Source organism: Amblyomma maculatum, chromosome 1 (genome assembly GCF_055883805.1).
Source record: "Amblyomma maculatum isolate TAMU_Amacu chromosome 1, ASM5588380v1, whole genome shotgun sequence".
Classification (NCBI taxonomy): domain Eukaryota; kingdom Metazoa; phylum Arthropoda; class Arachnida; order Ixodida; family Ixodidae; genus Amblyomma; species Amblyomma maculatum.
Window position 1 is genome coordinate 25334772 of NC_139344.1, and position 288358 is coordinate 25623129.

The window sequence follows — 288358 nt, forward strand, 5'->3', positions numbered from 1 at the left end:
TGTGACCTCGTTCGACTCCGAGTAGCTCTCCAAGGTACCCAGCAGGCACACCTCAACAGACCGCCGATCAGTGCATCCGAGCACAGCGGGTGAGAGAAGAACCCTTTCGAAGGCCAGCAGTTCAACAGACCGTCGCCTCTCTGGACGAGCACGGCGGGTGACAGCTTGGACAGCGGCTTCGAAACTTAACTCAAGCGGATTTTTGTCAGCAGCGGAACGCATTGCTCAGGTGCTGGATGCATGTTTGATAGTAACTGCCAAAGGGCCAAAGGAGGCAGATCGCCGCGCTGTGAGAACAAGGCATACAAAACAAGCGGTTCTCCACGGAGCGTTAGCCTCTCCTCGGGTTGCAACTGCCGCCATTGCGGGCTGGCGGAGAATGCTGGGGAGAGAAGTGTGGTCACGTGGTCGTGGTTCGCTGCCCTCGACACGCAGAGAGCGTTCCCGTGGGAGGACAGTTACACTCTCACTCGGTGTGCTCCTGTACTGCTCTGCAATGCTCTGTGCCCCAATCGAATGCGCCAATAGTACGTTTAGGTTCCCCTCAGTGTACCCTTTCCATTCTAGCGGCGGTGAGCCGACAACAAGGGCTAAAAGCATTTCATACTTGATAAACGGTAGTGAAGAATTTTACTCAAACATTTGCCGGCGTAAGCTGTCCGGGTAACCAGGCGCATTCCTGCTTAAGTTACGAACAGAAAAGAAAACGAAGGCGGTGAAGATGGCTGATTTATTGAAGCAGGTATTGAACTGAAAACAGCGCAGCTGTGGCCAGAGGTGTTATTTTAAGCCCGGACTGGCAGATGATAAAGTCGGGTCTTCTTTTCTTTTTTTGTTTTTCTCCTGAAGGGGAAATACGCCCTTAGAGCAATACGGCACGTTTGGGCTGCGCCGGGCGCCAAACATTTCACACAATTCACAGTTTAAACGAGCCATGCATTCAATAAAAGTATAAATCATAGTGGGTAAGTCATCTTTCTCTTTCGCTTTCACTGGCGAAGTTAAACACGCAAACGAGTTACTGCAGTTTTGTCTCATTTATCCTGCCCATTCTTTCAATACTGTCAAATCCACTTAGGGTTAATGCGAAAGTGTAAATCGCTGGACTAGTTGGCTCCGCACGGCTGAATGTATCCCACTATGCAAACAATTTAAGTAATGTCCTGAAAGAGGCCACTGCATCGAAGGAGAAACAAATATTTCGGTCAGCGATGGCATATGAAATCAGCTCGGCTGCGATGGCGATCAGAGAAGAGCGAAAGGAATTTTAGTTGGTCCGGCTAGTAGGTACGGCCCATAGTCAGAAACAGCGCGAGAAAACGAGAACGACGCGGAAACGAAATGACGCCACAAGTGAACGACAACACGAGACGCACAGCTCTTCTGTCGTCCCATTCCGTTTCTCCCCTCGCCATCTTATTGACGTAGTTTCTCAACGCGAACTGAAGCGCTGGAATGACGTTCCTGTCATTGTCCCTGTAGTGACGCTATGTTTAGTGGGAAAGCTTTGTACCAGCTATCTAAACATTAGAAGGCAGCGCACTGATGAAACCAGTCACGGCTGAATTGGCTGAATCACTTCGCTAGTACGGGAAGGTGGACTCTTCGTAAGGTTCAGGCATTGCTTTTCGTTGCTTTGTTTCCGGTTTGGGCTGCACGATGCGCACTGGGCGTACCACGAACCTTCGGCATCTGGTATTTTGAAAAGAAAGTTTTTTGAAACCTAGAGGGAGCATTCTAGCGCTCCCAGGAGAGAGAAGTATTGTGAAGAAACTGGGACGTATGAATAGAGTGTGGCTTCTTGAAGTTCTTTGAGCAGCACGAGCATATAACCGCTATTGTCTTCATGTTATACCCATGCGTTATTAATGCGCTCTGCTAGGGCGCCGCTGAGTGTGGCGCTGTAATTTGCTGGTATCTGTGGGCTCTATTTATATATAGGTTTTTTTTTTATTTTGTTTCTGAGTAACTTGAGCCAAGGACTTAAAAAAAAAGCGGTGCACGGCAACTGGGTGAAACTAACAAAAATTTCTTTGGCACCATCTGCCGTTCCTCAGTGCGTTTTTAATCTCCGCTTAGTTAGGTAAACTGTTAATATTAATCATGCAAAACTTTTACCGGTTTATTTTCCTATCAAAATAGTTTAGATACTGTCGTGTTTGCGTGTAGTCGATGTAGAAAAGACGTACGCGCTAAACTGTTAACTTCGTTTATTCACTAGATAGGCCGGAATACATGCGGCGCTCTTTTCCACGATTTTCGCGCGTCGAAAACTGCCGCGCCGACGCGACGCCCAGCTCGAGATACATGGCACGACGAAGCGGCGCGAGCGCCGCCGCGGATTCCTCGATGCGAAAGGAAATGCAGCAGCGAGCGGAAATAACCGCAGAGCGAGGTACGTGAGAGAAGCGACGCTGTCCCTTGTGGTAAAATCCCGAAAGTGCTCATTCGAATGATACTGTGCTAAATGTAGAAAGCGTACATAGGTGCGCAAGGATTTGCTCGCTCGAATGAACGAAGATACTTCGGAATGCCCGCTCGGACGCCAGCGGCACGGTTTTCTTTTTTATTTTTACAAATTTCACTCCAGGGAGCAAACAAACACACAACGATACGAGAGTAGGTCATATACTTACAAAAAAGCTACATTCCGTGCTTGATTAAGCGTTTATTTTTACGATAATCACATCTCTGCGGGCAAACTGCCCCCATACCTCGTCAGCCATGGCGGCCATGTTGACAGCGGCCGCTCAAACCGGAAATGCCAGCTTTCCGCGCTCCTATTGGCTCGCGTCAAATATCTGGCAGGGCCAGATCGGTGGCGGCGCGAGTTTTTTCTGACGCGGGAGTCGAGTGCGCGCCGTCGGGCGTAGAACGCCGGTTTGACGCGGCAAAAACGCTCCATGTATTCCGGCCTTTAAGAGGGTGCGACCAGCGTCGGCCGAGGCGTAGGCCGAACTGCCGGGCGAAGAACGGAGGCCGGAGATGGGGATGGGGCTTGTTTCCCAGAACTAGAGGAGAGTGAGGGAGCCGGGCGTGGGGGGCGTCCCGCTGACCGCAGGCAGGCAGCGAGTCCTCCCGGCGAAGCGCGGAGAGCGGTGCGGGCCTGTTCATTAGCGCGCACTGCTCCAGTCACAAGAGAACGGACGAGCACAGCACTTGGAACACAACAGGTACCCTGTAGATAGAATAAAGAAAAACCTTTATAGAAACCTACGTATCTCTAACATCGTGCTTTTTTCTAGCATGCAGAGAAAGCCTGCATAAAATAATAAGAAAGAACAGGTGATTGCGCTCTTGCGTAACATAATGGAGCGCTTCCAAAGGCGTTTAGGATGAACCAAGCGTCCTCGCTGGCCGTTTTTGGAGGAAGCGACCGACGCCGCTGTCAACGAAGTCCTGATAGTGCGTCCGCTTGTCCCACCGGAACAACGAAAGCACACGATAAGCACCTACAATAAGTAATGGGCAGGCCACCGAAAGATAATTTAATCGAAGCTTTATTCAGCTATTACGCAGACAAAAGTAAGGAATAGCAGTGAAGCCCAGTATTTAAGATACTTTCCATTTCATTACCATTATTTCAGAGCCCGTCGAACTGAGCGGTGGCGGCTGAGTTGAGCACGGTCAGTATGCACGTTTCGTTTGTTCAAAGCCGGTTGGAAGCGCTACAATATATCGTATGAGCGCAGTCGTGTGGTACTTTTTTAATTTCGCAGGCCAGCTTTAAATTAAATGCGTAAAAAAAAAAGGAACATGCCGGCGGTATTTTTGAAAAAAAAATGCTTCTTAGCCCTCACTCCGTAACTCAACAAATGCGCTTTGCCCTAATGAGAATATTAGAGAATGTGAATTTGTGTTCTTAGTTAATTTGTCTGATTAAACGATATGAAAAATGCAGTCTGAGACAGGCCACGTGATGGCAAACAGTGTGCCGTTGGTTGCACCGTCGCCACGGAGAATTCAACAGGGCCGGTGCATCGCCTTCCTTCCCAGCGGGTAACGTCACGATTACTGGATGTGCGAAAGATCAGCAAACCAATGTGCACGTACTGGTATGAGTAAAGTGACGAGAGGACATCACGTGACACGACTCGGATCTGCGCTCGCCGGTTCATTTGCTGAAATCGCCCATCCGCAGTTGTGACGTACGCTGCTGGAGTGCGCTTGCCTTGTCAATATCTCGGTGGTGACGGTTACACCAGCTGCGGTTTCTTGCTTTTTCTTTAGCCTGTGGCTCATGTTACGCGAAGCACCATGTATGTCGAGTAAAGAAGATGAAAAAAAAAACAGCAATTGCCCATTCGGGCTTTGCGTATAAATAGCTCTTGTAATTTTGCGATGAATGGCGCGTCTTTGTCCTGGTTTGCACAACACCTGCTCTATTGATAGGCCAATAAGATGGCATATATGGCATATCAGGGAGCGACGAGGTGCCTGTATTCTATCGCTATTCTTTCTATCTTATGGCGGGCGTCACTTAAGCGTGTGCAGCTATTGCACTGAGTTGAAATACTCAAGAAAGCCACCTTCGTCTACAAAGATTTGTTGTGGGGCCGCGGACCACTTTCACAAATGCTTTCAATTGCGAGCACTTTGCAGAGATTGCGACAATACTTATGCAGCCTGGAAGGAGATGACGTACGCAGTAGCTTAAAGCACCCACAAGTAACTACGAACTACTCCACTTTATGATCCAACCAATATTGCCGGAGAGCCAGACGATGCGGCCTTGGATGATATCCCAGCCGCTGAATACACCTAACATGGAAGTCAAAGAAGTTCGGTCCGTTAATGGCCGGACAGTAGGGGTAGGGGAGATGGGGGGGGGGGGGGGGGGGGGAAGGGGGTGTTGGTGCACCATTTCGTTTGCTCATTCGTTCACTTCTAGAATGCTAGTACTGAGCGTCTAACTTGCGAAAAAGCCAAAACGTTTCTAGGTGCAAGGCAGATGTGGCCGAGTGAGTGAGGGGTGATGGGGTAGATGGGCAGATTACGTGGTCGGGCGCTGATTGGCTGACTGGTTGGCGGATTGTGTGACGACACGAGACCACATGCCATGGCCCAACTTGGGTAGCCCATTTGAGTTGTAAATTGGACCCGGGATCCTGGAATAACGAGTAAAACGCGGCAGCCGTATGCTGCCCAGGCACGTTCATTATATCCGTGTTAGTGGTCTTTCATAAAGTGTAGTAGCTTACGGGTGTACGCTGTTGAATACGCGTGAGAGAATGAAGACACAAATGGGCTCGCGAAACGGCGCGTAAAGCCGCCGCAGTGGCTCACTGGCAGGGGCAGTCGAGGAGGCGGGTTCAACCCGGTTGCAGGGGCACTATTCTGGTGGAAAAGAAAGGCTCTCGTATGTTGGATGGATGTCAGTGCACATGAAGGAACCCTAGGTGGTCAAAATTTCCGGAGCTCTCCCCTTAAGCGTTTGCTCATAGCCAGAGACGTTTTGGGATGCTAAATACAATAAGGCAAGCCAAACAATAAGGAAGTAGCAAAGTGTATGCCCGCGAACAAGAATTCGCATGGGGCGCCCCTATGCTGGAGCCGCTAACGCTGTAAGGCACCAGCTGCAGCCAATGGGAGTAAGTGGGCGTCTCCGCCACCTATAGGAACAGTGGGAGCGAGGGTGTGCAGCGGGAGTTCAAAGCATGCCAGCGCACCTAATTCGCATCTAGCTTACCTATCTAAATCGGGAGCCATTTTTATTGTTTGTTCGGAGATCTACATTCTTCTACGCAGTCGGTGTCCTTGTCCCGGCGCGAATCCAGCCCTGTGAGCTGCCGTGAACGCTGTCCCTGGGGCGGCCTTTTCGGCGAACTTCTGGATTTGGACAATGCGCTTACTCGGTCGTCAGCCATGCACGTTCTGTTCGCGACGCGCCTAATCGGCTCTTTTCAATGCATGTGGAAAAGCTCATTAGAATAACCGGTTCATAGCCGTCTCATGCACGTGCTTCGTCGAGCGAAGAGGAGAGCTGGTTGCTGCGAACAGTCCGAAAAGGGGCGCTGACGTAGAAGAAATCCGCCCGGATTGCCAGAGTGCAACCTGCACCTCCGCGATGCCCCCTTTGTCACCATCGTACGCTACAGATAGCTCAGTTAGCTTCTATGTGACATGCCCGTTGCAAATCAATGTTTATTCTGAAAGAAAAACCAAGTTTGTGCGCGCAATAAATTAGTTTTCGGCAGCGCGGTTGTGGTAACGACGGCGTCGTATATATAATCGATATATGAGCTTAAGGGCAGATTTCACAGCACAGAGTCGGGTAATTATTCGTCCTGAGTGGAAAGGGACTGGATTAAGGCCGTTCAATAGGTGACACATTGTGAACTATGTATGGCGCAAGTTCTCTTCCGCATTCGAGAGACTACGTCCAGCACGCGCATGCATGCACGCAGAGTATATAATACCGTCGCGTTTCTTGAATGCTGGGAATTATCGACAGTATCCTTGCAAAGACAGAAGTGGTACCTTTTCTGATGAAAACCATTCCGTGTCAGCGCTGGCAGGCCAATCTTCTCGACAACGATAGTGTTTGCGAGGTTCGCCTGCACAGCAATAAGAGCACGCACATTTTCGAAAGCGCGCCGCGTACAGATTGCCACATGCATCCAGCGCACATTCAGCATACTGCCGGGTAGAAGCCTAAGCTCCGCTTCAAGTGTGAAGCGTGGTATGGGTAATGGCCGTCGTAGTCGCCTTTCCTATGCTTGCCGTTCGCCACCACCTACTTGCCATGCTATTCATATATAGCCGACAGCTCGCGTTGGGCTGTATATTCCTTCTTTTTTTATTTCGGTTTATTCGGAACGAAATTTACTTTCGCTGTCGACGCCGCTTTGTGCTAATGGCTAATATTCCTTATTTTCTTGCTCTTAATTACAGTTAGCTTCAGTATCAGCCCTCAAGACATGTCACGAAGTCAGAGATCACGACTCATTCGCCAAGTTCCCTCCTACCACGCCTGAACCAGCCAGCCCTCGTAGCTTTTTACCTCTTGCGTGTTTGTCCCGTGGATACGACCCCCCGATATCAACCAGTATTAGCCACAATTTATTTCTTGATATTCCTGTTTGTCCATGTGGAAGGAACTACCCTTCAATTTCAGTTTCATTCAGATCGTTCCCTGAATTGTTTTGGCGGTTTTTTAAGGTTCCTGGAATTATTCAGTCAAGAACGACGCGCTAAACTCGCTGATGTCGCCGGCTTTTATGCGACACGGCGTGTTTAGGCGAATATCATTGCCTTTCCAATAATGAAGACTGGATATAAGCATCAAAGAGATTTATTATCTGCGTGCCACACTCAACAGCGTGCTTAGCATCTCTCAACTTCATTTCGTTAGCGCGCCGGTGATCGTTGACAGCATAATAGCTCGTTACTGACCATGCCGATGGATGGCGCCGTGAGACCTCGGGTGAACAGACTGCCTCAATAACGGGGCCTGAGAGACGCGGTAATGTTACACTGGAATAATAGAGAGATTTAGTATACCGTGATCCGCGATCCGCCACCGTGACCCTCTACCGCTCGTGGGTGGGGCGCACATGCTGATTGGCTCCGATGCGGCAGGTCTGTGTGCCGACATCAAGTATGTGGCGCCATCTATCGGCATCAAAGTGATCTGCGCATGCGCAGTGGAACGCGCGGTGGCGGATCACGGTGTGCTAAATCTCTCTAGTATTCTAGCGCCCCGCCGGGGTGGCGCAGTGGTTACGGCGCTCGACTACTGTTCCCAAGGACGCGGGATCGAATTCCGGCCTCGGTGGCCGCTTTTCGATGGAGACGAAAAGCAAGACGCCCGTGTGCTGTGCGATGTCAGTGCACGTTAAAGAACCCCAGGTGGTCGAAATTTCCGGAGTCCTCCACTACGGCGTGTCTCATAGCCGGAGTTGCTTTGGGACGTTAAACCCCACTATCCAACCCAGTATTCTAGCCACTGTAGTAATATCAAAGCGTCCTATAGACCTTATGCAAAAAGTTCCGCCATCTAGTGGCCGGGGCACGTGCTTCCGCCCTATTTAAGGGTAGTTGAACCGAGGAGCGGCAAGCGAGGGGTTGCGTAGCCGCCGGGTTAATGCTCGTTGTCGCCGATAATGCTAACATAATGTTATTCCTATGCTTGCTGCACTCAAAACTAAAATAAGGTTGTCGAGGAAAAGAAGGAGCAAGTTATATCCATTCAGTTGTTTCTTTTTCTTTTGGCCTTGTGTTTACCGGCTTTCCCATGGTTCTATCGCTGTAGGGGCAGTATCGTTCAGCCGCCCCTAAATAGTAAAATAGTATCTTATTTAGCCTGCTTTGAAAGGTATCAAATTCGTACTCACCGCCAGGGTAGACGAAATGTGTCGCCAACATGTGTTATATTTTTCTCCAGAAGATTTTCTAATAAAGAGTGTTGCCCTTGCTTTGTTTATTGCGCCAACGTATCCCGAAATGTACTGCTTCATGCATACAAGCTGTCCAGAGATTTTGTACATGCGCCCAGGAATCCAGACAAAAAACGTTGCGAATGCATGCACTTCAAAGGCGAAAGACTGTTCTCCTTAATTCGAACGCTAAATTTCAATTCCACAATATATTGCTCGAATACGCGACCAAGCTTGACATTGCGTCTGGCCATAAGGCAGACCTCTGTGAAGTGACTACCCAAGCTAAGGTACTGATTTTCACGAAATGGAACCATGGATGAAGTTCAAGCGGTGACAGCAGCTATCTGAGGAGGATTAGCCCGTAATCACGTCGTTAATCGTTTGCGTTTCGTCTGCAAATTCACGTTGTTGGGAGTAGTTGTCTGGTTGTACCGTTGTTTATACGTTACCGAGATACATCTACCGCTACAGGTCCAGAGAGGGTATGGGAACAGCTAGCGCGCGCATGGTTTTGTCAATGCTTTCAGGTCCATCGCAGCGTAGCGTTTATTAGGCACCAATCCTATATTTAAAAAAATATTCAATAAGTACTTTCTTCTAGGCGAGTTGGTTCATATTAGCAAAAGGTAAACGACTTGCGCGAAAAGTAGATGAAAAAAGAGACGTGACAACAAGACAGAGTGCAAAAAAAAAAATATATATATATATATATCCAGCTCCTTCGTGTGCGCATTTCCGCAAAACGTACCAAGGAACACCAACGATCGAGGCCGAGTGCCAGGGCGAAGTAACATGTTGAACCTGGCCCGCGCTAGACTCGAAAGCCTCCTACAGCGACTGACACAGTGTAATAACATCGCAGACGTGTTCTACACCCGGAAGCCTTGTCAGACTTATTTATGGACGCGTATTTGAGCAATGCATTAAGGAATCCGCCGGAACAGAGAGAGCGCCTTTGTAGCTACGCTGACGTTCCCGTTCGCAAGAAGTTTTGGCAGCGCGCAGTACCGCTTTACGAAATAAAATGGAAATGTAGGCAACGTGGATTGTCCATCGTCCATTCTTCCGTCTTTTTTTTTCCCTCTGAATGACTGATTAAGAACAAATAGCTCGAAAATCGCTGCACGAAAGACGTAGGTAGTGCGACGGGCAGCAGCCGCAGCAGCCACTCAACCCTTCAACATGACGTCGCGAGGCGTGGCTCGCTGAACGTCCGATAGATGGCAGCAATTTTGCATAAGGTCTATTTGGTGTATCATTTCGGTCGACGCGCGCATTCTGTAACGCGGCAGCTCTCGCGGCACTGTCGCCTCGATAATCGAGTTCCGCCAAGAATGTTCATGCTTTGCTCAGCCTGCAAGATGGAGGGTAGACTAAGTTGCGCGGCATGCTGGCGTTGCCTACAACCGGACTAGGAGGACGTCTGTTGATTTGCGCCCAGTTGCAGTGCAGCATTTAGGCGCCGAGAGGTGAAAAAAAAAAAAAGACATAAGACTTCGTTGAGGTTCACCTTCGTGTTCTCCCTCAGCCGCGCCGACAACGGAAGCTGAAAGCATTTCAGGCTTAAAATGATTATCTGCGTTACCCTGAGAACTCGGAAGAAAATATCAAGAAATGCCACACAAAAGAGAAGATTATGCCCTTAACCGAATCCAGTGCTCTGTCTTTTATCTATTGGACCACATTTCATCAGCAGCTGCACCAACTTTAGGAAATTATTATCATTTTTTTGTACCCCCGATTTTATAATCGCAGCTAACGCTCTACCTAGTTTATATTTTGCAGTCTAAAGCGTACGCGCTGACCGTGTGGTTGTCTAAACAGTTTTGTCCGTGATAACGACCAGACCTCTTGAACGATTATAAAATGAACCGATGCTGCCTGGCGTTTTGTTTTAATATATTCTGAACGAGCAAACGAATAATAAGCACCGGAATGAATTAATTAGCGAGCTCGCGTGCAATGTTTGAAGTACTATTTTCGAGGGAAAAAAAAGGATGAAGTCGTAAAACAAGCATCCATTGAATGCAACAAAGCACTAAACTTGGATCGAAGCCATTATAATTTTTGATATGTTACTATTTGTTTCAAGCGTTCAACATGACGGATTGTCTACATCAAGTTCGCTCGCAAAACAGATGAAGTTCAAGCGCATTTGTTCATAGGACTGTGTCCCTGTGTCCGCTGAATACAGCTTGTACCACTATAAGGCGAGACTCTAGGCTGGTAGATGCAAATTCTGGTTGCTCCCAATGCAGAGTAAGCCCTCGGATAGTAGTGCATGATTACTCCTTAGTCGAGGAAAAAGCGTGTACGTCTTTAGTGAATCTTTTTATTTCTCTATACTTTTGTCTCACACAGAAAAATGTGATCCATATATGTGTGTAGGTGTTTTATATGTACCGTCTTTGCCAAAAGTAACCAGGCTGCGTGTTCCGCTTGTCAGACGGGTAGTAAAGAACTGGTACCGCTTTTGAAGCTGTAAATCAGTGCCAACTAAAGGCGAGCTCCTGTCCTCACTACTTATCAAGTTGCGATCCTCTGGGAGTCAATGTTGTCTTTAGAATATAAGCGAGAAGCGAAACATGCAGCATGGTTATTTTTGGCAAATACTCTACATGAAGAGTACATATACAATCATGAAGTAACAACCGTAAAAGGGAGTAAAATAGGAAAAGATAGATTCATACGCGAGGGGGTGCGTATAAAAGCAGTCACGCATGTTCGAGTGGCAACTGCGAATAAAGAAAAAATCCTCAAAGGCTGCCAATCTCTTAAAAGCTCAGCATGCGACAGTGCACTATGTGAACCATTCCGTTAATTCTACGTATCTGTAGTCTGAGAATACGTATGAAGACTTAATGATGTCTGTAGATGAACTAAGTTAAGTGAGCGTGCAGGGTGTGAGTTTAATTGGTGAATTCATTGGCGTTTGTATGAAAATCACTCAATGGAAAATCACGTGGGAAGGAATTAGATGGTTATCCATCCTTAGGAAGTGCGAAAGACGAGACGGAGCGGAAGTAACAAGAGACGACACGAGCGTGCTGTGCGACAGAGCAGCGCAGATTGTTATGCATGCACCTATCAGCAAGGGAAAAAAAAAAAGGCAGAAAAGATGGCAGGTCAAGTCGACAACGAGAATTCGCCGTCATAACGCCGATGGATGAACCAGATTGCTTTAATTAAGTTTTTTTTTCTTTCCTTTTTTTTTTTTTTTCACGTCGCATAGATGCTACCGGACCAAAAAGCGTATTGTATATGCTCTAAGCTTGCGCTCTTTGGAAGCAATTTTCAGACTGCGCTGCAAAAATCTCCGTTTCTTCCGTGCTTTCTCGAATTTGCTTCTGCTTTCCCTCGTGGAAAGCAGGAGCATTTTATGCGTGATTTTCATACATCGTCTGAAGTGGCAGAAGCATTTTCCGAATGCTTCTGCCACTTCATACGATGTGTCAGTGCTACTTCAAAATTTTCACTTACTTACTTGTGATAGGATGTTGGCTTTGTATTATAGATTTGCTTCCATGGTTCGTTTTGTTCGTAAACTTCATGACATCTTCTCAGGGAAATTTTTGGAAATCGGTAATTGCTTTTCCAGATACAGAACATTTAAAGTATGTTATTTACTTTTTCATAATAGTCGAGGATAATCGAAACAAAAGGTGCAGTCGTCGGCATGTAATTGAATTTTAATCGGAAACTCAACACTGGCTTGAATAACGTTATGGATGCAGTAGGAAATAAAGTTGACCCTAAAATAAAAACAACTCTTTCGACCCCCTTAGAGATATCCAATCTTAAACGATTCTATCTGGTTAAAGCAAAAGAACTGGAACGTAAGTGCAAGTGATCTGTTTTAGATAAGATACTAATCAGTATCTGCAATTCTAATAAATGTTTTTGGTGGCGTATACATCTTTTATGCTTTAGCATAATTCATAAAAATGGCATTGATCTCTTCACTCATGTTAAGCGTTGAAGCGATGTCGTGGGCGAAATTTGTGCGTTGTGACCCGGTGGGAAAACCTGCACAGAAACCAAGTTGTACGTTTGACAGGGTATTGTGCTCGTTCATACATTGCAAATGTAGTAATAAAATGTGCTCTATGGGCTTACAGGATGTGAATGATAAGGAAATAAGCCTTTAATTGGATATCAGCAGCTTGTTAGGCTCTGGGGCATTGTTACGTGTGCAGGACATATGACAACTTTAGCGCTTTTACAGACCGAGATGGCAGTTCCAGATGCTCACCGTCCCAAGCAGTACGCCAAAGGTGCACGTGAAACTACAAATAATAGTAAAAAAAAATCAAGAATGTCCGTTACTGAGTTGTTATCACGCAAAAGATAGAGAGCAGTGTCTAAGCAGGGCATTCTTGCTTGATCGAGACAGTAAACGTAATGAATACGCCATCTCGGACAGACACTCCTCATTCAGCCGTCTAAAGGTTTAACAAGAACATTTTTTTGTTGTTGTTTAAAGTGTAACGTAGATCATCAACTGATAGAATCTGTGAAGTCCGGGGAAATGTCCACAGGCCTTTTTTAATATGCTGAGAACGCCCACTTAAATCTTTATTGATGAACAGACCTGCTTGTTTTATTTTATGACTATTATTGAGGATATTAGCTTTCGTTCTGTGTTTTAATAGTTTGAGTATATTTTTATTCAGACAGAATTGTCTGGATGAAGAGGGCTAAAGGTGACACGCGTGGTCACCTGACTGTGCCCTAGACACCCTGCATTCATGCAGACAGAGTTTGGAACACAGCAAGTGATTTCATTTTTCAATGTACACATAGAAAAAAAAGCACCTTTGTTACAAAACAAACAATACCCACGAATAGGTTTACTTGACAAAAAAAAAAAAAACACTTTTGTTTCAAAAAAATAATAATAAAAACGTATACGTTAACTTGACCAAGCGAAAAGAAAGACATTCCAGAAGAACTTGATCTTCCAAATAACGTGTAATATGCGAACATTGCATTGCTTACACACACCAGCTGGTTTAAACTAATTCCACGCGGTATTTCCTCAAGAAAATGACTAAAGAAGAAAATCTTTGCCTGTTTTCGGAAAGCAGGTAGAGAGGAACAGGTTTTCATGAGATCAATCAGGTCAGGTTACATACCTACAATGTATCCCAGGTTGTGGCCTATCGCCCTTAAGTTGCTCCAATCTGTGAAAACGTTCAATGCTGTTGTACTTGATATCTAGTATGGTTTCAGTTTTGAGCCGCACATTTAGGGACCCTACTATTGTTCCTTAGATTATCATGCTGGTTTCTCTAAGTCATCAACTATTAGATTTTCTTCCACGATCGATTTCCTAGATGGTCGACAAAATATCCCTGTTTTAAGGATTGGCACTTTGAAGGACGCAACAGTTTTATAAGGAAATTATAGGGTCACTGACCAAGTCCAAGTTTCATAAAAACGTAGTGACGTTTCGGAAGCTCTAAGGCATCCTTGTTCACAATGGGGGAAACCAGACATAAAGCATGCGTTTATAGCTTCTTCAAAATGCATCGTAATGATCTTGCATAATCAGATGGTAGATTCCCTTGCGTCCGATTGAGTGTCCCATGAGTGGTCTGAATCGTCAAAGACTCTAGATAAAATCGTCTAGAAGCGATCCGTTCTCTGAAAAGCACACGTGCCTCGTCCCAATTTATGGCGCGTCCAGTTTCTTGCGCGTGTTCGGCAAGAGCGTTAGTAGCACTCTGTCCTTTCGCCACATCATCTTTGGGCTGCTGAATTCGTTTTCAACAGTTTCCTGATCCTCCGATATAACTGCGGTCGCAATCTGCGCACGGAACCTTGTACACGGCCCCAGGGTACTTCTTAAGGGGAAGGGGGTCTTTCACATTGACAAGCTCGTGCCTAAGTTTAGCTCGCTGGATCGTGGGCAACTTGCACGCCATAATTTCGGAATACCCGATCAAGCGCTTCACTGATCTGTGGGATGTAAGGGATGCTTACGCACTTTTTTTCCGATGCCTTTAAGCCAAAACGCGCAAGCATCCCTTACATCCCACAGATCAGTGAAGCGCTTGGTCGGGTATTCCGAAATTATGGCGTGCAAGTTGCCCACGTTCCAACGAGCTAAACTTAGGCACGAGCTTGTCAATGTGAAAGACCCCCTTCCCCTTAAGAAGTAGCCTGGGGTCGTGTACAAGATTCCGTGCGCAGATTGTGACCGCAGATATATGGGAGAATCAGGAAACTGGTGCTAAACGTATTCAGCAGCACAAAAATGATGTGGCGAAAGGACATAGTGCTATAACGCTCTGGCCGAACACGTGCAAGAAACTGGACACGTCATCAATTGGGACGAGGCACGTGTGCTTGCCAGAGAACGGATCGTTTCTAGACAATTGTATCTAGAGTCTTTCATGATTCAGACCACTCATGGGACACTCAATCGGACGAAAGGGAATCTACCATCTGATTATGCAAGATCATTACGATGCATTTTGAAGAAGCTATAAACGCATGCTTTATGTCTGCTTTCCCCCATTGTGAACAAGGAAGCCGTAGGGCTTCCGAAACATCATTACGTTTTTATTAAACTTTGACTTGGTCAGTGACCCTATAATTTTCGTTATGTCACCCCCTGACCAGACGAGGTATCGTCGAACTCTTGATTACAGTTTTATAAGGCTATTATACTCGAGGAAAGGCTTCAATGAGGAAGCAACGGGAGCTTTTCATTTTCTAAACCAGCAATCAATAAAGGAAATTTCGTTGGGGAGAGACGGTACTTCGTAATTAATGTCAGTCTGGCTTTGGAGGACCTGTAAGAGCAACGTTAACTTTACGTATTAGACCACGTATTGCTTTTAATAGCCCGACATGTCTACAACAGCGTACGTAAAAACACAACCAATACCGAAACAGGCAACACTCTTGTACAAGTGTGGATTGTATTTTGGGCCTTCCTGTAAAACAGGACACGCGAGCTTAAGTAAACTCTGGAAGACCAGTGAAAGCCGTTTATATATTATCCGATCAATACGTCATTGTTCCTGCAAGCCCCAGCCACGCACTGTTCAGCCAACAAATAGTCATGAAGTGGTCATGCGCTAATTGATACCACTCCGTCCGAAATGACGTTACATCAACTCATGACATGACAGCAGCGTGGGTGCAAGGAAAGGTGTGCAGATGAAGATCATTGACGACCAGGCTCAACAACGAGATGTCGCAGAGGTTGGCCTGGACGACGATCTGTAAGACAGGGCAGTCAGATTTCTGCCAACTGCAGTTCATACCGCCCAAACCACGGGAAGCACTGAAGCGTAAACACCATGCACGTCGAAAATAACTACAGTGCCGTATCAAAATTATGACGAAATATTCTGTAGTTTTGTCGTAAACGTCAATGTTTTCTGTAATTCTGTAGTACTTACCTGTTTCACGTACTGCACTTTTTTCGGTAGTACTTTTCTGTAGCCTTTAGTTTTGTAGTACATTTATTATTTTGTAACTACAGACAATTTCGATGTTACGTCAGAAATTTCTGTTGTCACCACAGGATCTCGAAAACTGCACAAACTTTTTTACCGCAAGAAAAGAAATCTGGAGTTTTTTCCCGACGCTTTATATATTTAAGGCGGTTGATGTTTTTCAGGCCTAACGCGGTACGGAAGACGGCTGTGTGTCTTTACGGTCACCCCTTCCCCCTCTCCTGCCTTTCTCGAGACAGTTTCCAAAAAAATAAGCTATGGCCGGATATAGTAATGGTTTTATTATAAACAGCAGAGATTCTACCTTCCGCAGAGGTTCTGAGAAGTTAAGAGCTATGAGCGAGCTTGAATATTTTGTGAACTTCGCAATTTTTTTAATAGAGTGGGTGACATTAGATGGGACCTTCTTGCGGCTAAGTAGATCATCGGACACGCTGAGTAGTAGGTCCAGCCTGTGACCTCACTTTAATACATTGTGAAAGGTATAGTGTTATAAAGAAGAGGATGAATGCATAATGCTGTATCTTGTTTCCGCCCTCGAGCTACGGGCCCACAACATTTTACTGTTCATGGTTGCATCAGCACCAAATTGGCACGCTACCCGAATTTACTCTGCCCTAAGGTTTCTGCTCTCCAGTTGGTCGAGACTCCGTGCTGCTCTGTCGCTTTTAAGAGCGAGATCCTCTAAAGGGGGCCCATAAAAATTTATGTCCTAGCTTCCGTTTTCAATTTTTCTGAGAATTCGTCGCTATCTTTACGTCTATGTCGCTTCAAGACAGCTTTTCCGCGGCACTCGAAGCAAATTGCCCCTATCGCTCGACTTATATGCGCGAAATGGCAACGCTGTGTAATTTCGCAATTGTATCACAAGCAATAAAGAAGACAACAAAAAAAAAAAAAGAGAAATGGTGGCGTGTGGTTCGATGAGGCTGAGTCAACATTCGGGCTTCTCTGAGAAGAAAGAGGAAAGCTGCAAAGACAAACGAACAGCAAATTCGGATAAGGGTGAGTCAGGGACCAATTAAGGAACAAAGACGCAGCATGCATGTGGACCTTCAAAAATTCGGCTGAAACGTGGCTAGCAGTAACTACTGGACACTTGTGAAGCCGTATCGTTTGCGTGCATTGTACCGTCTCTTGAGCGCTTGTTTTCCGACCAACTATTTGTTGACAGTATTGTTTCGTGTTTTCTGAACGAGGTACGACCCAGGCGTAATGTTCGCCAAAGTGAGGTACGAACTTGACTTTTGAGATGCAATGAGACCAGTGTTGGTAGACGTCAAAGATCAGATGAGTAAATTAAATCAGTAAGCTGATTAATTTTCGGGGATTATATGATAACTATTACACTTAGACGCTTAGTTGCAGATGGATATTTGTAACCGGCCAGTAATAATACCCATACCAGCTGTTAGAATTTCGACAACATGATTACCCTGGGAGCTGTGGCTGAACGAATTTTGGCCATTTCTCGCCAAAAGACGCGTGCTGCCGAAAAGCCCGCCCTCAAAAGACGCCACTAGCGAACGTCACTCAAGACACAGGTGTCACACCGCCTTCTCTTTCTCGCATGGGCGGGAGCAGCAAGCAGCGGCGAACGCCACAGCGCAGGTAGGACAGAAGGTGACATGGCACATGTGCCATGATTGGTATGACTGGAGGCGTCGCTGCGCGTGTCTTTTCGCGCGAGACTAATTTAAGGCCTGGTGACGAAGGTAATTGCATTTTGGAGGTTCTAAGAATTAATATGGATATCGCGATCAGCCGGCTGAAAAACCTTAATTTCAACCGAGCGCCTAAATGCATTTATTATATCTTTAAAAATTAGGTAATCAGCTTAGCAGTTAACATTACTCACAAGTTTTCCTATGTCCGTCATCACTGGTATTATTGTTCTACAGACGCACTTCGTACCTCAAAAAGCCTTTGTTTAAAGGACCCGCCGCAGTGGTTCAGTGATTACGGCACTCGACTGCTGCGCCCAAGGATGCAGGATGCCGCTTTTGATAGAGACGAAAAGCAAGGCGCCTGTGCGATGTCAGTGCACGGTGAAGAACTCCAAGTGATCGAAATTTCGGAGCCCTCCACTAGAGCATCCCGCAGACCCAGAAGAACAGCTTGTAGGCCGAGTTGGTGCATAATACCCATAACTGCGGCACAAAGTCGAAAAACACGTAGAGAGAAACACAACACAGGAGCACACTGCCGACTGCAATGCGAAACGGAACCGGAACTTCGTTTCTCACATTAGCCACAATACCCTCCTATACTCCCAGGTTCATCACACTTGCGCGCCTCTTCTGTCCCAAGCAGATATGTCTGGTCAACAATACTAGTTAGCAAACCCTCACATCCAAGGTACCGTCCAAGCAACGAATACAAAACCAAGTCCATCACGCACACCGTCCAAACACGACAGTCACAACTCCCGCCACATAGACACAAACTGAAAAAAAAAAAAAAAAAGAACACCACACATCTGCAGCTGCAACAAATCAGGTTCACGTTCACTTCCAATATATCTAAATGAGTCCGGTTTGTGAGTTTTAATCAAAAAAAAAAAAAAAACACATCAAGGCAACCCCTCTTTCAATTGCCATCATCTTGGCCAATCTGATCAGCTGCAGTTCATTGCATAACACGATGGCTTTTGCTCAACTGTTTTCATTTTCACAAGCTCAAAATTTTTAATTGTCTTGGTCGCCTTCTCTTTGTATAGGTCCGCCGGAATCACTACTATGCCCCCTTTTCTATCGGTTTGAAGAAGACGAAGGTTATTGTCTGAAAAAAAAAAAAAAAAAATCAGGACTTGTAGAATACGTTCCATCGGTACCAGGCCCATCTTCCGAGAAGCCCTCACCAAGCCATCAAGCCCGTCCAAAACGCACCTCTCATGCACCCCACATCCCTTGCAACAATTCATAAACAACCTTCAATAACTGAACTTTCATTCCTGAGCAAGGACAGAGAGGCATCACTGACACATGTGATGTCTTTTTTTTTTTTTCGAATCTAAAACGCTTCTAAAATTTCGCGGGCAATCTTATCCTGACTCTTGCTTAAGGTCCTGAGCCTACTGAGCAGTGGCGCACACTTCCTCTTTTGACATCGAAAAGGTAAATTTGACCCCTTTCCATTCTTTAAAGGCTTCTCATGCTCTCTTGCTCACTGATACATCGCCCAGTCTACCATATATATATACTTTTCCACATGTCACTGGAATCCCATAGACCACTCCCGCCACACAGCCTACAAAACGCTTGACTGTGCTTTCTTATTATCCCCTATTCTTGCAGACAGACCATTTAGTTTCTTTGGAGCAGAAAACAACATCATGGATAATGATTCTGCGATGACGCATGTAGTGGGAAGTGTCCTTTCTGTTTTCAGGAAACAAGGAAAAGGGCTTGCGCTCACTCATGAGCTACCTGTGGATGATAGGCTGCAGTTCCTATATTTAAATATCCAAATTTTAGATGGGAAAGCGTATTGGAAGTATTCCCCCCGTGCTAAAAAAAAAAAAAAAAAGAGCTGCTTCCGTATGGGTCAGCCCATTCCAAAACTGATGTTAAACGAACGATTGCTTATCTTTGCCTGGAGTCAGCTCATATGGATGAGGCAAGTTTTATTAATCAGATACAAAGACTGAACTCCCGGGTACGGTTATCTGTGGGGTGATAGAGACTCTTTCTCAAAAAATGAAGGGTAACAGAAGGGTTGCAGCAAAGTTGGTAAATAAGCGCCCACAAGTAGTTCTTTACATACACCGAGTGGTGCATCGCCTTACGAAGGTGGCAGGCAGGTATGACGTTCCGGCTGTGTTCTCTGCGCTAAAGAAACTGAGTGGTTTGTGCGCAAGAATAGGGAATAATAAGAAATCACAGTGTGATAAGAGACATGTCAAGCGTTTTTTAGGCTGTGTGGTGGGAGTGGTTTATGAGATTCCACTGACGCGTGGAACAGTATATATAGGGTACACTGGGCGGTGTATCAGTGATAGGGCAAGAGAGCATGAGAAGTCTTTAGAGAATGGAAAGGGGCCAAATTTACCTCTTCAGTGTCAAAAGTGGAAGTGTGAGCTATTGCTTAGTAGGCTCAGAATCTTAGGCAACAGTCAGGATAAGATTGTCTGTGAAAGTTTAGAGGCGTTTTGGATAAAAAAAAAAATGAAAAGACATCACTGTGCCACCGATGCCTCTCTGTCCTTACGCAGAAATGAAAGTTCAGTTCTTGAAGGCTGTTTATGAGTTGCTGCGAGGGATGTGTGCGCATGAGGAGATCTTTTTCGATGGGCTTGATGGCTTCGTGAGGACTTCTCGGAAAATGGGCGTGGTACCGATGGAACCCATTCTACAAGTCGCGATTTTTTTTTTTTTTTTCATAGAATAACCTTCGTATTCTTCAAACGGACACACAAGGGGGCTTCATAGTGATTACGATCGACTTCTTCATACATCTGGGACAGGAACACCTTGGCTAAACGCTACCCGTAAATCGGCTCACGCTACACTTGGTCCGATTCGTCGCATAGCTATAAGCTCTGGCGGAGCGCGTTCTAATACTGCTCGTTAGCTCGTGCGCTCCATCCTTCTGCAGAGGATAGTGTACCAGGCACAATTTCAGCGCGTTCTAATACTGCTCGTCAGCTCGTGCGCTTCATCCTTCTGCCGAGGATAGTGTACCAGGCACAATTTCAGCGCCACACCCGTCATCAATGAGACTCCCTTGAAGCTATCAATCGCGAGGCTATGCGCGCCATAACCTATCTCCCTCGTCTTACACCCATACCCGGTCTGCAAGAGTGTGCTCAACGTAATACATTAGCTGAACTCATCGACCAGCGTGAGACAAGCAGAGCACGGAAAATGTCGCTTCAGCTCTATCGCTTACTCACTCTTCTTCCTTGGTCGTACTGTCAACTAACAGACGATTGCTCCTCTGCTTCGCCGCCGATATCAGTCGCGCATTTGCCTCCAGGGTGCATAATATACACCGATGCATCACTCATAGCTCTGCAGAGAGTTACTGCTGTGTACCAGTCCCTCCCATCCTCTTAACTCTCGCGCAACTTATAGCGTGGATACATGCATCCCCCTTGCATTTGAGCTTCAGGCGATACACAACGCAATTGGTTCTATCCCGCTCGAACCCACATTTGATATTGTTCATATTTACACTGACTCCCTAGCTGCCCTTAAGCAGCATAAGGCTGTTCGGCGCACATTCAAATTTACACAATCCATTCACCAGCTCTGTAAAAATACCCCTGTCCTGTGTGTATACACTGGATTCGCGGCCATGCTCACTATTTGCATAATATCCATGTAGATAAAATGACACACCTTGACACATCAGACATCCCACCACCTTGCCCTCTTCCCCCAGATCTGTTCATGTCCCATGTTTCCGAGAAAGAATCTTTACGCCAGCGAACACGCGCTGTAAATTCCTCCGTGTTCGTACCCTCTCCCCCGTAATTTCACTCGGGAGGAGGAGGTATCTGTGCGCTGGATTCGGGCGGAAGCGGCTCTGACCCCTTCTGTGCGTCATCGGTGGCGTGACGAATGCTTTAAAGTGACCTAAAAGTGCCCGCATTGTGGAGCTTCAGCGGAACTATGCGATGTGAAATATCTATTGTGGACCTGCCCAGCTACGGCATCCGTGAGACAGTGCTACCTACGGAAAGTAAGCCTGCGGAGGGATCTTGACTGTGATTATTGGAAGTGGACGCTAAACAATCAGTTTATTGGCAAGATATATGATTATTTAAGGGAGACCTGTTTACACTCCTTCTAGCTTCCTCCTACTCCCCGCTCCCTTTTCAGTATGCCTGATGCCAAACTTGTCTTAGAAAATAAAAATAAAAAAGATACCAAGAGAAGGCGACCCAGAAAATTATGAATTTTTTGTTTATGAAGAAGAAAACAGTTGAGCAAAAGCCATCGTGTTATGTAATGAACTGCAGCTGACCAGATTGGCCAAGGTGATCGCGATGATTTTCGGTTAAAAATCCAAACCGAACTCGCTGTTTAAATGTATTGGTAGTGAATGTGAACCTGATTCGTGGCAGCTGCAGATGTGTGGTGGTTTTTTTAGTTAGTGTCTACGAGGCGGAAGCTGTGACTGTCTTTTTTGGACGATGTGAGTGATGGACTTGATATTTTATTCGTTGCTTGGACGCTACCTTGGATGTGAGGGTTTGCTATCATTTTTTGTTGGCCAGACATATCTGCTTCGGACAGAAGAAGTGTGGAGTGTGATGTACTCGGGAGTAGAGGATTAAGCTGTGGCTTGGTGTGAAAGAGAAAGTTCGGTTTCCGTTTTGTATTACAGTTGATAGTGTGCGCCTGTGTTGTGTTTTTCTCTACGTGTTTGCCTATGTTGTGCCACAGTTCTGGTTCTCATACTAGTAGCCGGAGTCGCTTTCAGATTTTAAACCCTACAAACTAACCAAACTAATCATTTTAGACTGCCCGCTGCGCTTTGCACATATTCATCTCTTGTGCGTCCCTATTTATTCATTTACAAGTCTCTAGGTCTTGAAGCTCTTCCGAGCTTTCCATTGCAAATGAGCATGTTCTGCTCGGCCGCCCTATCTCGCAGATTTCGTGTAGCGATATTTAGGGAATCGATCGATCCCTTCATGCAGATACATACGCACGCCAGCCCACCCTATTCTTACCATCACTACGATAACTGCAACCAATCCAAGGCCTAACCATCAATGAGATAAAAAAACAGCATGCAAATAAATCCGGCCTCGTCCAGTTTCACTCTCAGTGTACTGTGTGGCCGCTGGAAATCAATTTCACAATCTCACGCCGCAACGCTTCGTCACGCAAATGCAACCTCATTTCTCGCTTTCTGCGCACGACGAGTGCACAGAAGCGCAGTTACAAACAATGAGCGCGCGTGTCCGGACAATGGAATTAAATCGGAGAGAAAAGGGCTCAGTTGGCGGATAGGCAAAGGAGGCGCGGTTTTATTGAAGTCCCCTGGAACAGGCAAGCTCATTGAAACAGTGCCCTGAAATAGAAACGCGATCGCTGCATGTGCTAATGCCTAGCCGCCAAGCTTCCATTTCCAATACGCGGCGCACAGCGCGCGCATAGCAGAGATTCAAAGCTTTCTATTTCTACGAGCGGGTAATAACTATATTCGATGACGCATTGTCTGAAGGCGGGCAATGCATAAAGCTGACACAGTGGAGTCGCTGTCGGCACGCAATAATTTTTATTTTAAGCCGCCTTTGTTGCTCTGGTAGTACTCTTTTTTTTTTTTTTATGCATAGGTAATTTTTCCGAACTTGTCTACCGCTACGACAGGGTAGATGAGTTTGCGCTACTCTAAAATTCAAATTCTCACCCATAAACAACGAAATACCTTTTTTCGACAAAGAACCGAAAAATCATGAGGTTAACGAGCACTTGCAGTTTTCCAGCGGATTTGATTATGGCTTCCACAACGATACTAAGTGAAAGGAATAATAGGGTAACTATTCCTCACTAGCTGTAATATACTTGCCTATGGGTCGCAGAGAGAGTGACACGTTTTTACTGCCTGCGCCTTCTTAAACCTTGGAATGAAATAGGCAACAGCCGGAAACAGTCTGTACAGCGGTTATCTGACGTGCCAGTGTTTGCCCATTCGGTTTAAAAATGAGCGTACGTCTCTTGTGGTATTGCCGTCTCTTTTGCCGACCACCTCTTTTGTTCAGACTTTCGGCGCAATGATCATCTGATTCGTGAACTTTCGAGCGGATCCATGGTGGTAATGGATCACTGAGAGGCGCCGCGCACCTGCCCCTTGGTCTTTTGAGACGCCCTTAAAGAAGATAGCATACGCGGCCGCTCGTTTCACGGGGCTTAAGATGCATTTCTGCTCCTTACCATGATTAAACGTTCGCCACACGAAGGGTTCATTGTTCTAAGCGTCAGGTACACTTGCGCAATCACCTTGCTTTTTTTCGGGTCACTTCCCTCACCCCCGATCCTAACCGACGGTCTCCTTCGATCCTACCACTGAGGTCTGCCCCAAATCGATGACGTAGGCTGTCTAATGAGCCGCAGCTGAGCGCTGCCCTAAAAAAGCCTTCTCTGCTTTTGTTGGCTCTCAAGCAGTTTCATCAATTATGGCGGCTCCAGCTCCGCCGCACGCTCCTGCTGCAATCACTCCGAAAGGGTTCGTATCACCCCTCCCGCGCTGTGCGCTCTCGTTTCCTGTCTTCCATTAGCGTTCATTCGCCGGGCTCGGTGAGAGGCCCTGGTATAGGAAGAGCTTCGGGAGGAGGAGGACGAAAAGCGTGGCTCACGCAGAACACCATCCAGCCGCTCTAATTCCTTTCTCCGAGCCTTGGGGCGTTTCCGCCTCACTGTCGGACTTGCACGAAAGACTACACCTTCTGTTTCCTTTTTACGTTATACGAAGGCATCAAAGCCCGGTTCTTGTCGTCGACTGTGCTCCTTACACAAGCGCCACCGAATATTACCTCTTTGGCGAGCGAGTGTGTTTTATTTCATTTGCTGTGCGAACAGGTCGGCGCCAAATAAACCCGCAGTCAACTTGATCCCATATGAGTCTACTGCCAGAGAAACGCCTGTCCTCTCAATGACGTTTATATATTTCAGTTTCGTGCCAGCCCTATACCAGCAAATTTCATAATCTCCTCGCTATATCTGGCATTGTGTTGCATCTGATAACGTTGTTCTTGTAATTCACTCTGACAGTCTAATCGAGTACAAGTTGTCAGTTTCGCCCATTACACCCGCTTACCATGCCATCTATTTTTATTGTCGTGCAGCTGAAATAACTCCAGCTCGCATTGACTCTCTTAATTCCACTCCTTTTTATTGCATCTTAATGATACGCCTATTATTTTTCTTCCCAGTGCTCGCTGTACGTTTCCGGCAATATTTATCGCAGCAGGATATCCTCTCTAACCCGAACCCTTATCCTCTTATGATATCACCTCCTAAACAAGCTCATGGAGATTAAATGCAGAAGACATCTCTAGGACAAACGAGCCGTTTTGATTTAGCTCAAGTGCCTTAGTGACAAGGATGGTGCTTGGATGTTTGCAGGGATGAATGGTCATAGGCTCTCAAGAGCGTAATGAAGCGATAGCTACCGAGTGAAAACCAAAATCTGATTCTGGTTACACATGGTAACATACATGTTTCTTTTTTGTCTGCGCTCTTTAAAAAAAAAATCACTAACTCCATTCAAACGAAATTTGTAGTTACAGCAGTCTTGCACACGTTAGAGGTAAACAGTAACCAAAGTACAATTACTCTAACTAAAATGTAACTGATCTAAGCGGTCACTGGCCCTTATCAAAACCACCGTGAAAAGTGCCTCAGCTATTATAGCCAACTGATGACTATTATGTTGCTCTCGCTTCATATTGTGTTAGGGTGCAATAAATAAACACGGGCGAGAATGAAATGGTGTGGTTCACTTCACTTATATTCGGATAAAGAACATAAGTTAGTAATTTTTCCTGCAGTTGCCCTCGAAGTTCGCTTTGGCATTTTCCTCTCGTTTGCCCGTGAAGACATCACTAGCCGCAGTGAACATTGTTTTGATTTACGCGCCGAAGGGGCCTGCGTTGAATTAACATACCGTGTGTCCAGCCTCGAAGTTACGCAAAGCGCCGGTTCTTCACTGTTCGCGCTCTGAGGTGACAAACGAAACGCCCAAGCAGAGTAAACATGACATTTTATTGTGCCGTCGTGGTGAAGTTTGAATGAAGCGCGGGACAGGCGGCCAGAGAAATGCAGGCCGCTCGGGCTGCTTGCATGGGTGGACGTCATCGCTCTCCATCATGCAAAGGTATACTGTGCTACACCTGTGTTCACCGCCGGATTGAAGTTGTCGAAGTTGTAGCGTTCTTTACAGCGTCTCTGAGGAGAAAATGTAACAGACTACAAGTAACCTATTACTGAGTTTAGTAATTGAGTTAGGAAGATAACGTTAGGCCCTACAAAATTAGCGCATTATAAAATTTGAAGGAAATGGAATTTATTATAAGCATTTAATCCCTTTGAACGTGCATCACATACAAGTCGGCGTTTCATTCCTTACAAGCTTTGCATTTTTTAATCTGATAAGAATAGTTAACAAAAACAATGAGTCGAAACACTCTGAAGCACCTGAAACTTGTGGACAAACAGAAATTGGTTTCCGCAGATAGTTTGTTGCTTTACCCATCACTACAGAGCTCGAAAAATGTCATCCTTATTACATTACTGCAGTGCGCAGAACCCTGTTTGAGGAAGTTTGTGTAGGACTTGCTCGCCGACCTTGCCTGGGTGGAGCGCTTAACAGAGGCTATAAATTGTATTCAACCGAGGTGATCTGCGGTGGTAGTTTGCCTCTACATTACTAGACTGACAAAGACTTTCATTTGAATGTCTACCACGAAGTAAAATGGGTATTTTAAACGTGACACTGCTGACGCCGACAGAAAAAAAAAAATGTCACGTTTAACAGTCCTTCCCGACCAGACGGTTTTCGCCAAACTCTCTATTTCACAGAACAGGTATTTCTGCGTTCTCTTCAGTTTCCTGCGCTATAGAGAGTTTATTCCAATCTGCCAGAATGGAGCAAAAAGTGATCTAACTATCGATATTATCGGCAATAGCTTATATCATTTAAGGATGCTACGACATTCTAGGGTTATTATATGCGACTGGGTAGGTGTAGATAATGAGGAGCCAGCTAGAGGTCTCTTTTTGGTAAATATTTTTACGGCTTGCTGTTCTTGACCAGCATAACACCCTCTCCAAACATGGTAAATATGTTGGACAACGTTAGTTAAGACATTAGTAAGTTCACCAAACAAGTGACGAATAGGACTAACTAAGGGTTCTTTTTGATGTCATTTGCAACTGCTCTGCTGTCAGAGTATTCGCGATGTAAGCCTCAGACAACATCTCCGCGACGGTGAAGTCCTTAGGAGCACAACGCTGTGGGCTCAACCATGACCACTGCTCCATATTTTAATGAAAGTCACGCCTTTTTGGTGAGTGTTTAGCGCAGGTTCATGAGGTCGAAACGAATTTGGGGCATTCGACAATGGCATGCGGCTCGCAGCATCTTTATCTACTTCAACAAGTGACTCTTTCAGCTCTGATCATAAACGGTGCCAGTCTAGGAATTGTGGTGAATGTGCTGCTTTCTCTGATCTTATACAGAGCTTGCGTGTTATCCTGTCGCTGGCTGATCAGTAAGCAGCTGTTAAGAAAAGGGTCACTGCGCTTTTGTACGAAACACTTCTTCAATTGGCATTAACTTTGTTCTTGGCTGTCAAATACTCACACCGTAACATTTTGATTCAATCTTAAAGTTCAGTTGATCTGTTATTGCTGTGTCATTCTCCATTGCCTTCTATTTACTACTTGTCCTTCGCCAAATATACGTACACCTCTAAGAACCGAGCCAGTGTCGAAACCTCAACTTTACTTCTGGTATCATAAATACTCGGTTACGTTGTTGGCCATTAATCATTTTGAATCACTCTTGCACTGACACCATTTGTCATTCAGTTCACAGTGGTCTAGAGCCAAAGGGCACTTAAACAATCTTCGAGAGCGCACCGACATCGCGGCCACCCACGTCGGCCTTTCATGTCTTTGTGAATACAGAGAACCTGGCCATCAATCAGACTGTCGTAAAAGGCTGCAAGCGCGGCCTTGCATAGCTCCTTTCTTAGACAGGGCAGCTGCTGGCATGTATTAGCACATCCGGCTCCTTTGCACAACTGTTGTCACTGTTCTGAACACTGCACCGTCGCAGAAAACGCCCAGCGAAAAATGCACTGTAGCAGAACGTCGAGCCGCATGGTATGCGCAGTGTCGGTGCAATGCTTTGACATGCCTCTGCCACCTTTTAGTCCTTTTTTTATTACTCTCTTTTAGGGCGATTTTAGTTCACGGTCAAGAGCACGTTGCAGTACCCGAAAGTTTTGTGTTGTTCACACGGTTTCATTTTTTTTTTTCACCGTGCCCTGCACTTCGCCCTTTCATAACGTGGCGTCATTTCTTTCTTTATTTTTTTGTTGAGATGCACTCCGTGATTGTTATTCCGATTTTTGTAATATCACCATGAAACGGGCGCTATTCAATCAATATACGTAGTTGTTTCTATTGAAAAAAGCATAACGGGATTAAAAAAAAAAGGGGGGTGTGTGCCTGCCGCGGAAATTTCCCCTCATTCCTCAAGTACCTGGTCACGAGTGGGAGTATAATAAACAATAGAGGATAAGGATGTGCTTATTGATATATTCAATAATTGCAGTTACTTACCGATGCATCTTCATACCGAAAGGCCAATTGTAAGCTTAGTGCTTTTACTTTTTTTTAATGTTTCAGAAATTTCCATGCATGCTTTAGCTGCAACCATATTACTACCTATTCAATCAATGCCGAACTGGTCTGCGAGGTCGTGACGTCAGTTGCATTATTTTGCCTTGCAATATTGAACAAAATGTGGTCGATAGTTTATCTCTGCAAAATCTGTTGCATATGTTTGTTCATTTTACAGTGATCAGCTGATTTTTTTTTTATTCTCTAAATGGGCTCCTAAATGCTGATATAAAGCGAATCTGTTGTATAGGCATCAAGTCGATGCCCTTATTGCACAAACATCCATCCGTTTGCAGGTGGATGGATGTTTGCGACATAAATTTCCTAATGCCTCTCTGATGATGCCGGAATTCGTACTTGTTGCAAAAAAAGAAAAAAGAACAGCTGCAGCTCAGTTCTGTAGGTGGGGAAGCTGTACCCTCATTTTTATATTGAGGCTGGTACAAAGATTTTAAGCAGCTGCATTACGTTTTTTTTTCTTTTTTTTTTTTAAACGGCAGCTGCTCGACGCAGTCTAACGTTTAAATCTTACGGCGCACAATGGCAAATGCAAAGCGTTTTGTCTTTCTGTTTTCGTATGATACGGCCAGGCGCATGTTCAACAAATTATTGGGAGATGATTGTCATGAAATCGGCATACGGATATTTAGAAGTGATATTATTTAGTGGTCGAATGAGGAAAATCCCCCGAGGCGGAGTAGATTTAAAATAAGGCAGTAATTAGAGTACAGTTACTCACTGACATCCACCAAGCGCAACCACGCTATAAACAAAAGCTACGCAGCATGCTCAGAAACTTAGCAGTTAAAGAAAAATTCCTCCTAGTTAGGGGTTCGAAACTGGGACAGGCCCACCGGGTAGTCCTGGGTAACGCGCCCTAAGCCTGTCGCTCAGACAACGGTGTTCGAACCGGGGCTGGCTCACGGAGCATTAAAACAAAACTTAAGAATGCTGTCCGCACCATCGGAATACACTGCCGCGATCGTTCTTGTTTTCCGTTGTTGAAAAAGATCCAGGTTGTCGCTAATCATAACTAATCCATAATAAAAATAACATGTGAAAACACCACCTATAATAATCCCAGCGAAACTGCCAATACTGTTAACCAGCACTTCAGCTTTTCTCAGAGTTCAGAGGCCGTAACCACTTTACCCTCCTTGACAAGTTTCTCCCACACGTTTTACTTGCGTCCTACATCTGCAGAAATAGTCCATCAAATCATTAAATCACTCAATACAACCGGTGCAGGATTAGACTCTATTCATCCCTCTAAAGTTATGTTTATCTCTGAAGACATATGGGGGGGGGGGGGGCGCAATTCTGGCAATTTTAATAAACAAGATATTTAAGGCAGGCGTTTTTCCAGACTGCCTTAAGGTTGGTAAAATAATCCCCATTTTCAGGAAAGGCGATCGAACTTGTATCAACAATTATCGTCCCATCTGCATCCTTCCTTTTTTCAGCAAAGTCATCGAGAAGCTTTTTTACACACGGCTAATGAATTACCTAAGTACATTAAATCTTTTAGCTCCTCAACCATTTGGATTCCGACTAGGCTATTCTACCGAATTAGCACTCATAAATTTTATTGAAAGTGTGAAGCGAGCCGTTGACAACGGTTTAATTGTTGGAGCCATTTTTATTGATCTAACAAAAGCTTTCGACTCAATTAACCATCACATTCTTGATCATAAACTAGAACCATTTGGAATCTCCGGCCCACCACTCGAGTTTATCCGCCGTTATTTAAGCAATCGATCTCATGTAGTTCTTGTAAATAATACTTTTTCTACCATTCAGACTGTAAGCAAAGGTGTTCCGCAAGGATCGATACTTGGCCCTCTGCTCTTTTTAATGTTCATTAATGATCGGCCCGTTGCACTAAATCATACAAATTGCATGTTATATGCGGACGATACAACCATTTATGCTTCTCACAGATCCACCGACACACTTCAACATATGCTTAACACAGACCTTAATAACATTACCACGTGGTGCAAAAATAGCAAGTTACAAATAAATCACCAAAAAACAACTTTTGTGCAATTTCATTATCCTTTTGCTTTCATAAATGTGCTTCCTAGAATAACGATTGATAACCATGCATGCGCTACCTATCTCAGAAACTTCCAAGATTCTGGGCGTAATTCTCGACAAGTACTTAAAGTTCCATCAACATGTTCAATCGCTCATGCATAAAGTTTCGTTCGGCATTCACATCATAATAAAAACCCGTGAATATTTTTAACTTCACATTATACCTACATCCATAGTCACCTTAACTACTGTTTGTCTTGCTGGGAAAATACATATTACACGCATATTGAAAGACTTCAACGCCTCCAGAATCAAGCCATCTGACTCACGTCATTCAGCTCATTCCAATCCCACTCTCTGCCACTGTACCACAGTTTGAACATACTTCCACTTCAACATTCATTCAGCCTAAAATTGTCAATGTTTATGTATAAACTAATAAATCATCATGCTCATATTGATGGCATTACCAACCAGCTTGTAAATACTAATCGTACCAGGTTTAAACAGCGCAATAATCTTCCATTGGCAAAAGTCAGGACTAATTACGGAAAATTCACTACCTTGTTTGCCGGCATATCCTAGTGGAATTTTTTACCTCCAGAAATTAAACCATCGCATACTGTTCACTCATTCCATTTCTGCATGAAACAATATTTAATGAACATGTTACATAGTTAATTTTTTTTCCACCGTTATAGTTCACTTTCGAATGTGCTGTTTTGTCTATTTTATGCACTGAAGTTGATGATCTGTATATTCTGTATTTGTATCTTTATTCTCGTTGGTGTATATTCTAAACGTTGTTTAGTAGGTTGTACTTTTATACTTATTACTTGTTACACTGCTTCCTTTTTTTTTTTTGTTATATTTCTACCTCACTTGCTTTGTTCTGGGAGGTCCCCTCGTTGTTCTGGGAGCTCCCCCCGACAGTCTTGTACTACGGGACCACCTTCTATACAACTCTTACTGCATCCATTTTTTTGCATGTATGTATGAAATAAGTAAACTTGAAACTTGAAACAACTAAATAGAGAAATAATGAGGCACCTGATATAAGGAAGATAGACGCGACATATTTCAGCACCTGACCTTTTGCAGCTTTTCTGTTGTTGTTTTTTTTTTTCTTTTTTGCGACGCTTGATGATGTATGGCGGAAGCATAGTGAGTAAACTTCGATTTCATCGCTGTCCTTGTCCCTTCGTCTTACCACGGCTTCACTTGATGAAAGAAATTACGAGGGACATTAGCGACTAAAGTAGTGAAAGGCGAAAGCCTCAGTGCCGCATTCTGCTACGCAACTGGCACTAGATTTAGCAATTAATTAAAGAACTAGTAATTAAGTAGGTAATTAATTTAGAGATTATTAATCACCAATTAGTTAATTACTTGATTACTTGTTTATCAATTGCTAATTAATTAGTAATTTACCATTGATTGACATATGGCCATATAGGGCACGCATTCATGCATACTGTGGTGGTGCTCTGTGATTGGTGGATACCTCAATGACGTCATCCCGCCTCGGCCAATCAGAACGCCGCAAAAGCGGGACGCATTTTGTCCACGACAGCATAAGCCATTAAAGGCTTTTGCCTTGAAAAAGATCAGGAACATCTGGCCTAGATCTTATTAAAGTGTATACTGATCCGACTATGCTCTCTCAGAATAAGTGCACTTTCGTTCGCTTCCCGCCGAGCCGGTCATAGAGAACTGTGCTATATTTGATGCAACACTAGGGAGTCTGCTGGTTTGAACGCATGGCTGTACGATACGACGCCGAGACCATAACCTAATGTTTGTATGGCTGTTTCGTTTCAGAGAAGCCTATATCATGCTGTATGCAAGTATCTATACGTGCACTGTTATGTTACCAGTGCATTAGGTTTCTGTCTTTATTTCTGTTAATGATAATTCTCGTTTCATTTTCATGCCGTAATTTGTGTGACATTGTATAACTTAATTACATCAACGTTATTGTCTGCCGCTCTGTTCACGTTCTTTTTCCCCTTTTAGGCTTTAATGTTTAATTTTGTGCTTTGTATTGTTGCAAATGTTCATATACTTTCATCTGTTTTGTTGTTTCTTGTAATTGTGGTTTATTTGTTTACTTTTAAACACATGCCTGTATCCCCCTCCCCCCCCCCCCCTCACACACACACACACCCTATGTAATACCCTCTAACTGAGGGCCCTTAGGGGCATGTTGTATAAATAAATAAATATCTAAATTTGACACAGTTATCTGCTAACGGCAAATTTTCCCTTGCGTACCTCTCAAGCTTAGGAAACCGTTTCGTTAAGGCTTCGTTCACTGCCACTGTATTCGCGACTGTGTTGCTAGTGCTACTGCGCTTTCGTCTTGTGTCTCATTCTAATTACTCCTAGGCAAAGACGCATCCAGCTGCGATATTTATTTGGCGTTTCAGGACCGGATGACCTTCCCTTGATATTTTGGTTCCAATTGTTTCGTTGACGTATATGCATCTTTTATATTCTCTTCACCGCTGATTTCATTCGCCTCTCTAGTCATATTCTATGCCCTTATTATTCTTTTCGCCTTGAACCTGCGAGCGTCACTACTAGGAATCCGCGACGCCTTAAAGCCTGCGAAGCAGCCAGCCCTACAGTGTGGCGGCGCGGAATGCGAGCTGGCCGTGCCGCGCCGCTCTCGGAATGTCGTCGCCAGCGCCTTTCTTATTTCCGGCGCCAGTAGTTGCTAATTCGATGTCGTGGGCAGCGGCGCAAGTACGACTTCGTGTTGTATGGCGTTCCACACCCGAGTGAAGCCTAAAGATGGGGCCGGCCTTCAGTCTCCTCGGTCTTTCGTGTTTGATTACTTTCGTTCCCGTATATTTTCTTTCGGCTCGTTCTCCGGCACTGGATTGCGCGCCGTCTTCATTTCAGACACCCGTGTTCTTGTGCCTCATCGAAAGAACGGTTTTGGGTCACACGTGAATTACAGACGCGGAGGAAACGACGGGTCTGAGCCGGCACCAGATATGCGGCTTTCTTATGGCGGTGGTCGGAATGCAGGTGGGAAAGAGAATGCGAAAACATACGAAGAGCCGGAAGCTCGAGAGGGGGACGGCTAAAGCTTAAATGCGAACATCCAGTCTTTTCGCGTTTTTTTTTTTTCGTGTTTTTTTTTTTTTTTTTTTTTGCAGGCTTCACGCAGCCTGTCTGGATGTTCGGCGGAGGTTGCCAAAAAAAAAAAGACGAAATAAAACTTGGCCCGTGCGCCGCACAGAGCGCGATCGAATTGAAAGGAAACCTGGAGGGATGCATTGTTCAACGAGAACGTATCGACAGGCAGAGAGCGCACGAATTATGCAGATGACGTTATAGAAAGAACCCCTACATGTAACAGTGCACTGCCAAGAAGAAGAAGAAGAAAAAAAAAAACAAGAACTGCTGTCTTACAGCCACTTTTGAAATGCGTACTTCAAGGCAGACACGTTGAAATTAAAACTTGTTCAGTTTACAAGAAGATTAGTGCACGCGCATCGCTTCACTTGTTCCTTTGTTTCGTTCCATGGGGCACTCGGTACCTCACGCGAGTCTTCTGTGTGCAAAGTAAAAAGCGTTAGGACTTGTAATGATAGCCAGAATCAAGTAACGATGTAAAATGCAAGGCTTGCCTTACAAACAAGACGTAAAGGGTCTTTCGCCACACCTGGTGTTACGTGGAGATTGCACCCAAGCTTCAGGTTTCAAAACGAAAGCCTGTTTACCTATAGCGGGAATCCTAGACACACGGCACTCTGCTCCGTGTCACCTCGTTGACTTTGGCTATACACTGCGTGTGGGCGTCCTTAGCCCGGAAACATCCATAGCTAGCTAGCTCCAGTGGCTGGACACGACACACGCTTAGCCGGTTCCCTTGCCAAAGCATGGAAGAATAAACTTTGCCGTCGCAATTCTGGGCAATTCACAAAACCGCGGGCAGCAACTACTCTAAACCCCAAACACATGGCTGGCTTTCTTTTGCAGAAGGAAGCTGTTTATATCGAAGCTATGTTTGGGCGTACCTGTTTACGCTAGCTGCAGTTTCTGTTTCGAGCGCAAACAAATGGCCTCGTCCATCAACAGTTTCATCCTTCGCACCGAATCGATTCGGCACAAAGAATGATGCCAGCGAAAACATGCATAGACTCTAGTCTAGCTTCGTCCTTCAGAAACCTTCTTTGTATCTGCATCGCGACGTCCCTGCAGGCTTCTTGGAAAACAGCAAACTTAGTATCTTTAGGTGGCACGCGAAGCGTTTGTGTAACTCTTCTCCCACACTCGTTGCTCGCTGTGTTTCTCCTCAAAACTGTATGTGATCCTGGACATCCGTACTAGAATGGGCATGCTGGTAATCAGGGTACGGATGCCTTATTGGCGCCGTGGCGTGAAGGATGTTTGAAGCGAGGATCCGGTTCGTGTCATCAGGAAGAAATAAAACTTTTATGTGTCCAATTTTACGTTTTTTGTAGGAGAAAAATGTGTGGCCATCTGCACGGGAAGGTGCATCGCCTTTGCAGTCTCCTCACTCAAAATTCGTTCTAAGTATGCAGTCGAATTTGTCTCAAAATTTGTAGACCGTCAAGTAAAACCTTGAGCCAAAGAAACCTTGAACCAAAGAACGGGAGCCCGATGTATGAAAAGATCTATCAAGCACAGGAGACGGTTCACAATCGAAAAGACTAGCGCCAGTTGCTTTCGTAGCCGAAAAGCCCCCGACGTACGGGTGGAAGATGGCACACTGTTCTCAGAGGAAAGAGCTCCTAGACTCCCCTTCTGCTATGCCGGCGCCAGCGGATAATACGATGACTGAAATGACATTGTTTGAAGTTGTTACCCCATTTTGTGAAGCCCCGCATCACAGAAAAGTTCCCTACCCCTCCCTCCCCCGCCTTTTTTTTTTTTTTTTTTTTTTTGCCGCTAAACCGAAGGTCCTGAAACCACTCCACTAGGGGGGACTAAAATCTCGCCTTTCTGATGTCAAAAAGAAAGAAAAACGAAAACTCATAGCAAACACTTAGAGTTCTCACTTCACACAAAAACTACAATGCCTCCAACATATGCTAAAAAAAAAAAAAACAACCCTGAAGCGTTTATAGCATATGGAAGCATTAACTATATTTGTATCCTCTACGAAGATTACTTTGTTTCTTCTACCATGGTCGTTTATTCAGCTTTCTTTTCTACCGTGTTCCGCTTTTTTTTTTTTTGGCGCTCCGATTGAATCATTTACCAAACTGAACATTTTATGTATTTATTTATTTACTTATTAATTTATTATGCAGACTTTCAAGTCCCATAGGCACAACAGAAAGGCTGAAAGAAGAGTACTCGAAATTTCCAACTTGAGGAACCATTGCTCAAGCGAACTGCTTTGCTTCGTCCTACAAATCTTATAGGCATGAAACAGAGCACTTTCCTTTATCTTGTTTAGTTCCCTGATGAAAATACAAAAGAACGGGAACTTTTATGAGCAAAAAAAAAAGAAAGACGCTACTGAAGTGCTTAGTAAAAGGCTATAAATAAAACTAAATGTATAAAGACCGCGACACAAGAAGCCCGCACGCAATCATTATCACCGCACGTACTCAAAGAGCGATTGGGATAATTTTATCAAGAAGAGGTACGAACCTGTTTAAGTTCACGTAGCGACTAATTCTCTTCGTAATGTGCAGACATAAAACGACAAGCCATCTAGTTCGCTTTGAGATTAGCTTCAGCTGGATATACATCAGATATATTACAAAATAAATAAAACATAGCAGACGGCGCACGATGAACTGTTTATTTAAAGTCCTGTCGCAGCGTCTCTAAACGTGCAGGAAAACGCAAAGAAGGAGGGAAAGGTATGGTTTGGGGGGGGGGGGGGATTAAAGCAATCAACAGAGACACAAAAGCGGAAAAATAACAATGCAGAAAAACAATGAAATCGAGAAGAGACTAGGACAAATTTCCTTGGGGGCGATGCTGTCTGTAGGTGCGAATGCCGCTGTCCTGGATTCCATACTTGCATTCACTTGGTTACACAAGAGGAATGTTCAATCACAAGCAGACCTGCGTCATCTGTTTGCATACTTAGCTCTTTATATATATCCTTCCCTGTTTCGCTTCTCGGGAAGAACTTTTGCGTAAATCGTTGTGGGAGGAAATGGCATCCGCACATCATCCCATAAATGGTTCTGCTCCCAGTTAATTTTCAATCTCCATTTACTAGATTCATGCGACTTTGCTATCCTCCTTTGAGCCCTGTCGTTCTGTAACAGCCAAAGGCCAATTAAAGTGCGGCAGACTGACACAGGAGGGAGCGATGCTTAATTGCAGTATTCGTACAGGTCTATAAGATATTTTTACCACGCCACACTGGCTCAGTTGTTGCAGTCTCGCCTGCTTAGTACGAGTTCCTGTGGTCGGTCTCAGCTACGGCAGGCGCTTCTCAGTGGAAGTGTATAAACAGCCGGCTATATAAAACATAAACGAAATGTCGCGTCAGATTATGAGGACCCAGAGTGGGTTTTTAAAGTTTATAGAATAAAGTAGATTATGCAATACGACTAACCACGTATGCATCAACTAAGTGCGACCATAAAAAGCAATGTGCGAACCGTAATAGAAAACAAATAGTGGTCTAGACTGGGCTACACAAAGGTTACTCCAAAGCAGTAATGCATGTGTGCTGAATCCCGTCGCTATGACTCAGCGGTTAAGGTGCTCGACTGCTAATGTTAAGGACGCGGGTTCTACCCCATCCTTCACTATTCGCGCAGAAAGCTTGTTTATGTAAGTGAGGTGTTAGCTTCTACAGTGAACGTACGTTGTCTTTGATAGGTAGCGCCCTCTTGGGCGGTGCCGGGAACCCGGATATCGCGCGCCGCCCGACGAAGAACAAGACTTCCCTGCAGAGGCTGCACGAGCCACGACCAGGCGCCTTCTTTACTTTCTTCGCCGTGTGGCGCGCGATATCCGGGTTCCCGGCGCCGCCCAAGAGGGCGCTACAGATACAATGTGTTAATATGTTCGTGCTGCTATGAACGTTATTTTACCCCCTCCCTGTACTGGCCCCCAAAAACAACTAACAATATTCATAAATAACCAAGTACGCGGCGGCCGCTATTCGATGAAGGCGAAAAGCAAGGCGTCCATGAGCTGCGCATTGACAGTGCACGCTAAAAGAAAAAAAAGATTGCGACGATTACGTTACTTCCTAATGCGAAATTTCAGCGCAGCGCATCAGCTGTTTTACCTTTTCGATAGATTGAGGCAAAGATTTCGCACAAGACATGTATGTACAATTAGACAATTTTTTTTTTATTTTCACACATATTCCTTCTAGAAACGCTCCACTAACAGTTCTTGTATGTCATGAAAGCTTTGTGGTCGGCGAAATGAAAAGAGCAATTAAGTTCTCGGGAGGTTGCGCGATGCAGCGCTTGGCCCCTCAGGAACGTTGCGCGGCGACGAGATAACAGCGACTGACTGATGCCGCTGGCGCTGCTAGCGAGTCAAGTCAATGTGTCTCTGCGTTTCGGCTTGGGATGCACGCACCGGGATGCGCTGATAGCGAGCCGGCGCTTCGGCAACCGGAGAACACCGTCACCGCCACGTATAGGAAAAAGGGGAGGGGGGGGGGGGGGTACACGCAGCGGCGAACGGTGACGGCTGGAGCGCGACAGCAATCAGAGAACACGCGCTGTCGCCACCATGAAAGAAGAGGCAGGCGTGGAGGGGGGAGGAGCGTGCGCTGCCCCGGCTGTGGAGCTGGTTACGTGGGACAACGCCGACGGCGACGACGATGGTAACGGCGACGACAACGCGAAACGCAGGAACGGGCGCCAAAACATCGCGCTCTAAAAAAGCAAACAGGGGTCGAAATTTCTGGAGGCCTTCACTGGTGGCGTCCCTCTATGTCCTAAGACGTTTTGGGATGTCAAGCCCGATAAATTGAACCAAACCATGTATTAATTCTGCTAAATGTTTCGGTCTTATGCGCGAAAACGGAAAATCACAAGGAAGGTTGTCACTAAGGGCGGCTTTACGCACTTATTTTGTTGCGTCCCCGAGGAGAACTCAGGCATTACGTTGCGTGTACAACGTGGAGAAAAACAATAAATTGTAAAACAAAAACAACAAAATCTCAATCATCGCCTGCTGTCGATATTTCGGAGCAAGGAGTTGGTTTTCAATTCATATATCTGTCAAATGTGTTAAGCGTTCCAGATGACGCCGGTGTAGCGGAGACAAAGAAAAATGATGCTAGAATTGACGCAAGCATAGGCATTTTATGCACGGAACGGGCCACCCATACTCACAAAACTCGAATAAAAATGCGAACGTCCCAAGCGCGTACAAGTGCATACAAGAGCACTTGCCAGGGAGGCTACGAATACTTGCTCGAACGTTACAGCTGAAGCATTGCAAGGAAATAATCATGTTGCAAAAGCATAAAAATTGGCATCATTGGCAAGGAGTTGTAGATATTACCATCTCTTGGGGACACTGGGCACGAATAAGTAGATAAAATGTCTCTGTCCAGCGAGAGCATTGATACAGAGTCGTGCATTTCCTCATGTAATTGCCTGAGTACGAAATTAGATCCATTTTTAGCATCATTGTTGTCTACTATCGATGCAATTATTGCGAGCTGTTTAATACATGAGGAAGTGTTCGATGGTAACTTTCTCTAACCTAAGTTTAGATTACTGAGGAAGTTGGTTGTATCTATTACGGTAGCAGTAGCTTGAGCGGAGGTGGTTCATGCGACGCGCCTATCGTTTCTATCTTTTCTTTCAAATCCCCTCTGTCTTCATGCGGCAGTGACAGTGGTCTAGTTGGGTATAGTAATTTCCACGGGGTATCAACGGACGGGCAAAGAGAAGCGAAAATGTAGGTGTTGAAGGTATTACTATATTAAAGACATTTGGTTTGTGCCTCAAGTCTTGAACAAGCTTCGGAGAAATGCTTGGTATCCAAGAAGCTGTTGCATGTGCAAACAACGCGAGCATATTCAATAATGCGAGCCAGGATTCAAATGTTCAGTCGGCACAGAGTGCAGTTACCATTCGTCCTTTAAGTGTTCTATAATGAATCAGCTGGACGCTTCATGAGCAATCAGCTTTGACTCGTGGCTAACATGACGACGATTGGTAGGAGTACATCCTCCGGAATCGGGCAAAACTATTAGGTTCATGTAAGAAATTGAACGACAGCCACAACGTCTGTCTTGTAGTGAGGCAAGAGATGCTATGAAACGTACCGTGCTGTTTCTGCAAGAGGCAGTCAGGATGTGTCACTGGCTCTGTATGCAGACGAAAGGGAACCAAGGCGCTTGGCTAGTATGTTGAACCTCGAGACTTATGGAAAGACGCCATCTTGGCTGTTTTTAATTACCAATATTCTAAAGAAGATTTATTTGTCCTGCATTTTTGTGTTGGCCGTCTCAGTCTTTCGCAAGTTTATTGACTGCACTACAACCAGAATATGTCGCTTCGACAGGCCTTCACAATGTTTGTTAGCGGAAAAGGGCAGCGGAAGAAAATAAGGGCAACTTGGCCAATATCAAGCCTGCTGCCTTTGCTGTCTTCCTCGAAAATAAGACATGAGTCATGCTCTGGGGCGGCCTGAAAATGGTCGGTGTGGAATAAAAATAAACTGTCAAGCTTCCAAAGGCAGCGAGGGCCCTTCCTGATGCCATTGATCCCTTACACCAACTTCGGTCCCTGTTTGCATCCAGTACTTCAAAACGGCCCTTTAGGGTTTGCTTGCTAAAGCCGCTGATTAAAGAACCAGGGCCACGGGATTCTCTTGTCGCGACGGCACACGTTGAAAGGATATTCAAAAAAGAAGACTAGGCCACAAAAGATTCGAGGTCTTTTTTTTGTTAGTTGACCAGGGTTCAAACGCACTTTGTGATCAAACGCTCTTAAGAAAACCTAAGATTTCCGGGAATACAAAGTTTGCTTAATCAGGCATTAGCTACAGCTATAGAAGCTTTAGAACGAAGTTTGGGCCGTCCTCATAAGAGTGAGTGGAAAATATACATAGCGATTCTTTTAGCTTTTCAAGGAGCCGAGGGCATAATAGCCGAAAGGGCCCAAGTTCCATCCCATGTGCCTAATAGCTTAACACTCTTCTACAATAAGATGACCGTAAAGCATCAAACTTTCTCCAGTTATATTTAGTCCTCTTCCATATTTTCTTGAAAGACAGAGCTCTAGCGCATCTGCGTAATTTATATATAGGCCTTATTTGTCGCACAAGTCCGCGGTCGCGGCACCTTTGTCCTGGGAACTTTTGCAAGACTGATAAAGGCTTTTTCCTATTGTCACTAGCCTCGTGGATGCTGTTTAACGATGTTTGCAACCATTCGTGTGCACAGTTTTGTGAAAACGGTTAGTTCAAAATAAAAAAAAATATATATTTTCTGGAATGTACTCTTTGCCAGGAAGGACACAATATGCTGCAAAGCTCCTCTAGTCATCCACTAAAATGGACTAAATACATTTTAAATTATCGTAGGGTGGCGATTAGCCTCAATAGGGAATTCGAAGCAGTGAACAAGACACCATGACAGGTTTTGAAATAAAGGAAAACTAATTTTCTAAAGCCCTGCAGCTCAAGGAAATCCGACGAGCTATTTTCTCTACGAAATCGGGAGCCTCGGTACAGAAGTGACGTCCATTAATTACGTGAGCAATCTCTACAGCGCTAAGTTCACTCTCCAACCAGCATTGCGCCACGTGCATTCATGGTGCATTCCCGGTGCATTCATGGGAAAAGCCAGTCATTTCCAGCTGCGAACTTATTATTTTAATCGCGGGGGGGGGGGGGGGGGGGGGAGAAGGAGAAATAAGCTGCACGACACGTCACGATAGAGCAGACAGAATGTGGAGCCGTTAACACTGCTCACGTTATCTAATTATATGGATGCCAGCACATGAATCCATCGCAGGGAATGAGGCTGCTCACGAGTTTGCCCGAGCTCTCTATCAACGGGCGGCTGCCGAGCAGCCCTCTTGCATGGATATAAAAGATAGCCTAATCTCGTATAAAGAGGTTACAGAGCACTATAAACTAAGCAGAAGGGTCTATCCGCCGCCAGACCATTCCTTCGGAAACGGGGAGTCAATTGCATGGAGGAGACTACAAGGGGGCAATCATATTAGTCCCTTTTCGGTATATGCAACAATTTCAAAAGATGAAAAGGATCTACATTGCATAACATGTTGGAGATGGGGCACTCTAGATCATATTATCTGGGAATATAACAACAGCCCAGGAGCTAAAGAAAATATAGATAGAGACGCCTGGGAGACCCTGATGCGAAGCGAGGACCCCGCTCAGCAGCAGCAAGCCATCCGCCTGGCGGCTGAGGCCGTGAAGCAACAATGCATATTCACCAGACCTTAGTTCGCGAGGCTCCTGAGTAAGGCTCCATCAGGCCTGCTTGCCGGGGAGTCCGAAACGGAGCTTCTTCTGGGTGGAAATAAAGGTTTTCAACAACAACTCTTATACCGAGCTTCCAGCGTGTCTCTCGCGAAGAGTTTCGGTTTCGTACGAAAAAAGCGTCGCATCCTCTCACGCTGCTGGGCTCTAGAAAATTAGTTTTTCTTCGTTTCAAAACCTGATATGACATCACCTTGTTTACTTCTTCAAACTAGCCATTAGGATTAGCCATCCAACTGCGATAATTTAAAAGCTGCATAGTGGGTTTTCGTCAATTCGATGCATAATTAGAGGCGTTTTGCAGCATATTCTGTCTGCCACGGCAGAGAATTTGTTCCCGCAAACATGTTGTTGTTTTCTGCTTGCAGCGCACTATTTTCAGAAATTTTTGAAGTGTTCGCTGAAATTCCTAGTGTAAGTACCGCCTTTGCCAAAAGTAACCAGGCTGCACGTTTTGCTTCTCACTTGCATTATAAAGCCAATATAAGGATTCCCAGAGAATCACAACTCATTACGAACTAAGGACAGGTGCCAGCCTTTAGTTTTCACAGGTTTAAAGTTTCAGATGTGGTATGAATTTGCTACTCCGTGGGCGAGAAGTACACCCTGTAGCCTGGTTAGTTTTAGCATAGACAGTACCTTATTCCTTTCTTTGCTCTTTTTCTTTTTTGTGAGCACATTTACTCCTATGCATACCTTCACATGAAACCCGGCGAAGAGCTTCTTTTATAACGCAACGCAATGCAGATAGGATCAGGAGAAAGACAGAAACAGGCCGTGGAGAACGTTGCTCGGTTCTCTTACACTTATAGGCACTTTGAGAAAGGTTAAGCAGCACGCTAGGGCTTTTCTCCTTGAGAAACAACTACGACCAGTACTGAGGTCGAATATCGATGGCACAAAAAATGGGAACGCAGTAACCGCCAACGTAAAGATACAGAGGCTTACATGAGCCTCTAAATATTTTGCTTTCAACGTCATGAAAACACTCAAACGCTCGTGCTAGCGTATCTTTCTTTTTTTTTTTCTTTTGCGGGCTCATCTTTTTTTTAGAGTGATATTTTAATCGTTCGAGCGCTTCGTATTCTACCGGCACGAAAACACTTCACTTGGCGATGTGCAGACTAAGACCGCTCCTCTTCTCGCGAATCTTGAAGGGTTGGCCTTTTCGACGCATTGAAAGTAAACTTGGCTGCCTTCACTTTTGGCAGTTTTTCTGACTATGCTTCTCAGGTAAGCATAATACTCATTAATACATGCAGAGTTCTGCAAATCTTCAATGCTACTCCTTGCTATCTATTTGGGTTAATCGTGACATTTGGTGGCACCCTAAAGACACTCTCATTGAAAATTTCTTACATGGGACAGAAAAAGTTATACCGAAGCTGCGTATGTCACTTTTACGTCATCCAGACGGCATACAGGAGACTGCGGAGTCTGAGAATTTGCAGCTTCCGTAAAACAAGATCTCATTGCAGGACTACACTTCACCGTTCCTTCTCATCTTTAAGAGAAACAGTGCTAGCCATTAATTTTGGTATTCACCTAATAATTGTGCTTTTTTTTTTCGCGAACACTGCGTTAGTAACAGAAAAAAAAAATACAATACCGCGTAACACGTTTAGAAGCCCGGAACAGATCAGTCTATCGAATACAGCAGCTGGCTGTTACCTCACTGAGTAACCAAATAATAGCTGTCGGTCAAAATTTAGCCACGAATTTGGCTCTGTGTATGCCGCCTCGCAGCAGGCGCTGTCTTATTCCAGAGCGCGACCTTCGCTCGACTGCTGACCCTAATGGCTCTCGCCGTAAAGGGCAGGCGATGCATTTTTTTTGCTGCCGTGCCCGTTCAGCTGCGCCTCCGTGACATTCCTTTCTCGTTATCATCACAATACGGCCAGACATCCGAGAAGAAAGGCAACTTCACAGACAGCACCGCTGGCTGCGGCAGCTGCACTCAGCAGCGGCCAGTCCCGGCGGGGCGTTCTTTGCTTATCTCCTGGGAAGTACAAGATCAACAGGGCTGCTCGAGCTCTCTCCAAAGCGACAGCTTCGGCCCTGGTGGCGGCAATGCCGTCGTACCAGAAGAGTTTGTTTTCCTTTTTTTTTTTTTTTTTCCAGATGCGCTAGTACCAAGTGGGGAGCCATCTGGCCGAGCACGCTGCGGTGGGCACGAGGCACGGCCGCCGCCCTTTTGCCTGCGCTGCACTCACGCGAACCACTGGCCGCGCACGACGGCGGATGATCGCTTCCCGTTGGCTCGTAATACCCGGGGCATCCCTTCGTTGCACGTTGCCGGCTGTCAATAAGGCGATGCGCTGGAGAGAGATAATTTGTCTGTTATTTATTTCGTTTCTACTTTTTTGTCCACAAGACGTCCCGAGTGGGGCTTGAAGTCACTGAAGTCTTAGCATTAGTGCTAAACGGGCTCCCTTTGCTCGGTAATATCTTTTTTGTACTTTCTGTCTTTTTGACCCCCACATATGTGCATACACAGAACTCAGCCTTGTAGAGCAGTTGAGCATTCCTTGATGTCAAGTGCACAAAAACAGGGTGCACGTACATATGGATAACACGCAGTGACGATGGCCAAAGGATCCTGAACTACACTTCATAGGAGATTTGATCACAGACCATCTACGAAGGTTCATTGAACATGTATTTAAGTTCGGCACTGCTGTCTGCCGATTAATGCCGTGATATCGCTTTTTTATTGTTCACGTTCTGACAGCATTTCCGCGCTAATTCACCCTTTGTGAATCTCTAAAGGAACCTTGATCTTTGAACGCACCATCTGCAACGCACTTTGGGGATGAGTGAGGGCCAGGAAGGCGGAATTTTTGACGCCACAAATTTATGCAAGGGGTGGGAGGAAAGCTCCACTCATCTGATCAAGGTTTAGATAAGAGGAACAGTCTTCATAAGTGTTGTCTTCAGTCTTCATAAGTCTTCAGTCTTCATAAAGTTGGGCATCCCTGTCAGAGTTGATGGAGGCCTGTCACTGAAGGAGCGTGAGCGTGAGATGTGCTGCAGGTGGAGAGGGAAAGTGGCGGAGTGACGTACATACGTGATCGCGGCAGAAAGGCATCATCATTAGAAGGCCATTTTATTTTCTCTCTGCCCTTTAGACGTCCAAGTGCTGTGCACGGCGGAGGCCTAAAGGTACAAACCCGCGCGAGCACACGCGCAGACAGGCGCGAACAGCATTAAGACGTCCGCCTCGCTCAAGTCATACTTCGGTGCTAAAATACGCCTTCCTGAACGAAACAATAGCCGCTACTTAGCGTGCTTAGCTCCGTTGCCGCCTAATAGTATTCTGATTGGGACGTTGGACGCACGTAGGTGCTTTATGTTTTGTCAACTATGCTTTATGGGAAGTACGAAAGAAAGCGGTGTTTCTTTTTTTTTTTTTTTGCATAGCTCGGCAGTTGTTGGACTTTTATGGACTTGATATTAATTGGACTATATAAATATATTACATATTATATCGCCATTTCATTTGAAACAATCCGCCGTAAAACTATGATGGAGAGACTCCAAATGCTGATATATCAGTCCTCATTATTAGCTAGGCAGAACAGATTTCCGTCTCATTTGCATTCATCGTAAATCCACAGATTGAAACAATCTCGCAACCGCTATTCTCGAATGCTGCGGCATTTTAAAATCGAAAGCTTTTACTACTCCTCTCCATAGCCTCTTCGCAGTGTGCGTCGTGTGCGCATGTTTGACCTTGAACCGAGGGGGAACCGACGTTACAGCTATGACGTAACTCAGCCTCCGTCGAGGTGACTGCGCGCTAGCCTCTGCCTAGTCACGTGACAAACATAGCGTCACTCAATTTATGCTATGCTGGAGCCATGGAGCTCGCTTTGTCTAGGTAGCCTCCACTGCCGTTGAAAACGATGAGGAATAATGAAGCACCGCCTTGGCCCGAGCTAGCGCTCGTGCATGGGCTCGGGCAGATGCTTCCGTATGTGACATAGGCCAGACGGCCGATTAGGTTCTTCCTTGATCCCGACATAGCTATTGGTGCTGAAATTCGGGAATGAAGCAGGGACCTTTAAATGTCAGTTTAAATGCCGGTTAAATGCTCTTAGCCCTTGCCAACGGATCGCAACAGCTCTCGACAATTTAATGGCAGCGGTCATCACGAAGGATTCATGCGAGACACCTCGTGAACTGTCTGCGTCTCATGGGTTGCGAAGACGACGTACAGGTTGACTCCGATCATTCATTGAGTGTATAATATGCCGAGAGGCAGCCGCAAAGAGACGAGACGAAGAGAGGCGGTTCGAGTAAAACGTGCCGCCGCTTTCGCTTTTGCTGGTTAGGTTTAGCATGGTGAAACATTTGCCTAATTTTCTCTCTTTATCAGCACTGCATTTATGGTATCTTGGTATTCCTGCCGTGTTGGGCCAGGCCCGAAGGAACAAGTGTATCACTCTTGAACGTCGTCCTACGATATGTCTTAACGCTGGACCCTATTTTGCCCCCCTTTTTTCTTTGTATGAGAGAGCACTTAACAAGGTTTGAGAGAGAGCATCAATTGGCGAGCCGAGCCAACGTTTCGACAAGGGGACTCTACACTTCCGACGAAGACAAGTCCCCTTGTCTTGTCGAAACGTTGGCTCGTATTGTGAATTGAGGCTCCCCTTCAGCCCCTGTTCAGTGCTCTCTTATACTGCGTAACCATCTTATTTCTCTCGCTCCGCCATTTTTCTTTGCAGTGAATTAGAAACGCGCTCACATTAACGCTATAGAGTCGAATTTCCAGCTCCAAGAAAAGCCCAGTGTCGGTGGAGCGATAAACCCTATTCGCTGCAAGGGTACATGACGTCACATCTCTCACAGCCCACTCCAAAAGTACATCGTAAGCTTTAAGGAAACAAGTTAATAGAGATATAAACAAAGCTGGTTAATTAATAAAAAAGTTGTGATCAATGTTAGGTCCCTTGCGTCGTAAACCGGGCGCGCCACCTCTTCTCAAGGTGTGCCCATGCGTGCAACAGCAATGACAGGGGATAATGCTGTTGCCTGTCACAACGAACGTCAGATGCGTGTGTGATGAATATGGAGGAGGTCCCATAGCGTTTGGCTAAGAGAGGGGATAAAAATTCTAGAGGGCATTTTGGACCACAAAAGTGCAATGAGGCGAAAGCCATTGTAGCGCGGTGGATCGTAGCCCTCCACTAAGACTCGTCTAATCTCCCTCTCTTCTTTCACTCCCACCTTCCTCCCTTCCTTTAAGGCGTGGTACATGTGTCCGCGGAGAACTGTGACAGATACTGCGCCGTTTCTATTCTGTAAATCAATTTGAAAATCCGCTGATGCCTGCTGTACTAACGCCTCCTAGACATCTGGGTCTGGTTGTGTTTGCTGTGTGGTGCGGTGTTCGAGGAAACGCCAAATGAAAGGCGCCGCACGGACGCCTGGATCGGATGCCCGGCTGGGTCAGCTTCGTCTATGCATGAGTAGTTTGGTGACGTCATTACCAGTCGTGATGGTACATGGAGAGCCCCTTGTCGAACACAACCAGCATTCTACTGAACGCATCAAAAATCACCGGCGTTCTATAATTCGTTTACAGGAAATTAAACGCGCAGTATATGTCACTCGCGGAACACCGCTATCCTCATGGAAGACAAGGGGAATTATAATGAACGTTTCACGATCCGGGGAGTGGCGCCGTTGGTAAAGCGCTCGGCTGGGGATCCAAGAGATGAAGGTTTCATTCCCGGTGGAGGCACGGTTTATTTATTTGCTTGTAACTATCTTTTTGAAAGTGTGTTACAGCCTCTGCCGACAGCCTCTGCCGACAGCTCCTGCTGACAACGATGAGGCATTAAATGATTTCGCCTTAAAGGGACAGAACACTGGCCAAAATATGTCATGAAATTATGGTGGAGATGAAAAGACCTTGCCTCATATAGTACAGATCGAGCACTACAATATTGTCACGTAGGGGTGACAAGGTCGACGACACAAATGAAGGGGTCGATAATTGCACTGAAGAAACTCTTTATTGGGCTGACTTGCGCCCGCAAAAGAACTAAGCAACTCGGCGGCGGCGATAGCAACAAACGTGCTCGTCGGTCGTCGGACAAAGAATGCTCGTCACACTCGGCAACGCTCAATTTAAAGGCTGCACAGAACAATCTAGATAACGTCGTAAGCAGCTACCAGCACGGGCTGGAACATTGTGGAAAGACACCCGAGTGGCCGTAACCTTCGAGACAGATCTCGGTGCATCTTGCGCTACAACAAAACTGATAAAGGTGTGACTCGCGACATCGAGCATTAACAAACAAAGATTACGGAACTGATACGTGGTCCAGACTCAGAGTGATAAGCCTGTATGCCGGCGGCTGTTAAAAAACAACAAATACTGTTTTGAAGGTTTCGCGGCAATATCAAAGAAAAGAGGCTTTAAAATTTTAATTCGCCATTGAAAATCGCATAAAAACAACTGAGGCGCTATCTAGTAGATAAACCCTATTACTTTCAGTGTAGTTCTCCTCGTGACTACATGTCAGCAAAATATCGCTGATTTTCGTAAGTGCACACAGTTCTTTTTTCTTGTAGGAGTTCTTGTCTTAATTCATTATATTGTGCGCTCTCTGCTCTGCGTCCTTAAATAAAAACCACCCATCCTTTCGCACTGCGAGAGGCATGCTTTCTGATCTTGCTGCTAGATGGTATCACAGTATTCGGAATTGCGTGAATGAAGCGATGATAGTACCCATAAAACTTTCGTCGACGAGATGTGCGTTATTGTGCCCTTAGCAGCCTTTAGTGTGAAACTGAAAAGGACGTTATTCTAAGCAAAAAATGTCGAATTGGGGCCTGGACAGTGAAATATATATTTGTTTTCAATACGTCTTTTTTGTCGACCACCAGTCGTCATCACCGTCGCTGCTCATAGTTTCCAGCATCGAATGCATAAAAACGGGCGCATGCACTGAAATATTTCCTTTCCGGGAAATAAGGAGACCACGCTGTCACGTCTTTCGCAGGTCATCCCAATCCGATCGTCACGTGGCACATGGGACAGTCGGTGATGCACCGTGCTGTGACGCAGCTCCAGGGCAACAAGACTCTGTCGTGGATCGAGGTGGAACGCCTGGAGCGGAGCCACTTCCACAAAGAAGTCACGTGCGCGGCCGTCAGTGGCACCGGCACCCAGCCCGTCAAGTCGTCAGTCACCGTAGACCTGCACCGTAAGCATGCACTTTGCTCCAGTGGAATTTTTTTCTTTACACGGTGATTGCTCCATCCCTCGGCATTTCGCGTACGTTACTTCGGAAGCTTCATTTCAAGGAAATGCAGGGCATTTACACTGGGGTGTTCCACGAGTCCGGGAACACAGCGCCCACTGCGAAGGAAGTCTGAAAAACGTACACGAAGCCAGCATACAGACACAATGTCAAATGCTGCACTGTGGCCTAATATGACTGGTAATATATCGTCGAGTCGCTTCTAAACCTGGCTTCTGCTGTAGTTATTTGTCTGCCCACACAGCCTCCCCTACATGAAACAGAGGAGTGCATGGGCGTTATAAAAACGAAAAGAAAATCTCTGAGCGCAATAATTTTGGCCGAAATCAATTCTTCTTTAGCGTTTCTGAGATACCCAGGTTGTTATCTCACAGCACTGTAACGCCTTGCTGCTTCATGTCACTCGTATTCCGTTACTTCTTTATCACAAGATTATTGCTGTTCTCTTCGAAACTTGCACTTTTGATTGGTCATATGCGAAGTAATTTACGCTTAAAACAGTGTGCGAAAAAGCAGGCATTTTATGGAAGATTTTCAAGCAACCCTAACTCTAAGTGGTAGGAGGGTAGACTGTCCTATTTGCACAATGCATTTCTGATTTATTTTCGCCTATTATCAGAACCTCAATGCACTTTCCTGGAGGAAATTATCTTCTTTAACGCTGCGAAGGAGAAACCGCCTGCCTGCTAAATTTACCCCCGTCGCTTTCTCCACCATGGTTCCCGCAGAAAAGCTGCCACTTAGCTTGTTGTACAGATTATGCCAAAGCGTTTCGTAGGCTCAGGGATATTAATTAGACTGCAGCCTCGCCTCACCCACGCACGCGCCGAAACGAAGGGCAGAGAACCATATGATGTTTGATAGGTCTGCCCGAGGGAACCATTAGTTACGCCTGAAAGGAAATTTTCATATCTGCTGCAAAGAATTTTGTCGAACGGTGAGCGGGCACAGTGAACTTTTTTTAACGCGCATATTTGCGTGGATGGCCAACTATGAAAAAGTGCTGGAAGGTAAAAAACAAAACACAAATACGGATATGAATATGAACTCAAAACAACGGGCAATCCATTTCATGCAGTGGTCATTCCCACAATGTTGCTTGGAAATTCAGAAGACCCTTATACCGCTTCTTGAAGAACATCAGAACCTCCCGGTGGGGTTCCTGCTTAACCGGCGAATAAAGTGAGAGTCAAGACAACTTTAGGTAAGAAAGGCGATGTTCATTGTCGCAGTCTTTTTGACTGTCGTGATGGAAGCGGGTTCTTAAGCTCATTTTTCGGCGACTGCCCCGTATTCACGTAGTGGGCTTAAAGAAACAGTTACGTAACTTTTCCCCGCAAGCCTATTTTCGAGCAGATCGAATACAACACAACGCCACATGAATAAAGCAGAACCCTCTTCCTTCCATATAAGCGCTCCCTTTTTGCCTCTTCTCTCAGCGCAATCTATTGCAGAGCTCTCCGTGATGCGATTACAAGACGATGACTGGAAAAGGAAAGCTACTTTCACCTTGCAGTATTAGCGGGAACGTTTCCTTCTCCCATTTGCGCCTCTTTTCGTTCGGTGGCCCACTCCGACACACACACACATATATTGAAAGCTAACAATGCGGCTGCAGAGGTCATTTCTCAGATCTCGGCACCCAATCGGTCAAAGCAATCTGCTGCGAGGGAGAAACTCGGAAAGCTGGAACTTCTACTTGGCCCAGAAAACCAAGAAGGGTCAAAGGAAAAGCAGCCCGGTCCCAATTCAGAGGAGCTCTTCTCGAGAGTGCGCCCGGCCGCGCAGATGAATGAGGTTTCCTCCGGGCGCGAGCTGAGTGACGTGACACGGTCGTGCGGGTTAGGTTTGATCGACGATGTGGTTGTGCGGTAACGACGGAAGTAAACAGGAAATCTTCGCCGGGCCCCCAAGCCGAGCACATTCCCCAGAAATAAAGTGACAGCCGAGAGCACAAGTTCGATGGACGATACTGAAGCATGGCTTGGGCTTGCCTTTGCTACCTCTCGCACCGAGCAGCGGCGTGCTTCCGTTTCATACGAGAACAGGCTTTATAATTTCTATTCCTTCGCCTCCCAAACATGCGGGCTCTCGTATAAAGCAACGGGACTGCATTTAATTCAACTATCCGAAGAAAATAGTCCTGTCTATTTTTTTAGGTCTTCGCATCTCCTTCCTAGGAAGGCAGCGGTTGCTAACACTGCTTACAAACGTGCATTACAATAGCCCTACCATTAACATTATTTCAAATGAAAGGAATTTGCTTACTAGACTGACAGCTAACTTGTGATGATGGCAGAGAGTGGCAGGAAGCGGCGTAAAAGCAAATATTTTAAACAACAGAATTTATTCCACAAAAAGCGTGACTTTAACGAATTAAAAATAAACCCGAGTTATTTCACTGGTTTTCAGTTTGTGGGAAATTTTTTTTTTATTTCCTTTTTCCCCCGTCCCATAACCTTTCTAGCCTCTTCCCATTCGTGACCCAGGAAATCGCCTGAACCCGGTCGGCGCCTTCCATCATCTCCAAAGACATCAACACACTACTATTCTTTGGCATTATTGCCATCAGCAAACTTTGTCACCTGTTCTTCGCCGCAAATATAGTTATGTTACGCCCTAGTCGTCCAAAATCTCCAGCGCCGGTGCATTTTTTAAAGCTTGGGAACGCTTACCAGCCAATCAGGTTAGAAAAAGGAGAGACCTCGTATAGATGGCGACACTAGATGCGAGGGATACTAAACACTGCTTTTTGATGAATCATTACAACTGGCTTGCAGTTGCGGTTGCGTGATTGATCTCTTTTCAAATGTATTTCGGCCCACTTGCGTTTATCTCTTGTCTACTTATTTTTAGGTCAGCTTGTTTTCATTTGTTTACTCTTAGACCCCACTTGCCTCAACACAGAGCCTGCGCAAGGCTGGTACACATGAAAATCAGCCCTTCAAACAGCATGCCAATAAAAATAAAAATCAATGGTGGTACAATGCACTTCGCCGGAACAACAAAATAAATCCTTTGAGAAGAGTAGACAAATATACAACTCTTATTATTATAAAAAATGGACGTGTCTGCTTTAAACTAACTTATAAAGATTCGTTAGTTAATAGGAGTTCTCTTCAAGTATATATATATTTACACCTTCCGCATTGGAACAAATGTTTGCGCACTACTTAAAACATGGCATGCTTGTGGCTTTTTCATTCCCCTGAATGGGAGCAGACAGCAGGTTTTCAATATCTGTTCCACACGATTATCACGTTTCTTTCAAGTGTAAAGCGCTACACATGTACGTACACCTTTGCTTTTCTTTGAGCCTCGGATTCTATCCCGTCGCTTTCAACTTAATACACGCTACCGTGTCAGGGAAGAAGGATTGACCGAAGCCGCAATCAAAATAATTTATATGAACTTTGCGGACACCGAAATGACACTTATTTTCATATGCAGCGGTTTTATAAACAAAGAGAAAGAAAGCTTTTTCCGATTGGATTGGAACCCAGGTTGGCGAGGAGCTGATTGAGCAGTTCATTGATGCCTTAGACCACTTAGCTACGATTGCGTTTATCTAATTCTGCATGGGTGCATATTTACGCACTGTATCTTAGTCAAACCGAAAGGGTCTGTGACGGCCTTCCTGTACGAAAGGTCTCTGAAAAGCGGTCTCGATCAATTCAAAGAAACACTAATAATTACTGGCATATAAAACGCGCTCTTCGTTGTAAATTTATCAACCAATTTCTGCATCTTTTTATTTCAAAGGGCACGTATGTTTCTTCTGTCGGTTCTTGAGATCGCAATGGAGAACTAACTCAACTCTGCAGTTCCATATATATATATATATATATATATATATATATATATATATATATATATATATATATATATATATATATATATATATATATATATATATATATATATATATATATATATATATATATATATATATATATATTGCCACCTAGCGTTGCCAGGGGGCGCATGACTGAGGTGCGAAAGGAGGACGAAGTTGAAAGGACGACGAAGATTCGCTTGCGCGTTTGCGTCTGTGCTGCTTGTTGCCGTTCTGTCTGGTCTACCCCCTGCTATCATTGGTATTAGTCACCGTGTAGGTGAGAGAGGTGTGGTTTCGTTTTAGCTCAGTGTTTCATCGATTCTTTCATCATTCTTCTGTTTTATTCAGTTTCTACACTCTAAAAAAAAAGACTAAAAGGGGTATGAGGTTCGTCCTTTTGGGGACTAACTGCAATGGGATAAACATTAAGTCTCCAAAGGATGAAATGTAGGAGGAGGAAAGGTTGCTCCTTGCAGATGCTCCCCAAGAGACCAACATGCTGGACGGCGGCATACTGGCACGCTCCACACTGGTGGTACTGGTCACCCGGAGAAAAAAAGAGACTTCAGATAAAAAGTAAAAGATAATAAGTAACGAAGCACCTCGCGTACATTAAAGTAAGATAACAAGAAGTAAAAAAATCAAATCTAGAAGAAAAAAAAACGACTGCTCTAGCGCGCTTCGAACTCGGTACCTCATTCTCACTAGCTTGATACGCTAACCACTCGGCCACGCCAGGGTTTTTTATTTTTTTTTGACATGGTATTTATTATACAGAAAGGGTTATGTACACAGACTTATTTACAATTCCTTCAGCCATTGCTGAGATGCACAACAGAAGACAACTTTTTAAAAGGCAGGCAAAAATAAGCACCGTGTCACCAGCGGAAACCAATCAGGTTGAAAGTCATTTTCATCATGTGTCCTTAAGTTGCAGCATCATTCTGCTAAAATGGAGTCTAGGTGGAACAACAGGTTCAGCGTTGCGATCCGACATGCGTGTCTTCCACAAGCTATGAAGTCCAATAAGGAAAAACATGTCATATGGTTCGTAATCAGATTGTGTAACAGCAAGATACCGCACACTGTACGAATTTAGAACAAAGTCTTTCTTTAGAGCTCTTTGCAGCACATCCCAAAAAAGAATTGCGTCTTTGCAATTAATTAAACTGCGCTCAATTGTTTCGGGCACATCACACAGGCGGCAGTTTACGGAAGATACAAAAATATTTTTTCTATGGAGCCATGTTTTAACAGGTAGAGCTCCGGTGTGTAATTTAAAGAAAAATGTTTTCGTGCAAGGAGAAATCTGCATTTTGCGCACCCTTTTTAACACATCATGACCCTTAAAGCCAAAGTATAAAGAACGATACAGTGGTGGCGGAAAAAGCATTGCTACCAAATCCTTGTATAGTATCTTGCGCGAAACAGAATATAAGTACTCATTCGAGAATCGTACTGTCAAAAAACTCACCGAAGCTAAACTTCCTGCATAAATCCTAGTAACTGCGGGCGATCAATAAAATCTGAAGAAACCACTAAGTCGGGAAGCACATTCATGAAATTAACTTGTAGGAATGCTCTAATAATCGGATGTGAACAATCACGAAAAAAGAAGAAACGGGCAACTAACTGCCTTACATACAGATGCACTAAGCCGAGCCCCCCTGCACAAACAGGTCTGAATAGGTTATCACGCCGAATCGGTTAAAAATTGGATGACCAAATAAACGTCGCAAATATTCGGTGAAAACGCTGGATGTAATGCCTAGCACAGTGGAGGACCTGAAGCACATAATAAAGTTTTGTCGCCAAAAAACTAGTTGCAGGCCTGAGCCCGACCGAATATTGAAAGCCGATAGGGGACAAATATATTAGCATAACGCTGGACTACTGGAACGCACTCTTTCCAGTAATTTGACCTTGACTTAAATGCATGCAGTGGAACGCCTAGATATTTAGGGGGCACACATGACCATTCAATTCCTGCATATAGGGGTGGTGTTGAGCCCCACGAACCAAACCAAAGGCCGGAACTCTTGGAGTGATTCATCTGAGCACCAGAAACAACGCCAAATTCTTCTATGCTGGATATAACTTTTTCTATGCTTGGTTTGTCAGTGCAGAAAAACGCAAGATCATCCGCATATGCAAGCACTTTAACCTCATTTCCAAGGAGAGGGAAGCCATGGATACTACTATTATGTAAAACACTCCGACAAAGTGGTTCCAAGTAAAGAGCAAAAAGCAGTGGAGACATCGGACAGCCTTGCTTCACAGAAGAGTTGATTGGTATGGGGCTTGATAGGTGGCCATTTACAATTAGGCGACTCGAACAATTTCTATAGCAAAGTTGCACCCCCTTCGGTACTACAGAACCAACGTTCGCTCGTTCCAGAAGAGAAAACAGGAAAGAATGACGAACTCGATCAAATGCTTTTGCGAGGTCGACCTGAAGTAAAGCAACCTGGTCATGAGAGCAGGAGCACAATTCGAGGACTGTGCGCGCAATATGTACATTACTTTGTATGGCTCGGCCCCTCAAGCCGCACGTCTGGTGAGGGCAAATGAGAACCGACATTGCGAACTGTAGGCGATTCGATAAAATTTTGGCGAAAATCTTGTAATCCACATTTGCCAGTGTGATTGGTCTATAGCGTTCCACTGAGCGCAATTTTTCTTCACCAGTACTCTTTGGAATCAGGACTGTGCGGAATTTTGTAAAAGTCTTGGGAAGGGCTTCTAGATCAAAACTTATCGCGAAGACATCTAGCAGGATAGGAGCAAGAACAGTTTTAAAAGCTTTGTAAAATTCAGAGGAAATGCCATCAGGACCAGGCGTTTTTGAGAGAGGTAATTGATCAATTGCCACTTCTACCTCTTGCTGCGTGAAAGAGCTACTAATTACAGAACAATCCTCTTCTGATAAAGGGGTCACCAGGGATGTGAAACGCGAGATGTTAGAATTTCTTACAGGAGGAGTGGCACTAAACAACATCGAGTAATAATCCACGAATGCGGACGTAACCTCATTCGTACTCGTAACCAATGTGCCATTACGCATAATTCCCGGAATGAGCTTTGCAGTCGCATAATGACGTTCATCAAGCAAAGCTTGCCGCGTCGGCCGTTCGCAGTGCAAAGCACGCTTGACACGAGATCGAATTAAGGCACCCCTGTATCATTCCGCATCGTGCCTTTGTAACTCACTTTTGACACTAGCAATTTCGTCCGTATATGATCCAGGGGATTCACATTCTAGCTCATACAGGTTACACAAGTTTTTGTTAAGTGTCTCCTCCTGATGTTTCCTGTAGAAAGATTTAATTGAGCCAAGTTCAATTTCTATCGCACGTACTTCCTGCTTGAACATTTCCCAAGCGGCGAACAATGGTAGATTTCTGGAGAAACATGATTGGAGCTGTGAGCGCACACGAATGATAAATTCTTGATCATTTACCAGCGATGAGTTTAACTTCCAAAGTTCCCACTGCGGCCTGAACTTTGAATGGTCATTGCCATCGAGCCGGGCTACTACCATGCTATGATCAGAAAACGAAACCGGTGTAGTTTCGCAAACAAGCCAGCGGGAAACTAATGTACAAGATGCATAGATCCGGTCTAGGCGAGCGTGAGAATGCCCCTGAATGTGGGTGAATGATCTAAAAGCACGGCAGGACCCCCCTGTATCAACCAGGCCCGCATCTTCTGTAACACGGAACAAAAGTTCCCCCCTCCTGTCACTGCGTGCGCCTGGACTAGAACGATCTATGGGGTTGCAAACACAGTTGAAGTCACCCATTAGCACAAGATGTCGGTCACAGTCAAGTAAGCTGGCTATGTGTTAAAAAAAAAAGAACTTATGCGCTGTGTCACAGTATTAAAAACATAAACAGTAATTATCCGCCATGGCTTCCTAAAGAGTAGAAGATCGCAACATATCAATCGACGCTCGGCGTCGATATTATAAGTTAGGCAAGTACAAGGCAGCGTCTTTCGCAGAAACAGAAAACAACCTGCCGACAAGCCCACAGCATGCGCAACAATGACATTAAAATCTGCCAAAAAGGGCTGTAGCGCCCTCTCGGTTTCCTCCTCTCTCTCTATCTTCGTCCTTGGACTGCCACAATATCTAGACACCTGCTGTGCAAAAGTCGGCGAAGTTGCATCTGTCTCTGGCGAGACCTAAGACCCCGTACATTGAGAGTTGCAAGCACTATCTCTTCAGAGACCGCCATGGTGACAGCACACAGTTTCGCCTACAATTCCATTTGTCTGTCGGAAGACGGTGAAGGCACCTCCGAACCACCGCCAGGCCTCCTCGACTGCGAATGCCGGCACTTCCCTTTGTGCTTTGACGCTCGACCGCGACGACGATGCTTGTTGCCAGCTTGATCGTCCTCCTCACTCGACTCGGAGGCACATGATGCACGGCGTTTCAAGACTACCTCGTCGGCAGCCGCGAGCCCGTCAGCCACAGGAACTTGGCCCTGGTCTGGACGTTGTTGCACAGCAACGGCCACAGGGGTCACAATATCCGCGGTGACATTCGCTGGGTGTCCGGGAACGATTGGTGGATCGTCTGCGGTTGGCTCCTTGTCCGAAGCTTGACACGACATCTCGTCCAAGGCCTGAGATGCTGAGTTGTTCTCATTACCCTCGGACGCATGAGCAGTATTTTGTTCCTCAGCATCCTGTGGAGTAGCACTTGAGGACTCGGCCACAACGCCGACAGGAAGGTCGCCAGACGCATCAATTATCTCAGACGCGTCCATGATGTGTTCCCGTAATGCTTCGTCAGGAGGCCGGACTCGGTGCCGAAGCTTGTCCGCGTATGTAACCACACACTCCTCTGCTGTGTGGCCGAAACGCCGGCATTTTTCGCAACGCGGCGTACGGCAGTGCCGATGAATGTGTCCTACACGGTTGCAGCGGAGACAGAGAGGTGGTCTGCCAGGCATCAAAATGAGGCTCTGCACTCCACACACAGTTAGCTGATATGGAACGTCACCAACGCTAACCCCTTCGGCAAGAGTCAAAGTCACATCTCGGCTGAGCGTCTTCATCTGTTCCATATCGGCAACTTTCCAGTTTTCCCTCGAAATCGAGGTTACTTTGCCATATGCTTGTAGAGCTTCACAAATAAAGGAGTCATCCAAGCGTTCAGGCAGCCAGAGAAGTTTCGCCTTTATCTCCTTCGGTTCCGTATCCACAACAACACAGCGACGGTTCTTAACCAATAAATCTCCACATGAGACTAGTTTTGCTTTAGAGTGCGCCGATTTACATGTAACCATCCAGACATGCGACATTTGAAATTGTCCGATAGAGCTTATTTCTTCCAAATCCACCACGTTCCGAAGGGCGTCTCTGAAGTCTTGGGCGCGGTAGGGTCGACCGGCGAGGTCAGCATGCAGAAAAACAGAATCGACGACAAGCTTACCAGTTGGGAAACGGGGAAGGACAACACGGTAATCATTACTTCTGGCATTAATCTGAGCAGTACCTCGTCCTGAGGCCGATTGGACCTTTGTAGCGGAGAGCATCGTGAAACGCTACCCGCGCCACTGAAGCAACTCGCGCCACTCCACGCCAGGGTTTTTTTTCAGCGTGGTATGTAATAAATACCACGCTGAAAAAAAAAAAAAAAAAAAAACGCCAGGTTTTTTTTTTCAGTGTGGTATTTATTACATGCCTTTAAATTAAGCATAGAGCTATATACATTATTTACAAAGTAATGAGCCTGTAGGCGAAAAGCACAATTGAAACATACAACACAACACAACACAACTAGAATACGACTTAGCATAACTTCACTAAAACGGTGGCAAGGAAAGACCACACATCAACAATGGCAGCCAGTCCGATTGATAGTCACTATCTTTGTACGTGTATCTAAGCTGGCGCACCATCTGGCTGAAATGAGTAGCGGGGGAGACGAGAGGCTCAGCATTCCGATCCAACATACGCGTTTTCCACAGGCTCTGCAGTCTAAAGGGGAAAATCATGTCAAAGGGTTCGTGGCCATGTCCGGTGGCCATCAAGTAACGCACACTGTGGGAATTTAAGATAGTCTTTCTTCAATGCTTTTTGCAGTACGTCCCAAAATAATTTTGCATCTTTGCAGGCAATAAAACAGTGTTCGATGGTTTCAGGTGTATCACATAGCCGACAATTAGGAGAAGAAACGAAAATATATTTTTTTTTTGTGAAGCCACACTTTAACAGGCAAAACTTCGGCATGAAGTTTAAAGAAAAACGTTTCAGTAGAAGGCGAAATCGGCGTTTTGCGGACCATTTTTAACACATCATGCACCATACAATTAGAATGGAGTGAACGATATAAGGGAGGCGGGAGCAACATAGATATCAATTCTTTGTATAAATGTTTCCCTGAAACAGAGAATAAGTACTCATAAGAGAGGCGAACTGCCAGAAAACGCACTGAATCGTAAACTTCTTTCATAAAACCAAATAATAAGGGCATATCGGTAAAATTGGAAGAGACCACTAAGTTTGGAAGAAGGTTCACAAGGTTAGTTGGCAGGGATGCTCTAGTAATTGGATGGGAGCTATTACGGAAAAAGAAGAAACGAGCAACTGTCTGACATAGAGATGTGTCAAGCCTAGTCCGCCAGCAGAAACAGGCCTGAATAAGTTATCGCGCCGTATAGGCTCAAACCTGGACGACCATATGAACGTCGCAAATGTTCGGTGAAAACTTTGGATGTAATTCCTTGCGCAGTGAAGTACCTGTAAAACATAATAAAGTTTTGTAGCCAGAAACATGTTACAGGCCTGTGCTCGGCCAAAAATTGATAGGCAGTGCAGAACAAAAGTCTGAGCATAGCTTTGGAGTGCCGTGACCAGTTCTTTCCAGTAACGCCCACTAAATAGAATGCATGAAGGGGAACTCCACGGGATTTAGGGGGAGCACGAGACCATTTAATTCCAGCATAATGAGTCGGCATTGCTCCCCATGAACCGAACCACAGACCCGAACTTTTAGACCTATTCATTTGAGCGCCAGTTACAATGCCAAACTGCTCAATGGTGGTTATAATTTTGTCAATGCTGGGTTTGTCAGTGCAGAAAAATGCCAAATCATCGGCGTACGCAAGCACTTTGACTTCAATACTGAAGGCAACATAACCACGAATATTGTGGTTTTGCAGTACACTCAAACAAAGTGGCTCTAGGTAGAGGGCAAAAAGTAGCGGTGACATAGGACAGCCTTGCTTCACTAATGATCGAACTGGCACAGGCTCTGAGAGGTGACCATTAGCAATCAAACGAGTGGAACAGTTGTAGTAACAAAGTTGCATCCTTTTATGTACAGTTCATCTAATATTTGCTCGCTCGAGAAGAGAAAACAGAAAAGAATCAAACAGAAACACAATCAAATGCCTTCGCAAGGTCAATCTGGAGTAGAGCAAGCTGCTCATAAGAGCCAGAGCAAGATTCGAGAATTGTACGTGAGATATATTTATTTTGTTTTGTATGCAGCGTCCCCTCAAGCCACATGTCTGATGAGGGCCAATGAGAACCGTCATCGCATATTGTAAGCGATTTGATAGTATATTCGCAAAAATTTTGTAGTCCACATTTGCCAACGTGATTGGCCTGTAGCCATCCACTGAGAGCAATTTTTCTTCATTTATACTCTTTGGAATTAGGACTGTGTGATTCCTAGTAAAGGACTGAGGAAGAACCCCCACTTCAAAACTTAAAGCAAAAATTTGCAGCTAGAAAGCGCTCAGCAAATGTCTAAAGGTTTTGTAAAACTCACATGATATGCCATCAGGGCCTGGTGTTTTAGAAAGGGGTAATTGGTCAATTGCTTGTTCTGTTTCTTCCAACGTGAAAGGGCCGTTGATAAGAGCACAGCCATCATCTGATAAAGGCGTTGTAAGAGCTATGAAGTTAGCTAGTAGGTCCGAATTAGCAGTAACAGAAGCGTCACTGAACAGTGTCGTGTAATAGTTCACGAACACAGAGATGATCTCACACGTTTTCGTTACTAGGGTGGCATTGGACATCATTCCCGGTATCAACTTGGCAGCAGCATGACGGTGCTCATTAAGTAGAGCTTGTCGCGTAGGGGTTTCAGAGTGCAAAGCACGATTTGTACGAGATCGAACTTGAGAACCCCTGTATCTTTCAGCATCCTGTTTTTGTAGGTCACACTTTACCCTAGAAATTTCATCTAAATATACTCCAGGTGCCTCACATTCCAATTCATAGAGGTTATACAAACTCTTATGCAATGTCCTCTCTTGACATTTCCTGTAAAATGACCTAAGAGACCCAATTTCAATAGCTATTGCTCACACCTCCTGTGTAAACAGCTCCCAAGCAGCAAATATCGGCATGGCATCTGTCAAACACAGTTGTAGTTGTGAGCGTATCCGAAAGAATAACTCCTGTTCATTTACGAGTGAAGAGCTTAGCTTCCAAAGGCCTAAATTTTGGAGTTCTCCCGAGCCGAGCAACCACCATACAATGATCTGAAAAAGAAACCGGTACAGTTTCACACAACAAATTACGGGAAACCAGCGTGGAAGAAACATAAATCCTGTCTGGGAGCGCGTGGGACCTCCCCTGGATTTGCGTGAATAGTGCAGTTGCATGACATGAGGCCCCTGTATCAATGAGTCCTGAGTCATCTATAACACGCGACAACACTTCACCACTTCTGTCTCTGTGTACACTAGGCCCAGCACGATCATTCAGATAACATGCACAATTAAAGTCTCCCATTAGCACAGCATTCTTATCACAGTCTAGGAAGTTAGCCATGCCTTCAAACATATCAACACGCTCAGCTGCGCTATTGGACGCATAAATATTGATGTCTCCATGGCTCCTTGTGGACCAAAAAATCACAGTTTATTAGCCGCTCTTTAGAGTCGGTATAGTAAGATAACGCAAAACAAGAGAGAGCCTTTCGCAAAAACAAGAAGCAACCAGCCGAAAAACCCACAGCATGCGTCACAATAACATTGTAATCAGAAAAAAGGTTCCTAGTGCCCTCTCTGTATACTGCTCACTCTCAATCTTTGTTTCCTGGACGGTGGCAAAATCAAGCCGCCTGCTGCTGAAAAGTCGGCGAAGTTGCAGCTACTTCTGATGAGACCTAAGGCCTCGCACATTCAGCGTTGCAAACACTAGCTCCTCAGGGGTCGCCATGGTGACCACACAAGTGCTGACTAGGCTTGCATTTGTCTCTCCGGAGACGGCGACGTCGCCTCCGGACCTCCACCACGACTGCGGGAACGCGAACGTTGGCACTTCCCCTCATGTTTCGACGTGCGTCGGCGGCGGCGATGCTTCACGCTTACCGGATCACCATCTTCACTTGAGTCAGATGCACAATGTGCCGGCGCTTATGAAGATGCTGTTTATCAGGAGGGACGGCCTCAGTTGCAGGTAGAGTGGCCTGACCTGCAAGCTCTTCCTCAGCCTTCAGCTCAGTGGCTGGAGTAACCGGAGCGACATCTTTGGCAGGATTAGCACAGGTGGCAGGCTCCCTGTCGTGTGCCGGATTCGGCTTCTCATATCGAGGCAGCGTCTCACGTTCTTCCACTTTCTCCTCGCTCTCCTTGGTCACTCTGAGGAACTGAGATGCTTGGAAATATTTTTTCATCTTGTGTCAGGATCGCGTTTATAAGGTTGGGACTTCATGTTTCGAAGTAAACAGGCCCATAGCTGCCGCTATAACAATTACAACTTCCTGACCATTGGAGCTTGCTGCCTGCCCTCACAACTTGCAACTAATGTTCTGGATGCCTATGCGCACTATTCTGTGCGGTGGAATTATTTTGACAATGTGGAGTTAGATATCGCTGGCAAATTTACCAGCGCCGGCTCTTCGGTGATGCTCTGCTACCGTGGGCATAATTTTTTCTGAACACGGAGCTGTAGCACAAACTTTCAAGGAAAAAAGTGCGACCAAGCTTTAATACCGGAAAGCTCAGCAGCGAGGACACTATTTTGCTGGTAACTAAATGTTATTTGTATGTAAACATTTCGGGAAGCCTTGCGATGACCGAGGGCTCGGCTGGTTTATATGCAGAGCAAGAAGCGCAGAAGCTTTAGAAACACGCAAAATAGTATGTATTACAACCGCTGTATATATATTTTTTTCTCTCATGGGTTAATCGCTCGGTAAACTACTCTCTTTCTGCGTTTATTTTTCTCTTTCTGCTTGTTATACTGGGCCGCGGTGCAGGCTACGCTCGCTGTGGTGTAGGCCTGCGATTGCCTGCGATTGAGCCCACATTGAACATTTTGGCAGTAATCCTTGTGTTAGAGTGCCCTCAAGATCAGTTGTGAAGTTTGTTGTACATGGTAGCCCACATTTTTCTGTGTCATGAGATTCAGAGGCGCGCGATCGTGGTCTCTCACAAAACTCTCGAAACGACCTATCGAAACATGGATACTCTAGAAAAAAAGGTACTGCCTTTGTTTTCTTAATGGTGCGCAGCGACTTCGTAGCAAAAAAGTGCTTGTTTGAAGCATATTTTTCATATGCGCATTATTTCTCCCCTCCCAGTTTCCGGACTTTTGACTATTTCCAAAGCGATACTGCGACCAATGCGACCCCAGAGTACATATACAGCACTTCTCCCAGTGCATCGCAGATACCAGTGACACACTTAGCGTCAAAAAGCTAATTCCAGCACGTAGTATGCAATTCCAGCAACATAGTATGCACATTTTGTCCACCGAGCCAGAAACATACATTCTCTGCACCTGAAACGTGAGACGATAGAGGCGGGAAGGGAGGCCAGTGACCAAGTGAGCAGTTTGTGTTCCCTTTCCTCCTCTTTTTAGTCTTTTTCTAGCCTGGACTAAAAATTAACTCTCCCAATTTGCAAACGGCACGCTTCTCACCGCAGTTGCTCCTCTCGCAGAGTAACAGCCCGATTTGAGGACCAAAGAGAGCGTTACTCCCCACTTCAGCCGTTTTTTTTTCTTAGAGTGTATACTCTCTGTACGCTGAAAATGAAGCAAATGAAATCAATGTGCCCTTCCGTCCTTCATACAGTCACTTAGCTGAGCTAGAGACAAATGCAACATGAAAATTGTAGTTTTTGCTGTGCTTGCAGTGGAAAAATCGCAGCACAAATAAGACGAAGGCACACCGAAGAGGCAAATTGGGCAATTCAAGTGGTGTAATAGGTGCTTCGTTTCTTCGCTGTGTCTTGCGATGTTTCTACGCCATAAATAGTAACCAACTGGCCCAACATCGTTATTCGTCCCTAGGCTGGCAGAATTTAAGGCAACAAGGAGAAACTATTTTTTTTTCACGTTAAATTTCTGTTCAAATAGAAGGCTGCATGCGAAAAGTTTGGTTTCTTTGTGCATCAATTTAAGCACCAAAAATGTTTCTGGAAGAATAAAAAAAAAAACTGTTTCTAGGATTCCAGTGACCGAACAAGTTTCGTGGACAGCATTCTGAGGCTAATTTTGTCCTCATAATTATCTGAAGCGATGTCAGTGTACGAGGTGTTCTCCCAGGCTGCAAACGTGAGACGTGAGTAGCCTTGGTGGCCATGCCTCGCTGCTGCAGAAATAGCCGCCTTCAGCGTTGCGCTTTCTTAAAAAAAGAAGACGAGATATATCTCACCAGCAGTGAGCCTTCGTCGGCATACGGTAAATGCAGTGTTTCATAGCGGTCTTTTACGAGGGAGAGGAATATAGAGTCCCAGGACCAAATCTAACAATATAGGATAAAGCGCTTATGGTGGGTGAATATGCGTTCGACTACATTTCTTTTGTGGTGGTGGTGTTCGCCATTGACAATCCACTATTGAGAACTTATCGACACACTTTCAGTGACGCGGGTAGCCTTCCTACGAATTTTACTGCTATGCTGATTTTCATTCTTGCTTTTCGTTAACTCATGAGGGAATTGTAACCTGTGTAGTTACAAGACTAACCAATTTCCTTTCATATCTGCCGCAACAGTGCAAAGCAACGAATGAAATCAATTTCTAAACAGCTTGCCCGACATCTTTGCTCTAAATCAAATTCATCTTGCAGTTTGTGCGCGCCAAATAGATTTCACGTTAAGCACAAGCATCGTCACCTTTGCGCAGTGCAAGAAAATATTTCGACGCAAAATGGGGAGCTGTAAGTGCCTTCACTCTGAAAAATAAATTACGCATTATTTCCTGTATAACTGAAAAATTCGACGTCCACTGCGACTGTCCCGCTGTTCATAAAAAGAGCTGCAAATGCGCACCGTTTAGGAATACAGGTTTTTGCTACAAACGGGCGAAGATTTTCACCAGAAAAAAAAATAAAAAAGAAGAAGAAGAAGACACTGTAGCAGCTTATAACGAAAAGGACCTTTTCGTCAAAATGCTGATGGTCAGCAGGTGTCCTGCCTTAATTTAACTCTATTCAGTCACACATGAACCAATACTCCAATTTAGTGCTGTTCAGCTGTGGAATGTGCTCCATCCGATTTATTCTTCGACATAAAGACTGCATACAGTGCGCCTTTTCTTGGATATGTGAGCGTAATTCTTCAAACAGTCCTGTCGTGCAATGTTCACGGACTGGAAAGGCCACTCTCATAAGAGAAGAGATAAAGCAGAAGTAATACTTGAGGCTTGAGAAATCAATTTCTTGTCTCGTGCGGGAAACTGTTATCCACAGTGTTTTCTGTGAACGGTTATTCCCCGCGTTTTGCTTTGAAAACCGATGATAAACAAAACGCGCGCCTTCTTTGTCGGCTCGTTTGGTGCGAATAAGCTTTTTTTTTTCTTGTTTCCCCCACTGGGCCGCCTTTTACGCAATTATTTTTTTTTTTCTTTTTTTCATAAAGGAGACAGAACTGGCTGGAGATGCCAGACAACATGGCCAATTTCCCGCCTCGTGTCACGGATACCAAAGCATAATATCTCTGGCGAAACTTGCGCCACAATCAGCGGTACAGTCCACTTCGCATTTTATCTATATATTCCTAATCGTCGTCGCTCCCGTATTTCGAGTTACGTACACCAGCGGACAAAAGATTTTAATTCGTCTCCAATTCACCCTTTCCTGCGCAGGCCGCGGCCACTATATCACCTAAAACTTCTACGTCTTTTGCTATTCTGCTATGCCCCCCCCCCCCCTTTTTTTATCTTTCTGCACAGATGCACGCACACGTGCAAGCAAGATTATTGAAATAGAAATAGAATAAAATAACATTAGGTATCGTATAGAACGCGCTGGAATTAATGCATTGACCATCCACCGCACTGACTCAATGTACGGCTTCGTCAGCTGAGTTAAGATATGTACTCATGTGTTTCCAGCCGTCTTTGAATTCATATTCGTTAACGTCGATGAAATACTTACCTAGAGCTCATAAGAACTTTAGACCAAGTTACTTAGATTATTGCTAAATCAGTAGAAACAATGGTAACAGACGCGCCAGCGCGACAGCCAGCCATTTATATTTGTATATAGGTATATGTAGTTAACACCTCATCCTCGAGGCGCTGCAGGTGAAGTTATATGATGTTAGCAAGATAGTGAGAGACCAGAAAGCGGGGCGTAATATGGTCCATAGGGTCGGATACGACTGAACGACTGAACTGACTGACTGAGTTAACACCTTTGGCTGTCCTGTAATTGCGAGATCATAACTCTTAAGGCATCGTCGCCGGCTTTCGCAGGACGCAAAAGCGCCTCACAATGCATCAGGTGAGATTTTATCGCGATGGCTAAGACAGAAGTAGCTGCTAAGGGCGCAGAAAGAGAAGCGGCGGTCAAAATCCTATTTCGCCGTCAGTAAATGTCCGAGGACATTTTTTGTTTGCCGAAAAGAATTGGTGCTCGGTGCGTCTGGTTTCCTTTCTGTCAGCTTTTCTTTTTCCTTTGGGCCGAGGCTTTAAGACCTGTATTTAAATATGCTTGCCACCACCCCACCCCTCTTCCACCCCTTGTCTGGAGTACTGCCCACATTGAGCAGCTCCATAGCATGCTCAGTACCCTCGACTTGCCTAAAGCTGCTCTCTTCACGCGCACTATGGAGCGAAAACTCCTGCGTTTTAAAAATTCTGATATATCGAGGGAAAAATACTCTACTGAAGGCACTGATTTGCCTTAAAAATTCTGCACACACTATCGCCGCATCTAAAATCCCTTGAAAATACACATTCGCTCCTCGCAGTAGAAATATGGTTGTTATTAAAATTAAATATATAATCATAGCTGTCCGCCCATGTTGCGCGTGAGGCCTTGCTTTGTCGTTTCCGGCGGGAAAGAGCGGGGCTAATGCCTGCCCTGACGATCGCACATGTCCCCCAACAAATGCTGCGACGTATCGTTAGAACGCATTTTTTTCCGCATGTTGGAATAAAAATATATATACAAAGGAAGGTACAACCACGCCACTGTTCTGATGACATTTTAAGGAGACATTCACTGTTGGATGGCATAAGCTCCGACAAAGTACAACGAAGTGCTAAGGAACGATATATTACGTCGTGTCTTTCATTCTTTCTTTTTGCTTCCATTTTTTCATTCAGTATTTTGACATAGAAATGACACCTTAAAAACAGGCTGTCCGAAGAAATTTGTGTAAAACACGACACATGTATGCTACGGGGACAGAACACCGAGCAAAAATATCGGCGCTGTGCGTATCGAGCATTTTTTTCTTCAGATATCGACAGCGTTTAAGGGTCAGCATGGTTCAGGTCAATAGCCGCCGAAATCGTCGGTAGATTTTAAACTATCACTGATTATCATGTTACTTGTAAGCGCATATGCCTGCTAGTTTCCAAAAACAAGGTATAGACAAGGTTGATCTAAAGCTCAGAAGCGTTGCGCGCTGGTCAGAATGGAGACTGCCTCGTTAGCTTTTGGAAGGACAGAGACGGTGTGCTTTCAGGAGTATCAGCTTTTGAGGTGCCTCAAAAATTTTGTTCACATTATTAAAATAATTCCGCAAAGGTTATAAAGCCAGCACAAAGACGCCAAGCTGCAAAGGAAGCCGAATGCTTTGCGTTCATCATTTTTTTTTTTTTGTCAACTGCTACTCATATATCTTTTAAACTAGTACCTTGTCCCTGTAGACGTAGAAAGGAGCGAAAACATGAGTAGTGACTCAGTTACGAAGTTCATTTGCGCATTAGTATATGAACCCAAGCTTCCACACAGCACTGCTCGGATGGCGCGGATTTTTTTTCTTTTCAATGATGTTCCGGAGCGTTTAAAAAAAAAAAAACAAAAAAAAACGAACTTTGCAACCGGCTTCACAATTCATTGCTTGCATCAGAAAAGCAGCAAAAAATAACAACAAAAGAGTGCCACGTGAATAGCGCAAGCTATTCGAACCCACTTTTTCGACGACGCATTTCGCTTTTCTATATGCACCTTACCTTCCTTCCTTCCTACACCCTCCAGCGCTCTGCGTGTAGCGGCAAGCAATACAGATTGTCAGCAATAGCGAGTGACGCCGGGACGCTGGCCGAGAATGGAAATGATTGCGCCGCGTTCCCTTCGAGGGTAAGAAAGGGTAAGGCCGTGCCTGAGCACAAAGCATCGTGGCCAGCGTGGGCTGGCAGCGCGCAACTTGAGGCCTAGCCCCGGAGCGGGTGGCATGCGTACACCACCGGAACAACACAGCAGGTGTTCTCCCTCCTCAGGCAACAGCAAGGAGCCGGTTCAATCGGTGCCAACGGGAGAGAAGGGCACGCCAGGACATCACAACATCACGCGCCCAACAGGAAAGGAAGGCACACACGGCGCTCGCGCGAAAAACAGGAAACTACGCAGAGACGTTCGACCGACCGACATCGTAGGGAGCAGTCGCGCTCGTTCAATATTGCAGCGGCGCGCCCTAAGCGCCGCGAGAGCTCTCAGCGGCGGAGGCATTCAGTAAACGGCGGCGACGACGTTTTCACGACAAAACTGATATCTTGCTGCTCACTCGACTACCCCCCACTATACCACCGGCGGAGCATGTAGCGGTTGTTTTCGTCTTTTTACTCTCTCTCCCTCTCTTCTTGAGTCCCCTCGCTTTAAGCAGGTGCGCCCGCCGCTGTAGTTTTCTTTTTTGACCATTGGTGGGCTAACAGCTATTTTGTTCGCCACATAGCATCCTTCGCCAGTTTCTGGGTAATGCGAGTTCGCCTTGTTTCGTTTTAGTCGCAGCGACGATATACTTTTTTTCTCCTGGTCGACTGCGAAATGGGAGCCCGAAAATTGTGAGCGGAGCTGTGTTTTTCTCCTCCCACCTCCTTCCTTTTTTTTCCCGCCGAGTCAGGCGTTAGTGCTTAAGTGCTGTCAGAAACGCACTGGCCGTTTAGACAGCGCTAGGCAGCCGGCTTTCGAGCTGGGTTAGGGTGTTTTCAAGGTAAACTGAAAGTGGAGCGGAAGTAGAGGCAGAAGAACAGATGCAGCTTATGGTTTTTATAAGCAGAGCATGCACCCTGCATCTAAAGAATCCTTAACTACGCACAGTTGACTCCCAACAACGGTATACGCCTTACCTAGTTAGCGCTAAGCGTCAGAGAGTAGCGCTTTACTGAATCCATTAATTAGCAAGTTTTATAATCATATAACATCCTATGACGCTTGAATACAACCAAGCGTCAAAAGTTGTCAGTTCCATGTGGAAGAGGCGGGAATGCTTTTGCTAGGGCGCTTCAAGAAAAGGAAGGCGAGGCACAAAACGGCAGCGTTCCATACATTGCACTTGCTCGTGAACCAACACAAATCATGCCTTAAGCATGGGCTGGCCGAATACTTTTCACGAAAACAAGTGACGTAGAAAGGGGATACAGGCCCCGTACACCGTAGTTGGCAGTACCCGAGCCATGCGTTCTCAGGCCTAATCCCAATAAGCATTTTTCTTAATTCCTGAGGAATTAAAGTACGGACACTTGTTTATTCAGAATGCAATATTCTATTCATTCTAGTAACGTCTCTGTGAATGCTGTGTGACTCGATAGATACGTATTTTTGCATGCTTCTTTATTAGTGATTTTCTAAGAAAGACGTATTTAGGAAGTCAGGGTTCCCTACCTTCATTTGCGCGCATAAATAAAGTGCGTTAGTTCCTTTCTTTCGAGTTAGTTTTCAGCAGATCTATAATATGAAGTGCCTTATAAATCAGTATTTATCGTGAACAGTTTGGAGTCTAGTCAAGTCTACGAATCCCATAAATACCTTTTGTAGCAAGAAAAACTGTTTTATGAAAAACACATAGTTTGAGAGAGAGAGAAAGAGAGAGAGAGAGAGAGAGAGAGAGAGTGTGTGGTGGAGGGGGGGCCATATATTGGACCGCTCACGCACACTAATTAAGCCCATATAGACGGCAGTTTCTGCTATAGGGCATGCAGAGGAGTTCCACATTGTTTCAGGCTATTGGTGCTGCACTTTTATATAGTTACGCATTTTTGACACTAATTTCATCGTATTTCTTTCATAGGTTTTAGGCGTAGTACTAGACAAATGAAAGTATATGTTCTTTACACCCGTTATAGGAGTAGCATGCAAAATAGACCCAGACCCGCCGTGGAGGCTCACTGCTAAAGGCGCTCCACTGCTGACACCGAGGGCGCGGATTCGATTCTGGCCGTGGGTGTGCGTTTCGATGGGGGCCGATTGAAAACTGCCCGTGTACTGTCCGATGTTCGTGCACGCCAGACCCCATCCCCCCTCCCCCCCCCCCCCCCCCCCCCCCGGGAGAAAGGGGAGGAAGGTCGAAATTAATGAAACTATGCGGATTACTCCATTGGGACGTCCCTCCAAGCACGTGTTGTTTTGAGAGGTTAAGCCTCACATACCATGGAAAATTTAATTCAGTTATTTTCAGTAAACCTTTCGCAACAGGAAACACGTTCGGAGGTGAGTGTTATGTAGATTGTACGTCTCTTTGCAACTGCAGGTTACGCTATGCTGGCAGCTGTTTACTCGGCAGCCGAGTACAGAGCCACATCTGTACGTGACAAACGCTTAGGTCCAAGAGTGAAGAGCAGGTTATGGAAGCGAATATATAGAGAGCTACTGCATCTTCTACGACCTCAAGTTGTCTCACTACGATGTAGTTAAGGTTGGGATCAGCACAGAGAAAAAAATATCCTTTACCCTATTCCATCCCGTAGATTTTCATGTATTGATGTGGGCCATGCGTGAGATGTTGAGATGGCAAAGGCCAAAGTTCAATGTATGTTCCAGCGGCATTGTCACTCGGCGTGTAGGCTCAGGGATAGGCAAAAAGCAATACCTTCCTGCTACTCAGCAAGTGATTGTTTATTCCGACCGCAGCCACATACTTCATATGTAGAAACCGCACTCAAATGCCCCCAGGTTCATGGCGCCTGTCAAAATTCGATTCTCGACGTATAGTGCTGCGGACTGGTATCCAAATTAGTCGCTAAAGAACTGGTCCCAGTCCCTAAAACATTGCGGCAAGTGATTCCCAACTGGCGCCACCCGCTTGCGGAGTGTATACATCGTGAAAAGCGCCCATGCAAACTGAAGTTGCTGTTAACTTTATATTTTCACAATCTACATGGCCGTCGAAGGTAGCCATGATTCATCAACTGCAAAACGTGTGTGTTGTATCAGTTTTCCCATATGGAGAGAGGAGAGCAGAAATATTTATATCGAATGCTCGTGAACTGAAGCAAATGACATAGCTTGCATTAAAAAAAAAAAAGTCGAATTTCAATATTCATACCCAAGACAAACTTTTGACACTTGTCAACAACGGCTCCATAGCCTTACCTAATATTAGCTACTATTATAATATTACTTGCCGGATAATTCCAACTTATAAACCCTTCATATACTTTCCTTACAACTCTGTAACTTTACAAGAAATATTACCCTTAATTATTTCCTAAAAAAAAAATTCATAGCATTTAAGAAGCACGCACGAAGGTATCTCAGTGAGCGCTTATTTGACCTTCCATCATTTTGTCAATTAGCCTCTTGTGAAACCGCCATAAGCGGCTCAGCCGTTTCGTATGAAGTGGAGCTTGAAGTAAAATCTCTTTTATCTTTCAACTACTTCAAGAATTTGCATATGAAAGGATCTGGAACAACCGGAATTTTTCTTTTCGGGAACCTCTAAGGCAAAACTATTAAAAAAAAAACACCAGAAAAGATGAATAAGTTTTTCTGGAGAAATATTTTTCTGCGTTGTTCATCCATTTTAATAGGAAAATTACTGCTTGACTTCACTGAATTTTCCTTCTGGCCACTATACACCCAAGTCTTAAAAAGGCAGCTCATTCAAGACTGCTAACTTTAGAGATCAGGCTTTTATTCGTACACGTGCGCCTGAGAAATAAATGCACGAGCTCAACTTTCTGGCTCCACATTACAGTGCTCTGCTTGCTTCGTACCGCATGCGTATAACTTGCTTGGCGTTTTGGATCTGTCATCTGCAAATGGAAGTGAAAGTAATTCTATTTTAGTGTAATGACGAAGCTACAAACGCAAAAGAGACATGAAATAAGCTGGATTTTGTTTGCTTCGCGTTTTTTTTTTTTGTCAGTGTGATGGTAAGTGATGGTAAAAGTATAATGTTAATTCGTTTACATTTTTTTTTTGTAAAACGTTCCAAAGCAGCGCCTGGGCTACGACAGGTGTGATAGTACCGGCTCTGGATTCGCTTTAGTTTTTTGGGGGAGGACTTTTCACATGCATGGATGACATCGCATAATTTGTCCCGAATGTTTTCGCGTTTCACGTCAATCGAAATGGAGCCGCCGGGTTAATTCAAACTTGCGAATAAAGCTCAGCAGCTCAACGTTTACATCGTTTTATTAAATGAGCACAAATCAAAGCTAACTTATAGTTATTTCTGGTTTTCTCGTTTAAGAGTTAGGAAAGAAAAACTCTGAAGGGGGACTAATAAAAACCGTGGCACGAACACGTTCTCTTTCTTTTTGTCCTGTAAAGGTTTCTTCATCCCGTTTCAAATTTGCTAAGTGGAGAGGAAGTGCACAGCTTGAGAAGCGGGCCTCGCTTATCGCACCTGTGGCCTCTGCAAAAATGCAAAAGGAAAGAATAAAAAGAATAAAACATAGCTGTTGCATGTGCACCTGTGCAGACAGAGTAAGAAAATAAGGAACAACTAAACGTTGCTGTTTAGAAAAGGAGTTACTTAACAAGCCAGGTGGCCCTGAGGAGGCACTGTTAGCATTAAAGCTGGAAGAGAATAATAACGCGTTTGAGTACGTGTAGTACTAACGAGGCTGATAGTTTAAACTTCACCGACTATGAAGCCATGCCGCAGGATACCTGTCTGCCTACGCTCACACACCCGAACGAAAATGGAATAATGGAAAGTTGTTCCTTTCATTCCTTGTGACGACTTGGCGTCGAACACCTATTAGCTTCTCCTACAAGCTCGTGGCACCGTCGCAGAGTGCACGAGCTGCAAAAATCTGTCTGAAAACCTTACCAACTTAGAAACTCGAGCTAAGCTGACAAACTTAAGTTCTCTATGAGCAGCACAATAGAGACATACGCACATTAGGTTTGAACAACTGGAAGTGCCCAATACCTTTTCATACACACAAACCATTAATCCGTGCACAGCTGAATGTTAAGTTTGCAAGTTTGTAAACACACCCCTACAATATATATATATATATATATATATATATATATATATATATATATATATATATATATATATATATATATATATATATATATATATATATGTATATATATATATGTATATATATTGTAAAGAAGACGAAGAAGAAACAACCCTGCGGCATCGCCATCACCATCGCTGGTCTCCGGCGCCCATCTCTCTCGCGCTGAAGCTGTGCCCTGCGGCTGGTATTCCGATCCTGCTGTACCCGAATTACTGCCAGCGCTAGACGTTCAAACCATCTATTAAATCCCCATTTCAATATATATATATATATATATATGTATGTATATATATATATGTGTATATATATATATATATATATATATATATATATATATATATATATATATATATATATATATATATATATATATATATATATATATATTTATATATATAAGGGGAAATGATGGTGCTCGAAATGAGGGTGCTGAGGGTGCTACGAGCACCCTCATTTCCCCTTAATTGATCTGCTTGTAGCTTACGGGGGTCTCGGTTCTGGCAGTCTTGAAGCCATAGGTAGCGTAAGAGGGTTCTAGCACAGCTTTCGCCCTCGCTTCTTGATCACGTTCTACGCGACGCTGGCGGTAACAAAGGACGTTCCACGTCCGCCGCTATGGCTGAGGGTGGCGCTGGTGAACACTCTCAAGGTTCGTATACAGACAACATAAATACCAAAGCAAGTAGCAGGGGGGACAGCGGCCGATGTAGCTCAGTTGGAAGAGCACCGGACGCGATATTCGGAGGTCGTGGGTTCGGTTCCCACCATCGGCACGTTGTTTTTTCTTCTACTTTTTTTCTTCTACTTTGTGTTTAATTACCTTTCCCCTAAACAGATTACATTACTAATTCCTGTAATTATCCAAGTAAACATTAAAAAAAAAAGACAAAGTACCTTCCCTAACGCTTTCCTTGGCCTCGCCGACTGTTGGCTTCTTTCCTTCGTATATATATATATATATATATATATATATATATATATATATATATATATATATATATATATATATATATATATATATATATATATAACGCGAACAGACCGCCCGCTTTCTCGCTAAGTTTGATCATGCAGCACCGGTGCAGTGCATTTGAATTCTGCACGCATTGTATTATTACGTGGTGTGCATTCATCCGGGTCTCTCAGTTCGCGTGTTTTCGCAGTACATCAAATGGGTAAGCGGTTGTTGTTTTCTCTCTTCCATCTTCGCCTTTGCTCTATCCAGGAAAACGGAAAACGTGTATTTACTTGGTTTCGCACTTCGCTTAAAACAAACAATTTTGAATTTCTGGTGGCGCATCTGCTGCTAGCACAAAACGTGGCATGTATTGCTTATCAGTGCGCTTCAAGGAGGAAAACGTCTGCAGCACTAAAGAGAATGCTAGTGGCGGCCTAACTGGATCAGAAGTGAATCTGTCCGTCCTACAAGTCAGTATCAGGCAAAGATGTTTGCCACTGGCATGAATATTGCCGTGTAAAAATAGGGGAAAAAGACAAAAGCGCAAAAAGCTACAAAAAGTAAACATTTTTTGTCGTGCCAGAAAATTAATCTCTCCGTAGTGTATTCGAAATCTTGCGTGCGTAGGAAGGTTTTAGACGTTTTCACCTAGCTGAGAGCTAAAAATTCTACAAACTGCTGACAACAGAATCCTAAAACTGATTATTTGTGTCTATATTATGACATATAGACTGAGTGACCTTGGTTCTCTGTGTGAACGGCAGAAAGGAACTCGGTTCCAAAGCTTGAGAAGCAATTATGGCTTAGCGAGATTGTAGCACAGAGCAAGACACGGCACAAGAAGAAACGAACAACCCGAGCATTAAATTCCAACAAATTTTATTTAATACACATGCAGCACATATATACACCAAAGGTATGAAATCACTTGGGCTAACAGTATCTTTGCCTAAGAAATGAGAGTTCTTTATCACATAATAAATAGAAGGACTGCTAACACATGTCTCTTCGGAAGCATTTATACTTTCTGATTCAATCATTACTCGCGTGTTCATGTTACCACTTCTTGCTAGCACAGCAGTTTGCTCAAGAAATAGCTTGCACGTTCTCGATTTGCATGAAAGAATGTGGTTAACAAGTGTGCTCCCAGGGATTTCCATTTCTTGACGTTACGTGCGTGTTCCATTATACGCTCATTTAGGCACCTCCCTGTCTGTCCGATGTGGTGGCCCCCGCATGATAAAGATATATTACACAGGACAGCTTTAATGCAAATCACATGCGGCTTCTGTTGTCTCGCTCTGCGCTACAATATCGCTATGTTCACGCACCAACCAGCCCAGAAAACCACGCTTTTGAATCAATTATGGCTATCGTTTGCTTGTACGTACGGGTGCGTTGTTGGGCGATCGCGTGAGTAAATATCCGAAATCCTCCAAACAACAGCGCGAACAAACGGGGACGAAAGGAAGAAACCACAGAAACAAGCGCTGTTTCGTCCCCGTTTGTTCGCGCTGTTTTTTGGATGATGTATCACCAACTCGCCCGCTAAACTATCCTGTTGAGCAAATATGTGTGTTCACGAGTGGGGCTGAATCACGAATAGGACAGATTGTTCCTGGAACTGCAAATGACTGCGCGCGAACGACCCCGTTCTTTAAGCGGTTGCTGCAAATAGAAAAATATTCTCGTTGATATCATGGCGCACTGCTTTGCATGCGAGAAATGAAACGCAAAACCTTGTCATCAAGCGTTGGCGTGAGCGCAGACAGTACGTATATAGAGGTAGTAATGTTTACGAAGGCTTATTGTTTCACGCGTCATTAGCTGGAGAGGACGCTCCTCTTCAGGTTGGAGTATTTATTCAGTTTGTACGTATCTATTTTCAAACTTCTAGTATCGGTTTCGGTATTTGATATAATTCGTGTATACTTTCCATTCCAATTATTATATCGTGTTTTGTGTATCCCGTTGAGTAGCAAGTGTTTTCATACGGTCTGTCATTTCTTTCACGTTATCCATCAACCGAAGCCGATGCGATAGGGTACTGTTTACGGGGCTTGAGTAAATGAGATAGCATTGGAGATAAAGATGCGCGACAACTGAAGCTAATAATCTTTTTCCTCCTCCGCCCACGGTGTGACTGTGTGTAGAGGAGGGAAAAAATCATTTCATTATTGTGGGACGACCGAAAATTCCATTAATAGAGTACAGCCATATGCTAGCTTACCCAAAAACGGGAGAAATTGAAAAATTAAATACATCACTAAGTTAAACGCTGCATATCGCTTACTCAAATTTACTCAAATTTTGCTTTAAAAGCCGAACGAAATAATAGCGGTTCAGTGTAATAACTTGGACTCTAAAGGCGAGTCTCCAATTCGACATTCTAATTTGTTCCATTCTTAAGATCTGCAGTGAAAAGCAAAGAATTCCCAATCATTTAGCCCCATGCATTGCAGTCAGCAGTCTTTTTCACGTTTGCCGCACCACGACAGGTTTTTGTGGTGAAAAAAAAAAAAAGAAAACTTCTAGTCGCTGCGTTTGCTTCACTCAGCCATTTGGCCAGCTTTTCGAGCGAAGATAAAAAAAGAAAAAAAAAACCTACCTTTATGGCCCCTCGAATTTTGGACAAATTAACAGTGCAGTACGCTGTAAGACCCATAACAACCACGACTCGCGGTGACGTATATAGGCTCCGAGCAATTTGTTAAAGAATTGAAGAACGCCGACGCGCGGCCCTTTCCAATTAAACCGCGTGACAGGGGGCAGCAAGTAAGCGTCGACTGAAATATTAGCTGCCGTTAAAATAAATGCGTTGCTCCGGACACAGGTTAGGTGCTCGCTTTCTTTCAATGAGTTTCGGTCGAAGATTAAAAAATGATTAGGCCAGCCAGGCAGATACACTTTAGGTGAAAGTCTTTTTTTTTTTTTTACTTTTTTACGCTTCTTCTGCTAAACGACAAACTTGGACGCTGCTCAATGATCTACGAGGTAAAGACTACCAAAAGCGAGGAAAGTTTTATACGGACTCATTTTTCTAGCAGCTGCCAAATCATTATACAATAAGTTAACATGGATTGCGAGACCGCGCCCGACTACATCTCCCTAAAGCGTACATTCGCTGAGTCATTATATCTACATTTTCTGTCTTTTCTGATGGGACCTAATATCATTTCTCTTCACTCTCAAGAATAGTAAATGCAGTGGAACCAAAGAAATCTTAACTTGGACTCTCTATGGAAATTTTAATGCACTTAACGGTGTTATTCAACTTTGAATCCCATATTTGCAACTGGCATATTTGCAGACTTGCACACTTTTTAAGAATAGCTATAATATATTCATGTCCTAAGCGCCTGGCCCATTACAAATTTACCATCTACCGCATTTACTCGATTCTAAGCAGCCCCTTTTTTACCGTCGCAATGCCGAAAGTGAGAAGGGGGAGGGGGCGTGAAAAATATCTACACGGGCGAGAAAAATAATAGTTTACTTGGCAAACAAACTTGCCCAATGTCTTAGTTCAAACGCGGTTACCGTTCATTTGACCTTCAAGCTGTGGAAGCCCCTTTCGATTCATTCCAACTTTCCCTACGGGTGTAAAACAGCCGACAGCAAACAAAGAAACGCGCACCCACGATGCCTGCCCAGCTTCGCTGAATGGCCACAGATTCCAGGTCTACGTGGGAATACGCTGATAGAATTATCCGGTTCACTTTCGGCTGCCTTTCAGTGTTTAGTGGCGCCAGCTATCGAGTAGTGTCGGAACGCAGCAATGTAACAAACCGGAAATCGCCACATAGGGAATCCGATGGTTCCGGCTCGACGACTGAGTGAACAAGTGCACTGGCAGGCAAGTTTAAGCGCTCTTCCTCGCAAAAAAGGTGGTGCTTAAATTCGCACGCAAACTTTCTTTTTTTGCAAATACTTTCAACTTTTGCAGTGTAATCGAGAACACTCGAATAACGCTTAAGCGAACTTTGCTGATTGAACCCGATGCCACATCTCAAGCCGCAGCGGATTTTCATCGGACGAATAATGGGGGTTTATTGGAACGCATCCATTTTGATCATACGCTGTTCGCTGACGGGACTAAAGGAACTAGGAAAATAAATATGTTGTCGATGTCATTTGGTAGGCCCTCCAAGCTTATGCCGGTATTCTTCAGGGTTGCGAATTGCCAGTCCCCACGTGTGAAGTGGAAAGTTTTAGGCCGCCAAAAGGGCTAGAGGTGGAACAGCGCAGCGGGCCAAGGACAGAAAAATAATCAGTGGAGCGTTAAGAGAACGAGAGAGCAGGATTTGTCAGAGTACAAATGCGAGCTAACGATGCCCTAGTGAGCATGGGAGGGCATGCAAGGAGAAGGCAGGATAACACTGGCCCCTTAGGACAAATGAATGGATTCTAAAAGAAAGAAAACGCCACAGAGATCGGCAAAAAGCCAGGTGTGCAATGCGACTAGCAAGTCAGCAGGTATAAGGCAGCCACAGCTGACACAGGATAAGACTAATTGGAAAAGTATAGAAAATACCTATCTCCATAAAGAGAGTAAGCTCGGTAGATGATGCTGATGATGGCAGGCCGAGGCCTTTAATTACCCCCGAGAATTTCGCTGACGTTTTAAACCTCTCTTTCGAATATAATCAGCCCTCGTGCAAATTATTCCAAAATGTGAGCGATGATTTTGACAGTGTATGTCGCGGTGCTCTCTTAACTAACCTTGCGTGTTCGGACTGAAAGATACCGTTTTTGTTGTTGCTAACAATTTCTTGTTAAGAAAATGGACTGCAGCTTGCTTTAAGAAAAAAAATAAATGTGTAGTAATTTTGCTGATAATAAAGCTCGCGTCACCAAATGATACGTTTTCAAGCCCCACTATTTAACTAACATAGCAACTAAATAATGATTTGATGAATGGCTATTTTTTTCTCGACAAAATTATTTTCTAATGCCACTGATGACCTTTGAATAGTTTCAGTATACGTTTTGGCAAGGTTTGCATAAATCATACGAATATCAATAGACTAAAATATATCTGATATACTTCTGCAATCGGTGAAGAAACTCACGCTTGACAGGTTTTACTCGTAAGTAATATTTGACTGAACCACCAATTACAGTACTCGTCTGTCTGCTTGAATAGTCGATAATTATTTGGCATACAATTCTAAAATATTGATGTCTACCAGGAATTACGTGCTGTTTCTTCCTATTAAATTTTAAATAAAAACGTGCTTTTCGTTTCAAAAATCGGTGTCACGCGCACTTGGTTATAGTGCCTCATCGTATTCAGATATGTGGCGCAAATAAACACAAACACAAACACAAACAATACGATGATGCACCAACTTGCCCCTCAAGCTGTTATTTTGGGTTATAGTGCCTGTTTACGAACACTTGGCACTTCGTTGGCAAAGTGGGCATGTCACGCTATGCCTCAAAAATAGTAGTCTGTGATCTAACCCTTGCAATTATTAAAGCTTCGAAAGGAATTTTAGGCTTTCGACGCTATTTCTAATTTGATATCAAGCAGTCGATCTGTAGAAGTTTCCACCAAGTACTGAAATCTGAGTACAGCTCCGCCGGGGTGGTGCAGTGATTGAGGCGCTCGACTGCTGGGCCCAAGTATGCGGGATTGAATCTCGGACGTGACGGCCGTTTTTTCGATGGAGGAAAAAAGCTAAGCGCCCGTGTGCTGTGCGATGTCAGTGCAAGTTAAAGAACCCCAGGTGGTCTTCATTTCCGGATCCCACCACTACGGCGTCTCTCATAGCTTAAGTCACTTTGGGGCGTTAAACCCGATAAATCAAACCAAAAGCGGAGTATAATCTCAGAGATGCCTCACGCCGCATGATAGAAACATTATTCTTCACTATTTCACAGTTTCGGCGGAAAAAACTCGTACGTTCGAAGTGCTATAGCTGGTGGTCGGACAACCGTGAAGCGCGCTCCAAATGGAAACAAATGATAAACTTAAGACGCTACTGCCGCAACCTGCTCGACCCGTCACCTAATATCATGAGTTCGTGTTAACTGTGCGGTGATTATTTATGCCGCATTCTCAACAGTACTGCTCTGCTTGTACTTTTTTTTTTATTCCTGTAAATATTGGTATACCATGCTCGGAAACTTCAAATATGAATTTGTTTCTTCTGTGCGTTGGTATCAGTACTCAAGTGTGGGATTAAACATCCCGTGTAGCACGAAAGAAAATGGCTGCGCAGTATGAAAGAGCACGGAACAAGGGTAGAGGGGAGCTTCAGTTGGCAAGCCGAGCCAACGTTTTCACAAGTGGACTCGAAGACAAGTCCACTTGTCAGAACGTTGGCTCCACGTGCGGACTGAGGCTACCCTTGTTCAGGGCTCTTCGTCTAGGAAGACGCAGATAAGTGCTCTTTGATATAAACATCCCGTAGTCAAGCATATGGGTATGAGGGCCCTTTCGGAATAATCTCGACCACCTGGCCTCCTTTAACCTTCACAGCACAGCAGTGGGGCATTTTACCTTTTGCCTTCATCGACATGTGGCCGCCTGGCTACGGTTCGATCACGGGATCAGAAGATCGGCTTTCAGGAGATTGGCAGCCGAAAGCCGAAGCCAAGAAGCCACTGTGGCGGGCCGGTTTTTCTATGCATCGACTCTAAATGGGATTATACGCATTTCTGCAGCTCCTTAAATTGCTAAAGAGTGAGATACGCTGAAAACGCGTCACAATTTGAAAGTGAATAGCAGCAGGACAAAAAAAGGTTGACTGCAATTTTCATCCCCTTATCGCACGCACTTCGACAAGCACCGGTTTGAATACATAATTGTTCAGATTGATTCAAAGTTTTGTGAAGATATGTTTTTTATTTTTTCTGTGCTTTTTCGGGCCATCTACATTTCATACTTGCATACTAGGATTATATACACTAACATTATCGAAAGGTTAATGCCATTATTAAAGATTGAAACCCGAATAATTCTTTACCAGAAGTTGTCGTGCAATTACCATTCAGGTATACAGTGCATGCTATCGGGAATAAAGTCTTCCGGGTGCATGAAAAGCGGCATAAGCGCAAAAAATCTTCGCGTGTAATTTTATTGCCCCTTACACGCCACGTAAGGCTGGCTTGCACCTTCACAAATGTTCTGTCGGGACACGTTATAATTCCATAAAAAGGTATCCGCTTGGTTGCCACATGCAACTAGGAGAATTTCCCCCTTGCAATTTTTAGAAAAGTCACGATAATACTGCGAGTTATGTCGGATATTATGTGCTGAGCAACCCACTTCGCTCAATCCTCAGGCACTCAGTCGCTGAAATTAGGGAGAGCAAGGCTGCTACAGGCAGTAAAAAGGCACATTGCGTGACGCGTAGGAGTCTGCTCTCCCTAACTGCGTCCCATATCGTTTATAACATCAGCACCACCGTTATTTGCGGAATCTGCACTCGTCTGTATAGAGCCTTGTCACGAGAATTTTCCGCCTTCTGGTAGCTGAGCGTTTGAAGCGCGGGAATAAAACTAAATGCACGAATATAGCAACTAAATTACGGTAATGTGCTGTGTTTTCCCGGTGATAAAGCGGATGCTGTTATGTGATTTTTGATCGCGTGACTGCATTGCAGCCAGAGGAAGAGTTAATAACATTGTCTCCGAAAAAAAGCGAGCATCACAAAGAGGGAAGTTAGTATGAAGCTGGTCAAATATGTGGATAATACGAGAATTTTTCGTGACGCTCGTAGTTTCGATTCCTAGAGTTGTCATTATGATCGACTAGTAGCAACTCGTCGATGCTGGTACCATATTGGTAAACCGCAAATGTTTAGAACAGCGATTTACCAGACTGGAACTGTTGCCGCCCGGGGAAAGTTTTTAATAACAGAACGGTAAATGCTTGCAACTGGGTTTGGGTGCATTTTCCGGCTCCATGACTGAAAATGGGTTAAAGTGTCCATAAAAAGCGATTTACTAAATCTAGACAGTACGCATAAGCAATAGGCATCCCATCAATTGCCTCCAACGCAAACATTTTTAAGCTACCTTCATTAGCACCGAACATATGAGCGATAAAGAATTATTCACATCGTGTCCCCCTAAACTCGGGGCACGCCGGCGCGCAAGAAAAAATAAGAGAAAGGGACACGACGGCTTCCTGCCACACCCCGTTCCGTCCCGCCCGCATAACTTAGAGCGTCCAATAAGCGGGCGAGCCCAGCAAGCCCCAGTGACGTCAGAGGGGAGCTATGGAAAATAAAGTTTCAATCAATCAATCAATCAATCAATCAATCAATCAGTCAATCAATCAATCAATCAGTAAGTTAGTCAGTCAATCAAATCAATCAATCAATCAGCGGTCGCCAGGAGTCCTTTTTAAAATTATTTGTAAATTATAGGCTGCAAGCAAAGCTTGCAAATTGAATTCATATACTCACAATGACTACCTGTATGGACTTCTTGCATTGCAATTTTACCGCAAGTAGCATTTAAGGGGCCCTTTATAAGGTCCTTTTTAGCGTTTCTAAATAACGGCAATTTTTGTCGATTTTAATGAACGTGTTCTAATCTTCAACCGTCGCCTGCCATTGCCTTACTGTCATCTCCTTATCTCCTTATTAGTGTCATTTCCTTATTGTCATCTTAATTAGCTGCCAGGCGCTAGTTAAGTGCAGTCTGGCTTCGATGGGCTCGAATTTCAGTGAAGGTATCGCATCGCGCATCTCTGCCGGTTGAAGGAGGAACGTATCAATGTGCACGTACATGTCTCGAGAACGGAAGTAGAGTGTTACTACCATGACGCTCTCAGTTGTGCCCATTCGAATGTATTCGCCATTCTATTAACGACTTTAAGGTTACAGGAGATGTGTGGAGGAGGAGGAGAAAACTTTATTTAGGAGAAATTGATGTGTTCTTTGTTCATGGGAGGACGCTTCTTTTCAAGCCACTCCAGAGGTGGTCATCGCTCGATGGCGCTCGACCACCTCCTTGGTCCAGGCCGTGATGGCGTTTTGCCGGCCTGGATCAGAGCTAAGCAGTGCAGCCTCCATCTGTTCCGAATTGGTAATTTGCAGGCCCTCCGGCGGTTGCATGTTTTCACATATAAACATCATGTTTAAATGTGAAAACTTACAGGAGATGTTTGCGATCGTTAGAGCTTTATATTTGAAGTGACATCCTTTTTACCGCGGTGCAGGATAGCAAATCAATTTCTTTTCTCGGTTCACCTTCTCGTCTTCCCTTCTCATCCTACTCCCTAGGCATGCGTGTGCTGTGCGATGTCCAGTGCACGTTAAAAAAAATCAGGTGATGAAAATTTGCGGAGCTCTCCACTACGGTGTCTCTCATAGCCTGAGTCATTTTGGGACGTTAAACACCACTAACCAGACCAAACCATCATCCTACTCCTCTTAAACTGTACATACCTGTAGATGCACAGTCGCCGTCCACGTGCTAAACTTTCACATGAAATTAATGTAAGTAACTATCCGAACGACAGCCATTATTTGCACCAATTGCGCAAATACAGCTGCCTGACTAGGGCAGTACATGACATAAGCGAGGGTTCTTGGTAGCGTTGCTAAACCCCAAATGGTGACTGTGGGAGTTGACCATTGATGTGGTTTGTTGCCCGCGTGCTGACAGATATACAATCAAAACAAGTTAGCGTAATACACGACGGGCACAAGAGCGGATGACGCGCTACTGGAAAATGTCTCCTCTGGTCCTGCCTTCCTCTCTTGTGTCCGTCCTGTGTTGTGCTAACCTGTTCTCATTGAATGCCCGAACTATTCCAGCCACAAGTTTTACTTTATAACAGATATCGCTAAGTCGTAGAACTCTGCCGTACGCTCTCGTATCTAAGTGTCGCTGTGTCGGAGAAATTGCTGGCACAATAATCGCAATATTCTCATGGATTAGCAGCTAACAAACTCAACTCTTCTTCGCCGCTTGAGAGCATGCAAACGAATCCCGGGGATACTTGCGGCCTTTCCTTTTATCTGTCAGCTTACACCCCGCGCGTCCAGATCAACGTCGGGGGAATTCCGACTGGTACACTGCTCTCTGCTGTCTTCGGGCGAAAGTTACTGCCATAAGTACTGGTGCCTATGAAGACTACAGATCACTAATGCATTCGTTACTCGCCAGTGGAGCATACGCTTCCTTCACCAGCCGTCTGGTGATCGCCCCGCCCCGTTTCTCACGCGCACCGGCCATTAAGACTTCATGCCTTCCGTCCCCCGCGTGCGCTCTTCTAGCTCGACAAGCGACAGGAGAGTGGGGCGCTTCGGCCCATTTGGAGCAGCGCCCACGGAGGAGGCAAGACACGGCCGCTGTACTTGAGCGGCGGTGTGTCGCCACGAAGGCCATAAAATGTCTTCCCTCGCATTCCTGTCCTGCCTTGGCCGGCCTCGCGCTTCAGGTCACCGCGGCGGCAAAGCCGTGAGCCCCAGCAGCTGCTCGAGCTCTGCGTTGTGCTTGCCGAAAGAACGTCCAGTGTTAAGGACGGGCTTGCCCCCTCCGGGAAGAGAAGCGGGCAGTAATAGGTGCTTATGTGCAGAACCCTTTCTGCAGGATTCGCGTATGCATTGTCTCCAGACGGTGGTAGAACGGCTTAGACAAAGTTAACTTGTGTGCACGTCGAGGACATTTTGTCAAAGAGAAATTTTACAGTTCTCTGCCGTACTTTAGTCAAAACTACTACATATACGTTCACCCCCCCCCCCCCCCCTCCCCACACCTCAAACAAAAAAGGCGATTGAAGGAGAAAGTTGGAGGTTTACAGCATCAGCAGGAAGGGTGACTTCAGGAAGGTAGGAGGTGAGAGAAACGGTTATCACCCCTCGTTGTTCTCAAACCACATGAACTATTGAATGCAGAGACACTGCCAACTATGCGGATGTATTCCGTTCTCAAACCACACGAACTATTGAATGCAGAGACACAGCCAACTATGCGGATGTATTCCAACGAACCCACCTTAGTTGACTGAAAAAAAAAAAATCACGTGCGTTAGAGCAATTAGAAGTTCACCCTAATGATGCGACTGCGCTGTTCTTTTCTACATTAAAAAAACTTACGTATACGTACAACGTGCTCGAAATCACCACACTAACGAAAGAAGGCAGTAAAGAGGTTGGGGGCCTGTGGACCACTTAGACACGCAGCATTTTTATCACACAGCTGCTCAGCACATGCAAGAACCCGCTATGCCATTGATCATGCAGGCGTAAGGCCTAATGATGAACCTGCTGGTAGTAGATGTTCAGAAGGGTTGCTGCGGGTAAAAAAAGACGCGCACACCTCACAGAATAAATTGCAAGGGCACAAACTGGACTAGCAATCTAAGTTTTCTTTGAAAACAGGCCACCGAGTAACCGCCGCACCAAGGTTGGATAGATAATCTAAATGTGAGCATTCAATATACCGAGTCCATTTACCGCATCTTTAATCGGTGGTGAACTTACACACAGGAATTAGCATGCATCGTTAAATTGATGGCTTCAAATATTTCTCAATATTTATGTGATTTGAGTGTTCCAGAAATTTATTAGAAATGTCCTCACGATTTCGCCACGTTAGATGTATACCCTAAATTGGCAGCCACTCTGACGTCGGTCATGTGGCTCCTATTTCTAAGGCTTCCTTCCAAAATTCCACGAGAAAATGTTGCTGCCAAGCTCTCTCATTGGCCAGCAAGCAGGTTAAGCGCTTGTCTGAAGTGGAGTTTTCATCATGAATGACGACATCGGTAGCTTGAACTCTGTTTGGAGAGATAATTGGCGCTTAACCAAAAAGAAAAAGAATAAAAGGAAAGAGTTCAGTAAAAAAAATGCAATTCAAGTAGTGCCTTATCTACCTAAAGTGGCACAATGTAAAAAAAAAAAAATAAAGTGTACGAGCACTCAGGCGTCAAGGTGCCCCCCCCCCCCCCCCATTTTTTTTTTTCTTCCTCGGAGCGAGCAAAGTCGTCATGACTTTGCGCAAGAATTACGCCCAGTGGAACAGAAGAAGAGAAAAAAAATCTAGACCTCTACACACGCAGTTATATTTACTAAAATTGCGAAAGGGAAATACGGTACTGTTGACTTGTGCAAAGCGTTACATTGGTCAGACTGGAGGTTGTGCAAAAGAAACCGTGGGAAGCATTGAACGAAGACTAGCGCTGGAAAAGGGGGTAATCTTGCCTCACAATGCGGCAGATGAATCGGCCAAACATCGGATATGTCTCGGAGATGTTTTCAACCTGGTTCAAGAAAAACCATATAAGGCACGCGAAGAATCTAGGCATTTCAAACAACGAAGCACGGAGATTTTTGTGTAAGCTGATGATCTATTGCGTTTCTGTTAAAGATTTTAGAATTTTAATTTTCATGTGTAAAGTACTTCGCCCGGTTTAGAGCATCTGTGGCCGTTATTTTACGATCCGCACGCAAAAAAAGAAAGAGAGAAAGCTTTTAATCGTGTCCCTGTCCTCCACTTATATTTTGTTGTATGAGTGTCTTTTCTTTCTTTCTTTTTTTTTTGGGGGCCGGTAATGGTCATTTAGGTGCCGCAGAAGGCCTGCTTAATAAAAAAAATATGAACATGAACATCTGTCCCCATCTGTATTTTCCCCCCTTTAAATAAATACTGTAACCCACTGTGAACTTATTGAGAGTTACACTCTTTTTTTTGCATGCGCACCATTGTGCTGGACAACAACTGAAGCCACAACTGCCATATTTGGCCGCAATTGATAAAGGACCTGTTAAAAAAGATTACCAATTTCCTTAATTTTTTTTAACCTAGACAGTAGTTGGATTTTTTTGCAAACAAAACATGTTGAAGACTCCAATAAGTAGCCCTCTCGTAAGTAAATCAAAAATAAAAACATGATATGAGCGCTGATAGGGATCGAATGATCTGGTTTGGGGGACGTGTCCCGAATATTCTAAGTTACCACAGAGCCTCTCTCAGTAAAACAGCGCAGATATGAAATTAAGGAACAATATTCAGGCTGTAGCCCCCCCCCCCCCCCCCCCCCCTGCTTTTCTTACTCACCGCTGGCACATCTACACCGAAAAAAAAAAAAAATCAGCTGATCACTGAGATTATTACGGCATATACGCGTGAGAGTCAGTTTTCTACGGCAGGCCACACGATTATGTTATCAATTTTGGAAAAAAATGACAGATGTTAATACCTCTGTCATTTCTTTAATACCTAATACCTAGTGACAAAGGCATGCTCGTTTCAGAAGAGTTATTTATTGTGCCGTGGCAATTTTCTTTCACAGAGCTTCTAACCAATGAGTGCTCATCCATGTTACCTGCCAGTTACCACCTGGCAAATGCATGCACGCGATTTGTGAACACCGCGAAGTTCAAACCATCGACGCCGACGCATTCTTCCGAGGTGTACTATCACTCTCACGTTAAAGGTCTGCAAAAGGCATCCTTGGGACTTTCCGAGGTTGCCAGGCTCCAAACGATCGAACGCACTTAAACAAGCAGAGTACTAACGCTATCGCCTAAAATAATAAAAAAAAAAGAAACAACAAACACTCGCTGTTTAGGCGATGAAGCTAGGTCGGTGCATGCGCCCTTATCACCTATGGTGATGCGTCCCCAGGCACGCAGTGGTATTATGCAAGGCGCAGCCGCAGAAATACATGTCTACTTCTCCAAAAGTGGTGTAGTTTTCTTCGTTTAACACGAGTCGAGTTAATCTACTTAAGAGTGCCTTGATATACGCCCCTGAGTGAAAACATCGCCGTTCTCATCTCTTTGGCTCTTGCTTTGCAAGTAGTCTCTTGTGGTCGGCTACGTATAGCTGTTCCTAGTATGGACGTACTTGCAAAGAGTATTGCCATGGAGGCAGCTTAATCAAGCGCAATGTGCCGGTGTACTTTTAAAGCCACCCAAGCTTCTGGATTGCGGATAGATATTAGCGTGAATTCAAAAATTAAGTTTCAAACGCTGTGCAGAATTCAGTTATCCAAAATGATGGCCGACCTACAGTGTAGATTTTAGTAAAATATCAGTTTCGTTTCTTCTTTCATCGAGAATCAGTGTACATTACAAGCACCACTCTGCGGTGGCTTAGTGGTTAGGACGCTTGATGCAAAGTCGAGCAACGTGGGTTCGATCCCAGCAGCGACGCTCACATACTGTGTGACGCCAGCGGACGTTAAAGAGCGCTAAGTAGTCAAATTTAGAGTAGCCGTTCCCTACGACTTTCTTCCTAGCTGATGTCGCTTTGAGACCACGAAATCCATATACCATGCACCATACATATCAGACCACTTTAAAAGCGTATACCTTCGGGTTTTGGCTTACTTGTTTTTCAAAGTAATTCATTTATATACTCTCAAAATACATTTGGGATGCGGCAGAGAGGCATATACATTGAATATTAGTTTCATGAATTTGTTATAGCCATTTTAAAAAGCGTAGGGTAACAAGTGGGGTTGACGGAAGTGGGGAGGTTGTTCCACTCGGACGCAGTGTAAAGAAAAAGGCACCAAAGTAAGTACAAAACGGTACGGCACCTTTGAACGTGTACTTTGCAAGCTAGAAAAATGAGCGCAAGGTGCTGAAAAGGCTGGCACTTTCGCACCATGTCAGGGTATTAAATTTTCTGGAAAAGGCTGAAGCAGCATTTTCTTTCGTAACGCAAACTCTTTGGATTAAGATGAATTTATGTACAAGAAACACTAATGATGCGTGACTAACCGTCTACGATAAAACCAGTGGAGCACTTTTGAATGAAATGAAATAAAGGTATGAGGAATAAAGAAATGAATATGTCATACTGCACAAGCGTACTCTAGGCTGAACAAGCGTTTTATGCACCGATAGTTTTGTTGCGGCGCGAGAATGCATTCATGGTACTAGCGTCATAAGGCGCATAACTGATGTGCGTTTTCCTAACGAATTCGTTAGCTGTCAGAACACCAGTACGCTTCCGAGAGCTTGCAGATGTTAGAGAGCATTAACCATACAGAAAAATGAAAAATACTAAACAAGTCTCTTAAAATTAGCATAGCGCCATACCTATTCTTATCTAAGTCTTGTTGCAATTCACGGAACTACAACATGCTTTTTGCTAAAAAGCATTCGAAGCTAGCAACGGTCACTGCTTTATAATTTTGTGGTAAGCTAACTAGTAGTCAACAAATAAACGCATTGCTCGACAAAATTGTTTATGAAAGTAAGAATCACATATAATGACTTTAGAAATGAGGCTCATGGTATGTAGAACGTAATAGGTGGGTGATTAATTTATACACTGAGTTGTTGATATGGCAACAAGAAAGGCTACTGGGGGCTTATCATCTCTGAAGTTGTATAAGGGTGCTGAATAAGGAAGTATTTGAGTACAAAATATTTTCAACGCAGCTGGAGACAGTCTCTACTCTCGAACTTTGTCCGAGGCATTGGAAACGAAGCGTACAAGGACGTCACCACCGAGAATCTAACAAGGCCGGTGCATGGCCTTCTCTCCCGGCAGCGAAAGTCAAGAAATCTCGGAATGGTGATAAAGGGTCGGACATTGAATAGCCGCGCGCAGGTATGAGTAAAGTGGCGAGGGGACACCACGTGTCCAGACTCAGATCCATACTCGCAGCTTCATTTTCTGACACTTTATCGCCCATCCGCTGTCGTGACGCGGGCTGCTAGAGTGCGCTAGCCTTGCCAATAATCTCACTGGTGACGGCAAGGAACAAATATCGGCTGAACACACCACATTTGGGCAGCGGTATCCCCAAGCAGTTATTTTGATGGGCTGGTAATCTCGTCAGTGGAGGTGCTTGCAGGGCAGGCAATCCAGTGCTCACAATTTCGTCCTCTCGCGGCTCTTCGCGCAATTTTAAAACAACTAATATTTAAAAAAAAGCTGCGCGTGAAATCTACCTAGACACTGTGACATATTGTCACAGTTGAGCTTATATTGCACGAAGGACGCGAAGAAAGTTCTGGCAAAAAATGTTACTAGTATTCTTGATATGAGGTGGGTCAGTTCGGACTAATTCGGCTGTTAAGTATTCGGCACCCTTGCAGCCAGCAAGAAACTAAACTCCCAACTTACCTGCGTTGATTCAAAGCTCTTCCACCAAGAAGAGAAGAATGGCATCTCAGCGTTTATGTGAATGAAGAGAGCAAAACGATCGCCGTGGTGTGTACTTAGAGTGCTTGCTATAAATTGGTTTTAAGCTGGGTGAATGAAGCATGGCAATTTCTTGAACCGGATGTTGATCTTGTTTAATTTGGAACAGGTGTCTTTCCCACAGAACGGATGCAAGCTCTGAATACGTTTGCTTGAGCAGCTTTTACTTTACCGCTCTATGATCGTTGCAGTTCGCCCCGTTGGGACTACTAACTGTGACGGGATAGTTCCTACTTCTTTCGTGATAGAGGTAGGATGAAATGGCAGGTACGATTAGCAGTATGCGAGGTTCAGCGTCTCCAAACAATGTTATGGGACTGGGCCATGGTTGAGTTTTTTGGATTATTTGGCTCTACTAGGCCCCAATTTAACGTGGTCCTGACAGAATACATTATTAGGGCGTGTTTGCGTTTTTACTTCCATCGAAATGCGGCAATCATGGCCGAGATGGCATTTACTGTTCAGACATCAAATTAACTTACTCGCGATGGGGAAAAATCTTTTTGGCTATGTTCCAGCGTACCGAAGACCGAGAGCATAATATCATCTTTGAAATACTCGGAACACAGTTCTTAATGCAGCTATTTTTTCTACCTTGCCCTTGTAAATGAGAACTCGCTGAGGTCCTTGTTTATTGTTGGACATTTCATTTGCGCAATATAAATGCCGTACAGTTCAGGATTCGAGTCAGGTAAGACTGCATAAAATAATAAATAACATCACAATCCTTGTAGAAGCACTCAGTGTTCTTGAAGTCGTGCATGAACTGGGGAAGGGAAAGTGTGATGTTCAAATCGAGCACCAATGCCACTATCTGGATGAGAAAATCGGTTTCATTTCCTTTTTATAACGTGTAAGGCTCACAGAATGCCTGGAAATAATTTGCTGGATCGTTCACTCAGAACAAGTGGAAGGTAACTGTAAGCCTTTTTTGTGTTTGAGCGCAGTGACTACCTTTCATAGATTCCTAAGAGCAACAATGTATATTGAGGTTTTCAATGCTTGAACAAAGTAATGACCTTTTACGGATAATACTGTTTCGAAGAAGAAAGGGATCTCTGATTGCAGTAATCGGCATCGAGGACCATTTCACTACATTCGCATGATCGACAGTGACCCAGTTCACTTTTAAACCTTATTCCACAAGCGCAAAACAACCAGCACTCAAGCGCATCAAGTAACATCAGCGTTACACCAATCACTCTGGTTAGGTAGTGCTTTGCAGCGGAGAAGGAAGGACACCGAAAGGACATAGGGAAGGGTGACTGTCAGGAGGTTTCGCAGCAGCCAACAAATCCCGTCAGCTCCAGCTATTCTGTATTCACCCGTCCGTACTGCTATTGCACGCTTGGCCTCACGTTGCTGAACCTCTGCGCTCAAAATGAACTCACGTCCGTGCCTCGTTCGGGGAGTGTGTGCTTTAGGCGGCGAAGTTAGCCACGTGGCGGACGAACTGAGCCAGACTCTCGCTCTGTGGAGCTGTAATGTAAAAAAAAAAAATTATTTACTTTAACAGCTGCCCCGCACAGCCTTCGTTCTACTGGCCTCGCGTTTGCTATCGAAACGAGGTTCCCTGTGACATGGAGGGGCTGCATTGTTAAAGCCCTACATGACAATTACGCTCGTACAGATCCCTAATGGCTTGCGGAAGAGCTGCACACCGCGTAACATTGTTTCCGAGCTCGGCTGGTTAGCGTAAGTAGATGTACAGGTTGTCCATTCTTTAGCAGGTGAACGTGGAAGAATAAGAATGCAGAGCTGACGATGAAGAGGGCCGGCTGCGATAAAACAAAAATGTTTATTCGTTCTTTTTTTTTTCTTTTTTTTTTTTGAAGATGGGGGTGGGGGCAATGGGTGCGAATGCATCACGTGTTTCATTTTCGAAAGGTATTTTATTATTGTTTTTATGCATTCATACACTGCACACAGAACCTATTACGAAAGAATCGGGCAGAACGCGATAAATATTTGCAAATTATCTTATCATTTTACTATGATAGCGACAAAGCCACCGGCATGGCTCTGGTAAGTTGTAGTTAATAGGCCGGTGACATGGCCGTGCACTGACTGGTAACCGAGTAATGTGACATCACGAAACGACATGAAATGGCCGCATTGGTAGGCGCTGGGGCTTTGCCTTTATATTGGGTGGTAAGATTCGAATGCCACCTTCTAACAGCCTTGGATCCCTAGTTAGACAAGTAGCCCCTAGGCCAAGTAGGTATGCTCGTACGCCTTGGTTAAAACGGGCTCTTTATATGTACAGTGTCGCTCACGTCTAGGTATAACACTGTCACTGCTTTCAAAGCAACATTGCGTCCAATCCGGCCAAGCAATAAAGCTAAGAAGCAGGCCATGCAAAGCGTTCATCACCTCCGCGTTCCAATGTGCATATATCGCTTTTCTTCGATATGCTCCTGCGTCGGACGCAACGTTATCTTGAAAGTAGTCACCTTGTTATAGCTAGAAATGGATGACCTGTACGTCGGTTGTTCTTGCATATAATGCAAATAATGTTGCATATTATGTGTTATGCTGAAATTACAGGTTTATATTTGTTCGATAATAGAGGCAGCGATTATAAGATTAGCTATGTACAAGCAACCAAATGAATGTATACGTGAACGAGGGTCCGAAAGCGGAGCCGGCAAACCGGAGCCATTAGCGCTGACGCCTCGTGACCATAACGGCTCAGGTTAAGTGCCCTCCCCACGTACATGAGCAACCGGACAGAATGTATAACAGCAGCTGCAGCGAGCGGCTCTTTCTCCTGGCTGAATGACTGCAGAGACGGTCAAACACGTAACAGAGAATTTTGCATTCATCAGGGCAACCAACGAGAACATCTCGGCGCACCGCAGTGAAAAATGGTTATAAGGGAGTAGTTGTTCATTAATATCCACCCAAGCGCAGCCATACGACTACAAAAAAAAAATCTGTACAGCTTTCTCAGAAACGCAGTAGTTTAGCTCATTCTTCATCTCATACCTTACTGATACCCTGAGGCAATAAATATCGTTACAAAAAAAAAAAAAAGAGCTTAGTATCCAACGCGAGGGCGCTACAATTTCCATAACCCAGCTCAGTTGGCAGCAAGAAAGCGCCTAGATGAGTCGGATCATGCATTGTTTCAACTTCGCCTCGAAATCGGTCTGAGCTCCTGCATGGCGCCGCCCTCAATCCCCCCCTCCCTCCGTCTATGCGCTATATATTATGCAAATCATTGGGAAAATAGTGCAGCCCCGCTACTTGTAACTTTCCGAACAAACTTAGGGACAACTGTGGCTCAAATATTCAAAACTATACTCTAAATATCAAGCAGGTACATTTGAATTACATTGGGAGTGAGTGTGGCACAGCGCAGAAGGTCAGTCACACTCGTCTCGCCGTCGTCGCAAGACGGGACCAGACAAGCCATCTGCTCGAGCCCGCCGTGCGTAAGCGCCTTACCGTTGCGCAGTGATGCACATGCTCTGCAATTTATATCCTTTTAAGTTGCGTAGGTGCATCCCGTTTGATCCTAATCATATTTGGCGCGACTGCATTCCATTCGCAATCCTCGCAAATACACTGAAAGTAGCAGCCCGATAGACGCTCTCGAAATAGACAGTCAGACAGACAGCACTTAAGTGAAACGATCTTTTTACGGGGCTTTTTTACGTTTCACTCCACTCGGGCATGCTTACTTTACTATCATGTAACTAGTACACGTTAAATGAAGCAGCAAGTTTTCTCCGTTTTCTACCATGAGAAGAGAGAGAGAGAAACAGAACAGAAAGGCGGGGAGGTTGACTAGGCGCTGCCCAGTAGGCTACCCTACACATAGGGAAGAGTGCATAGGGACAAAAGGGAAAGAAAGAGCAGCAGTGAAACGAGATAGCACGAGACCAGGGCTTACGTGAAACACGCGAGCTCGGAATCTCGGGTTACTCCCCTTCAGCACGAGTGCAAACTAGAAGGCGCCGGAAACAGGATGATTCTTACTAGCATGTGTGTTAAATGTAGCTCGCAAGACGACTGACATCTGTCTCCTCGCCAAAATCTCCCTGTTCAGCTCCAACTTTTGGTTAATAAGGCGAAATCCTTACTAGGTCGCGTGTACAGAACGTTAGTACAGAAAGTATCCTCACCTTTGTGTCGACCTTAGAAGAGTTAGGATAAGACAAATGGTTGAGATTGATAGAGGATTATGTGAGGATGCTAAAGAAAAAAATACGCCAATAAGACGATAAGTTAATTATTTAGAGCCAAAAATGTATAAGTAAAATCAATCAAAATCCACACGACTAATGTCGACGTTCAAGGGATGTGACGCCACGGCAACTGGAAGTGGATGTGTTTCTGACCTAATGAGCCAAATAAGTGCGTGATAGTGATCAGAAGTGTGTGATGGGTGTCAATTAACCAATTAAAAATATAATTATGATGTCAAAGAGCGAAAAAAAAAATTCCGAGAGCACTGCAGAATCTGCACTAGAGAAATACGTAAGCCTGAGCGTTGCTGTGTTGTCCGCGAGATGCGTCAGCGGGATTCCGAGAGTGGCAGATACTGCCCCTTTCCTTCCTGTAAAGCAACTATAGAACGCCGGTGAACTCTGATGCGTTCAACGGAAAGCTGGTTGTGCTCAACAGGGACGCGCGATGTACTGTGTGCAGCAGCAATGTTGAGACTTTCGCACTTCACCCCTGCATATTCTGCGGTGCTCTAGAAATTTTTCGTTTGCGTAGATCCTGGCGACAAAAAAAAAAAAAAAAAAAAGGAAATAGCTCACTCTCCGGCTGACCTCGCATACCTTACCTCAAGATATTTCCTTTCTTCCCCGCGTTACACGAACTATCGCGCGCTTTCCGTTCTGAGGACTTCATTTTGTCATTCGGCTCCTTCCGAACAGTCGTCAAAGATTGAAAGCGGACGAACGTCCGCAGAGCCGAGCCGCATTCCATGGAGTACAGGATAAGGCCCTCGACAGAGCCTCGCATAATCTTGGCGCGGATTTGAGGCTCCCGCGAAAGGAGTGCCCGTGAGCACTGCGGCCTGTGCGCGGGACAACGGCGAATAGGCGCACGAAAGACGACGAGCTCGTTAGGCTCCTCCGCGTGGCCTAATTGAAGTTAGGCGAATCGGTCTGGCGCCGTGGACCGTGCCGCCCTGATCGCTGGAAGTTGAATCGCTCAAAGACAGTTCAAGAAGGTGCAAGCGAGGGTTAAAGGAGCACTTACTTGATGAACTCTGATCGATCGGCCGACACCGCCGATTCTGTCCCCTCCCCCGCCCCCCCTTTTACCCGTCCCATCCACATCCATGTATTTTGTTTTCCTCGCCAGAAGGCACGGAAGTTTTCTCAGGACTGAAAACGCATGCGCGTCACGGTGGTTCTTTCTGCTGTCGGATCTTGCAACTTTCCAACTTTAACTTTGCGCCACTGAGGGCGTGACCCGGCGGTAACTTTTGCGAACGTACTGCACTACCTCTTACTTTCTTTCCTATCTCGCTGCCCTTAGAAACACCGAATCGCGAAGCCGCATGCTGGGCTGGACAATTTTATTCCGAATGCGGCCCTCCCTACCGGTCTCTGAACCCCTGAAGCAGAACGCGATCAATGCTCGGTCGGCCAAAGATGCCCGTGTCGGCCGCGCCGCTGTGCGCCGCCAGTTCACCTGTGCTTAGAGCGCGCAGTTACTGGATTCGATCTCATGTTGGGCGATTCGCTGCCTAGATTTTGTTTTACGGTTTTATCTTTTTGTGCGTGGCTTCCTCCATTCAGCTGTTGTTTTTTGCCTCTGCTAAAAAAAAATGCCAACCTTACCTTTACACAGAACACAGTTTGTGTTCTGACCTCTCGGAAACACGCCTTGGCTGTAATCAATTACTGGGCTTGGTGAAGATAAATTTCGCGGAAGTGTCAACAATCGCACCATTTTTTTTTTTCATTAATTCTTTGTGTGCGGCAATAGAAAAGCGCTGCTTTACAGGAGCAGTATAAAGCACAGTTTCAGAGACGACCCAAAAAAAGTTGATATTGCTACTCCATTCCGTGTTGACGACAAAGTTGAGACTGCGAAACTTAACTATGACCACTAACATAAATTTTTTGCCAAGTTGCAGAATAGGCAAGTTTACACAATCCTCGGGCTCCTCTCATGGTCGTGTGAGGGGAACTGCTACTACTGTTGTTGAATGGTGTGGGTCCGCTGCCCATGATAGAACGAATTGTGCACGAGGGACGCTGCCAGATCAGTTTCCGCATAAAATTAACGGTTATACTTGGACGTTTTCGCGACTGAGTTTAGCAACGGGCTGGTAAGAGCTTTCGGCCAGGCTTTCGGAAAGGCTACGAGACAACACAGATCATACCCATAATACCAATCACGTAATATAAAAATGCTCGGAGTATAACCAGTCCATATACATAGCTTTCATAATTACAAAGAAAGCATTAGGCTCTGTCGAAACCTCAGGGGTCATGCACGTATTGGGTAATCACGTTGTATAGATGAGCCATATGTGACAATATACTGAAGGATATATATATATATATATATATATATATATATATATATATATATATATATATATATATATATATATATATATATATATATATATATATATGTAATTATACACAGCAACCATAGTCATCACAAAGAAATTAATGAAATCCCCATAAGGATGGCTGTTAGGATAGGAAATCGGGTTTTTGCAGTGCCAACTGTCGCTTTTTAGGGGAACTATTCAGACACCTGGATAGGGAACCGTTAAGGATTAGGTTTGATAAGAAACATATCAATAATCTACGATTCACTTATGTTATAGACTTGCTGAGTAACTCAGAAGGTAAATTTCAAATATAAATTCATGACCTAGAAAGGCAAAGCAGAACGTGAGTAGGGGGGGGGGGGGGATAATATACTTGGAAGAGAACAGCAGTTTACGATAGGTAGCGAGGCGCTGGAAATGGTGAGAGAATACGTAGGTAGTAGGCATGTTACCAGAAAAGTTACCAGCAAAATATGATTGAGATGGAGCACATTTGGCAAGTACTTTCAGATCATGAATGGAACCTTACCAGTATCACTCAAAAGAAAAGTATGTAACAGATGTATCTTACCGGTACTCACGTATATATATAGTGCAGAAACGTGGAGGCCAACGAACAGGTTAAATTTAGATTGAGGACAACACAGAGACTTATGGAATAGAACGTGGTAGGTGCAAAGTTAAGAGACAGGAAGAGTCCAGAGGGGATCAGGGAACAAACGCAAATTACAGACCCTCTAGTCGATATCAAGAAGGATGGGCATGGGCAGGGCATGCAGTGTGAAAGCAAGATAATGGGTGGTTGCTAAAGGTAAGTGAATGGATTCCAAGGGAAGGCAAGCGTAGCAGAGGGCGGCATAAAGTTAGGTAGGCGGATGAGATTAGAAGTTTGCCGAGATCAAGTGAATGCAGTTGGCACAGGACCGAATTGATTGGAGGGACATCGGAGAGGCCTTTGTCATGATGTCGCTTCAACTCTTTCCAACAACCCTGCGGAATAACTTGCCACACAATGTTGCTTCAGTCACATAATTTCACTCATACAGAGAAGTCATTCGAGCTTGCGAAGTGCAAGGTAAATAACAATAGCATAGAACAACTCGAGCATATTATTGGGGTGTTCTTTGCTATTCTCGGTTCTTGCCTACATGTAAGGGAACACAGCTAAAGATCCCGTAAAGCCGGCGTTGACGGGAGAAGAAAATTGGTGTGAGTCCAAAAGGTTTGAAGTCACACGCGAAGCGGTGTAACTGAAAAGCAAATGAATTGCGCGGAAAAGAACATCTAGGGAGGGTGAAATGCAAATAGAACTTCCCACGGAGGCTCTTGGATCCCTAGTCAGACGTGCTACCACAAGCCCATCCAGGGCCGCTCTTACGGCTTGTTTAAAGCAGGGATTTTATGTAAAAGTCTATGTCGGGTGCTCTTCGATATAAAATTGTAGCTTATGACTGCATGTTATTAATTGCGTGTAAGATTAGAGAGGCAATGGTTAAGGAATTAAACACCATAACGCGAGCTTTTAACAAATCACTGAACTTCGAAAGATGGGAACCAATCACTAAAACATAGAAACTGGAACACTAAAACGCCGGGAATTTAAGCCAACCGCTTAAATTGTCGCTGGTATAATTGGATGCTCGGCGCGAGTACATGTTGATGAGGAGCGAGTGTACGCGAACGAGGATCCGCAGAACGAGGATCAACAAGAGGAGCCGCAGGCGAGAACCACTAGCGCTGTCGCCTCATTCCCGTAAACGCGAAGCTGAAGTGTCCGCTAATTTTAGCCTGAAATCAATTCTTGGCTTATGAGTAGCGTAGGCAGTCTGTCATCAGAACGTGTCATCGAAAGTATCCGCACGAACTGGCAAGCATCCTTTGTATTGTAATTAACAATTATGTAACACCTGATTAAGCAATATATGTAATCATAATAGTGCTAGATCGTGAAATGGTGTGATGACGAAAATGGATGACGAAAGTCGTAGTTCAGTGATAGAGGGAGAGTAATGTGATGATGATTGCGATTGAAAGTGATAAGTATAGTGATCGTGACAATTTAGGACGATGATGGTAGTGATATCATCGTCCCTAATTGTCCCGAAGTGATGGTACCTACAAAAAGGTCGTGGGTTCGAGTCCATGATGATGATAATGATGATACATAGTGTTGATGATGATAGGGATGGCGATTATAGTGATAGCGATAAAAGGTATTCGGTTCGGGTCCAACGGAGGTCGTGGGTCTGAGTTCATGATGATGATAATTGATAATAGTGATAGTGAAATGGAAGTCATGGATTCGAGCCTATGGCGATGATGATGATAGCGATGATGGTATGGTAAAAACGACAACATAACACAAAACAAAAAGAAAGGGGAAGCGGGAGGGAGAGGGAGAAGACAGGAGATGAAAGGAAAGGATACATACTTCCGCATTTCTGCACTTAAGCAGTCTTAAGTGCAGTCCTGTATTTTATTTGCATCTTTATTGGATCGCAGTGGGAAGGTTAGCTTGTGATGATTGATGACTTAGTTTGATTTAAAGTCTCGTCATACAAGTGACAATATTATGACAAAAAGCATTCTTGATTTCTGACTCGACTCTTCTGTTTGCGCTTTAATTTTGCGAAGTCTACAACGCCAACTAGAGAGTTTTTACTGTAACCAGTATACTTTCCGGCGTTCATTCTTCCTGTTAGTTCTACGATTACTAAAGGAGAGTTAGAGTCATTGTTCATGTTTTAAGAGTAAAGGCAAAACTTCTAGGAGCATTTCTCTATTACTGCAAGTGCATAATCATTGACATTGACGGATTTATCCATTGTTTGATTGACAGACTCATTGAACCATTCAACGTTTCTTTTAAGGTGAGATTCCTCCAACTCTAGTTTTTCTTTGTGGTCGTCTCCTGGCATCCTGTCACTTAGCCAGCGAGCAGGCTTGGAGTTCCTTCTTCCTGGAGAAATTTCCCTGTCGTGTGCTGTACTTCTGCGGGTGCGCTCGTGACGCTGGTGTCTCTCGCTCCGCCCACGGACGGGTTCGTTGCGTGCTTGGTTGTTCAAAGGCTTCGAGTACAGTGAAGGAGATGGTAGAGTTCTCGTTTGCGACCCGCTGCAAGGCGGTGAACCCAAAGACACACTGAGGGGAAGAGAAGGCTGCAGCCTCAATAGGCTCCCATAATGCAAGAACCCCTAATGAACCTTTCTGCTCGGCCGCCCTGTCTTAATTAGCAGCCCAACCTCGTTCCCAGACCTGTTTCGCAAGTCCCGTCACTGTGTATATTGGAACTGCGCTTACCTGGCCAGTCTTTTCTTCGCTACGCCGTCGCCCTTTTTGCGGTCTAAGTTGTGTGGACTCTTGTCTTGTTCGAGTCACTGTAGACACATGTACAGTGTTTGCCCTTGGTTAAGTAATCTTTTGGGGAAAGCAGCACTGGTGGTTTTCTCCTTGAATCGTAGCATTTTTTTTTTTCACCTTGATTTTAGGATTGAAAACATGATGCGCACGCAGCGTCCATAGCGGACCTTGTCTTACTCGCTGTGTTAAAGAGCGATTAAAATAGTAGAAGTGAAGGCTGCCAGTCAGGAGTCAGTTACTAAGTCCGCTTTTGTACGTTAAGTAGCCAACTGTGAAATATCCGGTAAAGTGCTGCTCAAAAAGAGCGCGCGCTCACGGCGTACGGAGGCACTGTTAAGACCCTTAACTGTCGTTGGAGGCATCATATTATCAGCTGATCAGTCAGTGAAGCACATAGTTTTATCGCAAAAAAAAAAAAAAAGGAATAAACTTCTTCAACAGTGTTTCCCAACGAACGTAACGCCTTTTTGGCGCTGACTAGAGGCCGACATTTGAGAGAGAATATCACCTGTTTTGCAGTGGCTATACGTTATTTACAGACAGCACCAAATGCGAATTCGAAGCAGGAACTCAGCAGACGAAAAGCTGCTCTCCGAGCTGTTTTCGAGCTACATTCTCTATCGGTCTGCGTTCTAAGACTTGTGCAGGCGGTCTCCATGTTTTCATTCATCGTATGTTTTCAATCGTCATTTTCATGTTTTTGCTTTTTTCTGATGGATGATACGTTGTATATTTTACGAAAAGTGCACCTTTAACATCGCTCCTATTTCTCGCCGACATCCCCGTCAGTCCTACAATGGCAACTGCTACCCTTACCTGGTATTCAACAGGAGGTCGTTCGTTGCTAGGCCAGGGCCCCGCCTACTGTATTGTGAGCTCCTCATATCGTGTCGGTGCACCCAGGCGCTTTTTACTTATCTTTAATAACCAAATCGCTCACCGGAAGCCATAGACAGCAGACCCGAAGGAGACGTAAATATTCAGGAAGAGCTTGAATTTTTCAGCATCATGCAGAGCGGAAAGGCGGGCAGGGGGATACTTCCAGTTCCTTCGTGTTCTTTGTATGGGCAAGTCAGAATGAAAGGTGGTCTTACATTTCAGAAGCGTACCCTGCAGTAGCTGATCGCTGCAAAGTGAGACGGGCAGCGGCCAAAGGAACAAATAATCGTCTAAATTTTGGCCTGGATAAGATATCTTATCAACAAGGTAAACGAAGATACTTTCCTTAAAAGGTGGAATTTGATGAGGTGACATTTAGCTTAAGTATTGGTTCATTAAAGTTAAGCAAGCAGGTGAACAATACGTAGCAGGTGATGACGTTCTGGATAATACTATAAGGTTTGCTAAACTTACTTGTCAAGCATCATCATTTTCTTCCCGACATAAGTTCCAGTTTCACCAAGTATTTACGTATAAGCAGCTTAATCGTGATATTTACAGGGGATGAGTTATAACATAGAAACTCTGGCTTACTATCAATAACGTAATCTAACGCTTAACTAGCATTGAAGTTCAAGACAAGATTTTGCTCTATGTGAGCTACACGATACTGTTATGAATTTGTAGCAGTTAGCAGAAACTTAGGCACTAAAGTGACCTTGACGTCTTTCGATAGTCACTGTAGCTATAGAGGAGCCATGTCAATTAGTATAAGGAATGAAAGATGTCGGATAGGAAACAACTTAATTTATTATTTTTAGTAACCTAATTCAAGCTAAAAAAAATTTGGGAGAGTTTGATACAAGACGAAATATATTCAACAATAAGAGAAGCGTCTCAAATGAAAACTACAATCAAAACCATCCCGTATGCAGCAAAGCTATCAATCACTATCAAGAAGAAAAAGGACATGAGAAAAGCTGGCCTGCTCTATAAGCAAGCTCAGGGGTCAGGAGATGCTGGTTCACAGGCAGGCGGCAGCTAGGTGGGTGTACATAGCGCCTTTATCGCTTAAGGAACCACTTCGTGCCGCTCAGTCATGTGTCTAGCTGCACAGAGCCTACGGCATGAGCGCTTTTACGGCCATGAGCTGGGCGTGGGTGTAAGATGCGCGCGCTGCTGCGACAGGTTCTGCCTTATAACGGTGTTTCTTACGTTCTTTTTACGCTCAATCGCTAACACTGAACTGAAAACTGGAGTTTTGTATTTCGCCTTTGCTGAATGCCTACCCCCCCCCCCCCCCCCCCCCCTTTTCGCTCAGTATTTTGGTATTGACTGGATAACACCGCAGCGCCTGCGAGAATTTCCCAGGTTTCAAATAATACACTGCTGTTTTTCATGAAGTTTTAAGGCTCTACTACGGGCATCTGCCTAATACGCAATCGAAGTCGCTATTTAAGCGAGTAATAGTGAGAAAACCAAGGGCATGCCAAAAGAGAAATTAAACAAAGATATCTGGACGAGCTGCGAACGTCACATGCTAAAACAGACACCAAGATGCAGGCAGCATTTAGTTCATTGCAACATTTCTCCCTGTGCACGGCCTCCATGCGGATCACTGACCTATAATATTGTACTTCTGTCCTTCGCCTTCAGGCACGATATTTTGTTTTGTCTGCTTATAGCATAACCGAAGTTAGTGTGGGCAATCACCAGAAAAAAAAATAACGTTGCCGAGCCGACACCGCCAACAGCAAAACGGGCTTAAACCATTGTGAGATAAAAGATTAGCAAAAAAAATTTTACATTGCAAAAAACGAAAACAAAGATAGAAAAGAAGGAGAAAAAAAGCGGGAAGTGCACGCCAGTCTATGAAGATGTTTGAAGGCAACGATAAGAATTTTCATTTGCCTTGTACTTTACCCTCTCTCTTTCCCAAAATGTTGTTTGCCTTCTTATTGGTTTATTTTTACTGTTGCTCGATAATTTGCCCTTTGAATATTTTGAAAAGACGGACTGTGATAGATTTTACAATGTGAGTGTAGAAATAACATATATCAGCGAACCTTTATTTGTTATTTTTATTTACTTGAAATGCCCTAAAGGCCCAGTAGAGCATTACATAGGGGGGGGGGGGGGGGGAGGGGGTTGTGGAAGCAAATCAGGGTAGAACGACAACAGGATAACAGATGATGTTATGGTGGTATGTGAGGGAAGTATATAACTAGTCACAGTAATCTTTATAGAAATCTAAGAAAAAATAGTCGGGCAAGCAAGATTTCAACATAATCAGAGAACTGTAAAAAGAGAAACGTGCAACGATTTCAGCAAAAGGGAAAAACATGCACATCGCGCATGACAGACACTACAAAGCTGACCATGAATACAGAAACTAAAACCAGAAAAAGGATGATAAAGGAAACATTTGAGATCTCACCGACTCAGAAGCACAGCGGACACCGAAAGAATCAAGGAAAGGAAACTCTACACAGGGAACGACAAACCCGCACAAATTGACTACGATGCGTCTGAAGAAGCTAGCAACGCGCTGCTTGAAACTCGAATAAATCAGTGAAAACAGCGATATTAGACGGCAACTGATTCCATTCATTTATTGCTAAAGAAAGTGGTGAATATTGGTATCTTTTTGTTCGTGGGAAATTTGGAGGATTTTGTTCGCATGGTTAAGGCGTGATGAAACGTGAGGAGCAGGAAGAAGATTGGAGTGAGTAAATTCCGAATTGCTATAGTATAATGTGTGAAGAAATGATAATCGCACAAACTTCCTTCTGAAAGCGAGCGATGGTATGTTTAAAATTTCTTTAATTGATGATACGTTCTGAAATTTGAGTAGGATGATGTAATGAATCTTGGTGCTTTATTCTGGACGGATTCAAGAAGATTAGAAAGGGAGTCCTGGTGAGGATGTCATATGAAGGAAGCTATTCTTAGGTTGGTCTCATCAGTGTAGTGTAATCTTGCTAGAATTTGCGAGGTGTAAACGGCGCCTTAGCATGTCAAGTTTTCTAAAAGCTTTGCCTGTGATGAGGTCTATTCCAAAAAAGATTAAAATTCAAATGAGCACCCAGATATTTTATAGAAGAAACAGATTCAACAGTTTTATCATTGATTGTCTAAACGCTATGTAACGGCCCTGGAAGAGGGAAAATCTTATATGTTTAGTTTTTTCTTCATTAATTTCCATTTGCCAAGTACGGCACCATTCAGTTAGCTTGTTTAGATCGGACTGGAGCGTGTGTGCATCTTCCGCGTTAGATATCATTTTATAGATTACGCAGTCGTCTGCAAAAAGGCGAATTGATTAGCTGATGTTACTTGCTATGTCATTTATATAAATTAAAAAGAGCAAAGGCCCGAGAAGTGTCCATTGTGGGACACCTGAGTTTGCACGTGTAGGGGTTAGAGATGCAATATTTTATTGTAACTTATTAGAAACGAGATGCAATATTTTATCTTAACTGATTGGAAACGATTAGTCAAGAATTAAGCGATATATCTGACCGTGTTATCATCAAGCTGCAGATTTTTAGTTTTTAACAGTAAACGTTTGTGAGGAACACGATCAAAGGCTTTTGAAAAATCGACAAAAATTGCGTCTGTGTAAATGGATATATGTAGCGCATGATGTAGGTCAGTAACTAATTCAGATAACTGCGTTTGGCATAATTTTTTGCACCGGACACAATGCTGGTTTTCTAGAAGCAGATTATTGAAGTTTAAATGGTTCATAATGTGAGAAAACAAGAGGTGTTCTAATAGTTTGGAGCATACTGATGTCAGCGAAATGGGTCTGTAGTTAGTAGGATCAGAACGAGCTCCCGCCTATGTATAGGAATGATGTAATCGATCTTCCAGTAATCCGGGATGCATCCCGAGTCAAGTGACTGCTGAAATAGCAGCGACAGAAGAAATGATGATTTATGGCACGTTATTTTGAGAAGTTTGGAGGGGATGCCATCGGGGCCAGGACTGGTGGAAAGCGGAAGTCTGTCAATCGCCTTCGCTACGCCGTTTGCAGATATTACAATTTCGGGAGGACTTTAATTGTGTACACGAAGGAGTGAGTAGATGGGAACTGGCAAGTGTCATCTCGTCTGTGAATACTTTACGAAAGAGTGCACTAAACGTTTCAACGTTAAATGGAGAGGAATAGGCACAGCCATTCTCGTCCGTTAGGATAGGCGCAATCTTGTCAGGTTTGGGATTAACTGAGCGCAAGAATTTTTTGGGTTGGTTCTAAGCATATTGGGGTGAGTCCGGCTAAAATAGTTTTCTTTAGCCTCCAGTATTGCAGCTGTAGTTAGATTCGAAAGCTTATGGTATCTCTCCCAGTCAAGCGGTGAATTGGTTCGACTAGCTTTCTTATAAGCCCCCTTTTTTCTGCTCAGGCTTCTCTTCACATGGGCTGTGAACCAGGGGTCATTCGATCCTGCTCTGATTGTGAATTGTGGAATACAAGTAGATTCAATTTCTTTGAGCTGACCACGCAATAGGCGCCAATTCTCGATCGCGGATCGCATTTCAAGGGTATCTGCAAACCAGGAGGAAAAACTAGAAAATATATGATTAATTTTCTGCATATCTGCGCAAGCGTAGTCGCGCATTGCTTTCTTTTCTTTTATTTTGTTTGTCCGAGGCATCTATCATTAAGGAGCAGTGAACCAGCCTATGGTCGCTAATCTTCTCCAGGACGCGTGTTGTAGCTTGTTCGAAATGATTAGTCAAAAGCAAGTGTAAGATACGACTGCCGCACGTGGGTTCCTGTACCAGCTGCGAAAGGTGATGCAGCTGAAGCAAGTTGAAAAGGCAAACATATTCAGAGCAATTACTTTGAGAACAGAAGACAACCAATCGATAGAGGGATAATTGAAATCGCCACCTAAGACAATAATACATTTTGGAAACTTTGTTGTAATGTGTTCGAGAGCGTCGTTCAGGAGCCCAGAAAAATCAGGTATGCTATCAGGGGGACAATAGCAAGCCCCAAAAATGCATTCGATGTGCTGAAAGCGAGCAGACACCCGAATCAACTCGAGAGGTGCGTCAATCTGCACAAGAGAAGGTTGGTAATCATCTTTAACTGCGATCATAACTCCGCCACTTCTGTAGTTATCTCTGTCTTTGCGGAAGAGCACCAAAGAACTTGGAAGCGCAACGGAAATCCCTGTGATTGTAGCACACGGACCGATCTTACGCTGTTTGTTCATGATCGGTACCGCGATCACTTTATTATTTTCACTGTAGCGCGGGATGCTACGAGATTAGTCTGGAATGATATTAGGCTAGAGCAACTGTTTCCGTATTATTCTGGACTTTTCAAGCATCCTTTGGTTGGTTTAGCTAGCTGTTTCTGCCCCTACTTTAAATTGAGCACTGCCGAATGCAACAGGTGTTCGTAGATTGACGATCGCTGAGCACGCTTGCTACTATTGCCGGCGCCGATTCGCTCAGTTCTTTTGCGCGGGATCAAGTAAGCGAAATAAGAGTTTATTTCAGTGAAAAACGAGTCTCACCGTTTGTTGTCTTCGCCATCGTCACCACCACGTGACAATATCTGTATGCCAATCGACTGTTACTGAATGGATGGAGAGCGATGGTTGAGTTGCTTATAGGATGACTACAAATGATTGCGTTTTGATAAAATTCGCCAATCACACACTAAAGAGCCCTCGTAAATTTGATAGCAATGTTTGATTAAACACGCCATCCTTATACACTGCTCAATACTCCCCGCGCCCTTTTTTTTTTTTTTTTTTTTTTTTTTTTTTTTTTTGTCGAGGAAACGTTTATCTACTGCGCAAGCCAGACTAGCTTGTTAAATTACATAAGGCCCTGTCGTAAACTTTAGCGTTAGACTGAAGAAGGGGCTTTTTGGTTGATGAAGACGTTTTCCGCAGCGTTATGATAGTGGCATCCTGGAACGCTTTTTAGACATATATATTTTCCTCGCTAAATTGCCAGAAGAGGGAGATTTATAATACTCCCGAATTGCTCAGATCAGTTTAGAGGACCTAGCGAGCATTTTCGCAACAAACAGGAGAAGGTAAAGATTGCTGACGCTCAGAAAATAGTATGCGCAGAAAACCGAGATTTCGTGGGGAGGATAAGGACTAATACATTAACAGAATGCATTGATCATTGCGTCGGTTTGAGTGTTTGCTGCAAACAAGCCACTCAACAAAGGAAATCCAAAAGCCCCTCCAGGAAAGAGCGTAACATATGTTTGCCATTGCAGAGAGAGAATTTATTATGTCCTACTACAAAGAAAGACTGCGGAAACATAAGGTGTCGTCAAGATGCATAACATTTAGTGACTGTACAAGTGGAACGCGTTAGATAATGTAGGAGAGAAGCAGGGGCCAGAAGATAAGTGGGCTGTTCAAGAAACCATTGTTTCTGGTTGAACGTATGCAGAGAGGCACGCTAGCTCCAAATCTCCAGAAAGAGCTTTCTTGTGAAGTTTATCAGCAGCTTCTAGGAGATCAATGGCTACAGTACCAGTTGCGTGTAGGCGAAAAAAAAAACAAGTATAACATTGTTCATTTTATAACATTCAGTTACCGATTTTATCCCCTCTGCCTGCGTTAATAAAGGCGAGTCTATCTGCACAGCATGCCTCGATCATCTATGACAACGGCTATCGTTTGCTGATCATACTGTGCACGTCGTAAAGAAGACACCTGTTTTCTTTGTCGGCGGTTCAGTTATCTCTAATAACCAGAGACGCGCACTACCCTGTCTGAAGAAAGGTGCACGTTAGCGCTATTGGTAGAATAAACCTTGCCAGAACCAGTTTTACAGGCCTGATCATCTGCGAAGCTAATGCCCATAGAAGTTATTTTTTATGTGCAGCATCATAAACCCAAGTACGAGTGCCGCCTGCCATGGCCGCCGAATTTTAGGAGCTGTTTTGGTTAAAGATAAGTGACTATAAAAATATTTGCAGACAGAAAAGTCACATTACTGAAACTTAGCACGTCGAGGATAATGTCCTTCTCTCGAGTTCGGGTAAGCAAACCTTGCTACTATCGGCTGGAACGTGACAAATATTTACAATAGAGGAAGTCCTTGAATGTAGTTACTTCAATTCCAAGAAGAAAAAAGCTTTTTTTTTTATTGGTCCCTTTAAATCAAGCTTCCGACCTGGTACGTGACCACTTGACACAAATATTGCTCAGCAAAGCCATGTGATTCAGAGGTGTTACGGTTACGCGACATGGCAGCGGTCCACGTGAACAATCTACAATGCGGTCGGTTGGCTCTTCTGAGCCCGGCTTTAATGTTCTATTTAAATCACTTGAACATAAAACGCAGGCGGCTTTGGATGACTCCTGCAGTTGCTGCCAGAATGTCCAGCACAAACAGCGTCCTGCAAGAATAAAAGCAGCCTAAAAGCCCGGAGTCGATCATTGCTTTTTTAAGCCAGCTCACACAGCAGGCAAGACAGACATTCGGGAAACAAAAGTAGCAGGACTTAAGAGCGTCAGGCTGCTAAGGATGCGGACAAGAAGTAGGATTCACTGGGGGCGTGCTTTTGCCTGGATTTTGATTTGAGAAATAATACAACAGCACAGCAGCAGTCTCGTAAGAGGTCGTTTATTTAGTTTGTCTTCGGCACTATTATTTTTTGCGTCTGTGGTAGGTTCGCAGATCTTGGCCGATTTTTGTAACTTTAGAACTGAAAAGAAAGAAGCTACGTTCGGTTGTTTCTGTTCCAATGCCCAGATGCTGTTCAAATGATCTGCAAAAGACAAAGGGAGTGAGAGAAAAATTAAAAACAAAACAATTTTGTGCGGTGCAAACCTCAAGCTTATGTTTAAAAATATTTATTTTCATTGTTGGTTTCTCGAAGAGCTGCATAAAATTAGGCAATTATCAGTTAGCTAAAACTTTGATGAGGGCGAGTTACTTATTTTCTTAAGCTGTGCGGCTTTAGAATAGAAGAAAAGGAGCATATCGCGGGGACTCCGATAAAGCCGCAACGACAGCTCTGCCTTAGCGTGGTGCATTTTTCGGCCGAAGGAAGGAGTTTGTAAAAGAAACCGCCCCACTGGTCCAAATAACTCTGCGTGTATCAGCGCATCGGTACTGGAGCCAGTACGTTCTCGAGGCGCTACCTGATGTCGACTGTCAGTATAGCACAAAACAGGAGGAGCACGAGGTTATATACACCTACACGATGACGCGGTACTGGCAACTCATTCTTTTATTGAACATATATATATATATATATATATATATATATATATATATATATATATATATATATATATATATATATATATATATATATATATATATATATATATATATACATATACATATACATATACATATACATATACATATACATATACATATACATATACAAGTGAAAAATTGCTTCATACTGTTTCCAAGTTGGAAACTTGGAAACAGTATGAAGCAATTTTTCACTTGCATGTAACCTCTAGCAACCAAGTACGTCTATTTACTTATACTATATATATATATATATATATATATTAAGCAAACATTAAAAAAAAAAAATACATAAAAGTACCATCCTCAACGCTTTCCTTGGCCTCGCCGACTGTTGGCTTCTTTCCTTCATGTATTATAACGAGCACCCTCATTTCCCCTTAATTGATCTGTATATATATATATATATATATATATATATATATATATATATATATATATATATATATAAATTGTGTGCGTGCATGTGTGTGTGTGTGTGTGTGTGTGTGTGTGTGTGTGTGTGTGTGTGTGTGCGTGCGTACACAGTGACACCATAAATTCATTATTTTTTGTTTAGACATAGTGTCAATCCCATTCGGCATCATTACATGAAGGGCACAAGCACCTAATAAATCCAAATAAAGTGCACAGCATACACCGGCGCAACGGTGCAAAGGGGTGTGTTACAGGTGGTTCAGTTAATAGCGCTCAAAATAATAGACTGACAAATAGCATTAGCATAGTAGGAAAAACCATAATAAGGAAACCTGCTGCATGATGCATTTGAGGACAACGCTTTTCAATAGTACAGGTAGAGAATAATTAGCAGAAAATGGTGTTTCACTTCACACTGCAAATTCAGAAGTTTGGTTTCATATGAGTACAAGAAAGTTTCAAACGTCGAGTTAGTAACGCATGGTGGTAAGTTATTCAATTCTCTAATTGCCAACTAAAAATACAAAAAAAAAAAGAATATGCAATACAATCCGTGTTGAAACTGAAGTTCCTGTGGTACTGGGTTTTGTTTTTAGATTTTCTCAGTCGCTTGAATCTGCGTTTGGCATGAATGATGTAGCGATTTTCCTAGAGGTTTTATTTATTCGTTTTTTTTTTTAGTTGTAAGTGTCACGAAATTATGCAAAAAGTGGCAATAAGTTTGAACCTTTGCCGTAATATTTCATTGTTAATGTTATACTGTCTAGGGCAAGTTGTTGAAAGGAAGACAATTTATAAGGTAGGTGATCAAGTTCGCTGGTGTCATCTGCTCTGTGAAAGTCTGAGTATGTTACGAAGGATGTATCAGCTGCACTACAGGTGAGAAAGATGTGCAGTTCATCAAACGTTAGACAGTATTTTTCAATAAAATAATCAATTACCAGTACCGCATCACCTTGCATGCCTTCCTTTCTCGTGTTCGGTTTGTTTTGGGCTAAGTTGTTACAGAAGAACATGCACCAAGTAGTCCAGCAACGAATTTCCCTTGAATGGTTAGCAAGCTTTGCTTTCTTTAGACACCGGCGTTTTATCCATGGGCTGCGCCTTTTTGGGGTGATGCACCAGTAAAGGATTTTCTTGTTCAGCGAAGAAAAGGCTTCAAGAGCATCATGAAGCTGTTCTTTTTTTTTTTTGGGGGGGGGGGGGGAACATAGGAATTTTTTTTATTTTATTTATTAATCCTGAAAAGTCTCTTTCGGGACATGACATGAAAGGTGGGGTAAAGCGGCATAAGGAACATTGCACATGATTGAAATGATGTAATGGACAAGGGTTTACTTTGAAGTTTACATTGATGGAAGTGTTTTTACTTTTCATGGCGGATTTGTATGGTCGATGGTTGTTTATAGTCGCCGTTTCAGTCGGGAGGGGATTTTGGTCGCTAGAAGCCTTAAAGAAAATTATTATTGGAATGTTTGGTGTGAGCACACGTCCCGGTGGCTAGGACATTCGCGGTGTGCACATGTGTTTTATGATGTGTCGCGGCTTCCGGGCCTTTCCGAGTGATTTTAATGGGATGGAATGATACGGGCTACCGAAATGGATATCGCGCCAGTACACAAGAAGTTCGGCACGCAGGACGAATTGTGAACGAGAAGTGCTCTTGGAACGTACAATATGCATTGAAATAGCCTCAGTCGCTTTGGGACGTTGAACCCCTTAAAAGCCAGACTAAGTCAAGCACTTCGAGTGAATGCAAATATATGCGCAGCAGGAAAAGCGCTTCATTACCGAAACTAAACCGAGAGAGCTGCCACGTTATTTGGGCGAATAAGGCGTTTATTTTACCTCCATTTTTTTCCCTTGATTTTGGCCCGCGACGTGCATAGTTTCCGAGAACTGTGACGCGAGCTTCTACTTAAACAGAAGTATTGCAAACATACAGAAGACTGGATAAACGTGCCTACACCGTCAAGAGCTAGAAAGAAGCCACATACCACGGCTCAACGACTGTGCTGGTCAAGGACGATGCGGCGCCTATACTTGCGCAAAGCGCGCGAAACAGAAGTGTGAGAACCCCCGTTCTTAGACTTCAATTCCATCACATCATGCATGATATTTCGGCCGCATTAAATTTCGTTCTAATCCTTGCTGTGTTTCGGGTAAGTGTACGTATGACGGTATCTTGTAAAATATTACGTCCTGAAGACCACCCCACGAAAAATAATAAAGTATACCGAAAAAAAAGGAAAACAACTATTCCATTATATTTTTTTTTTCGGTCAACTTGGAGCGCGTAATCACGGCCGGGAGAAGAAGCGTTTCCCTAATTATTACGCTTGAAAAGATTTGGCCTCGTCTTGAGACGCTTCACTTATGATTAACGCGACGAGATGGGGGATGCGCTGAGCCGTGGATCACCTCCATGATGCACTGACAGCTCGTTCACTCTCTCAAAGTTCCAAAGCATCTCTTCTCATCTCCCTTCCGCTCACACACGCTCGTGAAGCCTGAGCGTTCCGCTAGGACGCGAATTTTCATGAGTGTAAATGGAAGCCGTCCAGGCACCACAATTAAACTCTTCTTGCCTCAACTTTGAAAAAGAAAATATTAGGCTTGTGCACTTGGTGCGCTTTAGTGCGTTGCATGAATAGCATAGTGAGACCGTGGCGTCTTTTCGAGTGTTTTGGAGATGTTAACGGGCGCTTTTGTAAATAAACTGTCCTTCTATCTGCTTAAGCATATAGCTGCAGATTTTTTGCATAAGTGATGCGCTGAAAGCTTCTTCAAAGCAGAATACGTGCAAGAAAATTGTGCTAAATATATCCAAACAATTATCGAGCAGCAGTGAGAAATGTAGGCCCTTTAATTAGATATTTAGGCAGCAGTAAATGTGACTGCGGATGATATAAAATTAAAATTCACTGTGCAGTACAATAACAATAATAAAATTTCATACTTGGGCACAAAAGAAAAAATTTCACTTAAGGTGAGGACATTTTCATATACATATTTCATCTGGAGAAAAAAATCAAAAGTACCGAGTATATGGCTTTTAATGTCATACCTAAAAATCTTGCAGAAAAAAAGTAAGACATGAAAAGACAAAATGGGAGAATATATTTATCGGTGGTATATATTTGCTACTACCACATATATTATTTTGACAATACAGTTTTAATTTTAACCGTTCTACTAGACATTTTAGCCCAAGATTTATGTCAATCAGCGCCATTTTACTAAAAAAAAAAACACGGCTTGCGCTGAACTTCACAGTTCCCCTAGCACATTAGGAGGCCAAAAAGTTGTGTGATTTAACTAAAGCACTTCCGGCTGCCGTTTTTACATACAAGCTCTTTTGCAATGGTAAAATAAAAAAGGAAACACATTTAGTGTGGCGAAAGGTGATGCAAAAGTCATTTTTGCCGCCCTTTTCGCAACTTTTCCTCGAAAAATATAACGTAAGGTTGATATCCTTCCCGTTCACACCATGCCCACTTGATTTGTGTGCGAAAACGCTCTGTATACTATTGTCTCCATCTGCTTATTGTTTCTGTTTTCATGGAAGAATTCGAAACCCCGGCGTACTGGCCACTAAATTTGCGCGCTGATCTGCCTTTTCAGCCGAATGCGCCAAACGCGTCCTAGCGGCACGGTATGAAACGAATCATCACGGCGTTGCCGCACTGCGCTACCCTTGAAAATGCCGTGAAAGCGGTCGAAACGGCATCTCCACTGCCAAGACTTCGCGTGAATTTAACGCAAGCTAACATGTGAGCGCCGATGAAGTTTTTTTGCGAAGCGCTGATCTACAGGAAAAGCTTTCAAAGCCTATACGTTGCTCGGCAAAGCAATGCGAGTAGTGTTGCACTGTTGCAGAAGACGCTATTCGCTCCAGTCCCTTCTCTCTCTCTCTTTTTTAATGCTCTTTCTTATCACGTGCTTTAACAAGACGTGCGTTCGTTAGTCAGTTGTCTCGCATTCGTCTTTCACTGTATACTTTATCTTTGCGCCAATACTGCGGTAGCCTGTGCGCGATGCACGCGCTGTGAGCGTCTTCTGCTATGCCGCCCTTCGGTACGTCTGCTTGCACGTGGCGGCTTCACAATCTCGCGCAAAGAACGAATAGGATTAGCTGCAAGTAGCTAGAATTGCTGTTTTGAGGCACCACTCACCCCAAAAATACTGAATATCTGTTCAGTGACTTAGTAAATACAAGTTCTAACATTTACGTGAACACCTGGGATACACCGGAATTATCAATTATCCGAAATATTCTGGATGGAGGCAAACACTCACATGAGTAGGGTATCTGAAGAAGCTACGGAGAGCTTTAAAATGCGTGGGAGTAAAAAATGGGAATGTAAATAGTCTTGATTTTGAAGTCTACTCTTTCCTCCTGACATTTTCCCTCTGCGTCTCTGTCAACACAATTAGCTCTTCTTCCGTCACTCAACAATATTGTCTCAAATTACGTATTTTCTACTATCACCTCAATTTCCTGCAGACCGGATTACCTTACGTGGTTGTGATATATATATATTCCAGTCTTATTGAAGCACAAGGTTAATTTAACCTAACGACATCACACTCAGCTTTAGCTCTGCTTCTTGCGATGACCATGGCATTGTCACGCATTTGTACCATGGCGGGTTCGTACTTCCTTAAAGGCCTGTTCTCTATCTCAAAAACACAAGTCTGTGTCTTATTAGCTTTAGAACGAAGTGAAGAGATGAAAAACAACGCAAGGTGTTTTCCGCACATCCCAAATTATATTTCTCGTTTTAAATGAAGGTTACTTGATCAACAGTTTTTTCAGTTGCGCGTGCTTTTTCCCATACCTAAAAAAAATTTAAGTAAGCATAAGAAGCTTTCAAATTTTTACGTCCTACTGAAGGTTGTTCAGCACCACACATAAAACTTTTCACTGCCTTCAGTCTTTTGTAGCTGTATATTCGTTTATTAAATTACGAACAGAAACATAAATCTACAAAAATCGTATATGACCTTTTCTTTTTTTTTTTTGTTGTAGCAAAAGCGAAATGCGAAATAATTAAAATTGGGCTCTTCCTCTCAATTATTTTTGTTTCATGCAGAAGCAAATTTCTACTGCGCAAAAAATTCACGACCTTACATGCCATTTTATCGCAAAGGAAAAAAAAGAAGTTACCCACGCTACTGCTTCAAACCGCGTTTCATTTCACATAATTTTCATGCCAGGTATATAAACTTCGGTTTACGGCTAGGCGTTCCCGAATAAAAAAAAACGGCTCATTCTTTTCCTGCCCTTCGAAGCACTAAAGGTAGGCACAGTGTCTTCCAAGAACCAAATGGGAGACGGGTGCGTTGGCTCCTTGCTTCTTTCTTGCATTCCCTGCTTTCCCTTTATATTCTATCCCAGGAACGAAGTTACGACTTCTCGTTTACGACCTGAAATGTACAGCTGAGCGCAGCGGCGAAACCTTCGCGAATAACGCGAACATCGCGAAAAGACATCGCAGGGAGATTCCCCGACGTAAACTTGCAATGACGGGTCCGAGAAACTGGGGGCGAACGGAGATTTTCTTTGCTTTTTCCTGGTTATTCCAGGTTTCATATTCCCGCCTGGCTGACCACGAGATGAATACCGGCTCGATGTCATTTAAGATCTACGTCGATTTTACCCTGATATTCTCGGTTCGCGTGCCAGCCCGAGCTTACATCCTGTCTGCCGAAGGCAAGAAATGCAAGTATAGAGAGTAAATTGCTGATGGCCTTTATGGTCATCCCGCCGCGACGTCTTTGAAATACGCCCGCCTTGACGCGACAAAGCCATAGGTTTACTGGATATATAACCTATGAGAAACCCCTTGATGTGCTTTGGGGCTTCCCATGTTCTTTTTTTTTTTTTATCTATTTAGAATGGCTCGTATTCATGTGGATATGACCATGCAGCATACGAACGCGTAGCTGCACGGTGAAAATGCGTTTTAGGTTTTGTGCTCGCTCTGAGCTGTTAATGAACAAAAAGAAGTTGCCTGAACTTGGACATCGCAGCGCCAATCCACAGGACATTTTATATGAAGTATTTGGTTCAGGAAATCTGTACAGCTGACTGTACTTCATTGTTGCCGCGCAAGGCCACCACTTGTGTGTGTCTAAAGATGTCAGAAAGCTACTAGCTCATCGATAAAAGCGAACCGGTTGAATGTACCGAGAAGCACGGCCGTGTTATCAGTTGATGCGAGCAATCTTTATCAGTGCATTTGAACGAGCATGCTCTCCTGTATTCAGCAATGTTTTGTTTGCGCGCGAAGCGCAAGGCGCACTTCACACATGGCCGCACTGCACTGTGTCACGCTGGGCTGTTTTGTAGAGCTTGTTCGAAATGCTGCTCGAAAGAGCTGCGCCGATCGGAATTCTCCGAGAGTGAAGCGAGCTGCCACATTTCATTTCCGGTGCGTGCTACTGGTGTTTGGAGCGTTCTCGGCGGAGTTTAGAGCCGGCTCAATCTAGCATATGCTTTACTTCCTTTCTTCAGCGCTGTCTCGACTGGTGCCGCTGCTGTTGATTTGATCGAGCACCGCGTTTTTCGAGGAACGACGAATGTGCTTAGCTTTCTCTTGCGGCATGAGTTATTCAGAGCGGCATTTGTGAAACTTTTAACTTTTACTCGGCGACTGAAATAGAACGAGAACATTCAAGGAAAACATGAGGTGCGCGAGGTCTTCGCGCCCCAGAAAAAAATGGTCTTAGATCCTGACCTCGCACACGCCACATCGAACGCACTGCTGCTTTTTGTATGCAGAGCACTCGAAACATTTCCGAAATGCGGCTCAGCATATTTCTGCATTTTGTGCGAACGAAGCCACTCATTTCGGGGTAGAAGAATCTGGTCTCTTCCCCCGTTTGACAAGTACTCCTGCACGACCCGCGATATTACATTATACGCCCTTGATGCCTGCTCCGGATATCTTCCGGGAACAGCGCGGAAAACGTGCTCAGCGCGTCCAGGTCGATTGCTTTTTGTTCGGCGCTGTCATGACGACAGTGGCCTCCCTGTTTGCACTGTGGCGGACTTGGGCCGGCTGCAGTAGCGCTTCAGGACGCCCTGCATGCCGATGACTGGGTCGCCCGCCCTGGGCACGCCGTCCTCATTCCCGCGGACGACCTCCCAATGATTCATGTGTGACCAGCACCCACAGAGCGTGGCAATAATTGACCGTGCCGTCGTGGGCACGCGTGGTCCACGCTGGATGAGCCTCGTATTTCGCTCCCTTGTACTTTGTTTTTTGTCACTGTACGCGCGCCCGGCTCTCGCTTTTTAGCGCAGCGTTCCGGAAGCGGAGTATTATCGCGTCCAGTTGACCATGCGGCGCTTATATGAGTGTTCTTCCGGTACAGCAGTGAGCGCAGTATGTCTCGCTTTCTTTTTTATTATCTTTGGCCTGCGGTTTCAAAGGCAGTCCGCGCGCAATGACGGAGTGCATATTAATGAGACAACGGGCGGCAAAGTGAAAAACTAATATAAATTACTGTTTTCTTATTCTGGTTCAATTTTTGGTCGCTAAATACCCCTTTGCGCCGACCCTGGATCTGCCTGAAAGGACAACACGGTGCAGTGTTCCGTTGCAAATGGCCTAACATAAGCTGAACAGAATCTACTGTTTATCGCGGCACTTCCGTGGTACGCTAGCTCAGCCCTGTCTACATTTACGGACGTGACCAAAAGGGGGGGGGGGGGAGGGGGGGTCTCCTTTATGGGCTCATTTGGCGTAATCGATTTCAAGCACGCGCTGTACACGGTCTTTTGTCATAGAGGGAACCGTTTCTAGTCGGCCTCTTCGGTTAACGTTAACCATTAATACGTTTCCGTTATCCATCGGGCGTGTCTTAGATAAACAATAAAAAATGGCATAGTATGGAGTCTGGTATTAACGCTCATAAAGCAGGGCATGAATTATGAGCGTCGCCACAGACGTGGACTTCGAATTAATTTCGCCCATATGAATTTCTTCGAGGTAACCAGACATTGCACAGCACAGCGGCGTTTCTGCATTGCGGTTCCTCCGAAACCAGGCCGCTGTGGCCGGGTTCGAGAAGATACGGAGAGAATACTTGAGTCAAGAAGATGGTTACACGCAGTTAAGGAGATATACAATACTCCATTGTTGTTTGCTTATTGTCACCTACACATGCGTTGATTTTTTTTTTTTTTTGTTCGTTGCACCTTTGAAAAATGCATAGGTTCTCATGCTGCTTCTTCGGTTCCTCAATGAAATGCCACTGGCAACAAAGCAGCATTGAAACTGGTGACACTTAATCAACATAGACTACGCGTAAAGAGCGAATGCCGCAGACAATAAAATTGGGAGATAAAGCTACACCCGTCAATACCAGCGCAAACCGTGGGCGTAGCTTCGTTGTTTCAAACACTGAAGAATGCAACTTGCTGTCGCCGCCTATTGTTATCAACGCAACACTGAAAATCACAGTATCATGACTTACCCGTACAGACTTTTTCACGACCCCGGGAGAAACCGGTTTGACTGGGCTGTGAAGCAGGCGTGGGGGGAGAATCCACAGCTTTTTCCTGTGCTATGAGCACAGCCCAGTCTCCAATATGGCAGCGCCCTTTGGCCAATTTTGAAAATGTTTCGGCTTGCCACTCTTGATTCGGGCGCGTCGAGGGCGCGTCTTCCTTTTCAGTTATTAGCCTCCTCTCCGCGCTTGAGTGCGAACAGAGCAAAAACGGTTCATTTTTGCTCTAACCCTTTCCCTTCTCCCGAATACGTTGAAGGATGACGTGTAATATTGGGAACATTTTATTTGGGTACTATGCGTGTTTAGATTTGTATGCAAAAAAGCTTTGACGAAGAGTGAAGTGTAAGGTGAATGCCGAAAAAAAAAAAAAAATCTGCCGCGAGTGGAAACAGTAAGCCCCAGCTTGCAGGCTGCCAAGGTAGATTAGATTCAGAGTCTGCTAAAGAGGCAGTTCATTGTGCCGAACACACAAGAATCTTCTTGGAATAAAATGACTTAAGAGGCCGCTGCTGTGCAATTTCCGTTGTTTACCTTCACTCGAGAAAATGTCAGGTGACTGCCACAGGCTTACTCCGTTCGCTTCCTTTGTTTATCGATTAATAAATGCACTGTGCTTCACCGCCTCCTTCGTGGTCCAGGGACGTTCTAGTACTAGTGCCAATAAAAGAGGGATGGCTTTTGACGCTGTACATGTTCGACAAAAAAAAAAAAAATCTAAAGCTATACCACGCACTAGCGAGCGCTGCAGCAGCGCAGATAGGCGGAAATAGGTCTTTAGAATTTTTTATGAACTCGTTTTCATGTCGCACGTACTTTTAAATATTTTTCATGATAAAGCTTATTTATGCGTGTCAGTGACATTACCGAACCCGTCAATTTTCTTGCCAATAGGCACGTAGCGCACTTCATCGGAGTTGCAATATGTATACGTTCCCCAGGTGGCGCCAGCAGTGTCTCGTCGCGCTCTGATTCATCAACGATGATAGGACGACAACGCCCGCTGAGAGAAGTAACACTTTAGGGTTGGATAATATGAGGCCAACACTGTTCGTGTGTCAAGGCGGTAAATATGATGCAGGGCCTAGGGAATACAAAGAGGACTCGAGTACCCGCGCGTGAGCACCTTAACGCAACATTTCTGGACTTCGGTAATGCGATTTCGCATTTATATCTCAGAGTCATCTTCGGTATACTTTTGACGTGACTCAAAAACGTCGCTTTGCTCTGTCTGTTAAAAATGCTGCAGAAATGTTCGTCTTTTTTTTTTTTTTCTTTCAGCTTGTGTCCTGCAACGAGGAGTTATAAATAGATGAAGAAATGCATTCTTCTTTTTATTTTCGCTGGGTCGATGAACGCTGCCCTTCCCAAAGATCATTTCTGAGTGTTCAATAAATATGTCTCTTTGAAACGTAAGTGGTGTGTAGCGGGGGCTTGTTTAATAATTCCGCAAAATCTATTCATTGGCCCCCATCTGTCATTGTTCACATCAGCATTAGAAAACAGAGGCATATGGCGGCATTGCTTTCAGGCTACCGTTCCTAACTTGCTAAGCGCTAGCTGCTGAATATAACAGAATAAAATAATAAGAGGTGAAAAACAAAATTTCAATATATGGCCATAGAAGTGCATTTTTGACGAAGTGAATGACGTCTTCGTGTTAAAATAGCAGCCTTTCTTGATAAATGTATCCCAGCTAAGAAAACAAAAATAACTACAGCTGTGTTTATAGCGAACAGCTTTGTCGAAGCACAACAAAATACTTTATAATACAATACTACTAGTTCCACCAAGTCTTTTTAATTATCTCGCTATTCACTTAAACAAGTATTTTCAAGGATCTGTCACGTGTAAAACATATATAAAACTTCTCTGAGTTCAACTGAACTGAATGGCGCCTTTTCTTGCAAAACAACTGGACTACAAAAACCTTGTGCGACATTAACGTAAATATGCAAGCGCTATCTTTACTACTGCTGACTTTACTGCTGCTCCAGAAACTGTTCATAATCTAATCACTTGGCTAATTTCCTCAAGCTATTTCTGGCATTCATTCATCTCTATCTGATGTCGCAGTTACAAGTTCTTCCTATCAGTTCCAGCCACCTAATCTCGCCTCTCTGTTTCTGTCGCTATTTTTTTTTTTGTCCATTATTCCGTGACAGTCAATTCATCAATCAGCACATCGAACGCTTCGCATAGGCTGTCCTAACAGTGTAATCCTGTCAAATTACTGCACAGCAGCATGCCACGGGTCATTCTTCACGGGTGTCGCTTACGACAGGAATTTCCTTCCCAAAAGTACAGCAGTAACCCATGATTCAAGCTTCACAAATGACTGCCATTGACGAAGCTTTCTCATCATCGTCATGTTTCCCAGAAACCAGTCATCAATAATAGGCGTACACCCGCTCACCCCATGTAATGTTCCCCGATGGAAGCTCTGAGGTACTAATGGATAATAAAAGTATTCTTATTTTAAGTGGGCACAGACGAACACTTTTTATTGAGCTTTTGGAGAACACTTACGTATAAAAACTGATAGCTGCGATTAATCGGCCCATGAAAGTGTGAAATCAGCGTCTAATAGACCCTGTATATGGTCATTTCATTAATCCCCTTCCTGTTACTATACGCGGACCAAATACGTTGGTAATAACGCTCTCCTGCAAGATTGTTCTCTCGTCGTAAATTCAAATTGCAGCAATCGTTATCATTATCTCCTTAGCTGTATTGGCCCTGTCATTTTTATTAATGCTTTTGCGTGGGCGTATTGCCTTGCAATCTCCTTGGGGCCGCGTTGTTCCCCTCATCAGGCATGTCCCGCGAGACCTCGCCCAGACATTACACACATGTGCACGATGGATGAACCTATCGAGCAGCGACATGCGGAACAAGCACGTGCCGTCCCAGATAAGCTCAACTTCGCCTGGACGCTCGCTGCGCCAAGGATAGCAGCAGGAACGCTTGGAAGCAGACTGCTGCTAGCTTTGACAAGATCTCACGTACTTTGAGACAGTTTGCTCCCCCTAATGAAAGCAAAAAAAAAAAAAAGAGAGGCGGTTCGGCCCAGTTCTGATGAGAAAAACAAGAAGCGACAGAGCACTTGTCACGCATTCGCAAGCTCTCGGCATGTCGCAGGCAGTTATTGAGCCGCCACTCTGCTCGAATTGGAGTTTCAGAGCCTGTCGTAGCGCTTCCAGCATTGTGTCGCTTCACTCTGACGTCTTCCCAAAGTCGCCTTTTCTAGTTTCCGTCATAGGTTTTCATTGTTCTTGCCAAGTGTTTTGTTACGTTGTGAAAAGAAAGAATATTATTGTATTAAGAGTTATAATTTATCTTGGTCGTAAGCATTTTAGGGATTAAATTGCAAATCAGTAACAGATATTTCATTGCTCTTTAAACTTGACTTAATTGGACGCAAGACAAGATATCCCCCCTCCCCCTTATACTGCTGTGCTTATAATTTATTTTGTCCAAATTAAATTGTCATTACTAACTAATATGATAACCCGAAATGATTAGGGACTCGATGGACGGTATATCTTAATTAAGGAAACTTTGCTTAGTTTCATGCACCTACTCTGACGGTTGATAATGATTTATTACGACCTTGTTTCTATTATCAGAAGTATTCTTACTGCTATCATTTATGCTTTGTTGATAAATTTTCACGCAGCTTCACTTTACACGACTTAGCTGGTGCATCTGGCAGCTTAACTAAAAGGGAATTAAGCTGCAAGTAATGCAAATAAGCGTTGTTATTTGCAATAAAGGGGTGCGCACTCTCATTACGCTTGAAGCCACACAGTTGTTTGTAAGTATAGTGGTTAACGGTAGATGAAATATGCCTTCGCAGTGAAACCGCAGAGCGTGACCATCCGGGGCGCCCATGGACCCCTCTCGGCCAACTACCCGGCCGAAGTGGAGTGCGAGGCCGTGGGCTCGCGGCCTCCGGCCAACCTGACCTGGGACCTCGATGGTAAGGCGCTCACGTCCAGCGCCTTGGAAGGCGGGGGCGCTCGTCCCGAAGCAGCAGCCAACGACGTCAGCGTCAGCGTGGTGCGGTTCACGCCGTCGCCTCATCACAACGGACGGCCGCTGCGCTGCCGCGCGGCCAACCCCGAGATGCCGGACGACGTTATCGAGGACTCCTGGACGCTAGACGTGCACTGTGAGTTGTTGGAAGTGGAAAACGTGCATACGCTGCGATCCCGTATCGCTTTCTAATTCTTTGACGGGCTGACAATCAACGTCGATAGCGTTCAGCACTACCGCCGTACGACTGCGTGTCATGATTTTACGGTTTTTCTCACGCTACACAATCATAAACCGTACATGCGCAGATTAGAGTTGTATACTAGGCTGAGGCTGGCCTTTTTGCGTCGAATATATTCAATTCGTGCCTGTATTTCCCGAGATATGGATTTATTTGTCAATCACATTATAACTGCCCCCGTTGATCAGGAAAGGCTTATAGCTGTAACACCGGTGATTGGTGGGAAATTTCTTGTATCCTAGGGCTGCTCATGTACATTACCATGCGTTGTAGTGGAGGTGGCCGCAAAAATGTTGCGCGCTTCTCGGTTTTCTTTACGTCCAGTGAGTTCTGCACTGCAAATGTTTGTTTCTGATTTCGTCTCTAGTGAAATATGGCCGCGATTCAACCTAGCAGCTAATTTGATAGCCCCTGACGTACCGCGATGGCTTAACCTTGAAGGAGGCCTGTCACCTACCTGAATTTTTATGTCAAATTTAGATTTTATGGATTAAAAAAAAAAAACGAGAAGGGCATCGCACAAACTTCTCTTTGTGAATAGCCGATGCAGTCAGAGGAACACAAAGTGTGGGGAAAACGGTAGTAGTAAACTCCGTAATTAATTAAATTTTGTTAGTCAACTTATTTGTGAGTGAACAGCGTGCTCCCTTATATTGAAAATATAGAGGCAGGTGATTAAGAAGTTATTCTTTCTTTTCTTTTTTACAATTTTAGTAACGCGACTATGGCCTGAATTATGAGCATCTAAGTCCATTCCGACGAATTACGTCTGCGATGCCGTGGCACTCGGCAGGAAGCTCTTCCCTGATTTGACGCAGATGTTGCGTATGGCGCTTGTTTTGACAAGGAAGGGAGCAGTTACCGGCGACCGCGGTAACTTTACGCTCTTGGCCGGCAGCGTGGAGTCGCTGCGCTCCACCGCATGAAAAGCTTCAAGCACCGCAGCATTCTATCGCCCCCTCTATATGCAACCCCTCAAGGAAATTGCGCTCGGTCCGCGCCGCCTACACAAGGATTATACGGTTGCGTCGGCGACGAACGAAATATTCTCAGCGTCGCCTGCTGCTGCACTTCCCTGTTAGTTGGAACTTAGTGCGCAAATTCTGCGTCAGACCACGAATGGATCTCATACTGAGGGCTGCGTTCTCGCGTGCGAAATTAGATGGACTAAAATTTTACACGCTCATTTCATAGGACACAAGTGCGTTACCCAAATAGCAAAAATAGAAGCCTTCGAATACCATACCACTGCCCCTAAGTTCTGTCTAAACATGCGCGCTAACCGCGTAAATAAGGAAATTCTGAATTTATTACTGCGCCCACAAACTATTTTCCGCTTGTGTCCAACTGGCAGCGTAAGGCCTTTACAAAAACGACTTTTGTGAGGCATCCGTGTGCTGTGCGATGTCAGTGCACGTTAAAGATCCTCAGGTGGTTGAAATTTCTCCGTAGTCCTCCACTACGGCCCCTTTTCGTCTCTCTCGGCATTCACTCCCACCCTCCTTTTTTTCTTTGGGGGCGTTGTTCAGGTGTCCACAGATGAAGTGTTACAGATACTGTGCCTTTCTGTTCCCGTGAGCCAATTATTATTATTATTATTATTATTATTATTATTATTATTATTATTATTATTATTATTATTATTATTATTATTATTATTATTATTATTATTATTATTATTAATCTTCGTATCTTTTAAAGATATCCACGAAGCCTGATTCTAAACACCCGGTATAGCGGCTACTGTGCGTCACAGCAACAAGTTCTCCTCTGCAGGGGAAGAACGCGCCGGGACAGAGCGCTAGCTGCGGCCTCTCCGAACTGCAACTGAACTGCTCTGAAACGTTCGCTCGGTCTGTAGCACATGCACATTGCTTGGAAAGGGCCCTTCCTTTAGGGCTGTTTTCTGCTCTTCTTGCGTGACACGCTTAGCGCTCGCTGTGTTTCGGCCTTAAATTGTCTCCGAAATGGTTTGGCGCTCGCAATCTGGCCCGTGTATTTTGCGCCAACTGTAACACCCGTCATGTAAAAAGAAGCAATTTCATGCCGTCGTCGCACCACAGCTTGCCACATCTTCGTCTCCAAGCCTCACCATTAAGAAAATTGCGGTGAAAGAGTCAATGTATGAGGTCAAGCACTAGGTTTATTGCTGCTTCAATTGTCGGCAGTAGCTTATGACCTGGCAATTACGCAAATGGCCATGCATCGTAGCAAGGCGCGGTGATAATCTCGTTTGCTCGCCGATAGCATTTTTTATGCAGCGATTTCGCTTCCTGGCAACGGAAAATACTAAAAATATACACCCAAAAAAAAAAAAACAAAAACAAAAGCGGTATGAATGACAGCGTCGCTGTGCGATGTTTTGAACTCTACATATAAAGTGTTCTGAAGAAATAAGGCCTTTTAGAAGTTGCCTAATCGTCATTGTACAAAAAGGTTAATAAATTCATGCAAGTGAACACGTCTAGCTAAGCTCGTATATATCCGAGAAATTTATTAGTGCACCGTCGGAGGAGGGTTCTTATGTATACTCTTAGCGCTGCTAAATAAAGCTAGCACGCATTCCTACTCTATACCACCCTGGTTCTATGCGGGGTAAAGTCACCTCTGGAATTTACTCGCGATTGCTCTCTAATTACGGAATATAAGCTAAGTTCATTCGTCTCCTGGAATCTTTCGGCAATAAATAAAAAGAAATATAAAATAAGGTCCTGTGTCATGGAACGGGAGGAAATTAGATTACCGAGTTTAAAATGTGGGACGCGTTTTCAGCGGCCACAGCGGGCGGGGCGAAATTTGTTTTCAGCGGACGCCGAATTACCGCCGCATTTCAACTCTCCGCGCTCGGTCAGGCGAAATTCAAACTCGATGCCGCTCCTTGTCCACATTATTACGAGCTGAGCTAAGACGCATTCCTCCGACAAAAGCGGAGCGTAAACGAACTCCTTCGTCGGCCTGTCAAGCCCAATGGAGCGCATAAGCTGCGAAAACGAGTTTCTCCCTAGCGCGCGCAATGCTTGGCAGCGACCGGGAAAAGAGCGACCCGCATTTGCGTGCCGGCGAAATTCCCGCGGAAGAAAATACGAATGAGAAGGTTAGCGTCGCTGATTGGCTGCTGGAGACCTGATCACGAGCGGCGGAGAACGGTTAGGGAGGGCGGGCTTCTCATTTGTTGTGTCCGAGGCTGTTCAAAGCATAGGAGATTCCGGTTGTTTGATTGGATGGCACGCACCGAATGTCACACCACCCGTTTCCAATTTGCTGGGCCATCAGCCCGTTCATTTTGTCTACAAAGAATACAAAGAAGTCACCTTTGTATTTCGCCACAACGCGTTGCGCTTGACATCGTGAGTTGGGCTATAGTCACACAGGCGTGCTCAGCTGTCCAGGATAGGACGCCCGCGTCTCCTGCCTTCAATCCGCTGGTGCGCGTATGCCACCTCTAGAACACGGGAAGAAAATGCTATCTTTGCCCGGCCGCCCTCCGCACGTCAGCACACATAGAATGGGATTGCAGTGCACTTGTCCAAATCCTAGGGGATGCGATGGTGGTGGTGACGATGATGGATGTGTAAGTATTCACCTCGTCCAGTAAAAGTTGGCTCTTTCCAGGAGGATCCCTCAGTCCAGGTCTCCTACTGCGACTGCTGCTAGCGTGCTCTTATCAGTTTGCGCTGGTCATCCAAGACCGAGCTGGACAGAACAGTTTCCCAATGGACGGGAGTAGGGTTAGGGTGATGAACTTCCGGCTTTATATGGCACGCCTTGTGGGTGTGGTAGAAGGAGGAGAAGTATTCGTTGCATCATGAGGGTATGTTAGGCTAAAGTCTTGTGTGAATAGTGCAGTGAGGTACAATAGGTATATGTATTGTTTTGTGCCCGCCGCCTGACCGCTGCTTGCCCTCAGGTACGTCTTTCGTGGGCTGATGAGTACATTTCCTTGCACAGGCGTTGATGCTGGAGCGGACTTGCGTACTGGTTAGGTACTGGCTCCGGTGAAGGACTGTGGTCTATGACGGCTCCGGGTGTCCGCGTGGCCCGCGCGCATGCGACAGCGTATGTGCGCTGTTTGCCAGGAAGGGGCCCATAACCAGGGTTCATATTGGTATGAAGCTGGTGGTGTAAGTTCTGCGGGTTATTACCGCGTACTCGGCCCTTGCGGTTGCTTCGAAATGGTGCCCGTGAGTCTCTGGCAGCTTATGTTGATTTAGTCGAACGGCTGGAGATGATGGCTAGCGTTATGGCTGCTTCATCTGCTTGCAAGGCAGGGGCGGTTGTGATGGATGCGGTCGCAATCGTATCTAGCACTTGATAGTTTACGCTGATGCTTTCAGCTTTGCGGTCGGGTAATAGCTGCATGAGTATAGGTCATTTGTGATGATTTACTGTAGGGGCGACCAAGCTCTATGGCTCGCCCTTTCCTTCGTTCAGTGTTGTAGACGGGTTCCATATTTCTGGGAAGAGGTGCAATTTTTCAGGTGTTCCTTGATGATTGGTAAGAGTGCATGTTGTCAGGTGGTTATAGTGGTTTGTGGGAAGGGGATATCTGAGGCTTTGCAGCAGGTAACGTCGGGTGGTGCTGAAAGTCAGGCGCTCAGCTAGGGCTTGCAAGGTGGTCTTCTATGAGCTTCCTGTCTGTGTTATGAACTCAAAAGGCGAAGGTCTTCTCGGTGGATGTGGATAATATTATACAGAGTGCTTGCTTTAAGGCTTTGCGAATCAAAATATCAGCCAAGCTTTCTGGACAAAGAGCTTTGATATTGTCACGTCTCGATTGAACGCCAAGGAGGACCCAAAGATAGGATGGGTTTAATAAATCAACCTGGACGAGTCTTGCGCTCCAACTTCCTTCTCTTCCAGGCTCGCGCTTGTGGGGCCCAGTCATCATCTTTGGCGTCGTCTTCTATGCGGCATTTGCCCCCCTCCTCAGGAAGCATCGTCCCGATGAGCATAAAAGGGAGTAGGAGGTCAAGGTCAGTCCGAGTTGTACGGCTTCATGCGTACAACGTGGACGACGTCGGCTTGTTGCTGGCGTCGCTTTGAGGTCGACACCCTGTCTGGCACCACCTCATAAGTGACGTCGGTTAAACGTCGCTGAACAACATATGGCCCGAAATATCGCCGCAATAGTTTTTCGGAGAGTCCACGGCGGCGTATAGGCGTCCAGACCCACACTTTGTCGCCAGGTTCGTACATGACATGTCGGCGTCTATGACTGTAGCGTCGTGCATCATGCTCTTGCTGATTCTTGATCCGCACACGCGCTAGTTGGCGGGCTTCCTCTGCACGCTGAGCGATTTCCTCGGCGTCCTGATCGAGATCGTCGGTGTCGGCATTCGGGAGCAACATTGCATCCATCATAGTTGTTACTGGTCGCCCGTGAAGGAAGCTGAATGGTGTCATACGAGTGGTGTCTTGGCGTGCCGTATTGTAGGCGAACGTGACGTAGGGAAGAATTTTGTCCCAATTCTTGTGGTTCACGTCAACGTACATGCAAAGCATGTCTGCGATGGTTTTATTGAGACGTTCCGTCAACCCATTGGTTTGGGGGTGATAGGCTGTAGTTTTACGATGACTGGTACCACTGAGGCGGAGAACGGTCTCCAAAAGTTCGGCCGTAAATGCAGTTCTTCGGTCAGTTATAATGAGCGCCGGAGCGCCATGCCTCAGGACAATGTTCTCCACAAAGAACCGAGCTGCTTCGGCGGCGGTACCCCTTGGCAGAGCCTTGGTCTCCGCGTAGCGGGTTAGATAATCGGTGGCGACAATTATCCATTTATTTCCGGCTGTCGACGTCGGAAATGGTCCCAGGAGGTCCATGCCGATTTGCTTAAAAGGTGTTGTTGGCAATTGAAGAGGATGGAGTAGGCCAGCTGGTTTTACAGGGGGTGACTTACGGCGCTGGCAGTCTATGCACGTACGTACATAGTGTTTCACTGTCGCAGGCAGTTTTGGCCAGTAGTATCCGTGCTGGACTCTAGCCAACGTGCGGGTGTAGCCTAGGTGACCGGCGGTTGGCTCGTCGTGACACGCTTGCAGAACTTCATTGCGGAGAACAGATGGGACGACGAGTAGATGACTGTTTCCCCCAGGGCGGAAGTTCTTCTTGTAAAGCACGTTGTTGCGAATAAAGAATGAAGAGATTACTCGGTTGAAAATCTTAGGCACAACGGTAGTTCGTTTTTCCAAGAAATCAATAAGAGGGAGCAATTCCTGGTCTTCTCGCTGCTGTTGGGAAAGCGTTGCGTCATCTATGGCACCTAAAAACGCAGTGTCTTCATCGGTCATAGTGAAAGGTTCGACCGGCGCTCGCGAAAGGCAGTCAGCATCCGCGGGATTTTTTCCAGATTTGTAAATAACTGCCATGTCGAATTCTTGTAATCGAAGGCTCCAACGCGCGAGTCTCCCTGAAGGGTCCTTTAGATTCGTCAGCCAACAGAGCGAGTGATGGTCGCTAACGACTTGAAAGGGGCGAGCGTACAAATAAGGGCGGAACTTCATAACCGCCCATACCACTGCAAGGCATTCTTTTTCGGTTGCCGAGTAGTTCGCTTCTGCTTTAGATAGGGTCCTGCTGGCGTAAGCAATTACTTTTTCCACGCCATCCTGGCGCTGCACCAGCACAGCACCTAAGCCCACGTTGCTGGCATCCGTATGAAGCAGTGTAGGGGCGTCGTCATCAAAGTGCGCCAGGACAGGTGGTGTCTGTAAACGTCTCCGCAGCTCATTAAACGCTTGTTCCTGTTCTTCACCCCAGTGAAAGACAGCATTGTCACGCGTCAGCGAAGTTAATGGCCAGGCAATTCGTGAGAAACCAGCAATAAACCGGCGGTAATAGGTGCAAAGACCCAGGAAACGCCGCAATGTCTTTTTGTCCGTAGGTGTCGGGAACTTGGCGACTGCGGAGAGCTTTTCAGGATCAGGCCGGACACCTTCTTGGCTAACGATGTGACCTAAGAATTGCAGCTCCTCGTACCCGAAGTGGCACTTCTCGGGTTTTAGTGTGAGGCCCGCAGATCGTATGGCCTGAAATACAGCTAGCAGACGGCGTAGATGCTCTTCAAATGTGGCCGAAAACACAATAACGTCGTCAAGATACACCAGGCATGTTTGTCACTTAAGTCCCGAGAGCACAGTATCCATCAACCTCTGAAATGTTGCTGGTGCTGAGCATAAACCGAACGGAAGGACCTTAAACTCGTACAATCCATCGGGAGTGACGAATGCTGTCTTCTCCCGATCTCTCTCGTCTACTTCTATCTGCCAATATCCACTTTTCTAGTCCATTGATGAGAAGTAACGTGCATTTCGTAGGCGATCAAGGGAATCGTCGATGCGAGGAAGAGGGTACACGTCTTTTTTAGTTACTTGGTTGAGCTTGCGGTAATCTATGCAAAATCTTAAGCTGCCGTCCTTCTTTTTAACAAGTACCACGGGGGAAGCCCAGGGGCTCTGTGACGCCTGGACAACGTCGTCTCTAAGCATTTCGGCCACCTGGCGCTGAATGGCTGCACGTTCTTTCGGAGCTACACGGTAAGGATTTTGTCGAATCGGGCGAATCGAGTCATCCGTGATGATTCGATGTTTTGTCAAAGGCGTTTGGCCGATCCGCGATTCGGAAGCAAAGCAGTCTCGAAATTGATCTATGAGATCCAAAAGATGGTCCCGTTCTGAAGAAGACAAATTTGGACTCACATCGACGATGGTTACGAGCGTCTTGCACTCTGATCCTTCCTGTTGCAGTGAGAAGCAGTGCTGCGCATTTGGGATGCTGTCGAAAAAGGCCACAGTTGTGCCTTTCGGAATTTGCTGATGCTCGTCGCTGAAGTTTGTCAGCAGCACTTCGGTCTGTCCATTGGTCAAGTTGACTAGCCCTCGAGCTATAGAAATACCTCGGCTTAGTACCAGGGCGACTGCCCTTTCGGCGATACCATCGCCGGTATGCGCCATGTCGCATTTCACTTCAACAAGAGAGCATGATCGCGGAGGTAATGCCACTGTCTCATTGGCGACGCGTAAGGGCATCAGTGGTACTTCCGCACAACCAAGGTCTTCATGATTGTTGGTGAAGGCAACGACGCTGTCACGAATGCTGATTACAGCCCCATGAAGACGCAGAAAGTCCATGCCCAAGATGAGATCTTTGCAACAGTCAGGGAGAATAACGAAGCTGCCAACAAACACCGCGTTTCCTATTCCTATCCGGGCAGTGCACTTCCCTGTCGGTGCCAGTAGCTGGCCCCCAGCACTTCTTATTACTGGCCCATGTCCATTCGGTTTTTACTTTGCGCAGCGTGTCAGCCAGTTTCTGGCTAATAATTGAAAAATCCGCCCCGGTATCCACAGGAGCATGTACCTCCAGCCCATCAATGGAAACGGCGAGGTCAGCGCTAACAACGTTATCTGGGTTGCTCGTCTCTTTCGGCATTTTCGGCGGAAGTGCGGCAAGGTCAGCGGTATCAGCTTCGTTGTCGGGGCTGCTCATCTGGTGCGGCATTTTCGGTGGTAATGTAGGCGGCATTTTCGGCGGTAGTGCGGCAATGTCAATACTAACGGCAGCGTCAGAAGCACGGGCTGTCGGCTGTTGCGGCGGTGGTGAGGGTTTTGACACTTTTAGACTGTGTGCAACCTCCCCTCGTGAGGTTGCGGCTGTTAGTTTCCCCGCTGAGGGCTAGGGGACCGCCGTCCGCCAACGTCAGCATTGCCACGACGCATCGGCGGATAATAACGCTGTGGTGATGGGGAGGAGCGGCGGCGGAAGCCCGGGGATTCGGTTTCCCTGCTGACCGGAAGGCCGTCCTCGGTTTGGGCAGTGTCAGCGTCGAAGCGGCGGCGAGCAGAAGCAGACGGAAAGGCCTACCCCTCTTCGCGGTAACGGCAGTACCGATATACGTGGCCAGGTTGTCCGCAGTAGAAACAGAGTGGCCGGCTGTCATAACTGCGCCACCTGTCCGTTCGGCGTAGTTGAGAGCGCCTGGAAGGCGCCCACTGAGGCCCCTGGAAGAATCACGTCTCCTGACGGCTTGGTGAGCTCGGTTAGGCGTGGTCTGGAGGCGGGCGACGTAGGACCGCGGCGTAGCTCTCAGATTGCGGCTCGTGATAAGGTGCAGGAATGTTGGCCGTGTAGTTGACCGGTTGTGGAACGCGGTATGGTGGTTCGGAAATGGCTGCCGCGTTGTCGACTGGATGAAACTCGTTGCACTGGGCAGACGGTGTTAGGGAGCACCGAATTTCATTCCTTACAGCCTGCACGAGGGCCTCTGACGACTGAGCTTTCGTAACCGTAATTCGCTGCAACTCCACAAGGACAATTTCTCTAATCATGTCTCGAAGAGTGGTCTGATCTGTTGCAGTCAGCGCCGCCGCAGTCGTCGGGGCACAGCTGGCTGGTCGGTTGTACTGGCGGCACCGATCTTGGAGGGCTCGCTCTATAGCCGTAGCGTCCTTAATGAACTCACTCACGGTTTTAGGTGGGTTGCGTACTAAGCCGGCAAACAGCTGTTCTTTGACACCGTGCATGAGATGCCGTAACTTCTTTGGCTCACTCATATCAGGGTCGGCACGGCGAAAAAGGCGAGCCATGTCTTCCGCAAACATAGCCACGCTCTCATTCAGCTTCTGGACACGCACTTCAAGCAGGCGCAGTGCATTGTCGCGTCGATCAGTTCTCGCAAAGGTGTCTGCGAGCTGGCGGCGGAAGTCATTCCATGTGGATAAGCTGGCCTCGTGGTTTTCAAACCACGTTCTAGCATTATCCTGAAGGGCAAAATAAACGTTGCAAAGTTTGTGATCTGCGCTCCACTGATTAATCTTGGCCACTCGCTCAAACTGGTCAAGCCAGTCCTCGACATCTTCAAACGCTTCCCCGCGAAAGCACTCTGGCACCTTGGTGTTCTGAAGAGTCACCGGCGTAGGGTTGGGATGTGCCATGGCTTGGGAGACCTGATGGACTTGGTCGTTTGAAGAGTCGCTTGGCAGGTAGTTGTACTCCGGGGCTAGGCCTAGAAGGCGGCGGCTAGCGCGATGTACAGGCGTGTCGATGTCTGGGATTCGCTGTGGACTGCCGGAAGGAGTCTTATGCATACCCCAGCGCGCTCCACCAGTGTCACGTCTCGATTGAACGCCAAGGAGGACCCAAAGATAGGACGGGTTTAATAAATCAACCTGGACGAGTCTTGCGCTCCAACTTCCTTCTCTTCCAGGCTCGCGCTTGTGGGGCCCAGTCATCATCTTTGGCGTCGTCCTCTATGCGGCAACATGATGTGGAGTATGTGATATAAATGATGACAAGTGCCTGAACCAGTCGGGTTATGTCAGCCTCCTTGATAGCTTGGTACTTGCTGGGTACACGTGTAAACATTCGGAGGACATGTGCTTCGCCCTGTCTGAGGAGAAGTAAAGTATGTGTAGCGCTGTCACCTTACCGTAGGTGGAGGCCAAAAGTGTGCAATCGTAGTAGCGTTGGGATGAGAGCAGTATGCAGGGTTAGTTGGACGTCCGGTGCCGGGAGAGGGTGACCTCGTCTTCTGCGGTATAATGAAAGAGGTCCCCTCATCGTATCAGTATCGGTCGCAGTTTGTAGAAAATCTTGCATGGCACCGTCATAGCCTTACGCGGCCCAGATGATGATTTCATCGCTGTACCGTATGAGGTTCGAAGGTTCGAATATAGTGATAAGTGCGTTGTACACACTTCGCGATGACAATATTTTTAAGTATAAGGTTGTGGCCCACAATTTTCAATGCTGCTTTGAGATGAAGTGTCAGGATAGTACCCGTGTGTTGAACCACTCGTCAGGCTGGGGGTTTCACACTTGCTTTAGGCCGGTGAAAGTGTCCCACAGGACGTTGTTGCTTATTCTCATAGGATATATCGGGTCGGTGAGTAATGGTGGCAGTCGAAGTTGACGGGTAACGCGGTGTGAAGCTTAAAACACTTAACTGCTGAATTCGTGTAACGTGAATTGCCGTAGCGAACACCTGCCCATCGTTACAGTCAGTTATCATGGAGATGTCTTCGCACAGGAGCTGTGCCAGTATATCTTCTATTACGTCGGAACAACTGTAGGGTCACGTTAGTGCAACTCCTACCCAACGGCCTTTGCGCTCATCATTCGTTTTTTGTTTGGAGCATAACTTCACCTCAAGTGAGTGAGTGAGCGAGTGATTTAGGGTTTCAGTGAGTTAATATCTTTTGTTGGCTTGTGTGAATGAGCGAGGGAGTGAGTTGTATGAATTCTTAAGTGAGTGATTGGGTGAGTGAGTGACCAAACTTTGGGGTGAGTGAGCGAGGAAGTAAGTCTTAGAGTAAGAGAACTATTATGAGAAAATAAGCGAGCAAGCGAATGAGTATGTAAATGAACTAATCAGTGAGTGAGTGAGCGGGCATATCATTGGTATATAAAGTGAGGGTGCAAGAAAGTAAAGAAATAAATGAGTGAAAGAATAAATAAATGAATGTGCGAGTGAGCAAGTATATTCAAGTTAGTGACCAAGCAATTTAGTGAGTTCGGGAATAAGCTAATGAGTGAGAAAATGAATGAGTGGGCATGACACTGAGTGAGCAAATTGATGTGAGAAAAGGTAGTGAAAGGGCAAAGAAGAGAATTAAAAAGTCAGTGAAAGAGTAAATAGATAAGTGAATCAACAACTGAGCGAATTAACAAGTGAACGCGTTAAGAGCGAGCAAGCGAGTGAGTGATTGAATGAGTAAATGTCGGAAAGGACTATAGTGAGCAATCACATCTATCAAATACTGAGTGAGCGAGCAAACGAATGGGCAAGAGCAATAAGATTCAGTGAGTGAGTGAGGCACACAGGTAATACGAAAGGGGTGAGAAAGATAGAGAGAGGGGGAGGGAGGGTCGGAGAGAGGGAGGAAGAGTGCATGAGCGAGCGAGAGGGAACGAACGTGAGCAAACAAACGCGCACTAATGACTGTTCAATGAGGCCTTTGCGAAACCAGAGAGCTCGCCTGCGGACCGTTCTATGCATGGCCCTTCTGGCTGAACCTCGCTTCGTTTTATAAATAATGGCGCGCGCAGTAAAGCGTGCAATAAAAGCGGCACGTGGCTGATGTGGCGTGCAAAAGCAAGCTGCATTCAGCATGGGGCACAGAAACGACTTTGTCAATTATCGTGATTACGTCGACAGGAGAAATTATCACTTCCGGTTGCTGTAAGCCCGCTTGTGTGTCTTTATGATGCCTCTGTTGAATACAACCGACGCCGTCGTTACCTGAATTAGTCCAGAGACACCACGCGGCTCTGCACAGAAGGTATCATTTAGATACAACCTTGTTTGGGGAGTTTATCAGCTTAGCTTTTTTTTTTTGTTTTTTCACTATGTGCGTGCACCTCTTCAGGGCCGTACTCGGGGAATTCGTCAAAGTGGCGTCGCAATTTCTGGGTGCTGCCTTTGAAGAGATCCCTAATTGGTAACGGTACGGAAAGGTAGACATTGACGACTAAACCACGAAACACGGAGGAGCAAGGTGTAAATGGACCGAGTTCGTGGTAGTACGTCATGGAATGCAAAAATGCGAAAGACAGTTGCCAAATAAAAATGTACGTGTGCGGCTAGTTACCATATAATGCGATGACAGGGCGTAACATTGTGTTCTCAATGTTGTAATCACTACTATAATAATTTATATCTCATATTTTGCGTACTTTGCCCCGTGTACGTATTTCTCTACTCAACACCACAAATTTACTTTGCTCTCTGCGAAATAATTCTTCGTCATTTTCAGGTTTGCTGAGTAATTCCTAATCACTACTAGTAGTCATGATCATTTCTGTAAAATTGTTTCATTACTCACATTTCTTGAAGAATTCTAGGGGCAGCTACCTAGCCGCCTCTTTCTCTGCCCTCTTCTCTTCTAAAAGAGAAGATGAGGATTCCCCTTCTCCGCTTTGCCACCTGCCAACCATGGCAGGTGGTCAGCGCACACAACACTACTCGTGATGCCAGATTTTCTTCACGATCCGCTTCTCGCGTTAACCCAAGAAAGAGTTGGCCACTGGAGCACCTCTGACGCGCAAGTAATTTTCGTCGGCAAAATATGGTAACAGAGTTAAAAAACGTGAAAACCGCGATAATTCCATGAACAAGAGTGGGACCTAACAACGTACGTGACATGCGACAACAAGAATAAAATATTGGAAAGACGAGCTCTTTGTTGGAAAGTAATAGAGAAGGGACGCTTATTGATGCACTCTTTGTTCAGCTTCCCTTCTGCTGATGAAAACAAATGTTCCTAAGATTGTTCAGACCCGCATGACTAAAAACGCAAACAAGCGAGCCACGTGGACCGTTGACCATGGAGCCACGTGGCCTGCACCCTGAGTTCATCCTTAATAAAAAACCGTGGTATCCGATATACGGTCTTCCGTGCACAAAAATACTCGTTTCACCAACAAACCGAACAGTTAGCGTCGTAGTGGGAGGTTCAGTTGATGGCCTCTCGTATTTTAGTGAGGTAACTCTTTTATTAAAAGTACGAACCCGGGGACTGCTGTGGTACCTATGGATCACCTTCAAGCTTACGCGATTATTCATAACCTCAAGACCACGTGATTGGTCGCACGTTGATGCCAGGCGATCACATGTCAGTAGCTGGCTGGTAGCCTCTTCGCGAGAGCTAGCCATGGAGGAGGAAGAAGGACGAGCGAGGCCGTCTAGTCGTGAGGCTGAAAATGCACGTCGCGATCGACATAAGCGCCAAGCGGAACCTGCAAAACCGAGCTGCCGCTCGACAAACTTCGTTTCATTGTGTTCAGCCACTGCTAATTTTCGTAATGCACCTGCAATAGAACCTCGATGTTGAAAGAATCCCTCGGTACGTCCCTCCGCCCAATGGCTCAGTTGGCAGGTGGCAAAGGGCGAAGACAAACTCTACCCTGTCCACCCTTTGCAACAGGAGAGATGGAGGAAGGGAAAAAGAAAGTGAGTGAGAGTAGCCCCGGAGAGAGAGGGGTCGAGAGGCGTCGGGTGGCACGTAGAGGATTGCGCAGGGAAGTTGCGGCGTGGCACACTGTAATTGATTGATTAGAATGAGACAGTGGATTATGGGACGGCGTCTCACACGGTGATTGAAGAACTGGATCACGCCGCACGCCGGCACGTTCTGGACCCGTTAGCACACACACCCGAATCAATCGTACTGATTGTCTATACTTGTGTAAAACGTTCTAATCGTCACTGGCATTGACAGAGATTCGCATGAACTGTGGGGCGCTCAGAGAGAAAGCAGAGAGAGAGGAGCAGAGAAAGCACATGACTGTGCAGATTATCAGCTATCCCTATGCAAACGGTATCATCAGCATATGTTTACGACTTCATGTGAAAGCGATAGTGTGTGGGCAGTGCACTTCTCACTACCATATGTGTGTTGCTGGATACTGTACATAAACATCGTTCACTTTGCCGTCACAGTGAACGTCCCTACTCCGCATATTTATTTTATGTCGCTGAGATAGAGAAAATGGCGCAGTTAAGGTACGTAGTTGTTCAATCTTGGCGCAGCGCACCATCTAAAACATAGTTGGAAACGAGCGCTTTTTTTTTTTTTTTTTGTAAATGATGGTGCCCAAACAATTCTTTAAGTCGGCTTTAATAAACTTCGTGATGACCCATGAACTTCAAGCTTCTGAATTATCTACTGTCGGCTCTCAATCTGAAATTAACATTGCTAGAGCTGAGATCCCGCAGGTTAAATAATTGCAATGCGTTGTTTGACATTAGTGTCTGCTATTTACCTAAAAAAAAGCACAGAGCAGCAGGTGAACCTCATATTAACATTTTGGAAGCGAGGGGAAGCGGGACGTGTGAATTTTGTGCTGGGAGGAAGCGAGACTTCTTTTGTCGGGGAAGCTGTCAGCTGAGCTCCCGCTTGATGGTATTATATGACAATATGCGGAGAACAACAGCCCGGTGTTGTTGCGTCAGCAGGTGCGCCTCCGTTGCGGGAGAGTACGTGGCGAAACATGCGAACCATTTTGCAGCTCCGCTTTGTGCGCTCGGCACGAGCCTTCGCGGCCGCACTCGAGGACCGAATTACAGCGCCGCAATTCGCCGCGCACGCCTCTCCTTAGCGCAGAAGAGTGCGAAGACAGCGACAGCACTTTGCATCGGCTGGCATGCCGTCATCGTCACTCCGTTGCCTGCGGACCAGTGTTTGCGCTCTTCTTTATGAAACGGCTTCAGCTGATGCGCAACTCGGTTGAGAAAAGCTGAGAAGCAAATCGCACATCGCCCGCCCTGGCCAAACACGCGCCGCCGCGCAGCTTGGAAGCACGCAAACGAAGCAGCGAGCGAATCAGTCAAAGACAGGCCCGTGTCAAAGTGTGGCCCGTGAGCGGCGGCGCGCAGCCAGTGAGAGTCCCAGGAGAGCGCGCTGCTAGGGCGCATCATAATCCGCAGCCAGCCAAGAACCATCCATCTCCGTGCCTGGATTATTCCGAGAGGCGTTGTCGGCGTCTGCCTGCAAGCGCGCGTGAGATTAAACACGCCCTCACCTTTAGCGCGTCCTGGCTCGGCGCACGCTTTCTTGCACTTGCCGGGAGAGGAGGCGAGCTGCTGGCTGCGGCCGGTCCACCGACTGAGGGAAAGAGACGAACAAATAAAAAAGCACAAACAGCGAACTGCGCCAACACCTGGCGGCCGGCGGAGGCTGAGTGCGCTAATACCCGAGCGTGATTTTAGTGGCTCTCATAACGGGGCAGCCGTGATTGAGGATTGCTTTTGCAAGCTAGCCAGCAGGGCCTTACATGAAAGCTGTTTTTCACACTATAATTGAGTGTGCGCGGGCTTCCAAACTCGCAGTCTTAAACAAACTGGTCCGTCCTCCTAACCTGATTTTATTATTCATATTAACGTATATTCCTGCTTATAACAAAAGCACAGGCGCCCCGGTACGGCAGACATAGAGGTTTTGGTGTGACGGCAGGCATAATGCCCACTTAGCAGGAGCCCTAGAAAGCTTTTTCTTGATTGCTGTAAAGGGAACAAAACTGACTGCTTCCGTGCATTTTTATGCCCTTGGAGTGCATAGCGGGGAGGAGACATGGGCTTTTCACTCGCCTCAAAATCCCTTTGAGAAACGCAAACCGCTTATTTTCGCAGAGTAATCGATGACACCAGCTGGAGAATGGTTGGCTTTACTTGTAGCCTGCCGAACCGCTAATGGAGGTGCTGATATACGGGAACGAAACGCGTAATACAACGAACTGTGCATGGTAGCGGTTGGTAGCATAGTAGTGAATAGTCTTGTAAGACCATTATCCGATTTGAATACGTCTTAGAGACTACGCGAAATAGTAGAGCGATTTGCGCAACAAGTTCAGCTTTTTGCTTTTTTTTAGGAGGTTTTTATTTCAGCTCAAAAGGCTGAATTTGGGCATGCATCGTGTGCGTAATGTCGCTGTATTTAGTAAGGTCTTCTAGCGCTTCACGAAAACTCAGTACTATCGGACACAATTAACTGAAGCCGCCCCCCCCCTCCCCCTCTCCCCTCGATCCTCCAAGTTCCAACCCGTGGCGCACCGTATCAAAACCTAGTCAGGTCCACTGCTCCGGCTCGAAGCTCGGAAGGTGGGAAGGGGGGGAGGGGGGGAGTAAGTTATTTTCTTACCAGATCGTACATTCAGCGGGACATCAATCAATGCATCCTTTCTGTTTTTAATTTCCCAACTGTTAATTATTGCTATTCAGAACTCAGGGACCGAAGTAACTTATGTGACTGACATTGGGACGTTGAGAACTCCATGGCGTTCATTTCTTTTTCATAGTTCTCAAGGCAATAGTTTTCTGAGGTAAGAAGTTAACTCCAAAGTAAGCAAGCACACCATTTCTACTGCAGAGAAATGAATGAAAAAATTATAACGTGGACTTTACTAAAATAGAAACGGTAAATTAGTCTCGCATCAGGAGTCGGGACTTTAAGGCGCAATTAAATGTGGCAGCACTAATAATGCTACGTACTCGTACCGAGTCTACGATAATTTTTTGCTTCAAAATTTTGCCATGCTTGCGGCAACCAGAAAAAAGATTCTTCATTTACGTGGCTTCTGGCAGATGCTGATTGCTTCTTGCTGAGAGAAATATTAATAAACGGATAAATATTGATCAAAGTAGTTATGTATTCACATGGAGTGTACTGAGCAGCGCCAACGTCACCATGGGCTTTGCACTCATCGCATATAGGCACTACAGAGAACCTTCACTACCCCATGCACAGGCGGCAAGCCCCGTTTACAATCCCAGAAAAAAGTATTCGAACAAATCATAATTGCATTTACGTGCTTTCGATGAAAGTCCTGCCACTTATAGGAATGCGTACATGTGTACTCGCAATTCATTGAGTTTCGCTGAGCCGATTTCAGCCGGATCCCGATGCAGCCTTGCGAAGTGAAGAAATCGCATGCACCGCTTGTGGAACCAGTAACTGAAGCTTCCGCGTCTTTACTCTTGTGGTTCGGTGATCTTCCGATCGCCCAAGAACCGGACAGAGGTACCACGTGCACAGGTAAAAAGAAAGCCCCGCATCAACGTAAGAAGAATGTCAGCATCTTGTTACCATGTAGATGCAAAGCAACCGGTTCTGTAACAGAAAGACCGAAGGCATGCGAAAACTGCGAACGTGACAATATTAACAAGAAAGTTGGCTTCTCAAGAACACGTGCCCCAGATATCTCACAAGCTCTTCTCAGCTCGGTCGTCACCCCTCTCCTAGCTGCTCCCGTCGTCATCCCTGTTTAGCTTCATATCCTCTTCATTTACGTGTTTAGTGACGTTGCTCGCTTGCGAAGCCTCGGTAGGGCAAGTTAAGGCGATTTCTTAGCGTCCGTTTAATAATCTAACCCGCGCCATGTGTTAAACTTCTTTTGTTCGTCGAATGGTTGTCATATACGCAGCCGTGCTCTCGTACGGCCCAGATCTGTGCGTATAATGCAGCAGAGAATGCAGATTCCCATTTATAGATTTTTTTTCCCTCTTGCAAGATTACCAACCACAATTTTAATAACTCCATAGATGTCTAATGATTAACTCGTTCATGACGCGACGTAAGCTGTACATCGGCGAGAGAGAAATCCGATAAACTAACAAAAAATCAAACCAAACATTATTACTAGAATAAAGCGAACCACCGACGCGCAGTGCGACCTTAGGCAAAGGCTTCTCTTTGTTAAACAGGATGCTGCAAATGGAATGGCCAATTTCGACAAATATTTCCATCTTTTGTTTTATGTTTCTGGTGATCCTAGGATCCTCTTGTCTCTCTTGGAGAAATACAATAACCAACTATCGCGTACATATTTATAAAACGACACTTTTTTTTTTCTGCTTTGTCACTGAAAATTTTGCACTAGTCGCGGCCCATCGCAACCGAGTATCCCTATATAGATGAGAAGCATAATTGTTTCAGCTTATTGCAATACCACGTTTCGCCGACCACAAGTAAAACCATATACTAGGCGATACAAATGAGGCAATCGAGATAATAAATGTCAGGGTTTATTTTGTTAGTTTTCACATTTTTCTGCGATTTATTTCACCCACTCCAAGGCATCACGTATAACGATCGGCTGTAAAATTATTACTTTATTTTATCTCGCACGAATCCTCGGCCATTTCGGAGTGTAATAAAGTTCTCGATTTTTCTATGCAGTTGTTCAACGACTCTTGAAAGTTAATTTTCTAGGAACCATTTTCGTCTAACCATGCGTGCTAAACTTTGCCTTGTATTTGTACTAGTACTAGCCCCGTTAAAGAAGAATAGAGTAATCCCGCAAAACAGGACTTCGCAGACATGATGACGAAAAAATTTGATACCTCCCGCATGACTTCAGAAATAAGTTATTTGTGGTTATTCGAGCATAAAGATAGCGAGCTTAAAATAAAATGCAGTTCGGAAATCATCATAAGAAGTCTAATATCTGTACTAAGTTTGTTTACTTTTATGCACGAATAACAAAAAATAGAATTAATGGCCAAATGCTCACGTAATGAAGATATAAATTTGATAGACTCACCTTTTCAAGTATAATCAGGTCAGACTGCAACGAAAACAATGCCAGGAAGGAAAAGTAATTTTTATCACTTCTGCGTTTTATATTTATTTATAGCGAACTACTTTCATATTTGGTACTTTCATATTGGTGCATTTGGCAAGCACTCGCAGATTATGACTAGCAGCTTACCGGTATCGCTCAAGAGGAAAGTATGCAACAGTTGCATCTTACCTGCACTCACCTATGGGGCTGAAACGTGGAGGCTACCCAAGAGAGTTCTACTTAAGTTGAGGACAACCCAGAGGGCTATGGAACGAAAAACGGTAGTGTTAACATTAAGAGATAGGAAGCGTGCAGAGTGGGTCAGAGAAATTAACACAAGTTACTGACAATCTAGTGGAAATTAAGAAGAAGAAATGGGCATGGGCAGGACATGTAGTACGAAGAGAGGATAACCGATGGTAGCTTAGGGTAACAAACTGGATTCCAAGGGAAGGAAAGTGCAGCAGGGGCGGTAGAAAGTTAGGTGGGCCGATGAGGTTAAGAAGTTCGCAGGGGTCAAGTGGATGCAGCTAGCACGGAACCAAGTTAATTCAAGAAGTATGGGAGAGGCCGTCGCCCTGCAGTGGGTATAGTCAGGCTGATGATGATGATGATAATGACTGTCATATACTGAAGAAAGTATGCACTTATAGTTTTACTTTGCAACCGCTCTCTCATGGGGCAGAAATTTTGAGGCTAACGGAAAGACTTAAACCCAAATTGAGCGCAGCTCAGCCTGCTATGGAATGGAAAGCGAAGAACAACGATTGGGAAGGCACCTCGTACCTTGCCCACTCCCTTGCGGAATGGGAAACAAAGCCAGGCTCTCGCCTCCCCTCTTTACTTACAGGAACAAAAGCCTCGCTACTGCCTTCCGCGCTAGCACGTCAGCATTTTCTCAACGAAAGTAAGCAGACAGCTTTTTCGCAGGGCTTAACTGCCTATTTGCGCATCTCGCGAAATTCCGTAGTGCTACGCTGGCGAAAGAAAATATCGAGCTATTGATCAGAATACCGGCTTCCGCGCGCTCTCAGGCCCAGGCATGTGCGCCATCTTTAACCGGGATATCAGAACGCCACGAAGCGCAATCGCGCCATGCATTACGTGTGGCGTTGTGACATATGACACTACCCTAGAGGCAAGAAACAATAATTTCAGAGATATCATTACTGAGTGCGCGATAGAAGTAGGCGGTAGGATAGTTAGAGAGGATACCGGTAAGCTGTCTAAGGAGACGAAAGATTTGATTAAGAAACGGCAGAGTATGAAAGCTTCCAATCCAAAAGACCAGATCGAATTGGCCGAGATATCAAAGCTAATCAATAAGCGCAAGGTGGTGGGTGCAGAGTGGGTCAGAGAAATAACTCAAGTTAACGACATTCTAGTGGAAATTAAGAAGAAGAAATGGACATGGGCAGGACATGTAGTGCGAAGAGAGGATAACCGATGGTCGCTGAGGGTAACAAACTGGATTCCAAGGGAAGGAAAGCGTAGCAGGGGGCGGCAGAAAGTTAGGTGGGTGGATGAGATTAAGAAGTTCGCAGGGGTCAAGTGGATGCAGCTAGCACAGAACCGGGTTAAGTGGAGAGATATGGGAGAGGCCTTCGCCCTGCAGTGGGTATAATCAGGCTGATGATGATGATGATGATGATGATGTGACATATGTGAGTGTTGAAACAGTTCGTGTCGCCCTCCTGCATGTTTAAGGAAACATCAGGTCACCACTGCGTTGCTTTACGGCTGTGGTAACAATGAGACGAAGAAAAGGAAAGAACCAGCTGGGATGATCGTTGCTGTGCGCGCTGTCCACAACGTGAGTCGAGAGCTCCCCCGCTGATAAGTGTTCAGCCTGTATCGTCTATCATCAGGTGTTAAATTTCGTTTGGTTTGGAGTATGGGGTATAACGTCACAAAACGACTCATGCTTTGAGAGATGCCGTAGTGGAGGGCTCCGGAAATATTGACCACTTGGGACAACGGAAATGACACAGTCACAGTAATAAGGGCGCTTGCTGGCGCATGTACAAAAACAAAAAATAAAGATTTCAATGGTTCGTGGAAATATATGTATATAGTTTGGTTTATGGGTTTTAACGTCCCAAAGCGACTCATAGCGGCCATAGTGGAGGGCTCCGGCAATTTTGACTACCTGGATTTGTTTAACGTACATTTAGATCGGACAGTACACGGGCGCCTTGCATTTCGCCGCCATTGGAAAACGACTGCCGCGGCCAGGATTCGATGCCGCAACCTTGGCGGCGGGGCGGTGCTAAAAATTAAAGCTCTCGTAAAGATACGTTGAGGCTATGTACACTAAGCAGCATGACTGAAATGGTTTTAACTTCTTATTCATCGATGTAAGCTCAGCGTTCAGTGAAAGTATTACGGGAACGAGCAGCATGCTTTGGAGAATTTTCTCGACCAAATGCCGATCGAGGAAAACGCGGTACCTATTTTCCTCGAGTGCACAAAAAAGAGGAGTGAAGTCTGCTGCTATAGCATTGATATGCTCCGTTTACACACTAGCGACATCGATATGTTTTCACGTTTTAGTAACATTGTTGTCGGCAGCCAACAAAGAGACTGGCGCGGTACTGAAAATAATACCTAATTGAGCTGACTTTAATGTAGTCGAACGATGAGCTAGTTGGTCACCCATCTCTTGGAAGAAGGCAGCAGAGCCGGTAACACCAACACAAAGCGCAAGAGGCACACACACGCACACAAGGACAACGCTGCACTGACAACTATATCAACTGGAAACCGCACATCTTCTTCCTTCACTTTACGTCTGCAGCCAACTTCTTTCTTGTCGTTAACATCCTGCCGGTTTGCACAAAAATTCTACTTCCTTCTTCAACAAAACCACCGATGGCATGCTGACACATTGGTCTCCCAGTCACAGATTGTATATGCTTCATAAATCTCTCTGGCTAACTTGTCCTTCATCCTTCTCATAACCTTAACATTGTGAAGGTCAGCCGGACATTTTTGGTCTCTACAATCAACGCAGTCCTTGCAGTGCACAGCCAGATTTGTGCCAGACTTGTCCGATATTGCCTTAGCGTGCTGACTTGTGCCGGCAGGAGAACTAAGCAACTCGGCGGTGACGATAGCAGGAAACGTGCTCGCTGTTCGTCCAACTACGAATGCCCGCTGCATTCGGCACCGCTCAATTAAAAGTCGGCATAGACACATTTAGATAAACTAACCAAAAGGACACTAAAATAACCTGGAACCATGTACAAACCGTCGGGAAATGGTGGCTGCGATCATTCGAGATGCAAATCTCGGCGCAACTTGCACGCGATACCAATAAAGGGATCAGTTATGTTTGACGACACTGAAGGTAAACAAAGAGAGCTATATGATTCTGTGCGGTACAAACAAAGTCATAAGGCCTCATGCTAGCGGCGTCAGCACTAATGGGGATTGCAAGGGTCGTGCCAATATTCAGCCGCTCTAAAACCGTGAGGTGTCTAGCAATATGATAAATATAAGCGAAACGGGCGATTCGCTGTGGGCCCCTACAGATCGTTAGAACTAGTCGTTGCTCGCTGCAAAAGGCACTATATTTAGCCACTAGGCTAGCACAATACATCACACGAAGGCACGGAAAAATATTGGTCGTCGCTAATTATCCATGGTATCTCACTAGCCGAGTACGAACGCCGTCATTACACCACGCGAACCTATTAAGACGTACGGAAACATTGTTTGGCATGGTTTAACATGGTTTTGGCTAGCGGTTTAGCAATGAGAGACTAGCACAGTTTCAAGAAGTGGGCTGTCTCCGAAATGAAAATTGATTGGTTTCGAAAAAGAAAGCAGTATCTGTCTTACTTTTCGGTGGACACCTACGCTTACTATATATTAGCGGCATACAATTGTAGATACATAGGTCGTCGGTTCGAATCTCTGTCGCAAGCTATAACCACCAGCTTGGCTAGCAAATGCATTCAAGATGGGAAGCGGACCAGTACATGACACTATACACCGAACGCTGCACAAAGAACAGTTGCGCCACAATTGTGATGGAAAATTAAGTGGCATTACGCGAAAGCGTATTGGGCTCGTTGAATCGAATAGTAGTCGCCGTACCCCAGGATTGAGAATCGTAACCGAGAAGCGTGTCTGAAAAAAAAAATATCGCAATTAAATAAATTGAATTTTTGCCATTGTGGTTCGAACCCAGTCCCTCTGCAAAGAAAGACCATTGGTACCAAATGTATTAGAAGGGCACTTATTGAACGCGTTACGGTGAGAAACGAGAGATATTAACAAAAATGCAGAAAAGGCAGTGCTAAAGGCTCTCTCGCGTCTTATCTTAAGGCAAAGCTTAAGCGTCCCTCCAATATCTTATAGTGGTTGTTGTGTACCTTCCAGCAGGCACTTTCTGCTCACACTTCCTGCTCACGCCACTCATGAAGCAATTACCTTAACCCTTAATTGGCAGTAGATAATATATTTCCCACCTGGGGTTCAAATAACTCTACAGCCTGGGGACATGCACATTCGCTCACAGCCTAATTGCGGCACATAGTGTGACACCTTGAAAACACTACAAAAGATCGTAAACATTTACTTCATAGGCTACTCGATACTGCTTGCACTTTTCCCTTCCGAGTGTCCATGCGCGCTTTTTTTGCCACCAAAAAATGTAAATTAGGAATACTTGGCCATGTTAAGTCAGAAACGTAAATACATTATATACACTTGACACTTTGAAGCTTCTTTTAATGCACGATGACGCTTGAAGCCTTGCTTTAGCTTTCGCATGAAATGAATACAGTCTTATCCAGGCCTATCGGGCGAGAACATATTTCCCTGCGGGCTTTTGGTCAAATCTCAAGCGCATTGCCTACCCTTTTTTCCTCCTAAATTACCGGGCGTTTGACGGCAGAACTGGCTTTAGGTCTGTTCTTTTTTTTTTTTTTATTTCACTACCTCATAATGTAGACCAGTGACCTGGTAATGAAAACGGCGATATTGAAGAGCTAGTAGCTGTTGACCCGCCCGAAAGATCAACCAACAGGGCTGCTCCCAGTCCCTTACATATAGTCACTGTCTCAAAAAACAACTCCACTTCCCTGTGGCTATTACACACAACATACATTATTTCATGATGGAACTAGTCCACTTTTGCTACTTCTGAAACTATTTCAGTATAAACCGAAAGTCTCGAAAATGTCAGATGCGCCTCCTTTGCTTCATTCTCTGCGGAACTCTTTTAGACAACTGTTTGCCTTACCGACTCTCAAATATTGGTTCTAAAGATCACCTTCGTCTTCTGATGAAGCTATGAAGACAGCTCGTGAACGGCTACACCAGTATGAAATGCCCAGATGCCAGTGCTGCACGACAGCCCTCCATTACAAAGCTGGAAGAAAACTTACTTTTCTCAAAGCGGTTCTGCATTAAAGCGCGGCGGATACTATTCGACTGCAAGGGATGACAACAGGTCAAAGGTCACGAGTTCATGTACGATGCTCACCTCTGCGCTATTCTCTGCTTGACAATCTTTCACCAGAGGAAGGGCACCCCTCTGTGCCCGGGAAGAGCATTCCCATAGCTCTAATTTCTGCTTCATATAAGTTCATACAATTTGAGGCTTGAATATGTGCTAAGATATTAATTAAGAGCCTTTTTTTGAAACATTTAGTTAACTTAATGCTACAACAAACACTATGGGCTTTTAGGGGTTAAAGTGGTGTCGAAGGTGCTGCACTCATCGTCGATATGTGGTAGCATTTACGGGTTAATCCTCGGTCTTCGAATCTAGAACCGACCGTTCCTGCAATGGAAGTGCGGATTATTGGCGTAGCTCTTGTCCTTGGAGCTTCAAAGCAAACACTAGCCACTAAATGCACATAACGGATATTGGTTCCGATGCAACGTTCACTCAGGGGCGGAAGCTATCGCTGTGGATTCTTAAATGGTATACGCCAAGTTCTCACTGCGAGATAACCACGTTATATTTCAGGTTGCTCATATATACCGCCTTTCACGTGGCACACACTATACGTGCCGTTCCTGCTGCTTCGTGGCTTCACGCGTCCGTGAGTATAGGTCCGCAAAACTATCGTTCACGGCAGTCACGTCCAGCTCGGGCTACAGGCTGTCTCGGACGCGAAGTCGTACCGAAAGAAACGCTCAAGAAAAGTTTTCCATGGCATCTGTTGGCGTATTTATTTCATCTGCTGCTTGCTGAAGCGTTTCCCAGTAGACGCTGGTCTTGCTAGGCGCCTCTACGTCCTATATAGGTTCCCAGAGGCGTTGAATAGGAAGTTTCCGTTGTGTCTGCGTTTCGCGAACCGCGTGGTTACGTTTCGCATCGTAGACTCCGCCATAACGCTACTCACGTCGTCACGGGCTCTCATTCGCACGTCGTCGTCGTTCGCCTTGGCAAGCCTGCGCTCGAGAAATTCCACATCCGACGACGCCGCTTTCGCTTACGCGTCCTGCCAACCTCAGCGAGCCGTCCTTTGTAAACGACCTTCAGAGGGCGAACTGAGACGCTTTCCGCAAGCGCTGCCGCTCCTTTTTCTGCCGTGGTTTTCTTCTTCTCTGCATCTTCAGCGTGCTGAATGATACACCGCTAGCACGTGCCCGGCGCGAATCCAGCACACGCCCAAGTCTTCTGAAGCACAGCGAAGCGGATGGGACTGCCCTTATTTCTTTGTCTTCTTTTAAGGAGATGCGGTAATCAATACCATCCATTTTTGTGGCGATCATGTCATCTCTATTTTTCCTGTTACTCCCCTCATCCCGATCCCACACTCCATCTCTCGTGTGCAAGAATTGTTTTCTCGGCTAGGCCGAAAGTTTCGGTAGTTTGCCTCAAACTCCGCAGTATCGACAATTATTGGCTGCTTGCATGCGCCAACAAGACTGTGCTCGTGTGAAGGAGCACGCCTAAGAGCACAACTGCTCTCAGAGATTGGTTTTGTATAAGTCGTCTTGGTTTCCTTGTTGTCCTTGCTACAGCACCTGAAGAGCACACTGAGCACAGCACCACTCGTTCACATAGCCACATGTTAGCGGAAACTGTGCACTGAGTAGGCGGGAAAGAATATTCTTTTAAACGCCAACGTCTCCAAAAAAAGCTAATTGATTTTGCCTAGCTAACTTGAGCAGTGCGCTGTTCTGCGTAAAGGAGAAAAGCACAAGCTGGAAGTGAACGTCGGAACAGCAGGAACAAGTAGAGGGGAATTAAGAAAATAAACGCTAGTAGAGAAGCCGGAGGGGCTTGTTTTCTTTTAATTAACCCCAGCAGTGTGCTGCCCTGCATGCGTGCATTTAAGGTCCGGGCACGAGAAAGAGCACCGTAAGAATGTCACAAATAGACAAATCGCAACTATTGGCCGCTATAGCAGCTTTATACTAAGTTTTATTTCTAGTTGATGATGATGATAATGATGATGGATTTTAATGGTGCAAGGGCGTCTCAGGCCAAAGAGCATCAAACACAATTTATTTCTAATACCAGCGGATTATTTTTCATATTCTTTTTATCTTCCCCTGCAACATGTCCTGTCTCCCGGAATCACTACTGACGCCTTACAGGCACAAACTCCAGCTCGAATGGAGAGAACGGCGAGTAAGAGAAATCGTCACTTCAGCGTTACCCCTTCTAAAAGTCCTTTTTTTTATTTTGTACTTTTTGTATTTTAAATATGCGAGGGGTAAGTCTCCTCGGTCTGCGCAGGTTGGTTTTCAAACAAGGGGGACATTACGTTCATGATAGAGTTTGGTGATTAGACACTCAATTAACTAATGTTAACCAATCAACTCATTTATTTTTATTTTAAGGGATATATATTATATCGCGAATTTGAAAGGCGTATGTCGAAGGTGAGCCCCGCTTTTAAATTTTCTCAATCGACAGTGTGGTTTGAATTACCGTAAGTCAAAACTAAGGGCTTGATAACTTGTTTAGTTTGTTTTCCGTCATTGTACATTCCTAATATGTCGTCTATCGCACCTCTTGCACCTAAAATACAGGCACCGTTTGTGTATGTGATAATGCTGAAGAGGTTCTGGCGACATTACACCGTGCAGCCGTGTCACTATTTAATTATGGTAGGGGAGAATGCCAACTTAATGGCCTTTCAAATGCTCCTTTTTGACTTCCTATATTTCGAACCACACTGCCGATAAGGAGAATTTAAAAACTGGGCTCATCTTTGATGTTGGTGACATTTAATTTCTGAAGGTGAGTGGGCAACTTAAAGTTAAGCATAACATATGGTTAACGACTCTATTCCGTTATTCGTCTGATTATCAAGTTTTATAACGTATACATGATGTGCGCTTTGTTGTAAAAGTGACTTCGCAGAACGCATAATCATATCTTGCGCATAATTTTAAAAAATTTGTTAATGGCAAAAAAATCACGCGGTATAATATTCAAGTATGTAAAAAGCAAGCGCTGTACAAATTGCGCACGGATTCAACTGCTATGTCCGAATGCCGGACAACTGACTATTTCTGCCCATCAAGCCACACGCTTGGCGTCACGCAATCGTACTAGCTTTCATAATACTTCCCCGCACGCTGTATTCTTGCATAGGCATGTGACCAGTATAGGATTTTATGCCCAGCAAAACAAAATCTCAACACTTTGCAATGCTTCAGAAGACTTGTCGAAGTGAACGGAAGGTGCACCGCGTCGCCAAGTGCGACCTCCTTTCATACCAAAGTCACAAGGAAGCAGTGAGAGAGTGAGATACTTCAGGTGGAAAATATCCGCGCAGTCATTGTAATAGGAAAATATGCAGGCCACATCAAGCTAGAGTCGCTTATGTGCGGGCGTATTTATCTCAAAACATTAAAAATGCGAAGCGTATCCTACTTAGATTGCAATTTTGAGTAAATGTAGTTGTCCTGAGCGGGGCTTACGCACTTGTTTTTGAAGCTCGAAAGTCAAATTGATATTTTGCTGCTCTAAACTTAAAGGCTATTGAGCCGCTTTAAGAAACGCGTTTGCTTTCTGGCTACACTTATGACTGCAGTTCATGCAAGTGGTCCAGCCGAAGCTGTAAGGCCGCTCAGGTTCCAAGCCATTTGCGGAGCCAAACCAACTTAAAACATACATCGCATCCCGAAGAAGTTTTTCAATCTACATGTGGGCTGTAAAGGTTCGCAAGCTGCGAGATTTCGCATTTGCATTGTTCGCACAGGTTCACGGGCGAAATCTGCTACACGCGCTCCGAGACGACTTACTCCGACTAAGGAGCAGCCCTTTGTGTCTTCGGAGATAGATATTTGCTGAATTAAAGTTCAGAGTGTGCCGAAAGTCGTTCAACTGAACCTCATTTACATTGGATACAATGACGCCTGGGCGGAGTATTTCGCAAAGGACCGTTTATCTTAAAGCGAAGTTCCCTCTAGCGGTATTTCACTGCAGCTAGCGCAGTAATCGCTGCATGTCGAAAGTCTTCGAGGTTCCACGAGCAGCTGACTGTGTAAGAACGAAGAGAGCGCGCTGTGTACAGGGTATTTGAATTTGTAGGTTAGGCGGCAGATGACTCACGCCTTACACAAGTGACGATACTGGCTCTTAAAATATTAGGCCTAGCTAAATACGGTTTCGTTGGTACCGGTCGTTGGTATTGAACTGAATGAAAACAACCGGGAAAATCTCCCTCGCCTCAATGAGAGTTGCCTTTCAAGGGAGCGTAGGCCCTTTCGGTGGGAGTGCAACGTTCCTGTTATCTGCGATGCGCCGGAGCTTTACCAGAATTCATGTTTTGTCATACCCTTCCCTTATGCAGTTATCATTGTAATTAGCCCAATTTCAGCTGCAGAGACTTGACAGGATGTTGTGCACGGACGGCAATGGCTTAGGTTCCCGTCACTAATTCCTGCGTCGGGGCCTCCGTGCCGTACGGAGTTAATGGCTTTGTGATTAATAAAATATTAAAGATACAAACGGGGGGTAATTTTTGTGCAAGAATATCGAAATCCTTCCATCCTTATCGCCGTTCTACATCCACGTGCTTTAGAAGACGTTGCGTAGGATACTCGCTTCTAATATTAGCCCGCACGTAAGCGTGATGAGCGCCTTCACAGCGCCTCAGAAATCGTTTAGTAAATCGCTCGGTAATCTTAATGGAACATAACAATGTTCCGCTGCTTACTGGAGCTACACCATCTGGGCGCTTTCCATGTGCAAACAGACATCAGAAATTCATAGGCTACTTGCGCTCCGATCGACGTACCGCTCCGACGTACCGCTCGTGACGGCGACGATTGTAGGTTAAAATGAATGTAATCGTTTGCACCCGCTATTTTAACTCGATTGAGCGTTGGCCAAACGGATGACCAAACGTCCTGCGCTTGTTAGTGAGCAGAGCTTCTGATAGACAGAGGGGATGCCGAGTCGAAAGTCCCGGTATTTGTTCTGCATAAACAACATGAAAATGTTTGAAACGACGCTGATACATGTGTATGTGCAAAACTTGCTTTTCATTTCCTACTCTGTGGCAGCCATCAGTGCTGTGTGGGGGCCATGACGGATGCTTAAAACGGGCTTCTAATACCCCTTTCGCACTAGCACGTTTAATCTCATTCGAAACGAATGACATTAGCGCCCGATGCGATTATTCGCCTGCTATACGAGAAAATTTAATGACATTAGGTTCGAATGACATTCGCCATCGAATGAGTTTGGGAAACTTTCATATTCGATCAGGAACCAAATGTGTACTCTCGACGCGAGATACCCAGCAGAAAAAAGCATCGCGATAAAATGTTCTGTGCACAGACGAAGTTAAAATTTATATCTCTTGAGCTTTGAATTAAAAACTGCTAATTTAGATGTAAAACTTTTCGCACTGTAGCTCTCGTGAAATGTCAATGCTCTCGGTTACAGCAGCGGGTCTAGTCATGCCAGCGACTGATATCATTTTGGGTTATGTGTTCCTTGGGGGCTGCTTCTCCACGTGTGCTTATCTCTGAAATATTTGAAGTAGTAACTGAGTGCCTAAACTTTTGGACGTCGGTTGCATGCTGTACGTGTCTCCGTGCGTCTCCGCACTGTTTATCCGCGCTGCGCTGTGTCAGCCAAATTGTTTATTTCAGTTATCGCATTTGTAGGTGAATCGATACTTAGCTTGGGTTTTGATGGTTAAAGTGCTGCAGCACATCCCAAAATAACGTTTTTCTTTTGAAGGATTGTACATAAATGTTTCAATCCTCTTTAAAATGCTACAGAGTGATTACAAAGACCTTTTATGCGCACCGATGTTCCTTTTTATTTCGTAAGCAATACTACGCCAGGTTTCAGCCCATCGCGTAAACCCGGCCGGTAGCCACGTTTGACCTTTAGAGCGACCGCAGATGGGGCCCCTCTTCAAGCCGTTGGGTAACCTCGGTATGTAGCCACGCCACCGCTGCCGCCGCCAAAGAAGAAGAAGAAGAGGAAGAGGAGGAAGAAGAAGAAGAAGCTACATCAGCTTTGCTTACGCAACCTACCGGGTTTAACTAAAGCTAAACACCAGCTAATATTTTATCACTGATCGTAATTGCCATCATTTGCAGATGACATTATGTATTACTGATTAGCAGCAAAAAAATCCGAATGACATTCAATCTGATAGTGTGATAGAGGTATAAGAGGCTTCATCTTCATCAATGCTCTTGCAAATTATGTTTCTTCCATCGCTTATTGTGAACAAGCTTTTATCACGCACGTATCCTCACACGATTTCTTTAGGGCCCTTGACGCGCTTCACGTTGCCCCGAAATGTTATTTTACCGGCGCCGGAAAGAGAGCGGGGAGTGAGGAAATCATAATGTGTCTAGGTACCGCAGGTAGATGTGCATCTTAAAACCTGAAGACCATTGCTCCATTTTCAGCGGATTTCGGAATAAAGGAAATTTTTAACATCAATATTCTGCGATTAAAACCTTCTGCTCACCATTAGGCCGATTCTCCTCGCCGAAGGAAAATCGTGTTTCCCTCGCGGCAAAAGCGTGACGAAGCTGTCCATTTGCCGTATGCACGAGTAATAAGTAAACGACTTCGGGAGGTGCATACCACCAGTACATTATTGTTTTCGAACTCCTTCTAAGCGACTGATGGGACGTGCGTGTTACAAAGCGCCCGCTGTCTTTTGATACAAATGCGACAGATTTGTTGTTAAAAAGAAGAACAGAAAAGAAAAAAGAAGACAGGCATCTAGCATGCCAAACTATATTAGGCAGGTTAAACGGATCGCAAGAAAGCGAAAGGAGAAGTGTCTGTATAGGTGGGCGGTGGTGTTGGTGGCAAACATTTATTAGTTTTTTTTTTTTGTGCAAGGTGGAGTTTGGGCCCAGGTCTTATTGGCCCGGGTCCGCGAAAATCTAGGGTGAGTACCTATTCCGGAACCCCAATGGCGTCTAACGTCGCTCGCGCACTGGCGGCCAGTTCCCCTGGGGCTGCAGGCCATGGCAGCTGAGCAGCGCCGCTTCCCAGGCCTTCCTAGAATGGTCGGTGGCGAAGGATTGGGAAGAATGGGAATTTGAAGGGCAGACACAGATCGCCTGGAAAACGTTCGAGAAGGTCGCTCCACAAGGCTGCAGCCTTCATAAAACTCTGTGCTGAAGTGTGTCAATACTGCCGGGCACTGCATTGTACTTATAAAAATGTTTACAAGAATACTTTCGTCTGCTCTCTGGAGACCCTTGCAGCGTTCCAGAAAGCGGCGGTTGCTCTGCTTGTAAAATTTAGTTATGTATTTGAAAGTTAATATATATTATGTGTGCTCTGAGCAGGCTTTTCGGGCAAGTTTGAGTGGCCGGGTAGAGATTGCGCGGACCGCTTTATCGGCTAAATCATTGCCCAAGATTCCGGAGCCCAGATAAGGTCGCAATTTGAAGTGTCGCTCGACCGACAGCAATTATGTAGGATGCGCCAGGCGAGAGGCTCCCTTCAAGTCGCTCAATAATGTGTCTCACTTCTGGGAGGAAGAGGGCGAGTGAAATCGTGAATTCTTCCGCGTATGTTGGGACTTAGGCGCGGAGCGTGAGTCCTGCCACTGTGTTGATCTTGTAAAACACCGCCGCGGTGAGCCAGAACCGACAATCCCCACGTAGTACACGTATTGTTGTCGACCATGATGTAGGCGCAGTGCTCCTGCACGCGCCTGGCGACAGCCATTATGGTCAGACTGTGGCATGTTGAGCGGAACGGCTCGGACCCTGAGAGCGCATCTCCGGGGTTCTGGCGCTCGTACCCGTTTCTGAAAGATGATGGGGCATTGGATATGTAGTCGGTGGTCTATAATGCGGTGACCGGATGGCGTTTGTGATAGGCGCATGCATTGTTGGCTTGGGCGCGCGGAGCGATGCGTTCCTTCCAAGGTGAAAGACTGTGATTTCTCCGAATACATGCTTTATTCGAGTTGTGTCCTACAGTCTCCGCATCCTTGTGGAACTCCTTCCGGTCATCCAAAAGCGCAAGAAAGGAATACAAATTTATTAGCAGTGTCATGACAAAGTACTTGTGTCTTACATAGGGCTCCATGCTATTAGCTGTTTTGGGCTTCCGGGAATGCCACATCCGTATAACCTAAGGGCATTTGTGCAGGCGATGCTCACTACTCGCTTTTAAAAGGAATATTTTTGAAAACAGTTTATGATCTAGCCAGCATGCTTTGAGCCCACTACATAAACAACTTTGCGACATAACAAAAGAAAAAAAACTTCGCTGTAGGTTTCCGCGTCGATTACTGCGCCAACACACGACATAGTGAGCAAGCCTTGCTTCAGACAAATAGGCACTGTCGTGACGCGACCTTCCTGAGAATATTACGAGAGCTCTTTATCCAAGGCACACCAAAACGAGAAGCGTGATGAGGCCGGCTCTCATAGTAAAGAATGTGGTCCCGCTATTGTCGTGACCCCACCGGTCTCCAACCATTGGTTGCGTAAATAGTTACCGCTTTGTATGATCAAAGCAAGTTATCAATTAGAAACCACATTCAAGCAGTCATAACCTATAGACTCATTCAGAAATCGAGTTTATATGCCTCTTCAGACAAGTATTATGAACTGCTATCGGGAAGTGTTATACTTTTGTGTTTGTATACTGAAACTCGGCATTTCAGAAAACTGACATGAAGGACTTCGAACTTAGAGTAATACAAGCACACTGCAAATGTTTACACTACCAAAATTGCAGCCTGCTATTGAAGCAAATACACACACTTTTGCGCTTTAATAAATAAATTCTCCATCAGCTGAAGCTGTTGCCGCAATATGTATATATATATATATATATATATATATATATATATATATATATATATATATATATATATACTGAAGAGGGTTATTCGGAGGACTGGAGACGGCGACCGCTGACAAACGCCAATCGTAGAGGGAAGCACAATCTCGTCCGAACAAGACAGTCCGAGTTTCCAGTGCGCGCGCCAGCTGATCGGCCAGGAACCCAGCAGTCTTCATCGTCGTTTGTGTGGGCGCTGTATCATAGTAACAATGTCCGTAGCAAAACCTCCCATCACATGAAAGAAAAAGAGTAATGAAGCTGGGCGCCACTTCCTAGGGGCACAGTGCAGCTTTGCGACGGCCGTTCCTATTTCTTAGTTTGGGAAATCTGTACGTATTGCGGAACAGAAAATAGCCCTGATGTTCTGCCCAGCCGAGGCATCCTGTCGGCAGCTCCACTGATTTCCCAAAAACAACGCTGCAATGTTCGAGAAAATGTTTCGAGTTATCGCGCCCACAAACGTGGACGCCATACCTCAAGCAGACTGTCCGAGTTCGAGCATAAGTGCGTACTCTCTTTCAACCTGGCCTATCCTCCTGGTCACTGAAGTGTGCCACTTTGAGCACTAAATAGAAAATTCTTTCTATCAAAAGTTGTAGCGCTGTAGGTAGAAGTTGGAATATCAGTAACTGCCGTATTAGTTCGGGATGTTTAGCTGGTAGTATAGGTACTAGTGTGGCAGGTAGTTTAGCCGCGAGTTTAGCTTTAGTTTGCGCCGCGAGATGATGAGTGTGTGTACGTGCCTCCGTGAATGCTCGATGAATGCGGTGAAGGTTGAAGAAGAGATGCATTGTACGTACCTTACTGCGGGGGCCTGATATCAAAGGCAGCCGACTGCGCACTCGCAAGAGGAAACGTTGTGGGAAGGAAGAGCTAAGATACGATTTGTAGGCAAGAGAGAGAAAAAAAAGATTTAAATATCCTGGAAATGTGGACGTTGCTTTTGGCTATGAGAGCTGAAGGGTACTGAATGGTTTTTGATAGCGACGGCCATCTCCGCCTGACGTCTTTGTAAGGAGGCCGGTGGCATCAAGAAGAGCTAATAGAAGCCCAGTGCCTGACGTTCAGTAAACATAGAAGGCCATTAAGCCCGCCTTTGTCACTCTTTGGCAGCTCACTACCTCTCCCTAAGACCCCGAAATTCTCCGCTCAGGATGGCAGCATTGTTTCAGAGCCTGTTGGAGATAAAATTCTCATTATGCGCATCGAAAAAAAAAAGCGACATATTCGTAAAAGCAGGAAGCACGTTTCGTTTAATATTCTTCTAAGTGCAATTTTTCTGCCGAAGAAGCGACAAAATATTCATTACCTTTATCGGTATCAAATTTAAGAGTGTATTCGAGACGCAGAAATGACGAGTTTTTTAACCAATACATTTTTTTTTATATTATATCTTGGTCTTGTTTTCCGTTTACGTTTTTCTCTGGGCCTGATACAGAGTTTCATATATTTGACCTGGATACACCGGAATGCTAGCTTTCTTATATCAGCGTAAATAGTAACCAGGAAAAGAAATTTACAGTTCAAAACTTAATGCAAAGCATTGTAATTTGCTGGTTGCAATATTTTCAAGTACGTGCTCAAGCGCTTTATAATACAGGTAACGTGGAAGGGGGAATTCCGACAGGGTAAATTCAACAAAATGTACAGAAAAATGAATTTGGCAAAGTAATCCCTTAAAATTACCGTCAGAGAGGCACGTGATTATAATGCGGATGTGCTGCCCAATGAGTCAGGTCTAATTCCTTTGTAACGGCTCCACATGATATGAGTATCGTGATACCGCGCAGTAATGGCGCCGCATACTTTAGAATCACATTGGATTCTATGCTTGTGTCCTTGAAAGCACGATAAATATCTAATTTAAAAAACGCTTCATACATTTTTTTTTTATGTACTGACTTACTTCCGAAACTATTCTTATCTTTATCATCTGCTTGTGCTTGTGACTTATTTATGCAGTGACTGTCAGTGTAATGCCTATGCAAAATTTTCTGCTTTACCATCCTTGTACGTTTAATAATTTCGTCCCTTTCAATACATGTCATCCCTCGCACCTCCTTCCTCTAGCTACAGAAACATGTCAGCAACGCTAAAAACGCGATAAAAAAAAAAATAAAAAAAGAGGCTCCTCAGTGCGGAGTTTCTTATCCCTCTCAAGTTGTTAGCTTAAATGGCTAGAAAGAACAAAAAGAAGCTCAAGGAAATACTTTCTGTCGCGGCAATTTCGCTTATTTATGCACCGAAGTCGGTCACAGCGGACTCGATCGAATGTTTTTCAAAGGACTAAGAGGACGGCGCCAGCTTGAGCGCCGACTCCGGGTCAGACACCGAGAAGATCGTTTGCGCAGGCAGTTTTTTACGGTTCACCGATGTCAACATGATCAGAATCCTGTATTTCTGTCGGCACTCTAAACTAGTATTCCATTATAAGCGAATAAGCGGATAATTCACTCTCCCGAAACTCAGCCTCATAAGATTACGCTCTGGTGCCACATTTTTGTCATGAATCACGCAGTTCTACTTATCGCCGATTTCGGATTAGCCTACACCTGAGACAGAGGAGCGAGGCACTGGCATGGGAAAGATGACGCCGACTTCCTCTTTTCTGAACTTCAAATGCGACTGCAATCTCACAGTCATTTCAATGTACTGCGCTGGCATCAAGAAAGTCGGCAATGACGCATTTTAAGCGGCTTTTCCGCGGGTGCAGGATTTTCCAAACCTCATCCTTTACTATACCTTAAAATATAGTTCGAGTTCGTTTAGAAAGAGAGCAGTTTCGTTGGTCGAATTACGAAACTCAGAACAGTACTTGTGGAAATGAGAAGAAATGGGATTTTTTTTTTTTTTTTTAAGATAGACCACAACACAGTGCAGCTTCTCACTTCAAGCAGGAGGAGAAACCTGGAGGTAGGAAACGGCAGCAAGAAAAAAAAAATAAAGAAAAACAACAACAAACGAAATGAAACGAGGGAAAAGTGCAACAAAAAACAAAAAACAAAATAACAATAACTGAAGATATCAGTAGACATGGCCCACACCGTACCGTTTGGCAGAGCCACTGCACATGGTCAGTAGAGTTCAGACAGGCTCGCGCATTTATAGGAAAACACAGCGGCTGCTCCATTGTCCTCCGACTCGACGCGCAATGAGAACGACGTCCAACCGACAGTAGTCGGCTGTCCAGATATCCCATAACGGTGCCAATCGACTCTCTTTAGGCACCCGGTTAGCGACAGGGGCAAAGAAGGCACTCGGAGGTCTGTTTTTTTTTTGTTTCGTTTATTATGCATGCATATACAAAAAATGCTCAAGAATTGTTTGGCCCCATAGCCAGAGGTCTAGTGTAGGGTCTAATACAAATTACGATACTATATAGGCAGACGAAATAGCAACAATTAATAAACAACTATAGATAACACAAAGGAAACTGCAACAATAGAGGCTTTACAAAAGTTAGCGCCATCTAGTGAAAGAGACAGAAACTGTGCATGGCGGCCATGTTTTGTTCAGTCCGCCCGCGCCTCCCATCGAGTACGCTGTCAACGTGCGCCTTCGTGGAACCCGTGCTTGCACCGCAAGGTGCATTGGAATGATAACAAGCGATTGCTTCATTTTTTTAACATCACAGCAGTCGCTGCTAGCACCAAGCTCTATTCGGAATGATGCCAGCATGTTGCTGCGTACTCTTCTGCAGCAAGCGCACCGTCGTAGATGCGCACGGAAACAAGGTATACGCGTGTATGCGACCACTCGTTTGCAATCCTAATCGGCTTTACAAGTGTCACTTGCATCATGTAAAGCATTACTGCACGTCCCTCTGACGGGGAGCTAGCTCACAGAACGTACTATCACCTAAAACAGCAAGGTTGTTTTGCGTGCTATGGAGCCTTGTTAACTTGAAGAATAAGCTTATGCTTCGCTGGAGGACACGGGAGAAGGAGCAATGCATGTATACCGAACGCTATAGTTCAAATACGTTCTTTGAAACCTTTTGTACGTAGGTTGCATTTGCCATTGTGTATTTCATTTAAGACAAGGGCATGATTACCGAAACTACTTTTCACAGTCGTACGAAATTGTAGTGCTTAGTGCAGAGAGCAATACGGCTGTCTAGTGCGCCCGAGGTGCGTGTTTCACGCTGCAAAAGCGGCTGCCAAACCCGCGGCGTCTAGTAAAGCAGGAGAAGATGACATCTCACTAGTGTGTTGTAATATGCTCATGTCCAGCCCGCTTCGAAAGATGCTATCACGTGATAATGCATGCGAAGTCCGGTTCGCGCCCAGGGCGCGCAGCTCAGGTTTGCATTCTGTGCCTTCATACCTGCCAGTGCGGCCGATAAAATAACGAAGTTTGCTTTTCACTTTTGTGCATTTTATCGAGTCGCCCGATGGTTCGCTAATTGACAGCCACCTGAAATTCAGTTGATTTTGTAAATATGCCGATTTCTTGTTTATTGCCTCTGTCAGATAGCAGACATTTGAAGCCTTAACCTCATATGAAAGTGCTATCATGGGAAGCTTCGAGGAACTCGGAGGAAGAGGAACTCGGCTGAAACGAAAAGGAATTTGAAAGTCAACTAACATTGCTGCGAAGTGTCAGTGCTTGGTTCAACTTGCGGTGTTCAAAAAGTCAGATTTATATTGTATAATACTGTTAAAAAACTTTATGGGGACACTTAAGCTCCGCCATTAAGGGTATGACGCGATAGCGTCTCTCTCTCTCACACACACACACGTTTTCTTTGTTCCCTTTTTTGAATTTTTAGCTTTTTTTAATTTTAAATTTCGATTATTTGTTTATTTTATTTAATGTTTTATATTTTTATACACCAATATTCAGGGTCAGCAACAATAGCCTTTCCATATTGAGCAATTTGACACCTTTGAACACATTCTTCAATTATTTCAATTAATCAGTTATACATTCTAAATTTTCTTCATTAGCATCACCAAGTACTGGTCTTTCCTTCTGAGCATTTTGTCACCTTTAAACCCTCAATTTCCAATTTTTTTCTTGCTTTATTTAATCAATTGGTCAATTAATTACAAATATTTTGTTATGTCATCATCGCCTATTGCACACCAATCAATCTTCACTCACTGGAAGCAGAAATTACCATGACACATTTTTCTTTATTTTTACGCAGCCCCCGATTATTTCCGAGACCCGTGCCAATAACTGCGTCGACGGCATAGGCAGGAAAGTGCTAAGCGCCATTCCGACTAACGTCAAATTACGCACGATTCTTTCATCTCAAAACAAATTGCATCCTTGCTCATTTCACCAACAAGTATCCCACTGGTAGCAGTGGGATGAGCGACGGTGATGCGCAAACCAAGCAAACTCGCGATCGTCTCTCATAGTCGTTAAAGTAAATAACAAAGGCACACAGACAAAAACAATCTGCACATTACAAAACTCTAGATATTGTACCTGGATACGGATGATGCTGCGCGGATCGACGAGGGACCCATGCACGACTCGTGGACCAGTTTGTAACCGCTACCCTCGGCTGTCAAAATACGCTTCTTGGCTTCGCTAACAGACACCGCCAGGGACAGAAGAGAGGCCCAAGCACAGCACACTAGGTGACAACATGAAAAGCGCGGACAGAACGGCGGGCGCTGACGGACGGACACGAAGCGAACCAAAGCGAAAGGAGGGAGCGAACAAAATATGGTTGCCAGCGCAGGATCAGCGTGCCGCTCATGGTTGCCAGACATACTTTTGTAAACCCTCTATTCACATAGGATTTCTAGAGGAGGAATGCCTTAAGTGTGGACACAAAATTACTTTTAACCTTTACATCATTAGAAATTCCATTCCAAATTTGGGCACTGTTAAATTCGATTAGTATTCACACATAAGTGTTGTGGCATGGTGGTAGGTTAAAATTGTGAAGAGTTGCTGCTCTTGGTGGTTCTACTGTGAAGTCGGAAGAGGTTTAGTGGAAGCGGGTCGTTAAATATTAGAATACTATGAACTATTGCTACAGTTTTTAGCAGATATATATATGGAGTTCAAAGGTAGCAATTTGAATAAAGGCTTTGTTGAGGCAGTGCACTTTGAAAACGTTGGAATCCTAACCGCTAGTTTTGCATGAGGAAAATTGGGTCTACATATGTCTTATAAGTGCTGCCCCAAGATTCTATACAGTACACCACCTGGCTGTGAACAAAAGCAAAATAAAGAATACGCAGGATAGGGAGACCAAAGCACTCACGAGCCTTTTGCAATGAATAACAGGCATAAGCAAGTCTTGAGCATACACTGCGTGTCTGTTTTTTCCAGTGCATGTCGGTTTCAAAGATAACACCAAGATAATTAAACCATGAGACTTTTTGAAGCCTCACGTTGTCTATATGTACGTCAAAAGGATCTTTAATTTGTTTCCGAATGGAATGGAAATGGTACACTTAGATTTTTTTAAGTTAAGGGTAAGCTGATTCATTGTAAACCATGTGGATGCTCTTGAAATTTCATCCTGTATTTTTGTTCGTAACAAGTGTAATGTATCACCGAAAACGATTAGGGCAGTATCGTTCGCATACATTAGGAGCTCGGAGTCGCATAAGATTTTAGGAAAGTCGTTCACATACAAGGAAAAAAATATGGGTTCAAGGACCGACCCCTGGACAACACCAGTAAGTAGCTGTTTAGTAGTAGAGATATGTTCATTGATTACTAAAAGTTCTCTTCAATCGGTTAGATAACTTTTGAAAAACTGAAGTATATTCCCTCTGAAACAATAACTCGCTAGCTAACTGAGGGGAATTTAGTGATTTACTGTATCAAAAGCTTTTCGAACATGAAGGCACACAACAACGGCAACCTTGTTATTATGGAGGGCTGTGTTAAGAAGCTGAGTAAGGGTCAGTGTCGCAGTTAATGTAGACCTTCTGGGTCGAAAGCCCTGCTGGTGAGAAGATATAATGTTGTATTCTGAGAGGAAGCGTTTAATGTGATTTCCTATGATTTTTTCAAAAATTGTATTAATTACACTCAGTACTGATATGGGTCGGTGGCTGGACGGGTATGACGGATCTCCGTCCTTGTAGATCGGAATCACTCTTGCAATTTTAAGTTCATCAGGATAAACCGCTGTATCTATAGGGGATGATTAAACAGGTGCTGTAAATGATTGCCTAATGCACCTATAATATGCTTTATCATTTTGACAGTTATAAGGCCAGGGCCAGTTGCTTTACTTACTTCTAGTGTTTGCACAAATGAAAAGATTTCACAGTAATCTATGCTATCTATAACAAAAATTAGCTGCTCGGGATTGGGGTCAGGGATTGTAAACTACCTGGACACTGTGGAAGTTGCGCTGCAAGGTGGGGACCAATGTTACTAAATCTATCATTGAATTCATTCACTATTTCCTGATCCACCACTTCAGGTGATACCTGCTCGTTAGAATGAGGAGGTCCCATGGGGCGGTCGTAAAAGCCACGTCGGCCATCTTATTGAGGAAAGAAGCTTTCGTGAAGGTCATTTCTAGCCACAGTCTGGGCGTGATGAGTTCTCGCGTCCGGGCAAGACGAACTGAGGTCGAAGCCGGACACAGCAGTCAAGAACTTAACTCGCTTGCGTTGAATTGAATACATCGCGTTTGAACAATGCACGTTTTCGTACTAGCATGTGCAGCTGTCCCGTAGCAGACATTCGACTACAGATAACCTTAACTAACAGAGGAAGCTCCGGCGCAGCTGCCATACGCAACTAGTGCTAACGATAATTTTTACCTCTCAAATTGCCGGAGCACCACAGCTAACAAAAGCGCAGACCGGATGGCGGATAAATTGCCACAGGTTGCGATTCCCGCATTGTGTAGCACGACTGAACAATGGATCGACCTTCATGCGAAATTCGCACACTCTCACCCTTTCCTCATGATACACACAGTGAATAGATATCGTCGAACGTATGCACGACACTGCAATGAAAATAATGTTATTGACCTCCCTTCTGCTTTTCAACCTGACGTCGACTTATTAGCTTAACTTCAACGCCTGTCTGAGCATCCTTTCACCCATAGTTCCGTAACTCTTCCTCCGCGCACGAAGGTAAACCAAGAACGCAAAGGCATTAGTGCGCTAGAAATGCTGCGCGAACGGCGTTGATGATACGCAAATAGCAAGTTTCATCGTGGTTGAAAAGTAGCTATGTAGGATAAAACGCGAAGACAGTGGGCAGAAGTACCTTGTCCCTTTGTATGTGTGTTTTGCCTGGTACTGTCCCCTTCCAGCCGAAAAGAACCTTAACCTTAAATGTGCGTATACATGTTAGTCGTGGATATAAAACTCTTCAAGATGCAGGGTTTGCAGAAACAGTGACCTGAGAGCTTTTGGGCAATAAGCCTTCTCTGCTAAAGCCGGCAGGGCTCTGTGGAGAACCCGTGCATTGAGGAATGCGCTTTCGTTAATGTGTCAACACATGCGGCTTACGTCGTACCGTGTACTTAGAGTGCACGGTATGTCATTTTTGGCATCTCTCTAACTTTTTTTTTTGTGAGAACTTGGCAGGCGAAAACGAAACTGGTGCGTGTAATCATCCTTACTTTCGGAGTCGAATTTCCTCACTGGAAACACTTAAATCGAGTTCTACAACTGAAATGAGCAATAAGACGTTAAAAAAGGAATAATGTACGTGCGGAAAGTGGAAACAGCGCTGCCCGCGTAGCATTCTTGGCGAATTATTTGCTTGTCGCGCTTGCCGAGTTCTCACGTGCGCTTTAGCTGTCTGGCGAGAGATGATCAAAGGCCGCGGTCGTCCCGGGAGACGTGCATTCTCCGCTGTCGGCTCCTACAACCAGCATATATTTCGTTCCCCGCGCGCGCGCGCGAGTGCACCATACGGCGTCCAACGCTGCAGCGGGTGGCCTCAAATAGTCAAAAGCGAGCTTCACGAAGAAGAGTTTGCGTGCGCCTTCTAGCCGATTTCGATTTCTGTGCAAATGCGGCTGGCGAAAACATCCTCCTCACTGCCGCTGCTGCTCCTCTCGTGCTGCTGGTGTGCGACTCACCGGCGCAACAGAATATCAAATGCATCTTAGGCGGGGCCACCGACTCGTGGCGAACATTTTACGTGCTCAAAGGTGCGGGGTGAAGCGTGCCACCACGCATCTGCGCTGCGCACTCGACAAAGTGAATAGACGCGACCAAACCCGCCACTTGTAGCGCGAACTGCGCAATCTGGAAAAACCTCCGCGGCTCGAGATGTATTTTGCCATAGCCCGGATCCCGATGCCCTCAACTTACTGGTGAAGAACTTTCTATAGTATACTTTCACTGTCACGAGAGAACAGTTCTGGTTTGGTTTGGTTTGGTTTGATTTGTGGGGTTTTACGTCCCAAAGCGACTCATAGCCTAAGTCGCTTTGGGACATAAAACCCCACAAACCAAACCAAACCAGAACTGTTTTCATTTTTGTTTTTTGTTTTTTCATTTTCAACGTGTCTTCAGGGAGCAGCGAAGCCTAGAAAAGTTCTAAGGCAGAAATCCAGACGAATGAGTCGGCTGGATAATACGGGGAGGGAAAAATATTTTGCTTTGTCGACTTTGGAAATGTGCATGTCTTTAACAGGCACGAAACTCGGGACAGTGAAATGCAAATGTTATGTAGGATTCTGCTCGCCACTTCACTGGCTTCTAGAATTCATTGCAATTTCGGCTCCTCAGTCTTATGTTTGTCTGATTGTCGAGCACGAGCTGCTTATGGGCATGATATGACATTTCACTACAAAGTACGTTCACTATGGCGACGCGTTAACGACCACACACCTTCTAAGCTGTGTTCTTTTAACACTTTGCCATTGACCAATTCAACTAAAAGCTGTTTCCGCTATCTATAGGCTGAAAAGCGACGCGTAGAAAGGAAGACAAATGCGCATACAAGTTGGCTTAACATCATTTCTGCATGCAAATATACATAAGTCTTAATAAAAGAGTACCACTGTATGCTACCGCGGGGGTCTGAACTGATAAGGCGGCAATCTGAAGTTTTTTTTTTTTTATCTGATCATTCTTGTATATTTTCCAATTACTCATTTTGAGCCATAGGTTGAAAAGCCGGCGAGATAAGAGGTAACGGACTGCAGCAACCAGTGGTGTAGGAACAATATATATACATATATATATTGTGGAGAAGGGTGGGGTGGCGAAGGTCCATGCGTGTTTAATTTGATTAAACGTACTAAAATATAATTTAAACATGCACAGGGGGCTATGTAGCCGTTCCGATAAAGTGCTCTGGCAAGCAAAGAAAGGATGCTCAAGTATACAATTAGTGGTTATATATTTTTTTCCTGGCTGCAAACTGTATAAGCTTAAAATAAAATTGGTTCAACAATCGCAAGTAAAAGGCTTTTAGATTCCACAATTTCATCCTGAGAGTCCAAGAAAGAGAGCACTTCATTTTCTAAATACTGTGCATACACCTACATCACTAGAAATGTCTGTTTTTCGTCAGAATTCCTTTGTGCCTGCTTATAAATAATTTTCAATAGCGTGTACATATTTTTTTTTTCCCTGCACGCCTGATTGTGCCGGTTCGTTGCATTTCCTTTTCTCTCCGCGTGTGTTACGCGTCCTTTTTGAATTATTTTGGTTTGAACGTCCCTCCAGTGAATTGTTTCGGACTGAACATGTTTAATGGCACTGAGTGGCTCAGAAGGAAACGAGCGCCGGTGAAATATTTTGGTTATTGGCTCGTTACAATGAATTCTAATTTTGAGATCAGTTTCATCGTAACGACTAGCGAGTTTGTGTTCGATACTTAAAGCCTCCCTGCTATATAACTTACGAAGAAACCAAGTAATCTTGAAAACATCTTTCCTCAACATCAAGGGCTGGAAACCACAACATTCGGTTAATGCTAGTGCACGTTAAACAGCACCTGTGGATAAAAAATATCTAGAGCGCTCTGCTGCGGCGTCTCTCATACCCGAAGGGCAGCTTCGGGGAATTTATTCCCACTTATCAATTTTGTCCTCGAATGGAAGGTACCCTCTTATCTCCAGGCATTGTCATTCATATCGGAGTGACAAGAATGAGCTCATGAGTTGTTAATTATCGAAATAAATTCAATCTCTGGGGATTAAATTAGGGTAAAATGTCAAATTTTAAGAAGCCGCAACCGCAGTGCTCGCGTGGTCAATGCTGCTCTTCATGCATTCATATTTGTACTACGCACTAGCGTCACGCGGTTCTTTTACTTTTTCTTCCTTCTTTTGTCTTTCAGATAAGCCAAAGGTGCACCTAACCTTGGGCAGCCATCCACGCCAGTGGAACATTGTTGAAGGGCACGACCTCTACTTGGAATGTCGGGTCGATGCTAACCCGAGAATCGGCGACGTGGTGTGGCGGCTTGACGGGAAGGACCTGTCCCCGGGCCGCCACGTTATCATGAGCAACCAGTCACTGGTACTGCAGCGAGTCCACCGGGACAGCTCCGGGTCCTATACTTGCGTCACTTCCAATAGGATTGGTGAAACGGAAAGCCAGCCTCTCACGATCACCGTCAAGCGTAAGAGCCCTCTCTGCAAATTCGGTGGAAATCGAGTGCGAAGTAACCACATCGCTCCCTATTGCCCACGCAAATAACTCAGATAACAGTACCAGGTCCTCAGCGGGCTTTCGAATCCTGCCATGTACGCACATCATTTTTTGCATTTCGCATGTAGTATATGCAGGCGTTCCTAATATTATGCACACACATATCTCGGGAACGTGTTTTGTTTTGTTTTTACAGCCGGCATGCTCTTTGTAATGTCCCCAGAAGCGTGTCTTGTGCGCTCATTTCATGTCAGCAAGCAGCTGAAAGCTCCAGTAAAATTTACTCCATTATATTGTTACATGCATATATGAAAATAGATGCGTCATGGTGGCTTTGTGTGCATTTGTTAGGCATCACTAAAACTGTAGCAACCGTCGCATTTGTACGTAAAAGAAAAGAAAAATAATCCTACCTCTATTGGACCTAAGTTTGTATAGCCCCATTTGCCGCTTTCTTTATTTTTGTTTTTTGATCTCGAGCCGGATCTCTTTGTTCACATCCTAAAGAATGAAGGGAGTAAAAAGCAACAAGATTTGTGCATTTTCCGGTTCATATATTTTGACAAACACCTAAGAAAAATAATTTTGTTTCTTCACAAGATAAATCATTGGGAAGCCTTTGTATGAGTACACCTGCAAATGCAACTGTTGCTTAGGGCGGCCAATAGAGCATTGTGTATTACGTGCAAAGTTTTTCCTATCAACTCTCATCGTTACAGGCATAGAAAACTTGGTTCATCGGAAGAGGGGAGGCGGTCTTTCATCGTGCACGGGGATTTTCAGTTGCGCAACTTCACCCTCACTTTACTCGAAAATAACATATGACCACAAGAACAATGTAATTTATAATTGAACTAATGACTAGCATCGATATTTCTGCAACGGACTCTGTCTGACATACCCGCTAATGTACCGAAGAAAGTATGCGCTGCGTGCTCGTCGGGCAAATGACCATAGACTTGCTTCATTGGCGTGCGGTTATTGCTCCAATGGACAGGCTGCCGTAGTGGCAGTATTCATTTCCAAAAGAGACTATAATTGTGAACTGCGCTAAGTGCAGAAGCGGGAGCAAAGGCGTGGGAACAGAGTCAGGGTGGGTAGCGAGAGCTCTGATGGGAACAGCTGCACCTAACGTTGATTCGATTAATGCTTCTATTAACGGATGCAAACTTTTGTAGCCTTCATTTTGGTGCACGGCGGGTAGCAGGGCCTTAGTTGCTTTGAGAAAGGGTGCATCACAGGTGCATTGCAACTGTACGACTCATTGCACGTGCGCTGCGACGTTCTATAATGTTATAATTTTTCAAAGGCTGCGCGTCAGTGCGGCATCCTCGGTAATGACCTTGCCAACAGAACTTCCTGGTTCTGTCGACGGGCTTTAAAGAAAACCACACGCTTGGCAAGGGTGAAACGAGCTCCGTCTCGTTAGCAGTCCTGTTTCGAAGTCATCACTGGTACTTCCACACTTCCTAATTAGCTAATTAGCTGAGACAAACGAAGCGAGTTTTCAGCTATTCAGCTCAGAGCTTACGGTATGCTTAGAAACGACTTGAGAAGACATGTTCCTATGTTTGCAGCAAGCTATCGCTTCCACTTTGTTTTCTTTTTCTGAGCAGAATAAAGCAAAACGGTGAAGTCTACATGATAGCCCGCTTCCTAAGCCCTATTGATAGCACTGCCCTCAGACACTTTGCGAATGAGCGAAACTTCCTCACGGCAGTGCCAAACGACGTATTTCACAAGGCACGACGCCTACCCTACGTAAGCCGTAGTGTTGCGCTCTTTCAACAGCGATCGGTTTCGTGTGTCGACGCCTCACGACGTTTCGCAAGAGCGTTAGGCAACACACGGAACTCGATCTATCACGAGCCGTCGCAGGCACTTTCAATTTGCAGCGTCACGTGACACTGGCCGGTGGCACAACCGTAGTGGCCGCTGCCCCTTTAGTAACCGGCCTGTTACTAAAGAGGCCTGGAGAGGCTTCACCACGTCGTAACTCGCCCGAGAGCAGTATATTGTAAATGTTATATTGTATATTGTATATTGTAAAGTATATTGTAAATTGTAAAAGTGTCTACGGGTGTAGACACTTTCGGTGTTTTCCAGAGTTTCGTGGAGATACCTGCTCTTCTTCCAAACTCTGGGCATGTTAGATGATGCATATTCCAGCTCTACTCCCTCCCCTGAATAATTCAATGCGGGAATAAACGCCGCCATCGTAGTGGGTCTCCGTGGTTAACAAAAAAAAAAAAACAACAAAAACAAAAACACACACACACACAAACACACAAAAAAAAACACAAGTAATGAGTACTTGTAGTTGGTGATTGGATTAGTTAGGGTTATTAAGGACTGTAGAGACATCGCATCTCGGTGTGTTGGGTGGAGTCATTAAAAAAGCTTCGAAGACGGGCAACACGTGTAGAGCGACAGCCAATGAAAGTACATGTGCGTGCTCAACAATTCTTCAAGCGTATTTCTGGCGCTTTTCATAGCGCATAGCCGCGAATGCCAGTATTCATAACGCGATGACAGTATCGCTAACTTTCTCGCCGCCCGAAATATGGAAGATGAGTACGACTGCTTTCTTTGAACCAGTTCGTCTTGCATTATATAGGCTTCTGCCGAGGCAAAATACGCTCAGGTTGCCAGGCCGGCAACTGACCGCCTGTGGGATCTTTGGGTGCTCAATATATGAACCGCATTTACCTTCTTCACAAAATATATGTAACACCTTTGAGAGCATCTCTTTACATTAGCTGCTACATGCCGTAATTCCATTTTCCTTAGGCAAAGGCATAGAAAAGTTTCTACTATGCTGTCTATCTACCTTCTACCTGCAGCTGCTGCTTTGTAAAAAAAAAAATGGTAACTAAGCATATGCTGCAGAAAGACAACGGGGAGCACTTTGCGTCACAAACTTACCGCGAAAATCCAGCCTGGCTACTGCTGAGCAATACGCCAGAGCTGAAATCATGCATTTGTGTTTTAAATGACGAAGGCGGCTGGAAGAGTTCACAAGGTTCGCATGAGAAATGAACTGGAATGCTGCTTCACCTCTACACAGTTTCGGTCGCAAATAAACGGGAACAAAATCTGAGAAGGGAAACCAAACATCCCTTTTTAATTGTTTGATGAGTGCCTTTGGACCAAAAAACTGGCCACGATGGACACACACACACACACAAAAAAAAACGTTGAAAAGTCATGGCGTCATATCTGCTGGGAATTACTCAGTACGCTTGATTAGCGCAACACTTCTGCTGTCTTTAGGCCGAAGATCGGTCGTTTCACTGCGATCTTGCTTTTCTTGCATTCTGGTATTACTCTACAATTAACGCATATAAGTATTGGAGCCGCGTGAAGGCTCTCCAGATTTTTTATGGTTGTAGTACATGCATGAATCCTGCAAAACATTGCCCAAACCTTGCAGCTTGCTCACAAAGCAGTTCAGGTCCAAATATTGACCGAGGAGGCTAAAACGAGAACATTGTTTTACCCGATGAGCACTGGTGTGCTCTTCAACTCTCCACCTCGGCTAAAAACGTCTGATGATGAAGAGATGCTAGTACGAAAGTGCTTTTTTTTTTTTTTTGCCGTTTGTATGTGGAAGTAAGTTTTCTGAATTAAGCCACCAGCACGTTCTATTGTTTCCACTCCAGACGCTCCGGCCTGCAACCAATCCCAGACTACTGTCTACGCGGCCTCGAGACATGAAGAGGTGCAGATCATATGTGACGTCTCGGCTGAGCCCAAGGACGTGAAATTCATGTGGATGTTCAACAATTCGGCCGCAAAACACGAGGTGTCCTCTTTCACCAGCTCGGGAGGACGCAGCGTGCTGTTCTACACCGCCAGAAAAGATTCAGACTATGGAACATTCCAGTGTCTCGCAAACAACTCGATCGGAGCTATGGCGACGCCCTGCTATTTTCAGATTGTTCGAGCAGGTAAGTTCACTCTTTATAGAGGGCTTCTGCTCCATAACACTTCGTTTGCCATCATTTATCTTTCACATCAAGACCGACGAATATTTCTTGACGTGATCCATGCTTGACATTAATACCAAACAAATGAAGTACGTATTTTTTCACATAATTAAAAACAATCCAACCTATCTATTACTATAGACACACGGCACAAAATAAAAAGGACGTACGGCAGAAATACACATGGCCAAGGCGCTTCCGTGTGTATTTCTGTGTTGCGTCCTATTCATTTTGAACCGTGTATCTACTATCATGTACCAACTAAGCCAACAGTCGATTCTTCTATCTATTACTTCGTAAGAGTTCTTCCTAGACTTTGCATTATCTTTCATCAATGATCTCTCCATCAACAAACACTACGCAGTGGTATTAAGAAGAGAAAACTTGTACTCGTAAATACGACGCATCATTTAAAAGTGGGATTAAAACGCTACCACGGGCTCTGTAACAAATAGAATGTTAGATCTTAGAACTAAGAAAAGCTGTCAAATGTAGGGTGAATGAGGGGCTTGTTATGATACACAGGTGAAAGAAACCAAGAGTCAGCGAGGCCTCACTGGCTGTCGGCTTCTTTCATCTGTAGAACTAAGACAAGTAAGTCGATGAAACAGGATTGCGTTTGGCTGCTAAAAATTGAGCTCTTGGAGGGAAACGGTATTCAAGGCTAGCACTAACCATGTAACAAAGTTACAATTTATGATTAACTGTTCCGTGAGGACAGGAGCCCTTGAACTTTTAGTTCTGCAATATTTATTCATGATCGCTCGCTTGAAGTATGCTGATTTGTAAACCGTTCCAAAATATTGTTACGGGGATGCACTTAATGTAACAGCACTGCGATGGGCTGAACTCGGCGCTGAGACTTCAGTAGCCGTGCAGTGTCCACTCTGTGTGCGTCGTCCTCTTTCTCAACGCTTTGTCGTCGTCGTCTTCGTCAGTGAGCACATCACTTTGGTACCGCGTTTCCAGGTAACACTACCCCCCTCGGCAAAAGGCAACGTCCCGGTGCGTATTACGCGTGCGATGTGGAGGGGGAGTAATATGGCTTTAGGCGGGCGACATGTACGATTTCGGAAGTGGGTGTAGCAGTCGGTGACTTTGGGTGGAGCGGTGAAATCTCATAGGTAACGTCGGTCACTGGGCGTAGTACACGGTAAGGACCTGTGTAGTGGGGCAGAAATTTTTGACACAACCCCACACGACGGCACGGAAGCCAGAGCAACACCAGAGATCCGGGAGGGTAGTGCACATCGCGGTGGTGAGCGTCGTAGCGGCGTTTTTGAGTTTCTTGAGACATGGTGAGATTCTGACGAGCAATCTGGCGAGCAGCGTCGGCTCGGGCGATGGTATCGCGGGCATAGGTTGGAAATGTCTGGGCATTTTCAAGTCGTAGTGAAATCCTAATGGTTGTGGATGGTATTTCCGATGCTTTCAATGGCGGCAGAGCATAACAAGCGTTGCGAAAACAGTGCGTTCGCCGTAAAAAAAGAAACGCTATTTGTCTTTGATTTGTGCACACGAGAACTCGGTCTATGCAGTTATCGTAGAAAATGGCGAATGTGAAGGGCGGCCACATTTCAGACGCAGTTTTCGCAACGTTCAAAAGTGGCGCACTCTGGCGTTGCTGCGAGACTAAAGTGTAATTAAACACCCGCTACTACTGTGGCCATGAAATTGCCCAACAGATTTGATGCAGAACTGGCGGCGCAGACGGCTGTGCAATCAATTATGCCGTCTCTTTCGGTATTTCGTTTGTCACATCAAACTCCACTCACAAAGAAAGAGGTTCGCTAAACGTGCCTAGTTCTGTTGCAATAAACAGGCCTCTGGCCCTTACAGAACGAGCAACTTGACCGCATGGTTGTTGGCAGTGAGCGACTGCCATAGTCCACGTTTTGCATTTTGCATTTACTACTCCGCCATAAAGTTCCCCCTCTTTAGCTCAATAAGCGAAAGCGGAATTTAAGCCTTAAACGTTTAAAATCTTCTAGCTCCTGCTTTGTCACTGATTACAAAACTGTGTATTAGCTAAACTTTAAGTGTATTAACAGCGCTCACTACAATTGACGCGAAAAGGTTTCGAGAACATCTAGTCCTACTTCTGCACCGAATTTCTTGCATTGCAACGCGTGCATTGGCTGAAAGGTTTATAATGCTTGCTTTTGTTTAGGCTCATAGCCGCTGGTAAGCAGCTTCATCGCTTTGCTTGCGAAGATAAATGCGACCAGAGTTGTGTGGAAGGTTCTTACGCGCCTAGTTATTTCGAAACGTTTTCGAGTGCTTAAAATTTAGCTCCACCGAGAGCGATGGGGATTCTGTTTTTCGGCAACTGCAGAGCACGCTGGTTGCTGTGAGTGGAACCTAGTTGTTCATTTTTTTTTTGCTTTCTTTGGACCAGTTACTCTAATAAATAGTTCATTTTAGTGCCGCTTCTGTCTACTCGTCGGTAGTCTACGGCGTTGCTTGCATCACGTGACATCTGGTGAAGGTGCGAGGTGATAGATGTCCGGTGGCAACCGCATCCACTACGAGTCGCCGAAAAAGCCCAAGCCGTGCATAAGAAGTGGACGCGAGGACAACTATCAACTCCGCCCAAATCGAAGAGAATCTGTGAAGCAGCGCTCATCTCATAAGGCTACTAAGTGAACACAGATGGCTACCCGTCAGCACTTGACCCCGCAAGGAATCCTCGACATCGACGATGAACCCGCCTACGAATTTGGTTCCGGTCATTCTTTAACAGCCGCGGCGTTATCCACTGTTCCAAGGCCTACTTCGCGAAAGTGATGAAACAAATTCAGGAAACGTCCTCTTCTCACTGGAAGTCTCAGCGCGTACGTGGTATTAGAACCCCGAGTCTTAGCCATATGCAAGAAGCGCTATTTTAAGGGGTTCCCGAGTGTCGTCAGGAAAGAAAAAGCCTGACTACACCTCGAGTCCAAGTCTAATTCCCAAACGAGTCCGCGCTCACTTACACCGAGCAAATGAAAAGCATCTTTCACCGCGCTGATCCCGACATGAGCAAAGAAAAGAGGTTGAAATTGATAGCGCATGGCGTTAAGGACTAACTCTTTTCCGGTCTCTTATGCCTGTGCCAGCTATCCAAACTGTCGCGAATTTCATCCAAGAAACGTCTGCGATCAAGGAAACCTTTGACGTCTAGACTTTGCCGTACAACCGGCCGGCACGAGTATGTGCAATTCACCCTAGAAAATCATTATCTGTAAAATAGGCCGCCCAGAATATGCCGCCATCTATTCCACAGCCAGTAAGTTGTAACAACCATGGATGTTGTAGCGGAAGATGCTCAGCAGGCAGTTGGTACCCCGACTTCGACGGCCACTGGCCATCCATACGCCGCCGTGGTGCGCAGCCAAAATCGTCCTGGCAACCCACGCCATGTTCCCTAACCCCTAACAAGCCCCAAACAGCTCAGTCGCCCGCCTGCATGCCTATGTTTCACCAAGCTGCACCAAGAGGAAAGGAGGCCTGTGGAAGACCCTGCATCAGCGCTGCCCTTCTACTTTACCTGCGGTGAGCCCGGCCGCTCCTCCGGCACTGCCCATAAAAAACGAACGGACCTCCGGGTTTCTTCTACGACCAAACCTAGACCAATAACCACTCGAGGTAGAAAAGTACTCGCGTCATGCTGGCTACATACAAAAACATCTCTCGAGGTTCGCTTCTTCTGCGCGGTTTGCGTCGCCGCGTCGCGCCTACACAGTTGCTGAGCGAGCAAGGTACCCTAGCCCACGAAAGGAATACTACAGGCAGTATCCTTTGTAATTTACGTAGTTGACCAATGAAACGGCGATCCTCCGCCGACCACGACGCATGAAGGCATCACACCAATGACGCCGCAGACAAATGCAAGCTCGACCAGGACGCAACGCGCCTTCAAAGTGATGTCACTACCCCTTTAAATGACAACGGCGTATTCGGCCCACAATCATAGGACTCGGCGAAGTCAAGATGAAGCTCCAAAACCAACTTGCAATTAAAGAACGCAGACAACCAGCTTTGAAGTGGATATTACGTTCACACGATAATTACCTTAATTACCTTGGACTCACAGCGTTTTACTTCATCATCAGTCCTCATCATCATCAGTGGACCAATTTGTAGCTCTACTCTGGAAAGTAGCGGCCGCTTGGCATGGCCCATAAATATGCACCGATGGAGGCCACTTTATCAACCAATAAGAAAACTTCACTGTGAGAATAACGGCAAAAGCGACGCGCCGTCTTTTCCAAAAGGAACAAGGCAGCATGGCTTGCTCCTCCCTCGCACAGCGGAGAATGTATGTCCGGAATAGAGTTCCAAATCCCTGTCAGGTAAAGAGAACCTCAGATTTCACCTTTCATTATCATCATCATCAGCCTGACTATACCCACTGCAGGGCGAAAGCCTCTCCCATATTTCTCCACTTAACCCGGTTCTGTGCTAGCTGCATCCACTTGACCCCTGCGAACTTCTAAACCTCATCCGCCCACCTACCTTTCTGCCGTCCCCTCCTACGATTTCACCTTTAAAATACTTTTGATCATTAGTGATGCCATAAGGCGTTAACGATACCAGTAAGAACTGAACCATGCACCTTGGTTAATTTTGGCAAAGGCGGTACCTAGCCTGTCACTTTCGCAATCTTCAGGCAGCCTTCCCGCGACGTCCTCTTATGCGTAAACTTCCTGGCTTATCATGAAGTGGTTACCTACCTCCGATGAAACTTCATCACGCTTTAGACGAACGAAACCATACCTCCGAAGACAATTCTGATGATATGTTGCTTTGAGTGTCCTTGATGAATAAGAAAGTGGCCCCCTTGGTAAACTATAAACTATGGTGGTAAACTATCACTGTCCTCATGGGTACTAGGAATACTGAAAACATTAAAGGCATCATTGAGGGAAGCATGCAGTTTTCCTTTAACTGAGAATTCGTCATGACAGGAAACTTCTCCAGTTTACAGAAGTGACATGTTGAGGTGCTACTGGCGAACTTCGGCGGAAAACGCCGACACATCAGCACACCAAGAGAAGCACGACAATTGCTTTCTGAGACGACCTACTCCATTTTTCGAGGCGCATTCGCCCTCTCCGACGCGCCCCAGGTCAGATTACGCACCTATGACCATGCGCCTATCTTTGACATAAACCTATCCTTAGCCACATAGACAAGACTGCAGCTTGGCCGTCTTCTTCAAAAGTTATAACGTGTGTTTATTGACGCCGCCAAAGGTTCGACAAATGCCGCTTGCTAAGCATCGCACTGTAGCCAGCCGAAGCAGAATCACTGCCAAATGGCACATCACTAGAAGTCGCGAAACTTTTCGTCAAATGCATACTACTGCAATACGGCAGCCCCGAAGTGCTCTTCATGGACATGAAAGCAGCACTCAGGCAAAAGCTCACGCAAGCCATCGGCTCCTATAGGTCGACTCTCCACTAGAGGACAACTGCGAACCATTCCCAAACGGTCTCACCGAGCGGCTGAACAAGACCACCGCTAACATCCTCAGCGTGTATGCCGCCGTGGAACACAAGACCTGAGATATCGTCTTGCACAACATTGACTGCGCCTACAACATCGCAGTACAGGAAAACACCGACATAATGCGTTTTAGACTCGTTCATGACAGCAGAGCAACCATCACACCCGACGCCGTACTTACACGTCACGAAAAACAACAAACGCCACTTCGCCGCCTGCTTTCAGCGTGCACGAGCCCTTGCCCGTCTACGGATCGAAGTAGCTCATTTACGCCAAACGCTACAGACTGCGTCGACGCGATACCGAGTACAAGGCAGGTGACAGTCGATATGGCACCAATCCGCTGTCGAGGAATGTAAAAAAAAAAAAAAATTGTTACGACGTGATTAGGAGTTTAAAATATACTTCGATGTATTGCTGAAGTGGACAACGAAGTTTCTCGATGGAGCAACAGCACTGCAGCGATACAGAGCACTCCTTAAACTGGCTAATGTGAGTATAAAACCTGTTGCGCGCGGTAACGGACGCACTATATACTGTTCGAAGTTTCAGCGTGCAGTTTGCTTTTCTCTTTTCCCTGGCTGATGTAAGCTATATAGCTTCCTTTTTGATTGTTTATTTTCGTTTTTTCGCTATATTTCACTTTTTTTTACACTCGGTTGATGCTCGTTTAAAATGGAGGTAATTACCGAAGGCTTCGACTGTTTCCCAGTGGTCAAAGCCGCTGCCACGCGCGCCGCGTCTTTATCACTTTGTTTATAAAGACAGATACTACCAGACTTACCTGAGATGTTTGTAGCTCAGCGCGCTTACTTCTACGTTGCTCTAAAATGTTCCAGGTATTTTCAGTGCCTTGTTTCGAAAGTTTTCATTTGTCGGATATTTAGCGCGGCCGGCGGCGGCGGGAACTCTGTTTCTCGAGACTGTCAAGCCCGATTGTTGCCACGCTGCCGCCGACCTGCAGGTACAAGCAGAGCCAAGTAAACTGTTTATTTAAATGCCACGCCAGCCTCTTTGTCTGTCATGTACTGCGTCGTCAGTACAACATGAAGATATCCTAATGAGACGATATTAGAAGCCCATCGGGGGAAACAAAAATCAACCGGGTGTGTAATTTATTCCCGAAGACTGGACGAAAGAAAATGCAGCTCCCCTCTGGGAAATTGAGTCCCACTCTCACTTGTGACAGGCGGAGATGGTGGCATCTGCACTAATGTGGAGGCGCAGAACAATCAGTATAGCTGACGCTTGGCTGAATGACACACATTTGTACACGCACATCTAAAAGGCTCCTCGCGCGACTTCCACGTTGATAGCATGAAGAGAAAAAAAATCAATAAATACAATGATAAATGACTGAAAAATTCTAAAGGAATGAAAAGTAGTTTATCATCATCAGCAGCATCATCAGCCTGGCTACACAGAGTTGGGCGAAGCTTACACATACCTCCCCACTTAACTCCGTTCTGTCCCAGCAGCGGCCGCTTAACCCCGGGAAAGTGCCTAATATGCGCGCCCCCGCTCCGATTTAGTTTTGTTGGTTAGTTGCCTAGTTAGTTTGTTGGTTGCCTAACCTTAAGAAAGATTAGGCACGGAAAAATTAGCCAGAAAATGGAGGGGGAGAGTAAAGGGAAATTAATAAAATTAGCAGCACGGCCAGCGCCACTTCACTATCCTTCAGCCAGCAGCCTAGAGCTTGAAACAAAGGTCGATGTAAAGGCTTCAACACTGGTTAATAGTATCGCATACGCAACACCTAATGGAACTGGAATGAATGCATTCGTTTTCTGAACGATAGCCTTTAACGAAATTCACGTTCCTTAAATGCGGTGTTATATCTAAAAGAACTATCTTGCCGTATAGTCCCACCAACGTTTTGTGAGTTACCCGTTTCTTTTATTCCCATCCTTATTCTGTGCGCACTCTCACCCGAAGCGATAAGCAGTCTCTACATTGAATTTGTCGTGGAATTTCAGTTACTGATTAACCGACAGTGGCAAAAACAGCACGAAAACGAGGACACTGGTGAAACGCATTTATTGATTGCACTAACGCCGCCTAGCCAATAATTTATTCAGCCAATAAATTATGTATATAGGCAGAACCATCGCACGAGGGTAAAATGAACATATATTTTTAGAAACAAACTTTTATGAGATCAAAACAGTCCAAGAAGAAGCTACCGATCAACAAGACATTTTTTAAAACAGCAGTGACTCGTTAACAGTCCACGCCAGTGCCTGACAGAGTGAAAGCAAAGAAACATTAGTAAAACTAGCCAATAACAAAGTACAAAGAACCTGTTACGAAGAACAACGAAGAAGTGGAATGGTCTTAGCAGGGTGGAGTAAAAGGTATTAAAAGTAAAAAAAAAAATGAAATTAAAGTACCTTGCAGGCAGTTAAAGGCAAATCTTTGTAAAGAAATGTCAAACTACACATAAAGTAAAATCATTGCATCCTGGGAAAGGAGTCGAAAAACTAGTTATAAAAAAAGCGAAAGCAGCCCATACGTGCACATCTAGAAACGGATTCTTACGACCAGCGAAAGCTAACAAACATCTCTCGACCTTTGACTGTAAATGCAGCTTAACTATTTCTTTCTAATTTGTATTCGGCGAATGCAAGGAACATATAGCACCTTCGATTTGGCTACCCGGAGTAGCAATGCGAACAAGCGGTGGATAAAAAAGTCCGCGATGGTCCAGTCGGAACCCGAATCCTCAATTCCAATCGCTCATTGAAGCACCAGGCTGTTCGGTTTTGTGTCGTTTCCATTACTGTTTACAATCACAGCGCCTATAAGCATGCCTGCCAATTGACGAGGGTGAATGGTTTTTCAAAGCGTTTAAGAACTCGCCATGATGGCCAAGTGGTTTTGGCATTCAGAATTTGAATTTGAGATCAAGGGTTCGATCCCGGTTAGAAAAAAACCCACAAATAGCATAGAATTCTTGCCAACTGTGCGACTAGTAGTGTAAGTAGTAAGCTAGCTTGAGTTCAGTTTGGATTGCAGTCTAAAGCAATTGCAATATTTCCGTTTCTGTAAGAACACTGCAAGATCCGGTTTTAATTATAGTAGTGTAAGTAGTAAGCTAGCTTGAGTTCAGTTTGGATTGCAGTCTAAAGCAATTGCAATATTTCCGTTTCTGTAAGAACACGGCAGGATCCTGTTTTAGTTATAAAGAAAATTTCTGTTCGTCCTCTCATTGATCAGTTCCCACATAACGCTCGTTCATAGAACACGTTGCTCGAGACTGTGTTCCTCGGAATATGTAGCCGCTTTAGACCCATTATCCTCTTTTTTTTTTTTCTCTGTCTCTCTGCTGTCCACCTACGTGAAAATGCAGCTGCCACCAATGCGATTAAACCTAATATCTCGGGCTAAGCAGTTAAATATAACCACTGCACCACCAATACGGGGTTGTTCAATGTTGTGGTCAGTGTTCACGATAGTCGTCTAGATTTTCATTTTAAAGCCAGTGAATACGCTCAATACGATTGCAGTAGGTTACAATTGCACTGAGAGCATTTTCTTTTTCAAAGCAAACGCAGGATGGTATAGATGAGTGAGCAAGTTCACTTTCTGTATATTAGAAAAGCATGCCTTGATTTCAAATAGGCTAGGAGTATACTGTACACTATATCTTCACATTGCAGTCTGAACTTTCGACCCACACTTCACTCCACGGGGCTCTTTGCTTAACGCCGCCCAGTTTCTCTCGGGGCTTGTTTCGCTTCAGTTCCTGACTTGACTTGAGCACACACGTACACGCAAGCCCTTCTAGAAGTATCGTTTCCTTAACAGGACGACCTTTCCATGGTTTCCAAGCTCGTTTTTGCTAGTTTGCTGTCATCAGACACATCTGTATGTGAGGGTGCACAGCTACTACTACGTTTACTAGCGTCCCATTGCAGAAGCGCCCTTGGTCATCATCAGAGAGAGAGAGCCGCAATCCCTCTCTTCAAGGAGAAAAAAAAGAGAGAGACAATGAGAGAGAGCGTACTTCCCTGCATTTAATTGGTGGGGCCAGTTGCGAACTTGCTTTTGCTCTACCGGCTGCAGTTGTCAGTGCCGCGCCTGATTAGTTGGTAGCCCCCACAGTTGCTGCCGTGCTGCACTGTTTTACAGCACAGTGGATAAATCGATAGAGCTAAGATGGATGAGCGCCCGTCTGGGGCTAAGAACGCCTGGAAACCACACCGCGCGCTCACGTCTTGTTTCAACTAGATGCTGGTGACATACCGGTTTAGTTGCGCTGTTTTTTAATGCCACCCTTGAACGGACCCCGAAAGAAACAAAGTGCCGAAGTGTAAAAGCTCTCCGTGCATTAGGACGATGCCTTAATGGCAGGCACGGTTTTGCTCCCATGCTGTCACGAATGCCACAGCTTTTTTTGTGAGGCTGTGCGAGCCTTCTGTGCGTAATTAGCTGACACAGGCCTTCTCTTCAGCGCCAACAATTTGAGAAACGCAGCATAGGTGTGTGGGGCAGGTAACTTGAAGAGTTTAACATAACGGCTAATGACTGTTGAATAACATCAGTTCTCGTGGTGCAACGAACACCACAAGAAGGAGTGCACAACCTTGGATTAAGCTTCGTGTGCCTGTAGCAAAAGTCAGCTAGATTAAAATGTTTGAAAGAACACAGTTTGCGATGCAATAAGGTGAATCATTGCGCATGCAGATGCTAATACCTTTTATTTACTGATAAAAATCCATTGGCTTCCATTTCTGGCTATAGGCAAACTACAGGCTCGGGATACGCCAAAAGCGGGCATCACTGATTTCTGTACCAGCAGAGAATACTGTGGCCTGCAGTCCTCTTTTTTTTTCTTTTTTTTTTTTTACTTACGGCAATACTGTATCGGCTCGGTCATTTAAAGGTTTCAGCGGTAGATTTTATTGTCGCAGTGATGAATTTGATGCGTGACGCAATTGGTATGTGAGCACTCAGAGAACAGCGTGAAATTGGAAAACTAGGTTTATCAGGGATAGGATGAGCCGTCATAAATTTGAAATCGCTGGTGTGCAGCCGCTCCGTGAAGAGCCGCGTGAAATTGCATGTGATCGCTTCGCAGTACCGATGCGGCAAAGCCCGATTGCGTCACATCCGATAACCCGTCGGCGCAAGGCGAATTTCTTGCTATGCTTTACAGTGTCAGTTTTGCTACAATAATTCAACTATGTTAAATGTATTGCTTGCTGTTTGCACTTGTGAGCGATGCTCCATTCTTGGGGTGTGCGCAGGTCCACTGAGCAGCATGTACAACTGCGTGGTGAGCAACGTGACGGACGGCGGGCTGCAAGTAGACTGCCAGCGACGCGGCGCGACGGCTGTCGACGCCAATGGTGGCTCGCTGCCGCCCGACCTCGTAGCTGCCGAGGCGTCTACATTCCGACAGCGCAATGCTTTCCAGCTAGAAATCCGGGACGCCCTACTGGACAAGCTTGTGTTTAATGCCACCTCTGAATCGCCGTCGTTCGCTGTGTCGAACCTGTCGCCTGGCACCGAGTACGTGGTCAAGTTCTACTTGGTGAACCAGAATGGCAAGTTCAAGCTGGTACAGCTCAAGACGTCCACACTTCTCGCTTCAGAGGAGCGGCTAAGAGCAGGTAAGTCAGCCAAGCATCCTGATGTTTCCAGGACCCTGCAGAATGTGCCTCGAAGCTTTATAATATACCGTATTCACTCAAATAAAGGCCGATTTCCAACCATTTTTTTTTCCACAGAGAACTCGCAGTTCAGGCAGGAAATTGCATTTGAAATTGGTTAAAAATATTCGTCCATGTTTCGATGAAGAAAAAACGGAATTCGCGCCTGTGTGTTCTACGACGTCATTTCTCGTTTAAAAGATCTCCAGGTGGTCTAAATTTATCCGGAGCGCTCTACCATGGCGTCTATTGTAGCCTTAGCCGCTCAGAAAAATTCAATACCCATACCGTACCATACCATACCATACCATACCATACCATACCATACCATACCATACCATACCATACCATACCATACCATACCATACCATACCATACCACACCATACCATACCATACCATACCATACCACACCATACCATACCATACCATACCGTACCATACCGTACCGTACCGTACCGTACCGTACCGTACCGTACCGTACCGTATCGGACCGGACCGGACCGGACCGGACCGTACCGGACCGGACCGTACCGGACCGGACCGTACCGGACCGTATCGGATCGGACCGTATCGGATCGGACCGGACCGGACCGTACCGGACCGTACCGGACCGTACCATATCATACCATATAACAAGAAACAACACGACTCGACTCGATACGACGCCAGGCCATATCAAAGAAAGTAATGTCTGAGCAGGGGACAACGCCACGATGTGTTCTCGTGAGGCAGTTACTAGGTCAGGTACCTGGGAAGAATGTACTGCATTTCGTGACTTGCCGAGGCTTCATATTTTTGTTCATATCAATTTAAGGCAGCCTACTTATCGCTATTTCATAAAATCCAATTGTTTTCATTGTTTAACCTTGATTGATCAGTGCATACAGCCACTGTACTATATTTAATGTCCTCACTGGGAGGGTTTACATACTCCGTCTATCATGAGAAAGTGACTCCACCATATCGAAAAAATAATTTTAATTTTTTTTTTCTGCTAGGCTATCAAACGACTCAGCCTGTTATCTTTTTTTATTTGTAAAATTAGCTTTTTGATGCCTCCCAAAACATTTAGTTGATAAAATCCAGTAACTGCCGTAGCATTGCCGGACGTGTGGCACAAATGATGAGAAAAAGATCAAATGCAATCCACTCTTCGATAAAACAACAATTTTAGTTGGGCACAGAGATCAGCTTGTGCACGAGATTATGGAAGCCTCCTAGATTGGTTTGTAGAGTTTAACGTCCCAAAGCAACTAAGGCTATGAGAGACGCCGTAGTGTAGGACTCCGGAAATTTTGACCACCAGGGGTTCTTTAACGTGCACTGACATCGCACAGCACACGGGCGCCTTGCTTTTCGCCTCCATCGAAAAGCGGTCGCCGAGGCCGGGATTCGATCCCGCATATTTGGGAACAGTAGTCGAGCGCCGTAACCACTGCGCCACCCCGGCGGGGCTTAGAAGCCTCCTATATGCGTATCAGTGATGCTAAGTGCGTAAGGCAGACTTCCGTCTGCTTCTTTGATAGGGAATTTCGGTTCTTGGGCAACTCACTAAGACATCCGCAATAAAACGTGATGCTCTTCTTGTCAGCATTGTTTTGTTTTTGTTGATTCTTCCTATTTATTCGAGCTTGTGTCTTGAATAAACTTTAGTTGTGAGTAGCACTCGTCCTTGTTTTCCTCACTTGCCCTTGTGTCTACGTGCAAACTTTTCAGTATCCAGTAATTGTCCCTATGGCTACTGCTTAGCCCGGCTTCTCGCCACCCTCGTAAATGAAGTCATGTTCGGCTCTGTCAGTCATACTGGAAAGTTTATGTAACAATAAAGTTTTTTCTTTGCTCTTTTAACAGCCTCTTCCTGTCAAAGGGAAGACAAGACAGTGTGGGAAGCTAGCTGCAGTACAGCATCATTTCTGCTGCATCATTTCTGTAGAAGAAAGTTTGCGCGATTATCATTTCTTGACATATTATACTATAGCAATTCGGAATTTGCTGGCTCCCATCTTCTTCCTGCTCTTCACGTCTCATCCCACCTTGACCATGCAAACAAAATCCTCCCAATTTTCACAAGAACAAAAAAAAAACCAATATTCACCACTCTCTTTAGCAATAAATGAATAGAATCAGTTGGCGTCAAATATCGCAGTTTTGACTTATTTATCAGAGTTTCAAGCAGCATTCCTTGCTTCTTCAGACGCAGCGCAGCGGTAAATATGCGTGGTTTTGTCGTTCGCTGTGTAGAGTTTCCTTTCCTTGATTCTTTCGGTGTCATCTGTGTTTCTGAGTCGGTGAGATCTCAAATGTTTCATTTATCATATTTTTTCTGATTTTAGTTTCTGTATTCATGGTCAGCTTTGTAGTATCTGTCTTGGGCGATGTACATGTTTTTCCCTTTTGCTAAAATCGCTGCGCATTTTTCTCTTTCTACAGTTCTCTTATTATGTGGAAATGTTGCTTGCCCTACTATTTATTCTTAGTTTTGTATAAAGATTACTATGACTAATTATATACTTCCCTCACATACCACCATAACATCATCTGTTATCCTATTTTTGTTCTACCCTGATTCGCTTCCATATCCCCCCCCCCCCTATGTAATGCCCTATTGGGCCTTTAAAGTATTTCAAATAAATAAATTAATATCTAGTTACAGTACGGCTGTAGCGGTCTTGTGACACAGTTAATCTATGTGTGAGCACCGCTGTAAAGCAGTGAAATCTATGGTGGCATGTAAATGATAGATGACACGTGAAGTTAGTGTTTCGCGGCGAAACGCTGGCAGCTTAGCAGAACTCTCATGCAGCAAAATCAAAGAAGGGGTCGCGCGAGGACACCGGAAAATGGAACGCCGCAGCCATGTATCAGGCATACATGCGCAAGAACTAGCGCGAACACATTGATCTCGCGGTATTGCCCAGCCTGGGCACCGTGCTCATGGAAATAAGGGGCAAACCTAGCTCTTAATTGTATCGTTGTCTACTTGTTCCTAATATATGATTAGATCAAATGAAGCTAGTTTTGGGATACAGGGAGTATTCTAACTGTAATTTGCATATCTGCAGTTCGTATCATGTTCAGGTGTTCACCTTTGCGCTTAATGAGCTCACCGTGAATCAAGTACCCAGCTATGTAATGTTTGCATTTTATTTTGCTAACTTTTAGCCTTCCAAGACGCGTTGCGAAAAATCAATCCTGTTTTCTTTTCTCTAAAAAAACTGGGTGCTTCTGCTGTGATGCGGTCGTTCTTAATGGCGTTGGCGACACTTATATCTGGCTGTTACTTTATTCAAGAAATTTACTTGGCTCCGTTTCGGTAATGTTTAGCGAAAATTCAGTGGTTCTGGTTTCGAGCACAGTGGTATAGCGCGAAGGTTTCCATTGGTTTTAAAGATCGAGCCCAGGGCGGAGCAGATTAGCGTTCTAAATTCCGCTGACTATTACCGCTGGTGGATTAACCGTGCCTTACTCCCTCTAGCTCACATAATCACTTGATGCACTTTCACTAGATGCCAAGTAAAGGGCAATATGCCCACAATGTAATGTGAGCAGCGCCGCCCGCCAGTCGCGTACCTGGGAATATAGGCGTTTACTTTTTCCGGTTTGGTTTCCTTTGTGGGGTTTAACGTCCCAAAATGACTCAGGCTATGAGAGACGCCGTAGTGGAGGACTCCGGAAATTTCGACCACCTGGGGTTCTTTAACGTGCACACGGGCGCATTGCTTTGTTTACTTTTTCCGATGGTCACATGATCGAAAGAAGAAAAAAACACTCTTGTGGTGTAAGCCGTATCTGAGGGTTTTCGGCAGTTTGCGGCGTAGTTACCGATAGTTACCGACCGCTCCTATTCTACTAGTGCCCTCAAAATAAAACGGAGCACGGACCTGTGGAAAACGGTTCTCTCCTTCGTCCGGGCAGCTGATGAGGCGAACACCAAGAGTGTCAAGGTGAGCGTCCGGATGACCCACACGTACCCAAGATATACACATGCGCATCAGCTTGCAAGGCGCGCTACGAAACAAATCTTCTTCGTTCGTGTGCTCCGTTTTATTCTGAGGGCACTAGTACTTTGACTGTACTTTTTCCGAGGCAAAACTCGCATCGTCCTTCACCAGTCTATGTCGCCATGACGAGGAGGAAGGGATGTTGCGGTGAATACTTACCAGCTACAATATCTATCGACTTTAACGTGGGGGTATCATGTGTGCTTAGAAAAAGTTTACTTACGTATGTACTGTACATTTCATAGCTTACACAACACATGAACATTCGCGCTAGACATTCGCACGATGATAAAGACTGGGTAATTGAATCAGGACTAGGAAAAGAATGCATGTGCATCGGGGAATGTAATAACAAGATTATAATAAAGTTGTTGCTGAAACAGACAGCCTTTTAAGGAGATGCACTATTTTTAATTTGACCTAGACATCAGGTTAACACGGTTGTCCACCACAGAAAAGAAAGGGGCAAGTCCATTTGATTCCACTGTTTGGTGGTGGAATCATACATCGTAACGGGACGAGGCGATCGCTTTTTAGTCCGTGGGAGTGCATCAAAATTCCGATGTATTTTATGTGAGCTCTCTGATTAAGACAGGTCATTACGTTTCCCGTCAATGCTATTCGAGCAAATTGTTCGAGGGAAAACGCTCTAAAGCTGAAAAGAGGCGGTCGTGAAAAGTAAGCGGTGACGACTGTTGTTTTTTTTTTTTCGTTCTTTTTTTTTTTTTTTTTTTGTGCGCGCGCGTTCAATCGAATTCACGGGGTGCAATAGGCGCTCTGTTTTTTTGTTTGTTTCTTTTAACTACTAGCGCAAGCTAGTCGCTGCTGTACAGCGACGGCGCTCAGGTCTAAATGACATCTGATAATAAAAGAGCGCTTCGAGACTCTTCCAAGACGAAGCTCAGTCGTTATGCAGGAAAACATTTTCGGTTTCGCGTGCAGTGCTTGTAACGTTTATTTCCTTTCTCTACGCCCTGAATGAAGCTGGCGTCTCAGAAACGGCACTGCTGAAGGCTTTTTGCGATCTTTTGCAACTTCCCGAATTACATTTTTTCTTTATTTTCATTTTAGGCGTCTGAGAGAATGAGATATCTTTTTAGGCATTCGACAGTCAATAGAGGTACATAAACGTTCTTGTAGTTTGGAGGCTATTCAGACCAGGCTATAAAATCGCATCGATAAAATGACTTCATCCACAGCGGGATATCAAACTAAATGCAAAATTTACGAAGCTGCTTTCACATAAGCGCTGCCCTCTATTGGCTAGCTCCTCTCTCGTAAGCTAGGGAGATTTTCTGATTCTATTACATGAGCAAATCGCTGTAGAAGTTTTGCGGAAGCGATCCCCAGTTTGATATGTATGACTAACCTACCATTCGTTTACTGTGTACAGGAGTGGAGCATCGAAAGCCTTGCTGCGCGTCGCTGGGACTACTTATAACGGCTGGTGTCGTGCTCGCCTTCTTGTTGGTCGTCACCGCTCTTCTCATCAAGTACCGGACAAGGTTAAAGCTAGACAAAGGTAAGCTTCTGATCTCTCCAGACATCAAGGAACTCGGACATCGTCCTTGGGAAAATAGTTTTGAAAAATGTCAGTGTATTTAAAACGTTAACGCACCATTAGTTCAAAGACGATGCTACTCCTTGCAACGATAGCAGCATTAGGTAGTCGGGCCGGATATTCAGGCACTGTAGCTGCGTTTGCCTTTGCCAGAAAGGTAATGACGTGTCACGATTTCTTGACATATAGCGTAGTTATTTGCCCTGAAGGATGTAAAGATTCCATTCATGGGGACATTATTCACAACTGTGGTATATATAGGTCGTTACAATGAAGGGATCGGTTAAGTTTTGATTCTAAGTTATTCTCTTCTGGGATGCGATGGAGAGACATGCGTTTTTGTTGTTGTTGTTATCATTTGTTTGCGCACGCCGTCAGCTAACGCAGTATTTCAGCTTATAGGCTTTTTGAAGCCATTGTTGAAAATTCTTAAATTCACGTTCATGTGCGAAACTTTACCGCATGCAGGTTCACGCAAACAAGAATCGAGGCCAGAAGGCGAGGCCGAAGAGGGAAGTGAAATGGGAGAAGTGAATCCAGAGTGCAAGTACGTCCTTCCGGCTGACAGCGGCAAGCAGCTTCCGAGTTCGAAGGAAAGCCCTCTCACATACGTGTGATTCTTCTGCCTCCTGATTTAGCCAGCTGGCTTGTTCATGTAGACAACCGAAGGAACTGCACTGAAGTGGACGCGTTATATATTCGTCAGCGGATGCCATGCTTGCTTGGCCATCACCACAGCGGGATTCTCGTTAGCATCCCTCTTCGCGATGTTCACTCATCCAAGCCAAGTTTCACGCGATTGAAATGAGGTTCTTCATCTGCCCAATGATCATCATCACTGAATGGCCACGTTTCAAGCAGGCCTACTAGTCGCGAGCGCTGTACAATTTGCCAAGGACTGAATCTCGGACGTTTTGGCACGTTCAAGCTTCGCATCGCATTTTCCTACAGGGAAACTGGCGCAGAAAGCCTACTGTCTTTCACAATCATGTCGCGAGCTTGCGCGCTCAGTGTGGAGTGGTAGAGAATAATATTGTGAACTACGTTGCATTTCCTACAGTGAGAATTCACTGTCCCAACCGCAAAAGCGATTGCGGATTTAAAAATTATGTGTCTCAAACGGCAGAAAAACTTGTCACTTTTTAAGCAGTGTGCTTACATGTGTCCCCAACCGTGATCAGCGTTTGGAGTCCCTCTAGAGTTTCACTTCACACCTTTTTCGGTTACAGAGATAGTGACCGTGTGAGTATGTGCTTAATTCTTGTCAGTTTGTAATGGTTGTAAAGATACTGTTAAACGCGTCTGAATTTAATGGGTTATAGCATGAGCGGCTGTCCATAGAGAGTTCAATACTACTAAACAACGCAGCTTGTTTTGTTGTTACTTTTCAAAAGTATCACCTACAGCGGGCCCTGGAACAGCTTGAAATAACTAAAAATAATCCCCGTTTGGTTATCGATGCTTCACTTACCACTTCGACGCAAATCCTCTAAGCGCGTAATTTGTTGAGTAACGGAGCAATGTAGTTGTGTTAGGGCTATACAACTGACGAGCAAATCTCACGATTCGCGTATCTGCTGTTTATATTGCTCTAAGGGCACTTTCATTACACTACAGAGTAAAAAAAATAAGGCCTCGTTAGAAATGTGTTTTTTTTTTTTTTTTTTTTTTAATGCAGAGTAGGGTAACCCGTGAATTAGGCACGCGTGATGAACGTAGCAACGACTACGTTCGCCAACTTTATTCGGCAACTTGCGAGAGGGTGACAACTTGCTGGTGCTCGGCATCGAACAATTCTTTAAGTGATATCACGGTGTCTTTGCTCAAAAAAAAAAAAAAAGAAAGAAAGAACGGCATGCTCGATCCTGATTTGCTTTGGAGTCAAGACGCCCGCAACGGGCGAACACGCTTCAGAGTGTGCTGTGTTGTATTTAGAATAAGTAAGCTATATTGTGCCACATTTTGTCTGATTGACGGGGATGACACAAGGAGTGTGGGAAATTTACCTACTGTTGGTTGATATCTTTGAATATCGACGCTTAAAGGTATACGTTGTTGACCGACTTTCCATGTTAGCCCTCGACATTACTGGCGTGTAAGGAAGAGATGTTGCGAAATATTTTGGTATCTCGGCCATAGCAGCCGCATTATGAGTGAGGAAAATAAACAGACTTTACAACAGTGCGCCATGCCAGCGCACCAAAGAGCCCTAAGTGGTGAAAATTAATGCGATGCCCTCCACTGCGGCCTCTATCATATCCTATACGTGCAGGTTGATAATGCTAAGCTCCACATATCAACCATATCAAGTATATTTTGTCTACTGCGAAGTGGAAAAAATACAACTATCAGTTCAGCATGCAGTGCGGGCAGCCTTGTGGTAGAGGTTTTTTTTTTTTTTTTTTTTAATCGTTTGCTTATAGTGCTCCTGAACAAGTGCGATGCGCTGTCGTTTCGAACCTGGAGATCCCGTGTAAATAACGGCTTAAACACACAACAAGTTTCATTTCTGACTCAAACGTCGCCTACACTAACTTCAACAAGAATTAATATACGCTCTGCTTACGCACTCGTGCATGTCTACCGCAATAACTAGTGCATTGAAGCTCACCCTGTGAATCGGTATACGCTCTAACACGAAGACTGTGCTAGCTATTGTGAGTTGTACTTGCTGCGGGTATCCATTTCACTCAATGCAGAAGTATCTGAGGGAAGTAGCTACCGCATGGCGGCCGCAAAAAAAAAAAAAAATTATTTCACGTGCGGAAAAAATATTGAGGTATTGTGACGAAGCTGCCCTTGTGCAGAAATATTTGTTTTAACTGTTTCGTCAGAGAGCTTACCGAGGAGTAATTTCCGCTCACACAGCACAACGAAACTTGAAAGTTTGCGAAAAACGTTTTCCCAGTGAATAAATTCAGTGCAGGTGTTCCTTCAGATTTAATACTTGGTGCCACGCGCAAGTGAAAATCTTGCTCACATTTTACCTGCGTTTATGGAAACCTTGAAACAAGCGTAAGGCGCAGGACTGATATTGCATGTTAAAAACGGCACAAGAACTTTTTAATTGAAGTTTTTCGATACTGTTAGAAGTCAATCCCTTTATTATCGGTGGCACTATGAAGGACGACTCGAGATTGTATTTGAAATTAGGTATATTTAGTATTCAGTCAAGATCGGAGAGGTTTACCAAGTCGTCACCTTTAGTACACATCAAATAGCTAGCAAATAAACCGTTCACTCGTTACGTTGGATTGCAGTAAGAAAAATAAAATACCTTCCGTGCCGCCCCAAACGCCACCATGAATGTCGTCTCCGGAAAGAAGCTTCTGATGATATTTACCAGACGCTTTGGGCGTTACCTAAAGCATCTGCGGTGTGCATTTGTCTATTAGTTTGAGCAAATAAGGAGCATTAATCGCGGGCTCAACGCACATTCGTAACGTTCACGTACTACGTGGGCTACACTCTTCTACCCGACAAACGCACAGAAAACTACAAGTATGGAGCACGTCGCCTAGGGACCTGGCGAAACCTTTTCACCGTAGATGCATCCACTCTCTGGGTACACTAAAGCTATCCTTCACGATCGGGCCCAAACTGAGAGGGCTAGCCATCACACTTCGGTTCATGAAAAGTGCCCTAAACACTTGACGCAACACGTTATTGCGTAGCTGTAGCTCGCATTGGTGAGCCCTCAGCCGTCAAATTTCGCGATTGACTTATGGTGGGTTCTAACCGCACATCCAGAGGGATACGTACGCTCCGCGACAGAGCGTTCGAATTCGTAGACGAGCACTCATCCCGACTCCGCTCATGCTGTATAGCCGGAGAAAACTTAGGCGCTCGATCACCACGCAGAAAAAAAAAAGTACCTAGAGTTACATGCGTTCTCTACCGCTCGCCGTCTCCTATGAACCGCAAGGCAAGGAATCGGCAGAAGGGAGCGTGCCTACTTCATGCAGACTTGCGGCCGAATACGTCGATTTTGTCGGATCAGTCCGGAATTCTCCGCGCGGTGATCTTGACTCTGCGACTATCCCTGTCTGCGATTAAAAAAAGGTTATCCATAGTTAAAATCTACGAGTGGAATAGCGTTGCTGAGGAAAGAGGAGAATGCTTTGATTAGGAAGTGCTGGAACTCTGCGATTGGAAGTGACCGTTATCGTCTTGTGATGTGTTATATTCCTGCATGAATGCATGCAAGAATACGGAACCTATAAAGGTGCTCGTTTAACAAAGTGAAATCTGGTACTCAAGCTAACGTCGCATATCTAACCTCGGTTGAGGGGCACGGAGACTCAGTGCACAAGTCCCAGCCCCTCCACTACTTGTGTACAGGCTGGCGTTGGGCGCACACTCAGGGCACTGCACCTGGATCGGAATAACACAACAACCCCGATGAAGGCACAGGCATGAAAATCAAAAGAAGAATCGCGGCGCCAAGCCCTCAACTACGCGGCTGTTTGCATCGCCTCGCCTTGCCCGTGCGCTCGTTCTCCTCGTCCTGACACGAAGTGTTCAAGCCGTGTCGATTCGCCCAACTATCTGTCTTATGTCTACAAGTCTCGCAGTGTTGTGACAGTCGCTTCAGGGACAAATGCGACTTGCGCGGTGAACTGTTCAGGGCACGAACGCTCAAAGTGAACGGGTCTTCGATAATTGAAAGAGAAGAGCTATTTTTTGTGTATGTACATAGTACCTACTCTCAAGTGACGAGCATGAATTACAGAAGAGTGAGTATATACAATACCATTGACGCATTTTGCGTGAACTGTTGATGTTCTCTATCTGTTATGTGTCCTATCGCATTCTGATGAGCAGCTTATAATAAAGATGCTTTTGCAGTTGCCTATCGTTGTGCGGAAGTCCTGTTGTCGTTCTTGTTTTCCAACTCCTTTCCACTAGTGTGGTTCTCTTGTACTAGTGTGTAGAAAACGCTAAATACAAGTTACACGTGTCTCGAATGACTTGCGTTAGTAGAAGAAAGTCCATTTATTTGTTAAGACATATGTGTGCACTGGAACCACAGGCTAATAGCAACTTGACCATCCGCCTCGCACGTGGTTTGTGTGGTTTCCAATGCCTTGGTGCCACCGAGTGCCCGCCAGTCATACATTGTGCGCAAGCTTTCCCGCCGTCTTGCGCTCGGCTTCCATGGAGAGAAAGACTCGAAAAGTGGGCAATTGGCCCCACTTGGAGCAGTCTAAATATGCTGCATCACGAAGCTTTGTGACCAAAGTTGCCCTTCCGCGATAAACATTCATCATGATCATCAATCAGTGTGTCGTCAACAGACATCGCCCTTAGATCTACAGTAATGGGTGTTCCGGCGAAACCTGCCACAAATGTTTAAAGATAGGATTTTTGCTGCTACACATATGACTTGTGCAGCGTAGAAAAAGCGCTCACTGCGGACATCTCGAACAAAAACAACCGATAAATCATGCTAATAATTAAGTTCGTTCACTAACTCCTAATAAACTTCGACTGCCATACTTAGGCGCATGGCTGCAATTAAATATTTGCAGCTCCGTCGATAGCAGTAGCCCCATTGCTCTCTACAATGTCGAAAACGCAACTGCGTTTGGCGCCGCACCGCAACGGATTTATGCCGCCCTGCGCATCTTTCGAGTACGAGCCGACCATAAGGCAGCGCCTGGCGCAATCTAGGCGGAACCGGAGGCGACGCGCACGCCGCCACCTCTCCCATGGCGTAAAGGTGTACGCCATGGTGTCACCTGCGGTAACGTCTTTTTTCCAGAGCGTCACGGTCTCCCAACGCGTTAAAATAGATGTGCACTGGTAGCTAAGGCTCCATATACGCAAATACATTAAAAACGTAGCGGCTCATGGACACTCTATAGCACCCCCTGAAAAGAGGGGGGGGGGGGGGAGGGCAATTAAAGTTTGACATTGAATTGCGTCAGGGCTACGTAAAACATTGGCGCGAATTGTTAAGTGGTATTTTTATTAATGCACACTGCCATATTTTCGACGCCGTCCTTTTGAATGGCACCTTTTAGCGCTCGCCAACTTTTTTCATTCGATTGGTCTCGTATCCCGCTGATTGAGCGCAGTTTAAAATCAAATCCGGCAGTTAGAAGACGGCAAATGAAGGGAGCAAACCAGCACGTCTTGTAAAGCGCTGGCGTAACCGCACAATTCGCAATAGAGTGTCGAATAATTATAGCTCGAAAATATTAGTGCTTTGTTGTACGAAGTCTACAAATGCAGTGCTAAATCATACTAAAAAAGTACAACAAAGTCAGCACTGACCCACGTATAGTTACCAACGCGCATATGTAAGGCAGACTGCACATGCAGATAAGAGCTCACGTGTGAGAGTCCTTCGGGAAAACACTGACGGTAGAGTCCTCGCTTTTGCAGGGTGCATGCTTCCTTCTCATGCTGTGAACTCAAATTGATAAGCGCTGAAAGAAATGAAAAGGGTGCCACAATGGGGAACAAGATTTAGCGTTGGCCGCACGGACTACAAGAAAACGGTAAACTTACAAAACTGGAAGCATCCTATCTAAAAGCAATAGCTGTGTTTACATGAAGGCGACAGTAGTGCATCGCATTTCGTAGCGCCTCACAATAATGCGATGCGACAGTGTTTACATGTAGCGCATCATCTCCAGTGCTATGTTAACGACACGCGATGGCGCATATGGACTGCAATGGTGGCGCCAGGTTATAACTTTTCCAAATTTAATTTAATGCTTATTTTATTTAAACCAGAGTAAGATGAAAGCTGTAATAAATAATAACAACAGAGTATTAAGCGAAATAAATACTTGGTCGCCTTTGTTTACCGAACCCGAAGCTATTTCAGAATCCCGCGCTTTCTGGAAACTTGTCTCCGTGGCGCCCAAGCATCGTTTACTCGCCAAGCCTAAGAGCAGTCTGATTCCAGAAGTTATCTTAAAATTTGAGGCGTTTTGTCGTTAGATTTGTGTGGTGCGGGCATCTTCAGACAAATAAAAAGCTTCGTTCACCACTCGTGTACAGATTACGCGAGCAGTGGAGCGGCAACGACTAATTGGTGGGGAGACGAGTGGCCGTCGCTTCGCCGGACGCCTCAATTTTTTCCTTAAGGCGATGCAGCCGGGTTTACATGCACGGAGAAAGTCGACTTACCTTGCTCAATAAACCCTGCTTGGCTCATTAATGCGATGCGCTTTCCTAGCGCACTAACCTTGTTTACATGAATGCGACGCGCCAGGAACCGGCTGCGACGTGACGCGATGTTGTCGCATTGATGTAAGCGCGGCTAAGGATTGAGAACCAACTTGCATCCAAGACGAAAACTTCGCAACCGGCGCATTTTCAGACAAGCGAACTAACTTCACACCATTCCCGGGAGCACCATAGCGGACAGCGTGACTGCAGCGATAAAAAACTGCTTCGTTACCTCCTTCGCAAGCAGCCAGCAAGGCTTGCAAATTCTCACCAGTGTTGATGCAATGTTAAAAGCGGACACAACGAGAGTGTTGCGGAATAAAAAAGAAAATTCAGTGTTTTATAAAATAGCTTACCTCTTTCATAAAACAAGGCAAAAATATCTATTACCATTGCGTTGGGGCTTAACTTTTCAGTTTGTAATTCTATAATTCCCTTTTCTGGGTGCTTGGCCCCCCGAAAACAGTGGCTGTGCTGCAGTCGCGCAAAACCGCTTTTGAGCCAAGACTTCGCCCAAAGTTTACTTCCGTTATGAACGCACCACCACTCTTTCTCGTCGCGCTGCAGCCCTCTTCCATGACGTCACAGACAGCGGTCCCCATGGCAACTACGTCGTTGGGACGTCAGTCTGAGTGTTTTGGACATTCTTTTGGCAAATTATGTCACCGTTTTTGTTGAATTGATAATTACCACTTTCTTTTAATTTCAACCATTTATTTGTCTTGTTTGTGCGCTTATTGCCACAATTTCAATAACTTCAGCTTTGGTGTGACTTTACTTCCGGTTTGCACGTTCCCACGCTATATACACGTCCATGCTATTTCGACGACTAATTAACTTTTTTAACTCTTATTATTAAATAATCACACCCCATCGACTAAATTTGGTATCTAGGAAGACTTTTCATACTCTGCCTCATACAACCATTCTTTTTCTCCCAACTCTTTATCGAATGACACAATCGTGCTCACAACTTTTGATGACACGAAAGTGCGAACATATATAAGCACTCAACGGGGTCCTGCAGCGTAATTTGTGAACATGGTTTTTCTTTCTTGTTGCAATCATTGAATAATGGCGATAGCATTACCGCCGGTCGTAACACGCATATTTCGGTACTGAATATTTTATATCGCATGAGAACTGCAATCATGGTACTGACAGGGTCAGCACACAGTGGTGGTTCTTTGCAGCGGATAGGGCATCAAATGGCGAGCATTTTAAGATTTAATAAATAGCAGATGAAAAATATCTTATGTTGGGGGGGCGTTGTAGCGTATATTAGGTTAATAAATCCGACAAGTTCGCTTTTCACAAGGGCTCTACAAAGTATGTGACACAAAAATAACCAACAGAAGAACTGGTCACTACTTTCCATCACCGAGTTTCAGTACTATACAAGAACTGAACGACCTCATAAGTCGCTGCTCGTTACTGCAGGATGCCTGGAGATACCGACAAAGGGGCGTAAGGAGCGGGCTCACGAGGAAAAGCACAATAGTTGTGGGTGCATGGTAACAAAGAAATGTTTCCTACCCCTTCCTGCTCCTGGTCACTTTGTTCTTCATTCCATTTATACGAGGCACCATCGAAGAGATCTCATCAACTTTTGCAAAAACCTATTATAGCGACCGGGAAATTAGAAGAAGATATATTCCGCAACGTTGTAGTGACGTTGCGACGTTCTCATGTAGGCTGTTTCGATTGTTCCCGAACGTGTCGTCATTGAACGAGTGAAACTGGAAAGCGAAAGGTCTGAAAAACTCAGTTGAGGCCGATTTATGGTTTGCTTAAAATTTGAAAATTTATTTCTTAACAATTTGTATTCTAGTGCACCAATTCCTGCAAGTCTTTTTGATACGGTATCCTGTGACATAAAAAATTGATCAAAAGCGTAGAGGACCAGTGTTGCAGGGCCCCATTAAGGCTTTCACATTAATAAGTTGCCCATGATTTATCCTTTCTGCTCGCTGAGGCTCTGCTATACCCATTCCTGAACGCGGTAGCTACCGGCACGGCAAAAGTGTCACAACAGCTGGCGAAGATTGAGACAACGACATCTGCCCCACCAAGACGAACTATGCCAAATTAGTACTTTCGCGCGTTATAAAAAGTATTGCCGCACATATACAAGTTTAGTTCTACAGTTTATTGGGGTGTCTTGGAGTGTATGAGTTCAGCGAGAAAGGGAGTAGACAGAAGAGTGTAATTTGTAATCGCAGAGGTAGAAGGCTATTAAGGAGCGAGAAGCGCAATTATTTTGATTTTGAACACGGTAGAATTTATATTTTACACAAGGTTACCAAAAAAAGTATTTAAAGCATACGCGCCTGTTTCTTTAAAAACATCGCCGACGCAAAACTCTGCTTTGACAGCGCTTGTTTTGAGCATGTATTTTATTTCCTTCATTTCCCGGACGTAAGTCTAAATAAAGTATATTGTCCCGACAACCGAGCAAATTAAATTTACCTGATACGGTGCTAGCAACATCACCTGTCCATTGGCGGTAATTCTTGCAGACATGTTTTTCGCTCGCTGCTTCTGGACTCGTGCACACAGCTACAGGAACTGAGCACAAAAGGACAGCGAAATATGAGCCAGAGATCCGTCTTAGTGACACCTGCACGCCCGCAAGCGGTCGTTGTTAAAACATCTCTAGAATAAACTCTCCATTCCACCGGCTTGCAGATTCACGATGACTGCGCTTTCTAGAAAGGAGGAAGGAGGGGCGGGAGGGGGCTCAGCTGTCGCCTTTTTGCGTTAGGCAATTTGTCAAGCTCTAATCTTCCAAGGAACTCCTCCAGGAAGTAAACCGCGTACCGGTAAGGAGCGCTTACAGCAAGCACATTGAAAAAATACGACCTCCAAACACTATCCAATAATCCTATTGCCGCGAATTAGACACTCTTGATACCATTTCCACTGCTCGCTGGATTCATCTAATTAATCAGCTGAACATGAAAAGAACGGACTCGTTCAATTACCCGTATCAGAAGGACGCAATGTTTTATTTGTGGGTTTCTTATCTTCCTTTTTTAGTTTTCCAGCTAAGAAAGACCTGGTGGTTCGATCGCCGTTAGAGAAATGCGCGCACTCACATTCTTCTCTGCCCTCCTAAAATGCATTTGTTATCGTGTAGCTTGTCTTTCTCGCGTCTTCAAAGCGTTCATGACAAACTTAGGCTGTTGGCAAGCCGACTGAATGAACAACGAATTTTCATTCCAGAGCGTGCCACTGAATTTGTTTTTTGTTTTTTATCGTTTCGACTTGAAATTCGGTCGGCTCCACGTGCCGCTTTCTTTTTTTTTTTTTTTTTCATATTTCAACCGCTAGGTTCTAACAAAAAAACGCGAAGACCAGAGAAGAAAAGACCTGAGAAGCAGAGAACGGCCATAGGACAGACATGGATAGATTATCGCGATGAGTAGGATGCCCACTTCGGGCACCAAGTCACGCAGGTAACGACCAAGCGCAGCCGCTGGAAAGAGGCAACAGACTAACGCTCTAGGCGGGAATGACCCCCTTTTCTAATGCAGGAACATTGCTACTCGCATTCTTCGAATTCGGCAAGGTGACTGTCGGACCTTCTCCTGATTGGCGCGAATTTTGACCGAGATTGCTTTATTGTCCAACAGGGAGGAATCTGGTTAGAATCGGAGGACCCGAAGAAGCTGTTTAAAAAATTAAAAACATACATCACACGCAGTCAGTATAGGCCAATAGTTATGTACAAATCTGTCCCCACATTTAAATATTGGGATTAAGTAGGCAAATCTCCAATCTTTCAGCACACATGTTGTGTCCAGTGATTGTTGTAAAATCAGAGAAAAAAGGAAAGCTAAGGGCAGGAAGCTTTGCGTTGATAGAATCGGGTCTTCGGCTGGTGCTGAGGGACAGGCGTTCAATTGCCTTGTACTGACATGAGAATGGGTGGGAAAGGAAATTGGATATTCGGTTTATGCAGCAGTTGATTACAAACGGGTAATTCTTCCGTAAAACCTCCTGAATAATGTTTGTTGAATTGCTGTGCACATTGGTTTTAGGTAGAGACGCTGCCGTATTCATCCAAGAGGACAGGGACCGTACCGAGGCCTTTCGAATTAACTGTCTGCCAAACCCTCAATTTTATTAGACTTGAAAGTGTGCAGTTAAAAAAATACTTAAATTTTGCTTCACAAATTTCTTTTTCTGCGATTTTGGAAATTGTTTTATCATTCTTCCATCAGTCCGAGGCCGAGTTCGCTCGATGTGCTTTCCTAAATGCCCGTTTCTTTCTGCTTATTGCCCTATTTACATCCTTGGTAAACAAAGGATCATTTGTACTGTAGATATCACTAGTTTCGGCACACAAGGCTCTTCGATTTCTATTAGTTCGTCACGAAACATAATAACTGTCAGTTTCAATTACTTGTGCGATTCTGGAATACGGCCTTAAAAATTTTGTCATTGTTTCCAACAAATGGTTATTTTTTTCCATGCCTGCAAGTGCGTAGTTACGAATAAGCTTTTTAATTTTAGTTTTATCTGCATTCAGAAGTGAAAGAGAGCAGTGCACATCTTTATGGTCACTTTCTTCCAGGGCATGAACATCTTAGTGTTCTGGACGGTTTGTTAAGATGAGATCTAGGACATGATTACCACGATTTGATTCATGAACAATTTGTGTGAACTGGTGATACTGAAGCAAGTGAAGGTAATTAACATTGTCCTGGCGATTACATTCGAACTCAATACTTAGCGTCGCTCATTTTATACCATGAAAGTTGAAATCGCTGCTAACAATAAAAGGGAGTTTGGGTGTTTTAAAAGGATCCGCTGAATGGTGTTTTTAAATGTTCAATAATATCCGGTTGCCTATTTGGCGCTCTATAACAGGCGCCAATAATGCAATGCGTGTTACCAAGCTGAGCACAAACTCAGACCATTTCTAAGGGAGAGTCGATCGAAATGAGCTAAGAATTGAAATCTTCTTTGATCGCGATTAATACTCCTCCTCCTCGTCGAAGACCAGCCCTGTCTTTTGTGAATATAGCAATGGTGGAAACGCGATGTCATCATGATTTCATATGTCTTCGTTTAGCCAAGTTTCCGTGTCTACGACAATGTCAGTTGAGCAGGGAAGCTTGATGGATTTTAGAGCGTCTGTTTTATTATGCATGCCGCGGATATTATACTAAGAGCAACGAGACTCGTTTCTTTCTTTTTTTTTTAAGCTTTTTTTAGACCGTCAACTTTCGGAGGGAACTTGCTTGGTACGTAGTTTAATAAAGCTGTCGTTTGCTGATTCATAACGATAACTGCTGTTTTTCATGTGAAGTGTATCAAATTTCACAGAATAGTGCTCATTTTCTCCGATATTATGTCGAAATCGCGCAGCTTTTTCCGTGAATGATGCACTTTTGGGGAGAAAACTTCGTCGAGCCAAAACTTCGGAGACTTGCGGTCTTTCAATTTGTTTACACGACCAATTGTATGGAAGTGAACATCAAATGATTCGCGTAGGGTAACGTCGCTGGCCTCCTTTATCGTGACCCCACCACCCTCCCCTACTCCCTTTCATCCGGAGCTAACGTAATGAGCTTTGCTGCCAACTTTTGTAAATCAAAGTTTCTCACTTAAAAAAAATGGCGCAACACAGCTATTTTTCCGACTACATACGGAATATGTGCATTTGAACTCATCAGTAGAGCAAGCAGCGTAGTGAGGTGTTCTATTGGAGTGTTGCCTCAGTAACTGGGAGCATGCAATGCTTTGAATAACATGGGTCGATTCAATGCTTTGGAGGATATTTATTTTGTGCATTCTTGATTTCCACGAAGTGATAACAGTAAAAAGCTCCCCTCTCCCTAACACAATGCTTCGGGCCCCAATGTAGTCATAACAGAAGCAAAAGTGGAGTAGCAACTGTCTCATGGCTTTTGTGGTTCTAAAAAGCGTAGGATGACGATTTTATTTATGATGGAACGAGAGCCGCGCTGGTTGCACTTGGTTTGTTCGTGAAAGCTTCTCTATAGCTGAGCAAGGTGTAGTTACAGCGAGAACAGTGGTGAGGGATGATGGTTTGAAGTTATTCAAAGCACGTTTGCCTTTCACATGCATAGTCATTGAAAATCTCTCCTTAAGTTGGACTTCTTTTTCTTCAACCGCGATTTCTGGAATCCAAACGAACTGAATACGCTGTCTGTTAGTTTTTTCCCATGTGAGCAGCTGATATCGCGTCATCATGTGGCCTTCGTAAGGCATCTGAAGGCTTGCCCATGAAGGCGCTTTACGATCCATCAGTCCCGTCACAAACGCTATTGACATGGGAGGTGGCGAAAAGTTTTCACTCAGCTGCCAGATGAAAATCCTCTCAATTGTTGCACAAGTTGTTTTTATTGTTACATTGGGATGAGGCACCAACTAAAAAGTATTGAATTTTTTTCAGTGCCGCTAGATCTGTATTTAATTTCGCTTCCCTCCGCAATGCGTATGAGCACTGCGCACTGCGAGTGAGCCGTCGCGGCAGTAGTCGTGGTGCAGTGGATGGATTTTCATTTTCCTAGCCGGGCAACACACATTTTGAGAATTGACGACACACAGCCCTCTGGAGCACTTTTATCTCTTTAGGGTTTGCTGCAGCGCACTTCTTGGCAAGCGTATGAATCTCGCGCACCTGCGAAAGCATGCCGAGCAGTGCAGGGCATTACGGGGCAACCATGGCTCGAGGTGCGGTGCTCCCCAAGCTCAGAAATCCTTTTCTCGCTTAGACTAAAAAATGGTTCCGATAAAAACTGTTGGACAAAATTTCGATGAAGCTAGCTATGAATTGAGCTATAAATTGCATTTTTACTAGAAACGCCTCTGTACGAAATGTACGCCCGAAAACGCGTCCTAGCACACATTATTGCTAAGTTTGAGGTTGTTTTTTTTTTTTTGTCGCAGTTATATTACAGTTCAAACAATTTAATGAGATAGCACATATTATAGAGAAGCGGCGAAAGGTGTGGTGTTGCTCGCCAATGTTGCGAAAGAGTATGAAAAAAACTCCGAAAACGTAAAAAATTTTGGTAATAAATTTGTTTGTTGTGTGATTAAAACCGCAATGAATTTATTAATTATTTGCAAAAACTTCAAAAGCAAGAGTGAAGCCTTTGATTTTTTGCAAATTTCTTAAGACCAACTTTTGCACTGCGCTGAGAAATTCGAAAGGCTGTCACATGACCAAGCAATTTTTTTTTTTTTTTTGCCAAAGTTTTTAAGTTACCGGTAAGCCGGTTCGAAACAGTCATAAATTTTAACGAAAAGATTGGAGGTGTTCAAGCGCGAACTCTGGTACGCGGTTGGGATAGAATGATCCAAATATCAGAGGAGCCATGCGCAACAGCCCACCTTGGAAGAGCAGTGGTTAGGGCGCTAGACTGATGTGCCCAAAGATCTGGGATCGAAAACCGGGCGCGGCGGCCAAAAGCGGGAACGAGGGTGTGTACTGCGCGCCTGCTCCAAAGGTGTTGAACTAAAGGAAATCGCGCCAACAGGCACCAGCCTTACTGCGTAGTTGAAGCATGTCCATCTGGTGACAAAAGTGAAGTTAGCGTAATTTTGTTGCCAACGTCTGTTAAGAGGTGTCTTTACGAAGTTAAGCAAGCATGGTGGGCCGACGTGATAGCGTCTAACACACTAGTGTGACAGTATACGCTATGCCTAAATCAGCACATTCGTGCTACTGAAGATACACCAGTAAGTACTCGTCACGTACGTTGCTGCGTTCTAAATGGTAGTAAGCAGCATGGTATATCCTGATTGCGCAATTCATGCCCTGTCCATGCCCGTTTCTCTTTGATTTCAAGTAGAATGTCATTAACAGTCGTTTGGTTCCTCACTCAGTCTGTTCTTTTCTTTGTGTTAGCGCTATAGCTGTTTTTTTTTTTAATTGGTCACCGCGTAGTACAAAGTTTAAGATAAACTCCTATAACCTCCACATTTCTGTCCCATAGGTGAGTAAAGGGGCAGCTGTTACACGCTTAGCTCTTAAGGATAAAGGCTAACTGTCACTCATATTAATAGTTAATTTGCCAAAAGTGTGCACCCCTTTTTTGTCCTAGTTATTTCTCACTCGTGTTTCCGTGTCTGCTTTCACTACTTTTCCCTAGCAGTCTTATCCACTTACCCCTTTCAGGTAAGTATCCACATGCCACTTTCAGCGCCTCGCTACCTTTTTTAAAGGGCTGTACCCTTTAGAGGCGGTTGAGCGTTACATTAGACTTTAGGACATTGTATTTAAGTCATACGTTCTGTTTTGAATGTCCATGTCATTAATCGTCACTTGCGTTTCGTCGCCTGGTTACGTATCAAGGCAATGTCACCAGCAAGTCTTAGATTAACTATGACATTCTTCATTTTCTTTTATCTCAGATATTCACACTCCATGGCATTACATCTTGTAAATAAACGGTGACTAGCTCGCGAGCGATCGCGTCTGCCTGATGTCAGTCTTCCTTTTGGGGATTGTTCCACTTTCTTTACAAAGACCTACGGAGGATGTGAAAGCAATTTGACTTTGTCGAAACCTCAGCATCCGTGAAGGATTAAGGAACCAGGGAACCCAGATGAAGGAAAGCCCACTTGTCGAAACGTTGGCTTGACTTGCGAACTGAGGCTCCCCACCTCTACCATTGTTCATTTCCTTTTTCATACTGTGTAGCTAACTTCTTTCGCTCGCTCTACCGTGGATCCAGGGTGTACAAGGACATATATGCAAAAATAAAGCTACAAAGTATCTACAGAGGCAGCCTCTGTATATAATTTCTATCTTTTTTTTTTCATATATATCCCTGTACATACTGGCTCCTTATGGATGCATGGACTGAGATTTCGACAAAGTCAAATTGCTTTCTCGAAATATATGAAGGCTATGTATGAGAGTTGATTATATTCTGCGCATTTTTTATCACTTGACTCATTGCGAGAATGTAGTCTAATGTCGAGTATCCTTTCAACGAAACCCAGCCTACTCCTTCGGTTGATTGATGTCGAATTTCCTCATTTAAAACCTTGCAGGCAACGGATCTTGAGTGAAGACGGTTCCAAACATACACATTCTCAAACCTGGTCCTGGTAAACTATATTTTACTGGACGTTAGATCAGACCGGTACGTAAACTGCGGGATTATAATATGCCATATGGCAAGCTTGCGTAATAAAAAAAAAGTAAACTGCGGGATAAGAGGGTCGCCCGACCCAATAATTTAGGAATGCACCCATTCTCCCAGGAAGACATATATTATAGATAATAAAGAAACCTGGGAGACCCTGCTGTAAAGTCCGGACCCTGAGCTCCAGCTCCTCCGCGCCATATTCGAAGACGCCGCTAGGAAGCAAGACCTCTCGGCCTGCGTCTTGGCTGCATCCCGCGCTCTTGAGCTTAAAGGTCAACTCCGGTGGTTTTTCCATCATTTTCTGTTTTTCATTGAATTACATTCCTCGGCACGTCCTGACTCCAACACAAAAAACCGTTTTTCGAAATTCCAATTAGAAGTATTTAAAAAAAAAAAAAAACAGCAAATCGAAACCGAAACTGCTTTCACGGACAGAAATGACGTCCCAGGTGACGAAATGGTGACGTCACACTCAGTATTAGAAAAACACTCGTTCGGGCATTGGATGGTGAAAATAACGTATGGAAATCATGAAGCATTGCATAAAATGTTTCAGGTAGTTCAATATAAGCCTCACAATTTCATAATCATGCGGGAAGTGGACAGTAACGCCGGTATACTGTTTGTGACGTCAGAAACTCAGTGTTGCCGGCAGCAATAGTCTCAACTTAAGTCATGAAAATAGCATATTTTAAAGTCGTGTCGCGCGCGAACGGATTATCGTACGGCGCCCAAATTTTGTAGAATGCGTCAGGACGTAGAGGAGAATATACAGTAAAATTTTTATTAGAATATTCGAATGTCAAAAAATCTCCGGAGTTCTTTCCGTATTCTTTTTCATTGATTCTGGTAATGACAGCGTTCGTCCAGGAGTCCAGTATGGTCATTGTCAAGAGGCATTTCGTGTTCAACGGCGGACGGCACAGTGTTTTCACCGCCTTTCCGCAGATGAATGCTTTTATCTGGCCTTTACCCACTGCTTTCACCCTCCGCATTTCCTCTAAGCTTTCCTCTAGTTACTTTTTCGTTACCGGCGGATTATTAAATATTTCTTCTTACAGCTGTTCCCTTAACGTCCTGATCGCTTCGTCTACTCTTCTGGTTTGCATAAAGCTCCTCGGCTACTTTAACTATTTTATCCCTATCATTAATGGCATGGCCCTGCTTGCCTTTAGGATTGCCTAGATTTCTATGGACCGTTGCTACACTACCTAGCGTCGTCGATTCCTCCTGTTACCACATACTTATCCTTAACTTCATCAAACTGCATCCAAAGGCTACTTTTCATAAGATTCTATCTTTTATTTTGCATCTAGGAGTCATTTCTTCCTCCGGCATTGGTTTGTGACGAAGCCGTGGTCTTTTTACATCCCTGGGAAGCGACCAGACCATTGCCTCACCGGATACCGTACCTCAGCATTGGCTGCATGACGAAGAAGTGGTCAGCCGGTGCGTGCGGCGAGCGATGATGACGCTCACCTGTGGCGGGACACGCGACCCGTTATCTTGCGATTTCTCCAAATGACGACCGCTTCCTGCTTTCATCTCATGCTCCCTCAATCTGATGTACGTCCAGTCAAATGAAATCGAAAATAGAAGCTGAGGGAATACGGCCCCAGGATGGCTGGTTGATAAATTTCGCAGTTCTTTACCACGGCACCTAAGGGCTAATAAGGCCAGCGGTTGCATCTGCAGGTACGAAATGAGTAGTAAAATTATTAATCCTTTTTTTCAAATTTATTACAAGAGTTCCTTCTGCGAAAATTGAACCAGCGGCCAACTTTATAAACACACCACAAGGGCGACCTCTTTAACCACCAGTGCAGAATACCTTGCGGGAACGGCGGCGATTTTTGATCACTTATCTGGGCTGACGCTCTAGCTCATCAGGAGCGGTTCCGCGTTGTAGAAGGGGTTACGGCAGTTCAACGGCGACTGATTGTGTCCCCTGGTTTGCGCAAATACGTAGTCCTGATGGAAACAGTGCTGGAGCCGAACTACGGACGGCTCAGTCACGCTTACAATCATCCTATTTGCCAGCGGCGACATGGCGGGAGTGACGTTTGTGTACGTCATCGACGGCTGCGGTTTACGTTCAGAACACTCTTGAAGTGATGACGTTGGCCACGAGCTGGCTGTGACCGATGGTTGTGAGCGACGCGAGCCGCTCACAACTCGTTTGTGGGCGCTCACAAAAGGAAAATGGCGGCATCTATGTGGCGGCCGACGTTCTAGTGAGACGGTAGCGGCGGCGCCCCGACGCGATCGGCGTAGGACGGTGTACGAAGACTGTTTGACATGCCGGGAGAGATGTTTCGACGAATATTGCTACTCGAAAAGAATTCAGTACAGTGACTCTGCGACGTGATGAACTGAGAGGTGTGCGAGGCAGAGTGTTCTGCCTGTGCGGCTACAGATAATGTGTACACTGCGCTTTTTCCGAACTGCTATAGGCTTCCAAGCCTCTACTGGCAACGAGGCGAACAACGGCCTCGTGCAGCCGACAGTTCGAAAGCGTGTGCAGCATGTAGCCAGGGCGGCGGCGAAAAAAGGCCTCTTTCGTCACGGCAGTATACCGCGCGTCGTGGAGTTTGTCGACGGCATATCGTGCGTCCACGAGTAGCCTTGTGCTGTCCCTGTTTTCAGATATGAGATGCCAACATGATTTGGTCATGAACCTCCCTGCCTGGGATCTTGGCATAAGGCTTTCTTCTGGCGGCATTCTCGCCTGCACACAGGTCGAGGCAGGCCTGCTGCGAGACGTCGAATTCACAACAATGAGACGCGCTTCTGTTTGGAAGATAAGTTACAGTAGGCTCCACATGTCTCACGTGTTGCCGTTCTTGGACTTTTATAACAGTTGAAATATAAGACACGTAGTACATAGTTGACTGGTAAGCTGATACCTTCTGTAAAACTGAAAAAGTACATTAGTATAGGAAAGAAAGGCACAGTATTTGTCAGGATTGCCTATGGAGTCCTGAGAATAAAAAATATCTATAATAAAAACTTTAATCGAAGTAAGACGTTCTGGGCAGGAGAGAGTAGTTTCAATGCAGCTTATTAATCGTTTTTATGCACATTATGCAAAACAAGCTACTGCGATTAACAGCTAAGTGCATTGCATCTAATACAACGTAATACTGTTCTCAATGAGTGCCCCCTTATTGCTCAACTCAAAATATTCTGCATTAGGGAATAATAAGTCTGCCTCTATTCTGCGGCTTGTTTTGTTCATATATCGGGTGCGCTGTCAACATATCCACCCTTGTCAAACAATCAGTGCTTCACACACTAGCAGATTTTGAATGCCAGTTGCTCAAATCACCATTTTGTTCAATACCTATTAAAGAAATGGCAGTGGTTTAGCTGCGGTTAGACCTAGTTCAGTTGCGAAAGCAACAGCTGCATGGCTAGGCTTAGAATAGCTTAGTTTTATATTCAGCTTCGATTTCGGTTTGAATTCTTTATTCCCCAGGGAGCGTTTGTGTTGTTCGATGTATCAGAATCCCTCAATACTTTTTTTTTCTGGTCACGAAACTCCGCTCTGTTACTGCAGCCACGGCCAACGGGACCCTGGACTGAGGGTCCCCCTCCCCCCCTCGCTGACTAAATAAATAGATGTTTTGTCCTCCTCCTCCGTAACGCTATGGGAGAGGCTCATATACCGCCCCCGCTTGCCGCGCCGCGCCGCCACAGGGCACTACTGAAGGGCACCGTTGAGGAGCTCAGCACTGTCGCAACCGACCAGAAAGCATTGCCGCTGGTACGAATTTCGGCGTCTCGTGTTATGCTGTGCTCTGACATCATGTAACTCGTCTGTGTGGAACAATGCCGAACACTTGCTGCGTACCAGGATGCCGTTCCGGCTACAAAGGTGGGACCGAGAAGGTGTCGTTGTTGTTTCGCTTCCCTGCTGACAAGGAGCTGTCGGAAAAATGGAAGCGTGCAATACCGCGGGAAGAGACTGGTGGCTTCACTGTTGATTCTAAATATGCGCGTGCTTGTGAAAAGCACTTTCACGCCGCGGATATCATTCGTGTCGAGGAATTTACTCTGAACGGCGACGCGGTATCACTACAACGGGGGAGGCCAGCGCTCCGGCTTTACGTTATCCCAAGGATTTTCGAAGGCCTTCCAAGCTATTTGACAATTGTATAAACCACGTAGGCGGTCCCCAGTAGCTCGAAAACATAGGAGACGTTCCAGAATTTAGTGATAACAGAGGGAGCTCGGCTTACATTTTAAGCGACGTAGACAGCGATATCTGTTTGTACAAAGCTAGTAAAGAACCGCAGCGCCGAGGTGCAGCCTTTGTCATCGGTGCATTCCTGGGAAAACATCGCGCACACTCGTGAAGTGCAGAATCTTGTGCTAAATTGTCCTTAAGCATTCGTTTCCCGAATTCATGACTGTAATTGCATAACAAGCGGCCGTTAAACGTTTCAAGCAGAGATCAAAATCAACGCCACGGGAGCCGTAGCAGACGCTCGCCGAGGCTGTGGGCGGGCTCAAGAGAAAACGGAGGCGGCTATTGGTCGCCGACGACAGAGGAGCACCGCGACGACGTGCAGGCCGGCGCACACCCGACAGCTCGGATCTCGACGTCGGGGTGGCACCGGTGGCACTGTAGCCTGACATCGGTACGCCGCTGACCATCACATTAGAGCGACAAGGGCGAATAAAGCACGGAAAATGTGTTTGCTAACGATCTGCCAAGCGATATCGGGTGAAGAAGATCTGTGACTGCGCCTTCGCGAAGCGATCAGGCGCTACGTGTTCAACACGGACTGCGGTGGCGTTTTCGATTGCGTGCTGCAAGTTTTACGATCGGAGAGAACAGCGTGTAGGCAGGAAACTGGGGCCAGAGTGGGGCTAAGTGTGCCGCAACGTTATAAATTTCATTCATAGCAGGTTTTATGCTGTGCAGTCAGTTTCACGCCTGGCTTCTGCTTCGATGAGGCATACGCGATTATAATTAGGCCCCGCCGGGGTGGTGCAGTGGTAAGACACCCGACCACTGTCCGGAGGTCCCGGGTTCGAACCCGACCTCGGCGGCTGGGTTTCGATGGAGGCAAAACGAAGTGGCGTCCGTGTGCTGTGCATTCTAGGCACTATAGCTGAGCGATGTCAGCGCACGTTAAAGATTCCTAGGTGGTTGAAATAACTCCGTAGCTCTCCACTACGGCTCCCTTTTCTCTCTTCCCACTTTCACTCCCACCTTCCTCCCTTCCTTTACGGCGCGGATCAGGTGTCCACAGACACAAGTGTGACAGATACTGCGCCTTTCTCTTCCTATGAACAAATTATTTAATTATATCACTAGCGTTGTCCTCGTCTCTCCTGGAATTGCCTCATGGGTAGTACATCCTCACATCACCTAATACGACAATCACGAGACAATTTGAACTTTTAGGGACAAATAAAACTCGTAATATGATGGTCGCCGGCAGCACCAGCAGCGGTGATGATGATGATAAACTCTTTATTTACTCCCAAAGAAGGGGAACCAGCCGAAAGACTGGTTGCACTGCTTAGAGAAGGTCAGCACGGATCCCTTGGGACTCTGCGGCCTCCAATGCGCGCAAAATGAGCTGGCGCTGTTGGGCGAGCTCGGTGGTACGCAGGAGGGACTCCCACGCATCCATTGTAGCTGTATTGTCTGCGTTGTGTCGTATACATGTCCACACCATGTGAATGAACGTGGCCGGTTGGGAGCAGTGTTTGCAGCTAGGTGCAATAAGATTTGGGAAAATTTTGCTATATAGCCATGGGTTGGGAAAGGTTCCTGTTTGTATTTTGCGCCAATGGACGGCCTCGCGCCGGTATAGTTCCCGATGTGCAGGGGGGTATAGACACCGTTCGAGCCGATAATGCTGGAGGATGTCCGTGTATGTAACAAGGCATGAATGAGTGCCTTGGGGAGTGTCAGAGGAAGCGGCAGGCTGAGGAGGGTGCTCCGCCCGGTAGCTGAGTTCTCGGGCTAGAGCATGCGCCTGTGCGTTCCCGCTGAGCGCCTCATGAGCTGGGGTCCATATGAGAAGACGAGGTGTAGACGGTAAGGGGAGAGATCGGAGGATAGTGTGTGCCTGTCGGGATATACGACCTGCATCGAAGTTACGAATTGCCTGTTGGGAATTGCTAACGACTACTTTGGTGGAGGGGTCGGTCAGAGCTAACGCGATGGCAACCACTTCTGCGGTGGTAACAGTTGCGGCGTTGAGGACGCTGCAGGCGTTGTGCCAATTTCGGTGCGGTGCCAATGCAACCGCAACCATAGCGGGGCGACGGGGGTGGTGGGAGGCATCTGTGTACGTAACGTCGGGGCGACCGGTAAAACGTTTGTGGAGCTGCCGGGCTCGGTCGGCTCTGCGCTCTGTATGATACTCTGGATGCATACGTTTGGGAAGCGGAGGTATACGAAGACTGAGTCTCTGTTCAGGCATGAGGTCCATATACGTAGAAGTCGCCCTCAGAGGAGTGATTCCTACCTGGCTCAGTACTGCACGGCCCGCATGTGTCAGTGAGAGGCGCTCATATTGGGAAGTTAGAGTCGCTTCAATCAGCTCGTCGACTGTGTTGGAGATCCCGAGTGTCATCAGTTTGGTGGTGGAAGTGGACATGGGTAGACCCAATGCTGTCTTGTATGCCTTGCGCAGTGATGCATCCAGTCGTTCCCGATCTGTTCGCGTGAGGCGAAGGTAAGGGGCAACATAGGCAATGCGCGTACAAACGAAGGCTTATACGAGGCGCAAAAGGTTGGATTCGCGCATGCCCTTATGCTTGTTGGCGACTCTCTTGAGCAGGCGGCTGATCTGGATTACAGATTGATCTATTCGCTGAAGAGTAGTGGCGTTTCCTCCATTATCTTGTAGATGAAGGCCCAGGATACGGATTCGGTCGGTACGGGGCATGGGAGTGCCCTGTACTTGCAGATTGAAGGATGCCGGAGGCGATCTGGGGCGTCTTCCCTGGGTTGGGACAATGATGTATTCAGACTTGGTGGCCGAGCAGGATAGGCCGTCTGTGGCCAGGTAGGTACCAACGCGATCGATGGCTGTCTGCAGAGTCTCCTCGATCTGGCCGTCACTGCCGTGTGTAATCCACAGAGTGAGGTCGTCGGCGTATAGGCTGTGGTGCAAGTGGGGAATATCTGCCAAAAGATTGGGCAGGCCAAGCAGCGCAATATTGAACAGGAGTGGGGAAAGCACTGAGCCTTGGGGTGTACCCCGGCTTCCAGGAGAGATGGTGGAAGGATTTCCTGAGCCGGTGTCAAGTTGCACTGTGCGGTTGGTGAGAACGTCGCGTATATATGCATACGTTCGTTGTCCCACCCCTAGGGTCTGGAGGTTCTGCTGAATAGCTTCATGCCGGACATTGTCAAAGGCCTTCGCGACATCTAGACAAACTATGACTTTGGTGTCCAAAGTGCTATGTGTCACCACCTGATGCTTGAGCAAGAGCATGATGTCTGGGGCAGCGAGGTGTGGTCGAAAACCAAACATCGTGTCTGGAAGTAGGTGATGCTCTTCTAGGTAACGAAGAAGACGGGTCTGAATTACATACTGATGCATGCCCTGCAGTGCCCAACTGCGCCTCTAGCGGCCAGCGCTGACCCTATATTAAACTTTGGCGGGGGTTTCGTGGCCAGAAAAGGTATTGAAGGACTCTGGATATATATATATATATATATATATATATATATATATATATATATATATATATATATATATATATATATATATATATATATATATTGCAGTGTGGTAATCTTCGTCGTTATTGCCACTGACATGCATCGCGTGCTCTCGAGGACGAAGAAGTTGGTCGTTGTCTTCGTGATTCGATACGCCTGACGCTCCGCTCCGAATTCATTCTGAGCAGCTGAATCCCTCTGCGTGGACTGAATTAACACACCCCCTACAATTGGTGCAGGTGCTTCTGGGTACGTTCCCGTCCACCCTGGAACTAAGAAGCCGCACATTGCCATCTGCGTCCACCATGCCGGATGATACTGCCTCGACATCGCCACCCCTCCCAACCACGGTCCTCTGTTCTGGAGCTCTACGGCAGCGTGACCCATGCCTCTCCAGTGGCACGGCCGATGAAGACGTCGACGATTGGTTGTCGACGTACGAGCGTGTCAGTAGCTACAACAGATGGGACGATACTACCAAACTAAGTAATGTAATATTTTATCTGACTGACGTGGCGATCCTCTGGTTTCGCAACCATGAGGCAGACCTGCCATCTTCGGAAGTGTTCGGCCGCCCTGCAGTTCGCAAGCTCCGAACAGAACAACGCTTGCGCGAGCGCACTCAGCAGGCCGAAGAGCCGTTCACGAGTTATATAGAAGACATCGTTGACCTCTGCAAACGTGTCGACTCCCTAATGTTCGAAGCAGATAAGATCGAAAACATCCTAAAGGGCATCTCTCAGGACGCGTGCCAGATGCTGTGGGTAAAAAGTCCTGCAACGGTCAGTGACGTGATCAAACTTTGCCAGAGCTATGACGAACTTCGTAAAAAGCGCGCTTCTACCCTGCGGTCCAGTGGTAGAGACGACGCCATCTCTGCAACTAGCGCTGGGCGGTTCTACTCCATCAAAGGACAGCCCTTTGCTTCAACAAATCAAAGCGTTCGTTCGAGAAGAGGTCACCCGCCAGCTATCACTGATCCCTCAGTTACAGGATACTGGCCGCCTTGTTCCTGACATGGCTCCGTCTTTGGCCCCTACCATACGGCGTGCCGTGCAAGATCACATCACTGATGTTCTTCCGCCCAGCTCCATGATCCCGCCCAGCCCCGTGCCGGCGCAAGTAACGGCACCACTGACTTATGCCCAAGTGGCGGCCAGGCCGCTAATGCCATCAACATCTCTTTCCTACCAGGCCGCTCCTTCCAACCTTCCTTCGCCTTTGCCTGGGTCTGTATTCCATGTCCCTATTCCAAGGGCACGCCAACGCCCTACGAACCCTTGGCAAACCGCCGACAACCGGCCAATTTGCTACTCTTGCGGGCTGCCGGGCCATGTCGCACGCCTTTGCCGCCAACGCCTTCCACCTTCTCGAGCTGACCTCTGTAACTACTACTACGATACGGACCAGCCCTCGTCGAGAACTCCGCCCGGTTCCGACTTTGCATCTCGCGGCAATCAAATCTATACCACTCGCCGATCACATTCCCCTTGTCGCCGTTCCCCGTCCCCACTTCGACGTTCTACCGGCGCTGGTGAGGGAAACTAACAGTCGCAGTTCCCGGGGCAAGAACTGCGCTTGGTTCGAACTCATCAAGTCCTCGGTGTTCTCCCACTAACGTAATACAAGTGTTTGTCGACGGCGTCGCAACACTCGCTCTTGTCGACACGGGCGCTGCCGTATCCGTCATGAGTGAAGCTCTTTGCCGTCGTCTTCGTGAAGTGACCACCGCGCTTTCCGACTTTTCACCGCCTCATCACAGCGCATTCATCCCTCAGCGGCGTGCACGGCCCGTGTTCTCATCGAAGACGCCTTATACACCATCGAGTTTATTGTACTGTCTCGCTGCTCACACGACATCATCCTGGGCTACGATTTCCTTTCCACTCATCATGCCGTTATTAACTGCGCCCGCGTGGAAGTTTTCTTTTTACCTCTTTGTGATACCGTCTTGTGTGACGTCCCTACCTGGCCTGCAAAACTCCTTGTCGCCAACGACACAGACATTCCTCCATTTTCTGCTACCTTCGTTCCAATCTCGTGTGAAAACGTTATTAGTTCGACTGTCTTCTCACACCTTCCGACGCCGCTTCACGCCATCCCTGCCTCCTGCTTCCATTTGCTGTCCTCAAGTTCGAAGATTGCCTTAGTGCAATGTACGTCTCAAATCCATTTTCGTGCCCGTCCGTCCTGCTACGCGGCGAGTGTCTCGGTCGTATTGAAGAACTTGATACCGCGCTTGTAAATACTCTTCCTGCCACGCCTACTTCATTAGACGTTAATGTTCTCAGCTCTTGCGATATAGCGACCCCTTCGACACCATCCGATGTTCTTCAACAAGCTATTGACGCAGATCTTCCACCCGCACAACGAGATCAGCTCGCTGCTCTTCTACAGAACTTCACTTCTACCTTCGATATTCCTCACACTGCTCTGGGTCGCACGTCTGTCGTTACGCACACAATCGACACTGGTACAAATGCACCTTTACGACAGCGTCCTTATCGCGTGTCAGCCCCTGAGCGCTAGGTCATTGCTGATAACGTAGACGACATGCTTCGCCGGGGCGTCATACAGCCATCTAGCAGTCCATGGGCTTCTCCGGTTGTTTTGGTTGCCAAGAAAGATGGTTCCATCCGGTTTTGCGTCGATTACCGTAGACTAAACAAGATCACGCGCAAAGATGTCTATCCCCTGCCGCGAATCGACGACACCTTGGACTGTTTACATGGAGCCGAGTATTTCTCCTCATTGGATTTGCGCTCTGGCTACTGGCAGGTACCGATGGCTGATGATGACCGCTCGAAAACTGCCTTTATAACACCGGACGGCTTATACGAGTTCAACGTTATACCCTTTGGCCTTTGCAATGCCGCTACTTTCGAGCGCCTGATGGACACTGTTCTTCGTGGACTCAAGTGGCAGACCTGTCTTTGTTATCTGGATGACATCGTAGTTTTTTCCACCGACTTTTCTTCTCACCTTCTCCGCCTAAGGCATGTCCTCACGTGTCTCGCCGACGCTGGGCTTCAGTTGAATTTGAAGAAGTGCCACTTTGCCGCTCGAAAACTCACAATTCTAGGCCACATAGTCTCTAAGGACGGCATTCTTCCTGATCCCACCAAACTTCGCGCAGTTGCAGAGTTTCCGAAGCCAACCTCCCTGAAGCAGCTCCGGAGCTTTATCGGCCTCTGCTCCTACTTTCGACGCTTCATCTTGAGCTTCGCCTCTATCATCGCTCCTCTGACCTAGCTCCTTGCCGGTAGCTCCGACCTTTCCTCCTGGACTCCAGCCTGCGACAAAGCCTTTACACTTTACGTCGCCTCTTGGTTTCGCCTCCCATTCTACGCCACTTTGATCCGACTGCGCCTACGGAGATCCAGACTGATGCCAGCGGTATTGGGCTTGGTGCCGTCCTTACCCAACGTAAGCCAGGTTTCAGCGAGTATGTTGTGTCATACGCCAGCCGAACATTGACGAAAGCAGAGTCTAATTATTCAGTCACAGAAAGGGAATGTTTGGCCATTATTTGGGCCATCGGGAAATTTCGTCCCTATGTGTATGGACTACCGTTTTATGTTGTGACGGATCACCACGCTTTGTGCTGGCTCGCCTCTCTGAAATACCCATGTGGTTGCCTTGCTCGCTGGGCTCTCCGTCTCCAGGAGTATGACATTCATGTCATTTATCGGTCATGTCTGAAGCATACGGACGCGGATGCTCTTCCCCGCTCGCCATTGCCAAGCGATACCTCGTGTGACCACGTCTGTGCTTACGATTTGTCTACTCTTGCCACTATCGACATGGCTACCGAACAGCGGAATGACCCCTGGATCAGGGCACTTTTGGATTTTCTCTCAAGTCCTACTCCCGGTCATTCATCCAAAGCCCTCGTCCGGCAAGCCCACCACTTCTCCAGTCGTGACGGTCTTCTCTATCGCCGCAATTATTTGCTTGATGGACGGAAGTGGCTTCTAGTCATCCCGCGTCATCTCCGCGCCGAAATTTGCGCTGCGTACCATGAATACCCACAGTGTGCTCACGGTGGCGTATTGAAAACCTACACGCGCCTACGTCTGCGATTTTACTGGCGTGGAATGTACCGCTTTGTACGACATTTCGTGCGCGCTTGCGTATCTTGTCAACGCCGAAAAACTCCTCAGAAGTCTCCTCTTTCGTTGCAGCCGTTACGCTGTCCTGCTCGTCCGTTTGACTGCGTTGGCATAGATCTCTATGGCCCTCTTCGTACTACTGCCGCTGGAAACCGGTGGATTATCGTAGCAGTAGACCATCTTACTCGCTACACTGAAACATCACCGTTACCCTCTGCCTCAGCAAGAGACGTTGCTTTGTTCCTTCTCCCCAACTTGATTCTTCGCAACGGGACACCGAAGGAGCTGCTCAGTGACCGCGGACGCGTTTTCTTGTCCGACGCTCTTGAAGCCCTACTGAAAGAATGCGGCATCATTCATCGCACCGCTACTTCTTACCACCCTCAAACGAATGGCCTGACAGAACGTTTCAACCGTACTCTGAGTGACATGCTGGCACGTTAACGACGCTCGTTCCAACTGGGACCAGGTTCTTCCCTTCGTAACTTACGCGTATAACACTGCGATACAGACCACCACTGGATTCTCTCCCTTCTTTCTTCTTTACGGGCGCGAACCAACTTGCACAATGGACGCGCTTTTGCCCTACCGCCCTGATGTTTCTGAATCAACGCCACTCTCGGACGCCGCCCAGTACGGAGAAGAATGCCGCCAGCTAACTCGCTCGCTTACAAAGGAAAACTAGTGGCAACAAAAACACCATCGTGACACTGGCGAGGCTCCTTCTTATGCACCCAACGCCTTGGTGTGGCTCTGGGTTCCTGCCACAACCGCCGGCCTTTCAAAAAGCTTCTTGCTCGGTATCACGGTCCATACCGAGTCCTTCAAAAAACAACTCCTGTCAACTACGTAGTTGAGCCCGTTACGACCTCTGCGGACTTGCGTCGCCGTGGACTCGAAATAGTTCATGTGGACCGAATCAAGCCATACTACGATCAGTCTGTCCTTTCGACTCCATGAGTCGCCAGGATGGCTCCTTCTCTGCCCGGGGGGAAACTGTAGTGTGGTAATCTTCATCGTTATTGCCACTGACATGCATCGCGTGCTGGCGCTCTCGAGGACGAAGAAGTTGGTCGTTGTCTTCGTGATTCGATACGCCTGACGCTCCGCTGCGAATTCATCCTGAGACGCTGAATCCCTCTGCGTGGACTGAATAAACACACCACCTACATTATATATATATATATATATATATATATATATATATATATATATATATATATATCCAGAGTCCTTCAATACCTTTTCTGGCCACGAAACTCCCGCCAAAGTTTAATATAGGGTCAGCGCTGGCCGCTAGAGGCGCAGTTGGGCACTGAAGGGCATGCATCCGCTGCTGGTGCTGCAGGCGACCATCATATTACTAGTTTTATTTGTCCCTAAAAGTATATATATATATATATATATTTATGTGTGTGTGTGTGTGTGTGTGCGTGCGTGCGTGCGTGCGCGGCTGTGTGTGTGTGTGTGTGTGTGTGTGTGTGTGTGTGTGTGCGTGCGTGCGTGCGTGCGTGCGCGGCTGTGTGTGTGTGTGTGTGTGTGTGTGTGTGTGTGTGTGCGTGCGTGCGTGCGTGCGGCTGTGTGTGTGTGTGTGTGTGTGTGTGTGTGTGTGTGTGTGTGCGTGCGTGCGTGCGTGTGTGTGTGTGTGTGTGTGTGCGCGTGCGTGCGTGTGTGTGTGTGTGTGTGTGTGCGTGTGTGTGTGCGTGCGTGCGTGCGTGTGTGTGTGTGTGCGTGTGTGCGTGTGCGCGTGTGCGCGTGCGCGCGTGCGCGTGTGCGCGTGTGCGCGTGTGCGCGTGTGCGCGTGTGCGCGTGTGCGCGTGTGCGCGTGTGCGCGTGTGTGTGTGTGTGTGTGTGTGTGTGTGTGTGTGTGTGTGTGTGTGTGTGTGTGTGTGTGTGTGTGTGTGTGTGTGTGTGTGTGTGTGTGTGTGTGTGTGTGTGTGTGTGTGTGTGTGTGTGTGTGTGTGTGTGTGTGTGTGTGTGTGTGTGTGTGTGTGTGTGTGTGTGTGTGTGTGTGTGTGTGTGTGTGTGTGTGTGTGTGTGTGTGTGTGTGTGTGTGTGTGTGTGTGTGTGTGTGTGTGTGTGTGTGTGTGTGTGTGTGTGTGTGTGTGTGTGTGTGTGTGTGTGTGTGTGTGTGTGTGTGTGTGTGTGTGTGTGTGTGTGTGTGTGTGTGTGTGTGTGTGTGTGTGTGTGTGTGTGTGTGTGTGTGTGTGTGTGTGTGTGTGTGTGTGTGTGTGTGTGTGTGTGTGTGTGTGTGTGTGTGTGTGTGTGTGTGTGTGTGTGTGTGTGTGTGTGTGTGTGTGTGTGTGTGTGTGTGTGTGTGTGTGTGTGTGTGTGTGTGTGTGTGTGTGTGTGTGTGTGTGTGTGTGTGTGTGTGTGTGTGTGTGTGTGTGTGTGTGTGTGTGTGTGTGTGTGTGTGTGTGTGTGTGTGTGTGTGTGTGTGTGTGTGTGTGTGTGTGTGTGTGTGTGTGTGTGTGTGTGTGTGTGTGTGTGTGTGCACGGGTTGTGCATAGAATAGAGAAACATGCGTAAAGGGCGGACACTAGGGCCCTGCGGTTGACGGATGGATGGAATATAGGAGCGTCCCCTTTGAAACGGGGTGGTAGCAGTAGCTATCATGCTCACTTTTCTCCCTATATCTTAATTATTGATGTAGATTAGTTAACTATACCATCGATCTATTTATTAATTTTTGTTTCTACATTACTAACATTATGTCACTTTTCTGCTGTTAAGCCACCAATCTTCCAGTCGTCTTTTACTAGCTTCCACCGCCGGTTTATTCACCCGGTCACTGGTGTCTCTAAACCCCGCACCTTCAGGGACAGTGACTGCGCCTGCATCGACTTCCGCATGGATACCATTACATTCGAGTATAATATCGTCAATTGTTTCACTGGAGTTACCACATACAGCACATGTGTCATCTTCATTGTTAAATTTCTTTTTGTAGCTGCGTGTTCTAAGGCACCCTGATCCAGCTTTAAAACGTAGGGCACTGCCTCTTGAGTTATCAAAGAAAGCTTGCTTCCTGATCTGCCTTCTCCACTTTCGGTATAATTCCACACTCTGTTTCATTTTCATCGAATTTATCCAGTTTTTACCGTCTGTGTTTTTCAACTGTTGCTTAACGCTCTTTATTTCTTCGTCCTTGTGACCAGCATACTTACTGGTTAGTTTCCTAGTTCTTTTCCTCCATTGTGAGACAACGCTTTTTAGATATAGGTATTTAAATACTTTAGCTGCCCACCTGTTACTGTCCAATTTCTTCAGGCGTTCCTCATATAATATTTTACTCTAAGCTTCTCGTACTGCTAAAGATGCCTTGGCCATATCTGCTTGTACCGCCTCATTTGTGGTTTTGCAGTGGGCACCTAGTGCTAATCGTCCGACGGCTCTCTGATTTATTTCTAATGTCGACTGTACCTCTGATTTTAGGCACAAAACCGCATTTCTGAAAGTAAGTCCGGGCACCATAATTTCTTTCCAAATACTCCTCAAAACCTCATACCTGTTGTATCCCCACAATGCCATATATGCTTCATTATCCCGGCATTTCTTCGCCCTTTGGCCTTAAGTGATTGCTCATGCTTTCCAATGTATGCGGTCGGAAGTAGCGCAGGATATACTGCTCCAAATCAATAGGGAAGTCATTGATCTCCCTTTCGGGAATTCAGGAGACAGGGCTATTTTGGCCCTGGATCTAAAGGGGGCCTTTGACAGTGTTAAACAAGGTAGAATTGTGAAAAAGTTAAACACCTCCAATTGCGGCGAGAAAACATTTAGCTACATAAAAGACTTAATAGAAAATCGCAAATCTTATATCAGATTGGGCAATGAAAGATTCGGACCCATCGATATGGGATCCCGAGGAACGCCTCAAGGAGCTGTTCTCTCTCCGCTCCTCTTTAACGTTGCCCTCATAGGCCTTCCAAAAAGGCTTAACGCTGTGGATAGCGTACGCCACGCCATCTATGCGGACGACATTACCACCTGGTCGTCCCGGGGCAACCTAGGACAGATGGAGGAGACCCTCCAAGAGGACGCCTCGGTAGTAGAAAACTACGCTCGGGAATGTGGTCTAGAGTGCGCTTCGAATAAATCAGAACTTTTACACCCCCCATTTCAAAGCGTAAAGACCCAGAACAATACATAAGCATTTACGTAAACGGCATTCCGATACCAGTGGTGAGCACACTTCGGGTATTGGGATTGCAAATTGATAACCTGGGTAACAATGCCACAGCCCTGAAAAAATTACATTCCACCTGCGAACAAATTAGTAGGATGATTGGCAGGATGTCCAGCAAGCACGGTGGACTCCTTGAAAAAGAGTATCCGTACAAGACCCCTTCATGGATCACTGCCTTGTCGTGGCGGAGGGGCTTGCGAAACTCGATGAAGTAGTGAGCTCTGCTGTGTAGCGCCGCCCAAGATAGACAGGTCACGGCAGAGAGTTCTGACAAAAAGTGATTCACTGGAGAAGGTAATGGCAACCCACTCCAGTATTTCCTGCCAAGAAAACCTTATGGCCAGTCACAATACCATTAATGATATGGCGCCGGAAGATGAGCCCCCCAGGTTGGAAGGCGTCCCACATGTTACTGGGGATGAACAAAGGGCGATTCCTAGTAGCTCCAGGACGAATGAAGCTGCTGGGCTAAAACCACTAGGACGCTCAGTTGTGGATATGTCGGGAAGCGATCGGAAAGTCCCATGTTGCAAGGAGATATATCACATAGCAACATGGAATGTAAAATCTATGACGCAAGGTAAACTGGATGTCGTCAAGCGAGAAATGGACAGATTGAACATTGATATCCTGGGTTTCGGCGAGCTCAAGTGGACCGGAATGGGAGAATTTAACTCTGGCGACCATCATCTTTTATTGTGGGCACGAATCCAAGGGAAGGAATGGGGTCGCCCTCATATTAAACAGAAGAATGGGCAAAGCAGTGCTAGGGTACAACCCCAAAAACGACCGAATTATTTCTCTTCGGATCCAAGGTCACCCTTTCAATATAACAGTTATCCAAGTCTATGCACCGACCACTACTGCTGAAGAAGCTGACGTTGAGAGATTTTATGCGGACCTACAATGCCTTTTCGACCACACCCCATCATCAGACGTCGTTTTTCTCATAGGAGACTGGAATGCTAAGGTCGGGAGTGAAGAAATATCCGGAATTACAGGCAAGTTCGGTATTGGTGAGCCAAATGAAGCTGGGCAGAGGCTAGTAGAGTTTTGTCAAGAAAACAACCTGACCATAGCGAATACTCCTTTTCAACAGCACAAGAGGCGCCTCTACACATGGACTTCACCGGACTGTCTGTACAGGAATCAGATCGATTATATTCTTTGCCAGCAGAGATGGAGAAGAGCTATACAAGCAGTAAAAACAAGGCCTGGGGCCGATTGTGGCACCGATCATCAGCTTCTTGTTGCCAAAATTAAGCTTCGATTGAGGAAAACGCAGAAAACTAGAAGGCCTTTCAGGTATGATCTGGATCAAATTCCATTAGAATATGCTGTGGAAGTGAGGAATCGATTTCAAGAATTAGATCTAGAAGACAGAGAGCCCGAAGAGATGTGAACTGATGTTCGTGATATAATACAAGACGTTGCTACTAAGGTAGTTCCAAAGCAAAACAAATGCAAGAAAGCAAACTGGTTATCTGAAGAGGCTTTGCAAATAGCTGAGGAAAGGATGATGGCAAACGTTATGGAGGAAAGAGAAAGATACAAGGTTCTCAATGCGGATTTTCAGAAAATAGCAAGCAGAGATAAGAATGCCTTCCTGAACCTACAGTGCCAAGCAGTTGAGGACAACAGCTAATTAAGAAACACAAGAGCTCTGTATAAGCCAATCAAAGATATCAAAGGAAGCTTCTGTGCTAAGCTGGGCGTGATAAAGGACAAACGAGGCAAGGACCTCCCTGAAGCCTCAGAGATAAAGAAGAGGTGGCAAGAATACACAGAACTGTACAAGAAGGACCCGAATGTGCAAACCCAACATAAGACGGTTGTGATTACTGATCTCGAGCCGGGCATCCTAAATAGCGAAGTTGAATGGGCCTTAGCCAGCCTTGCTAAGAGCAAAGCTAGCGGAATTGATGGCATTCCGGCTGAGTTGCTTCAAAACCTCAACCATGACGCTGTTAACATTCTGCATACATTATGTCAGAAGATTTAGACAACCCTGCAGTGGCCACAGGATTGGAGGAGGTCAGTTTACATCCCCATTCCAAAGAAAGGCAGTTCCAAAGATTGTTCCAACTACCGCACGATCGCGCTTATTTCGCATGCTAGCAAGGTGATGTTGAAAATCCTCCAAGGAAGGCTGCAGCAGTATGTGGATCGGGAGCTTCCGGACGTGCAAGCTGGGTTTCGCAAAGGCAGAGGAACTAGAGACCAAATTGCCAACCTTCGCTGGATCATGGAAAAAGCAAGAGAGTTCCAGAAACCCATCTACTTCTGCTTTATTGATTATGCGAAAGCATTTGACTGCGTAGATCACAGCAGATTGTGGCAAGCTCTCCAAGAGATGGCAGTTCCAATTCACCTCATCTGTCTCCTAAGGAACCTGTATGAAGGACAAGAGGCCACAGTCAGAACTGGGCATGGTCTTACTGATTGGTTTCCGATTGAGAAAGGAGTGAGGCAAGGCTGCATACTGTCGCCCTGCCTATTTAACCTATATGCAGAGTGCATCATGAGGAAGGCCGGTCTGGACGAGTCTTCATCTGGAGTGAAGATTGCTGGAAAACGTATCAACAACCTTAGATATGCGGATGATACCACTTTAATGGCAGAAAGTGAAGTGGAACTCGAGACTTCTGATGCGCTTACAAGAAGAGAGTGAGAAGTTTGGGCTTAAACTGAACATTAAAAAGACAAAGATCATGGCGTCTTGCCCTATCAAGTCCTGGAGCATCAATGGACAAGAAGTGGAAGCTGTGACAGATTTTCTCTTCTTGGGCTCCAAGATTACCTCGGAAGGAGACTGCAGCCATGAAATTAGGAGACGCCTGCTTCTGGGAAAGAGAGCAATGGTTAGCCTTGACCACCTAGTAAAGAGCAGAGATATTAGTCTGCCAACCAAGATCCGTATAACTCGCGCTATGGTCTTTCCAGTTGTGATGTATGGATGCGAGAGTTGAACTGCGAAAAAGGCTGACCACCGAAGAATTGACGCGTTTAAATTGTGGTGCCGACGAAGACTCTTGAGAGTTCCTTGGACTGCCAGAAGATCAAATCAGTCGATGTTGTCGACCATAAACCCTGACTGCTCATAGGAGGGTCAAATTCTAAAGTTAAAGCTCAGCTACTCTGGTCATCTAATGAGAAAAGAGGAGTCGCTGGAGAAAGATTTGATGTTGGGAAAGGAGGGTCGCCGGAGAAGGGGCAGGCAGCGAACGCGATGGTTAGATGGCATCCTCGAGGCACTGCAGATGAAGTTATGTGATGTTAGGAAGATAGTGAGAGACCGGAAAGCGTGGCGTGGCATGGTACATAGGGTCACGAAGAGTCGGACACGACTGAACTGTACTATCCGTACAAGATACGCCCACGAACGATGCAGCACTTCCGTTGTGGGGAGGTAGATTTGGCATGAAAACGTGCTTTAGTTGCAGGCATTTTGAAAAAAGTGTGTGTCATTTTTAGCGGAAACTCCATGGCCCGTAGCAAAACCTCAGCCCGCATTTTCCTGGGAAGGAAGGGCAGCGAACAATGCCCAAGCCGACTACCTCCGTCTCAGGCCTCTCGCCCCGCCCGAAAGGTCAATGTTGTGAATAATGAACCCAAAGCTTGGTGTACCCAATCCTGCTTTGAATGCCAGTAGTGGTACCTTGGGAGGACGAAGAATGTTATAGAAAGGCTGAAGCAGTACACAGCTACCACCAGACAAATGAACAATAAGCGAACAATAAGGCATACAAGGCATTGCGGGGCCATTGTTCTGGAGACCAAGTCAAATGCGCGCAGAATGCTGCTTGAGTCATACGACATTTAGCAGACGTTGAAAGTCTTTCCTTTTTATCGTAATGTCACAATACACGTTTAGTGAATTGACGGCTGACGTATGTTGAAAGCCAAGCTGCAGCTCCTCCGCACCCATACCTTCATGAGAAAGCCGTGTTCCGAAATGTGTTTTCTTACAAGAGCTTCGTCGTTTTCATTTCCAACTTAATGTGCATCTCCAAACAAGACAGTGCTATGTAAAATGACGAGGCAGCAACGGGTGCAAAATCGCAAGGCCATGTATGAACAACTTTGATGATTGATTGCTTGGACGCACCGAAGGAAACCTCGCTCTTTGCGCTCCTTACCTGAATGTACCCAGCTCTACACTCCTTATCTTCTAATAATGCTCCCGTAATGGTTCCACGAACATATCAGGCACGTGCCGTGCTGGAAAAGATCTCGCAGTCTTCACAACCTAGCTCGACACAGCAGGGGACTCTTCTTAATCATCTATAGTTCGCAAAACTCACCAGCGCGTGCTACTGATGCGTTGTCCATGTTTAGCACAGAAGCCGTTGCGCGAGGCTTTTGCGCAAAAAAAAGAGACACGCGAATACAACCATGCGCCGATGCTGTCTGATCGTCCCATCATGAGATAGCAGTCCATGAACGGATCGCAGATGACTGTCCCGACTGTTTTGTACAAGGAAACAGAAGGAACCGTGTCATGGTTCAGCCATGCCTTTTTATCAAAGCCCTATAGAAATCGCATTAGAAACAAACTTCATGTGGTCACAGTTACAAAAATGCTTCGAGTAGAATGTTTCCTTTGGTCGGCTTGAATTTATCTCTCTTCTCAGCAACACCACATTGCGCCGCGAGCTTTTAATACAATGGAAGATCACATCGCCGCGTCCACAGCTGTTAGTGCATCCGTACACATGCACAGCTGTGTTGTATCAGATGCACAACACTAAGTTGACGTGTTTTGTACGTCCGCAACGTACGCAAAACGAGGAACAGCGCACGCCGAAAGCCCCCTCCGTTGGCTCTGAATGCCTCCGGCTCGTAACGGTGATGTCACGACGGATGGAGAAGCGAGGTTTCTCCCTCCGCTTTCCTCCTCTGTAGCAGTCGCGCGGGGCGCGGGAAATTTGAGTTGCGCGCTTTTAGTCGACGATTGCGCAGGTGTTTTATGTATAATCTAAAAAATAACTTCACAGCCATGATCAACAAATAATCTGCGTCAAAAGCCTATAGTATTGGTACATTTGAAACCCGCTGCAGTGTCCCTTTAATCCCCCACCGTGACGGGAGCTTGAATCGGTCAGCAAAGAGACAGGCGTCGTCGATGGCTGGTCCGACAGGTTAGTAGCGGAGATGCATGGGTAGAAACATCTTCGCGAGTTCTCAAAGGGTCAGTTTCCCCTAAACAAAAAAAAAATGCTGCCGTTTATCGCGGCCTTACACGTTCCCCCTAAGAGGCTGATAAGCTTGGAGTCCTCTAATTCCAGCCTAATAGAACATAGGCCGCAGCAAACTGCGACGAAATCAAGACATGTATGACACTTCTCACATGAATGCTGCACAAAATGAATCTCGCGACACAAAATGAGTCTAACACAGAATGAATCACACACAGTCGCATCGGCGGACTGGGCATTGTTCGTGAAAGTCCCGCACGTGGGCAACTGGATGTCCTCACACAGAGTTCACGTGCACTTCACCGTTCACATCACACATTGCTATAGGTACGCGGGAAGGTTCACGCGTCGCCGAAAGGCCATGACTCAAACGAGTGCTTCCTCTACGCTCCAGGTAATATTGCGGACCCGGGATAACGCGCCGGCGTTCCCATTGCTTGACCCTTTCCTGTGGGTCACCGTCGCATCGTTGCACGGTAGGGCCAGGGCCCATCGCGCGAGTTTTGTCCCCATGAAGCGTACTAGTAGTGAGATAGGAGAGGCGGTTGTGGTCAGATACCACGTTAATTTCTGCCCCGTACACCCAATGATCAAATTTCTTTAGTGCCCGGATAATGGCGAATGCTTCCCGCTCGATCGCAGACCAGCGGGTCTGCGTTGGCGTCAATCGGTGGCTGGCAGACGCTATCGGCCTTTCCCGTCCCTCGTCTCCCATCTGCACTAAACAAGCCCCCGCTGCGACGTCGGACGCGTATGACCTTTTAATGTTGGGGGTGTTCAGCGTTTTAGCTTCGCACAGTGCTGACTTGAGCCTCGGCAAAGACGTGAGTGGTGCGGCCACCCCGGCGTAGCCTTCAACGTAATCGCGGTAGTAACCATATAAGCCTAGCAGACTCCGGAGCTGTTTCTTTGTTGCGGAGGGCACGATACCTCGAATGGCTGATATCTTTTCTGGTTCGGGCCCTTGAGGTTCGCCTCCCACTATGTGTCCTAGGTACTTAATGTGCGCCTGTGCGACCTAACACTTTTCCTGGTTCACTTTAAGCTTGGCGTCGCACAACAAATCAAAAATTATTTTCAAATGCTGCAAGTGTTCAGCCCACTAGGAAGAGAAAATGGCGATGTCATCGAGGTATGCGGCCGCATAAGCCTGATGTTTCGAGAGGGGGGTGTTCATTATCCGCTGAAAGGTGGCCGCGGCGTTCTTTAGCCCGAACGGGATGACGCGCCGAGCATATTTGTCCCTCATGAGTTAGGAAAGCGGTCAGATATTGGCCGTCCGGAGCTACCGGCACTTGCCAGTATATCCGCGTCGCAAGTCGATAAGAGTGGTATACTTAGCGCGGCCCACCCTCATGATTAGCTCTTTAGGGGGTGTCATTGGAAAGGCATTTGTGCGCGTCCCTACGTTTAGAGCTCGATAATCAACACACATGCGCACAGATCCATCCTTGTTACCCACGCATACAACGGGATGGGCGCACTCGCTTTCCACCGGATACACCAGCCCGAGGTATAGCAACTCGTTTACCTGGCGGCTCAGCTCACTTAACTCCGGCGCGCGATATGGGTAAGTGCGTTTGAGCTGGTGGCCTTAGTGCAGCTATATATCTTATGTGCACCAACCCATGCGACTCCCGGCGTCTCGCTGAACAAATCAGCGTAAGCGGCTAACACCTCCGAGATCTCGAGGCGATTCTGAGTAGGTAGGTGTGCAAGTTTCGCCGCATCAAGGGGACAACCACCACATCTCTCAGGCATAGACTGAGGGGTGTACTCGATTTCACCAAACTCCTCGTCTTCCTCGAAAACTACTCCGACATGGCTAATACGTGCGTAGTAGGGCCGCAGCCTGTTCTCATGCACTATCGCTGCAGCCTTCTCTCCCCTGTCGATTCTGTGCGAGTTCTGCCTCTCTCGCGCGGTTACGATGAATGGACCGAGCCATTTTGGGGCCATTTTACTACCAGAGTCTGTGTAAAAGAGCAATATCTGGTCTCCGACGACAAACATCTTGCTTCGCGCGCGCCTGTTATATGCCTGCCCGTAACTGCCCTGACGTGCGCTCGCCGTCATACCCACTGTAAAAGAAATCCGTAAATCATACGTAGGAACCCTCGATAAAAGAGCATACAGCTGCTCTGTTCTACACTCTTAGAAAAAATGTAGTATTTTTACTAACTTTAGGGTAGCAACTGCTTGTCACATATGTTACTACCCTGTTAGTAACTGAAGTTAGCAATGGAAAGGTTAGTAACGGTTACTAACCTTCCTGTTCCTAGCTTCAGTTACTAACACGGTAGCAACCCATTGAGTTAGTAAGTGCAGTTAGTAACGGGTAAGTTAGTAAAAGTTACTAACCCTGCAGTTACTAACTGCAGTTAATAAAAGGGTAGTAAGTCATTGAGCTAGTAATATGTATACACAAAAAAATTTTTAAAATTCCTTCTGCTCCCATCAGAACTGCCTCTTGAGCTGAATTACATGGACAGGGAGGGCACCTTTTGCTCTGCAAGTAATAATAACGATATGTTTAACAAATCGGTAAAATCAGTATTTCATTTTGAATTCAACCCAGTCCCATAATTGTAGCCAATTATTATGTATAAACAATTCTGCTGATGCCCATTTTGTACCAAGCCATACTTACCTGAACTACAATTTATTCATATTCGGTGCTTTGATATTGGTGAGGAGGAAATGCTTTTCTCCATTTCAGACTAGTGCATTTCGCACTACACTTAAAAAAATTATTCATGACATTTTTGCTAAATATCCGCATTTCTGCTGCGATATTCTAAACAAAAAAGGGAAATTTCCACTCCTATATAGCCCTAGCTGAAATGTCATGGATATGGTATCTGCCAAAGTTTTCATGTCATTCAAACTGAAAATTAAAAAACAAAAAGCTGCCTTCTTTTACACAAGAGATTCGAATCAACTCTCATAAAATTAGTGCTCATTGTCATAAGAACAGTGGACCAGTAGTTAGGTTCCTGGGTGTTGATCAGGAATTTAAATTTGCACCGTTTAAAAGCCAGGAAAAAATATAGCCAAACAGTGCAGAACAGACAGAACTTTTATTTTCGCTCCAAATCTACATTATGCAGTTTTATCGAATCCCTCTTCAATGCACGATATGATGCGCAGTACTAACGCGGTCCTAGTTGACGTTTGAAGACCAGAAAAGTGTTCTAAGACAGCAAATGTGTTTTTGTTGTGGCTGCTGTATTTAACATCGAAAATCCAATATATTTCTATGATAGCTGCAATGCCGTCTATAATGTCAATGACATCCACATTGAGTGCCTCAAAAGTGGCGACGATTTCTTTGGCTTCATGCAGCTTTGAAATCTCCAAAGAAAGAGCGGGGTAGGTGTCCTGCGCCAATACCATGAGTCAAAATTAGTACCACTTTTATGAGTAAACTACCGAAGGGAACTTAAAGCAGTACACTTACCGGCCCTTTCAGAAATCTGAGTTGCTCCTTCAGAAGCATCGGCAATTTTCGCAGAACGCCAACCGCGAAGCAATCTGTCAACAGAAATTTTGTTATAGCACTGAGCAAGACTATGAACATGGAAAGTTATACATACACTTTTTTGTGTCGCCTTCCAATTTTTCGAGATGTGCTTCTATCTCGGAGACTGTTTCTTTGGCACACCGTCGACCCTTGGCCAGTTCCAAGCACCGTGCTCCGCAGTGATTTATAAATGCCAATAACTTCGGTACCAAATCTATGCCCGTCTTTGCGGTGAACTCTTCATGAAGCTTGAATGAGAAAAAGTTTCACTTAATTACAAAACTGAATATTTTCATCGATAATGTTAACACATAAATCGAGACACAAAAGAAAACATCTGACAGAAGTCTGTTTGCTTGGGAAATTTATATTAAGGTACAGGTGAATAACCCCAACAAAGTTCTTTAACAGAAAAGCACGACGTTTCGAAGCGGACTTCGCTTCTTCTTGGTGGGACTCCGCTCGAGACGCAGCTTGATTTTTTTAAGCTTTTGCATTGACCCCCTCTGTGGCAATGGCTGCAAACCATAGGTATATGAAAAGGGAAGGGTCCCCAGAGAGTAATTAACGTTCGCCGTTGTTTGCTGAATATGCCACTACTCAGGTAAAAACATCCTGCGAATATCAGTGCCATTGTCTTTTATAACCGTTTTATTGAAGTCTATTTTGTGATCGCATCTTTTGCAGTGTTCGGACACCGCACTGGCTGACTATGCATTTATCAAACGTCCGCTCTGTGTTGCTTCATGCTCTCCTCGAAGTTTTGCGTTTCCCTTACATATGAAGCCAGGCAGATCGAGCAGGGGTTTTGTACATCATGCTTTCAATATCCTCCTTAGGGTGGCGGACATTCGGGAGAGAGAGGAGGCATTCGATGCTGCTTGCCAGACCCTTCTCTTCGCACATCCATGATTTGCGACCATTGGCGCGGAGGTCGTCAACACAAGGGCTTAAAAAGCCAAGCTTTGTCTTGATCAGAATCACACCATGAAGAAGGAGCCGAGTCGGCTTCAAACCGTCCTGTTTTTCTGTTAAAGAACTCAGATGGGCTTCTTCGCCGGTACCTTAAATGAGGACAATGTGCATTCATGCGAGAAAAAATTCGGAAAAGGAATAACTGTAGCATCCTGCTCACCATTTCCACTATCGATAGAGTAGGGTACTTTTCAATTACTTCGGCTGTCGATGGCTGCGTGTCTTTCATCCACTGACTCCTTGATGCCCTGGTTGGCTTCATCGAATCAGACAACTTCGTCTTATCAGGAGAGGGCCGCTTGACCTCTTTTTTCATAAACTCCACGTGCCCATTAACTGGACACTCATCATGCAGAATTGCTGTCTGGTGGGAGATTTGCAGTCTGAAAAGAAACACCAAAATGAAGAGCTGCAGGGTTGAAAAATCTCTATCTACTCAAAAAGTGCAAGCCAAACATATACTGTTTCTAACTTTTTTTTTTTAATTACATTGCATCTTTTCTGCTACTAGACATACGCGACGAAGCTGTTTGCACTGCATTATACTGCCCCAATCGCATTAGTGAGAATCACAGTGATTGTGCTAAACAACCTACATGCAAGGTAAGCCAAGGCAAAATCAATCTAAGCTGAGCGTTTTCTTCCTGTGTAAGCTATTCACAAAGGGAAAATGCAGTGTTCTTGAAAATACATTAACTTCGAATGCCCTGGGATGAACATAGCCGAATTGCCGCAGAAATGCTTTCAATATTTATCCCTTTAATGAGAAGTATTTCTGAATGCTTGAAAATGCTCATGTAAATCTGTAAGTCTTACTTTCCACTGAAAAACATGTCAGAAACCCATGTTTTCATCTGCCAATCTGATCGTGGCTAGAGCAGGCAAGAAAAAAATGAGTCATTAAAACCTAGCAGGATAGGCAGGTGATATACATTTAAAACTAAGTAGCAGAAGCTATCAGCCGCCACTTGGACTAATAATAACAAAAGTGCATTTTGTAATCAAGTTGCACTTTATTCAAGGCTAAAGGTGGTGTTAAGCTTCATGGTATACTAATTCAGAAGTCCTGTACATGCAGCACATCTATAGCATTAATTATTCAAGATAAATCAGGCCACTAAATAATAGATTTTGTCAGACACTCCGCTGCACAGAAAACATCTAGCTTGCTTTAGGTCTGGCTCAGAGCAGTATGGCTGAGTAGAATGATGAAGATTGAGTGCAAAGCGCTTTTGATTTGCTCGCAGCAACTGCACTGCACAGTTGTGCGACGAGCAGTAGTACTTCAGAGGCAACATTTTCTTTATTGTATGCCTTGCACTCGCTTTGGAGTAACATGATCATTACAAAAGGCATTGGTAAATAAGAAATATTAGCAGTGTATAAAAACTAAAATATAACTTACGGAGAGGTACTGAAAACCATATTTAAACAAAGCTTTTGAATGTGTTAAGACCTATCAATTGATTGTATTGGTATTGCAGAAAATACTGACATGTCAGTCATTTCATGTAGGGTTTCAAGCAGTTAGTTCTACACAATACTCGCCTTTAAATAATAACAATAACTTTTAATAAATTCCCCACGCCCACTTTAATTTTTTAAATGCCTTAAAATGTCATTTCAACAGCAGGATGAAATCTGAAATTACTTTGAGTAATACTACACGCCTTGTAAAAAAAAACTGGGCCTATGATTGAAGAATGTTTTTGACAAAATCTTATCTGCCCAGCAAAAATGAATTCTCGCTTACCAGATGGCACAGCCTTTTAGGGTTTGGAGTAGCTTGCAGATTTTTCTGTTTGCCGAATACCTTTCTGGCGGCTTGTACATCGGGAAGTACACCAAGGTTCTTGCGCATGTAGCCGCACTTGAATTTAAGAGACACTTTCCATGAGTCCTGAAAAGCATTTATATTTGAAACAATTTCAGCACAGTGAGCAGTCTTCACACAAGGCAGCTCATTTGCATTTTATTTTGTAATAATGTAGAAGCATTGGCAATCATACATAAAGCAGAAATATCTGACAGGAAATTAATCTGCCCAATCAGGTACACATGCAGATGGTCGAGGGAGAAACATAAAACAAGAGGTTTGGCGAGCCCCTTCACTCCAACATTTCAGGTCTACAAGCAACATTTTGCTGGTTACTCGAACGCGTACGGTAAGCGTGGGAAGTGTTTTAAATTGTTCAATAATTAATAACATTTTAGATCGAGCTCTCAAGTCCCCTGAAGCGACGCGCACGGAGCAACAACGCCGGCGCCGGCCTGACATACCCAAACTTGACGTCATGATGGTCCGGCCAATGATAGACAACAGCGGCGTTTGCTTGGAGGGCGATCCCACTGGTGCTCGTTTTCTTGTAAAAACAACCATTTGCGCTCCTTTCTGCCTTTTTTAAGTATGATAGTCTTGTTCAGCGGACAAAAAACTATAAAATGCCGCACATAACTCAGTTTTTGCGGAATACGTTGCAGCTTCCCTTTAAGTGCTCTAGCGTTTATAAAATAAATGTAGAATGTTTTATAGGAATGGAAGGGCCCAGTATCTGTCACACTTACCGGAGGACACTGGAACAGCAGCGTAATGGAAATGAGCAAGGTAGGATATGGCAAGCAGAAATGGAGAATAAAGTGCCGTAGTGGACGGCTGCGGAATAATTCGACGACCCAACGCACATTTAACGAGCACTAGCTGACATCGCACAGCATTGCACTCTGACGCCTATTAAATTTAACCTCCCCTCCCTCCTCTCCCCAACGAAACACGGCCACCGCGGTCCGGTTCGAACAACGGTATTCCAGTCACGTCTTAACCACTGAGCCACCGCGGCAAGTATACTCTGGAGTCTGCCATTTCTGTTTTACATATTCCGGCTATATCAGTTGCTGGTTTTAAGAACGCTATTTCCTTAGCAGTTTTATATTGCTATGAGTGGGTTTCACTGTATTAGCTATAGCTACCCAAAGCAGTGGGAGCGGGCCCAGTGAGACTCACATGACCTCCCCTGAGAAGTATAGCAGAATGGGTTAGGATAAAGGAAAGAGGTAATTTTTTTTTTTAGAGTAGTGTACGGAAGATCGGATGAGATTAAGGCAGCGAATTTTGGATCTCATTTTCCTGATCCTCATTTACCAGAAACCGGAAAATGTTTGATGAACCTACCTACCGCTCGATAAAGGGCCCAACGGCGCTTCATGGAGATTATCCATGCATACCAATTAAACTCCTGCATATATTATTCCCTCCCCCTTTCTAGCTTACTCCGCGCTTACCGAGGCGGCGAAGAATGGGCTCACCACGCCACAAAAAAAAAAAAAAAAAAGAAAAGAACCGAGCTTAGGATGATATACCCGCGTCTACAACTGATAGTCAGCAGCATTGGCGTCTTGCATATGTGCGGACTAATAAGCCTCCTGTCCTCGGCCTCCCGCAACGACCGTTACAGTTGTGCGGCTGCCCGATAGGACCACTGTCAGAGTCATCTTCGGAGCACGTCTGCAAGCAGCTGGCATCTCCGCATCCAGAATCCACTTCGCCAGGAGACACGCCCACGCATGTCGGAGGGAGATCGAGGCGAAAGGGGGGGGGGGGGGTGAGGGGAGATGCAAGTTGCCCAAATTGGGTTCACATACCCCCTATGGTAGGAACCGAGGCGAGCGCTATAATCACGATACGTTTTCAACATTTCAGACGAGGTGGAAATGTAGAATTACTCCTTAATGCATAGACCTGAAGGCCTCGCCTTAAAAAAAAAACGGGTCCGAGAACCATGGTCTCTCTCGACGAGTGACAAATCCAGTCTTTTAAAAACACCTGTTTATTCTGGATAAACGAAAATGCGAAACAAAGAAACATAAGGCGCTACTGCGCTGAGAGCAGGCTGTTCATGCGCGCGACAATCGAACACTAACGAAAAGCGGGAAGAACTTCAGGGCTTTACCGCGGCGAAACAAAACACACTACGGAGCGAATAAAACGAGCAATTGGGCCAAAGCGCTAATGGCGGCACAAGAAACATTGCTCCTCGCAGGACAGCAACTCACACGAATACCCCTAGGCAGTTCCCGCAGGCACTGCTTCCATCTTTGTGTCGGTGATCTCCTTTCCGTCGTCCGTGCACACCCTGCTGGCCCATGACGCTCGCTGGCTGCCCCCGCCGGCCTCTCCGATGGGGCAAGCCCCCGCGCCTTGGTTCCGACGCGCTTATCTACCCTCGTCTGTCGCTGCTAACATCACGCCCCTCAAGATTATCTGCTTGCTCATGCGCACTCGAGCTGGCCGTGCAAACACAATACAAATAGGAAGACGGGCACGCGGTTTAAAACACCTGAAGGGGCTGCGGGGCTCCACAGACCAAAGGAGCCCCGCCGCGGTGGTTCAGTGGTTAGGGCGCTCGACTACTGTGCCCAAGGATGCGGGATCAAATCCCGGCCGCGGCGGACGCTGTTTGATAGAGGCGGAAATCATGGCTTCCGTGTGCTGTACGATGTCAGTGCACGTTTAAGAAGCCCAGGTGGTCGAAATTGTCGAAGTCCTCCACTACGGCGTCTCTCATAACCTCAGTCGCTTTGCGAAGTTAAACTAAACAAACCAAACGAAGCCGAACATTTTGCTGACGTTTGCTTAGAAAGGGACTTAAGGATTTATGACGAACGTATCGGTTCGCTCTCTATTTTGGTATACTGAACTTACATGGACCCCATGACACCTTGCTTGAATCGGGATGGAAGGAGGGGCCCGACTTAACCCCATAGTCCATTATTAACGTAGCTACACAAAATGAATGAGACGGGGCAATAAGGTTAGGATCGCGTCAACTCTCTTTGCGGGGCGATGAATAACGAACTTTCACCAACTTGACCAATCATCAGAATTAATTCAATCCATATAGGCCTGAACCCGATCAGGATTCTGGTTCCAAACCTGTGTTCTCGATTTATGGGACCTGTTCCTTCTGTGCCTTTTTTTTCTTTATCCTTGCTAAAAGCGATGCTAGCATAATCACGTGGATCCACCGTCACGGAACGCCGGCCTGCCGGCCCAACAGGGAAGCGTTGGAGCGACGTGCGTGTCTTCCTGTACGCACCGGACCGCCTGGAAGTTCAGCCGGCCTCGATCGCCGAAAGCCCAAAGGAACCGGCAGCGCGGTCCTAGCGCGGAAATTTGCCTCACGCCTGGCCCTGCTCGGTCGGCCTTGGGAAAGGGTCAATGCGCTGAATGGAGAGAAACTGCATCTTCTATTTTGCCGCCGCCGCTTGATCTCATCCGTGGTGTATTCGCGGACCAGACCGGCAGTGCAGGCTGGCTGTAGTTTTCCTCCAGTGATATTCGTGATCAGTTTGCGGACGCAGTACCCCTGTAGACGTTGTCAAAACCATGTCTCTGTTCGCAGTTCCGTTACTGGATATTGTAGCCTTATCTATAGAGCACTGCGCCGTAGTCTTCCTTGTGTGCAATTCTTTTTATGCGTCGAAGGATGCCAAAGGATCGTGTTTCTGTGTGACGCTTGACATTGCACCGGTTTCCCTTGCGGAGCAGTCCTCTTCTGAGCTGTGGTTTCTTTTCTTTACTTTTACTTTGCTTCATGCAGACTGCTAACATCGCTGCCTTGCAACAGCAGTTTGATGAGCCGCTTTTCTCTGCCCAAACAATGCGAGCGTGTCCTGACTTTTTGCTTGTGTTAGACGGCACACCGTGTTTTTGAAATGGATATTGTTGAATCTTAGATCGCCACTTGCATTTCAAAACTCTGACACCTGCCTCATCTGGTTCTTTTCTTTTTTTTTTTCCTGTCGCCATCGACTTGCCAGTAAAAAAATCTTGCGCACACCATTCTAGACTGCAGTAATGCACAAAAAGCTTTGATAAGCACGTATTTTTGTGTTCCTTCAAATGCCTACTTTGTTCGGCAGTCTTTCAGGCACGTCGACAGTGGTTGCTTGAGGCTGCAGTGACTGTGTAGGTGTGTCAGTGTGTGCGTGTGTGTCAGTGCATGTGCATGAAGTTTCAACACTTTTTATTCTGCGATTTGTTAACGCGTTTGTTACTACTCATATTGCTCATTCGGTAGTAGAAACTTTTTTATTCTTTATTATCGCTTCTTTAAGGATTTTCTTTCAGGTGGTGGCACCAGAATTTCATGTTTTGCTTTTGAACAGTCTCAAGCTCTAAAACAACTCTTAAATAATAGCGTAAATTGAGACACATAATTTACTACAAATACTAGTGACGCTTCATTAGTTTTACTTTCCCACATGCATGATAGGAAATAGGAAAAAGTACCCAGAAGCACTAAATTTTCTGGCGTTCAGACAAGAAAGTGAGAATATGACAGGCGCTGGTTTGTCGGTTGCTAATCTATTTTGTGACTGCAATAGTTTTATCATGAGGCAACGGCAGGGCTGAAATTCTGGTAGTTTTTGATCCTTTACTGCCATTATTCCATTTAGTACCATTTACTGACGTTAGTGACTTAATAAATGTTGTCACACTCACTAACCTACATGATTCAGATTCCTTGGTGGGTCTGAACTCTTTTACCATTCTTCTCGATTAGCCGAATGCGAAGCAGAACGAGCTGAGATTGCGCAGCGGTTACCTGTGTGATCACACCCGGATGATTTTGCGCCACCGCATCTGTCCTTTACAATCCCAGACGCTGGCGTACGTAAACCGCAGAATTCAGTTCAAGTTATCTTAACTAGGCTGTATCAACACAAACTGTACGGTTGCGCTAATGACCTAACTGCCTTTCCTCTTAGGGCGACATCGAACATTGTCTCCTCTCTCTTTCTATCACTCTCACCTCTCACCACTACCCACTTGCTCGCCCAATTGGCGGTCCGCAACGAAGACCTAGAGTGAGCCGTCGGCCGGCTGGCGGTCGACATCTTAGGCGTTTAAATTGAGACTGCCATTGAATGTGTTTTCCTCCTCATCCTCTTTAGAAATGATGAAGATGTGAAGCGTAGCAACCATATGGCTTCGGTAAAAAGAAAAAATCTTAGGGCACATATATAGGCTCCGCCTTAAGGCTATTACGTGATAGCGGTAATGGCCCCCCTTGCGGATTGTCGTTTGGGCGCTTGTAGTTTCCCGCTAGCTCAATCAGTAACCTTTTAGTTCCTTCCTTTATTATACCCCACATACACATTAGCATAGAGTCGTAAATATGCCACCTTATAGGAAATGCTATCCGGCATAGATATAAAGCCCCGCTTGAAGCAAACATTAGGAGCGTGCCTGTGCATGTGTCCTATAGGGGCAGCGTGTCTTACTCGGAATCCAAGAGTCCTGGGGGCGGGATTACGACCTTACTCTTCCGTCTAAAAGGCGAATCCCGTGTTAGGAGCCCCTGCCAACCCAGTCATGTCGTGCTGTCTTGGGACGGCACACAACTCGAAGACCAGTAGTGAGTGGACGGCCAAATCACCTGGCAGGTACGACCCGCAAGAACAACGCCAACATCACCAACAGCGGCGATGCTAGCGACACTGACGAATGCTTTTCCGGAGTATTGGGCCATTAAGAATGTGGCGTTAAAATGATATTCCAGTTTTCTAAGCCTTGGTGCAAAGATGGTCGCTAGGATGGCAGAAGATGAATTGAGGGTCGGTACGCCTACGGCGCCCTGAAATTTATCGTGGGATAAATCATTGTTAACAGTCACAGACAACGCAGGATTAGGATTGTCTTTGTTCTGTGGAGCCTCCGGAACGCTGATTCTGACCGCCACTAAAAAAACCCGTCATGCAGCGTGGCTTTTCTTCCGCACATGTGCTGCCGCCACAGCAACTTAACGTAAGTTGTTTTAAGGTTGCGGAAATTATAGCCTCGTTTTGTGTTTCTTATTGTTATCAGTGGAGGTGCATAGTGACTTGGTGTCTGCTGGGAGCCCAGTCCTGTCCGTTTGGCTCTGTCAGGAACCCACCAGACATAAAGAACTCACGGTCCCTCGTCGGTATCGTTCATTATCACCGCTCGAATGTTGCCGCCAGGGCCGGAATACCACACTCGGAATCAAATCATTTAGTGCACGTTGAGCTTAGTAGCCTTGGGGTTGTATTTGAGATTTCTAAAGGTTTGCGCAACCGAACTTTGTTAATAAAGTTCACGTCGATGCAGCTATAGGAGCCGTCGGGCCATGGAGGTTGGTTCTTAGTTATGCTGCCGTCCTTCAGAGGTTCGGATGAATGCTGTAAGAAAAGGCCCGCAGGTTTGGCATAGCGCGCATACGTGTGAGCTTACCCAAAATTTCTTTATAAGCAATGTGATCTCCGGATATAATGTGCGGGGAAGGCGTCGATGTTATCAAGATATGAAGCTTCGAAGTGTCGAATGGCCTGCATCGCTCCGAATATGCCCCAACGAGAGCGGGCTCACTGTGGACAATTACTGCCACAGATTAAACGAATTCGTTTTCACCATAAGGCGGGACATCGACCAAAGAAGCTGCATCGCTCCGAATATGCCCCAACGAGAGCGGGCTCACTGTGGACAATTACTGCCACAGATTAAACGAATTCGTTTTCACCATAAGGCGGGACATCGACCAAAGAAGCCTCGATATATTTGCGGAAGCCTATCAGTAATATGTTGCTGTCATATAAAATCTTCGTGAATGATGAAGATATAATCAATTAAAAATGTTCCTCGATGTATGAGTCGGAAATATGACTATAAAATGAAAGTGGCTATTTCGCACAAGTTACCAGAAATCTTAAAGTTTTCAACGTAAGGAGCGAGTATTTCACTGAGATATGATTAATGTGGAAAAAAACGAGATGAATGTTCAGCTCAGGAGGAATCGTAGTTTCAGAAGCCTTGGCTGCTGTTCTGATTTATTTCGCTCCAGCTGGGTTTCAGAGGCTGACAGCAGCGACTTCATTGCCAGACAGCCTATACCTCTAGTAGACATTTTGAAGACGTGTTTGCGGGGGACAGGAGCTGTGATGGCTTTAAACACTATAAAAATTAGTAACACGGTGCTGTCTCGTTCACTGCTTCCATTTTGTTGCCTTTCGCACGTTATCCTCTCGTGTTGTGTTGCCATCGGCCGTCAGCGAGAATGGCTGTACGCATGTCTTGTGAGGAATCCTGGGATAGCTTTTAAGTAGACCGTGAATCAACGGGCTTGGCACGCTTCTTGCTGGCTGCAGTTGCGTATGCGCTGACAGCTCTCTTTCTCGGTGCGATGATGGATCTTTTTAGAAGCCTGGCGTATAGGGAAAAGAACAGCTCCGGCGTTCTTTCGACCTCCTGAAACGGATTTTCCTAGAACGTTCCCAGTACGTTGTTCTCACTATGTTGGTCATTTGTAGAAACTTAGGCAGAGGTTCGATGATTTCTTGCGGTGGAAATGAATTTTAAAATTTTTCATTTTGTGGCCTCATGTCGGAGAGATTTCTACGGGCAGCCTTGAATGCGTCGAGTCATTTGATGCATGATTGTCCATATTCGCTCTGAGTTTGCTGCAGGACAAAAGTTCGAGCTTGCGTTTGGTCATTTTAAACAAACAGTGACTCCAGCTCTAACTTACAGTAGCCAGTTTAGCCAATCAATGCGCATGCTATTAATTTTGTGGCCGTACCCGGGAAGTCATATGTTGGCCTTTGCGACGTCACATGTTTGTCCAAACCTACTTTCGATTTTGATTTCTTAGTGTTTTCTCTTTAAACTTACTCTTGATATTTTGAAAAAAGTTTTTTTCTTCTTTTAACGGAAAAAAGGGGTCTCTAAGGAATCTGATGCAATTAAAAACTCAAAATGTTAAAAAAAAAAAAACACCGGAGTAGCCCTTTAATAAGCACGGCATGTTCCTCTGCAGTTTTCCCATTTAAACTCCGCAGTCGACATGCACTACTTGTGGAATGGAGTCCAGCGCACACTTTGCAGCGAACAGGACCGGCAGAGTGCTTCAAGGTTTCTTCATGCATCTGGCATCTGTAACATTGCGTTGTTACTGCAACATATAAAGTTATGAGGTAACTGTATCCAAAATACAACCGTAACCCGTTTAGACCGTGGTGAATTCAACGGCGAACTCCAAAAATTCCGAGAATACCGTTGAATCTACGCTGCAGAATTCTATGCGAAAGCCTGAGCGTTGCTGGGAAGGGTGCATCATGTTTGTTCTCATTATCAATAGCAACTAAATGCACCGTCATTATCATCGCTACTGTCATAATTGTCATTATCACCCATTGCTGCGTCATTGTCATCGCTACTATCATCCTCACGGTAGACAAGCAGAAGTATGATATGCTCTTCACAATACCGGGCTTGGCGTGACGCAGTTGCTTAAAGCGCTCGGCTCGGGATCCGAGATTTTTAGATTCAATTCTCAGCGTGGACAGGATTTCTAGTTTTCGGATGACGTCATCATGGCGTGATTTGATTTACAGCTATAGTGTGACCGGACGCCGGAAATGTGAGCCATTAAAGGCGTTTGCCCTAATACAGCTAAGTAACGACATGCACATGGGAGATATACTTGGGTGCACCCTTAGAGTAAAGAGCAGCAGAGCGTTATGGTACGACGCAATTCAAAAGACAAAACAAAAAAGCGGATGATTGGAAAGGGCGCGACAAAGTATTTGCTGTTTTTATTCGGAGCTCAAACTTGGGGCGAACTAGCCGCACTAATTTGTTTCTTCCCATGAAAAGGGTTGGCACTGGCCTTTAGAATTTGTTTCGGAGACAAGTTGTGTCACGATTTCTTTATTTGCGCGATCAAGCAAACCCTTTATTGCGCAGGACTCTGTAGATGCGCTTAGGTAATATGATACCGGATATTGTTGTGTCGTGTTATCCGGCCAGAAATCACGCTGTCACTGGATTTTTAAGACAAGTTGGTTTTGCCTTACAAATTTTGAGTGCACATTTTTCGGTGGAGAATCTTAATACGGTACCCAGGAAAAAAAAAAAATTATAAGGATTTGCTCAGCCTCTTTGTACCCGTACCCATATACTGATCCATATATTGTGGAGGCCCAGGACAAGATGTCCTGTGGAAAGTTAGGAAGAGGCTGGTTAAGCCGACCATCAAATCGTTTTTCTTCAAGCTTTACTCTGGTGCCCTTCCCGTAAAAACGTGGCTTAATGACAAAGGTTTATTTATGCCTCGAACTCTGAACTGCACAATGTATAAAAAACCAGAGATCATCGATCACGTTTTATAGACAGGTGGGGTCCTGTTTTTCACTGCAATATATCGCAAAGAACCTTAAATAAAGAACTGCCTATTAATCCTTGCAGCATCCGGTTTCTACCCGTATACAAAGTAACGAGGTTCCGTACGACATGGTTATGGTGCTGGGCCTCCAAAGCACTTGGAAAGCTCGGATTGGATTTGGTCACGCAGAAGAAAATGCACGAACTGTTAGTGACAACTTCATTGAAAGTGTAACATTTCTTAGAGATGCTCTCCGTAGTCGGTCTGAGCAACCTCAGCGGATGAATGTGGCCGGCGGATTGATCAGCATGAAAAAGTTATAATATATATTTTAGCCAAAGGCAGGCTAGCGATTTTATTCTTTATTCAATGATTACCCCGCTTAGCCCGAAGGCGCTACAGCGGGGGGGTTACAGAGTGAAAAAAACAAACAAACACATCTTCATTTATGGAGCACGCCTGATGACCTGAAAGCCGATTCCATTCACTGATGAATCAAACAAAAAAGGAACTGGCATACAAGTTAGTTCTGACACGGTATTCCAAATTTTTAAAACAATGATCTGTGCGAGCAGAGATGTGGCCTGTGTAAGAATATTTCCTTTCGAATGCCTGTTTTGTTTTGGTATATTTGGTACAAGAGTTTAAGTCGTAATTTCCTTCGCCGAGAGGAAAGGGTTTCCCATCATAATTCATTTTTCATGATGGTGGAGCTATCAGTTCTCGAGTACCGACGCAGGACAAACCTTGCTGCTCTGTTTTGTATTTTTTTCAGTTCTATTGCTCAGTGCTGTTTGCCAAGGGTCCCATACGGCACAAGCGTATTCGAGCAGTGGTCGAACGTATGTTAAGTAGCTGTTGATTGCAAACAAGGAGGCACGTGTTTCAGATTTCGCAGTATAAAGTTTAAGATTCTGGCGGCCTTTGCAGCTACGGTATTCACATGTGTATTCCATGAACAGTTGGCTGTACATGTCATACCTAAGTATTTATGCACCACTTTTTGTGTCACTATAATACGGTTGACCCTATACTCTGTGACAAACTTTTTTTGTTTTTTATTTTCACGTGTAAAAGTAACATGAACACTTTCTTTTAGTGTTTAACTTCATTTTCCATTTTGAACACAACTCAAGAACACATGATAAGTCCTTTTGTAGTTGGGCAACATCGCCTTGATTTCTAATTTGTCTATATAAAACACAGTCTTCGGCAAACAACCGTGTATTAGAATTGATTCCGGAACAAACATCATTTATATATATTAAGAACAAGAGTGGTCCTAAGACTATATGCCTCTATGTTTTTTATTTACGGCAAAAAGGAAAAAAAAAAGTAATGCGAACAAAGCGGCACATACACACTCCGCGGTTCGAATTTTAGAGTGCAGCTCTTAGACACCCATTGCTGGATTGCGCGTCACGGGTGTTCTAGTTAGCGATCACATTTTACTAACGAAACAAGCCGGACAAGGGTTGAGGGGGGAGCCCGACTCCGCTAATCAACACTTCGACAAGTGGAGTTGTCTTCGTATGGACAGCGTGATCACTGGCGGGATTTACATAGGCCTTTGCGTGTGAAGAAGTCGAAGCACAAGGATATATAAAACCCGCTATTGGTGAGTGCGCTGCACAGACGAAGATGAGTCAAGCAATCAAATCGTTGGCTAGCGACTGATCAGGGCGCCGCTTCACTGATCGCTTCATTTTTTACTTCTATGATACAACCGCGAAGCATACACAGTCTATCTCATCTGCATCTTCGTCCGAAAACCCGCGGGTGGCTTGTTCTTCCAGCGGTTTCTCGTTTCCGGGGTCCAAGTTTCCGCCTTTGAATACAGTAACTACACTGCATTATATAGCGGTCGCCACAGATACCATCAATGCTGCGATCCATGCAGCTGGCGGTAATGTTTCAAGTCGGGAGAGGTACGAAGCCGAGCGCGTAAGAAATCTTGTCACATGTTCATCCCACTGGGCGTGCAACCATATATTGACGTAAGGCAAGCGTACAACCAGAAGAGTGCTAAAAACACTCAGGTTGAGAAAAAATAACGAAGATTAAGGGGACTTGCCTCAGGCAGCTGGTCCGCTGATCATCACCATCTTCTTCCTGCGCATTATAGCTCTTGAGCCTGTCTGAACCGCAAGCTTAAAAATAATTCTTTAGCTAATAAAGCCATCCAAGCATTCCTGATTCAAGCGACCGCATATTTCGATATACCTGGTACCTTTTGCGGTTTGAGAAAAACATTTTCGTTCTAAGCACTAATCCAAGGGTTCCTTTTCTAGTGTTTGGCACTAGACAGAAAGAAACATTTGGAGTGGATTCGAACCCACGTACTTCTCCTGGCAATCGTATACGGATCGTTGTAGCTATTGTCTCTTTTCTTTTTATTGCATGAATTGGTACAAATACATCAGTAAAAGATCGTGGTTGCCATGCCCCTTGGCTGACAACCGTGTCTAATGGACTTTCATTACGACAAGTTCGCCCATCAGACTCAAGACCTCCTCCGCAGCGTCTTGCTGCTTCAAAATTTCTTTTAGTTTATGCACTTGTTCAACAAAATAATCACATACAGATCGTGCATCGACATCACAGTGTCTATAAGCCATCCTACTCCTCCAAATACTGTGAAGGCCCAATAGCATGATGAGGTCATACTGAAAATCATCATTAACAGTTGTCGCAACCCGTCGTCCCGCGTGCAGACTACAGCCCATTCTCGCGCCGTGCACTGCACGCCCGTCTTCTCCACCAACTTCTATCTGTGCGCAAGAAGCCTTCCGATGTGCTACTTGGTCTGACTACGCTGAAACTATACCACCTTTTCTTTCTTTGCCAGTCCAGACATTCACTGTTAAGGAGAGGAAGTTTTGAGGCAGTGACTAAGAATCCAAGGTTCAAATTTGGCTCTGGCGGGGCTCTATACATATCTATACGGAACGTGAGAGCTGACGAAGCCCCAAAAACGAGTGCCGTTGTCTGGCGGCGTTGCTCGCGAGACAAACAACCCGTCTGAGCCGCTGGCATTCCATTATTAGTGCAGTGATAATCACTTCCTCTTCCAAGACGGAGCGGCGGTGCCGATGGCACGTCAAGGCGTCCCTCCAGGCTGCTCGTTGATTTCCCCTCGATTAACTAAATATAGAGAGTAGGCCGCGCGCTGAAAATGGCTTCAATTACCTGGAGTATTTCTTTACTTTCTCGTTCCACGACACCTTTTGAAGTGGAGTTTGTGCAAGATACGCGTGGAAGTTGTCTTATCATATCGAAGTACTTTTAAACCATATCCCTTAACTTCGAGAGGCGCAAGTGTCGTATCGGGTTGGTCATTCTGCGCGTATTGACATCATAGGGACGTTACGCATTCTGCCGTGTATTTTGAGGGCCGTTTTTGGCACCATTTCTTCTGCGTGGCTTGGAAAATCAAACAGTTCCTTATAGCTTCGTGTGAGATGCGTGCAAATGAACGGAATCATATTTTTAGAGCCTCATGCTTCCCATTGCGAACTGTTTCGTTTTTAACATCTTCACAGACAGCCGAGGCGAACGTCTCTGCTAACCTTTTCATGCCCTTCCGAAGCGTAAACGCTGACTCGAATCTGTACTAACTACCGTAGCCTGCGTTGGCCGTCAGCGTGGTGTCCATATTTAGAGTTAGGGCTCGAACTGCTCTGGCCAAAAGTACTCGAAGAACAGGAGCAAGAAAAACACGGCCAGCCGCTGTGCTGCTCGTGAACGTCTGCGGTGGTGGTAGGCGGATGGGCTTTGTACCGAGAGCATTGCGGGCTACGTTCCTAGCCCTCGGCGGAGGCTCAATTCGGCGACGCGAGCACGCGCCTCGCGTTCCATGTGTAACGGGCGGCGGACCTCCACTGAGGAGGCCGCCTAAAAATAGTACTGCGCGCGCTGTTCTCTTTGAAAGAGGTGCCACGCAAAAAAGCCCGCCGGTTAAGGTCGCGCGTACGAGCGGCATGGGCGAGGAGACCGAAGGAACCGGCGGCGGAGATCGCCACCAGAAACAAAACATGCCCGCATGGAGGATATGCACACCGACCGAAGAAAACACACTGCCATCTTCCTCCAGGCTTCTCGTCTCGCGCCCTCGAGCGCGTCTGGGAGAGGGCCGGCTTTTCTATAACTGGTAACTGTGCATCGCCGGCTGAAGAACGCCGAATCGGACCGGGTGCGTACGGCCCCACGAGGTAGAGAAAACAGGAACAGCGGAGCGAGAAGCGAGAGTATTGCGAGTTGCTCGTGGATGACGTGTGAAGGGCCGAGGAGGAAGGGCGCTCGCTGGACGGTAGCCGGCGGCCCTCTTTCCTTGTCCAGCGCCTCCTTCCCGATTCCGCACCGGCACTGCCTCACCGCCCCCGTCCTCGCCGCCACTACGGGGGAGGGGTCCCCCGAACCGCTCGGCCAAAAGGAAGCTATAAATGGCCCTTTGCAAACGCACGCGCGGTTTCTTGCCATTCTGGATTTCGGACAGCTGAGGTGGGGACACAGCGCCGGCTGCGAGACGACATGACGTCTCACATCAAGGTGAGTTGGAGAGCAGCAGCAGCTAGCAGCTGTGCGCGAGCGAACCATTGTATCTTCAGTTTTAGCGCCGGCGAGAGGCCTGCAACCGCAGCATCCAGAACAGCGTCCAGTAGCAATAGTCATAGATGGGAAATGACAACTATTGCGAGTCTATCTTTCAAACTTGATTTATAAGAGCATTTGGCGCGGACTGCTCTGCATTAGTTACAGGTGAGGAAGCTGGTGCTAACTGAAATCCTTTAGCCAGGAGTAAACTTCGCACTGGCTTCATAGAATCCGTCGGGTGTGTGTGGTTTATAGTGTTCAGATCTATTGAGTATTTGCAATAAGTATGCTTTGCACTTCAGTTAAGTGTGTGCTTACCGCCAGAGCAGAAAGTTAACGGAAGTATAGTCCAGAAAGATAGCCACCGAAAAAAAAAAGGGGGGGGAAACGAAAGGATGGATGGATGTATGTATTATAGATGTGGCTTCATTATTCCTGAAGAGAGTTCGCATTTGACAAAGCCGCTTTCACAAACAGACTCAGTGTTCAAATAATCGAGCGACCTAATTTCTTCAAGTGGACATACAAATCACAGAGACGTGCTCTTGTATTTCCACCTGAAGAATTGAAAGCGAAGTTATGTCGGGAGTCGTTTCGTCATGTTCGACGTAGCTCTGCACGCTTTGCACCATAATAATAATTTAAAAAAAAGTTCTCTGAAACTTGTTTCTATATAACGTTTCAACAACACAACCCTTACGAGAGTTCCTCTAAAGACAGTAAGTAGGCGCCGAGCATCGACAATTGTAAAATATGCAGGATAAGGGAACAAATTACACCATTGCACTGAAAAATCACAGTATGACGCAAACTTCGTTCGACTTGCTCTAGACTAACTGCCGCCAAGGTTAGCAACTAAATTTTTTTAGCGAGTGATACGCACTACCATTATCTTAGCTTGCTGGGAATGTGACAAAGGCAACATGTTTCTTTTTATTTAAATTATTGGTTACCAATACAAAGCGTGCAGAAGAACAATGCCGTGGACAGAAAAGTAATGTTGCATATTCTAAGATTCAATTTATTTCCGCATATACATGATCGGCGCAAGAAACAATTTTCTAGCGCAAAGCCATGCTTCCTATCCATGTGATCCCGCAGAACTGTTCAGAACCGCACTGTTTGAAGTCAGCAGAGAATGATTTATGAGTAACACTGAAGCAGCCACTCAATTTGCGTTTATTTTGGCAGAAATTCCGATCCCGCACCCAGAAAGCAGGCCGGAGGAAGGAACGCTTTAGAACGGTGAAGAGTAGACAGCCATTATGCTGAGCTATCGGCATTCATGAATAATGGGGCAAAATCGAGTTACTATTGAAAACCTATACCTGCAAAATTGCTTAATATAATACCGATGACGTATAAGAGCGCACGGGTCAAATACTACTTGCCTCCATTAAGTTGGAAATTAGAACCATGGGCTTTTCATAATTTGTAGATGAGTGAGAGTAGCAGGCGATAGTATTATTTAAAGCCTTTGAAAAGATAAATATCGTGTAGGACTTTGTTACGAACGGCGTTAATGAATCCTTTTCCTGTACTGCCAGACTCTAGCGGCGACCAACGTACCCGATTACGTCGTAGAGCGCGACCCGTCAAGCGACGTACGCGACGTCGATTGTGGAAAGCACGTTCTCTGCCTCTGCCGACAAGGAAGGAACGCTCGGCACTTCCAAGAGACATTGAGCAGGACCGCAGTCAGGGAGGGAGTCTCTTTTCTGCACCGTTGTTTTGCGAGCGATGATTGCGATACTTTGCGGAGCTTTGAGGAAAATGGCCCAGAGCGGGGGTCCTTGGAAGAGCTGCCCAGCACACGCCCCCCTAGCCAGGATTCTCTATTCTTCCAAAATAACCTGCTGGCTTTTCTGGGCACGTACGCGGATGCGGATGCTGGACCCGTTCTTACTTCCAGGAAATTTCCTTCCTCTAAGCCAAAGCCTTTAGCCGTAACGGAGCCGCGCAACTTTGCCCTGCGTATAGAAGGAGACGTTATGGTTTTTCATTCTCGAAAGTTGTAATTCTTCAGCACTTCCTAGAATTTCAGTCTTCGTCGAGAGGCACTATCATATAGGCCTATCAGCTCTGCACGTGCTCACTTCCGTTCCAATTCCTAAGAGCTGATTTTCGGCGACCAAATAGGAAATATCTGCTCCTTTCTGAAGGTTTCTGTTGGAAGCTGGGCGCGCCTCATAAGTTCTGCGAGAGAAAACAGCACTCATTTTCAGAGCAGCAGAGGACAGGGGTAGACGCAAACCCTATCCGAAATTACTCAGTAACTTGACACGGCCTAGAACCAGCCATATTATGTGGTCGTACGGCCTTTACTGACGCTGCGAACATTTAGGCAACACAAACAGGCATGCTCTGCCTCTCCGACAGCCACAAAATACAGCAGTACTCGCGACGGGAAACCGGCAAATAATGACTAAAGAAATTCTAGGTGTTCGCTGGCAGTTGAAATTGTGCGTGAAATACTATTTGGAAACGATCATCGAAAAGTTATTTATTGGAAAACGCCTTGGTACAAAATAACTCATCAGTAGGCATTTTTATGAACTACAACTATATGTCGAGTGGAATTTGACGTACTTCCAGAGCGCACATGAGTTGTTACGCGAGGAAGTTAAAGTACTTCAGCAAAACTCGTTCAGGAGTCGATTAGTGAAGCATTTACAGGAGGAAAACTGCGATACAGAAGAAGACAGAAGAAAGGCATCGACTGGACAGTATGTGTTCTGACTGCTCCTTTCCATCGCCCTCAGCTGCGATGCATATTTATTTCCCCTAGTAAATCAAGCAGTTGTATAAATACTTTTATAGCTTGCGCTACGTATGATAATAGAAAGTTGCTACATCATTCACATTTTGCCTGAAGCTTTCACAAACTATTCATGACAAAGAGATAAATCTATAAACTAAAGATTCGCGCTGTGTTGCAGTGACTCATTTCTGATGTGGACGTTAAGAAAAGCGGACGCAGAGCCGATCAGAAAATGAACGTATTTTCAACAAAAAAAAATCACCAAAAGATCCGCAAGAATAAAGCGGCGTGGCCATTGATGAGCGCTCTCAAGAAATAATTTTGGAGACAGATCACCGAGGGCTGCAAACAGCAGCGTCGAAGGCCCAAAGCAACAAAGCAGTGAGGCTGGACGAGTACGGTCTGCCCGACAACTAATCTTTGTATTCTCCTGACATCGTCGCTCTGGTGTGGTTTTGCTGCTTCCTATTCAGTATTTCGCTCTTTTTACGACCAGTGCATGCATGGAGCCAGGCAGGTAGCCGTTACTTGTAGCGCTTGTATGCAGCAGTGTCATATATTCTGCAAAAATGGCGCACTGAGTGCATACATGCCAGATGCTTGCAATTGCTTGAAGGCGCCATATATGATGATTGGTTTGGTTTGTGGGGTTTAACGTCCCAAAGCGACTCAGGCTATGAGAGGCGCCGTAGTGCAGGACTCCGGAAATTTCGTCCACCTGGGGTTCTTGAACGTGCACTAACATCGCACAGCACACGGGCGTCTTGCTTTTCGCCTCCATCAAAAAGCGGCCGCCGAGGCCGGGACGCGTTCTTGGGAACAGTAGTCGAGCGCCGTAACCACTGCGGCACCCCGGCGTGGTATATATGATGACCGTTACCAAAGTGTCTGCTGTCTCATTAGCACGGAACAGTGTGCTTGAAGCTTAACGACGTGAAACGTGTGTACTATAAGACGTGCAGATCCTCCCCCCCCCCCCCGCCCCCCCACCGCATCTTTTTGACAATATATCTCAAACGTCGCCTGATCGGTCCGTCAACGTAGATACGTGAGTGTGCTAAAGCACTCACTCAGTGCTGCAGTCATCTTTTACGCTCTCCCCTGGATTGCAGGACTGTGTCGGTGCCGTTGTTATCCGCAAGGAGCTATTCTTAAACCCTTTCGCCTGCGTCAGTATAAAAGGGAACCTCGTAGTTAACAACTATAGACCACATGCTGGTCTAGTGAAAGAGAGAGTGCCGTATTTTCAGCGTCGAGATCGGCGCTCAAGCAGTGCGTCTCCCGTCACGCATGGAGAGCGTAGCGTACTGCACTAAGGTGGCAGAGGGCTTTGCGCAGTGGATCCCTTGCCTGTCTGACTGCTGAGCTATGTCATGGGGCACTGACCAATTGAGCGTAAGGCACTGGAGCGATACTAATAAATTTTGTGAATTTGGGCAAGAAAAGTGCAGCAGATTTTCTAACCAAAGCTGTATGATTCGTACTTCTGGGAACACGCATCGACCATGTGGGAGAGAGGCGCCCGTGAGAGGTCAAGATGTGAAACAGTGTAGACGAAGAGAAGACTGGGGCAAATCCAGTCGAAAAAGAAAACAAAAGAACCGCACCAAAAATACGCAGAAAGAATGCAGATTTGTGTGTAATTTTTTAGCATTCATCTGTAGAGCTGTAGTTTATTCTACAGTACTTACCTTAAGTCTGTAGAAACTAGAGTGTTGGAAATTGTGAGGCCAGTGAAAAAATCTGCCGCGACAAAAAAAAAAAAATCATTTTCTGTTTTTATTCTGTCTATTTTTTTTTTACTAAGAAGGGTTGTATATAGCAATCTTTCGTTTGCTTTTTTTCTCCTTTTTCATTGGCAGCTGCTGCCTGTGAGGTGAATTGTAGAAAAGCAGTACCACTCGCTGGTTCTGCATACCAAAGCCGAGACTAACTATTTGCTAGGAGGCAAACGACATAAATAATGAAAGAAAGCTTAATAAATGCGAGCTAAACAGAGGAACAAGTTGAAATGTGCACATAGAAACGCCTAGCAACCGGCAATGCTTCCATGGTGAGGCGAAGGGCTATTAAAGAACGCGAAGCAGACGACATGCTTCTAAATAACTGATATATTATCCTGTGCGCGTAATGAGCGGGATTTGAACTGACACCGTGTGCCAAACTAGCAGGCTGCTTGGCCGACGCCTTGTACACCTCTGACATCACTTATTATTTTGTTTTGTCGGCCATCGCTGTAAGGCCCAGAACGGTGCGTCTAAGCGCTGTTTGTATATTTACGACGTCTTTGCGCTGGGCAGCAGTGTAGTGCTGTAACTCGTAGCTAGGCGTTATGACTCAGGGCACACCATTGCCTTCAGAATCTGAAATGACACCCAGCTTTGACACCGCCGTAGAAAAGCGGAGTAGAAAGCGAGAAAGCAGCCTTATGTAGCCACAGGAGGTTTTAAGAAAGGGAGTAGGTCTTTCGAATGATGAAGACATGCGGGAAAATAGATGAACACCTCGCCGTGACCAACTGAATGAGCGGTGCTGTCGGAATCTGTGACCTTTACAAAAATATCGGGACCACTCCTACGTGAAGGGCGTTGTCTTGACACGGAATTCACGCTTCACGCAACAGTCATTGTAAAGTGTCCTACGTATTGCTCGAACACTCTGAATCCTTTCCCTTTTATTCAAATCGGACAAATGCATTGGGATTTGTGCATAGTTCTTTAGTATAACGAGCATCGCTTTGTTAGGTCACAATATTACCAAATAATATCTCGGAAATAATTTTATTCTTTCTATTCATCATCATCATCATCAGCTTGACTATACCCACTGCAGGGCGAAGGCCTCTCCCATATTTCTCCACTTAGCCCGGTTCTGTGCTAGCTGCATCCACTTGATCCCTGCGAACTTCTTAATCTCATCCGCCCACCTAACTTTCTGCCGCCCCCTGCTACGCTTTCCTTCCCTTGGAATCCAGTTTGTTACCCTAAGCGACCATCGGTTATCCTCTCTTCGCACTACATGTCCTGCCTATGCCCATTTCTTCTTCTTCTTAATTTCCACTAGAATGTCGGTAACCTGAGTTACTTCTCTGACCCACTCTGCACGCTTCCTATCTCTTAATGTTACCCCTACCATTTTTCGTTCCATAGCCCTCTGGGTTGTCCTCAACTTAAGTAGAACTCTCTTGGTTAGCCTCCACGTTTCAGCCCCATAGGTCAGTACTGGTAAGATGCAACTGTTATATACTTTCCTCTTTAGCGATACCGGTAAGCTGCTAGTCATAATCTGTGAGTGCTTGCCAAATGCGCTCCATCCTAATCTTATTCTTCTTATTTCCTTTTTCTTTATTTCCTTATTTCCTATTATTTCCTTTTCATGGTCCGGATCTGCGGTTACTACCTGTCCTAAGAAGACATATTCGCCTACTACTTCCAGTACTTCGCTACCTAACGTAAACTGCTGTTCCTTTCCGAAGCTGTTGAACATTACCTTAGTCTTCTGCATATTGATTTTAAAGCCTACCTTTCTACTTTTCCTGTCTAGGTCACCAATCATTATTTGCAGTTCATCCCCCGAGTTGCTTAGCAAGGCAATGTCATCAGCAAATCGCAGATTACTGAGGTATTCTCCATCTACCCTTATCCCTAACTGCTCCATTCCAGGTCTCTGAATACTTCCTCTAAGCAAGCTGTGAATAGTACTGGGGAGATTGTGTCTCCTTGCCTAACACCTTTCTTTATGGGAATTTTGTTACTTTCTTTATGCAGAACTATGGTTGCTGTGCAGCCGCTATATATATCCTCCAGCACTTTCACGTACGGTTCGTCTATCCCCTGATTTCGCAATGCCTGCATCACCGCCGAGGTTTCAACTGATTCAAATGCTTTTTCGTAATCAATGAATGCTATGTATAAGGGCTGGATATATTCCGAGCATTTTTCTATCACCTGATTGATGGTATGGATATGATCGATAGTAGAGTACCGTTTCCGAAAACCTGCTTGATGCTTTGCTTGATTGCAGTCTAAGGTTGTCCTGACTCTATTAGCGATTACCTTAGTAAATACCTTATACGTAACAGACAGTAAGCTGACTGGTCTGTAATTTTTAAGGTCCTTAGAGTCCCCTTTCTTATGAATGAGGCTAATGTTTGCATTCTTCCGGGGTTCCGGTACCGTCGATGACACCAGGCACTGCGTATACAGGGTGGCCAGTTTTTCTAGCACGATATCCCCCCCCCCCCCCCCCCCCCGTCCTTCATCAAATCTGTAGGTATCTGATCCTCTCCAGCTGATTTCCCCCTTTTCATAGTTTCTAATGCTTTCTTGACCTAGTCCTTCGTCACTGGTGGAACGTCTGACTGTTTTTCCCTGCCGCCAATCTCATTACGGTCCTGACTACTTTAGCTACTGTAGAGATTTGTATAGAACTCCACGGCTACTTTGACTATCTTATCCATATTCGTGATGACGTTGCCCGCCTTGTCCCTTATCGCACACATCTGGTTTTTGCCTATGCCCAATTTCTTCTTTACCGCTTTAAGGCTTCCTCCGTTCTTTACAGCATGCTCAATTTTCTTCATGTTATACTTCCTTATATCGGCCACCTTGCGCTTATTGATTAGCTTTGATATCTCGGCCAATTCAATCTGGTCTGTTGGATTGGAAGCTTTCATACTCTGGCGTTTCTTAATCAAATCTTTCGTCTCCTTAGATAGCTTACCGGTATCCTCTCTAGCTATCCTACCGCCTATTTCTACCGCACATTCAGTAATGATATCTCTGAAATTATTGTTCATTGCTTCTAGGGTAATGTCGCCATCCTCGTTTAGAGCTTGATATCTATTCTGTAGCGAGATCCTGAACTCTTCTGCCCTCCCCCTAACCGCTAATTCGTTGATGGGCTTCTTTCTTACTAATTTGTTGCATTCCTTCTTCAGATTTAGGCTTATTCGGGACCTCACCATCCTGGGGTCACTGCATCGCACTTTTCCGATTACCTCTACATCTTGCATAATGGCGGGGGTTGAACACATTATGAAGTCAATTTCATTTTTAGTCTCCCCGTTAGGACTTTTCCATGTCCATTTCCGGTTCTTGCGTTTGCTGAAGAAGGTATTCATGATTCTTAAGTTATTGCGCTCTGTAAACTCAAGCAGTAACTCCCCCCTGCTATTCCTAGAACCAATGCCATAGTCACCTACTGCCTGGTCTCCTGCCTGGTTTTTCCCTACCTTGGCATTGAAGTCGCCCATTAGCACAGTGTACTGCGTCTTTACTCTTCGCATTGCCGATTCTACATCTTCGCAGAAGCTTTCAACTGCCTGGTCATCATAACTACATGTAGGTGCATAGGCCTGTACAACCTTCAGTTTATATCGCTTATTAAGCCTCATAACGATGCCTGCTACCCTCTCATTAATACTATAGAATTCATCTGTATTACCCGCTATATACTTATTGACAAGGAAACCTACTCCTAGTTGTCGCCTCTCTGGTAAACCTCGATAACACAGTACATGCCCATCCTTCAGTACAGTATATGCCTCATTCGGCCTCCTAACCTCTCCTATGCCTCTTTCTATTATGCTCATATTTTTTTCGCTAAAGTTGCACAACTGAGAGAGAGAAAGAGAGAGAGAGAGAGCGTAATTTAATGAGAAGAAAGGTGGAGAGGTCGGCCGGCGGTAAAGAGACCTTGGCCTTCTACTACACACTGGGGAAGAGAGAAAGAGGAAGTTAAAGGAAGGAGGGCAAGCCTTCAACTTCACAACTGAGATGAAATAACTGCCAGTGACGTCGCTGCCGGAAAATATTATTTCGAAAGTTTCTTCGCGTCGTATTTGCGGAGCTTGGTGCCACAGTGCAAGCAGATGCGCCAATGGATCGTCTTTAGGGTTCATTATTCCTGAAAAATATTTGCGTTGTATTTTATGTTGTATCTGACGTATCGTCTTTGCCAAAAGTAAGCGAGGAGACGCGCTGGCTTCCGGAGCAAGCTCGAAGCCAAGCGACGGTCTGCGCTCTTCGGCGCTGGCTTCGACTATGCGAGTAAACGTGCTGACGTAAGCTTTCGCTCTCGCTCTCCTTCTTTGGATAGCAGGTACCATGCGCGTCGTGCGATTGTGCGCCTTCGAAGCTGAGAGAACCTTACGTTAGCCAGCTTACACTCGTAGTCGAAGCAATTGCCCCTGTTCGAGAGCGCAGAGCCGCTGTCGGCCTCGAGCTTACTCCGGAAGTCGACTCGGCTACTCAGTTACTTCAGGGAAAGACGGTACATACCGAAATATATATGGCGTCGCGCAATGACAGCCTTGTCACCAACAGAGCATGTGGACCTTAATTTCTTCCTGTTTTTCCTCTTAGCATGTTCATCTTAGCTTGTTGCGGTTTTTCATATGTTCCTCACGGTTTCAAATGTCTTACCTCCCAGCCTTAAAAAAAAAAAAAAAAAAAAAAAAACATGAACGCTCAGAGTTTCACATAAAAAGTTTGGAAAAGTTATTTACCAAAGGCAATTTTAGGGTGAATAAGTATCCCCCAAAAATTCGAATCATTGTGCACATGATTTAATTTGAGCAATCAGGTAATGAAAGAGTGCACTTGCAGCACTGTTAAGGCACAACGGTGCAGTGAAAACGCGAGCCTGATGTGTTATTCCGCAGCTGTTGCTCATAGTACCTCGAAAGCAATGAGCAAATAAAACGTATTGACGCGCACATAGTGGTTTCTTCTGAGGCGAACCATTCCTTTTATATGCAATCGGTACTCAAGTGGACAATTCGACTTTATGACAGCTTACAGCAAAGGAAAAGTAAGAGAGAACTGCCTTATGGGAGTTTGTTGGACCCTGAGACGCTGAGGGCAAAATTATCGATGATGCTCAGTGTGTCAAGAGAATCAGGCACAAAGGTATTTCGTTGTTCGACAGAACAACTGATTTCACAGGCATCCTTAATGACGTTTTACAGGTGCGCGGATTTAGACTTGGCCGTTCGCGACAAGCAGGAAAGAATGTGAGCAGTTGAATGTGGCTTTTTTTGCGTCATCAGAATATTTATCGTTTGGTGAAAGCCCGATTCTGTGTGGGAAGCATGTACCTTCTGGATTCCCTCCGACCGGTAAAATACCGACATGTAAAAAAAAAACAAAAATCACGCTAGTTAATTACCAACCATATAGTTTTGGTTCGCGAAAAAGAAAAAAAAATCAGAATTGTTCCCTGCGGAGCAGCTTGTGGAAGAAGAGAGCTTCCCTTGAAAGGGGAACCCTCTTGCCATCTCAGACAGAGGACTCGCTTTCACGATGCTGGCTTTGAAGTTGAGTGGGAAGGCAGTTCCGCGCAAGCATGAGGGCTGGGACAGGGTAATCTGTGCTGTCTCGAGCACTGTTACCAAATTATACGCTCAAAAAGGAGGACACTCTTTGGTACTACCTTCGTTATCACTGGGCGGTTAAAAAAGCTTTTTTTTCCTCTATTTCATTTGTGGGTTTTAACAAAACCAGCCCCCAGGATGAAACTTCACGACACGGCAGCATAAGCTGATACGCTCTCGCCGCAAACACAGCTTTAAAAAGGCAGATATTACATTTGTGTTTACCGATAAGAGGCGCCAAATTGTTTTGCGCTTCCCGATCATGCGCAGCTATAACCAGCGCAGCTTGCAACTCAGCCTAACGTAACGCAGCCCGCATTTCTTTCTTATTTCGCGTTCAAATTTCCTCCCCTTAAAAGGAAAATGAACGTTGCATGATAACGACATCAACTATTTCTTTTCAGTTTTTCCTCCGCACAAAAAAAAAAGAAAAAAAAAACAAAAAAAAAACGAATAACTTAACCAAAGAATTCCGTACTGACGGTTAACAGCACTGTTTAGAACGGTCACTTAGCGAGCCACAGCAGACTACTAAAATAAGGAATTTAAAATACAAGCTTAACGTCTCAAGTGCTGTACTTAATAGCGGGCTCAGCTTGGGTACCTCCAGGCCTCACTGAGACTCAGCGACGCCCGCAGATCTCAGCACTCGCCCTGCTGGCTTGCTGCCTGGCGCTGGCGCCCAGCCACGCCAGCATCGGGCAGGGAGTCGGCGAGCACGTGTACGCTGGCGGAGAGGAGTACCCGCACGGCTTCATGGTGCGCACCATCCACGAGGGCGACGACCGGCACGGCCACAGGAGCCGGGGCTATGGCCATGGACACAGGGACTACGTGAACGAGCCGGAGTACGTGGTCCGCAACCCTTACGGCGCCCTCCTGCAGCAGTCCGAGTCGCAGCACCTGTACGCCGCCGGGGGAGCGCTGCACGGGGCAGGCCTGGGCCACGACCACGCGGCCTTCTTTCCAGGGCACCTGGGCGGATACCTGATGGCACGATAAGGTCTCCGGCACACTCCGCTTTGAAGCTGCGAGACAAGCTTGCCGAAAGGCGCAATGATGCGCAAGGTACAAGGTATTTTGGAACGGCTCGAATCCCCTTTCACCAGAGGCTGGGATATGTGTGCTTAAAGTTAAATGATTAGCTTGGTAAAGAGTTTTGCGCTTGCTTTCTACGATGGCGTTCATCATCACGAGATACCCTTAGCCGGTAGTGCCTGCCTGAGAGGAATTCGGCGTGTTCCAGCTGATATCGATATTTTTGAGATAGGGTGCAGCCGATTTTGCTGAATGGACCATTTCTTCGTTAGTTGGGCTCGACATTGTGGAATATTTCGTTTGTTTGTTTATTTGTTATTGCTTTTATCGCGTACAGCTTTCGATATTTTTAGTGCAGTGCTTGCGTCCACATCTCTATATTATCTAAATTTTGCGAACGTTTCATGCGGGCTTTCAAGGATATAAGAGCGTTTTGAGCTAATGTAGATTGCCTCAATACTTCTACCTTGCGACAAAATCAATTTAGACAGGTATATTTGCATTTCACCGGCATCTTAAGCCATCTGCAGTGACACTTATCGAATCAAAGAAATTGTGTTCAGTACAGAGCGTTTTATATCATCGGAGCCTATGCGGCTGGTGCGGCAAGAAATTTCACTTCAGCCCGATACGTGTCTTCGAGTACTTAACCGCACCACTCATAAAAAAAAATAATTTATTTGAATCAAGGTGCCGATATAAAGCCAGTTATGACGTGATTCTTACGAAAGCATAATGCGATAATGTCTTTGGTGTTTTATATTCTAGAATTAACAGAGGCCATAGAAAAGCATCCCATCTTTCGTTCTCGACCAACATCAGGTATTAAAGAATTTTGGCGTTATTTATTGATAGTGTAGTTAGCTGTAAACACTGTTAGAGAATTTTCTAGCGCTGCAATTCGCACTGTATAAAAAATTCGAATCAATCTTAATTTCTGCAGAATAAGGATGAGGAGACAAATACCCTTCATATAAGCTGGTTTACGAAATTAGTCTACGAAATGAATTAGTCTGGCTGGGACCAGACACGCAAAATTTAGGCAGAACCTTTAATGCCTTGCCTTCAGCTTTTTGTCCATGTACAGCGGTTTATAGAATAATTCGGGACGCCCCATAGTCGGTCATCGACAAAAGAAAAAAACAAAACAAAAATAAAAAACAGTACGGCCACTGTCCGCGCATGCAAGGACTGTTTATATGATAGCCTCGTTTCTGTAGGAAACCCAGACTGGCACTTCATTGCTACCAATAGGCAAATGCAAGAGCCTTGTGTACAGGCATTGTTCAGGGAGCTGAAGGGTAGCCGAAACTGCGTTAGTGACGCTGTTCGCCGTCTGGAGCAAAGCCGTCGTTTCGAGCTTGTGACTTTGAAGCTCGGTGCCGTTATCTAAAGCCATGGCGTGTAAAGGGCAGATTCATTTTAACTTGTGCTGGTTGCGCAGTCTGCCTTCAAATCGCCCTGGCAGCTCAGTTTCGTTTAGTTCATTGCCAGTTGCTCTACGATTTTTCTTCTTCCTTTTTGCGCCACAAATACGAAACCATTTTAGTAAATTGTCAGGTTTCCTTTTCTGACACTAACGAAGCGACGTAGAAATGGTCATCAAAAAACCATTAAGCAGCCTATTTCTTTGACAGAATGTTCTTCCACGTGAGATTCTGTTTGTTTCGTCCCATATTAACGTTGTATTCAGAATGCAACAGATTTCCCAAGGGTCGCCGACATTTCCGTGTTGTTAGTCCACTGGTCGCAAACTTGCGACTTGGGATAGCGACTATTCAAAGGTTCTATTTTCACTCGTGCCCCTATATTTTTCGCCTTAATTAACCATTTTCTCAGGTCGCACAAAGTGCAAACGTAAAAAAAAAAAAAAAAAAAAAGAAGAATAGAAGCGAGAATACCGCACAAGTAGAGAGGAAGTTAACAACGAGGAGAGTGCAGTGCAACTTTGGGACAGAAAAGAACGTTGTATTTATTGTCTTCTTTATAATTTTCCTCTGTATATAATTACGATGAAACGCTGTGGGAACGAACGGAAAGGTTGGTCTGCGTCAACAAATACGGACGCGTGAGTGAATATAAATCTTGGGAATATTAGTCATCCCGAGTCAAAAGAAGAGATCAGCAAAACTAATTGCACAACATACAAATTTCGGCGAACCTTGATGAAAGTGTGGCATTTTGAACACAACCTTAATTTAGGGTCAAATGCGCTGAACATCATGTAGAAGTACGCAGCAGTAATTCTATGCTCCTTCATTTATATATAGTATCCGTTTCATCACTCTTTATTACATCCACGGAGTGTATGCGCGCCACATTTTAACATTCGCGGTGCAAGAGTAACTCACATAAAGAACTGCGCAAGAGGTGAACGAAAAGGGGCCGCCAGTGCGACGTTAAGCCAGACAATGGAGCTAGCACACAGCCAAGTAGAGCACCAGTTTTGCGCGGAACGACTGTTGGCAACGGCGCCAAGCAATGACTTGCTTTAAAGGGTAGCCAGTTTCTTTGCGCCGTCTCTTGGCTGCCCCACAGATCTCTGCAAAACGACTAAAGGGCTCCTAGCAGTTGCCAATTGGTAGCAGCGATAGAGTAGGTTCTCTAGAGGACGAGGTTCTCTTGTTAATGGGGTAGCGCACGTGCAGACCCTGGCTGTTTTCTGCCGCCGAGCGCCCTGGCACTCGGATTCATTTCGTGGCAGCCTGTACCATATCATTACCATTATAATTCTATCCCTTAAATGACATGACAGTTTTCACATGTCACTGAGTAGCACTCTAAAGAAAATTGAAATGTATACCTAAATAGTGACCCACGAAGTTGAGGGTAAGCAGCACCAAATCAACATTAAGCAGGGCAAAATGCGATTATACTTTTGGGAGCATTGCTACCATTCTAAACGAAGCATCATGGTGAAGGCGAAACCTTTAGCCCGGGGAGATAATTTTCGTTATCTTTGGGCTACCGCATAGAAGCTTTGTTTACAGGATAAACACATTGCGCTATCGTACGCGTAATCATTGCGTCATTCTTGAAGACTGCCTTTCATACTTCTGTTCCTCGGAACGAAGCCCGAACCGGTGGAAATCTCTTAGATCTTCCTTTAGAGTGGCCTCTCCCACAATACGATGGAGGCCAGCGCGTCTTAAAGATTTCTGAATTATATCGTATTCCGAACATCTAAATGCACCTTTTCTGCTAACACCAGGTTGCTTCTTGAAAGCAATACAAAATAAAGTTATTTTTACTTCGCTTTATATCTGACTTTGCGCAAGTAGCTCTTTTCAAGCTCGTATCAAGGAGACGATTCACTAATACGGATGGTTTATTGCGATAGCAAAGGCTGTTGTCGGGCTAGTTGGTGAATGTCTGCAGAAGCCGGGTTGCACTCCTTCTGTGATACGTCTCCTTCTTTTGGCGTCGTGTTTTTTAACGCGATTTCGCCATCGCTTCTACAGTGTATTGCCTGTTCTAGAGAACTTAAGGGGCCCAGTAATGTTCATTCCAATAAAAGGGCACGTATTCTTATCGAAGCGGGCCTCAGAAAACTTTTCCCAGATACCGAAGGGCCGACGTGGACACACTACTAAACAGGCGGCATATATAGGTTCTTTAGTGATTTCGTCATCATCTTGGATGCATTCTTCGGCGAGACAAAGAACTAAATGCCAATACGCACACTATATAGTGGCGTGCAGCACTTAGTAGTGACAGAAGAGACAACAAACCGCACAAATGTTTACTGAATTAATGGCGTTGTTGCCAGTACGTTGTATTCTAACTCAGCGGTGAAGGTTGCTGATAGTTCGGAAATGATAGTTAGGATAGTCAAGTAATACGGTATGCTGAGGGGCGAGTTAATCAGACAAGTTTAGAACAAGGACGTTGTATAAATGCGAGGACAAGGAAAGGCTAAGACATGACTAACACCCGTCCTGTCCTAGTCTTTCGCTTTCTCGTCCCTAAACTATGTCCTTCTCAGAAATCACATGATTGTAGACTACTCCTCTTGGCTTGCATTTATTTAGGTCAGTTGTATGTCCTCATATTATACGATTAACGCTGGCCAAAATGTTTATTTCATTAAAGAGTGTTCTCTCTCTCTCTCTCCTATAAGATATTTATATTTATTTATTTATTTAACTATACTGCAGACTCCTTCTGGAGTCCAAGCAGGAGTGGTGAAACAAACATGTACAAACCAGAAATACAAAATAAAGGCAAAGAAGAAAAGTTAAACATTCATACTTTTTAAAAGGCAATAAATTCCACTTCATCCTTACAATCCACAACATTCTGAGGCACCCTATTCCAATCGGACACAGTCTTGGGGAAATTAGAATATTTAAAGGAATCTATAGAAGCCTGTTATTTTTGTAAAAGTTTACTGTGGCTAAAGCATGTGTTAGACCGTGATAAAGGGGTAAAGTAGCGAGCCTTGTTAATCTGCGTCTTATTGCTGTATAGGAGGTATAAGAACTTGAATCTTTCTTTCTTCTTTCTTTTTTCAATACTGCAAACCTTGAACAGGTCCAAGCAGGGTGGTAACGTGGCAACAAAACAATAATAACAAAGGTAATAAACATCAAAGTGTGGAGAAAGGCAATAATGAATCATTCCAGTCGGTTACTGTGAGAGGAAAAAATGAAAACTTAAATAAATCAGTTCGTGCGAAATACGGCGTCAGCGAGTTAGGATGATGGTGGCGCATATACCTCGATAATAAAAGCGACAGATATGGCGAAGGGTTAATAGCTAGGTCTCGATTCCAAAGCGCGGAAAGAAATTGCAAGCGTAAATTTTTTCTTCGTTGTTCAAGACATTCAATACCACTAACCTGCACTAATTCGGAGGGTGAGTCATACGGAGAAAATTTAGAGTAAATTAATCTCACAGCTTTTCTTTGTACCTTATCTAAACGGGTGATATTGTGTTTAGTAAACGGGTCCCAAACAACGCATGTATATTCAAGTTTCGGTCTAATTAGTGAATTGTAAGCAAGTAGTTTTACGCTCGGGGGAGAATTTTTAAGCTTATGTCTTAAAAAGTATAGTTTACGTAAAGCGGAAGAGCAGATGTTATCTATATGTAAGTTCCATGACAAAGTATTAATAAGCGTGACATCTACATAGTTGTACTTGGCCTCTTCCAACCAAGGTGAAGAACATAGCCTGTAGATAAAAGAGAGCGGAGTTTTTCTGCGACCGAAGCGAAGAACGACGGTCTTATCAGTGTTAACTTTCATGTCCCACGTTTTACACCATTCATAAATCTTAGCCAGAGAGGAGTTAAGATGGATTTAGTCATTAATAGAAGGTATTTCTTGAAAAAGCACACTATCAACTGCAAACAGCCTGATATGCACATTGTGATCAAGGTCAGTTGTAAGATCATTAATATATAATAAAAACAATAATGGCCCCAGCACGCTTCCTTGAGGCACCCCAGAGCCGACCGGAAGGCAACCTGATTGTTCCTCATTAACTTCTACAAATTGGTACCGATTGGTTAAATAGTTTGTTATCCATATGATCAAAATTTCAGGTAGGCCAATGCTTCGAAGTTTTAATATTAGTTTGTCATGTGGGACTCTATCGAAAGCTTTGCTGAAATCTAGAAATTTTGCATCAATCTGACCGTTCTTATCAAGATATGAAGCAAGTGAGTGTATTACTGTCAATAGTTGCGTTATTGTTGAGTATCCTTTTCTAAACCCGTGTTGGAATTTAGAGAGGACATTTTGCGCATCTAAAAATTCATTAATCTGGTTGGCAATAATATGTTCAATTAGTTTACAATTCCATTCGTCTCGATCGGAGGGTCTGAAGGTCGAGGAAATTAATCATCTCTGTTAAGCTGTCTGTTCGTCTGCAGCGGTGGCAAATAAAACGGACGGCCATGCTCTGCACCCTTTCCAACTGTCTATATTGGTTGGGGTGTAAGGGTCTCATTAACATGACGCATACCCCAAAATCGGTCTAACCAGGGATCTGTATGCAGTAAGCTTCGCCTTTGTTGGGGCTGCCGCCAATTTTCTTCGAATGGCCCACAGAGCCTTATACGTGCGGTAAAGCATATATTATCAATATGTTTGTTCCAGGTTACTGATGATGTTATTATGACAACTAAGTATTTTACAGCTTGTACTTCGTTAATTACTTCCCCGCCAATATTATATGTGTGATGTAATGATTGTTTCTTGTTTAAAACGCGAACAAAATAGTACACCATTGCACATATTTGCTCGGTTCTCTTTCTCTCTTTTCTCTGTATTCAAGTGATGAATATTTTTTTTTTTGTATTTGCAGGCTTCTTCATGAAAATGGAGAGTAACACCCGTTGAAGAGCTTCCAACGATGCTCCTGCTGCCCGTCTACTCGAGGCATCGACTAAAATACATGCCATAACGCACCCTCCACATTGTGTAAAATATTAAGCATCTCTCATAAAAAACCTGACCGTTGTTAATAAAACGTTTGAACAGCACAGCTGAACAATTCGCTTTCGCTTTCAACGTCGCGCCTATTTGATCCTCTTTGAATTCGGAACAATGTTTTCTGTGCGAAAAAAACGTGTCGTACGAGTACGGTGCTGATAAAACGATAATTATTGTTCTGCCGCTGCTCTTCACTCGTGTGCGTTTGTCTGAAAATAGAGTAATTGATTATCCACACAGCAACAAAAGTCGAAATTATAGTGAGTGTGAATTCTATTAACCGTAAGCAGTAAGCAGTTCGTAAATCAGTTCGCTTAATGTAAAGAGAAAAAAAGACGTACAGTCGTCCATGCAGCTTTCTAAAGCGCTTGAATGGTGCATCTCGGAATAAATTTGCGCTAGTAGCGCACAGGTTGTAGGACTCGAAGTAGGACCTTATTATACATAAGCATTCCCAAAGATGTGGTATAACTTCTCACGTATTTTAAATGATATATCGGACATACCAACAGCGGCAATCATCATGAATGCACGGCAGAGAGCACCGTTCTAAAATAGTGTGTGAAGGAGATCTAGGGAGCGCTAGCAGTTCTTAATATGTAGCTATTTAAACATTCTTATTGCGTTCTAAATGTCTGTCTCTGGATTGAAATGAAGCAGAATTGTTTCCTTAAAGCGAAAACCTACGCAACGATTGAACGAAATACTGAGATCGGTGCGGACGTCAATGCCGATTTCTTCTCGCATTAGAAGTGCCACCGCTACACTATAAAGTCGGTTCGACGCTGTAGTTAGACGGAAGTATTGGTGACGCGTTGTTAGAAAATGGAGCTAATAACACTTAATTATAACGCGAAATTGCACGCCGGAAATCTGAACCAAGCGCATTACATTCAAACTTGAATGCAATGCACGTGATTCACGTGGTATCAGAAAATGCTTTTGTCAAGAAAAGGCAATAGTTCGTCTGGGAAACCGGGAGAGCTAGACATGTGCCCTAAAAAAACTACATTTGATGATGGCTAATAATTTGATCTCTATGTCGCACTAGCATATATATGCTGGTGTGCAATGTACTCCATGAATCTCGGATAGAATAGTCCTCTTTTGCAGGCTTCTGTATACAAGAAAGGGTTTCTCAGTAGCTTATATAATTATCCGGCTGGCTGCAGAGATCCCCATAAAGTTGTTTATATGTCCCCAAAATCCCACAATGACGTCATCTTCGCATTAGGTGACTAACGTAACAAATATGGATCGCAGTGGAGCACTTGCTAAGGCGTGTATGTCGAAGAAAGTTAATATTCCAGGGCACCAACGCCCAGAAAGAAAGGATGTGTTGCTAGGGCGTAGAACCAGTCTTGTTGAGCTGCTTGCAGCTTCGATGCATATTTTAAGCGCTGTGGCATCTCAAGACTCCGTCGCCGCTTCAACTTCATTTCAAGTGAGTGCGCATCAGTGAAGCATGAGTTGAAGTCGTTGCGCCTCTGTGTAGATTGTTTTAAATATACAATATCTCAAACGTTTTGATTTTTTGGTTCTGGCTGTTTCGATCCTTGCGGTTTGTAGTCTGAGATGCACTCTCACCGGTCATTTCCGATAGCCGCGTGATCAGCCCCTGACCAACATACGTAGAGTATATGAAAAGTTATCTGCCCACATAAGCCGTATGATCGGGCTTTCACGACACTCGTGAACATCATACTGTCTGGAGAGTGTAGCACATTAGGAGCCTAAAGTGCGAACACATACCGCTGAGAACCATACCGTGTGGACTGGGAAGTTTTGACGAACTTGTGCTTTTCAAGACATTCACACAGCGCGGAGACAATATTCAAATAGCTTGAGCATGATCGTCTATAGAGGACACAATGTAGCCACAAGAGCAGACAGTTGGGCTAGTTGGTGTGGCGTCACCTTAACTATCAGCTTAAGGACGTGATAAAAAAAAGAACATTTGTCTTTCTTGTCCCGTCCCTTGCGCTGTTTGTTAGCTTGTTAAAAGTGTGTTATGCTCAGCACTCAACCTACAAGCTGACGCATGTGAATGCATGCCATTTCGGAACCATTACCGCATCTTCTCGCAATTTGGACACATTGGTTGTCAAAATGTGTAATATTTTGTCTGACGTCATGCACGTATCTTCTGGCGCGTATAATGTGCCGAACGATAGGAAGCGCCTTTGCTTGAACGTTGGAGCACAAACGCACGTAATACTATAAATCGCCATCCTTCGAATGTCAAAACTGCTGTGCTTCATGACTACAAGAACGTTTCTGCGCTGAAAAAATGAACACGAGAAACAAAAAAGAACAAGAAGACGATCATCTGTAACCCCAGCTTGCTGCTTCAAGGCTACATCCCAGCCGACAGGGACGAACAGCAATCACGGACTTTCCGCGAGGGAGACGGGACCAATAGAAACCTCTTACCTGGTCATAAAGAGTTATTTTGTTCAAACAGCCATATTAAAGACTCTATCAAGAAATGTGCTGCTGTGAACATGTAGTTGTGCACTCTTTGGATAGCATTAGGGGCAGCTAAAGAAAAGTTCTTAACTATGCTCTTAAGCAGAAAACTGCCTAGAAAAGCCCATTTTATTCCACTTAAAACGTGAATTGCCCCAGATAACGTTTTATATATCTAAACAAATTTCTGCCTACGTTTTACGACTGTTACCTTTTTTCTGAGTATTTCACTCTGCGTAATGAGCTCCCCTCCCTCCCTTTCTTTCTCTAATCTTCAGTAAATATTTGGAGAAATGTGATGATGCTGGTAAATATGATAAGAGGCGGGGGCACACATTCGCGGTACAGCTGCTGTTAGTCATATGACAGACAGTCAACCCGCCATTTGCTTTATCATTACACCTAGCGCCACTATCGAAGATGAAAGAACGCCAGCGACAAAGAACCTGAAGAGCTGAATACCTGAGGATGTCATGGCCCCGCAAGATGTACTCGACATAGACAATCATTTTCTCCCTTGCAGCACTGGATGTGGGGCTGAAGCCCTGTCTACATTCCTTTCGCAAGAAGCAGATATGGAATGAGATGCACACTGAAACCGCATGACAGAAAATAAAAACAAAAATGCTTGCCCTACATGCGTGCGGCAACAATGCAGGCTAGCCGCCAACCATTTCTCAGCTACGTGGCAATCAGCTCAATATTTCAGCGACTGAGAAGACAAGCGCTCCGTCAATCAGATGTCGTTACAATTGTAACGGGGGATGCGGGGCTAAAATCACAAATTTCAGCAAAAATATGAGGTTTTAAATTTTCCTGTTTTGAATTGTACATGTATTATTAAACTTCTCACCAAGCTTGGTTGTCATCTGCGCAGTAAAGTTGTTTTTTTTTTTTGTTTTGTTTTTTTTCGAGATGGGTACATTCACCACCGAAAGCGCCTTTGAATGCAGATTTCAAGACGCCACCGCAAAGCGGGTATGAAACTGAACGCCGAGTGTATCCCTAAGTTAGAATGCTTGTTTTTCGCTCGTCTCTAGCAAAAAAAAAAAAAGAAAAAAAAAAAAAACCTGCAGTCGAGAGTGCAGCAGACAGATAAAAAGAAAAACAGAAAGAAAATGCAAGTGTTGTGACGTAGCAACAGCAGATTGGGTGGTAAACCGAAATAAAAGCTTGGGTTAACTAAAACGTCGCGTATAACCTTGGAATACTGTTTTCGCACCACTGAGAGCCTCGCTAACCAATGTGCTCGACAAGCTGGATTGAGAATATGAAGCCTAGACGAAGAGAGGCACGCCCAGCAATCAACCAAAGAAAACATTTCACAGGCGTTGACAAAGGCGGTGACAAGGGCGGTGGCCAGCTGTAGAGCTGAAATAAAAAGGGGCGTAAAAACTTGAGGTGTCATGAAAAGTATGAGATGATTGACTGTTCATGCAGACACTCTCTGTCCACATTCTCCACCGGCGCTTTTGCCGACACTTCCGCCGATGCTTACGTCCACGCTCCTCATGAGCCAAGATAGGCATTCGCCTTAAAATTAGGAAGGCTTCGCCTTTAAAACTATTACGAAACACTGTTAATGCCTCCAGTTTGCGAGTCCCCTTGCTGCTCTTTGTTCGTGTACATGCCCTTTGCTTAGTCTGCAATCCCTCATTTGTGCCGTGTTATCTCGCAGATACTCATTAGCAAACAGCGGCTGCTACATCATTAAAAAGTCCACCTAGCATAGCTATGAATCAGAATGTACGAATACACATGGCCTCGTGTGATGGGAGTAGCGTGCCCGACACGGGATCCAAGAGTCCCGGAGGGTTGGATTCTCATTTCAAAAGACCCACCTTATTCCATCTCATCTCAACACGAGCTGGCAGCTGCTGCCAACGCACCCATATGTCACGTGGCCTGGTGTCGCCGTACAACCCGCTGACCCATCAGTGCCTGGCCGCGTCACCTGCCAGCTACCATATGCCGAAGGCATGCTTTTGCCCACAACGCCAACGTCGACGGCAGCGACACCCACGGAGAATTTCCTGCAGAAAGAAGTATTTAATTATAGCGCGTTAATACAACGATCTGCATAATACACTGCGGTAGGGACAATCAGCCCTACCGCCGAGTCCACTGCGTGGTTAGAGATACTTTTCCAGCGCAAACAAGCGGTAAAACCGCTCTCAAAGAGAGGTTTACATGATATGTTTTTAGTTTCTGTAATCATGATTAGATCTGTTTTTATCTGCTTGCAATCGCCGTCTTGGAAGTGAAGCTTAAAAAAAAAATCGAGTATAATTTGGTTCTGCGAAGAATTAAAAATTTTTAACAACGCATCGAATATAACCGTCCGATTCATTGATTGCTGGATAAAATAATTGTTCGGTTCTTTAAAACGATTAAAATACTGCACGTTCATAGTGATTCGAAAGGAATAAAATTGGGTTTCTGCAGTTTTGAAAGTTTTTTTTAAAATAAGACCGCCACTATTCTTAAAATGTCGGGAGCACACAAGCCGCGTATCGTACTACCACAATAGATATGCGCTGTAAAGAAATATTAGCAGCTGCGACACGCTCCATTCGCACGGCAGCGTTCATGATGATCTTCAGTGCCCTCAGGTATTGGAGGACGCGGTATAGGAACACGCAGGTTTAGCCAACTAAGTTCTGACTAGACGTCGCCATACTGGCAGAAAGGTCTACGTATGTTCAAGCAAGAAAACCCGGCAATGGAGAGCTCGAAAGCACCGGCCGATTGAACAGCATCTTTCGAAACCACTTTCAGTCCCGATTCCACAACAAATGCATTGCATGGCTGTCGTGAAACACCCATGTCTGCTTACTTTACCGCTTGCCTTAAGAAAGTAAAGGGCAAGGTAGGCTTGACGAAAAGCTATTCCTAATACAAGGACCCCCTGCTCAGAATACTTCCTTCCGGGCTAATGACACTGGTGGGGCAGTATGTGGTAACCCATGGAGCACTTCCGTTTTCTTGAGGACGAAATAGGATGTTGTGCTGGCAGCATACGCTGTCAGGGACACGTAGGGTGTAGAGAAGGGGGGAGGGGGGGGGGGGTGGCGGCGCGTTTCATTTGTTGTCGTGCGATCAAGCATTGGATAATGCGAGGTTGTCTTCTTCCTCCCCATCTGAGGCAGAAAGGTCTGGGAGGCTCTTCTAGGGTCATGTTATTGGCAGCCTCCAGGAAAAACCAGCGACTACCCAGGAAATCTAACCTGATTTCGGCGGTGGTTCTGCACCGCTTTCCGCATTACCCCATGGTAGACGGTTTGAAGGTTGAGTCGTTAGCAGCACGATGTCCTTTCTTGTGCGCCGCGAGCAGATTCTTGTTCGTATATCTGGCCTCGCATTCCATCCTTTTCAGTTCCTTCACATTTTATTTTCTCGGCATTGCGAGCGCGCCATCAGCGTACATAGCGAACATGCCGTGAAGCCAAAAAGCAACCAACTCAGCGACCGCTAATTGACTTTCCTCGCTTCAAAGTCAATTAGTACTAATTGCTCGCGTTGGAAGCAATCAGCGTTCTCAGTACTGACAGCTGTTCTTCTACGCTAAGGAAGACAAAGATGCCATGAAACAAAAAGAACTTTCAGAGAGTAATAACTGCTATTACGTAAGAGTCACTACAGCCGCACAGTCGGAAACATAGAAAAGGCAAAGTTCTATTGGGTTAAGAGTGATGAAGACGTTTTAAGATAGTAGGTATACATGGCTACTATTAGCCGGCAGCATTTTGCTTAAATTGCCTCTCTTGTCGCCGCAAATGTTTGAGAACGGGCTTGTGCACCTCGAAAGCATATAATAAAATTCGGCCCACAGTCGAATATAACAACGATTAAATGCGCTTATGGTTAAGATTGCATAAAATCGCTCTAAAAGAACAAACTCAGAACTTTATGAAACCACAGCTGGAACACCGAATGCAGGGATATATGCTTCGAATCTGCTCCGAATTCTGCTCCTAAAATACGCGAAGCGTTGCTCTTAGAATACCCCGAGGGATCTACATATTATCTCGACACTACAAATAGAGCTAGAAGATATGGGTAGTCAGAACAGAGTACCGCTAAACAAAAGTGAAATCCATTATGAAGAATGCATGATGGAAATTTTATGGATAAGAGGCCCAGCGAAAGCTTTAGCAATACCATGGGACACGCAGTAAATCTGGAACTCCGTGACATTAGTGCAAACATATTGATCACGATGGAGACGAAGATATCAAAGAAAGAATACAAAAGAATGCAATGAGATCTCGAAGAGAGGAATAGTGCTTTCTTAATTAAGACATTTGGTTTGTTCGGATTTTTAGGGGTTAAACGTCCGAAAGTGACACAGGCTATAGGGGTGTTACAGTGCAGGGCTGCGAATACTTTCGACCATCGGTGGTTCTTTAACATGTACTGATATAGCACAATACATTAAGTTCTTGCTTTTCGCCTGCATCGAAACGCTAATGCTGAAGCCGGAATCAAACCAGCGTCCCCCATCTCAGCAGTCGAGCGCCCTTACCACTGAGCCCCCACTACCGCTCTATTTAGGACCCTAAACGTAGCCTATCCCGCAAACCCATAATAATCCTCATAAATGCCAAAGGCAACCTCTACACTTGCTTTTAGCTGTTCAAAAACGAGTAGCCAAGTAAAGCCGAACGTTGAATCACCGTTGGTTATATGCAACAACTGCGATGCAGCAATGAGCAACCACATAACTTAGATTTCTCCTGCCATACTGCAAGTAAGGCATGCTTGTAAGTACTGATGGGATCAATGCTCGGGGCCTATGTTTGACCAGAGTGGAATCATGATGGGCCAAGACGGCATTACAGGAGCAGCCAGAGTGCAGAGGCAAGGAAAAACGTTTTATACAACTTTTTACATGGTGAGAAATGTAGAAGCTGATGCGAAAGAAGAAAAACGATTATCTCGGTGGAGACAATTTCCGATGCTTAAATACGGTCGGTTATATCCAGTTTACTACGTGAGGAAACAAAGTTCGTCTGTACAGTCTAATCAGGGGAGCACAACTTAAGTAATCACTCGAGGTGCCGTCTACTGCCGAGGGTGGTACTGGAACCTCTTCGCGCATCTTTGGGGGGGGGGGGGGGGGGGGGGGGGCGAGGGCCAACTTCTATGATGCCGATGGCGATCTTTTGCACCAAGGCGAAACAACCCAATAAGTTGGCCGTTGGCGGAGGTAATTTCCCCAGCGGTACTTCCCAGAAGACTACCCGCCTGCCTCCTGTAACTGTATGGGGCAGGCCGTTTCTGTATTGAAGAAAATTACTAACAAAAATTACTAAGATGCTGATTATTGAGAAAAAAATTAACTACCAGTGACTTGTGTTCCTTTTTTTTGTATATTGGTTCAAAAGGTGCCATAATCTTTCTGCAGACTTGGTGAGACCTTGTTTATAATTTGTCCAGTAAATGACCAAGCTTGTTTATTTTCATTATTGCCTATAGCAATGCGCCTATTGTTACGTAGACCTGCGCATATTAGTGTACATTTTATGGCAGATTGCACGACATAAAACTCGGTAGAACATGTTTTGCGGGCTAATTGCTTGACTGCAGATAAAAGATAAAACTGCGCGAATGAAACAGGAGAAGAGAGGAAGAAACGAATAACGACAACACCGGCGCAGGCTTCCAATTGTTTAATCATGACCGAAAGCATAAAGAATCACGTAAAAACGTTCACCAAGTGTTCTTCATGTCTTGTGCACAAAATTTCCCTCACATGCGGCAGATTTTATATTGGGCTAAATAGATGTTTTAACGAATGGGCCCGTCAACATAACTTGGCAATGAAGAACAACACTGGAGGACATTTAGCACCCAATTGTAAGAACTGTGAAGACAAGGGCAAAGAAAAGAACAAAGTAACTTGCACAACAATTTGTCTCAAAACCACATTTTTGTTTAAATCAAGAGATAAGACAGAAAGCGTGGTCGTTGAGGCTTTTCAAATTTTAAAAAATGGCGAGAGATGTGTCAGCACGCCGCCTATTTCACTTTTACCGAATGAGATCGAAATTTTGGAAGGCCACTTGTAAATTTTCTAGTGTCATACTCCAATATTAGTTGTAAACTATTTTTCAGACCAGGAAATGCAGTTTGTTACACCGTTTTATGTTCCCCTTCACAACTGTTCCTTGTTAATTCAACCCGTCCTTGCTTTACACGATTCCTTTACCTGGTTTTAATATTCACCTTGATGACTGTTCTATGCTTTTTCCATCTTGTCATTATTCTCTTACCTTATAGGGCTTTCCCTTCTTTTAATATTCGCCTTTACTTTACTGCTCCGTTTATACCTTCACGCCACTGTGGTTTTTCCATACAGCTGATGTTTTACAGATTACCATTGTTTTGACCCTTCCATTGCATTACCACTAACCTTTAGTCAGTCTGATTGTGTGCACTTTTCTGTTTTGTTTTTCTTTTTCACGTGAAGCTTCTTGGAAGCTGGCGTTTGAGTGCTCTGCTTTTTATCTGCCCTTCGGCAATTATGAGATGTGTACCCATAAATTAAAATAAAATTACGATATTAGTCTTTATACCTTTTATCACGTCTTGTGTGAATGATAGCAGTGGTTGCGCGCCTCGGTTCCTCACTTGTATAGCATATGCTTTCGGCCATGATTAAACAGGTGGATATCTGCGCCCGTGTTGTTTTTGTTCTGTCTTGTCGTATGTTTAATTCGCGCAATTTTCCTTTTATTTGCACTGCAGTCATTGCATCAACATATGTCTTTTCTATCAAGTGTATTTTCCAAATTCCATATTGCATTGCTGCTGAAAGTGTACGCGGAGGAAAGGCCTTGCTCGAAGCTTTTAGCTTTCTCTTCGCTTTTTCTTATATGTTCAAGCAGCAAGTGAACCAAGAAACAAAAATAAAATAAAACTATATTCACAAGTGACACCCTTCTGCTAAATTTTGCATGTTGAATTTTCGGGTTGGTTTTTCTAGTGAATTGTGACACCGTCGCTGGTGAAGAGGTACCATAGGTGCTAGAAATAGCATTATGAAAACGGTCGACTTCCTTCGGCTTTGCCTCGGCACTGTACACGCTCCAGTTCAATTGAAATTACTGGTCTCACTTTCCCTGTACTTGAATGCCCTTTGAAAGTTTGCGCGTAGAACTGGCTGACCTTTAAAATGTAGCAAACATGAAGAAGCTGTTCCACAAGACGTTGCGTTACTACCGCCAGGTGCGAAGAATGTGACCGTGTACGTTTTACGACTGTACGTCAGGATGATGCTACGACCAGCAATACTTTTATTTGATACTACGCCAGGTCTAACTGCTCATAGCTGTGTGCCGTGTCTGTGTCCGTGTCCGTGTCCGTAGTCCCCTGGCAGGAGCTGCCAATTTGGCTTTCTCGTTTCACATGGGACGGTTACGTCAGACTCAGCCTGCCAGGACCCTGGCATTCTTATTACCCCTATAGGCCACTAAGGCACGCTACACGGCTTGGTTAAAGTGGGGCTTTATATGTGGGCTGGGGAAGAAGAAGAGGAATGCTCGGTCACCTGCAGCTAATGTTTTCGTTCCATATCCGATTCAGCAACGTTGAACCCTTGTAATTCTTTCCTACAAGCTCTCGAGTAGTAACACTGTCTGTGCCATTAGAATTTGCAAATGATGTGATGGAAGATAACAACCTCTGTAAACTGAGCTTAAAAATAGTACACTAACCCTGGAAATCACATGCTGAGGCCGAGTGTGGTGCGTGTTTTGATGTATATCTCTTACTAAAACTGCAATTAAAAAACATGGGCTGCGCCAAATGATGAGAAACGGGCCGTACCATTTGCGCCCTTTCTGAATATGGACAATATCGAAAAAGGAAGCAGAGCTGATGGTGCACGGTGTCGGTGTAGAGTTACGGGCCATAGTTGGCACTCTCAGTTCGTCTCCGCACACATTATTCCAGAGTTATCTGCTTACTAAAACATCCAGAAAATCAAACGGTTGCTTCGCGCTCTTTGAGTCACTATAATTTGTAAACTGCGGCGGAGGTGTTTCTTTTTTATGACAACTTTTACCGGATGTTTTTTTTTTTTTGTTAGCTCTGTTCTATGTCTGTACAAAAACAAAAAAGAAAACACTCCTGCGATAAAAATGTCGCCATCGTTGAGCATGCTAACGCACAGGACGTTCGCTATGTCTTACCACCTTTGCTATATTAATGAATCCGAGAAAGAACTACATTCAATATTTTGTCCTGAGTAAAAATCCAGTCTACGACTCTTTCTGGTTAGGCGATGTGCGTTCGGCGGCAAATTTAAATTTGCAATATTGTAGCCTAGAAAACCTGACTGAAACGCTTAATTTCTTTTCCAGGTAGGATATTCAAAGTCGTGATGTCAAGACTGAGAAGAAAGTCGGGGTCACCGTTTTGAAGTGAATGACAATGTAACCTATCCATAGAGAACTGCTTCGACATCTCAATGCAATGATCACTCTGTGCGAAAATGTCTGCTTCTTGCAATAACATCTGTATTTAGTTTGTTCACTGGTTCTTGCGTAAAACATTACCGCGCTTTCGGAGAGAAAAACATATTTTTCCTTTATTATAGGACACCTATCGATATAGTGGCCTTTTTTTTTCAGTGCCCCTATAATAAGGCACTAGAATTCAGGCTATCTTTTCAAATTACAAAGCATTTAAATCAGCTCTATATAAACCAACGCCGTATTCACAAAGGGGGCTCGAACGTCCGACTCACCAGACTGAGAGTGAAAAGTATAGGCTTAGCTCCCATAGGAATACATGTAAACGCAATATTTCAAAGCAGCCTGCTGATTTTACATTCGGCCTATGATGTTGTCCCTTAGTTTTGAGACGTTAACATCCTGGAACTGGTTGAGGGAGTGAAACTTCCTTTATAAGGAGGCGTATTTTTAAAACAACGAGAAACGTAAAAGGGTGCGAGTCCGGAGCCAGACCCTTAGAAATATATATATGTAAACGAAACTCACCAAAAGATTATTCTCCTTTCATACACAACTAATGAAGGTAAATGGTCGTTAAAAGTTGTCAAATGCTGAGAAGAAGAGTGTCCCAAAGTACACGACCCATTTTGAAGACAATCTTGCTTTAAAACACTTCGAGAAATGTATTCTATGAATCCGGACATACTTCCAAAGGGCTCACCATCCGCGGCCTGCTTCCTCAAGTACTACAATCTTCTCGTGCAGTCGGACATCTAGCCGCATGTACTAAATTTCTTTATTAATACTGCTGTTAAAACTATGCAACCCAGACAGCACTACATTATACAGTACCCCTGAAACTCCACGGGAAACCATCGAAAAAGAATCGCCAGCTGTCACAGACGGTATACGGACGCCTGCACGCAATCGCATGCAGGCGTTGCGTGTAAACACGGCGGTTATCGTCTGCTACTGTGCGCGGTTCCTTTACCGTTTATTCAGGTGTCTGCAGGCTGCTTATAACGTAAACCTTTGCATCGTTTGAGAGGTAGTATTTGCGAGCGAATGTAGCGCACCTGGAAGCATCTCAGAATACACCAGACGCTCGGGTGATTCGAAGCATACATTCGAAGTGAACCTTTTGAGGCTACGTACGGCTTCACTACCCAGATTTATCGGGACGTTTTAAAACTAAATTGCCCTCGAAATGGCGTCGCATACTTTGTCCCACTCTTCTTCGCAGAGTTTGACAACATATAGCGACCAGCCGCCTCCATTAATTCTCTATGAAACGTAAGTTCGTTCGGTAAGGTTTGTTTATATGTCATAATACTGGATCTCGCTCCCTATTGGCATCCTTTTACGTTGTGCGGTGTCTTGAAAACACTTCACCCTTAAAATGACGTTTGATACTTTCATAATCTGTTCTAGGATGTTCACAGTTGCTCTTCATAAAGAGACGATGTCCGGGGTGCACTCCATATTCAGAACACTGCTTTGAAACCATTCGTTTCCATAAGCCTGCTTTTCGTGAGTCGGCTCAGGCCCAGCCACGCGACTGCAACGCCACTGCATCTTGCTTACGTTACAGATTGGAAATGGTCTATACCTGGCAATCATAACCCTAGAGCGAAGAGTTAGCTGAGCTGCCAGCGTAACTTCAGGTCACATACGGTTAGTCAATCTCTTCCTACATTTTGCGATAAGAGGGCGGTTCTTGGAATGTAGCGAAAATAATTTTTTTAAGGTTTCGATTAGAATATTAACGCCTTGAGTGACTGCTCTACTAGGGATTGAAGCCCTGTGTATCACAATGCAGGCAACCCAATGAGAAAAAAAAAAAGGATGAGCAAGTGCAAACAAAGAACATCAAACAGTAACCTGGCAGAGTAAAAATCGTTGCTTTTTGTGGATGGTAGTTAAAATCGGCTGTATTCGGCTAGTGTTTCTTTAATCACGTCTGCTTAAACATTAGTTCTGACCAAGCTGAAAGGAGCATGATTTCAAACTTACTGATTCTTCCAATTCCTTATCAAGACCAAACTAGACCAATATAGACGTTCAGCTGCTTTGTTTATTGAACTAAGGGATTAGGTTTTGTACATAACCTCTGGGCTCCGACTACAATCCTGCTACTTCTTTTTAACAGTACAAGCAAGTTTGTGAATATATGTCTCCTTCGCATATATTAACGGCTTTTGACTATTCCAGGTTTCATGCTCACATTATTTACTCCGCCGAATACTAGAGCTTAGCCCTTCTATTCTACAATACACCAAACAAATGCAAAAATAAAATGCCCATTGCTACACAAATCAAATGTAAATAAAATATTGCTAGCTTTTTTTCGCTACTTAAGCATTACACTCCTATACGAAAGTCATGTGTGCTCTGCAAACAATGCTGACGAGATCAACTTATTCTATATACAATTTTCGGGTGGCCTTGCAAAGCGCTAGTGAACGTCTTGTGTGTCCTCTATTCCGTCCCCCGAAATTCTTTCTATCACAGAGACAATTTACCCTTCGCTTTCTTAAATTTTCTGGTAAGAAATATATATTGTGGAAACAGACATTTTTATTATTCCAGGGCAAATTCCTCACATAACTGAGGAATAATATTATCATTCTTAAGTAGCATTAAGAACCTGAGTCTTAATGACTGATTTTTGCCGCTATATTAACTACCTCTCTAATTGCATTTTCTTCGTTACTCCTTGCGCTTTTGGCTAAATGCCCCTACTGCAGCTGTGCGTTATGCCGCATAGCATTTTGCATGCGTTAGTTGCACAAGTACACGCAATAGCAAAGGCTTTTGTAAGCGAAGCTGTGATCAGAAAAAGCAAGCAAATGGTCAGGAAATTGCGACGCAATTTCAAATAACATATTCAACAATATTCTTTTAGAGCAGAGCGTGTAAGTATCGTTTAAGAACAGTCAGTTTGTAGTGGTATTGTTCGGATATAGGAGATGATGATCTCTGCATTGTATCCAACGGTAAGCCGCAATCTAGAATTCCCGTGAAGGTTTCTGAAGCACAAATTAATTTGAGCAGCACGACCGACGAACACGCGCGAACATAACAGAAAAGTAAATTGAGGAATAAGAGTGGCACTTTTGCTCTCGCCCGAAAGCACCGCGGCTTTGCCTCCATTTTTTTTTTTTTTGTCTTGGCGTTGGCGAAGAAACCTGCAGGAGCTCGAATTTCCCTACAACTAATTTCTCTCATAAATGTTGGCTTCCGGCCTCAAGTTAATGATGCGCGATTTTTGATGTCCATGGACAGTGCCACGACGCGAGGAGGCATTGTTGTTAGCTAATAATTTACAGCCTTGCCATTTATTGTAGCTATAATTCAAACTATATGTGCAAACATTTTCGGCATAAATAAAATGGCGCCATCTGCATGCTGATGAACCGAGCGGGAACGTAAAATTTTCGTCAAATCCCACACAGGCCAACCGCGGCGTACTAAAAGCTTTCGCACATGATCAAAGGCTTATTAAGCTAATGCAGGCCGGAGCTTTTAGGTGTCTATTACGAGTATAGATGGCATCGAATTAAGGTTTTTTCTTTCTAGATCAACACGTGGCGTATGAGAGACGTCGCAGTAGAAGGCACATGAACAATCAACAGCTACTGTCCTTTGATGAAGAAGGGGCATTAGATTTTTGGTTCCATGATCATTTTGTTTTGTTTTTTATATTTTTACCGCAGAACGAGACTTAAGATGTTAGTAGAATTATTGCTCTCAGTTCACCACGTGGAACTCGTGCATGGCTGAAAAAAAAATCTTATATTTCAATGTCTGCTCTGATGTCGCTCTGTTTATAGTTTTAACAATCTAGCGGTGGCTCTAATGTACTACAGGAGGAATGGAGAGTACGTGAGCCTATCAAAAACTGAACTTTAGTCGCTTTTTGCGTTAATGTCCTCATTCTGACTCTTTCTGCAGTTTCGAGTCAGAGTTATAATAAAATAAAATGGTGAGTAGTGTTTACGCCAAAGCTTCTGCAAGGATCACTTGATCTCAGCAATTTTGGTGAAGGCATAGGCGCCGTTCGATTTCTCAAAAGGAAACCACGTGCGAGAAGAAAGTTAGCTATAAGCAATTACAAATCAACTTCACCTTGGAGGATTTCCCTAAATGTTTGACAAAGCAATATACAAGGTGTTCGCGATAACGCTAAAGGCCTCGTTGCCCAGAAAATGCGCATGTCGTCGCTAACGTTCTTCCAGTGAGTGAAAAACTTTATAACATGCATTCTCGGGCAGGTGGCAGTTTGCAGTTGACATTGCCGGGCATATATTGGTCGGTGGATAGCGTGACATCACGAGACCAAGTGACAAGGCTTAACTAGGGGTTCTCCTTTGAGATATTAAAGTGATCAGTACGAATCGATCCCCCTGAAACCTTCCCAGGCCACGCTGGCATCATCGTACGGCCTGGTTAAAGCAGCGAGGCTTTATATCTTTGCAGGGTGGCTTTTCATATGTGTGTTTGCTTACGACTGTGTGCCAGTTAGTATTTGTGAAATACAGAGGCACACGAATTATGGAATTTGTGAATAGTAAAGTGCATATACTCGAACGAGTGTCCACAAGAGCCATTAGCGCTGTCATGTCATGCCCATAAATTCCAGAGAGAGAAGTGTCCCTAAACTTTTTTTCACCTGGAAAAGCATACTTACCAAGGTCCTGCGCGTCACTCCAAAGAAAGAAGCGACAGCTAAAATTTCGTGACTCTTAACCTACGCTGCCCTAAGCAGGCGGTGCTCAGCTCCAGCTACGCCGTTATAATGAAGTCGTTGTTTGCCAGCATATACTTCCTTTTTTTTTTAGGAGAATGCGTCTTGAAAACAGTAAATGAATGAATGAATGAGTGAATGAATGAATGAATGAATGAATGAAGTCTTTATTTGAATGAAAGGATGGCTCTCGGGCGCTGTTCGGGTAATTAGGGAGTTCGGAGGGATGGGAGAGTAACTTCTTCGCGGTTCTTCAAGCTGTTACAGCGCGCACATCGACAGCATGGCAACGAAAAACAGTGAAGTAAAACTAAATAATCAGTGCTTAAAATGTCTATATGTTTAAAACAACCATCATTTTATACTTCTGTGACCATCGCCATCAAAGGTCTGGTATGGTGACAACAACTATCGTCAAGCAAGTGAATTATCACGGGGACTGAGAATATCGACGCCGCCAGGCTACTACGCACTGATTGTACTAAAACTGCTGCACTTCAGAGCTGCTGGCATTAAAACGACGGGCCATAATGCTTTCCAGCGCAGATAGCAGAAATGCCCAAAGGGCGCTGATAACAATGCGCGTACGCACTAAGTGCATCAGCTTTATAGATGTTACTCTACGAAAACCGACAGCCTTTGTAGTGAGATGGCTGTTGTGGCGTTCTACTGCTGCACTTTCGTTAGGGTGCTCCTTCCTGTCTGTGGCGGCCACATATATCCACCATGCGTGAGATCTCAGTCCGTGTTAATGGACGGTTTTAGAATAGTGGTGACGACCCCCTGTTGTAAGGTGGCCCATCCGGTGCGCACTCGTGGGAGCTTTAAGAATACGAGACCAGACGCAGAGTCGCTCCGATCGTCATTTCAGCTGAAATGAGAAACACAAGAATAAAACTCTTCCAAATTAAATTGTGTGTTGTCTCCTAGTGATTCGGTGTTGTCTTCTTCTTGTGTCCGGTTTCTTTGCGCTGTGTTAATTTTTTGAAAAAAAAAAACGATTAAATTGAATTCCCGCTTCTATTTACGTCAGCGTAAGAAAAAGAAGTGATGAACAATAAGACCGATGTACATAATGAAATTCAATAGTTCGCAGCCTTTTTTATATCACCAACACAAGACTGTTTCAATATCCTGCGCTTTCTCACGCCCTGTTGCAGCACTTCGCGGGTGTCAATCTGAGGCCCGAGCCCTGCCCGAGCCCTGCCCGAGCCCGGCGCCCAAAGTACAAGGCCCAGCCCGGGCCCGCTAAATTATCGGTCTACTGAGCCCGGGTCCCGCCCTTAAAGCTCAACCTGAGCCCGACCTGGGAACGGCTCAGGCCCGTTTTCACAGCAACGCATCCGACTAATTGCCCACAGAGAGAATATAGACTCATGCTAAAGAAATGAGGAACTGGCCGAAAAAGAAGCTCGAATAATTTTTAATTCAAACGACAGGGATAATGGGGAGTGTTTCTTCATTGCAGGGTTACAGGTCGGCTTTTTGAACAGTGATATTGTAGACGCTTAAAGACTTGTAGACGCGGAAGTTCCGAAAGGTAAATGAAAGTGATTGCATAGACGTGTAATAAACAACTTCACCTTCCCTCGAGATGTTTAATCAGCCATATTTAGGGCCTGCTATGCCTAAATATTTAGGCGTCTTCGCAGCCAGGGGAAGCACATGTTTTGAATGAACACGATTTCTTTGTTTGCATACATGGCCGAACTGGTCACTACGTCTTCCACGGACGGTTAGCATAGAACGTCTGCTGGCCACTGGTACTCACAATACCGTGAACGAATTAATAGAAGCTCAACGCATCAACCAGTTAGTCCGCCTGAGTCGCACGGAAACAGGACAATGCCTACTGCGACAACTCCGTCTCAATCCACCCATCGCCACCCCAGCAAGTGCTACACCTTTCATGATCTCTCCGGGCACGCAGGATCACATACACCAGAAGCCCCTACCACGCAACATGGGCGCTTGCCTTTATCAGGGAAGGCGGAAAGTTAGAGCCAGCTATTACAGCAAAAGATACCGCAACCGCTCTGATATCCTCTATGTCGACGCGGCAGGGAATTCTAAAGTAGGATTTTTCACTGCAGTCGCTGCCTACGAAGATGGCAGAGTGGGGGCCGCCGCCACTATCCGAACCAATTCGCCTGCAGAAGCGGAAGGAGCAGCCATCGCACTCGCGCTTGCCCATTCAGCCATTGACAAAGACATAACCGAAATTTGTACAGATTCTCAGGCGGCATACTGCCACTACCTAAACGGCGTAGGTAGTGCGCGAATCATATTCTTACCACCGCCACCTCTCTCGACCGAATGGTTAATCTAACGTGGATCCCAGGGCATGCCTCGATCCCCGGTAATAAGCGCGTTCATGCGCTGGCTCGAGAGCTCTCTACCCGAGCCCCGGATGATCAGGCACCCAACTCCGCGCAGGAGGCCGCATCGGTCCTTTCTACATTCCACCAAATCACCACATTCTACAAACACAAGCGCATGACACTGCCACCACACCACAGCACCTTGTCACCCTTATCCGGTGCTACATAGCGCCAATTGCAGACGGATTGTTTCATTGCCCCCTACCGTCTCTCATGCCTTCACCCTGGCTTGCCCCTTCACTGCGACACCTGTGGCGAGCCAAAATCCTCACTTTTCCACTACCTGTGGGAATGTCCTTCCCCCCAGACAGTGCCCCCCATCCCCATTCCACCTTTTCTTCCTGGGAGGATGGTTTGCGGACAGCTCAACCCGCCGGTCAGAAATGGCTGGTAGATCGGGCTCTATGTGAAGCAAAAGCCCGTGGACTCCTGGACTAGTAGGGGACCACCCTGGAAGACTTTTTTTTTTATTAAATAAAGTTGTTTTCATCCATTCAATACAGAAGAAAAGCAAAATGGCAGTGCACGTTACAGGGAAACTCAGGCTAAGAGCGATGCTATAGTAGAGGGCTACTGGTTATTTGGACCACCCGAAAATTTGGTGGCGTGCACCGACGCCGCACAGTACACGGGTGCCTTGCTTTCCGCCTCAACTGAGACACGACCGCCTTGGCCGTAATCAAACCTGGGTACCCCTCCTCAGTTCTCAAGCGCTTTAACCACTGAGCCCCCACGGCGGCGTAAAAGTAAATAAATATATAGGTCAATACACTCTAACGTTTTTTTTTTATCAGCGCGCACCAATGTTTTATATCGTCCGTGTCACTGCGGTAGCGCTTTAAGAGTACTTAGCTCAACAATAGTGAATGAAAAGCCGGACACCGGAACTTACGGTCTCGGATACGACTCCGGCCCTCAACTTTAAAGCGGAGCCAAGCCCGCACCCGCAACTTCAGGCCCGGACCCTGCATGCCCATGTCAGACGAAACAGCTCATCTTGGGGCCCGGCCCGACCTGCTGGCCGGGACGGGCCACGTGATGAGTCGCACCCGAGGTCTCCGCCAGCTCGAGCTCATCAAGGGCTCTACGTCCTGTCTCCATGCCGGCAAAATGAAATTTTCGCTATATCTAGCCCCTGCGCAAACCTTCGGAGTTGTATCCCTAGAATTTGGTTTTACGGGCATCTTGATACAATTAAAAAGCTTCGTGCAGCATTAATTCTCAGCGAATGCGAGTCACAGTGCAGCGCAACGAAGACTAAGTGGTGAGGCCAGCGGTCCCGGTTCTCCAGATGCCAGCATCTTGGTCGACCATATCCGGCATTTGAGCTTTTTGGATAGTGCCGCCTGACTATTCAGAGATTCAAGGGGTGTTGCATGCTGCATATGAGCACTCGGACCCCGTTAATTTCCTGCAATATTAGCCGTTAAGGTAACTCTCTTCTAAAAATCCGTAATAAAGAATAGGAAACACGTGGGAAATGTCTGCCCAATTTTCAGGAATGACTGCCTTTAACATGACAGCCTTCTGTGAGTGTTTGTGTGTTAAAAAGTATAGGACTCGGAAGACAATCATGTGGCACGCCATTTTGAAATTTGTAGCACTTTGCTTGGATCTCAGCTGCTTGGCACCTTCTTCACGTGGTCTTAGCTCAGAAATAAGTGAAAACACGGGAGACGAAGTATAAGGCTCAGCGTTCGTCTTCCGTGTTCTTTCCTTTATTATGGAGATTTAACCACGTGATCCCTATCCTGTGTTTACCTTGAGTTTTTCTGCGCATCTTAAGTATGTCCGATAACTAAAGATTCGATGATAGATTGGTTGACATTCTCAGTATATCTGTTTGGTATTATATATACAACACGCTATTTGTGGTTTCAACACTTTTTTAGCAGTACGGTTCTTTTCATATTCGTAGACAAATAGTACTGCTAGTGTTTCAACCCACAGAAACAGCAGTTTGTTCTTATGCATATCCTCATTGCCTACGCGTTCTCTCGTCGTCGCAGGACCTTATATGACGGCTAAGGAAAGGCTTACCTACTCTGATTCACTGCGCTGCCATGCCGCCACCCAAGCGGCTAACGGTTGAAGGATGCTTCTCGGCATCATCGAAAGTCGTTGCAGTCGTCGTCTTGAGTAGAGTGCTATAAAACTGTTGCTTGCGCCCACATGAACCATAGCTAGAACTTCATCGGTGGCTTTATTCGTGTGAGCTAGCCCAGTGCATTCAATAACATGAAATTAGGAGACGCCTGCTTCTGGGAAAGATAGCTGTGGCTAGCCTTGACCGCCTAGTAAAGAGCAGAGACATTAGCCTGCCAACTAAGATCCGTATACCTCGTGAAATGGTCTTTCCAGTTGTGATTTATGGAGGCGAGAGTTGAACTATGAAGAAGGCTGACCGCCGAAGAATTGACGCGTTTAAATTGTGGTGCTGGCGGAGACTCTTGAGAGCTCCTTGGACTGCCAGAAGATCAAATCAGTCGATATTGTCGACCATAAACCCTGACTGCTCATTGGAGGGTCAAATTCTAAAGTTAAAGCTCAGCTACTTCGGTCATCTGATGAGAAGAGAGGAGTCGCTGGAGAAAGATTTGATGTTGGGAAAGGTTGAGGGTCACCGGAGAAGGGGTAGGCAGCGAACGCGATGGTTAGATGGCATCCTCGAGCCGCTGCAGATGAAGTTATGTGATGTTAGGAAGATAGTGAGAGACGGGAAAGCGTGGCGTGATATGGTCCATAGAGACACGAAGAGTCGGACACGACTGAACGACTGAACTGACTGACTGACTATCTTTATCACAGTTAGCGTAAACACCGGAGCGCGTAGTCGCGTCTATTATGCCTGAGTCTAATACGGGCGCCGGAAGTTAGTGTGCATGCTCAAGTGCCGTCAAAAAACCAAAGGGTATGTATACTGGTGTTCTCCGTGGCCCGTTAAAATGCGCTGAAAGCGTTCGAGACCACGCGTTTTTGGTATTCACGCTGTGTTCATTAAGTACACTGGCCAATGTGAGGATTCCGAAAAAGTAGGACGTATAGTAAGTTCCGGTCATGCTCTAAGTCTCTATGTGCCGTTTGCCACACGTGACAACTCCTGTCGTGTCTGTTTTGTGGTCTTCCGTGCCCATTCGTGCGAATTGCTTGCGGAAGTGCGCGGAGTAAGTTTCAACCATGCTCGCATCGCAGACTATTGCAACGTTTTCTCCGAGGCCTCCAACTTACTTCCTTGTCCGGGCCCGGTCCTCCCTCACTCACGTCTTTTCTTCTTGTGCTTTACACTTGAAAGAAACGGAACTAAAACTGCATGCCAAGAAACTATGTTTTGCAGCGCGGGCCTATCTTAGAGGTTAAAAAAAAAGACCAAGTTGCCACGACCCCTTATCATGCAAGAAACAACGTCGCGTGCTCCTGTCCGATCATTCAACCCGTGCACGCACGGCAGCTTGCGCGCAACATTGCTTTTTCCCATAAGAAACCCTCTTTTTTGGCTCAGGATTCTCACTCGGAATTCATTGCTTGAGGGTGGCAATACTTTTCCACATTAAAGCGGTCATCACTGCTGGTCAAGAATGGTGGTGATAATCCACTCGTGTGTTTATATTTACCTTTTTAGTTATAAGATCTTCTTCAAACCACTCTGTTTCATGGAAGGCGAAGGGGATCACACAAGTATTTTATTGTGGGCTGCGGCTTTATCAACGAATCCTCAAAAGAAAGCAGCTCATCTCAGATATATCCTTACTGAAAGCAACTTGACTCCAAGAAACTTCGCAATACTCAGCTCAAATTAATTCGCCGGTAGGAGCATATTTAATGACAACGCTTCAAGTCCTAGGTAGGAAAAATGTGGTGAGTAGCACCGCTATTATTATCCGTCGGCAGGTTTAGTTATCCTGTGCAGTTGCCATTGTAGCTTTTCTGCCCGTACCATGCGCCTGTGGCCAGGCCTCGAGAGGGAATGCTTGGCTGCTCAGTACCTGCAAAATAAACCATGACAGTTGCAGCAAAAAGGTTCGAAACTCGCACAAAATACTCACTGCACATCTGAGCAAGCCCGCTCTTGCCACTGTTCTGTCCAACAAAATAGACAAACTTTCATTTCTTTTTTATCTTACCCAACAATATCTAGGAGCCACATTGTAATGGGCATTTATTCGTGATTAGAAAGAAGTGGAAACTCCTTGCATTTTTTTGCGTAGGCAATAAACCCGCTCGCTAGCCTAAACCTCTGATCCTGCCTGGAAACATTGGTCTTCTTCAATGAAGCATATTACTATTTAAAAAAAAACAACAACAGAGAACACATACACTCGTACTTTGCATCGCTTGGATATTAGTTTTGCTCAACAGACAGATCTGAAAATAGGCGATTTTCTACAGCATACGCTTCGTTTTTTATCTATGCAGAAGACTAGCATTTTCCTTTCTTCAAAAGATTGTGATGGTCTGATATACAAAGGAAACATTACTTTATCCCAACCAAACATCTGGACAGAACAAAATGGGTTAAAGATAAATTAAAAGCAAAGCTGTTATCTTCCGACCAAAGAACGAACTTCTAGATACTAATAAAATACTACTATTAAATTCAGAACAGATTGATATAGCAGAGAAATTTAAAACGCTTGGTGTCATCTTTCACGAAACAATGTCATGGGATCATTATCATGCAGACACTATAAAACTCGCTCGAAACGTAGGAGATTTATATCACCTCGAAAAAATGCTTCCAGCTACGATCAAAGACCTCATATATAAATCATTGTTTTTGTCTGATCTTAACTATGGCCACCTTGTTTGGGACACGACCACCCTAAACAATCTTCAAAGAATTTACCTACTTCAAAAAAAAAAAAGTGATAACATATATGCTCATACTTTATTTCAACTAGAGTACAAGCCACTACTTTGAAGGCGTGGGCATTATGAGAATCTTTGATATCTATAGTTTTCAATTTCTATCGAAGTTTAAAAAGGAGCATTCTTTGTTATACTGATTATTTAGAGGCACTAGGCTGTCTAACGCCCAGCGAAAAACTGTATCCTCCGAGACAGCACTTCCCATAGCAGATTAAAACCCCAAGAACAACTACGGGTTACAAATTATTGCTTCCCAGCTACCGAAACACCTAAACCCGTACATCATAAAAAAATTCATATATTTAGTACACCGATCCGTGACCTTCGTAAGCATTTCCTATGCTTTAACGAATAGGCTGGTCGTCTACTTTTATTTTTCTCCCCTTTTGTTACAATGTGTATATCACAAGTTTTTGCAAATATCTTGGCTATTTTGACATCGTTGACTAACATGTATTTAATGTTACCTTGATGTCTTTGTATACATGTAGGGGCCAATAGGGCTCGTCAAGCACCTCAAGATATTTTCCTCCGCCCTTTCATCACTCTGATGAAGAAATCTGTGTTATTAAATATCTTCGTCTTGCTCGCACTACAGGTTCTAGACTTTTGCACGGACCTAGTAACGAAGGTTTGGGCCGATGGATACTCGGTGGCTGCTGTGGTGATTTTTGCTATCATCAAAGGATGCTTAAGACGTGGAAACATGGGCGGACATTTCTACGGATGGACTACACAGTGCAACCGTTTTGGCTTAAGCTGGGAATTACTCAGCAGCAGTGACAGTGACAGCGACAGTTGACCCTTCAGCTGACACCACCTTCAATTGAGGCGGTATTGCACAAGGTGGCACCGCTGAGATGCGGCCACAAAATAACATCGTCTTCCTGGTACTGCAGGTTTACAAGAAGCCACGCTTATTCTAAATTTAAAACAAGTTTCCGCTACTGATGGTGTTGCCTTGCACAAAACCTATACCTGACAGCAATTCCGGCTGCTTTGACGCCTTACGTTTTCTGGTAGTATTGTTACTGGGTGGTGAAGTGGAATTGAATCCGGATCCGAATAACAAGGATACTGATATGAAACCTCCGCCTAATGACCCAAGTGTGATACTGTGTATGATAGCGGCAGTTGAAAGAAAGCTTCCATTCCACTTACCTAATATGTAGGTAAGTAGATATGCAATTCAATACGGTTGAAGCTGATTTGAAGAGTTTTGCAGCAATGAGGGGGGGGGGGGGCTCTCCAGCTTGAGGGATAAATTAGTTGAGGCTCACTTCTGCAGTGGCGACAGTAAGAGGCCTTGAAAAACGAAGTAGCCGCAACAATATTGTCATATATAAAGTTGAGGAAAAAGACGGTGAAACGTGCGCAGATCCCAGCGGGAATGCATCCCTGATGACACTCCGCAGAGATGCCGCAGAGATGTTGCAGAGATGGGGGTCATGATATCGAACTTTGGAAATATTCACCGTTCTTGAAAGATCAATCGTGACACGGTCAGACCTGTCATATTACGGTTGTATTAATGCATTGAGATATCGAAACTCTGATTTGTTAAAAGTTTTGGACTACCCACGAGAGGAGCATGGAAGACGGAAGCCCTTATTTCGGTATCCAAGAAGCACAAAAGATAACACA

The 288358-nt window shown here is 45.2% G+C and overlaps 4 protein-coding genes across 4 annotated transcripts; 2 read left to right on the forward strand and 2 right to left on the reverse strand.

Annotated features, from left to right (window-relative positions):
* The first annotated feature begins 48646 nt into the window (after positions 1 to 48646).
* On the forward strand, positions 48647 to 190035 carry LOC146201958 (nephrin-like). Its single transcript, XM_084587877.1, has 7 exons — positions 48647 to 48923; positions 122379 to 122693; positions 167381 to 167665; positions 171357 to 171644; positions 182423 to 182788; positions 188224 to 188352; positions 188860 to 190035. The coding sequence occupies exons 1-7, from the start codon at positions 48749 to 48751 to the stop codon at positions 189006 to 189008; spliced, it is 1707 nt and encodes a 568-aa protein (XP_084444003.1). The 5' UTR covers positions 48647 to 48748; the 3' UTR covers positions 189009 to 190035.
* LOC146201959 (uncharacterized) lies at positions 49000 to 58364 on the reverse strand. The gene is made up of 2 exons (XM_084587498.1): positions 57476 to 58364; positions 49000 to 49091 (listed from the first exon to the last, which is right to left on the reverse strand). Exons 1-2 carry the CDS (start codon positions 58362 to 58364, stop codon positions 49000 to 49002), a joined length of 981 nt encoding a protein of 326 aa, XP_084443624.1.
* Positions 190036 to 228977: 38942 nt separating the features above from the next.
* On the reverse strand, positions 228978 to 234616 carry LOC146201960 (uncharacterized). The gene is made up of 7 exons (XM_084599826.1): positions 234457 to 234616; positions 232160 to 232306; positions 231223 to 231278; positions 230567 to 230789; positions 229505 to 229679; positions 229369 to 229442; positions 228978 to 229289 (listed from the first exon to the last, which is right to left on the reverse strand). Exons 2-7 carry the CDS (start codon positions 232265 to 232267, stop codon positions 229011 to 229013), a joined length of 915 nt encoding a protein of 304 aa, XP_084455952.1. The 5' UTR covers positions 232268 to 232306; positions 234457 to 234616; the 3' UTR covers positions 228978 to 229010.
* Positions 234617 to 245951: 11335 nt separating this feature from the next.
* LOC146201961 (uncharacterized) lies at positions 245952 to 263839 on the forward strand. The gene is made up of 3 exons (XM_084583745.1): positions 245952 to 246134; positions 256955 to 257383; positions 263665 to 263839. Exons 1-2 carry the CDS (start codon positions 246117 to 246119, stop codon positions 257315 to 257317), a joined length of 381 nt encoding a protein of 126 aa, XP_084439871.1. The 5' UTR covers positions 245952 to 246116; the 3' UTR covers positions 257318 to 257383; positions 263665 to 263839.
* The last annotated feature ends 24519 nt before the right edge of the window (positions 263840 to 288358 follow it).

Coding starts and splice junctions, on each gene's coding strand:
- LOC146201958 (XM_084587877.1), top strand. CDS start 48,749: ATGGGACAGTCGGTGATGCACCGTGCTGTGACGCAGCTCCAGGGCAAC. Junction 48,924..122,378: donor AGTCACCGTAGACCTGCACC/GTAAGCATGCAC, acceptor ATGCCTTCGCAG/TGAAACCGCAGAGCGTGACC. Junction 188,353..188,859: donor AAGGTTAAAGCTAGACAAAG/GTAAGCTTCTGA, acceptor TACCGCATGCAG/GTTCACGCAAACAAGAATCG.
- LOC146201959 (XM_084587498.1), bottom strand. CDS start 58,364: ATGCTCTCCGCTACAAAGGTCCAATCGGCCTCAGGACGAGGTACTGCT. Junction 49,092..57,475: donor TACTGCTCATGCGTCCGAGG/GTAATGAGAACA, acceptor TACGTTTTTCAG/ACTTCCTTCGCAGTGGGCGC.
- LOC146201960 (XM_084599826.1), bottom strand. CDS start 232,267: ATGCGCAAGAACCTTGGTGTACTTCCCGATGTACAAGCCGCCAGAAAG. Junction 231,279..232,159: donor CTAAAAGGCTGTGCCATCTG/GTAAGCGAGAAT, acceptor TGCCTGCTCTAG/CCACGATCAGATTGGCAGAT. Junction 229,290..229,368: donor TCAGATTTCTGAAAGGGCCG/GTAAGTGTACTG, acceptor GTATTGGCGCAG/GACACCTACCCCGCTCTTTC.